The sequence below is a fragment of the Neofelis nebulosa genome, chromosome 2 (assembly GCF_028018385.1).
Source record: "Neofelis nebulosa isolate mNeoNeb1 chromosome 2, mNeoNeb1.pri, whole genome shotgun sequence".
Classification (NCBI taxonomy): Eukaryota; Metazoa; Chordata; class Mammalia; order Carnivora; family Felidae; genus Neofelis; species Neofelis nebulosa.
In genome coordinates, this window is record NC_080783.1 from 178,580,745 (window position 1) to 178,816,238 (window position 235,494).

At 42.4% G+C, this 235,494-nt stretch overlaps 6 protein-coding genes and 1 long non-coding RNA gene across 23 annotated transcripts; 4 read left to right on the forward strand and 3 right to left on the reverse strand.

Annotated features, from left to right (window-relative positions):
• The first annotated feature begins 464 nt into the window (after nucleotides 1–464).
• On the forward strand, nucleotides 465–9,966 carry LDLRAD1 (low density lipoprotein receptor class A domain containing 1). Of its 2 annotated transcripts, XM_058695996.1 has the most exons (6): nucleotides 479–660; nucleotides 1,351–1,405; nucleotides 4,224–4,349; nucleotides 6,397–6,534; nucleotides 8,274–8,402; nucleotides 9,618–9,966. In XM_058695996.1, exons 1-6 carry the CDS (start codon nucleotides 589–591, stop codon nucleotides 9,764–9,766), a joined length of 669 nt encoding a protein of 222 aa, XP_058551979.1. In that variant the 5' UTR covers nucleotides 479–588; the 3' UTR covers nucleotides 9,767–9,966. The 2 variants fall into 2 exon arrangements, with proteins under 2 accessions (XP_058551984.1, XP_058551979.1); XM_058696001.1 differs by lacking the exons at nucleotides 4,224–4,349; nucleotides 9,618–9,966 and having other exon boundaries at nucleotides 465–660; nucleotides 6,428–6,534; nucleotides 8,274–8,396.
• Nucleotides 9,967–25,747: 15,781 nt separating this feature from the next.
• LRRC42 (leucine rich repeat containing 42) lies at nucleotides 25,748–47,337 on the reverse strand. 2 transcript variants are annotated; one of them, XM_058695860.1, is made up of 8 exons: nucleotides 47,133–47,337; nucleotides 41,112–41,598; nucleotides 35,429–35,560; nucleotides 34,140–34,258; nucleotides 32,060–32,148; nucleotides 31,777–31,890; nucleotides 27,937–28,021; nucleotides 25,748–26,247 (listed from the first exon to the last, which is right to left on the reverse strand). In XM_058695860.1, the coding sequence occupies exons 2-8, from the start codon at nucleotides 41,582–41,584 to the stop codon at nucleotides 25,973–25,975; spliced, it is 1,287 nt and encodes a 428-aa protein (XP_058551843.1). In that variant the 5' UTR covers nucleotides 41,585–41,598; nucleotides 47,133–47,337; the 3' UTR covers nucleotides 25,748–25,972. The 2 variants fall into 2 exon arrangements, with proteins under 2 accessions (XP_058551843.1, XP_058551837.1); XM_058695854.1 differs by lacking the exon at nucleotides 47,133–47,337 and adding an exon at nucleotides 41,732–41,909.
• Nucleotides 47,338–47,370: 33 nt separating this feature from the next.
• On the forward strand, nucleotides 47,371–91,541 carry IFT25 (intraflagellar transport 25). Of its 9 annotated transcripts, none has more exons than XM_058696008.1 (9): nucleotides 47,454–47,473; nucleotides 49,598–49,732; nucleotides 55,763–55,892; nucleotides 57,289–57,358; nucleotides 58,915–59,027; nucleotides 71,071–71,177; nucleotides 73,048–73,116; nucleotides 77,046–77,089; nucleotides 79,238–79,448. In XM_058696008.1, the coding sequence occupies exons 5-9, from the start codon at nucleotides 58,930–58,932 to the stop codon at nucleotides 79,349–79,351; spliced, it is 432 nt and encodes a 143-aa protein (XP_058551991.1). In that variant the 5' UTR covers nucleotides 47,454–47,473; nucleotides 49,598–49,732; nucleotides 55,763–55,892; nucleotides 57,289–57,358; nucleotides 58,915–58,929; the 3' UTR covers nucleotides 79,352–79,448. The 9 variants fall into 9 exon arrangements, 7 of the variants coding, with proteins under 7 accessions (XP_058551990.1, XP_058551992.1, XP_058551991.1 ...); XR_009251980.1 differs by lacking the exons at nucleotides 47,454–47,473; nucleotides 49,598–49,732; nucleotides 55,763–55,892; nucleotides 79,238–79,448 and adding exons at nucleotides 48,412–48,893; nucleotides 81,312–81,827; nucleotides 85,371–85,634; nucleotides 91,332–91,541; XM_058696004.1 differs by lacking the exon at nucleotides 55,763–55,892.
• Nucleotides 91,474–134,022, reverse strand: DIO1 (iodothyronine deiodinase 1). Of its 5 annotated transcripts, none has more exons than XM_058695966.1 (7): nucleotides 133,790–134,022; nucleotides 132,444–132,624; nucleotides 129,192–129,314; nucleotides 108,912–109,179; nucleotides 100,112–100,255; nucleotides 94,199–94,398; nucleotides 91,474–92,216 (listed from the first exon to the last, which is right to left on the reverse strand). In XM_058695966.1, the coding sequence occupies exons 4-7, from the start codon at nucleotides 109,102–109,104 to the stop codon at nucleotides 92,148–92,150; spliced, it is 606 nt and encodes a 201-aa protein (XP_058551949.1). In that variant the 5' UTR covers nucleotides 109,105–109,179; nucleotides 129,192–129,314; nucleotides 132,444–132,624; nucleotides 133,790–134,022; the 3' UTR covers nucleotides 91,474–92,147. The 5 variants fall into 5 exon arrangements, with proteins under 5 accessions (XP_058551949.1, XP_058551939.1, XP_058551958.1 ...); XM_058695956.1 differs by lacking the exon at nucleotides 133,790–134,022 and adding an exon at nucleotides 133,610–133,768; XM_058695975.1 differs by lacking the exon at nucleotides 133,790–134,022 and adding an exon at nucleotides 133,550–133,567.
• Nucleotides 134,023–134,202: 180 nt separating this feature from the next.
• On the forward strand, nucleotides 134,203–172,479 carry YIPF1 (Yip1 domain family member 1). Of its 2 annotated transcripts, XM_058695942.1 has the most exons (11): nucleotides 134,203–134,332; nucleotides 134,618–134,689; nucleotides 135,047–135,126; nucleotides 140,964–141,127; nucleotides 144,502–144,582; nucleotides 144,802–144,889; nucleotides 151,352–151,468; nucleotides 154,702–154,868; nucleotides 155,227–155,409; nucleotides 159,900–159,997; nucleotides 171,929–172,479. In XM_058695942.1, the coding sequence occupies exons 3-10, from the start codon at nucleotides 135,096–135,098 to the stop codon at nucleotides 159,987–159,989; spliced, it is 921 nt and encodes a 306-aa protein (XP_058551925.1). In that variant the 5' UTR covers nucleotides 134,203–134,332; nucleotides 134,618–134,689; nucleotides 135,047–135,095; the 3' UTR covers nucleotides 159,990–159,997; nucleotides 171,929–172,479. The 2 variants fall into 2 exon arrangements, with proteins under 2 accessions (XP_058551925.1, XP_058551914.1); XM_058695931.1 differs by lacking the exon at nucleotides 134,618–134,689 and having other exon boundaries at nucleotides 134,204–134,332.
• LOC131492380 (uncharacterized) lies at nucleotides 162,126–180,214 on the reverse strand. The gene is made up of 2 exons (XR_009252042.1): nucleotides 179,872–180,214; nucleotides 162,126–162,428 (listed from the first exon to the last, which is right to left on the reverse strand). It is a non-coding gene; the product is annotated as an uncharacterized LOC131492380 (long non-coding RNA).
• A 192-nt stretch (nucleotides 180,215–180,406) lies between these two features.
• Nucleotides 180,407–227,744, forward strand: NDC1 (NDC1 transmembrane nucleoporin). 2 transcript variants are annotated; one of them, XM_058695841.1, is made up of 18 exons: nucleotides 180,407–180,515; nucleotides 181,783–181,903; nucleotides 184,156–184,257; nucleotides 186,884–187,058; nucleotides 188,214–188,352; nucleotides 193,145–193,253; nucleotides 195,641–195,692; nucleotides 198,353–198,488; nucleotides 199,279–199,371; nucleotides 201,821–201,902; nucleotides 203,992–204,147; nucleotides 206,742–206,981; nucleotides 207,093–207,208; nucleotides 209,812–209,862; nucleotides 211,614–211,677; nucleotides 212,492–212,592; nucleotides 222,420–222,580; nucleotides 225,176–227,744. In XM_058695841.1, the coding sequence occupies exons 1-18, from the start codon at nucleotides 180,459–180,461 to the stop codon at nucleotides 225,237–225,239; spliced, it is 2,019 nt and encodes a 672-aa protein (XP_058551824.1). In that variant the 5' UTR covers nucleotides 180,407–180,458; the 3' UTR covers nucleotides 225,240–227,744. The 2 variants fall into 2 exon arrangements, 1 of the variants encoding a protein (XP_058551824.1); XR_009251892.1 differs by lacking the exons at nucleotides 222,420–222,580; nucleotides 225,176–227,744 and adding an exon at nucleotides 210,646–210,828 and having other exon boundaries at nucleotides 212,492–212,553.
• Nucleotides 227,745–235,494: the final 7,750 nt, after the last annotated feature.

The following is a 235,494-nucleotide window of genomic DNA, read 5'->3' on the forward strand; positions in this document are numbered from 1 at the left end:
TAACTGACTGAGCTGCCCAGGTGCCCCTAAAAGAAAATTTTAAAGGAAGGAAAAGAAGAGAAGAGAAGAGAAGAGAAGAGAAGAGAAGAGAAGAGAAAAGGTACATGGCTACTTTTTAAGATAAAATAATTTAAAATTATATCTGCTTTATAATTTTAGTGGAAAATTCATATTCTTTCCACATAGATAACCTATGAAATTGAATAGAAGAACAATAAGAAGACGACTCCTGTTTTTTAGCCACTAGAACATTAATTCTGGGTATTTCTGCCTGGATCTTTATGTGGCCAAGGGGCCGGAGATCCCCCAGTCTCATCACTGATGTAGAGGAAAAAGCAGGTCCGAACCCCGCTTGCCCCCTACTGTGACACTTGGGGCAATTTCTCCCTCTCTGAACCACAGGCTCTTGGTTGGTAACATGGGCAGGAAGATTCTAACCTGAGAGTGTGCCATCAGACTGCAGGGTGGGGAGAGGCCAGTCAGGAGCCTGGGAAGGGACTGCCCGCAAGGAGGGTGTGGCCAGGCCTCACACCCTCCCTCCTCCAGACTGCCCCTGGTGACAGGGCAGGAACCCGCTGAGTTCTCTGCATGGGGTCCCCAGTGCCAGGAGGCTGGAGCTGGGAGCTAGAGGCCAGAGACATGAACAAAATCTTCCCCCAGGTAAGAGCTGATTGATGGATTGATTTTTTTTTTTTTCAAATTTTATTTCAGAAAGAAAGAGAGTGTGTGAGCAGGGGAGAGAGGCAGAGGGAGAGGGAGAGAGAAATCTCAAGCAGGCTGCATGCTCAGTGCAGAGCCCAACGTGGGGCTTGATCCCACAACCCTGGAATCATGACATGAGCAGAAATCAAGAGTCGGTTGTTCAACCAACTGAGTCACCCAGGTGCCCCAAGAACAGCTTTAAAATGGCTCCTGACCTGGGGGAGTCAACCCCGGGGCAAGGAGTGGGCAGTAAAGTGGTGAGGTGCTGAGGTGGCCCAGGTCCCCCTTGCTCTGGAGGCTCCCTCCCAGATTGTAGGGGGCCCAGCAGGTGAACCAGCTGCACAGTTTGGGTGGTGGGTGCTGGAAGGGGGACAGAGGAGCCAGGTGGACAGGAGGCCAGGGGAGGGAGCCATCACCATTACGGGAGGGGGCAAGGAAAGCCCCTCCAAGGAGGAGCCCAAGCCAGTTTGAAGGAGGAATGTTTGCCAAGTGGAGAGAAAGGCGTTGCAGGCAGAGGGCACAGTCTAGGCGCAGGTGTGGAATCGAGAAGCAGGTCTGAGACACTTAGCACGCTGGTGTAGGGGGGCCTGTGGTTCCATGGAAGACTCTCTGTGACCCTTCTGAAAACCCGTTCTGTCTCTTGGGCAGGGAGATGGCAATGGCAATGCTGCTGCTGGAACCAAAGCCCTCCCTGGAGGGGAAGGTAAAGGACAGAGGGCTCCCAGGTGGGGCTCCCTTGAGGCTGGGCCATGGCTACACACGCATGAAGAGGGCTCCCCGCCGCTCCCACTGTCCCTCGGACCTCTGCCCCCATGCTAATGTCACCAGCTCCCAGCTTCCTGGCCAGCCCTGCTGACGGTCACCTGCTTAAGAGGCTTGTTCTTTCTCTCCATGCGTTCGTTGAGCGCCTACTGTGCGCTGCCTATCACAGACCCCGCACCACATACAGCGCCCCCTGTAACCTATAGAGGGAAGAGCTCTGGAGCCAAAGTCCTGACTGAGTGCATGACCTGGGCTCTGCTCTTTACCTCTGAGGGATAAAGTGGGCAGGATCACATACTTAGCACCTCCATTGTGACACTGACTCACGGTGTACCCAGCACAGTTTGCTTTCCCTTTACGCAGTTAAAGGAAGGAAGGAACACACATCTGTTGAGCCCTGTCTTGGCCCACTTCTGTCACCGAGGAAACAGAACCAGAGAGGTAGATGATAATAATAATAATAATGGCTATAAACAATCAACCCCCCTAGTATGTGCCTGGCACTGTATGGCCTCTTTTTAATCCCCAGGCCGCTCCGGGAAGGGGTCCTGTTTGGGGCAGTAACAAGACGGGGCAGCTGAGGAGAAGGGAGTTTGGGGAACTTGGCCAAACTGGGATCCCACACAGCTGGGAGGTGGGAGAGGTGGAGTTCAAATTCGAACTGGGGTTCCTCTGGCGGCAAAGCCCCTGCGTCCCTGTGGCTCCACACCGGGGCTTGTGTATTTCCCAGTGCGGCTCCCGGTGGGCGTGGCTGTGGAACAGACAGTCTGGGTTCCCGTCTGTCCCGAACGGATTGGCGCCCGAGGGCTTTTTAGCTTTGCCCAGCGGCATCTTCACCTGGGCTCAGGCCCTGGTGCCGCCAATGGTTCTCAAGCGTCTCCCACGACACCCCGCCCGCAGCCCGTGCTGCACAAATATTTGAGGAGCAGCTGCTTGGCTGACCAGGCTCCCTGCTGTCTCCCTGGTTACCGGAGTTTACTCTGTGTCTGCCACCGACCAGGACTGCGGGGGTTGGGGATTTTCAGTTCATGCTACATCGCCTGTTCTAGCTCCTCCCCCAGGGCACACCTTCAGGGGCTCCAGCCACTTGCCCTTCCCCGCGCGCCCTCCATCAAGCCTTCACTCTTACACTCTCTACCTGGGATGCCTTGTCCTTGCACCCTCCCCTCACCTGCCTGTGGAAATCCCACTTGTGCTTCCCACACCCCTCCGTCCAGCAGCCATGCCACCTTGCTCATGCCTGCTCGACACTTAGTGCCTGGCACCGGAGCTGCCCGTGTCCAGGTACCCATCTGACAGGCGGGCAAGCACAGAGTAGGCAGCTCCGGAAATGTGAGTGGACTGGAGGGAAGTGACATGAACTCACCTGAACTGGCGGCCCTCCCGTATCTCTGGGATCTCTAGGTCAGAGTGGTCACAAAGCACCTACTGTGTGTCTTGCCTCTCAACGGGACCCTGGAGACCTAGAGATGCCTAAGACCCGTCTCGCTCCCTTTTCTGCAATAACTGTGGCCCAGAGGACAGGACAGCAGTGGGCACCCACACTCTTCCTTTTCCCCATCCATGCCTTGTCCTCTAAGTACAACAACAAGCTTTCAGGGCATAAGGACCAGAGCCATGACTACTGTTTTTCTGTCCTTTACAGAGCAGGGCACCTCATAGGTCCTTAATAAAGCTTTCATTCATTATTTTCATGAGGAAGCAAAATTTAAAGGAGCCAGGGAAGTTAAAGGAGCAGGATGTCTCCTCTCACAGTTATTTCCACAGTGCTTAAGATACAGCTTGGCACAGGGGCGCCTGGGTGGCGCAGTCGGTTGAGCGTCCGACTTCAGCCAGGTCACGATCTCGCGGTCCGTGAGTTCGAGCCCCGCGTCAGGCTCTGGGCTGATGGCTCAGAGCCTGGAGCCTGTTTCCGATTCTGTGTCTCCCTCTCTCTCTGCCCCTCCCCCGTTCATGCTCTGTCTCTCTCTGTCCCAAAAATAAATAAAAAAAAAAGAACGTTGAAAAAAAAAAAAAAAAAAAAAAGATACAGCTTGGCACATAGTCGGTGCTCAGCAAACAATAATAGCTAAAACCTTTAGAGCACTTACTATGTGCCAAGCTCTGCTCTTATCCGTTAACTAGCTTAGCTTAGCTCTGTCAACAACCCTAAGGTAGGTATTATGACCCCCATTTTCCACATGAGGAAAGAGGCCTAGAAAAATAAAGTGGTTTCTCAGTATGGTCCAGTTGGGATCCTAACCTGCATCCTGGCTGGCTCCAGAATGGACAATCAGCTGGCATCGTGCAAAGGGAACGACTCATGTCCCAGCTCTGCACAAGGTGACCTGGACATTTTCTTCTCTGAGCCTCAGTTTCCTCATCCATAAAATAAAGGTTCTTTTTGAAAATTAGTGACTATGAAGGCCCGCTTTAGTTTTTCCCCAGGCAGGGGCTCACCAAGCAGGTGGGCATCTCTCTTGGCCCCCTGAGGAGAAGTCCTCGAGGGAGGACATCTGGGTGAGGGCAGTGGAGGAGTGACTGGGATGTTTATTCTGACATGTTTATCACTGGCCAGCTACTGGCCGGGGCGAGGGATGGGTGCTTGGTGGAGGTGGGCCCACAGGCAGGACCGGGAGCATCGTGGAAGGCTCAGGCACCCCCTCCTCCAGGGAGCCCTTCCTGCCCCTGCACCCCTAGGAGGGGAGGCACACCTATAGGGGCCAGGGATTAGGATCCCTAGCTGCTTGGTCACTGGTTTCCCACCCCGTACATCATAGGCTTTGGCTCCCTCTGTTGCTCACGCCGAGGCGCCTGCCTCTCAGCCTTCTTGCTCCTGCTTCTGGTGACTCTCGCAGCCCTGATCGCCCTGGTCACCATCCTTGGACTCCCCCCGCGCACACCAGGTCAGTGTGGTCAAGAGAGGGTGGGCTGGACTTACCAGGAGGGGATCTGGGGACAGGGAGATAAGGAATCCTAACGCCGCTGGCTGCTCCACGAACAGGCTTTGGGACAATTCCCAGGGTGTGTGCGCAGACACGGCCCACATGCACGTCTGAGCTGCCATTTGCACATCTGTGATAGGAGTTATTGAGAGGACCACCTCTGACATCACCTTCCTCAGGAATCCTCCCTGGCCCATAGGCTAGGCCATGTGTCTCGATCCCCACAGCCCCACATACTTCCTCTTCCCCTGGCCTGGCTATCCTGGGAGGTGCCGTCTACCTGTGTATCTGCCTCCACCATAAAGGACAGGGACGTGTCTGGTACATCCCTGCAGCCCTGACTTCAGTGCTGAACCCCAACACAGTCTCTGCCTCGTGGAGCTCGCAGTTTGGAGATTAAAGGACATTCATCAAATAAGCACCTGAAGGCAGGATTAATGGGGGCTCTGCCAGTCTGGAACAGGGGCACTGACCCAGTCTAGGAGTCACGTGGGTGCCCTGAGAGGTGAAAGGGAGCCGAGCCATGAAGAAAAAATGGGAACTGGTTACTGGAGGGGGTGGCAGGAAAAATGTCCTGGGCACAGGCAACCCCATGTGTAGAGTCCCTGGGATGAGAGGAAACATGAGGAGAAGGAGAGACTGCAGGAGGCCAGGGGACACCCAGGACAAGAGCAGGGGGCAAGGCAGGTGCCCAGGGCCTCAGGGCTGTCCTGGGGAGGGGTCACCATCCAGAGAGCCATGGGAAGGGGCTTAAGCTGGGGGTGGGGTGTCATTTCTGAGAGAGGTCTCTGGAGCCAGGTGGGGGGGTATAAGGGGACAATGTGGGGGTAGGGGGTAAAATCCACAGTACTCTATGTGCCTGTGCAAGAACACGGGCACTGACGGTAGACGTGAACACATGTGGAGCTGCACTCATGTGCCTGTGAATGACACGTGTGTCTGTATGTGTGTGTCAGTGTGTGTGTGGGTGTCTGTGTGTGTGTTCGTGTGCATGTGTGTGCACATGTCTGAGTATGTGCATGTGTGTCACTGTGTGTATGTATGTGTGACAATGTGAGTATCTCTGAGAGTCAGTCCCCCTCCTAGAAGCCAAGCTAGCTCTGGGAGGTGAGACGTGGTTCATGGGTGCCCAAACACACGTGCACAGCCCCGATCCCATCTCCAACCTGCACGCACGTATATATACACAGGCACAGCCCATGGGGCCAGGGCGACCCCCCACTTGTCTGCCAGTCTCTCTCCTTTAGTTCTTTGGAGCAGCCACGGGGTGGGTGTTCCCCCCAGTGGGATGGAAGAGAAGACTCTCAGCTGGACACTGGGGGACCAGCCTCAGCCTCAGGGAAGAGCCAGCCCCAGCAGGCCTGGGCTATCAGCGGCGGGACTGGGCCTTGCATCTGTCTGAGCCTCACTTTTCTCATCTGTAAAGTGGGGCTAATGATGACACCTCACAGGGCTCTTTGGGGAATCGGTAGAGTACAAATGTGAAAGGGCTCTGCAGCCCATGAAGTTGTGCCCACAGGTAAGGGGCTGTGGCCTAATGGTCCCCAGCAGGCCCCACTAGATTGCTCCTGCCAACCTGACCTTGGCACCAGGACCTCCACCATTAAAACCACTTCATGGACTGGAACGCTGCCCTCAGGGGCCTCCATGGGACTGGCCCTAAGCTCTCAGTAAAGGAGGGAACCATGACTCACTCTGCCTGCTCTCTGTGGTAGGGTCATTCATACACAAGCGTTCATGTAATCTCTCCAGCAGTCCTATGGGCTTTGTGCTCTGATCTCCATTGTACAGACAAGGAATCTGAGACTCAGAGAGGTCAAGTAGTCTGCCCAAGGTCACACAGCTGGCAAATGGTAGAGTGGGGGCTTGGACCTCATCTCCGTCACCATCCCGCCAGGGTCACACCTGGTCCTGTGGGCAGGCTCAGTGTAAGGCTCAGCTTCAGGTACTCGTGATGTCCTTGTAAGCACCGCTCTTGAGCCTCTGGTGTCTCTCCCTGCCAACTCAGGCGTCCAGACCTGTGTGACACTGATGAACAGGACAGGCTTCCTGTGCCACGACCGGAGGAGCTGCGTCCCAGCCAGCAGGGTCTGTGACGGCGTCCGCACCTGTGCCCAGGGCGAGGATGAGGACGAGGCCATGTGCTGTGAGTACCTGCTCAGTCCTGCCCTGCCCCGAGTGGGCCCCTCCAGGGCCCATTTGTGGTTGCCTCCCCACTCTGTTCTCCCTGCAGCCATACTGAAGCTCTACAGTCCCCAGTCTACCAGGCACCTTCATGTCCCCCAGCCTTTGCTTGTATGGGACCCTCAGCTAGGAGCACTGTCCTCACCCTGTCCCAGGCACATGCATACATGTGTGCCCATGCTAGGAAGGTCTTCGCTCTGGGCATCTCCACTCCTTGAGAACCTGTATCCATCTTTCAAGGGAGAGTTCAAATGTTAACTCCACCAGGAAACCTTCCCTGACTCTCAAAGTAGGTTAATTCCCTCCCCTGGGCTCCCATAGCCCCCGTGCTTCCCCCTGTCCCAGCCCTATTCACATTGGCACATTGGCCACCCCCACCAGACTGTGAACCCCTCTAGGGCAGGCCTGGTCTACTTGGTCTGGGGGCTCCAGTTCCTGGCAGAGGACTAGATCTGGGATGATTTCCTGAATCAATGATGGAATGAGTGAATGAGTGGGAAAACCTGGTCCCAGAACTTAGAGACCTGACAGTACTCAGGAGAGAAAAACCATGGCTGTGTAGACGAGGCACTTTCCATGTAGGAGGGAGAGTCTACTGTGTTGGAGTGGGGGCGGGGGGAGCGGATGGGGAAAGGGTCACTTTATTGTGGACACGCTAGACTAGAGGAGATGTTAAAGGTCATCTGGTCCATGTCCCAGCTCATGCTCAAATGCCCTCATAACAAACCCAATAAAGGCCACCGAGCCTCTGCTTGCATACGTGTAGGATGGGGGGCTCACTACAGCGTGAGGCACTGCTCCCCTCCTTCATCACATAGTTTCCATGGGAATGTCTCCCTTGTGCCAAGTTTAGAGCTGTCTCCCTGCAGCATCCTTGATTGGTTCCAACTCTGTTCTCTCATCTGAACCACATTTTAATCTATCTTCCATGATGGTGGCACTGCATGGATTTGCAGATTGCTCTCTCGCCTACCGTGAGAGTCTCCTTCCTTGGGCCACACTCTGAACTCCTACAGTCATCCCCTCAAGCTTGGTTTTCTCCATTCCACCAGCACACCATAGGACACACACCAGCTACCCTTGCCCCTCTCCCTGGTCAGGCTCCAGAAGCATCCATGACGTTTCTGGCTGGCCCTGGCTTGTCCAAGGAACAAAGGCTTTTCCACTTCCAAAGGTCTCTCGTGATGTGGCCTGAGTTTATGTGAATTTTTGGTAGCCCTTTCACCCCTCTAACACAGAACCCACTTGCAAGAACGGTGCTCTGATGCCCTCTCACAAAGTATGTGAACCCACATCCTCTGAGTTCTGGCGCCCAAATGCAAGATTTCATGTTTACTCTTGTTATGTTCCTGTTGGAGGCTTCCTGGAGGTGAAGGAACTTGAACCTGGACTTAAAAGTGGGATGGTTTTGGAGAGGTGTCAAGAAGGACATTTCCGGAGGAAGGAATAGTGCAAGCCCTGGTGTGGGGTGGGCATGCACCAGAGCCAAGCCGGAAATGAGGAAGGGAGATGCCACTCTCTGGGCATCTTGTTGGGCAGACAGGGAAAGAGCACTCCTCTGCCCTTGACGTGACCTCCGCCCCAGGAAACCTCCTTGTGAGCCCGTTTGGCAACTGCCAGGGTGGCCAGGACAATCCACCTCCTGATAGATGTCTGGAGGCCGGATGTGGACTTCCCCCTGCTTCACCTGTCTCCCTGTAGGGGATGTGCCCCAGAGCCTCCCCAGCTTCCTCGTGGCCCGCTGTGGAGACCCGTCTTCCTGGATCTACTCGGACCAAAAGTGTGATGGCATTAACAACTGCGGGGACTGCTCAGATGAACTGAGCCCAGGTAAGGGTCTGGGCACAGGCCGGGCTGGGGCAGGTGACCAGGCAGTGGCCAAAGGGCAGAAGTTGACCAGAGAATCTCAGAGGTTCCCCCTACCTCCCCTTCTCACATACCATGAAGTTCTCCACCCCTGCTTGAATGCCTCCAGTGGCGGAGTGCTCACTACCACTCCAGGTGGCTCCTGCTGGAGGGTTATTCTTCTGTGGTGGGGAGCTCACCTTTAAGGGCACAGATGAGGAAACTGGGGCCCAGAGGGTGGTCACGCAAAGAGTACATACATGGCTGAACTGGGATGTGAACCCGAGTTTCCTTCATCCCCTCTGTACCTCCCAAAAGCCCTGTGAGGAAGCAGCATAGGAATCACTGGCCCCAAATTCATATGTAGGTAAACTGAGGCCAGAGAAGGGACTTAATAGAATAAGTGATAGGAAAGAAGCATGGGTATAAACCCAGGTCTCCTGACTCCAAGTCTGAAGCTCTTTCACTGCCCAGACTTTCCTTTCAATCTCTCCCCCATTGTTCAATCAACAAACGTGTTCCGAGCACTGTTAGGGGCTGGCCCTGGTGCCAGGTTCTGCTGGGGGATAGTCAGGAGTCAAACATGTGTCCTACCCTCAGGACTAACATCACGTTGATGCCAAAAGGAAGTGCTGGGTTCCAAAAACCCTAGAGAGGGTTTGCGGGGTGGTCAGTGGGGGGTGGGGGTGGGGGGTAAGAATCAAGGGAGACTTCTCAGAAGAGGCACTGTTCAAGCAGGTTTTAACAGGCAGATGCTGAGTGTGCAAGAAGCACACTGGAGGCCCAGGGTACAGGGTGAAGGCAGGAAGTCTGTGAGCCATCCTCCGAGAGTCGCCATAAGTTGGCTGGCGTGGCTGAGTCAGAGCGGGGGAGGGAAGCCGGGCTGCGGGAGACAATATGCTCCCCTTAATATCCCACGCTGACCATGGGCCTGGCACTTTGCTTATCTTCCTTAATAACATCCTTGAGCAGATGAGGAAAGTGAGGCTCAGACAGGGTAAGGCTGTGTGTGGTCACATAGCCTATGATTTGGGGAGTCTAAATTCTGTCTCCCACTGGGAGATAAGGCATACAGGCGACCCATGTCTGATGGGGTGGCTCTATGGGGAGCTATGGCAGATTTCAGAGCCAGGGGTGGGTGGGTGCCTAGGGCACTCCAGGACACAGCAGCGGCCCTTCTGCTGGCTCTTGTGCCCACAGTGACTGCATGCCCACCCTGTGGCCCCGGCTGGTGGCGCTGCCCCTCCACTGTCTTCAAGTACTGTGACTGCATCCCAAGGGTCCTGTGCCGTGACCACAAGCAGCACTGCTCCGACTGGTCTGATGAATACTCCTGTCCTGGACCCTGAGGGGGCCACCCGGGCCAGGCTGGGAGGCTGGCTGGAACGGCACTCATAACCCTTCACACGAGCATCACATCCAAGAACGCGAGGGCAGGAAGGAGGCTACAAGATCATCTAGTGGGACCATGCACCACTGCCTGTGAACAAGAATCCCCTCTCCTGGGGGGCGCCTGGGTGGCTCAGTCGATTAAATCTCAAACTCCTGATTTTGGCTCAGGTCATGATCTCAGGGTCGTGAGTTCGAGCCCTGCACCAGGCTCTGAGCTGAGCATGGAGCCTACTTAAGAATCTCTCTCTCCCTCTCACTCTGCCCCTCCCCTGCTTGCTCCCTCTCTTAAAAAACTGCCTCTCCTGCCTTCAAGTTGGTCAGCCTCTCCTTGAATGCCTACAGTGATAAGGGCTCACTACTGTAATAGGCAGCTCCTAAGATGAATGGAATCTGCCTCCATGATTTTGGGCCTGTTTCTGGGCGACACAGAAGAAATATGTTCCTCTGCCCTAAGACAGGCTTGCAGATCCTGACCTTGTCACCCCTTAGAAAAAGGTTAAGTCTGGGCCTTAAAAAACCAAGCTAAGGAATTTAGCTCTTAGGGATGGAACATACATGTGAAGTGTATGCCACTTTCTGCCCCTCTGGTACCTAAGACACACGGCCGGGCTCACGTGCAGCCTTAGCATTTTTCTCAACACAGTAATCCCAGCGAGTGCTACTGATTGATCACAGAAGATTGCATATGAGGCAGGGTATGGGCCATTCAGCCATTGGGAAGCTGTCACCGGAGGCTCTGAGCCCGAGAATAGAGGGTCAGGAGAAAGCGAAGCTTGAGGAGCTGCTCACTGCCCGTTCTCCACCTACCACTCCCCACCCTCTACCCTGTGACCAGCTGCCCAGCCAAACAGCCCAGGTTTCCTGAAGTAGGTATTATATTTTGGTGCTGGTGTCTGAGTGAATGAACTGTTTCTTTGAATACTTTCTGGTTTCACAATAGCCAGACAGAGGACGGTATCCCCATTGAACAGATGAGAAAACTGAGGCCCAGAGGAAGAAATGGCTTGCTCAGGTCATACAGCAAAGACAGTGCTGGAACTGGAACTCAAGCATGGTCTCTGGTCTCTAGGCTCTGAAGCCTTTCCTGCTACCAATGTGATTATACCTTGGCCAGGAACAGAATCTCTGTGGGGTATTTAAACAAGGTAGCTTGAAGGGCAGAATGTGGCCTGCCCTTATTCCAAAAGAGAGACTTAGAATCTGGCCAACGAGAGGGTTCCTGTTGAAGGAGACAGACTATCTCCATTGGAAATTAATTGGTTTTATATAGCAGTCTTTTGTGAGTTTTGAGTTGAAAATGAGCATCTGAGAGATTGCTGAGCTCCAGTTCATCCGTTGACTCACTGCACAGCCTCTGTGCACCTGCTGTGGGCCAAGCCAGGGCCAGGCACCCAAGAGTGAAGACAGCTGGATCCCAGCACACAAGGAACAGAGTCTCATGGGGGAGGCACCTCACACGTAGAGGGATGGATGGGCAACAGGAAATGCTGGGATCAAGGCACCAAGGAGAGGCCTTTGGGGAGTGAGGATACAATCATGTCCCCGACAGTGACGACCTGAGGACCAGCTCCTGGAACAAGGTGCCTCAGGGATGCTGACTGAGGGATGGTCGGCCCAGGGCTCTGGCACCCTTGGCTGAGCTTCATTCCAACTAATGGCACAAGTGAGGCACTTCTGACACCTGGTCCAGAGCAAGGACACTTGGGCTGGCTCTGGAGGGTAGGAGAATTTCCAGGGGTAGAGGTGGAGGAGAAGGGCATTCCCCTCCAAGGGGCCAGTGTGAATGAAAGTATGGGTGTGTGACAGGGCACAGCTCAGCCAAGGAATGCCCAGCAGGCCAGAGAGGCCAAAGCATGGGTTGGGGGTAGGAGACAGTAGGAGACAAGGTGAGGAGGCGAAGAGGGATGTGATCCCTCAGGGCACAGCTTGTCACGCTTCATCCTAAGGGCAGTGGGCATCATCGGGGCCAAGGAGCAAGGAAGTTTTCTGGACCTCTGATGAACTTTAATTGCAATAATCCAAGAAAGAGATGCCAGCACTTGGACCAACTGGGCAGAGGGGGTAGTCAAGGGCTACTTATGGGTGGGGAAACCTGGGCCTTAGGGCCCTATGGGAGCATGGGTGGGGGCAGGGAGAGGAGGGCCCTATGGGAGCATTGGGGGGCAGTGGGGAGAGGAGGGTCCTATGTGAGTGGGGTGGGGGGAGGGGAGAGGAGGTCCCTATGGGTGCCTGGGTTGGGGGGGGGGCACGGGGAAAGGGAAAAGGAGATAGAGGAGTCCAGAGGCCTGAGAAGGAGTACCAGTCCTCCCTCCCTGGGCCATGCCTTCTCCAACAGGACACCCATCTCCAGGGGAAGAAAGGAACAAGGAACGTTCCAGAGGCACATTCCAGCACTCAGATATAATGTGTTTCCAATGCCCTGAGCCCTGGCTGTTGAAAACAAAGTTGCTGGGAGGAGGCCATGGGAATATGCCCTTAGTTTGCTCATACCAGTCAGCCTCAGTGGTTCAGGCAGCAGGAGAGTGCCCGGTTCCCGCCAGGGAAACATTTCTTATTGGTGCCATGGTTGGGCCCTGCAGAGTAGAGGCATGTGGACCCCAGTGGTCATCCAGTCCTGGGCTTCTTCAGTGGCCGCGGTTCTTTTCAGAAAGTGCCCGTTCGGGGTGCCTGGGTGGCTTAGTCGGTTGAGCGTCCGACTTCGGCTCAGGTCACGATCTCACGGTCCGTGAGTTCAAGCCCCGCGTTGGGCTCCGTGCTGACAGCTCGGAACCTGGAGCCTGCTTCAGATTCTGTGTCTCCCTCTCTCTCTGCCCCTCCCCCACTCAGGCTCTGTCTCTATCAAAAAATGAATGTTAAAAAAAAAGTTTTAAAAAAAGAAAGTGCCCGGAGGCCCCACTGTTTGCACATCATTTTACCCTCCTCTCTCCACCAAACCCCTCCACGGGCCCCTAGGAAGCACGTGAAAGATGCTTCCTTTCTCAGGACAGAGAAACAAGGCTGGGACAAACTGGCCCCAGTCCACGCAGGGTGCCAGTGGCAAGGCAAGGACTAAAAGCCAGCTTTCCAGGTGCACACAGTTGGCACTTGATGAGTGCTTACTATGAGCCACGCATGCACAGTTCTAAGTGAGAGCTTAACCCTCCGACCGGTCGGGGGCAGAGCCAGGGGCCTGGGCACTTAGCTGTGGCAGTCTGCTGTTGAACACCGGGAAGCTTCTGGTGGTGGTGATGCCTGAGTAGGGCCATGCAGGAGCCAAGTGGGAAGCAGGGACAGGGTAGCTCAGGCTGAAGCGTGCAGGCAGGGCACCCGGTGGCTGAGGGAATGTGAGACGGTATGTGGCTGCAGTGTGAGGAAGAGCCTCCGACTCTGGGCTGCAGGGAGTAAACTTGACTCTGGAGACTGCAGGGTGCTGGCAGAGGTCTTTAGCAGGAGGAACACATTTGATTCTTCCTTCCGAGGAGGGGCTGCAAAGAAGTCTCTCTTCCGTGCATCAGGAATCATGATGTCATCGTCAAACTATCTTGCAGGCTCATTGAGAAGAAAAAGTGAGATCCAGAATGTGAACCCCGCTGGGAAACCTTAAAGATTTAAGCAGAAGAAAGGGGAGGGCCAAGCACTGTGCCAGGGACCTTTCACTTTAGTGACTATTAAAAGGCAACATTGAGTCAGCATGTAGTATCTGCCAAGCAGTGTCACAAACTTATCTACGTCTTGTCCCTTGTATCTCATTTCCCCTCGTGTTCGCAAACGTTCCAGGAACCTGGTTTGCTTATTCGCACTTTACAGAGGCACAGAGAGATAAAGTTACTTGCCTGAGATCACGTGGCCAGGATCAAACCTTAAGAGGTCCAGATCCAGAGCCTGTCGTACCCCCCACCCTGCCCCTTGACGTCTCACTCTTCCTCAGCCAGGATTCCCTGGAAGAGAGAGCTGAAGGCCAGGCCAGGGGGAACCGGCCTGTCAACAGGAGGTGGCTGCCCCTGGCAGAATGGCGTTTGTTCTTTTCTTGTTTATCGGTACGTCCTTTCAGAAAGAGGCAGGTGCCACAGCAACCTCCCAGACAACACTCATACGCCAGGTCCAGAAAGCCACAGAGCCCAGGGCGGCCAGCCAGGTCCCTCCACTGGCTCACACGGACAGAATGGTGGATTTCATGCCACAGACTGAATCGAGAACCCAGGCAGCCAGTGTCAATATTTGCTATCTCCCTGGCCCCGGCTCCCCACCCCCCGCCTGCACCCAGGGACAGACGGATGAAATTTAAAGAGGCTCAGCCTTCACTGCAGGGCTTGCACTGGAAATCTGGTCTGCTTTAACCCTCTGTGGTCACTGTTCACCCAGGACTCTCCGTCCATCCTTGGACTCTCTGAACCACAGGTATTGGAAGTGGTGAGAAACTCAGAGCCCAGCCAGGCTTTTGACAAGAGGACACTGGGACCAGCTCAAAGTGGCACTGACTGTCTGCTAGGTGTCACTGGGATTCTGAGGGATATACAGCAACTCCAGGTCAAGGTAGAAGTGATTTCTCCGAATCCTCTTAAAAAAAAAATTATTGAGGTATAACTTACATGCAGTAAAGGCATAGATCTTAAGTATATGTTAATGAGTTTTTAAAAACAGCTTTATTGCGGGGCGCCTGGGTGGCCCCGTCGGTTAAGCGTCTGACTTCAGCTCAGGTCATGATCTCACGGTTCACGAATTCAAGGCCTGCGTCAGGCTTTCTGCTGTCAGCACAGGGCATGCTTTGGATCCTCTGTCTCTCTCTCTCTCTCTACCCCCTCCCCTCTTGCTCTCTCTCTCTCTCTCGAAAATAAACATTTAAAAACACTTATAAAAAATAGCTTTATTGAAGTATAATTGACATACAATAAGTTACACATATTTTTTTTAATTTTTTTTTTAACGTTTATTTATTTTTGAGACAAGAGAGAGACAGAGCATGAACGGGGGAGGGTCAGAGAGAGGGAGACACAGAATCCGAAACAGGCTCCAGGCTCCGAGCTGTCAGCCCAGAGCCTGACGCGGGGCTCGAAATCACGGACCGCGAGATCATGACCTGAGCCGAAGTCAGCCGCTCAACCGACTGAGCCACCCAGGCGCCCCAAGTTACACATATTTTAAGTGTACATTTTCATAAGTTTGACATAGGTACATACCCATGAATCTATTGCAATCAAGATTGTGAACATATTCATCACCCTTTACCCTCACTCTCCCCAGTCCTTACTCTCATATTCAGGCAGCCAGTGATTATCTTTCTTCAGTATAGTCTGTCCTTTTTTTTTTTTTTTTTTTTTTACAATGTTATAGAAATAGAATCACATAGTATATACCCTTTTGGCTGGGTTGGCTTCTTTGGCTCAGAATAACTATTATGAGGCTCACCCATGTTGTAGCATGCCTGATCGGCCTTCCTTCTTATTGGTGACTAGTATTCTTTTGTATGAATCTGCCACAATTGGTGCACTCCAGGCTGAAGAGAGGCACTCTTCAGTGACGCATTCATTTGTTAATAGATTTTGGATTACTCCCAATTTGGGCTATTACAAATGAAGCCCCTATGATCATTTATGTACAAATCTTTATCTGGACATGAGACTTTTCCTTTATCCTGGGGTAATACCTGCAAGTGAGATGGCTGGATGTTTACCTTTTTATGAAACTGCCTGTTTTCCGAAGTGGTTGTTGTATCATTTTACATTCCCACCGTTGCAACAGGAGAGTTCCCTTGCTCTGTATCCTTGCCGGCACTTGGTATGGCCAGCCTTTTTCATCATAGCTATTCTAGTAGGTGTGGGGCAGCATCTCAGGGTGATTTTACATTGCATTTCCTTAATGACTGATGATGTTGAGCATCTTTTCATGTGCTTACTTGCCATGTATATTTCTTCTTTGGTGAAGGGTTCCTTCAAATCCCTTACCCATTTTATTTTATTAGATTGCTTGTTTTTTCATTACTGGGCTTTGACGGTTTTTTATATACTCTGAACACATGTTCTTTATCAGATGTGTAATTTGCAAATATTTCTCCCAGTCTGTGGCTTGTGTTTTCATTCTTTTAACAGTGCCTTTCCAAGAGCAGAAATTTTTTATTTTGATGAAGTCCAATTTATCAGATTTTTCCATTAAAAAAATTTTTTTTAATGTTGATTTATTCTTTTGAGAGAGAGAGAGAGAGAGAGCAGAGGAGGGGCAGAGAGAGAGAGAGGGAGACACAGAACTCAAAGCAAGCTCCAGGCTCTGAGCTGTCAGCAGAGAGCCTGACGCGGGGCTTGAACTCACAGACCATGAGATCATGACCTGAGCCAAAGTTGGATGCTCAACCAACTGAGCCACCCAGGTGCCCCAGATTTTTTTCTTTTATGGATAATGCTCTGGTGTTGTATATATGAAATAATTGCCTAGCCCTAGGTCACAAAGATTTTACCCTCTGCATTCTAGAAGGCTTATAGTTTTGTTTTTACAATTAGGTCTATGACCCATTTTGAGTTAATTTTTGTATATGGTGCAAGGAATGAATCAATATTCTTTTTGTTTTGTTTTTGCACATGGTATTGTTCCAGTGCCATTTGTTGGAAAGACAATACTTTCTCTACTGAGTTGCCTTTGCGTCTCTGTCAAAAATCAGTAATTTATAGAGGCGCCTGGATGGCTTAGTCGGTTGAGCACCTGACTCTTGATTTCGGCTCAGGTCATGATCTCACAGTTCATGGGATCAAGCCCTGCATCAGGCTTGGTGCTGACAGCATGGAGCTTACTTGGGATTCTCATTCCCTCTCTCACTCCACCCTTCCCCTGCACTCTCTCAAAATAAATAAACTTAAAAAAAAATCAGTAATCTATATATTTGTGGTCTATTTGTTCCACTAATCTATTAGTCTGTCTTGGTACCAATACCATACTGTCTTGATTCCTGTTGCTTTATACTAAGCCTTGAAATCAGGCAGTATCAGTCCTTCCACTTTGTTCTTTTCCAAAGGTATTTTTTGGCTATTCTGTCTAGGTCCTTTGCACTTCCATATGAATTTTAAAATTAGTTTGCCAATTTCTACAGAAAAGTTCTGCTGGAATTTTGATTGAAATAGCATTGAAACTACAGACCAATTTTGGGGAGAACTGACATCTTAACATTGCTGAGCATTCTTACCAATGATTACATTTATCTCTATTGGTTCTCCTTAAATTTTTCTCAGCAATGTGGTATGGTTTTCAGTATACAGGTCTGTACATCCTTGGTCTGATTTATCCCTAAGCATTTTATGGTTTTCGATGTCAAGTGGCATTTACAAATTTTAATTTCTGATTTTTCACTGCTAATTGTATAAAGATACAATTTTTGTACATCAATCATATATACCTTGCTAAACTCTTTCATTAGTTCTAGATATTTTTTTGGTAGATTCCATCAGACTTTCCATATAGATAATTATATCATCTGTGAATAAAGGATAGTTTTATTTCTTTCTTTCCAATCTGGATGTCTGTCATTTTTTTCTCTCATTTCAGTGGTCATTTACAATGTTGAATAGAAGCAGTGAGACTAGACGTACTTGCCTTGTTCCTGATCTTGAGAAAGCATTCAGTCTCAACCATCATTACCCTTCATGGTCTGATGTCCCGTGTTTTAAAATTGTTGCTTCATGTATCCTCCCTGGTTTTTTATTTGTTCCAGGCAGGAAGGCAAAGCTGGTCCCATTATTACATCTTGGCTGTGTTCTGAATCCTTTGAGCAAGGCAGTGGGAGGCACTTTCCTAGAGTTTTCCAGCCCCAGTCACTTGCAGATTTGTTCTACCTCATTCATCAAGAAGCCAGGGTCCAACCATTGCAATTTCATTTTATAGGCTGGGAGACTGAGGCAATGATTCAAGCCTCCTGGTCTCCACAGATGGGACTGATGGTAATGAATGAGATTAAGTCCTGCAAAATTCCCCATTAGCCCACTCAGTGCTGTGGGAAATACTGGACCTGAGAGTCAGTCCAAGATTACACCCTGACTTTCCCTGCAAGCCCACCCCGCCCCCTCACAGTGGAGCCCAACTTCCCATCTGCACAGCACACAGAGATTTACAGAGCACTTTGATTAGAGGATCTTTGTTCTCGTGCCATTATCCGTTTCCCAAAGAAGAGTCCTGGGACCTGCACCTAAGATTCTGAGGGCAGGGGGAATGCTGCTTGATTAAAATGCAGGTTCCTGGGGCCAAACAGCAATTGAGAGTCAGAATGGAGTGGTGGAGGTTATCTGCACTTTTTTCTTTTTTTTTTTTTTAAACAGTGTCCTCAAGTGGAGGACTTGGAACTTCTAGGAATCACTGATCCAACCTTAAGCCAGTGATTTTCTTCCCAGGAGCTATACCACTTGCTAGATGTGCTGTCTTGTCAAGTTATATCACCCCTTTCTACTCCTAACCTCATAAGCATTATGTGGCATGATTTTTCTTTAATAAAATGAATCAAAATAGTATTTTTGCCCATTTCACAGAAACCTTTGAGATGACCAGGGAAATCTGACAAGCATTAGAGATTGCCCAGCCTAGAGGGGACTTTCAAGTTCATCTACACTAACTCCCACCTGATGTTTGGATTCTATGTACCAGCCTTGCCTTCTGTTTGCACACTTTTGAAGACGAGGAACTTGCTATCTCTCCTAGTAGCTGTAGGTTTAGAAATTTTCTTCCATTGCTGAATAAAATCTCTCTCTTTATATTAGTCCTGGGTGCAGAAAACCTATCTGTTCCCTCTGTCCCAGGAAAGTTCTTCATCTGAAAACAGCTAACCATTGCCCCCTGAGGCTTCTCAAGCTGCCCAACTCCCCGGTCCTCGGTTACTCCTCCTGGGATCAAGGTTTTCAGTCTCCTGAACAATCCTACTTGCCAAGCTGCACAGGGCTGCCTTCGCTCACCTGTCACTGGCTTCCTCTTGCTCTGGGGGAGCCACTGCTGTGCTGGCACGGCCACTGCTTTCCTGAAGTGCGGGGGTGGGGGGGTGGGTACTGATGCTGCTTGGGAGCCTGGTGGCCTGAGATGGCTCCCCTTGTCTCCTGGGTTGTTCCTTGTAGCATATGAACATGTGTCGCATCTCAGTCTTCCTGATATGAAAACAGCCTGCTTCTATGCCAAGTTCTCCTTGGGCTACCTTCTCAACTCCAAGTCCAACTGCTTGCATCTGTCTTCTCTGCCCTCTGCACCACGGAAATGCTCCTCTCTTGCGGTTTCCATGATGGGGCGCTATTCTGGCTTCCTCCTCCTTTTTCTCAGTGGCCTCTTCCTCTGCTTCCCTTTAAAGGCTGCTACTCCCTAGGTCTCTATCTTTAGCCATCTGCTCACCCCATTTTATCTCAGTGGCTCATAATTGGGGGGGCATCTTTTCTCCCCTTTGAGAATGTGAGGATGATGGCTCTGGAGCCACCATAGGGTGGGGGAAACCCACATTTATCCAAACACAGAACACTTTGCATACAATTCCAGGTTCTTAGCCTGAGGTCCGTTCTTCCTGCCTGATTTCATTCTGCCCCCTCCCCCCTCCTCTCCCAACCCCCGCCACCGCCAGCTTCTTCCCAGTCTCTCTCCCAGGTGCCTAACTCTCTGGCCCCTCAGACTAACAGATCAATGATCACCTGGACAGTTTCATCTGGTTGTCCCACCTCAAACTCGACAAACCCCAGACTGAACTTATCTGGCCCCAAATTTGCTCCTTCTCCAGGGCTCCCCATCTGGGTGGGTACTGACCTCCGTCGAAAGATCTCGAAGCAGTCTTTGACCCCACCTTCTCCGGTAGATCAACACCAAATCCTTCCAGTTCCCCCACCAAGCTCCACGGCTCCAGTGTCTGTGTTCATCGCGGAGCCCCGTCACCGGGCAGAGTGCCTGGCTCACACAGATGCTCAACAGATACCTGCTGTGTGAGTGAATGAAGACATCTCACCACCAGCCCCTCTGCTGCATTTCCTCTGTGCCTTACCTCAGGCCTCCCTTGGCTCCTTGCTGGACTCCCCCTCCTGGCCAGCTTCCACCGACAAGCCATCAGTATCTTTCTAAAACATGGGTTTCTGTCGTCCCTGCTTTCATCCCCAGTGTGCCTCCCTGTGATTTTCAGGAAAGAGGCCTTCTCCAAGACAGGTCCCTGTGGACCGCTCCACCTTCGTCTCTCAACTCCCTCTGGCTCCAGCTCCAGAACTCCTGAGAGCCTCAGGTGGGCAGATGCTAGCACCCTTTCCCACACTCCATAGAGCTAGAAATGCCCGGCCCCTCTCTTTGACTTGCTGACTCACATTCATCCTTCAAAATTCACTCAGGTCTCATCTTTTGGAAAGCATCTTGCGCCTCACAGCTCTTGGTTACCCATTTTAGCATTCCTTCACTGTGGTCCCAAAGCTCCCAAAGCAGACCCAAATCACAATGCTGATCACACAAAGCCGTAATTGGGAAGTCACTTGTCTGTTCCCTACTTGAGGACAGGGACCCTGTCTCATTTGTTCTAACAGAGCCCACAGTAGGTGCCCAATATTTGCCATATGAATGAAAGGAGGAATGTGTTAGTAAGTAGTCTGCAGAGAGGAAAAACAAATAGGCTGTGTGTGTGTGTGTGTGTGTGTGTGTGTGTGTGTGTGCTCATGCACACGTGTACACATACAGAGGGAGAAACAGGGAGGGGGGCAGGAAGAGGTTTATTCTAGGTATCTGTCTTTTCTCTTAGGCCTGCAACTGACTAGATGAAGCTTATAGACATTATGGAGAATCATCTCTTTTTTAAAGCCCACATTTATAAATAGTTTCACAGCAACACCTAGACTGGCTTTTCTTTTCCCCCTAGACTGGATTTTGACCAAACTCCTGGGCATCATAGCCAATTCAACTTGACACATAAAATTAACCACCCTAATGAATAAACTTCCTCCCTCTAAGCTTCAGCTTCCCCATCTGTAAAATGAAGAGCTGTAATAATATTCTAGGATTCTAGAAATAAATAATTATAATTAGACAACATCGGGATCAGACTTTATAGTTCAAAGCACTCTCACATTATATAATTTAATTCCTACAACAATCCTATCAGGCAAGTTAGTTCTTTTTACAGATAAGTTAATCCAGGCCCCGAGAGGAAGAGATTTGTGGGTGACAGAACGTGGACTGAAGCCTGGGTTTTGGGACTCCTCGTCTAGAGCTGTTTCTTCACTGCCCAAAGAACCATCTTTTCATAGTTGAAAGAGAGGAAGTTGCCAGGAACGAGAGGCTGAAGCAGGAGCAGAGGGGGAAATTTCATTACAGAAACTCAGAGTAAAACCATAATGTTTGGACATCAAAATCAGACTGGTCTGGACAGTCCAGGAATTCCAGAATGGAATTTCTCTTCTCCAACTGAGAGAGTACAGGTATAGCCAGAGCTCAACCCCTGGTGTATTAAAAACTACTAACTTGGGGTTTAAAGATAAATTTCAAAAAGTAGAGATGACAACAGATGCATGTTAAAGGTGGCCAGGAAGGCTGGTCACTCACTGCTCTTTATTGGCCAGAAGGTATGCAGCATTTAATTTTTCCAGAATATTCTCTTACAAAATCTATTCCAAAGCTAGGCCCCTGTGTTTTTTTCCAGACCAAAGGTACACAGAGACCTTTGGTGGCAGGACTAGAAAGAAAGCAAAGCCTTCTGGTAACACGTTCTATTTATTCTGACTTGGTATTACCTTTGTTTGCTTACGGGATTCCAGAAGATCACAGCTAAGTTGGACACTAAGAAGGCAGTGGGGAGAATCTCAAGACCAGGAAAAAACCTGCAAACTAACTCTGCAAGAGTTGTCAAAAAGCCAAATGTCCCAAGCACTTCCAGGGCTGGGAAAGCTAATTGCTTGCTCTTGCTTTAACACTTTCTCCTTTTCCTGTGTTTTCCCTCTGTGTGAGGCTTCAGGGAGACTCCATATCCCTGCCTGTGTCAGTGTCCAGAGGCCACCTGTATTCCTTCGCCATGAGGCCCCTTCCCTGTATCACTCCAGCCTCTTACTTCCACGAGCCTCCTGCCTCCCTCTTAGAAGGGCCCTTGTGATTACACTGGGCCCACTCGGATGTTCCAGGATAATCTCCCCATCTCAAGATCCTTAGCTGAATCACATTTGCAAAGTCCCTATTACATATTCGCAGGTTCTGGGGATTATGACCTGGACATCTTTGGGGGGGCATCATTCAGCCTACCGCAATGGATAATGGGTACATGGGGGTTTGTTCTATTCTACTTAAAAAAAATTTTTTTTAATGTTTTTATTATTTTTGAGACAGAGAGAGACAGAGCATGAGCAGGGGAGGGGCAGAGAGAGAGGGAGACACAGAATCTGAAGCAGGCTCCAGGCTCCGAGCTGTCAGCACAGAGCCCGACACGGGGCTTGAACTCACACACCGTGAGATCATGACCTGAGCCAAAGTCGGACGCTCAACCAACTGAGCCACCCAGGCACCCCTGCTCTATTCTACTTTTAAATATGCTTGAATAGGGGCGCCTGGGTGGCTCAGTCCGTTAAGCATCTGACTTCAGCTCAGGTCACGATCTCACGGTCCGTGAGTTCGAGCCCCATGTCAGGCTCTGGGCTGATGGCTCAGAGCCTGGAGCCTGCTTCCGATTCTGTGTCTCCCTCTCCCTCTGCCCCTCCCCCGTTCATGCTCTGTCTCTGTCTCAAAAATAAAATAAACGTTAAAAAAAAATTTAAAAAAATATGAATGTATGAGAAGAAATGTTGGCCTATCATCATTGTTATGTAATTCTAATAGACTAGAAGATTCTGATTCAGCAAATATGGTTGTGGCACAGGAAATTTCATTTTAACAAATACCCCCTGAGATTCTGGGGTAGGGGTCCACAGACCATACTTTTGAAACTACTGATTTATTCATTCTCACAAGTATTAGCAGGTAGGTGGCCTAGTTTTCAAGTGGTAAAGGGAATATTAGAATTGAGCCACTTGGCTAAAGTTCATAAAGAGTTAGCAAGTGAATCCTAAGAAGAAACAAGAAATTCAATTTAAGAATAGCTAATCCTCGGGGCGCCTGGGTGGCTTAGTCGGTTGAGCCGTCCAACTTCAGCTCAGGTCATGATCTCACAGTTTGTGAGTTCGAGCCCCGCGTTGGACTCTGTGCTGACAGCTCAGAGCCTGGAGCCTGCTTCAGATTCTGTGTCTCCCTCTCTCTGCCCCTTCCCCACTCATGCTCTGTCATTCTCTGTCTCTCAAAAATGAATAAATGTTAAAAAAGAAAAAAAAAAGAGCTAATCCTTGTAGGTAAGCTTAACAAATACACAAATTACCCCATCTATTTTATGCTAGTCATAAATTCATGGACTTGATCATTTGTTTCAATCATTTAAACAAAGCCTAGACTTTTGTAACTCCATCTGAATGACTATGATGAATTGTTCAAATCGAACGAGAAACATTTGTTTAAAGGAATCACCAGCAGAGGAAAATGAGATCCTTGAAAGAGAAAAAGGATTAAAAAAAAAAATGAAATCTTAACTCTGAAAGTACACTGTATTTATGAAAGATAAGTGGTCAGAAGTTGCTTCCAAGATTTGCCCTCCAAAACGACCAGAACAGGTGGAGGTTTGAAGAGTAATTTCAGATGCACCTCTCTGATGGTATTGTCCCACTGCAACAATGGGGTGGGTGACCCACAAATTAGACTCCAGTTTGACCAACAATATATGCTAAGTTTGACAAGTAAGGCTGTATATGTGCACTAGGAATCTGGCAAGGTGTGCTACTGTCCACCCGAATGACATTTCAAAACTCAACTTTACTTCTACAAAGAAAAGCAATCTGCACCTCCTCTGCCTTTTTCAATGTACAAATTTCACGATCAGAACTTAAAAAAATTTTTTTTCTTTTGAATGTTTACTTTTGAGAGAGACAGAGACACAGACAGAGACAGCACACTAACAGGGGAGGGGCAGACACAGAGGGAGACACAGAATCCAAAGCAGGCTCCAGGCTCTGAGCTGTCAGCACAGTTTGAGCACGTGGCACTCAAACTCACGAACCGTGAGATCACGACCTGAGCCCAAGTTGGACGCTCAACTGTGCCACCCAGGCGCCTGCCCACCACCCCCCCAACCCCGCCCCGGCCCCGGGCCAGGATCAGAAGTTTTGATATGATCTTGGGCAACAGGCCTTTACAGACCTAGAGCTTGCCTAGATCTGAAAAGCAAATAAAACATGTATCAGACCCAAGATCCACCTTTACTAAAATCCTGGTTAAACTCCAGAGCATTTCCAACTATCAAACCTGTCACACTAATGTATATCACACCAATGTATTAATTCCTTGAGCACTTCACTCTCTTACTTGCCAGTATGTCTTGCTTTTAAGCTCATCTTAAGGATGGAATATGGTCTACAACTGTTCCACAGAAATAAAACATAAATCATAAACATAAGACGTGTAAACTTTGTACTATCATAGTAGAAACATAAATAAGGTGAAATGAATATTTTAACCCCCAAATGACCATTTTAGCATGTAGTCAATACTAAAAAATGGGAGATATTTTCCATTTATACTTTTTTGTACTTTGGTATGATATCCAGTATGTTTTTTACAGCACATTTCAATTTGGACTAGCCCCACTTCAAGTGTTCAAAAGGCTACATGTCACTATGGGCTACTGTATTGAACAGGGAAGGTCCTGAACCTTGCTACTCTTAGTGTAGTCCACAAATTAGAAGCACAAGCATCTTCTGGAAACTTGTTAGAAATGTTGAATCTCGGGCCCCACGTCAGATCTACTGAATCAGAATCTACATTTTAACAAGATTCCCAGGTGATTTGCATGCACAATAAAGCTTAAGAAGCATTGGTCTAAGGCAAGTCATTGGTCTCAGGTTCCTCATGTCAAATCGAGGTGATAATCCTGACTTTGCAGGACTATTGTGACAATTCTTGGTTTACTTCATAGACTTAATAGTTGGGATTTTAATAAACATTAACTATTATTTAGGAAGGTAATGTAAGAGTAGGCTCTAGAGTTGGATGAAAATGAGTATAAATTTGGGTTTTGTCACTTACAAGTTCTGTGATCTTAACCAACTCATTTGAGGCTGAGTTTTTTCTTTATTGAGGTGTTTTTTTTCCCTCATAACAAGTGCCCTCCTTAATACCCATCACCCATCTAGCCTGTCTCTCACCCACCTCCCTCCATCAACTCTCAGTATATTCTCTATTGTTAAGAGTCTCTTGTGGTTTGTTTCCCACTCTTCTCTCCCCTAACCTTCCCATATGTTCATCTGTTTTGTTTCTTAAATTCCACATATGAGTGAAATCATAGGGTATTTGTCTTTCTCTGACTGATTTCCCTTAGCATAATACACTTTAGGTCCATCCATATTGTTGCAAGTGGCAAGATTTCATTCTTTTTGATGGCCAAATAATATTCCACTGTGTGTGTGTATACACATATATATATGCACACACATATATATGCATGTATATACACACATATATATACATACACATATATATACATATATACACATATATATATACCACATCTTTATCCATTTACACACACACACATATATATATATATATATATATATATATATATATATATATATATATATAATATATATACACACCACATCATATATACCACATCTTCTTTATCCATTCATCAGTCAACAGACATTTGGGCTCTCTCCATAGTTTCGCTATGATGCTGACTTTTCCAAACTCTAAAGTGGGGCTAGTACCTATCTTCCATTGTTGCTGTGAGGACAGGGTGTGGCACATAGGCATTCAGTAATGGAAGGAAGACACACACACACACACACACACACACCCTCTTGGCTGGGTCACCCTGTAGTAACAAATCATGCTAAGCCGCCTTGTTAATTCACTTGGCCTCCTATCTGAAATCAAAGTGGTGTTTCCTGTAGCTCCAGTCTACATTTCACAAGCAGAACTTAAGGACAGCAAAAACGTTTATTTGAAAAAATTACTATGTATTGAAAATATACATTAGAAATTATTACATACTTCCATAGCATTCCCCTCCCCCACCACAAAAGTAGAAATATCCACTTGCTATGCTAATGCCATAGGTAAAGTCAAACAAAAAGGAAAACACCATCAGCCCCCTTTCCTCATACATAAGAGTAGGGGGAAAGAGGTCAACTCCTATCTACCAATCAGTAGGAATTTAACAAGTCCCAGTCTTCCACAGCAAGACACACGTATTTCTGCTTTGAAGACTGTGAAGAGTTGCTCTGTTCCTTCTCTGGCTCTTCAAAAGCTCTCTTCTTGCTCTTCTTTGACTCCTGGCTTGAGACAGCTTCGCGCTTCAATAGTGGCCCATGGCAGTCTGGGGCTTTCTCTTTATAGAACTGGAGTTTCTCAGAAGAGTTCATGTGGGTATCTGCCAGGGCACACTTCACAGGGGCTTCTGTTCGAGCCCGCTTGCCATCTGTGAGGGTGACAGAGGGAGGGGCAACGAGTTGACTATGCTGGTGTGCTAATGCCTGCCCAAGTCCAGAGAGATGATCCAAGGAAAACGACAAAGGCCTTAACAGGCAGAGGTCTGGATTAATTTTATTCTCTTCTGAATGCCCTACAGAGGAACAGTGGCATGTGCACTGGCACAGGGTGGAGGCGTGTACTCATGTGGGAGTATGACAGATTTGGATTCAAATCCCAGCTCTGCCACTTCTGGATAAGTGGCCTTGGGCAAGCGGCTTCTCGGAGATTCAATTTTCTCAGCTTTGTAAGGATATAAATCCTATTTTATGAGGGTGATGTGGAGATAAATGAAGCAACATATAAAGTGTTCAGCTCAATGTTCGGCACAGAGTAAAAGCTCAAAAAATGTTACCTATTATTCTTCAAAATCTGGACTCTGTCTTCTAAAAAAGAGCCAAATTTGTGGCACACTCTAGCAAATGATACCACCTTATTCTATAGTTTTTGGTATGCCCTGAATTCTTATTTTGCTACCTTTATTTTTCCTTCATTTTGATTTCATCCCTTAACTCTTTTAAAAAATTATGATAAAATATACTTAACCTCAATTTACCACTTTTATAATTTTTGAGTGTATAGTTCTGTGGCATTACATACATTCATTTGTTGTGCAAACATCACCATCTTTCTTCAAAACTTTATCATCTTGCAAAATGAAATGATATACCTATTAAACAATAACTCCCTATTTCCCTCCCCGCCAGTCCCTGACAACCACTACTCTATTTTCTGTTTCTCTAAACTTGACTGTTTTGGGAACCTCTTATAAGAGGAATCATATAACCTGTTTCTTTCTGACTGGCTTATTTCAGTTGGCATGATCTCTTCAAATTCCATCCATGTTATGTCAAAACTTCTTTCTGTCTTAATGCTAATATTCTATTATATGGAAATACTACATGTTATTTATCCATTCATCCTTCTTTTCTTTTTTTTTTAAAGATTTTATTTTGGGGGCGCCTGGGTGGCTCAGTCCGTTGAGCATCCGACTTCAGCTCAGGTCACGCACGATCTTGCGGTTTGTGAGTTCAGGTCCCACACTGGGCTCCGTGCTAACAGCTCAGAACCTGGAGCCTGCTTCAAATTCTGTCTCCCCCCTCTCTGCCCCTCCCCACTCATGCTCTGTCTCTCTCTCTCTCTTAAAAATAAACATTAAAAAAAATAAAAAATAAATAAAGATTTCATTTTTAAGTAATCTCTACACCTAACATGGGGCTCAAACTCACAACCCAGGGATCAAGAGTCACATGCTCCACCGACTGAGCCAGCCAGGTACCCTTATCCATTCCACCTTTTGATGGATACCTGTGTTGCTTCTATCTTTTGGTTACACTTAATTCCTTTTTTAATGTTCTGTGCTCCATCCACTTTTGTGCTGCTGCAAATCTTTTTTGAAACAAAATGGGATATTCACACAAACACACACACGTACATTTAATAAACTACTTTCCTGGTGTAGGTGCTTGAGGCTAAGTGTGAACTTATGCTGTAGCGTGTTGAGACAATACAAGTTTTGATGATCTCCTTAAGTCAGTACCATCATAATTACTTTTCCCACTGGGTTAAGATGGGCTAACTGCTTTAAGGGTGCAAATAACCTAAGGGCAAAAACTCCAAAGAAAAGGAAATTTCTTACAGAAGTGTTGAGCTGCTGTTCGAGGCTCCCCGGTTTCTCGTGGCTTCACAGCTTCTGAAGTCACACGCTCCCATTGCAGAACAATCTAAAATGCATTTGGAAAGATTTGAATCCGAACAAAATCTCAAGTTTTCCTTGTTTCCTCTAGCTCCCTTTCCAGAAACACAAATCCCTGTGGTAATCTTACTTCAGATGACAGGTGGTAAGAATAACCAAGTCAAGCCTGGATTTTCTGTTTTAACACATAAGGTGATCAGAATACAAACATGTTGGATATCTGTGTTTCCATGACTCAGGAAAAATCTATGAAGCTGATTCCCTATTTTCATCTCTATTGCAAGCTAGAAAAAAGTGCCTATTCTCAAATTAAGTAATAAAATGTAAAACCTTAGTCATAATACTTTTCACACGTTCCTAGACTCACTTCCATGCCTTAAATATACCAAATACAATTCAAACTCTTGTACGTAAAATGCCCATGTTTCCATATTCTCATCTTTCATGATCAGTTTCCGTTTTTTAAATCTGTTACAAATATATTTTTATTATAAACTACTACAAATTCTTTTGGAAACTTGGCTGAATATAAAATATACATAAACAAAGTAAGCGATTGTTTCACATACACCACAAGTAACAAGAACTTTTAATTTAATAGTAGTCATTACAGTATGCAATGCAACGATCCTAAAGAAAGTCGAAGAAAACATTTCAGGACCCAGAGGCAGGAGAGCACGAGAGTGTAAGAATACAGACCCAGAGTTAGTGCCTCCACTTACTAGCCAGGGTACCCTCAGCAAGTGATTTGATTCTTTGGTGAGTATATACCACACCAGGCTCTTGGGAAGATTAAATGAGGGGTTTAGCAGTGTCTGGCACGCAGGAAGCACTCAGTGAATACCAGGTATCATCCCTTCCAGGATAACTTCCTGATTGTGGAAAACGGGTCAGATCCAAGAGAACGCCAGGATAAACCAAACCTGGTGACTCAGTGGGCAATCAGGAAAATAGTGCTTCCGCTAACACTAGTAAGAATATCAAGAGGAAGAGCTGCTGGGGGAAAGGGAAGAGGAAAATGAGCTTGGTTCCGGACACATTAAATCTGGGGTGCACGGTAGAGATTTATGGACAATATTTAGGAACGGGTCTGAAGTCTGATGTGTCAGAGAAGGTAAAATCTTCCCTGCAGGGACAGTTAAGGTGCTAAGATCAGTTAACATCACCAGGAGAGTGAGAGAAAACAGAGGAAGGGAGGAGGAAGTGAGGAATCAGCAAGAGCTAGAGGGAGAAGCGAGCAGGAGTCAGGAGAAAGGCCAGGAGAGGAAGGCATAAGGCACGTATGTTTATACCAGTACTGCAGAAAAGTGAGCAAGGTGGAGAATGAGATCACACGCCACCGTCAAGAAACACCCACCGCAGAGCAGCGGAGACCAGACACCTAGATTACAAGGGAGTAAGAGCTGAGTGGGCAATGAGGAGGGGGGCAAGATCGCAGAAACCAATTCATGGCTGCATTGGGGGGGATGAAGAACATGTTAGAAAAAAGGTAACTCATGTTTATACACAGAAAGAAAGCGGCCAACAAAGCATGAGACTGAAAACTGAAGGGTGGGGCAGCAGAGGAAAAGAACTGTTAGTGACCTATACCAGAGAAATGTGGAGATCTCAGGGACTGTAACTGAAAAACAAACACTGACATGCTTATCCCTAGAATAAAGTGGCACACTTGACCCCTTGGATAGGAGGGAAGTAGCATATGGTTGAAGAAATGGAAAAATTCTGAGACATTGATAGGGCAGTATGGGGACTCCTGTTAGCGGCCATCATTTTTCTGTGTCACCTGGGGAGAACGAGGCAGGAGACTGGAGTCAGCCTGAAACATTTCAGTGGGGATCAGCCAGAGATGGGTAAAATGCTGCGGCCACGCTTTAGGGGCCTGCTCAGGGGGATGTGGCCTGAAGCCGCGTGTATGAAGGAGCCCCATCAACTTAAAAGCACGCCTCTCTTTGCTGACCTTTGCTTTATTACGTTTAGCAGATACTGTTTTTTATGAACTAGAGATCTGTGGCAATCCTGTGTAAAGCGAGTCTATTTGCATCATTTTTCCAACAGCATCTGTTCACTACATGTCTCTGGTGTTACATTTTGGTAATGCTTGTAACACCTCAAGTTTTTTCATTGTTATTACATTTGTTATGGTCATTAGTGACAATGACTTGCTGAAAGCTCAAGTGACAATGGCTAGCATGTCTCAGCAATAAAATATTTTTTTTTTTTTTTTTTTTTTTTTTTTTATTTATTTTTGGGACAGAGAGAGACAAAGCATGAACGGGGCAGGGGCAGAGAGAGAGGGAGACACAGAATCGGAAACAGGCTCCAGGCTCCGAGCCATCAGCCCAGAGCCTGATGCGGGGCTCGAACTCACGGACCGCGAGATCGTGACCTGGCTGAAGTCGGACGCTTAACCGACTGCGCCACCCAGGCGCCCCTAAAATATTTTTAATTAATGTAACGTACTTTACTTTTTTAGATATAATGCTGTCACACACTTAACAGACTACAGTATAAACAGAAATCTTATATGCACTGGGAAACCAAAAAATTCATTTGACTTGCTTTATTGCAAGATTTGCTTTATTACAATATTCGCTTCATTGAGGTGATGTGAACCAAACCCACAATATCTCCATGGTACACCTGTACTTCAGGCCAGGATGCTAGGTATTTTACTTCATCCTCACTAAGCTATTTAAGAGAGGTCCTGGTTTCTGCATTTTACAGATGAAGAAACAGCAAATCCAAGTTGTCTAAGTCATGTAGCTATTGGGCTGTCCAGCCAGGATCCCAAACTCCTGTCTCTTTGACTCCATAGCCTATGCTCACTCCACCATATCATGTGCTACCAAACTTCATTAAACCTTTGTTTGACTATCCCACATCTGTCCCAAGTCCACTGGATACATATAGGATTCATTCAGTGCTACAAATCTTCTGGCAATGCACTGTTGTGATTATTTTAGCATAACGTTTTCTGGACAAATGTCAAAGTGCTCCTAAAATACTGACTCACCCCTTCTTGATTACTTACAGGGAGGTGATGTTACAATTAGGCAGTTGGATAGGTCCACCATCATGCGTTATAGTGGAGCCAAGGAGGAATTCAGAACCAAACATTTTGGTGGGTCCTCTAGGCCTCCACCAAGAAATATTAAAGTGTGTGAGGAAGAAAGGCACGAGCTACAGGCAAGCTGCCGTCTACTGGTGCTCTACTACTCGGTTACCTTCTGACTTCCTATTTAGGTCTATACTTTACCAAGTTGAGGAAGACCACCAAGAAGACATGAGAGAATCGAAGCCAAGAAGTTGAAAATGGGAGGGTTTGCTTAGTGAGAGGACAGAAAAAGGTATGTCCTCACTAAGACTCTAAGAGTTAAGAAATTGGTCCAAACTAAGGAGAAGAATCAGATTTGAATCCTAAACAGTGTAACTTATTCTCTTTTCAGCATTTATCTACATGCTAAGGGAATTTGTCCTAAAGTTAGGTCATATTGCTTTTTTGCATAGCAAGCCAGAATATGCTTTTTTCTGAGTTGTTTATAACATGGCATTTTCTCCCAGGGTGAATAAGGATGAGACACAAGCTAGTGACCAGAGCAAGAGATTTAAGGATCAGCATCTAACACCTTGCTTTAAGTAGCTGGGTCAGTTAAAGGCCATCAGTGTCTCCGATTTGACATGAAGACGGCCATTCATTCAGACTACCAAGAGGATTAATGTTTGTTCCAAGTGTTGACTGAAGCACTTGGACTTCTCACTGTGGGAGAGAAAAAGCTGCAGTACCTGGTCAGCCCAGCCCTCTGTCTTGCAGTTACTGTGATCAAATTCCTTCAAAGGCACTTTGGAGTGGACAAGGCCTATGTGAGTCTGGAGCTTGTGTTTGATGGCTTTGATGTCCTATGAGGGAAAGAATAAGAATGCACACACATCTGGTCAATTCGTGCTTACTTTCAGTAGGAAACAAGTACTATCATAAATACCAGTTCTTTTGAAACACCAATTAGCAGGAGCCAAAAATATCTAATTGTCAGTCTGGAGAAATAAGAGAAGGGAGCAAATGTCTTACCTTGAGCCCTGTCCCAGAAATATCTAAACAGTTTAGTTTTCTAAAAGAGAAGAGGTATCCAATGCCCGCATCTGTGATCTCAGGATTACCTAGATGCCAGAAACATAGGTTGTATTACAATATACAGTATAACTAATGCTAAAATCCAACAACAAACTCAGAAAAAATGCCAAACAATAAAATATAAAGTACTGAGTGGGCAAACTTTGCAGAGAAAACCAATGTAAGGATCTTATCTTTATCCTGTCTGTAATATGGAAAAGCCATACTAGATGACCCTTAAGATCCTTTATAGCTCTAACTTTCTAGGAGCTGGGGATTAGCAGAAAAATAAACGGGGGCACCTGGGTGGCTCAGTCAGTTAAGTGTCCGACTTAGGCTCAGGTCATGATCTCACCGGCTGTGGGCTCGAGCCCCGCATCAGGCTCTGTGTTGACAGCTGAGAGCCTGGAGCCTGCTTCGGATTCCGTGTCTCCCTCTCTCTCTGGCCCTCCCCATCTCGCACACGCACTCTCTCTTTTTCTCAAAAATAAACAAACATTAAAAAAAAATTAACCAGGAAGTTATCCCAAAGGGTTTAATTTGGAGCTTTATGAAAGCAGCATACACGAACATGTATTAAAATGGTTTATCAGACTTTGTGCATGGTTATTTCACCTCCAAAGTTAGATTTATTTTAAAAATATATGTATTTTTAAGCTTTGAACCTTTCTTTTTTCTTTTAATGTTTTTATTTTTTGTTTTAAAAAGCGAGAGCACACACGCACACATAAGCATGAGCAGGGGAGGGGCAGAGAGAAACAGGGACAGAGGACCCCAAACAGGCTCTATGCTGACAGCAGTAGGCCCGATGTGGGGCTTGAACTCATGAACCTTGAGATCATGATCTGAGCTGAAGTCCAACGCTTAACCAACTGAGCCACACAAGTGTCCCTTTAAAAAGATTTTCAAAGGTATTTAGACATAGGACAACCACTACTAACTTGCACTGTTTACAGAAGCCTTTCTCACATATTACCTTCTCAACTCAGACAGTACTACTTGAATCCTCAAGGCCATAAACACAATGCCTGGCACATTCTAGATGCTCAAAAAATATTTGCTGAATAAATATGCTTTCCTGGGAGGGAGACTGGACATTCACTATTGTTTTTGTTCTACAGAAGCTAAGGCTCAGGAGGTTAAATAACTTGCTCAAGGGTACACAGCCGCTAAAAATACAGCAGAGCAAGGACTGTCCTCTGATCTTAAACCCCTGTTCCTTTTATTCTTTTGACACCATACCAACCTGCTATATATTCAATGGATGCTCAACTAAATTGTAAATGATCTCTACCAACTTTCTACCACTGAAATCAATATCTGGTTAATCCTGAGAAAGTTATCACAACTGTGAATTCATCCAGATTGTCATCAGACAAATACTGATTAAAAAAAGACCTAGGTCACGATCTCGCGGTCCGTGAGTTCGAGCCCCGCGTCGGGCTCTGTGCTGACAGCTCGGAGCCTGGAGCCTGTTTCCGATTCTGTGTCTCCCTCTCTCTCTGCCCCTCCCCTGTTCATGCTCTGTCTCTCTCTGTCCCAAAAATAAATAAAAAACGTTGAAAAAAAAAATTAAAAAAAAAAAAAAAAAGACCTAGGTGACAGACACCATGGATCAGCAACTCAAAGAGAGAGGAGCCACATGTCCTTTATATGTGTCATGAATATGATGAAAGGCTGTTCTGTCTGTACACAGTAAGTGACCCAGATGAATGTGGAAAGGCTTTTCCTATTCTTTTTTTCAGGACTGCTTTGGCTATTCGGGGTCTTCTGTAGTTCTATATAAATTTTAGGATTGTTTGCTCTAGCTCTGCGAAAGGTGTTTCCTATCCTAAAGACGTGGCAGCGTACAGGAAAGGTATATAGTCAGGAGTCAAGAGCCTCTGGCTTTAGTTCTGCTCTGCCACTAACTTCCTATGGCAGCTAGGAAGGGTCACCTCCCCTTAATCTTACCATCTCTAAATTGATGGGGAAAAACTAGGTGATTTCTAAGGCCATTCTTCCAACGTTAAATACTATAATTGCTAATAAAACTTACAAGATAAGTCTAATAATGTTAGATTTTCAAGGCCTCTTTTCATCACTCGAACTGGTGCTGTCATTTTCCGCACCCCGGCATCAGATAAACAATTATCCTTCAGGTGGAGTTGAGTTACACTAGGGAAACAAAGTCCATACATAAATCACTTAAACAGAGTTTGAGAAAGTCCACATATATAAATTTCACCTAAATACCTAAAATACAAAATATCCTCCACATCCTGTTATTTCACACCCATTGCGTTTAACAGCTAAAAATCTTTTGTTGCTATTTACTGACGGTTAACTTAGGGATCAAAGTGTCAATGTAGTACTAACCTCAGATGGCAGAGGACACTAATAGTATATGGTCAAATGAGGTAAACAGGGACTTCATGAAGGAAATAAATATACCCTGTTTAACACAAAAGCTGCATTCATGACAAATCCTAAGTGAAAACCAAAAACACTCTATGTCAGGAAAGTCTATTAAAGAATTTCTATGAGAATTCATTTTGCAAAGCAAATAATCCTCTAATTTTAACTAGTTTTATGAATCCAGATTTTCAGATTGGATTTTAGGTATACCCATAACCCAATCCATCCAGCTAACCTGAAATTGTGTATTAATTTGCTCCACTGTCCCCCACACAAGAAATCTGAAACTTTACTAACCCCACACAAAAATACCTTTGTATGGGGCACTGTGTAGTGTTGCTGTCTGAGGCAGGCCCCAGGAAGCTGGTTAGACTTAACTTTGTAATGCTGTTATCCTTCTGGATGTTTATGAAACCACAAAAAACCCATCTGGCCTCCTTTCTGCTGGCCAGACTAACGGGATCAGTTGGTCTATTTGTGAATGTGTATAAACTGGGTGATTTTTTAAGATTATGGTTCTTGAAAAGGATTAGGCAGTGTTTAGTAGTTTACGTTTTAAGTAGTTTATAGTTCAATGATAGTTAAAGTAAAAGAAAATGATTGTAGATACCTGTATAACTATCTCATGCTAGAATAACCTATGACTGGACAAATTGAGAGCAAAATTATTTTCACCTCTGGCAGTTTCCTATACTACATGTTGAAATAAAGGTTATTTATAAAAGGAACCAGCTAACTTACTTTCCTAAGACCTGTCCAATCTATATTGCTTATGCTCAATTAAAGGAGATTGAAAATGTTTTAGAAAAGAGCAAAAATTAGCAAATAAACACAGGATTAGGAAATAACCGGCATTCTTCAAGATGATCCCATTGGAACATTCTTTAAAAAAATAAAACAATTCATCTACAAGTAGTGGCAGGTCAATACCTAGACAGGGCCTCATTGGTGAGATGTTCTAGAAGTTCATGCTCATCTCCAAGCTTGCAACAGGAAAGATCCAGGCAGGTCAGCTCCCGGAAAGACTTAATCTCCTCAAGTTTTTCTGAAATCACCAGGTATCTGTGGGGCATGGAGGGCAATCAACAACTTTTTCTTTTTAAAACGTTACCATTTATGGTTTTGTCAAACAGTCAACATTCTATCAGGACAAGGTACTATGTAATAAGCCGACTTCACCAACTACTATATAGGCACAGGTTGAGTTTTTAAATTAGTAAATGTCTTCAAAGTCTTTTTACATGATGGTGGGATAAAATCTTTAAATAAAAACGTACGAGCAAAGGCAAGACACAAGAGAAAATATCTGCTTTTTCAGAAGACAGACCTTGGTGTTGGTGTTGGGCCCTATGGGAGGATTTCCAAACTTTAGGATACTCAAAAACTTAATCATTCATTTTTTTGAAGTTGCCTTTTACCTTATGCTCAGGATCTACTGGTTTGAAAACTGGAATATGACCTGGAACTCTGGGTTCCAATCTCTGCACGTCCCCAAGAATATACCACGAGATATTTGGCAGATCACATTTTCTCTCTTCTATTCAAACACATGCTTCAGTAGCTGCTCACTCCACTGTGCCTATTAACTTTACTCCAAAAGTACGTGCAGCATGATAGACTCCAAAGACTCAGTCTAATTGAGATGGTTAAGACAAGTCTGTGAGCACAAACAATTTAATTACACTGGAGCACCTTGCCAAACGATTATCAGGAAGCATCAGGCAGGCCTCTGGAGAGGAAAAGAAGATCAAAAGGGCATTTCACAGCCCAGGCTAGGGCCTCCACCCTGCTTTCTAGTTGTTCATCTATTTCAGATGATGTCAGTGAGAAAAAATCAAAAAGGGATTAGGTGTGACAGGAAACAGAGGAGAGGATCCTAAAAGAACAGGGAAACTAACTTGTAGCAAGAGACTGCCTTTCTCATCCATTCTCCCCATGGGTGTCTAAAGTTTCGATTGCAAAATGGTATGCTAGGATCAGTGGAGTTACACTTAATAGTGCTCACTTCTCTTTTCTGTCAATAGGATCACAATTACCAAAAACAAGATGGAATAATCTGAGGCAAGAGGGGAGTTATATCTCTTTTCTTCTTATTTCCAATCAAAATAAGATGTGCTGAAGCTGATCACTGGCCTGACGGCTAAGTACAGATGGCCTGGGGCAGTGATACCCTCTCTAAGCTGCCTGGTGACAGAGCTCAGCTGGGTACACAATTGAGCCTTATTTACTCAGACATATTTTAATTGCACTGTAAATAAAGCTGCTGTTTTCCATCTTCCAATCACAGAGTTGAAGTGGGTTAATGGGGATTTGGGGGATTAATGGCAATCAGAGAAAGGAAAACACACATCCTTTGATCAATTAACCAAAATATTTTCAGTAATTCTGAAACAAGGGTTATCTGCAAAGGACCTAACAATGTATACTTTGATTAACAAACATTACAAAATCAAGGCTGAGAAACCAACATACAAAGCCACAGACACTACTAGATGCTTATCTAGGACATGACAAAGCTCTAGGGTCTTGCTCAACACTGGTCTTCCAATTTGCCCCATAGAGTTCAGAATGGTGTAATGGAGAAGCAACATAAAGAACACAGGCTTATTTTTGTGTCAGATACACCTGAATTTGGATTTTAACAACCCTAATTACTTGTGTGACTACAGAAAGTTACTTAACCTCTCTGATCCTCAATTTCTCCAGCTAGAAAATGGGGTAAAGGATTACTTCTTTTAAGAATTACTAAGAAAATTAGAAACAATATTCCAAAAACACATGACATCTTATAGAACTTCATTCAATGGTAGCTATTTTTTTATTTGAGGCAGAGGGAAAGCGCACATGCGAGTGTGAGCAGAGGAAGGAGCAAAGAGAGAGAGAGAGAGAGAGAGAGACAGATAGGGAGAATCCCAAGCAGGCTCTGTACTGTTAAGCACAGAGCCCAATGTGAGGCTTGATCTCGCAAACTGTGAGATCATGACCTGAGTCGAAATCAAGAGTCAGACACTTAACCCAATGAGCCACCTAGGAGCCCCAGGATGATATTTTAAGAAAACATACTTGCCTCCCTGTGACCACCAGTGGGTTTAAAAATCACTGGGCTTTCGGTGCACCTGGGTGTCTCAAGTCGGTTAAGCATCTGACCCTTGATTTTGGCTCAGGTCATGATCTCACAGTTTGTGGGATCGAGCCCTGTGGTGGGCTCTTGGCTGACGGCAAAGTCAGCTTGGGATTCTCTCTCTCTCTCTCTCTCTCTCTCTCTCTCTGCCCCTCCCCTGTTCATGCTTGCACGTGTGTGCGCACACTCTCTCCTTCTCAAAATAAATAAACTTTAAAAAACCCAAACCACTGGGTTTTCAACACAAGGAAGTAATAGTTTTATACGGTTGGGACCCAGCTGCAAAGACACTGGCTTCTCCTTCCGACAAGCAGCTTTGTGACCTACCCCAAGACAGCAAATGACTGAACATCCCCAATCATCTTATTTTCAATAATTTTCTCAGTCTCTTTCTCTTTGACTTGAACTCTTTTGTGCTGGTAAAACCTTTCCTGCAGCAGCATCAGCCCTGGATTGTAAATGCAAACCCAAATCTCTTGTCCATTTCCTATTTTTCCTTTGGGGATTCTAAAGTAGAAGGGAAGTTTGGAACCATAATTGAAAATCTTACTCTTGTATCTGAATAAGACAACAAAGTTGAGAATTGTTGCACTAAAACATGAATCAAAAATCATGTTAAAAATGTTTCTATTTTTCTGACTATAAAAGTAATACAAGTTCCTTGTAGAAAAAATTAAGAAAATCTGAAAAATTATAAAGAAAATTATAATGGTACATAGACATCACAAATGGATAAAAAGTATTTTTGTCATCATAAGAAATACCTTAGCTATAATGGTAGATTGGGGAAAAACAGAAAACAAGTTATAGAGTATATTTCCAAGTGTGTATTTGAAAATGATCACCACATATAGTGGCCTTATGAATTTCTTAAAATTATAGCTTTATGTATTTCCCAAATATGCACTACCTTTATAAAATAATTTTAAGATACGGTATGTATCATCCATTTATTTTTCATTGTTCTAATTTTTCTACAATGAACATAAATAACTTGGAACAAAACATGAAGGAGTAAAATGTATTTTAAATATATGAGCTACAATGAAATATTGCTTAGGCTTTTTCATTTAGGCAAGGTAATTCTTTTTTCTTCTGGCAGAGGCCCCAGGTTTGGTCGTGACTGACCACAGCACAGAGACAGAGCTTTTAGAATGTGCCTGCTCTGTTCCTAAGTCCACGGTTCTGCTCTCATCGGCATGTGTTTATGCCTTGTCTTTTTATAGTACAATGTTAGGACTGGGGTGAAACCATTAATTCTGTGAGCCAATTAAATAAAGATTGCTTCTTTTTTGTTTTTGTAAGCATATGAGTTTAGCTTATGCTTTCTGGTATGACTTTCTTCTCTTATATGCTCTTCTTAGCCTTGTTTTAACACTCATATTGACAGTGCATCTTAACAGTAAGCTACCTTTCACATTTTCCAATCACAAGAAAAGTTCACACAGTGGCACACTAATTTTGTAAATCTACAGGTGTTGATGGCTAATGATTTTCGAAATATGTAAAGAAAGCAAAGTGTGTAACAGTGTAAGCAGTATGCTGCCACTTGTATAACAAAGGGGAGAGTTATAGATGTGTGTACATGTGCGAGATATCTCTGGAATGATGTAAAACTGTGAATAGTAGTTGCTTCTGGAAAGATAGAAGATAAAATGGGAGATTGTTTCACTTTATATCTTTTTGTGTTTGTGTTTGAATTTTCCATGCACGTTTTTAAAGTTTTTTTCTTACTAAAAAATGCTCATTTTACATGATGGAATAAAAACTTTAAATAAATCAATAAAAGCATGGGGCGCCTGGGTGGCTCAGTTGGTTGAGTGTCTGACTTCGGCTCAGGTCATGATCTCACAGTCCGTGGGTTCGAGCCCTGCATCAGGCTCTGTGCTGACAGCTCAGAGCCTGAAGCGTGCTTTGGATTCTGTGTCTCCCTCTCTCTCTGCCCCTCCCCCATTTGCTCTCTCTCCCTCAAAAATAAAACTGTAAAAAAATTAAAAAAAAAATCAATCAATAAAAGCATATGAGCAAAGGCAAGTCACAAGGGTTGCTGTTGGGACCTGTGAAAATGAGTCATGGGAAGCCTCACTAAAATGAAGAGGGGAGTTTTCAGCAGGGGGAGCTCTTAAGCCCTATCACTAGGAATCAACAGTGGACCCAACAGAAAGAGCGAGCCTTGACCTTAAATGGACTTGACCTTTCACGCAAACCCTATTCTACTACTCCCAGCCAGTAAAGAAACTGTTTTCCTCATCACGCCCCCCCCCCCGCACCCCCCGCCCCGGCAATAGCTTTACCAATGAAAAGTCACCACACTTTGAACTCCTAGCTTGCTCCAATGACTTTTAGTTCCAAACAACCTTCCCACCTTCCTTTTCTCCTTAAAAGAGTATGCCTTGGGATACCTGGGTGGCTCAGTTCATTGAGCTTCTGATTCTTTTTTTTTTTTTAATTTTTTTTTTCAACGTTTTTTATTTATTTTTGGGACAGAGAGAGACAGAGCATGAACGGGGGAGGGGCAGAGAGAGAGGGAGACACAGAATCGGAAACAGGCTCCAGGCTCCGAGCCATCAGCCCAGAGCCTGACGCGGGGCTCGAACTCACGGACCGCGAGATCGTGACCTGGCTGAAGTCGGCCGCTTAACCGACTGCGCCACCCAGGCGCCCCAAGCTTCTGATTCTTGATTTCAGCTCAGGTCATGATCTCATGGTTTGTGAGTTCAAGCCCTGCATCAAGCTCTGCACTGACAGCGTGGAGCCTGCTTGGGATTTTCTCTCTCTGCCCCTCCCCTGCTCACTGTCTGTCTGTCTCTCTCTTTTTCAAAATAAATAAGTTAATTAAAAAAAAAAAAAAAGTATGCCTCTCCTTTGTTCCCTTGGACTTGCCTGTGGTTTTGCCATAGCTTGTTTGTCCCAGGTTGCAATTCTCTTTTATTCCTGAATAAACCCATCTTCTGCTGATAAAATAACTGGTAGTTTCTATTTTTAAGGTGAACAGATCTTATGTGCAAATTCCCAAACTTTAGGATACTCAAAATTTTAATCACTATTTTAAAGTTCCTTTTTATCTAATGTTCAATATCTAGAGGTCTGAGAACTGGAACAGAGCCCAGAACTCTGGTTCCTAATCTTCACATCCCCAAGAGCATACCAAGAGATATTTGGCAGATCACATTCTTTGTCTTTTCTGTTTTCTCACACTAGAAAAGTTGGGGGGGGGGGGGGAGTTGGTAGATGAGTTATTTTTTTACTGAATGGAAGAGTGGTAGCAGTCAAGTAGTGGCAAAGAGATTTCAAAATAAAGCTAAGGGTTTTCTGGTGGGGGTAGGGAGCGAGAAAGAGTGATTTTTCTCAAAATGGTCTGCCACTTTGTATTTGGAAGTTTTAAATTGAACTGCTATTTGATGGGGGAAGCCCCCAAGCCCACAAAGCCTGAGCACTAGACAGAATTAACACACCCAATAAAATACTCGATATCCCAATCGGAACACCCACCTGTTTCGCAAACACAGGGAGCAAAGCACCAGACTTCCATAGGCCTCAGTGAATTTCTGTAAAGCCCTCAGCCCTGCACCTGGCTCTGTGAATTTCTGTCTGGCTTCTGCAGCAGAGAACAGCTTTTCAGCAATCTGCTCAGGAAAGCCAATAAGGGAATCAATATGATCAACATTGTCGGAGATAAAGCCCAGGACGAGGCTGAAGAGAGATTTGGCAGAGTACCGAAGATTCCCCTCCCGGGTATATGTAAAGATGAAATGATCAGTCTTCTCTTTCTGTGCAGTATCATCTTCCCTGTTCATGCAAAGCTCCACAGAGAAGCCTTTGGGAAACAGTCTGAAAGGCCTTGGCTTCTGCAGGCTACTCTTGACACCATCCAAGGCCAGATTGACCATGTGTAGCTGACCGTTTTCTCGTACATAGATAGGTCCTGGGTCCAGGTGGTTTTCTGAGTTGAGGTAGTAAGACATTGCCTTGGTTGCAACTGTAAAAGCAAAGCACAAAGGAAGCAATCCAATTAAAATGCCATTTGTAACATGTAATTTCATCTTGCTGTGCCCAGAGCTTTATAAGCCTACCAGGAAGGCCCTTTGGTTGGTTGGGGAAACAAAGCTTACCAGTTCCCTGTGAACTCTGGCAATGAAGGCTGCCTCTATTGCCTCTACCTGGAATGCCGTTTCTTACTTTCCCCCTTTTCTTTGTACCTGGTGCACTCCCATTCATCTTTCAAAAGCCAGCTCAAATCTTATTTCTAAAATTCACCCTGAGGAAGTTACAGAAGCATGCAGAGTCACTTCCAAGGAAAGTCATAGCAGCTCAGTTGGTAATAGCAAAACAACTGGAAACAACCTAAATGTCCAACAGGGGTGTTATTAAATAAGTTATGACACATCTGCACCATGGAACATATGCAGTCATTAAAATCCTAAATTTTTTTACTGATTTGAAAGTTACAAACAGTACATAAGAAATTTACTATTTCTGTTTTTAAAAATATATTTATGCACAGAACAAAGACCAGCAACTAATAATTCCCTTGCTACCTTGGCAGCTTCCACATCTTTGTTGACTCAGTGTTCCACTACTGATTTATTTCTGGGCCTGTGTTCTACTGGTTTGAGCTTCTTGAGGAGAGGGACTGTGTTTAATTCATCCAGACTCCCTAACATAGTGCTCTGGCATATAACAGTCCCTGAGCAGATATTTGTGGAACTAAAGTTTACTCATTTGCTAAGCCTTACATAGACCACGAGCAATACGGTTTTTTGGATCTACAAAGAAAGACCTCCATCACAAGAGCTAAAAAGAAAGCTATTCTACTCCTTGGAAACATCATTATCTCTTAAGGTTCTATTAGACACTTTTGAGCTAAGGCAAAATACCAAAAACAGTGGGCATTTATGCAATCCTATGGGTGACATTTTGTGCTCAAGCATCAAGTGGAATATGTTTTCCTGAGACACTGTGAGACTTCAAAAATACATGAGAAATTGCTATGTTAAATGAAAGTGTTTGATTATCATTTCCACAGCAACTTAGAAAAAAATTTATATATGTCAAATAGCTGCCATTATCTTTAAATGACTCTCTCCGCACCTAGGTGGCTCAGTTGGTTAGGCTAAGTGACTTTTGATTTTGCCCCAGGTCATGATCCCAGGGTCATGGGATCAAGCCCCGCATCCCGCTCTGCAATGAGCATGGAGCCTGCTTAGGATTCTCGCTCTCCCTCTAAAATAAATAAAAGACTCTGGCTTTTAAAGTGAGCTAACCCAGCTTCTTCTGCATCCGTGCAGGGCTGGGATGTAGCTCTGATGCCACGTAAAAGCCAACAAGCCAGTGATCAAAAATGCTGAGTCTCTGGAGATCAAACAGTGATCCTGCTTGTGGGCATCAGTGCAACCCATGTTTCTCTGGAGGATAATTACGTGTATAAAAGCACATCAGAAAGAAGGGCCCTGCCTAGCCTGACAGCCTCACCTTTTCCTGCCCATCTTCTTATGCCCTACCTTCAGCCACGCCACACTATAAGTAAGTTGGCTGTGCTCTCTTATCCCAATGGTCTTTGCCCATTCTGCTCTCTTTGGTTGGAACATCCTTCTTTGCTTTTCTGACCTAGTTAAGCCTTACTCTCATTACCGAGCTCAACCACCATCCCTCTCCTGGGAAATCTTCACTAACCCCTGCACCAGCGCATGCCTGTCTGATTTTCCCAGAGGGCCAGTGTCTCCTTCTCTATATATAGCATGTAGCACTGTGTACTATGTCTGTTCACTTGCTAATGTTCTCAGAGCTATGAGCTCTTTGAAGGCAAGACACTTAATGGATTCGTCTCTTTTTCCCAGGCCCAACACAGGGCCTAGTACCGAGTAAGCCCTCAACAGATACTTGCTGGACTGAATGAAAGGAAGGGTGAGACCTCAAAGGGACAGACTTAGTGCTCTGAGCTGCAGGGCCTGATGATACTGTTGCTAGGAGCCAGCTCCTCTTCTAGGCAACAGCTGCAGGCTCCTCCCCGACTTGCCAGACCCTTCTGCAGGTGGAAGAAGCAAAGCAGATGATGGGAGTATATTGCTACTGGTACTACCAGGGGGAAAAAAAATCTAAAACCCAGAAAAAAAAATTCCTGTCATAGTGCCAGCTCTTCTAACCCATACTCTTGCCAGTATTCAGTGCCTGCTGCTAAGGAAGTGCCTCTCTTATTCTAAGCTCTTCATCCAGTAGAGATAAGTGTCTGGCCCCTTCAACCTCACAGACTTTAATCTTGAGCATGAGGAGACAAAGCAGAGCCCCTCAGTCTCTATCCCTGGATTTGGACATTTAGAGCCCTACTCTACCTGTGGATCAGAAATTTGCCACCAGGCATGGCCCTAAAAAAGAATGACTTGACTGTAATATGAGAAAGGCAAATTCAATGGAAGATAACATATTATAATGAATCAGCACACTATAAGCTCCCTGACAATGAAACAGGGTGTGCGCATCCATATTACCCCTAACTCTCACCCCAACAGCGTGTTCCACAAACTTTGGAGTCCAATGGACAAATGGATGAATGACTACTTTGGGTAAAAATCAGAAAAGTCTGATTCCATCCAGCAGAGGGCACAAGCAACTTGGGATCAGAGTAAGGATGCTAACCCAGGCTGCCCCAAATCCTGGCAGCTTCTCTTTGCATCAATCACTTTCAAAAAAGGCATAGTTCTGGTTATATTTTACCTCTAAAGTACTCATCAAATGCTAGTTATCTTTCTAAATGATGAAAGAAAAACCCAGTATTTCCCTAAAAGTAAACCTACATTATCTGTCCAGAAGCCCCAAGGCTCCTCTGCTCTTCAATTGAAGGTACTTGAGTAACTAACCTTGGTTCAGGAAATCCAGGTAACCTTTGCTTTCTACTACTAACTTTGTGCATCTCACATTCTCCCAATAAGAAGCTTCCGGAGAGTTTGTGAGGTACTATAGAATGAGCTAAGAATTAATGTTTAAACCTTTCAAGGTTAAGAACCATAAAGACAAGAGTATTCCACATAAAGCTTCTGTACTTGGTTTTACTTATGCCTGGCCATTATACACGGTGGTCTATTATAAATGGGCCCTCAGGCAACAGGGCCTGTGCTATACCATGGCAAAAATCCCACACAAACTGGAAAATTAAAATAACTAGTATCTGTAAGAATGTCTAGTTGAGATCTGTATTAACTATATTTTACATTAAATCAACAGAATGACAAGGTATTCTGATGGTCTCCCAGCTGGTCTCCAGAGAGGCAGTTTTGTAAACCATACAACCTCATAGAAAAATATCATGGGGAGCATGGGTGGCTTAGTTGATTAAGTGTCTGACTTTTATTTCAGCTCAGGTCATGATCTCACGGTTCATGAGTTCGAGGCCCATGTTGGGCTCTGTGCTGGCAGCACGGAGTCCACTTGAGATTCTGTCTCTCTCCCTCTCTCTCTCTGCCCCTTCGCTGCTCACTCATCCTCTTTCAAAATAAACTTTAGAAAAAGAAAATATTACAACAGTGTTCTATTCAGTCACCACAAATGAGCCAAAGTTATCACAAAACGTATCATTTCATCAAATGAAAAAAATGTAACCTTACTACATTAAGAACTCAGTTCTTTATAGCCTCTAAATAAGAGGCAAAAAAACCCAAAAATAACTCATAACTAAACATGGCAACGTTTTACAACCTGCAACCAGTTTACCAAGCAAAAAGCAGGACCATCCCACGCAAATGGACTGGAGGGAAGGAATCGGAGACAGAAGTCACAGGATTAAAAATGTGAGCTGAGTCTATGGCTCTCTAATTTGAAGTAAACACTTTCCTTAATTTTAGTAGGTAAAGTAACAATCCCCTAAGAATAAATCATACTGATGATGATGATACTGGGTGTGATAGCTACCATTTATTAAGCACCGACCGGATGTCAAGAACCGTGCTAGGTACTCTATTAAGTGATCTCATGTAGCCCTTGACAATCCTTTGAGATCAGGATTGCCACTTAACAGGTAAAGAGGCCCAGAGAAGTAAAGTAACTTACTTAAGGCACAGAGCTAGTAAATGGCAGAGCCAGAATTCAATCTCAAGGCTGTATTACTCCAAAGCTCAAGCTCTTTCAACTGCATGATGCTGTCTCTCAAGAATAAAAATATGACATCAGCCTTAAGGATTAAAAAAAGATGTTAAAAATTAATCTCACCCACCTGTTTGATCCTTCTGGTGTTCACTGGCTTAAGCTTGGGTGGGGGGTGGGCAGAGAGGAGATCAAAAAAAAAAAAAAAAAAAGTGGACATCTGAAGAAAGAGTTGGTAGGAACAGGGCCAGGACAGAGCTACACTGAGGCCTCCCTTCCTCCCTCTGCCAGGGCAGAAATTACCCACATCCACACACCAGGAAAACATCTGTCAACCCATGGCCTTCATCCCAAGGCTGCAGACACCCTTGGTTTATTTGAAAATGCAGTATTCTTGAGAAAATTTCCACACCAAAATTTGAACAGAAACTAGTTTCAAACCACCAATAACCAACTAACAGCCTTACCTGCATTGTTCTGTGTCACCACCATTATTCAATTTTTAACTCCTCGCATTCCCACCGCCCCCCCCCAGCACTTTCCTACCTGCCTTTTCACCCCTACCCTTTCCTTTCACACCACACCCAGCTCCCTACTTCCCTCCAGGAGCAGGCCAATCTCTTCCACATCCTGACACTCTTACAGTTCTTCTACCTGCCAACTCTAGAGCTATTCACACACAACCCAGTCTCTACACCCCAAATCCTCATCTCACTCCTTTCATCCACTCCCAGCATCCCTGCCCTGACTTCTCACATCTCAGGCCCTTCCAGTCCTTCCATGGCCCCTGTGAAATAAGGTTCTCGGTCCCAAACACCTTATTCCACTTCCACCTGCCTCTCCTTCCTTCCCCACACTGTTCCACCCCCATCGATTCCCCTGTCCTTTGCCAAGTATTCTTCCCTTCCTCCCACTGTCTGGGATTCCCTCTCCTAGGACGACAATCTCTCCATCCCTTTTCTTGTCTTCTGTCGATAACCTTCAAAATCCCCTTCCTTCACGCCTCACAACGCCCAACTTCATAATCCACAGCCCCAACTTTTCTCCCCTACCCCCAAGACCCCACCCCTTCTATTCCAATCCTGATCCTTTCCTTCTTACAACCCTCAAATCCCACTTCGTTTTCCCCTTCCCCAGTACCACAATTCTCCACCCCTCCCTCAATTCCCACGCATGCCCCTCCCCGAGCCCGCCCAAAGTGACCCAGGTCCTTTCTCCCACCTTGCCCCCAACTGCCCTACCACGGCACCCCGACCCCACCCGTAAACCCATCTCCGATACCCCTATCTCCTCATCCTCACACCTCTCACCCAAACCACACCCCAACCCCGTCCCTCCGGGTCTACCCCTCCCCCAGTCCGCCCCTCCCTCACACCCCGCCCCCGCCCCCACTCGCAGCCCCGGGCTGCGTGAGCGGCCCAGCCCGCGGCCGCCACCTACCTGTGCCCCTGCCCGGGGCTGCGAGCGGCAGCTTCTAGGTGGCGGCTCCCTCCTCCCGCAGCGCGGCTGATGGGGGAAGCGGCTCGGCGCCCCGGGCACAAAGCTAGGGAGGGTGGGACCGAGAGAGGTTGGGAGGAGGGAGGGGGCTAGGGGCGACCTGGCGCTGTGGGACCGCGGGACTGGCGGGGGCGGGGGAGAAGGCTGGGCTGGGAAGACGCGCGTGCGCGGAACCCGGCATGAGGGGCGGGGCCGGGCTGGAGGCGGGGCCGGGCCCCGGGCTGGAGACCTGAGGGCGGAGGGCTCGGATCCGGGAAAGGTGGAGATTGCGCATGCGTGTTCGCGTAAGGGCGGGGCCCCTGGGTCCTACAAAGCCCCTGGGATTAATATGAGGTGGGGGGAGGGTAGGCGGCGCGGGCTCGGCCGCTGCTTTGAGGAAAGGCCCTAGGGTGGGGCTGCGTAGTTTAGCCGCGAAGTTAAGGAGAACTCGGAGGCGGGGCCTGCGGGAGAGGTGGGGCAAAGAACCCGGAGTCGAGGTGGGAGCGCGGCTGAGAACCGGGACGGATTTCGCGGGGCGGGGCCTGTGGGTGGGGTGGAGCGAAGAGCTCGAGTAGAGAAGTGCGCGCTCCCGGGAACTCTTTGGAGGCCTGGAGTAGGGGGCGGGGCTAGGGGTCGGGGCGCGCTGCGGCGCGGCGGGGCGGGGCGGGACGGAAAGGAGGTTCCGGAGCCTGGACTGTCCGCCCGCCTGGAGCTAACGGGAGCGCAGGCGAGCGGGGCGGCGGGGCGGTGGGGATGGTTGGGCCGGCACCTGGGTGGGTGGGATCCTGGCTGGACGGAGGCGGACAGAGCGGGGAGCTGGTGGAGAGGCGAGCGAGAGTGGGGAGGATTGCGAGGAGACGCGCGGCGAGGCGGTGGAAGGAGGGAGGGCGCTGAGAGGCGGCCCGAGTGGGGACATGGATGGAGGAAGTCTGACGCAGACACCAGTGGCATTCCACGAACTTTTTTGAGCCCTGAAATGATGTTTTCACTCTCAAAAGTGAAAAACAATTGCAAATCGAAATTAATAAGTCTACCAAAATAACCTCTCAACTGGTACATAAGCCATATATTATGCATCACGATGTGGGTTCATTTAATACATTTTATACAATTTGGAGTGGGGCGATCAAGTCTGAGTGTTTAGGACCCTCGGAGGTCCTGAAATGGCCTTGAACTGAGAAGGGTTTGGGATGGAAGCGAGGAGGTAGTGTCAGAGCTGATTTGCCTTTCTTGGTGTCAATGCCTTTGACACCAAGCCGAAGGCATTGGCCCCTGGGAGTACCAAGTCAGGGATACTGCGAAATTGACTCCTCTAGGTTTTCAGAAAGGGACCAGAAATGTCATGTGAACTGGAGATTAAAGGGTGGCTAAGTCGCCCTGGGTTTAGAGTACAGGATAAGACATCAGGGAAGTCCAGGGTCAGGGACCTTAAAAGGTGCAGAGGATGGTACCTCAGAGTGCACCCCCTTTAGTAAACTGAGGCCCTAAGGGAATACCTGATTGAGAGTAAGGTATCCCAGGGTGGGGTTTAGGCTACATCGCAAACCTGCATCTTGTAATTGTGGAAGCAACATATGTACGGAGTTGTCTGGTGGGTTTCTTTGGGGCTAGTTTGCCTCTTTGTTATTAACCACAACAAAGGAACCTTAAAGAGAACTCAACTTCTGCCATTAAATAATTACATCCAACACAGGAAATGGGAAGGATATTGACGGACATAAGGAGGTATGAAGTGAGTTTTGTGTTAAAGTACATGTTGGCTTCCCTCAGACAACTTAGATGATAATGTGAGGCAAGAAAAAACGTTTAGCGTATATCCTTTCCTTATTCATATACTACACATCAATGCTAGATACTTTTCCCTAAAACATAACTTTTTTAAAGCATATTCTCTGCTTAAGACTCCAACCCCCACATTTCCACCCCCAAATATATTACCATAAGGTTTTTCCACTTCTTTACTATTCACATTTTGGGCTAGATAATTATTTGTTGTGGGGGACTGTCCTGTGCACGGTGGGATATTTAGAAGCATCACAAAATGCCCACTAGGTGCCCATAGTAGCGCACGCGCGCGCGCACACACACGCACACACCAAGTTATGACAGCAAAACTCTTTAAAAATTGTTGGGGCACCTGGGTGGCTCAGTCGGTTAAGGCAACTTGACTTTTGATTTCAGCTCAGGTCATGATCTCGCGTCATGACATCAAGCCCCACAGGGCTCTGCACTGGGTGTGAAGCCTACCTAAGATTCTCTGACCCTCCCCTGCTCTGGCATGAGTGTGTTCTCTCTCAAAAAAAAAAAAAAAGGAAAAAAATTGTCATATGTTCCTGGGGGACAAAATCTCCCCAGTCCTATTGAGAACCATAGGATAGAGCCCATTGACTTTAACCTGGCTTTTAAGATTCTTCATTATCTGTTCTCAGTCTGTCTTTCCCAGAACGTGATCCAGTCTAAAAGAACCACCAATGCAGGAATCCTTTCTTTAGTTTCCTCCATAAATTATCTACTTGTCTGGGACATTTCAAGGATGGAAAAGACTTAAAACCTTTACTTTGCCAGTAAGTTCTTTTATCTGTGATGTCTTTCTTCCTGTTTAAAATTTGTATTTGTTGAGTCCAGTTCTCCCTCTTGGAGTTGTAAAAGAAAAATTCTAATCCTTTTTTCGTTTTTGAACACTTGTGATATTAATCGCATTTTTCTCTTTTGAAACATTTCAGCTCCTAATTCTTTCAACTTTCTCCATGTGATAATTCATAGATCATCATGAACTTTTTGTTTTCCTCTGACAATATGAAGTCTGACAATGTCCTACTTAAAATATACTACCCAGAACTGAACACAATTCTGGATGTAGCTCACATTATTACACATAACATAGTATAATATTTGTTGCCTGTTTGTCCATCTTCCTTGACTCTGAGCTTGAAGGCAAGAACCAAGGCTTAGTCACCATCTTTGTCTTAGGTTGTAGTCATCTTTGCATTACTAGCAAGCACAATGCCTGGTCCTTTAGTTAGTATTCACAAATTTTGATGGATATAGTTCCTCCTTACCTCTACTGCTATAATCTAAGATAGTACTCCTCTACCTTTGGGGGGTGGATATGTACACTCTTGCCCTATACTGTGACTTTGTAGTGAACCAAACCTATACATTTTACATATCTAGATCAGTGGTCAGCAAACCACCCTTCTTCTGTAAAGGGCTGGATAATAATTATTTTCACCTTTATGAGCCTTTGGATCTCTATGACAGTCACTGTAACACAAAAGTAGCCACAGACAGTGTATACATGGATGACCATGACAAGATATTATTTTAATTTTAAAAAGTAATTTAAAATAAAAAACATTCTCAGCTGATAGGCCATACAAAAGCAGATGGCAGGCTAGATTTGGCTCAGAGGCAGTAGTTTGCCAATCCCAATCTAGACCCAATCCTTGTGTGACTGATTTTTTAAGTCTGAGTATGGGTGTTTATTGTTATCCTTATTAAATATATTATTCATCATACCCCATCTTTCTGCCTTGCTCAGATCTTTTTGTGTGCTAATTCTGTCATCCAGCATATTACCTGACATTCCAGCTTTGTGTCATCCGCAAAACTGATAAGCATATTTTTTCCATCTTTAATTAATAAAAATGTTGAATGGCATAAAGACAGAGGTCTTTCATAGTTCATTCTGTTCCATTAATCATCATTCTTTGAGCATAGCCACTCAAAGAGTTATAAATATCTACCTAAAGTACTGCCTGTCACCCAGCCGACATTTCTCCATCTGGTCCATGTGTATCTTGAGAGGCTTTGTCTGAAGTTTTGTTGAAATGTTCAGAACATGTCCCTAATTGGTAGTGACTCTATCAAAAAAACAAGAAATGTTTGTTACAATCTTTGTGAACTAATGTTATTGCTCCTTCCTATTGTACTACTCTCTTATTTATGTTTTCAAGGTTATCGTTTTAATACTGAAATTTATTAATTTTAGAATTTTGTTGAAAATTAACACCCAAATTCATTGATCTGTATTTCTAGGAATTTATCATCTTTCTTCAAACTAAGTGCTAACAGCATCTAACACTAGTTCTCTGGTATCGATAGTATTAAATGCAAGAAAAAAGCCAAAAAAAGAGGCACAAGTAGAAAATGTCAGAACATATTCCTTTTTTCTTGACCAATCTCACCATGGCTTTCAACTCTATAATACTAGATTTTTAAATTACAATAAAAATGAACTTTATGCCAATAAATATAAAGACAAGAAATAGATAATATTTTTCAAAATAGAAACTTCAGAATTGATTCAAGGCAGTGTGGAAAACCTGAAGCGAACAATTGAATTTGAAATAGTAAAAACAAAAAATTTGCCTAGAGAGATTTTAGCAGGCTTACAGGATCAAATAAGCTCTGTCTTATATAGATTGCTCCAATAACTAAACAAAAGGGAAGCTCTCCAACTTGTTTATGTTGGGAGTACAGTCTTGATTGTAAGACCAGATATGAACTGAATAACAAAGGAAAACTACAAGCCAGTCTCACTTAGAAATGTATCTCTAAAAATTATTATTAGCAAACTGAATCCAACTCTGGATAAAAATGGTAATATACCTTGGCCACATAGGTAGAGTTTATGCTAGGAACTGAGGATACTATAACATTAGAAAACCTTGATTTCATTTATCACCTTATCAATCTGTAGGAATTGATCATCTTAGTAAATATTAGAAGAGCATTTGTTAAAATTCAATGTTTATTCATGGAAAAAACTAACAAACTAAAAAGAGAAGGAAATTTCTATAACCCAAAGAACAGTATCCAAGAAAAAAAGCCTTCAGTGAGCATCACATTTAATGATGAAATGTTAGAAATATTCCTTGTATGGCAGAGAATAAGATTTTTTTTAAATAATGTTTTTTTTAATCCCATTTACAATAGCAATAGAAACCATAAGACATCTGAGAATAAACCTAACAGAAGAGGTGAAGATATGTTTAGGGAAAAGTAGAGAACAATTTCAGGACTTAAGGAGTCTTAAATGAAGAGAGATGCTGGATCCATGGATTTGAAGACTCATTATCATAAACATGATATTCTCTCCAAATTAATCTATAAATGGAATTGAATTACAGTCAACATCTCAAAAAATATTTTTCTGTAGCTTAAAAAAATCTTTCTTATAATTAAGGTACAAAGCATAGACCCAAACCAGTTTTGAAAATTAAGTAGAAGAATTTACTTTATCAGATATCAAGACTTGTTATTCTATCCTTTTACTTTCCCTCTATCCTTATATTTAGAGCATCTCCTGAAAAGCGTATCTGCTGGGTTTTTTTTAATGTTTATTTTTGAGAGGGGGGTGGAGACAGAGTATCCGAAGGGGGCTCTGCACTGACAGCAGCAATCCCAATACAGGGCTTGAACTCACAAACCGTGAGATCATGACCTGAGCTGAAGTCAGACCCTCAACCGACTGAGCCACCCAGGCACCCCGTCTATTGGGGTTTTTAAAATTCAGTCTGATAGGGGCGCCTGGGTGGCGCAGTCGGTTAAGCGTCCGACTTCAGCCAGGTCACGATCTCGCGGTCCGGTCCGTGAGTTCGAGCCCCGTGTCAGGCTCTGGGCTGATGGCTCAGAGCCTGGAGCCTGTTTCCGATTCTGTGTCTCCCTCTCTCTCTGCCCCTCCCCCGTTCATGCTCTGTCTCTCTCTGTCTCAAAAATAAAAATAAAAAACGTTGAAAAAAAAAATTTTTTTTTAAAAAAAATTCAGTCTGATAATGTAGTGTTTAGTTTATTAACATTTAATGGAATAATCAGTGTATTTATGTTTAAAACTATCTTCTTGCCATTTATTTTTTATTTATTGATTCTTCTCCTTGTTGGCTTTCTTTCAGATTAAACAGGTATTTTTATGAAATCCATTTTTTTTCTTTTCTATTGGCCTTCTTCCTATAATTTTTTGTTTTGTGACTTTTAGTGGTGAATTAATTCTAATCCTAGGATTACAACATTCATCTTTAACATCCTAATCTACTTTGAATCAATATTATATCACTTAATGTTCAAGAACCTGACAAGGACTCTATGAAGAATAGTCTCATTTATCCTTCTTTTGCCTTTTGTATTATTATTGTATTTGTTATTTCTATCTGTTAAATCCCTATCATTCATTGCTATTTTTTAAATTGTCAATAGTTTTGTAAAGAAAAATTTTATATTTTTTTATTTTTTTAATTTTTATTTATTTTTAATATGAAATTTATTGTCAAATGGGCTTCCATACAACACCCAGTGCTCATCCCAAAAGGTGCCCTCCTCAGTGCCCATCACCCACCCACCCCTCCCTCCAACCCCCCATCAACCCTCAGTTTATTCTCAGTTTTTAAGAGTCTCTTATGGTTTGGCTCTCTCCCTCTCTAACTTTTTTTTTCCTCCTCCTCCCCCCTGGTCTTCTGTTAAGTTTCTCAGGATCCACATAAGAGTGAAAACATATGGTATCTGTCTTTCTTTGTACGACTTATTTTACTTAGCATAACACTCTCCGGTTCCATCCACGTTGCTACAAAAGGCCATATTTCACTCTTGGTCATTGCCATGTAGTATTCCATTGTGTATATAAACCACAATTTCTTTATCCGTTCATCAGTTGATGGACATTTAGGCTCTTTCCATAATTTGGCTATTGTTGAAAGTGCTGCTATAAACATTGGGGTACAAGTGCCCCTATGCATCAGCCTTCCTGTATCCCTTGGGTAAATTCCTAGCAGTGCTATTGCTGGGTCATAGGGTAGGTCTATTTTTAATTTTTTGAGGAACCTCCACACTGTTTTCCAGTTTGCACCAGTTTGCATTCCCACCAACAGTGCAAGAGGGTTCCCGTTTTTCCACATCCTCGCCAGCATCTGTAGTCTGATCTGTTCATTTTAGCCACTCTGACTGGAGTGAGGTGATATCTCAGTGTGGTTTTGATTTGTTTTTCCCTGATGAGGAGTGATGTTGAGCATCTTTCCATGTGCCTGTTGGCCATCTGGATGTCTTCTTTAGAGAAGTGTCTATTCATGTTTTCTGCCCATTTCTTCACTGGGTTATTTGTTTTTCGGGTGTGGAGTTTGGGGAGTTCTTTATAGATTTTGGATACTAGCCCGGTAAAGAAAAATTTTAAATAGTCTTTTAAGTTAGTCATATATGTACTATTTCCAATGCTCTTCCTTCCCAGTCATCCAGGATTCAACCTGAAATCCTTTCCCTTTGGCCCACAGCACTTCCTTTAATATTTTTTGTAGTGTGGGTCTACTGATAACAAATTCTTTCAGCTTTTGTTTGCCTAAAAATGCCTTTATTTTGCCTTCACTTTTGAAGGATGTTTTTGGTGGATATAGAATTCTATATTTTTTCTGTTAGCACTTTAAAGATGTCATTTCATTGTCATTTGGTCTCTATTGTTTCTGATGAGAAGTCAGTTTTTATTCTTGTTCTCCCAAATGTAATGTGTTTTTTTTTTCTTTTTTGCTTTAGCTGCTACTAATTTTTTATCTTTTCTTTAATTTTCAGCAATAAAGATGCCTCTAGGTGGGGTTTTCTTTGTTGTGTTTATCCAACTTAGGATTCAAGAGCTTCTTGGATCTTCGGTTTATGCCTTTCATAGATTTTGGAAAATTTTCAGCCACATCTCAGATTTTTCTTCTATAGTATTGTTTTTCCTCTCCTTCTGGGACTCCAATTACATGTATTTCAGAATAGTTTGATAATGTCTCACAAGTATCTGATGCTCTATTGTATTTCATTTTTTCTCTGTATTTCATTTTGGATCATTTCTGTTGACCTGTCTTTAAGTTCACTGACCCATTATTATGTTGGATCCAATCTGTTGCTAAGCCTATCTAATGAATTCTTTATTTGAGATACTATGCTTTTCAGTTCTGGAATTTTCATTTTGTTTTTCTTTAGTTTCCATTTCTCTGCTAAAATTCCCTTGTCCATCTTTTCACTAAATTATCTAACAGATTTATAATAGCTATCTTAGGTAATTCCAGCACTTGGGTCATCTATAGATCCGCTGAAGTGATTTTGTATATTGGATGTTGTGTTTAAAAGAACAATAGACTCTGAAGTAGATAATGCTTTTTCCCAGAGAGACAATTTTCTTTGCGCAGCAGCCAGGATAAGGGGCAGATCACTTTAGTCCACCTCAGGATTGGACTGAGTTGTAGTTTTATTTAAATAGTTTCAGTTTACAGGTGTGCCTCGGTAGCTCAGTTGGTTAAACGTCTGACTCTCGGTTTCGGCTCAGGTCATGATCTCACAATTTCATGAGTTCAGGCCCCACATCGGGCTCTGTGCTGACAGTGTGGAGCCTGCTTGGGATTCTCTCTCTCTGTCTCTCTCTCTCCCTCCCTCTCTCTCTCTGCTCCCTTGCTTACACTGTCTCTGTCTCTCTCAAAATAAAGAAATAAACTTAAAAAAATAAAAATAAATAGTTCAGTTTACCTCTAATTTCAGATATTCAGTTTACCTCTGAATTCAGATCAGTCCCCTCCATCAGGGCTTTGGGATCTAAGTACCCAAGGTCACAGAAATCTTTCTTTGCTTTTCAGTTCATACCAAACTTCCTGTGAAGCTCCACTTGGGGGACGATTTCTTTGATTTTATTAGAGGTTGAGCTGGGTTGGGGCTGGATTGCATCTTTACTTAGTTGCACTTCAAGTCTATGACACAGTGATATGGGTAAGTGTCAAAAACAATGATGAAAGAAGCCGGATACAAATGAGTACAAACTGTATGAGTCTATGTATATGAATCTCAGTCAAAATTAATGTAAGAAATAAGGACCATACTTAACCTTGGAAAGGTGGGAAGGGTAGTGACTGGGAGGGGGCATGCAGAGGGCTTCTGAAGTGCTGATAATATTCTACTTCTTTACCTGGGTGTTGGTTACCTGGGTGTGTTAACTTTGTGAAAATTTATTGCTCTACATACTTCTGATTTGTGTTCTCTTCTGTTTATATGTTATAGTTAAGCAATAAAAAGTGGGGGTGGGAAAACTCTTACACCCACACACACACAAAGTTAAAAAGAAAAATCAAGCTGCAGAGTAGAAGATATTTGCAACAAATATAACAAAGGATTTGAATCCAGAATATTTTATTTTAAAAATCCCCATAAATCGAAGAGCAAAGGACGACAAAAGTTTTAAAAAGCAACACAATAGAAAAGTGAACAAAGGATAAGGAAGAGCAAATAATGGAAGGAGGTCTGAATGGCTCATGATCATATGAAACAGTATTCAACCTCACTAATAATTATACAAATATGAATTATAACCTTATTGAGATAACATTTCACACCGATGAGATTGGCTAAAGCCAAAATATCTAACAATACCAAATTAGTGAGAATATGAGGAAGCAGAAACTCGTACATTGTTGATGGTAGTGTAAATTGTTAAAATTTAGACATCTAGTTGATCAATTATTGACTTGAAGATATGCTGATTCTAAGTTTCTGCCATTTTACTTCTGTAAAGAGACTTTTATCATAAAGACTTTCTCCCACATGTGCTAAGGATACAAACACAAAGGTATTCATTTCAAATTTGTTTATAATAATAGCAAAAAATTGGAAACTTACCCAAATATTCATCATTAGCAAAATAGAGAAAGACCTGACAGCAGTTGGAGTGAATAAAGTAGATTTATATATATATCAACAGTGATTAAAAACTTGAATGAAAAAAGCGGATAGCCTAAGGATATATATATAGAGAGAGAGAGAGTGAGAGTGAGAGAGAGAGAGAGCATTTAAGTTTTAAAAGAACAGTGCATGTCATTTATGGATACATATATGGTAAAAGTATAAAAACATAGTAAGGAGGCATATTTATCAACTTGAGAATAGCTGTTACCTTTGGGCAAGGAAAGAAATGGGCAAAAATGTTAATATTTATTAAATCTGGGCAGTGGGTACATAGTTATTTAACATATGTGATATTCTCTGTAATTTGTTGATTGTTTATTTGAAACAGTTTCACTTTTTAAAAAAATCAGACTGAGGCCGGAGTATGAAGGGTATTGGAAGCTTTTCTCCTTTTTCCAAACACTCTTTGTCTTTTAATTCTTTATAGATTCAGCTTCATAGTCACTTTGCATCTACATATTGGTTTGTGCCCTGTCACGACCAGATCAAGGAGAAAGGTGAGTGAGATCTGATGGAATCTTTTCTCATCTTCTGTCTTATCTACCAGGATCCATAGTAGAGCTTAATGATATCTTTTCAGGATACTTTTATTAAACTTAAAATATTACCATACAATAGAAATGTCTTGAAACCCATGACCCAAGTGACTGGTGTAGAATTTTAAAATAAGCAAAAGCTTGTCTTCTCTCTTATTTTATATTCTGCATCAAAAAAATAATGATGGTAAGATACCTTTTAAGTTGTGAATAATGTAGTTTGCTATTTTCAGTTGATAAATGTATGGGTAAACAGTCACAAAAACATCTGCTTTTATGATCCAGATTTTTTTTAAAAAATGTTTTTAACATTTTTATTTATTATTGAGAGACAGAGTACAAACATGGGGGGTGGGCCCAAAAGAGGGGGAGACACAGAATCTGAAGCAGGCTCCAGGCTCTGAGCTGTCAGCACAGAGCCTGATGCGAGGCTGGAACTCACAAACCACACGCTCATGTCCTGAGCCGAAGTCGGATGCTTAACTGACTGAGACACCCAGGCGCCCCATGTTCCAGATTTTTTTTAATTTCAGAAATATGGGGCACCAGCTGGGTGGCTCAGCTGGTTAAGTGTCTTGGTTTCAGCTCAGGTCATGATATCATGGTTCATGGGTTTGAGCCTCATGTCAGGCTCCGCACTGTCAGTGTGGAGTCTGCTTGTGATTCTCTCTCTGTCTCTCTCTCTCTCTGCCCCTCCCCCACTCACTGTCTCTATCTCAAAATAAATAAATAAACTTAAAAAATTAAAAAAATAAATTTCAGAAATGTAACAATATAAATAATTTTTTAAATTTACTCAGTAATTCAGTGAAAAAGAATGAAATCTTGGCATTTGCAACAACATGGATAGAACTGGAGGGTATTATGCTGAGTAAAATAAGTCAGTTGAAGAAAGACAGGTATCACATGATTTAACTCATGTGGAATTTGAGAAACTTGACAGATGATCATAAGGGAAGGGTAGGAAAAATAAGATAAAAACAGAGAGGGGGGCAAACCAGAAGAAACCCTTAATACAGAGAAAAAACTGAGGGTTGATGGGGATGGGGAAAATGGGTGATGGCATTAAGGAGGGCACTTGTTGGGATGAGATTGGGTGTTACATATAAGTATGAATCACTGGATTCTACTCCTGAAGCCAAGACCACACTGTATGTTAACTAATTTGAGAATAAAATATTTAAAAATTTACCCATTAATTCATGCCACTTTAGCTTGGTAATTGGTTCTATATCATTATTGAGGACTTTTAATTTTAGAATCAGAGAAATGATGTCAGAGTAGTCAGAGTCTTGTTTTGTGGAGTTAGAGTAGTAGAAATAATCATTTTCTTACAGATTACTGCTGGGAGAGGTTAGGAGTTTACTTATGTAAATAAATGTTAGAGTCCCTTTCACTTGTTGAATAGCTTGGTTGTTAAGCTGTGTGCTAGGCAACAGGCTTTCTCTGTCTTCCTTTTCTCAGATCAAGTTCAGAGAATCAAGAATTTACTATTTTTATTATTGTTTTATTTGCAGATTAAACACTTTAAGATGAGAAAAAATGACCTGTGTTTGAGCTCTGAGGGGGCGGAAGTGATTTTAGCTACATCAAGTGATGAAAAACACCCTCCTGAAAATATGATTGATGGGTAAGAGTTACTATTTTTTCTTCCTTAAAGTCTTGATAGTAGGTCAGTGAACCCCTTGAGTATTGGGACTATGCTTTGCAACAACCAGAACTTTTAAACATAGTTTAATAAATGTTTGGTGAAGTATATTACTTGACAATGTTCACCTTTGGTACCATTCCTGAAACCAATTCAGTTGTGTATATTTAGGTTTCTGATCCTTTCTTTATAATTCTTAAACAGACCTTTTATACAAATAGTTTTTTCTGAAGCTGTTTAACAAGGCAAAACTTCAAACGAACAACTACCTCATTTTATGGAAGAGTACATTTTAATATCTGGTTATGATTTTATTCCAAGTTTTTTTTTTAGTATATAGGAATAAAAACATTGTAACTTCTCATCTACTGCCTATGTCCTTAGTGGTCTAAGCAACATCTTTGCTAAACTGAATGCTTAACTTCCTGCTATCCACATGCATTGTTTGGTTCTCAGCTTCTTGTTATCATTCCAATTTCCTCTCTTCACTGTGTTAGAGCTTATTCTAGGTAGAGATAAATATCATTCTCAGGCTTTTGAATTCCAAGAAAAAGTAGTTAGTGGGAAATGTCCTTTTTTAATAGTTGTGACCATTTTATTACTTTCTTGAATTCTCTTTCTTGATATCTGTACAATGGCCAGAGTTTGACTCATAGAATCATATAATTTTAGAGCTGGAAAGACTTAGGAATTTATCTTAGGTAAACATTTTATTTTAGACTTGTGGTAAGAGAAGTCTAAAGAGATCAAGTACTAGTTTTAATTATTGAAGGCAGAGCCAGTTATAACGCGGATCTTGTGGTTTTTTTGTGTGTTTTATTGTGAACCCCATGTATCTAGATAAAATTCTAGCAACTCAAGCTCTTCCTTTAAGCCTAGTTGTTATCTCCTGTCTGACATCTGTCCCTTTGCCCTCACGTAAGATTAATTTACCTTTGTGTTGGTCTGTAAAAGAATTTAGTATATACCTCTATTACCTTATTCCTTTATTATATGATTATTTATTTTTAATGTTTGTGTCCTCTCTTAACTATGAATTCCTACAAGTTAGAGACTATGACTTACTCAAATACTGTGACTTACTTAAAATAATTGTTGAGTAGCTTGAATTTGACCATCAAATATCAAACTCAAATTATATTGGAAAGTAGCTGAGGACACACACACACACACACACACACATGCATGTATTACTTTATATTTGCATAGGGCTTTATAGTTTCATAGATGTTATGTCATTTGACCCTCACCATAAGCTTGGGAAATAAGAGGCAAGATATTTTACAAATGTATTTTCAGTCCATTGTAAAGATGAGGAAAAGGATAATCAGAGGTAAAGATGACTTATTCAAAATTACACAGATAACCAAGTGGTGGAATCAAGATTAACACTCATGTCTTTTAACTCCTAGTTTGGGGTTCTTTGTACCATACTATCATAAGTCAAACTTTAGGTTTGAATCCGAAACTCAATATCTGTTTTTTGCCTGTGCCTCTTAATCCTTCGTCTTTTACTTCCTAAAGTTCAGGTAATAGTTATTTATCCCACTCTGCCTTGGAGTAGAGAAATTAATGTGGGGACTGCTGTGAGGATACACAGACATAAAAAGATTCACCTTAAGTTGTTTTCAGAAATAGAGATCTTTCCAAAGATCAGTCCATATTAATGAATGATTAAGGACATCATACTTAATTAGACAAAACCCTTAGTACAGAAAACTATATGGAATAAAAGTAGTTACTGGACCTGACAACTAAGCAGAACACATCAGAGACTTTTAATGCATATGCATTTCCAATAAATACAATTAGACTTTATACAGTAGATATTAAAAATTATTCTCTGCTCATGGGTTGGTTTGTCTAAATGGAAGTAACCATAGAATTATTTGGGGAAAACAATGCCATAAATTTGCCCCCATTAGGTAGTTCTCCCAACTCTCAATTTCCTCAGGAATCAGATTTAAAGAAAGTGATTATATTTCTACTTGCCTTTGACTCTATTTTTGTTCTCTGATATTTAATATATCAATGAAAAAGGAGAAAGGAAGTTCTGCACTAGAAAAAACGAGTGAAGAGAAAAGGGAGACGGAGAATGTGTCCTTTCAGCATAATATAGAAGAATACTAGATTTACAATTAAAACCCTGGTGGGGGTGCCTGGGTGGCTCAGTCAGTTAAGCATCTAACTCTTGATCTTAGCTCAGGTCATGATCTCACAGGTCATGAGATAGAGCCCCTCTGTGCTGACAGCACAGAGCTTGGGATTCTTTATCTCTGTCTCTCTGCCCCTCCCCAACTTGCGTGCATGCACACTCTCTCTCTCTCAAAAAAAAAAACAAAAAAAACAAACACAAAAAAAACCAACTTTAAAATTCCTGGTGGAGTGAATTATATGTGTTCACTTGGACTAAAAGCGTATCTTTGAGCCTCACTTCTCTGATCTGCAAAATGGAGATAACACTACCTACACTGACTACCTCAGAGTTGTGAAAAAAATCACTTGAGATAATAGATGTTAAACAGTTGTTAGCTATAAAGGCTTATTTAAAAGAAAACTACCATTTTTATGACTTCGTTATACCGAACTATGAGAATTCAGTCATATGCCATTTAAAAATCTATTTATTTATTTATTTATTTAAAAAATTTCAGTATGATTAACATATTAATCATATCCTATATTAATTTCAGGTGTAAAATAGAGTGATTTAACAATTCTGTACATTACTCACTGCCCTTAATCCCCTTCACCTATTTTAACCCATCCCCTAATCCACTTCCCCTCTGGCAACTAACTACCGGTTTGTTCTCTGTATATTAGTCTGGTTTTTTTGTTCGTTTCTTTTCTTATTTGTTTGTTTGTTTTTTAATTCACATATTAGTAAAATCATATGGTATTTGTCTTTCTCTGACTTATTTCACTTAGCATTATACTCTCTAGCTCCACCCATGTGTTGCAGATGACAAGATTTCATTCTTTTTTATGGCTAATATTGCATTGTATATATGTACCATATCTTCTTTATCTATTCATCTATGGATGGATACTTGAGTTGCTTCCATATCCTGGCTATTAATAAATAATGCTGCAATAAACAGAGTGGTGCTTTTGTCTTCTTGAATTAGTGTTTTCATTTTCTCTGGGTAAATACCCAGTAGTGGAATTACTGGATCTTATGGTGATTCTATCTTTAGTTTTTTGAGCAACCTCCATGCTGTTTTCCACCATGATGGCACTGGTTTTAATTCCCACCAACAGTGCACAAGGGTTCCTTTTTGTCCACATCCTTGCCAACACCTCTTGCTTCTTGTGTTGTTGATTTCAACCATTCTGACAGGTATGAGGTGGTATCTCATTGTGGTTTTGATTTGCATTTCCCTGGTGATGAGTGATGTTGAGCATCTTTTGAGGGTCTGTTGGCCATCTGGATATCTTCTTTGTAGAAATATCTGTTCATGTCTTCTGCCTATTTTTAATTGGATTATTTGGGTTTTTTTAGTGTTAAATTATATGAATTCTTTATATATTTTGGATATTAACCCCTTATTGGATATATCATTTTCAAATATATTCTCCCATTGAGTGTGTTCTCTTTTTGTTTTGTTGATGGTTTCCTTTGTTGTACAAAAGTTTTTTATTTGGTTTAGTCCTAATAGTTTAATTTTGCTTTTGTTTCTCTTGCCAAAGGGAATATATCTATAAAAATGTTTCTACAGCTGATGTCAAGAGATTACTACCTATGTTTTTGTTTTTTTTTTAATTTTGGGGGGGAGGTGCCTGCGTGGCTCAGTCGGTTGAGCATCCGACTTCGGCTCAAGTCATGATCTTACGGCTCGTGAGTTCTAGCCCTGTGTCAGGCTCTGTGTTGACAGCTCAGAGCCTGGAGCCTGCTTCGGATTCTGTGTCTCCCTTTCTGTCTGCCTCTCCCCTGCTTGCACTATCTCTCTCTCTGTCTCTCAAAATAAACAAACATTAAATTTTAAAAAATTATTAAAAAAATAATAAATTTTCTTTATGTTTTAATTTTATTTTTGAGAGTACAAGTGGGGGAGGGGCAGAGAGAGAGAGGGAGACACAGAATCTAAAGTAGGCTCTAGGCTCTGAGCTATTGGTATAGAGCCCAATGCGGGGCTCAAATTCATGGACTGTGCTGGGTATGGAGCCTGTTTAAGATTTCTTTCCCTTTCTCTCTGCCCCTTCCCCATATGCTCTTTCTCTCTTTTCCTCTCTCAAAAAAAAAAAATAATAAAAATAAAATAAAATAAAAGGTACAATTTATTGGCTTCCAGCATATTCACAGTTATACACCTATCTCCATAATCAATTTTAGAGCATTTCATTACTCTCCATTTCAACCCATTGCAGTCATCTTATATTCCCCCATCCCCATCAGCCCTAGGCTCTCAATAATCTACTTTATGTTATATCTCTATAGATTTGCCTTTCAGAGATTTAATGTAAATGGAATCATACATATGGTCTTTTGTGACTAGCTTCTTTCACTTACATGTTTTCTTTTTTTTCTTAAAAAATTTTTTTTAACGTTTATTTACTTTTTGAGAGAGACAGAGCACGAGCGGGGAGGGGCAGAGAGGGAGTCACAGATTCCAAAGCAGGCTCCAGGCTCTGCGCTGACAGTTCAGAACATGGGGCTCGAACTCATAAGAAATTATGACCTGAGCCGAAGTCAGATGCTTAACCGACTGAGCCACCCAGGTGCCCCTCACTTACGTGTTTTGAAGTTTCATCCATGTTATAGCACATATCAGTGCTTCATTTATTTTTATTGCCAAATAATATTCCATTATATGGATATAGCACATTTTATTTATCCACTCACCAGGCTGATGGATATTCAAGTTTTTTCTACTTTTAAGCTGGATTTTCTCCAATCTTATTAAAAAATGCCAAGTGACAAATCCAAGAAACTCAGCAAGCCCCAAGCAAGGTAATTACAAAAAGACCATACTGCAGTCTGCTGAAAAGTAAGAAAAATATTTAAAAAAAAATTTTTTTTAACGTTTATTTATTTTTGAGACAGAGAGAGACAGAGCATGAATGGGGGAGGGTCAGAGAGAGGGAGACACAGAATTCGAAACAGGCTCCAGGCTCTGAGCAGTCAGCACAGAGCCTGACGCGGGGCTTGAACTCACGGACCGCGAGATCACGACCTGAGCCGAAGTTGGACGCTTAACCGACTGAGCCACCCAGGCGCCCCAAGAAAAATATTTTTTAAATAGCTGCAGGAAAAAATATATTAACTACAAGGGAACAATAGTACCAGTGGCAGCTGACTTTGCATCACAAACAGTGGAACACAGGTGACAATGGAACAAAATCTTAAATGCTGAAAAAAGAAACAACAGAAAACCCCTGTCAACTCAGAATTCTGTATCTAGCTAATATATCCTTCAAAATTCAGGGTGAAATAGAAACATTTTATTCATCACAACTAGCCCTGCATCACAGGAAATGCTAAAGGAAGTTCTGCCTGTTGAAGTGTTGTAATACTAAATGGAAATTCAAATCTGAGGAAGAAATTAGGTACATTGGAAATTGTAAATATTTGGGTGGATGTAAAAAACTATCCTTTTTCTTTTGATTTTTTTTTACAAATTCAACTAACCACATAATGGGGAGAAAGATACATTGTACTGTGGGATTTATTATATACATATAGTAGTAAATGTTATGTATGTGAATGTAAAATACATGAAAATAATGGCACACAAGTGGAGTTCAATGTAAATTGACTGTCGTGAGGTTATTATGACCTTGAGAATAGCCACACACCAAAAAAAGAGATATAAAACCAATAGAAAATTAAATGGAATTTTAGGGTTTTTTATTCAGTCAAAAGTAGATAAGAAAGGAGAAATAGAACAAGAAAAAAATAGATGGGAGGGCAAATAGAAAATGAAGAGCAATAATCCAACCATAGCAATAATTACATTAAATGCCAATGGGCTAGCCATTTTAATTAAATGGCAGAAATTGTCAGACTGGATAAAAGTACAAGACCCATGTATGTGCTGTCTGCAAGAGATGTACCTTAAGTATAAAGTCACAAATAGGTTGAAAATAAGAGGATGAAATAGATGCATTCTATAAACAATAAACATAGGAAAGTAACTGGCTATATTCATACTAGACAAAGTAGAATGTAAAAGGGGAGAATTACCAGAGATGAAGGGGACATTTTACAAGGTGTGAGCATCTTTTCATCAGGAAGAGATAATACTCCTAAATGTATACTGACCTAATAATAGACCTTCAAAATTTATAAAGCAAAAACTGACAGATGAAAGAGAAATAGACAAATCCATAATCACACTTGAAGATTTTAACAACTTTCTTTCAGTAATGGTAAAGCAGCCAGATGAAAAATCTAAAGATACAGATAGTAAAGGCATAGTAAAGATAGAATGATCTGCACGATACTGCCAGTCACCTTGACTAAAATGACATTTATACAACACTATAATCAACAATGGCACAGGGAACAAGTATACATTAAACATTCACTAAAATGTACTGGGGCATCAAATCTCAATAAATGTCAAAAGATTCAGATCTTAGGGAATATATTTTCCAAAAAATGGTAAACATGTGAGATGATGGTTGTGTTCTTTATTGTGGTCATGATTTTACAACACATACACGTATCAAATCATCATGTTGTATACATTAAACTTATGTAATGTTGTTATGTTGAATATATTGCATTAAAGCTGGAGAAAAGAATTTGTTCTCTGACCACTATGTAAGTGAATTACAAATAAATTTTAAATAGACATCTGGAAGAATATCTCTGAAACTTAGATTTTAAGCATGGCACTTCTAAATAACCCATGGGTCAAAGAAGAAATCACAAGGTATATTAGAAAATATTTTTAACTGAATGATGATGAAAACACAATATATTCACATTTGTAGATGCAGCTAACGTGGGTGATTCCAGGGAAATTTATAGCATAAATATTTTCTATTATAAAGAATTTTTAAGAACCAACAAATAAATTTCCACCTTAGGAAGCTAGATAAAGAAGAGCAAAGTATACCCAAAGAGTGTAGAAGAAAATAAATAATAAAGAGCAGAAATCGATGAAATAGAAAATAGACAATTAGAAAAAATTAACAAAGCCAAAATTGATTATCTGAAAGGATTAATAAAAGTTATAGGCCACTAGTAAGATTGACCAAGAAAGAATAGAGAAAATATAAATTACCAGTACCAGCAATGAAAGAAGCAATATTGGGTTCCCTGGGTGGCTCAGTCAGTTAAGCATCCAACTTCGGCTTGGGTCATGATCTCACAGTTTATGGGTTCAAGCCCCATGTTGGGCTCTTTGCTGACAGCTCAGAGCCTGGAGCCTGCTTTAGATTCTGTGTCTCCCTCTCCCTTTGCCCCTCCCCTGCTTGTGCTCTGTCTCTCTCTCTCTCTCTCAAAAATAAATAAACATTAAAAACATTTTTTAAAAACAATATCAGTACAGCTTCTAAAAGATTAATAAGTCACTATCAAGGACAAATTGAAGATATTAAATCATTATGTTGTATGCCTGAAATTAATATGTTAGATGTCAGTTATACCTCAATTTAAAATTATTTTCCATTGGGGCGCCTAGGTGGCTCAGTTAGTTAAGCATCCAACTTCGGCTCAGGTCATGATCTCACGGTTCATGCGTTTGAGCACCACATCAGGCTCTGCACTGAATGGCTCAGAGCCTGGAGCCTGCTTTGGATTCTGTCCCTCCCACTCTTTCTGCCCCTCCCTCACTTGTGCGCGCGCTCTCTCTCTCTCTCTCTCTCTCTCTCTCTCAAAAATAAATAAGCATTAAAAAATGTTTTTAATTAAAAAAGAAAAAATTTAGGCTAATAAATTTGACGACTTAAATGGACAGATTCCTTGAAAAACTCAACCTATAAAAATGACAAAAGATGAAAAAGGGTATTTGAATAGCCATGTAGCTATTGTAAAGTCTATCAAATATTTTGAGGAAGAAATAGTATAAATCTTTCAAAAATAGAGGAAGAAACATTTCTCAAATTGTTTTTTATGAGAACAGTGTAACCCTGAAAATAAAATCTGATAAAAACATTACAAGGAAAGGAAAGGAAGGAAAGGAAACAAGAAAGGAAAATTAAAGAACAATATTCTTTATGAACATAGACACAAAAATCCTTATAAACTGAATTCAGCAAATGGAATTAATCCTGGGAATGCAAGGTTGGCATATTTACCACGTTATCATAGGAATACAAGGTTGGGTGTAATTCACCACATTGCCAGAACGAGGGGGAAAAATCAGATGATCATCCCAATAGATGATTTTGACAAAATCCAACATTCATTTATGATAACAATTCTTAGCAACCAATCAGATTAACCAGTCTGATAAAGTCATCTACTAAACACATTCAGCTTAGTGCTGAAATAATAAATGCTTTCACCCTGAGATTGGAAATAGAGCAAGAATGTTTGCTCTCACCATTTCTATTCAGCATTGTCCTGGAGGTTTTAAACCATGCAATAAGGGAAAAAAAAGATATAAAAGGCATAAATATTAGAAGGAATAAAATTGTCTCTGTTCACAGATTGCATTGTTTCATCTGAATCTACAAAAAACAAGGAATCTACCAAAGAAAGCCTACTAGAGCTAATAAGTAAATTTAGCAAGGTCAATATATAAAAATCAACTGTATTACTATATAATAGCAGGAAACATTTGGAAACTGAAGTTTAAAAAATTCCATTTACAATAGCAGTTAAAATATAAGAGAGTTAAGAATAAATTTAATAAGATATGCAAACATTTACACTGAAAACTATAAAATGTTGCTGAGAAAAATTAAATAACTAAATAGATGAAAAAAATGCACTACATTAATGATTGGAAAATTTCATATTGTCAAGATGCAATTTCTCCCTAACATAACCATCGATTCAGCACAATGTCGATTAAAATCTCAAATGACTTTTTGCATAAAACACAAGTTGATTCTGAAATGTATATGGAAATGCAAGGGTCTCGTCTAGTCAAAATAATCTTGAAAAAGAAGAAAGTTTGAGCACATGTGATTTGATTTCAAGATTTAAAAATAACTTACAGTAATCAAAACAGTGTGATATTTTTGTAAAGATAGGTATCTATATCAGTGGGACAGAATAGAAAGCCCAGAAATAGACCCACTTATGCAAGGTCAATTAATTTTATTTCTTTTTTAAATTTTTTTAACGTTTATTTATTTTTGAGAGAGAGAGAGAGAAAGCATGAGCAGGGGAGGGGCAGAGAGTGAGGGAGATACAATCTGAAGCAGGCTCCAGTCTCTGAACTGTCAGCACAGAGCCTTACACGGGGCTTGAGCCCACGAATTGTGAGATCATGACCTGAGTTGAAGTCAGATGCTTAACTGACTGAGCCACCCAGATGCCCCAAGGTCAATTAATTTTCAACAGAAGGCTAAGGATATAGAAACAGAACAATGGAATAAAATGGAGGAGGCAGAAATAGATCTACCCATATACAGTCCATTAATTTTAGGCAAAGACATCAAAGCAATTAAATAAGAAAAGGAAAGTCTTTTAGTAAATGGTGCTGGAACAACTGAATAAACATACAAATAAAAATGAACCTCTGCCCGTACCTTATACCAAACACAAAAGTTAATTCAAGATGGATCATAGATCTCCACTCAGAGCTAAAATTACTAAGCTTCGAGAAGAAAACATTAGAATGTACCTTCATGACAATGGGGTAAGCAAAGATTTCTTAGGACGTAAAAATCACTAAACATAAAAGAAAAAAGTTGTAAAACTGGACTTCACCAAAAATAAAACTTCTACCCATTGAAAGACACAAGGAGGAAAAGGAAAAGGCAAACTACAGACTGGAAAAAAATATACACAATACATATTATTTCACAAAGGACTCCTACAAAAATATATAGTAATGTACAGTTGACCCTTGAACAACATGGGTTTGAACTGCATGGGATTTTTTTCTGAATAAATATATGTACAGTGGTGTAAACATATTTTCTCTTCCTGCAGATTTTCTTAACATATTTTTTACTCTAGCTTACTTTATTGTATCATTATATAGTACATATAACATACAAAATATGTGTTAATTGATTGTGTTGTCAGTAAAGCTTCTGGTAAATACTAGGCTATTAGTAGTTAGGTTTTGGGGGTCAAAAGTTATACATAGAGGGGCGCCTGGGTGGCGCAGTCGGTTAAGCGTCCGACTTCAGCCGGGTCACGATCTCGCGGTCCGTGAGTTCGAGCCCCGCGTCGGGCTCTGGGCTGATGGCTCGGAGCCTGGAGCTTGTTTCCGATTCTGTGTCTCCCTCTCTCTCTGCCCCTGCCCCGTTCATGCTTTGTCTCTCTCTGTCCCAAAAATAAATAAAAAACGTTGAAAAAAAATTAAAAAAAAAAAAAAAGTTATACATAGATTTTGACTGCGTATCAGGTCGGCAGCCCTAACCCCCACATTGTTAAGAGTCAACTATATAACCAGTTTAATAATAAAAGAAAAAACACTTAACAGGCATTTCACAAAAGAAAATGTGTGAATGGCCAAAAAGCCCATGAAAAAATGCTTAGCAACATTTGTTATCAGGGAAATGCAAATTGATATCATTGTAAGACACCATTTTACATCCACTAGCATGGCTAACATTTAAAAGACTGACAACAGCAAGTGTTGACAAGGGTGTGGAGCAACTAGAACTCTCTTACATTGATGGTAGGAATGTAAAATAGTACAACCACTTTGGAAATCTGACAGCTTCTTGTAAAATTAAATATACCTCTGCCCTGTGACCCAGCATTTCTACTCCTAATAATTACCCAAGAGAAATTGAAAATATGTCCACAAAAACACTTGTACAAGAACGTTTGTAATCACCTATTCATAATACTAAGAAACTGGAAGCAATCCAAATATCTAACAAAATATCAAACAAAAGAATGAGTAACCAAATTTTGGCATAGTCTGTGGTCATAGAAATCAGAGCATTAATTGCCTAAGGGAGGTAAGAATTGTCTGGAAGGAAAGAGAAGGAAAGTTTCTGGAACAATGGAAATGTTATATACCTTGATTGAGGTATTGGTTGACCTATATACATTGTCTAAACTCATTGAATTATAGACTTAAGATAAATTTCACCATAGGTATAAATTTGCCTCCAAAAAAGAAAAAGAAAATAGAAATGGTTATTTCTGTAGGCAGTACTATATATTTAGTTATAGTTATATAGTTATATTTAGTACTATATATTTAATTATATATGTGACTTAAAATTGAGTGCATTTTTTTCTCAACACACATCTATTCTGCATCTACTATGGGTCAGCCATTGTGATAGTTGCTGGGGTATAAAGATAAGTAAGAGAAAGCGGTTTGACTCAGAAAAGTCAGCATCTAGCAGGAGCCATAAAAACACAAGAAATAAGTACCAATGCAAAAATCGATGCTAAGTGCAAAGGAGGCCTGAGGAAGTGATTCTGATTTGTTGGGGTTGAGAGATGGGACCAAAGAGTGAATAAACTTGTAAGGGAAAAAAAGGCTTTCGGGTCAAGAGAATCTCATGAATTAAGTGAGGCACAGAAACATGAGCCTATATGATGTCTTTGCAGAATCTTAATTGGCCCAATGTGACTACAGTAATGAGAGAGGATACTATGATGGGAGACAGTGTACTTTAATAATGGACCAAATTGTACAGGGTCGTAAAATGCCATACTACACAGTCATGTTTATGAGCAATAAGGGGCCACTGAAGGCTTTCAGACCAGAGCGATATCAGTTCTGTTTCTGTGTTTTTAAAAAATAGATCTGCTAGTAGTAAAGAAGAATTATTAAAGTTGGGGAGAGATTAGAGGCAGAAGGAAGAGATAGGAATTATAAGAATCCAGGGTCATTTATTTTTTTTTAAATACTTATTCACTAGAATTTTGTGATTAAACATTTTTATTTGGCTCTTCCTTTCTCTTTTTCTTTAAAATTAACAATAGGAATCCAGATACATTTTGGACCACAACAGGAATGTTTCCCCAAGAGTTCATTATTTGTTTTCACAAACATGTAAGGATTGAAAGACTTGTAATCCAAAGTTACTTTGGTAAGCATATCATATGTGATTATTCATCATCTTTTAATTTTCCCATAGGCAGAGGGCACATATGTAAACTTTTGGCAAAACAAGTTAACTTCTTGGCAGAACACTAACTTTTTTTGCAGTTTTATGGCTGGGGTGGGAGAGTGAGGAATATGGGTTAACTGCCTTGAGCACAGTTAGCTTCTCTAAAATTGCAAATTTGAAACCCTTCCAAAGTGCATAATAATTTCCATGCAATTTACTATTTGATAATCTTTGGCAAAAGACCTATTATAAACATAAGAAGCCAGCTTGCCAGAACACTAAGTTCTTCAACATCTTTATTCCACATTCATTTGGCTTGGGGTTCCTCTGTCAAATTCTTTCTGAAAATCTGATAACCCTGATTATTTGCATGGGATCATTTTGATTCTTCTATTAATAATGGCATTTTCTGAGGGGTTTAGGAGGAGACTCTCCCATTGGAACATCATTCTAATCCTGTCTTATGTTTATTTAAGGATAAAGTATTTCAGACAAAGTCATGGCAGGAAACAATATATCCCAGATGGTTCAAATGAATTTATTGATGAGATTACTTACAAAATTATGGTCTGAATAAAGAAACAAATCAGGGATGGTGGGAACATTCTGAAACTGGCTACAGCAATAAGTCATTACCACTCCTGGGATAAGGGATGGAAACAGTGTTATCGGAGCCCAGTGGGAGCTGGAGCCTGTGGCCCAGCAGCAGCTGTAATCATGAAGGGACCCAACCACTGTCAAAGACATGGCATGGAAGCAGGAAGGGAGTGGAGAAAAAACTTGATCTCACTTCGCCACTGCCCTCCAATTTCCTCCCAGTGCCTCCCATTAGCCAAATCTGACCAGTAGCCAGTGGTGCTGTCTACAGGGATCCTCCCCCTAGGGCACAGAACAAAGAAAAGAGTGGTTCTGGGGTAGAAGGATCTGGGTTAGGGGTAATGGAGAAAAATCAATGCAGAAGGAAAATGCCTACATTCTGGTTAAGTCTCTCTTCGGACATTAATTTTAGAGGCTCTGGAGTCAGACACACCTAAAGTTAGAATTCCACTTTTGGCCCCTACTAGTTGTGTATCATTGAACACTTTGCCTTACTTCTCTAGGGTGCCTGATTTCTCTAAGCCTGTTTCCTCATCAATAAAGTGGATTGGTAATATTTTTTCTCATAAGATTATGGTCAGGAGTGAATGAGTAAATAGGCCTGGCTCACAGTAGTTTCTCTAGTAAATATTTATGACCAAGACCGCTAATAATAATAATAATAATAATAATAATAATTAATAATATTATCAGAATATAAAAATAATTTATTATTATTATTATTATTACTACCAGTATTCTAAAAACTCTGGATGATACCAAATTCAAAGATTCTAGGGGCGCCTGGGTGGCTCAGTCGGTTGAGCGTCCAACTTCGGTTCAGGTCATGATCTCACAGTTCGTGAGTTCAAGCCCTGCGTCAGGCTCTGTGCTGACAGCTCAGAGCCTGGAGCCTGCTTTGGATTCTGTGTCTCCCTCTGTCTCTGCCCCTCCCCTGCTTGCACTCTCTCTCTCTCTGTCTCTCAAAAATAAATAAACTTTAAAAAAATTTAAAAAAAAAAGACTCTACTAACTTTGTGTTGTTAGTACATTTATAAGATTATAGTGACATAAGACTGCATTTTACCATTGGGCCCTACAGACAAACAGAGTATGTGGATGATTTTTCAATGGTGTTTCTGATCCCAGTATTTTGTGCAGTCCCACCCGTGGTTGACACTTTGAAACAGAGGAAAAAAGGAATATAGGGACAGCAACATAAAATCAGGTAGGTAATTAACACTTTATTCATTTTGTTTGCTTACAATGTCAGTGAGGACGTTGAGGATTGAAAAGAGCACCTCTAAAGAGCCAGTTGATTTTGAGCCATGGATTGAAAGAGGTATGTGCTTGTTTTTTACCAGCATTATTCTGATAATGAAGGAGTATTGTCCTTTGATTCTATATTTCCAATTCGACTGCATTTTGGTGGAAAAAGATGACTCTTGTGATTTATTTAGAGCCCAGAAAAACTCAGGTTTGAATACAAGACTGCTTTTTCACTTACTGGTTATGCAACTGTTACCATGTTAATACTTAATTTTTGGGGGTTTCAGAATCCTTATCTGAAAAACGGAGATGGTAACCTACCATTTAAGGTTTTTGTGAACTTAGTGTCTGGCATATGGTAGACAGTAAATGTTCGTTTCTTGTCTTTCCTTCCTTCCTAATTAGTGGTACTATTTAATATCATCAGCAGAATTTCCTCGAGTTAAACACAACATATTGCATTCATGTGTCTATTTCCTTTCCTTCCATGAAAATACCATGAAAATAATAATAAAGAAATAAAAGGAGTCAGGGCACCTGGGTGGCTTGCTCAGTTGAGTGTCTGACTTCAACTTAGGTCATGATCTCATGGTTTGTGAGTTTGAGGCCCACGTGGGGCTCTTGGCTGTCAGCATGGAGCCCACTTTGGATCCTCTGTACCCCTCTCTGCCCCTCCCCCACTTATGCGAGCACACTCTCTCAAAAATAAGTAAAAAATAAAATAAAGGAAGAAAGAAAGAAGGAAGGAAAAGGAAGCATAAACCTACAAGGGCAAAAAATAAAAGCAAACAAAAACGTTTTCATAGGAGATCAAAGCAGATGTGAGAGATGGATATTATGGGAGAGAGGATACAGGTGGAAGAGAATTAACTTGTACAGCTGAATGGAGTAAGTTATAACCTGAGTGTCAAGGAGAATATCAGTGTGAAGCACGCCAGTTTGCCCAAACAGAACCCTAGAAAGGTCTAGAATTTGAATGTAAGAGGTACCATGGAAAGTGCAAGTGAGACAAGGACCAGAAAACAAGGGTGATTAGTTGAATATCTATATATAGAATGTTTGGGCCCTAGGTAAGTTCTCCTATTCCACAAAGCTGGACCACAAACCACTTGCAAGGGGTGACTAGAAACACTGAATGTTGAGGCTCAGAACTCCGGGAGACCAGGCATAATAGAGAAAGCTAAGTGAGGCATGGAGTTGAAAATGGGATTTAAGTGGAAGCCTGCATATTGAATGGTGGGAACTCCTCTGTGCTCTACTATTTATGACAGCGACCAAGAATATAGTCCTGGCCAGGAGACCGAATGATTAATTTTTGGAGAAACTGAATGGCTATAGAAAAAAGACCTGTGGATACTGACAAAGGCTAGCTTTTTCCTGGCCACCTATTGAAATCCACTAGTCAGTGAGCCTGGTTTCATGCACACAGTTTTCAAGTGATTTATTATAAGTAACGAAAGACAGCCAAAGATCACAAAGACATTTGGTGAAAGCCTCAAACCCTGAATATGATCAAGCCTTTAGTTCTAATTCCAGTATATAGGAAACAGAGGACAGAGGAACAGATTTAATGAAACCATGAAGAGGCAAGATGACAAAATGTGTGTCATTCTGCATTCTGGTCCCTTCAGTAAGTCTGACGTGGGAAAAAAAGGGGGGGGGAATTAGTTCAAGATTAAAAGAGACTTAATTCTGATTTGAATAAAGCAACCATAAGAAGACATTTTGGGAACAATTGGAAAATTTGAATGTGGACTGGTTATTATATAATATTAAAGCATTTAAAAAATTATTTTAGTGTTTGTTTATTTTTGAGAGAGAGACAGAGCACGAAGAGGGGAGAGGCAGAGAGAGAGGGAGACACAGAATCTGAAGCAGGCTCCAGGCTCCGGCTGTCAGCACAGAGCCGAATGCAGGGCTCAAACCTACGAACCAGGAGATCGTGACCTGAGCCAAAGTCAGACACTTAACCGACTGAGCCACCCAGGCGCCCCTAAAGCATTTTTTAATGTTAGTATGATAATAGTATTATGGTTACGTAAGAAAATATCCTTATTATTTAGAGATAGATAATCAAATATTTGGAGGTGAAATGTCATGTTGTCTTAGAACATGCTTTAAAATACTTGAGCAAAAAAAATTCCATAAATTAAGTATACTGAAATGTTAATAAGTATAAAATCAAGATGATAGGTATATACAGGAATTATATCCTCTCTCCTTTTATGTATGTGAGATTTTCCAATTTTTCATAATTATAAAACTAAACAAATGAAAGAAGAGGTTATTATTAACTCCTGGTAGAGGAGGAATTGTGTAAGAAAGAAAATGGGATCATAGTCCATTACTCATTTCAGCAGTAAATAACATTTATATAGGCAATAATGTAACCATCAAGTATTGATTTCAAAATTGAGAGGATGGCGGGAGGGAAAAGTTACAGGAGGAAAAGGGAGAGAATATTGGTCTAAGAGACCTAAACTTTCTCCTACCATAATATAAAGTCAGTAAATCATTTACAAATTGAGAATGGAATATAAACATGTTACAATTCCAGGAAAAAAAGCTTAAGGAGTTGAAAACATTATCTCTCAGGAGCAGGACTAGAGAAGGAAGAAAGGGTCAGGCAGGGGATTACTATTCATTACCTCAGAAAGAGGTTAGGAAACAAAGTCATGCACCATCTTACTTCCTACAGACTACCCTGTTTGTAGGATGTGCCTTGAAAAAGTACGCATGCTAACTATTCTGATACAAAGAAAGTTAATTTCTAAATTATGACAGTATTTATTATTATATTAATCAAATCATATTTCCAGGGTACCTGGGTGGCTCAGTCGGTTAAGCGTCTGACTTCAGCTCAGGTCATGATCTCACGGTTCGTGAGTTCGAGCCCTGCATTGGGCTCTGTGCTGACAGCTCGGAGCCTGGAGCCTGCTTTGAATTCTGTGTCTCCCTCTCTCTTTGCCCCTTCCCAGCTCACACTCTGTCTTGGTCTCTCAAAGATAAATAAACGTTAAAAAAAAAAAAAAATTCAGGGGCACCTGGGTGGCTCCATTGGTAGGGCATCTGACTTCGGCTCAGGTCATGATCTCACAGTTCGTGAGTTCGAGCCCTGCATCAGGCTCTGTGCTGACAGCTTAGAGCCTGGAGCCTGCTTCAGATTCTGTGTCTCCCTCTCTCTCTGCTCCTCCCCCACTCATGCTCTGTCTCTCTCTCCTTCAAAAATAAGTTAAAAAAACATTAAAAAAAATTCAAATCATGTTTCCAAAAAATGTTTGATGTGATTAACTTGTGATCAACTAAGTTAATGTTTTAAAATTACATAAGTAAAGGTTTTTTAAGTTAGATACCTGAAAAGGTCAATTCATGGGCAGCATAATTCAACATCGCAGTAAAAATTTAGTGTGAGAAACTGAGCTGTAGTCATGATTCATGAGAGTGGTGATAAGATGGCTCCTTTCAAGGGGCACCTGGGTGGCTCAGTTGGTTAAGCATCCAACTCTTGATTTCGGCTCAGGTCATGACCTCGTGGTTCGTGAGTTCAAACCCTGCATCGGGCTCTGCACCAGCATCATGGAGCCTGCTTGAGGCTTGAGATTCTCTCTCTGCCCCTTCCCTACTCTCTCTCATGCTCCCTCTCTCTCTCAAAATAAATAAACTTAAAAAAAAAGATGGCTCCTTTCAGGGCTATAATAACTGTTAATAGCTTGATCCTTAAAAGGGATTTCCACATTTTATCCATTCCTTACTTTATATTCCTTTACTGTAATTTCCGTTTCCTTTTGTTTATACTTACTAGAGATGGTCTAGAACTCACAGTTTATCTTTCATGCTTTTTATATCACATATTGCTATTTTGAAATTGAATTTTAACCCCCAAACCCTGGTAAGTCTGATCTAACTATAGTTTACCAGACATCATGTTTTGCTGAACATAAATTTCAGTAGCTGTCCTCATGTATTTTGGTCCCTAATTCATTTTTGTTAAATTTGCTTTAGATCTAGTCCACACAGAGGGGCAGCTTCAAAATGAAGAAATTATGGTAAGTAAATATACTTGGTAGAGATAAACATTATCTTTAGCCAGCACAATGTATTTAAATTTTAAATCTATCTCTTTAGTCATAAAGTTAATAAATATCTTCCTGTTATATTATAGGTTCTTTATCCAGTCAACCAACAGAGAAGGTTATTCTCAATATTATATTCTAAATATAGTATTCATAAACTAGGCTCTTGTCTATCGTAGAATGACAGCAAGGATAAAACAGTTCACTTATTTATCTTTATTTTGTTCATTTATTTTGAAGTATTTACTTGCTTAGCTTTCTTTCATTTGGTTCTGTAGGCCTTTTAGAATAGGAATTGAAAAAGGTCGAGATGCCAAAATCGGATGTTAATTTAAGCATGAAAGGACAAGGGAGATTCACATAAGGGGAACTGGAGCATAGGATCAGCAACAAATAAGCCAAAGAGAGATGAGGTGGAAAGAGAACCAGCATTTTTCGACAACATTCCATTGGGCTTTGCTTGTCAAGTGGAATGAATGCCCGTTGATGAAGCTGCTGCCTCATCAGGAGTTTCTCTGTTCCTGCTAGTTTATCAGGCCCTGGTTTTAGACAAACACACAAAGAAGTAAAACAACTGAATGTGGGGTGTTTTTTTGTTTTTTGTTTTTTAGATGATAGTGTTTGTTTAATTAAGATTTCTCTAAATGAGGCTTAAAGTTAAGTTTCCTTCTTCACAACTTACTGGACGCAGCGTTTCAAAAGATTCTGTAGGAAGTTTTTGAAACCTCTTAATTATCTTCTCTACCACCCACATACGCCCAAGGACTGGAGAGGCCAGTGGGGGGCAGAAAAATGATTAATTAGACAGAATATTAACTGCCTGTTTTTGTCCATCTTTACTAATGGGTTATGATTAGTAAGCTTCTGGTAAGTATTTTGTTTCAGAACTCACTGTGAATCAAGGAACACTGCAAAATTATATAGAACATTTGGAAAATAGTAAGGGGGAATGGGAAGCTGGAAATCAGCCATGATTTTATTAGCCTGCCACAACAGCTTTTATTACACTTTTTTTCTTCTAGTTGTCAATATGCATCACATAGTTATCAAAATGAAGAATTTTGTATCTTTTTAAACAATATTATGTTACAAGTTTCATAATTAAAATTAAATGTATGAAAATAGGCAAATGTTAACTGATTTCATTTTTCCTCCCTCTGTCATTACAAGTAATACTACAGAGGCCATGTTATGCATGTTCTTGCTACCATGATCGTCACCTTGTGAATTATTCTCTAAGATTAAATTTCAAGGAATAGAATTACTGGGTCCATCAGTGTAGACATGTTTATAGCTGCTTATGTATATTGTCAATTTGCTTTCCAGAGAACTTATATCAATGTGAAAGTACAGTAACGTTTCAGGGTATATAGTCAGAGGAATCATAAAACAAGGGAAATCTAAACATGAAAAATACTTCAGAAAGACACTTTTTAAACATGTTTATTTTTGAGAGAGAGAGGGAATGCAGGCAGGGAAGGGGCAGAGAGAGAAGGGGACCAAGGATCTGAAGTGGCTGTGTCGACGGCATCGAGCCCGATGTGGGGCTCGAACTCATGAACCATGAGATCATGACCTGAGCCGAAGTTGGACGCTCAACTGAGCCACCCAGGTGCCCCATAGAAAGACACTTAAAAAATTAATCAGAGGGGCGCCTGGGTGGCTCAGTCGGTTAAGCGTCCGACTTCGGCTCAGGTCACGATCTCGCGGTATGTGAGTTCGAGCCCCGCGTCGGGCTCTGTGCTGACTGCTCAGAGCCTGGAGCCTGTTTCAGATTCTGTGTCTCCCTCTCTCTCTGACCCTCCCCCGTTCATGCTCTGTCTCGCTCTGTCTCAAAAATAAATAAACGTTAAAAAAAAAAATTAATCAGAAATGTAAAGTTGCAATTGTTAGCTCCACCTGCTTTTTTTTTTTTCATCAAACCAATGCTGATACTTGCCTGATAATACATCAGAGCAACTTCACTATTATGTGCAGCTGGCTTCTCTTCTGAGTGTTGTAGCTTATATATTATTATATATTTAGGATATTGTTCTTGCATCAAACCCTTTCTTCTGCTAACTGCCATTCAACAGTTAACTAAAATTGCTAAAAGCACTCATATTGCTTTTTCCTTTACAGGCCCGGGATGGCCACGCCACTTACTTGAGATTCATTATTATATCAGCCTTTGATCATTTTGCATCTGTGCATAGTGTTTCTGCAGAGGGAATAGCAGTCTCAAATCTTTCTTAGTCATTATAACAAAATACACTTGCATGATTTTTTAACAATACATTTATTTAAACATGAAGTTGTCATTGATATGCTTTATTAAAGGGACTTGCATCGATCTGTTTCAGTTTTTATTTTCTCTTCACCATTTTGTGCAAAGGAATTGGTTCATTAGTCAGAAGTGTTGGCCACCATGTAGGCTATGAGAAAGCTCTCTCTTCTATATACAGCTTAACAAAGGAAATGACTATATGTGAAAACTTAACTGATAATCCGTGGTGTCCTCACAACATCTAACAGGATGCCCCTCAGATATCAGTGCATTAATTTTTTTTTAGGTTCAGTGCATTAATTTTTTAACTGATGAAAAGGGCTAAGTGAGCAATATAGACACAGAATGTATGAATTCAGAAAAGAGAAAGTACTTATGGGAAGGTTTCATGGAGGCGACATGAGCTGGGTCTTGTAGAACAAATAATTTATTTCTTTTAATTTTATTTTGCCTTGATTTGAAAATCTCAGGGAAGAATTAGGAAAAACATTATCGGACTTCCCATAGACAACCATATTGATATTATTTGATTTTTTGGAAAAGTGGGGGAGGTAAGGAATAAAATAAGACACACTAGAGGGAAATAAAACTTCTCTGAATGTACTTTATTATATAGTTTGACTTTGAAAACATAAATAACCAATATAGCCAAAAGGTAAAAAAAGAAAAATCCAGAATATTGAAAAAAAAACCAGAAATGCGTAAACCTAATGTTATCTCAGGTTGATAAACACATAGAAACAATGGCATTAGAACATAGTGTTTTGCCTGTGGGGTTCGTATTAGTTTCTTGGGGCTGCCATAATAATGTACGACAAATTGGGTGGTTTAAAACAATAGGAATTTAGTCTCTCACGGCTCAGGAGGCTACGAGTCAGAAATGAAGGAATTGAGTGTTTGTTCTTACTGGAGGTTCTGAGGGAGAATCTGTTCTATGCCTTTCTCTTAGTTTCTGGTGTTTCTGGAAAGCCTTGGCTTGTAACACCGCAGCTCCACTTTGCCTCTGTCATCATATGGCACGCTCTCTGTATGTCTTCACATCATTCTCCCTCTGTGCATATCTGTTTCTGTGTGTCTTCTCTTCTTATAAGGACATCAGTCCTATATTGAATTAGGGTCCACCCTACTCTAGTGTGACCTCATCTTAACTGATTACATCTGCAACGTATTTTCAAGTAAAGTCACATTCAAGGATTAAGACTTCAACATGTCTTTTTAGAGACCGTTCAACCCACAACACAATCTTAGTGAAATATCTTTATGATGGCTAATTTTGTGTATTATCTTGACTGGGCCACAGTGCCCAGATATTTGTTCAAACATTCTGAATGTTTTATGTGTGGGGGTTTTTCTTGAATGAGATTCACATTTAAATTGGTGGAGTTTGAGTAAAGCAGGGTGCCCTCCATAATGTGGGTGGACTTCACCCAATCAGTTGAAGACCTTAATAGAACAAAGACTGACCTTTCCCAGGCAAGAAAGAATTCTGCCAGTGGACAGCTTTTGGACTTGTACTACAACATTAGCTCTTCCCTGGGTCTCCAGCCTGTCAGCCAACCCTACAGATTTTGGACCTGCCAGACTTCATAATCATATGAGCCAATTTCTTAAAATCAATCTCTGCCCCCCCATTATCTGTGTGTGTGTGTGTGTGTGTGTGTGTATGTATATGTGTGTGTATATATATGTATGTATATATATATATGTATATATATATATATACACACACACACGCACATACACACACACACATATATGATGGGAGGAGAGGGAGGTGGTGGCTATTACTGCTATAATCTACTACGATTAAACACTATAGGCCACCTGATGGGATGCAACATGAAGCACACAGGCCAGCCTCCGAAGTCCTCATGCCAAAATTACTGAGCCTGAATCGAGTCAAGTTCTAGAGTTCACTTCCATTTCCAGGAAACACGAGGGATGGATAAACAAGTAAAATGACACCAAAAGGAAGCAAATAGACTAGAGGCCATTTTGTAGCTCACTGAAATGTGCAGAGCTGCGCCTTCCCTGCACAAGGTAAGATATGCTTCCTGGCCTTCTTGGCTTGGGTAGGGCCATGTGACCAATTGTGGGTGATGAGATGAGGGGAAAGTGATTGCTAGGCCGAGCATTTAATTGCCTGCATGAGACACTTCAAAGCTCTTTTTTTTTTTCTCTGTCACAACGACCGGCCGTGACGTTCTACACAGTAACTACTTCATCAGTCTGGGTCTGGAAGTGAGCCTGGTGATGGCAGGTAGCAGACCTCTCAGCCAGTGTGAAATGGACATACAGAAGGAAAAATAAAGGTTCATCGTTTTAAGTCCATGAAATTTGGAGTATAACCTGGCCTGTCCCGACCGATTCACAGACAAGTCTAGAATGTGGCTTATCCTACAGAGCAAGTGACCTGGTTTCTTCAAGTCAGTGGCCTGAAAAATGGTAATTAAGGGAGGGGGTCCACTCTAGATTCAAAAAGGCATGAGAGTCCCAATAACTTCATGCCGTGTGTAGATCATGTTCGGATCTGATTTGAGCAAACCAACTGAAAGTAAGACATTTTAAAGACAATTGAGGACATACTCTTACAGATTGGGTATTACTGTTCATTTCACTAGGTGTGTTACTGGCATCATGCTTAGGCAAGAATGCTCGTACTTTTCAGAGATGCATATAGACGTATGTAGGGCTAAAATGACATATCTGGAATTTGCTTTAAAATACTTCAGCAGACTTTTTTAAGGGAAATGGCGTTAGTTGAAACAAATATGGCAATAAATTGTTACATCTGGGTGGTGGACGTATGGGGGGGGCGCTTCACTGTCCCCATCTCTTTATCTTTGTGTGTGCTTGACATTCTTCATAATAGAAAAATAAAAATCATTAATGCTACTGAGGGTATCTCTGTGCTGCCCCTCAGATGATTTCCTTAGAAGAGATTCCCAGCGGGAACTGGTCAAAATTAGGCTCTTACTACTTTCTGATAAACTACTTACCACGATTTGTTGCACAAATTTACTTTTAGAAAGGTAAGTTTCAAATAAATGGAGGAGAGTAAGAAAGGTATTTCAAGAGCAACGTTGGTGTGATCGGCAATGTGAAGATGAGCACTCTCTGATCAAACACATTTGGAGGATGTGATGAGGATGTAAGTCTGACTAGGGCAAAGAATGAGATGAAAACCGTACAGATCACAGACAGCCTTTAATGTTCTCAAATAGTTTCTCCTAACACTGGAGCCATGTAAGGTTTTTGAGAAGGAAGGTGACTCAGAGCAATTGTGTTCCTGTTCAATAAAATCAAATGCTAAGGATTCTCTTTTGGCCACCTTCCTAAACTGAAATGTCAGTGATTCTTTGCGTAAGAAGGGCTCACAGATTGCTGGAAAGGATCTCCAGAGGTTGTCTGATTGATCTCTTTGGCACAGACCTAGTAAATTATCTCTAAGTCTTTTTTCTCGGTTTCTGTCTTCCGCAGATGCAGACGGCAAGTTATCAGTGTTAGTGCTTGTCTTACCACTTTATGATACTTAAAAACAGCATATTCTTTAACCTGCGTTTTCCTGGGCTTTAAAAACTCATTTCATCCTTATGAAAACCTCTCCCAAGTTTCAAGAAATAGGTATAATAATATGTGGCTTTATCTTTTTTCCTCCTCACTGCTGAACCCCATCATCTTTTCAAAGTATTATTTGTCCCCAGTTGGCTTCCTCTGTCCCCCTCATCCCTCATTTGGATTTATCTCCACCTACCCACTGACTCCTGACTCCCATTGTGCTGTGTGTGCTATGCGATTTAGACCTTTGAGTCTGCCTTCTCTTTCCTTTCCTTAGGTATCTGTACAGCTAGCTTCCTCATGGACTTCAGATCCTTACACCAAATCTCCTCAGTGAGGCCTTCCCTGGCATCCTGTATCTCACCATCCTGGCCATTTCCCACCCACACACACCACTGCAACGTGAACACATTCAGTCTTCCTTCCCTGTGTTTTTCTCCTGTGTTCTGGGACTAGCCACCCTGTGTCCTATGCTTCAGGGGTTCGGTACCTTACTCCTCTTTTCTCACTAAAATTCAACTTAGATTTTCCCCCCTTCAATCATACCCCAAGCAAGCTTTGAAAGATGAGGGCAGCGCAGCCTCCTTTCAGGTGTAAATATCTTGGGTAGGGTCTCAATTGATTGAATTGCCCTTGGCTCCCACAAGCCTTCAGGGATGGCCCTACCTAATACTATACATATTTTTTTCTTTTCTTTTTTTTTAAGTTTATTTATTTTGAGAGAGTGAGAGAGAGAGCAGGGGAGGGGCAGAATGAGAGGGAGAGAGGGAATCCCAAGCTGGCTCTGTATGGTCAGCCCGATGCAGGGCTCAAACTCACAAACTGTGAAAGCATGACCTGAGCCAAACCTAAGAGTCGGACGCTTAACTGACTGAGCCACGCAGGTGCCCCACACATATTTTTTTCTTATTTCTCATGTATATCGTATTTGTTGTGTCTTTCCCTCACTAGCATGTAAGTTCCACAGGGCAGAGAACTTTTGTTTCTTTTGTTTATGACTGTATCCTCAGGCCCTAGTGCCTGGCACATAGTAGATTTTCAATGAATATTTTCAATAAATAAACAATGTTCATTTGTTTGCATATCTCTGTCTCTATACTATAACATCCTTGAGTTTTTTAATAAAGCTAGCTAATAAAGTACCCATTTTTGGATCATTTACCGTGGGCCAGTGCCTACCACAGTGCCAAGTTAAACAACCGATCAATTTATTTAAAGGGATGGATTTTTTAAAAAATAAAACTCTACGGGGGCCTGGGTGACTCTTTGGTTAAGTGTCTGACTCTTTTTTTAAAATTGTTTTTTAATGTTTATTTATTTACTTTTGAGAGAGAGAGAGAGCAAGCAGGGGAGAGGCAGAGAGAGATGGAGACAGAATCCCAAGCAGGCTCCACACTGTCAGCACAGAGCCCAACATGGGGCTAAAACCCATGAACTGTGAGATCATGACCTGAGCTGAAACCAAGAGTTGGACGCTTAACTGACAGCCACCCAGGCGCCCCGTGTGTCTAACTCTTGATTTCGGCTCAGGTCGTGATCTCACGGTTCGTGAGTTCAAGCCCTGTATCGGGGCTCTGCGCTGATAGTGTGGAGCATGCATGGGATTCTGTCTCTCTCCCTCTCTCTCTGCCCCTACCCCACTCGTGCTGTCTCTGTCTCTCAAAATAAATAAACAAAACAAAAGTAAAAATCTAATGACGTTTTATGATGTACTCAAACAGGGCAAAGAAATATTACACAAATGAAAATTCTTGCATCTCTCACTCATTTATGCAGACTTTTAACAAGCATTGCAGTTCTGAGTCCTGTCTCAGGAATTCCCCTCCGTGGGGGGCATCCTTTGGGAGCTCCACCTTCTGAGGTGATGCTCCAACAGCCCCTTGTAGCTGATAGCAAGCCCCCTAAAAATAGCATGTGGCAGTGTGAGAAGTTTTATGCGTATAGCTTTTGACACAAATTCCATTTATAGGAATACATGCTAATGAAAGAATCAGATCAGTGACAAATGAACCAAGATTTATACAAATGCTGTTTACAGGACAGAAAACTGAAACAACAGTGCATCCATACATTAGAAAGCAAATATATAGACATCAAATATCATACTTTATAATGGGATATAAATCATTTATAAATATAGGATGGATACTTCTGGTTAAAGATGGTGGCAGAAAGAGATTTTTACTCTGTCTCCTTTTTCAAAACACATATTCACAACAAAAGAATTATAAAAAGGAAAAAAAAGAATTTCATCTTCAAGGAAATAATTACAACCTCTAACTGGAAAGGATTTTCACTACATACGGTGAAATCGGGATTTTGGTGAAAAGGAAGCTGAGAACAGCCATGCTTTACCAGAACTAGAGACTTTTCTTGAACATGTCACAGACATGAAATGGTTATTCAACATTTTTTTTTTTTTTCTATTAGACTCAAGCCATCTCAGCCCTGAGGTAGCTTCAGAGGAGGGGGAATGTCCCCAGAGGGCTAAGGTTAATAAACTCCAAATGGCAGCGGAGATGAAACTGAAGGAGAGACAGGCAGGACACAGCAGAGGAGGTGCTGGAGGACGCATGGTGAAGGCGGGCTGCCGTGAGAAAATCCAGCAGGCTGGGGGCTTAAACAGACATTTATTTTCTCACACTTCTGGAGACTGAAAGGCCAAGCTCAGAGTGCCAGCATCGTTGGTTTCTGGTGAGACCTCTCCTCCTGGCTTGTACACGGCCACCATCTTCCTATGTGCTCACATGACCTCTTCTCTGTCCACAGCAGGAAAGCGAGCTCTCTGGTGTCTGTTCTTAAAAGGACACTGATCCTATTGTATCATTGCCCTTGCCTGACCTCATTTAACATTACTAATTTTTTTTAATGTTTATTTTTGAGAAACAGAGACAGAGCATGAGCAAGGGAGGGACAGAGAGAGAGGGAGACACAGAATCTGAAGCAGGCTCCAGGCTCTGAGCTGTCAGCACAGAGCCTGATGCGGAGCTCGAACTCGTGAGCCGTGATATCATGACCTAAGCCGAAGTCGGACACTCAACCAACTGAGCCACCCAGGCTCCCCTCATTTAACCTTAATTACCACCTCTAGGCCCTGTCTCCAAATAGAGTCACCCTGGGGGTTAGAGCTACAACATATGAATTCAGTGCGTACGAGGTGGTGAGAAGGCAGTTGAAGCAGAGAGTGTGACTGAGGGGATTTCTAGGAGCACTGTTGCAAAGGAGGTAGTAAACTTAATAAGAGGATATCTAAGACTGCTAATCTATTTTTTAATTTGAATTTGTTTAATTTACGTCCAAGTTAGCATATGGTGCAGCAATGATTTCAGGAATAGGTTCCATAATGCCTCTTACCCATTGAGACCATCCCCCCTCCAACCACCCTCCAGCAACCCTCTGTTTGTTCTCTATATTTAAGAGTGCCTTATGTTTTGTCCCCCTCCCTATTTTTATATTATTTTTGCTTCCCTTCCCTTATGTTCATCTGTTTTGTCTCTTAAATTCCTCATATGCGTGAAGTCATGTGATACTTGTCTTTCTCTGACTAATTTCGCTTAGCATAATACCCTCCAGTTCCATCCCCGTAGTTGCAAATGGCAAGATTTCCTTCTTTTTGATAGCCGAGTAATACTCCACTGTATATGTGTATACCACATCTTCTTTATCCATTCATCCATCGATGGACATTTGGGCTCTTTCCATACTTCGGCTGTTGTTGATAGTGCTGCTGTAAACATGGGGGTGCATGTGCCCCTTTGAAACAGCACACCTGTATCCCTTGGATAAATACCTAGTAGTGCAATTGCTGTTAAGACCGCTAACCTAAATGAAAGTTGCAGATAGCCCCAGCTTACTCCATCCTTCTACACTCTGTTCCAGCAAATAACATGCCCCATTAAAGAAGAGTAATCAGAAAAGACCCAGAAGGGTACTGCTTTAGGTCAGGTTCTCTAGAAACAGAGCCCAAAACAGAGATTCTTGCAGGAGCGATTTACTGAATGCGTGCTTTCAGGAAGCAGGATATGCCAGGTGGGGAAAGCTAATCCAAGATCTGGCTTCAGCTGAAGCCCCAGCCTGATCCCATAGGGAGCTCTGGACCATGAGTGGCACCAGAGAGGTATACTCCCCACCATGAGGCAAAGGACCAGGACTTTGTGCTTCAAATGCATCAATCGTGGGCCACCTCAGGAATTTTGGGTAACACAGCTCCTGTCACTTGAGGGCACTTGTCAGGAGAAAGGGCATCTGTGAGGAACCAATACGGCAGCTGGCAGATGGGTGCACTGGCTTGGTGAGAGGGACCAGGGTGGATCACCGATAACATCCAGTATCTCAATGCTCCTCAAACTGTGGTCCCTGAAACAGCAGCGTCAGCCTCCATCTGAGAACTTGTTAGAAACGCAGATTTCCTAGCCCCCCTCCCCCCCCCAGATCTGTTGAATCAGAAATACTGGGGGGTGAGACCCATGAATCTATTTTAACAAGCCCCCCAGGGAATTTTAATGCATGCCGAAGCTTGAGAACCACCATACTGTAGCGAATGATGACTAGAAACTAAAAGACATTGGAGGAAAAAAACAAAAATAAAGCGGCTATACAACACATGTTGCAAGAGAAATTAACACAAGAACTGAGGCCCATGGAAGACAAAAAGAGCTCAAAGAAGAGATACAAGGATTTAAGGAAAACATTGTAAGACACAGAAGATGAACAGTGAGCTGCCAGGGCTAATAAAAGAAATGGAAGAGAAAAATAAAACCATTTCAGAGGTAAAGCCACATAAGAAACAAAGGGATGATGGTAGTTGCAACAGTCAGCATTCAGTTAGGACCCTACAATCACCCCGGATACGTATTTAAAGCGGAGAGGGAAATAGTGCAGGGAATTTGTTACAAAATGTTGAAGAGGCTGGGAAAACAAACAGGAGGCAGGAATGTAACCCAACGTTGGCACCCATGAGCCACACTCACTATTGACCAGCAGAGGCACCATCACTGTCTCTGAACAGAAGCCACCCGCTGCCGTGGTGATAAGACAGCCACAGTGCACGGTCCCCTTCCGTCCCTATAGCCAGATATGGGAAAAATGGCTTCTCCCTTCTACCCACCTTCTAATCTCCCACCAGCGCTTCCCAGTGGCAGAACCTAAGCAGAACACAGTCAGTCTTCAGGCTTCCAGGTCCCTGAAATCCAGAGGAGGGGATGGGCAGATGGGAATGGGTGAGAACCAACAAACTTTATCTGGCTCAATAATAAACCCAGTTTAGGAAGAATCCGGGTCAGAGGAGAGAGATTGAGAAAAATCACGGAATGAAATAGAACACAGATTTAAAAAATAGTTACAGAGAATAGCTATGGAAGAACAGGGATACAGCATACTCAATTATAGTTCCTAAGAGAGTAGGACAAAATACAACAGAAAAGATGTTCCAGGCAACTGAAGAGAATGTCCTTGAAATTTAAAAAAAAAAAAAAGAATTAAAGCTTAAGACCAGAAGAGGATGTTATATGTGCCTTAGTTGTTTAGAGTAGCATAACAAGAATGCCATATGCTGGGTGGCTTATAGACAACAGAAATTTATTTCTTACAGTTCCAGAGTCCAGAGTCTGAGATCGGGGTGCCAGCAAGGTCAGGTGAGGGCCCTCTTCTGGGGTTGCAGACTTCTTGTGTCCTCACATGGTGGAAGGAGACAAGCTAGCTCTCTGGGGCCTCTTTTATAAACACGCTAATCTCATCCCAAAGGGGTCCCTCCCGAAGGATGATTCATTCAGCATTCCTCCCAGGACTGCCCTGATACTATCACGCTGGGCTTTCAGGTTTAGCTTATGGATCTGGCAGGGGTGGGGGGACACAAACATTCAGACTATAGCGGTATTACAGGACATTTCGATACTAGAACAATCACCACTGGACTATGTCTTGGTGAAGTTACTGAATCTCAAGTGTAAAGAAAGAACCTGACAGGTTTGGGGCAGAATAAAAGCAATTCAGGAAGTGCTAGGAGTAATCAGGCTGGCCTCAGACTTTTCTTCTCAGGACTTCTAGACAACAGTGGAGCTATATCTGCAAATCTCTGAGGTAAAGAGACTGAAACACAAGAGTCTAAAACCCAGCCAGGTATCCTGCAGGCTTACAGACAATAGACCGGAGGCTGCAAATATGTAAGACTTCATTCAGGGAATACAAGACCCATGTGCTTTTCTTGAAAAACCTACTTGAGACTTTTTTTTTTTTCTAGAGAAAGCAAGGGGGGAGGGGCAGAGAGAGAGAGAGGACCCCAAGCAGGCTCCACATTGAGTGTGGAGCCCCACGTGGGGTTTCAGCCCACTACCCTGGAATCCTGACCTGAGCTGAAATCAAGAGTTAGACACTCAACCGACTGAGCCACCCAAGCGCCCCCGACTTGAGACTTTCAATGATGTAATCTATATGGCAAAATAGGTATCCTGAATCCTTCCTCAGTTGAACCCCTAACTATGCTGGATGAAATGTATTAACATACATTCTTAAATTCATGGCTGAGCTTACCAGAAATGAAATAGTCTGTGGCCAGTTCAGCAGAATTAGAGTTGAGTCCAAACCTCTTGAGTCCCCTGCACTTGGTCTTTTTTCCATCTTTGCTGTGTAGGTTTCTCTGCTTTAACACCCTCTTCCCTTTCCGTGTTCTCCAGGTTTCCGTTCCGGAAGGCCTGGGCCTCCTTGAGGACCAAGCCCAAATGCCCCCACCTATGACAGGCTTTCCCAGACCCACCTAGCTCCGAGGGATTGCTCTCTCCTCTATACTCCCAGATCAGTCTTTTTTTTTTTTTTTTAAGTTTATTTATTTTTTCAAGAAAGGAACAGAGATAGAGTGCAAGCAGGGGAGGGGCAGAGAGAGAGGGAGACACAGAATCCGAAGCAGGCTCCAGGCTCTGAGCTGTCAGCACAGAGCCCAACACGGGGCTCAAACCCACGAACGGTGAGCTCATGACCTGAGCCAAAGTCGGACGCTCAACCGACTGAGCCACCCAGGCGCCCCTGATCAGTTAGTCTTATCTCAGCTGTCCCCATCGTATTTGCTTTGAGTTACGGTCATTGCCATGTATGCCTAGTCCCCCACGAGGTTAAGCTGCTGGAGAACAATATAGCTGGACCTTGTCCATCTATGCATTTCTTAGCACCCAGAAAAGACTCAGTGCTCAATGTCTGAAGCATTAAACTGAAGAGAATTCAATTGGCACGCTTGGGGTCTATTTTAACATTCTAAAACCTCCTCAGTTCCAGCCACTATTGTTCACTGAAAACTGGGAGCTTTCTGTGCATTTAGAGGCATGAATCGGGGGACCATCTGGGAAGTGGTTCAGAGGAGCATGGCCTTAGCCACTGTCTCCTTTTGTGGAACTTGGTACTTAGGAAGGACAGTGCTCGGCTGTGCGTTAGCCCCGCCATTTTCCCAGCTACTCATTCTCTGTCTAACCTCACAAACTCATGCCAGCATTGCTTTGGCAGGGTGAAGAATTTTTATCCAGTGTCCCTACTGTCCTGCCTTCCCTCCATCCCCCACTCCCTAAAAAGAGGGCCCAAGGAGGCAGTTGTGAAATAATAATGGCCAACACATCCATGGCATTTTCTCCAAGGCAGGTACAGTGCTTTACTCTTTCCAAGAGTAGCATTTTCTGAGTGCTTTACTCATGAATCGTGTATGCAGCAGGCGCTGTTGATATCCCATTTTATAGTTCAAGATACCAAGGCAGCTTAGCCAAAGTCCCACAGCTAGCAGGGAACAGAGCCAGGACTCTGGCTTGAACTTAGAGGTGGGGTTTGAATCTCTGTGGGTTACTTACTAGTTCTGAGACCTTTCACAAGTTACTTAACTCTGAGCCTTGAGTTCCTCATCTAGAAAATGGGGATAATAATTTCCTCTTTGAAATATATGAAGATTAGATGAGTTAACATATCTGAAAGTGGGTACCTGGTAGATGATTAGAGAGAACTTTTTTTAAAAAATAAAATAGCAACGTTAATAGTATTAACATTGTGGCAACTAAGGCAGAGCCAAAGAGAATGTTTTCATGTTAGAAAAATGTCTCCCGGGGCACCTGGGTGGCTCAGTCAGTTGGGTGTCTGACTTCAGGTCCGGTCATGATCTTGCTGCTTGTGGGTTCGAGCCCCGCTTCAGGCTCTGTGCTGACAGCTGGGAGCCTGGAGCCTGCTTCAGGTTCTGTGTCTCCCTCTCTCTCTGCCCCTCCCCTGCTCATACTCTGTCTCTCTCTCTCCCTCAAAAATAAATAAAACATTTAAAAAAATTAAAAAAGAAAAGGAGAAATGTCTTCCAAGTCCATTCTTTTATGTCATGTTGTGAAGGTAGCTTGATTCCAATGTGAATCAAAATGTTTTTTTTTTTCTTTAAAGGCAATGGCCCCTGGACCAAATGAGGCACCTCCAGCGTATGGTATTTTTGCTGATCAGATCACACTGGGCTATAATTAAAGCTGAAACAGGCTGACACAAATTGGAAAAGGAAATGTAAAGATCACACCGAAGCCATCCCAAATAGCCTGAGATGTTTTAATCATTCTGTATTAGCTTTACTGCATCTTAAAACATTTTCGTTCAAGTCAAGTCACAGCTGTGTTCACTTTGCACTGTGGCCGTCATAGACAAACGTGAAAAGAAGCAGAGTTAAAACAGATCAATACCAATGGTTATCCATGAGTCTGATGTAATGTAACACAAATGACCCTTAGGAGACTTGCAAAGAAACCAGAGAAACAGTTTCAAATACGAGCTTCCGCATCAATGAACGACAGCTTTCAATTCCTCATCTCTCTCTCCACAACAGGAGTTCTCCCCATGCTTGGTTCTAAAAACCAATTTAGCGTCTTAGACGATCAGTTCCAGAAACGGCAAATTTGGTGGAATGAATCTACCTGACGTGAGGACTGCCGTATGTCACCACTTGGTATCAGAGTGGCTGGAGATGGGGACCACGTGCAATGAATGTGGTCTCTGCGTGGGGGCAGCATTGACATTCTGTACAGTCTTTAACATTCAGCTCACTTGCTGCTTCGTTTTCTGACTACAGTTGTTTGGCTAGACCAGAGAGCTCTGAGCTGGTAGTTCAGCTGGGGATACAGGTCAAGAGGTAAAAGCCACATGGGCTGGGGGGAGAGCCAGGACTTGAGGAGCCCTCCTGCTGATCACCTAGGGCTGGGGGATCTGCCCAGACTAACTGTGGAGCTTTTCCAGAACAGCGCGAACTTCCTCTGGATGGTAGTTCCAAGGGCCAGGTTTACCCTGCAAGAGAGAAAAATCAGCATTCCCAGATTTCCGACTTGCAGGAATTAGCAGGTCTGGAGCTTAGCTGAGAGAACTGGGCTGGTGATAGCTACATGGGAGTTGTCAGGATGGTGTAGACAATGGCAGATGCAACCATAAAGTGGATGGGATCACCCAGGGGGAGAGTGTGGAATGGCACTCACATCTAATGGGCAGACTGGACAGAGAAGTCTGAGGAGAACCAGAGGGGGTAAAGTGAATAGTTTCAAAGGAGAAAGGGGTCTCTACAAATAAGCTGTTCTTCCATAATTAGACCTTTAGATAGGCTTTATCTTCTCTATCCATCAGAACCACCTCTGCCTCTCCAATCCCCATGCCCTAGTTCAGCCCTCTTCATTCCCTACTTGGGCAGCCATCCCACCTCCTGACTATCCCCAGTCCTCAGTCCCTGCCCCCTCCAGTCAATGCCTCACCCTATAGCCAGTGATCTTTCTAAAATACAGATCTAGTCATGTCTGTCTCCTGCTCGAAACTCCCACTGGCTCTCCTCCGCCCTAAGAGGTAGGCTGGACTCCTTGGCCCGGAAGGAGCCCCAGTCACCTAAATGCCCCAACTCTCCATTCACACCCTGCCCTAACATGCCTCAGTGCCTTTGCTCACCTTCTTCCCTATATTTGCCATGATTTTCACTCACCATGCTCATGTGGCTGGCTTCCTGGCCTTTAAGCCTCAAGCAACTGTCACCACCTCTAAAGAGCCTACCTCTCTTCCTCAGGGGTCAGGAAATTTACAGTCTGAGAGCCAAATGTGTCCTGATGCTCACATTCTTCCATTTACACATCGTCTACGCAGTTTTTGTGCTCGGACAGCAGGACTGAATGGTTGTCACCGGGATTATTTGGTCCACAAAGTCAAAAATAATTTATAGTCTGGCCCTTTGCAGAAAAGGTTTGCTGATCCCTGCTCTGGAGTGTCACAGCACTTGGGACACTGGGGCACTCTATGTGTGTCCTCCTCATCCTCCAGACTGTGAGCACCTCCAAGTAAGGGGTGGGCCATTTTCAAATCGTTTTTGTGTTGCCAGTCCTTGCACGGGGCCTAACCCTGCTTGGCCTCCATCGTGCCATCTTAGAGCCATGTCTCTGGGGAGGAGAAAGGAAGAAGAACCTGAATTCTTGTCCTGTGGCCCTTGGCACCCTGGGGATTCATCTGCAAATTGTTGCTCATTTTACCCGCGTAAGTAGGGCCAGCTTGACATGTGGGCAGGGGAGCATCCACATGGTTGGGCTTCATGTGCTCTCCAAGGCTTGAAACCCCTAAGGCAGCTATAAAACAGTTTCCGCCCTCTCAGGGGAGGCCAACAGTGCCCGAGTGGTCAGAGGCTGTGCTTACACCCCCCACCCTGGCCAGGCTGGAAGTCCTAATGGGGACACAATCACCAGAAAGGAAGCCAGGACTCAATTCCTGCCTTGAATCCCTGCTTTGGCATTTCCAGCTCTTAACTACAGGGTTTGCTCTCTTCCCCCTCCTACAACCCCCACCAGGTTCAGGCCGGCCTCGGAGATTAGCAGCTTCAGACCCTCCCACTCCTGGCCTGTCCCATTCAAAGGATTTAGAACTGAAATCAGAGCCTTGCGCAGTGTGACCTTGGGCAAGTCAATGTCCTCCGAGCATTGTTTAGGAAATGGAAACTACATCCTCTCATTCAGCTTCAAACTGAACTAGGGCTGGGCCAGTCTTCTGGGTGTAGAAGGCAGCCAGGAGGCTGCGGCTCCAGTCCAAATACTAGGGACAGGAAAGTCCCATTATTTCACCTCCCGTGAGGTGGGGGGCCAGAACCTCCATTTTGCAGAAGAGGAAAGGGAAACTCCAAGACAGGAAAGGACTTGCCCCCGGTCACATGCCGGTAAATGGCTGGGCAACAACTTGAATGCCGATCTGCCTGATACGAAGCCCTTTCCGCCCTCACCCGCCCTGGGCCCCTTGCCCCTGGGCACCACCTTGTAGAGGATCCTGCCGGCCTGGAGCACATAGAGTCTCTCGGGCAGCGCTGCGTAGAGCCGGCTGCTTTGGTTCTTCATTGTGTCTACCACCACAGGGCACTGGGGGCTCCTGTCCAGCAGCAAGCAGGCTGCCTGCAGGCGGTCCTGGAGATTCCGATGATTCCTGATGTTCACGTTGTTCTTGAAAGCCCAGCCATCTGCAAAAGAAAGGATGGGCAGCGGGCCTCACAGGCATGGCGCATATTTTCCGCAGATTAAATACCCCCATCCCCATCCCCACCCCTTTTTAACGGAGGGTCCCAGATGAGCCCTTGACCATGATTTGGCCCAGTGTCCTATTATGTGTGAATGCATGAGATCACATAGGGAGATACTGACTGACCCAAAAACAAAGCCTAGGGCTCCTGACTCCCAGACCTCAGCTCTTCAGCATGAGAGAGTCCAATAGGCCAGTGCTTCCCGAATTTGAATGTGCATTTGATCCTCATGAGGACCTTGTTAAAGGAAGATCCTGATTCGGTCTGTCTAGGGTGGCACTGAGAGTCTAGCTGGTGCTTAGGAGGCCAAGGCTGCTTGGTCCCTGGACCACACTCTGAGAGGCAAGGGTCTAGAGCAGTAGTTCTCTGCAGGCATTCCGTCCAGACGAGCAGTGCTGGCCTCACCTGGGGCTTTATTGCTAATTCTCAGGCCGCATCCTAGACTGACCGGGAATGGGGCCCACCAATGTGTTTTCACAGCCTTCCAAATGATTCTAACACACACACTGAAGTCTGAGAGCTACTATCCAGAATCTAGACAATCTCCCTCTTCTAATTATTCTCCACCAGAATGTTCTTTCCAAAATGCAAACCTGACCATGGCATTCTCCGGCCGTGGCTTTTCATGGCTCCCTGTCATCCTCGGGATAGATCTCCCCAGTGACCTGGCCCGTCTCACCTACATTCCTCCAGCCTCTGCTCCAGCCAGGTGGGTGAAACACCTGGGACCCCTTGACCCACAACCCCCAAGCTGCCTCTCACTTCCACCCTCTTCATCACGGTGCCGCCTTCACCCATGACGTGAGGGCAACAGAACCTTCTCTTTCCTATGACTTCTGGCACTGCTGCTGGTGGGCTGTCCAGACAGCCCCAGGGTGCCTGCCACTCAGGGTGAGCCGACAGCCAAGTACAACTGCTGGCCTGGCAATGACCTTACTTTCAACTTCTCCTAAGAAGTATCCCTGCCTCCCTCCTGATCTTGCTCCTCTCTAACCCATCATCCAAAGATCTCTGGCAATGCTACCAACACAAAATGTAATCAGATTTGTTTCTCTCCTTACAAACCAGTTACAGGACCGGCTCCTTGGCATAGCGTGTAATGATCCTGACCATCTCTCTCCATGCATACTTCCGGTCACAGCTCCCTGTCCTCCCACGTCTAGCTGACGTGAATCCTCCTCAAATGATGTCGCCCCCTCGCTTCCCTGTCTCCTTACCATCTCTTCCACATTTGAGATCCTACCTGTCCTTTTAAGGCTCACCTTGGGGCGTTTAGGCGGCCCAGTCGGTTAAGCGTCTGACTTCGGCTCAGGTCATCATCTCACAGCTTGTGAGTTCAAGCCCCACATCCGGCTCTGTGCTGACACAGCTTGGAGCCTGGAGCCTGCTTCGGATTCTGTGTCTCCCTCTCTCTCTGCCCCTCCCCTGAGACCACTCAGTCTCTGTCTCTCTCTCTCTTTCAAAAATAAATAAACATAAAAAAAATTAAGAGGCTCACCTCTACCATGGTGCTTCTCAACGTTGAGACTATTGACATTTGTTGGGGGGGGGGGTGCCATCCTGAGTGTTCCCCGATGTTGAGCAGCATCTTTGGCCTCTACTCACTAGGTGTCAGCACCGCTCTGACAATTTGTGACAACCAAAAACATCTCCAGACATTGCCAAATACCCCTTGGGGGACAAAACCACCCTCAGTTGAGAACCACTCAACTGTCCTCCAGGAAGCCTTCCCTGACACACTCAGCTGTATGATATCGGGCAGGATCTTGAAATCTCTTTAAAAAAATTTTTTAATGCTTATTTATTTTGCAGAGAGAGAGACAGAGCACGAGCAAGTGAGGGGGCAGGGAAAGAGGGAGAAGCAGAATCCGAAGCAGGCTCCAGGCTCTGTGCTGTCAGCACACAGCCCAATGCAGGGCTCGAACCCATAAGCCGTGAGATCACGACCTGAGCCGAAGTTGGATGCTCAACCAACTGAGCCTCCCAGGCACCCCTGAAATCTCTTTAAATTCTCAGCTTCCCCATCTGTTATGGGATTAATAGAACCTATGTTGCAGATGGTGTGCAATGGCTTGTATGAGATAACTTATACAGAAATCCCTTCATAGAAGCTGCTTGAAAAATACTGGTTTATTTTGCCCGAGTGCCCTAAATAACAGACAGGTGGGAAAGAACCCAGTTTTTATTCTGTCCTGCAGAATACTGCTACTTTGCTCTGGAGATGCCCCAAACCACTTTGACTGCTTAACTTTATTTTTTTTTTAATTTTTTTTAACATTTATTTATTTTTGAGACAGAAAGAGACAGAGCATGAACAGGGGAGGGTCAGAGAGAGAGGGAGACACAGAATCCGAAACAGGCTCCGGGCTCTGAGCTGTCAGCACAGAGCCCAATGCGGGGCTCGAACTCATGGACCGCAAGATCATGACCTGAGCCGAAGTCGGACGCCTAACCGACTGGGCCACCCAGGCACCCCTGACTGCTTAACTTTAAACAGGAGGGGATTTTCAATTGGCCTCATTTGCCAAGGTGCCCCTCTGCCTGCTCACAGGAAGTGGTACTCATTAGTTAATGGGCCCACAGTTTGAAAAAAACAACCATAAAGTGCTACCGGCCTTGCCCTTCTACTTGCCTCATTTCTGGGGAGCCTGGGACCCGGGTAATGTGGTCATGGGTTCTTTCGGAAGCCACGTGGCCTGTGTTTACAGTAATAGCTGCCTCCCAGGGTAATATAAGTTGATTAAGTCTATCAGTGGAGTCCTCTGCTCAGGAACCTTACTCCAAGAAAAACCAGCTCTCAGGAGAAACTCACACCAAGATACAAGTGCCTAGCCATAGTGTAAAGTAATTATTACCTGCCCCAAGACACCAAAACTTTGTAGATGACGGTAACACCGGCCTACATTGGCCTCACGTGTAGGTAGTCAGTCTCGTGCAACAATTGGCTCGCTGGGGCTTCACAACAGCCACCCACGGGAGGTCAGGCGGGATTCTCGTTCTCATCCTGAAGCTGAGACCATGGAGGCCCAGAGAGGAGCAGTGACTTGCTTCCCCAGCTTTAACTGTGCGTTCCTGAGAGGCAGGAACTGTGTGTGTCGTTTGTCTCAATATCCCTGAGCCCAGCCCAGGGCTGGCACACAGCAGGTTCTCATTAAACATCGTCAAGTGAGTGTGAGGTTGGTGTGGCCATCCTATTTCAGTGTGGCAGAAGTGAGCACGGCAGGGAAGCTGTCCAAGGTCACGTGGCCAGCACGTGATGGAGCCAGGAGCCGTACTCAGGTCTGGAGCTCCAAAGTCCGTGTTCTTCCCACCATGCCTCATGCCTCCCTGTAATTTACCTGGACAAACATGTGGCGTGGGGAGGAAAAGGAAGCCAGCTGACTTGGGCCACAGGTCCCAGACCTGGTGGGATTGGTGGATACTGGCTCTGTGCATTTTAATTTTGGGGTTCAGGCCGTACTCACTCCTGTCTGGTTGACAGAAACAAGTACCCCCGGGGAAAGAGATGGGGAGAAGGAAGAAATGCCTGAACTAGGAGTGGCAAAGCACAGGGGCAAGAAAACTGTCAGAACAGGGTGAGGAAGTCCTTCCTCAAAGGCTTTGAGGTTCTGGAAAAGTTAAACCTATTGGGGCTGACCCCAGGAGGAACAGGACAGATACCAGGACCAGAAACCATTTCTGTGACGATCCACCCCTCTTGTCACGGTTTACAACTTGTTCCTTTAGAGATTAAAGCTGGATCCTCCAGGACCTTGTCACTACAAGTGTGGTCCCTGCACCAGCAGCCTCAACCTCCCCTGGGGAGCTGCACTGCGTCACTGCTGAGCCAGAACCGGCTGAGGTCCCCAGGTCACTGACGCGCACGTTCAAGTTTAAGTGCTGCCCCAGGACAGTTAAATCAGCTTTGGCTGAGCTTTGGCTGCCGTCTATGATGACATCAAGTCAATGTCTCCTCTCGGCCATGGAGACCACAGACACCTGAAGGTGCCCAAATTCTCTCTCTGGAGCTCCTGGCTGCTGCTCTCCCAAAGGAGTGTTTGGCCCGGAGGCACACTGAGCTAGCATTTGCTCTCCTGTTACCTACACGCTTTTCAATTGCGTTATGGAAAAGTTTTAAAGTACATAAACGTAGAGCGAACAGTATAATGAATCTCTTGTGTACCTATTCCCCTATGCTAGCTAATATTTTAGGTTCCCCCAAACCCTTAATGGGGACAGAAGCCGCCAGTGAAATGAACACAGTATTAAGTTGAAAGAAGTTCTCAAACCTTTGGGTGCAATAAATCAGGATGCAATGGGCCTGGGTGGGGGCCCTGGAATATCCTTTTTTTTTTTTTTTAATTTTTCTAATGCTTATTTATTTTTGAGAGAGAGGGGGAGAGAGACAGAGCACGAGCTGGGGAGGGGCAGAGAGAGAGGGAGACACAGAATCCGAAGCACGCTCCAGGCTCTGAGCTGTCGGCACAGAGCCCGACGCAGGGCTCAAGCCCACTAGCTGCGAGATCATGACCTGAGCCGAAGTGAGACTTTTAACCGACTGAGCCACCCAGGCATCCCTGGAATATCCATTTTTAACAAGCAACCCACGTAGCTCTGACTTCAGGGATGCAGGGAGCATATTGGAGAAAGCGCTGCTGGGCCATCTTTGCTGATAATTAATAGCAGCCTACACTTGATAGCAATGGATAAACCAGCAAGGCTGATACTGGCCTAAGCACGCTCATTCATCCAACTTTTGCTGAGCTCTGATTCTGCGACATGGGCTCTGCCAGAGGCTGGGGACCGACAAATCGTGTGGGAGGTGGGCGAGTAAATGACACCCATCCCACTTGCCTTCTTCAGTCTTTGGGTTTGAGAGTTGGGCCACACTCATGGGTCCAACCCCCTCGAAAATCGGGAGATAGGAGTGTGTCTGACCATTCTGTCAAGTTCAAAGGGCTTAGACCATGAGCTCTAGGAGTTTCAGGGAGAGCTCTCCCGAAGAGAGCTGCCCAGGAAAGGAACAAGATTAAATGTGAAGTAATGAAGATGTGTGGCCACCTGTTAGGGGCTGAAGAAAGAATGCCTGCCCCAGATGAAAGTTAGCCTGGAGCAGTGGTTCTCAAAGTGTGGTCCCCAGACCAGCAGCTTCAGCATCACCGGGAGCTTGGCAGAAATTCAAATTCTCAGATCTAACTGATAAACTCTGGGGTGGGCTCCAGCAGTCTGTTTTAACAAGCCTTCCGGGTGCTTTTGAGGCTCACTAAAGCTTGGGAACCATTGACCGGGATGAACCAGTGTCCCTTTGAGCTTGGAAGAGTCTTAGGCTGGATTTCACAAGTAGCTCTAGAGCAGTCATCCCGGTCTAAATTCCTCCTACTAGCTTCTCTCCCTTGATTTCCCTACTTATCCATTCAAAATCGTGGGTCCTCTGCCAGGGAGACTTGTCCCTCCAGGTCTTCTGCTCTGTGTGCCCGGTTGAAGGCACAGGCGGTGGAGTTAGCAGTGGTGGTAAACCCAGCAGGGACTGAAAGATGCCAGGTACGCAGTGAATAGTGGGGCTCTTTCCCTCACTCCTCTTCCTCCCCAATCCCCAACCTTGAGACAGGGCCTGGGGGAAGCAGGAGAGAAAAGAGAAGGTAGGAAGAGGTAAGGGCAGGGCGTCTCTCTCTACCTGATGCGTGTGCTTCTTCGATGTAGATGATGAGAAAGTCTGCTATGGAGCAAAAGTCTTCGGTAAGTCTCTTGAACTGGTCAAATTTGAAAAGAAATGAAGGTCAGGTACAACTTCCAAAGTTCAGCACCAATGGCCGGTTGCCTGAAACAGGAACGGAACCAGCAACAACCAGTCATCTACACACAGCATTGATTTGCCAGTAACTTCTTTACTCCTGCCCTCACTTCTATCACCACCATTAAAAAAAAAATGTTTTTTAATGTTTATTTTGTGTGTGTGAGAGAGAGAGAGAGAGAGAGAGAGAGAGGAAGAACAGGGGGGAGGGACAGAGAGAGAGGGAGGGAGAGAGAATCCCAAGCAGGCTCCACACGGTTACTGCAGAGCCCGATGTGGGGCTTGAAACCACAAACTGTGAGATCATAACTTGAGCCAAAGCATCAAGAGTCAGATGCTTAACCAACTGAGCCACCCAGGCGCCCAAATTCTGTTACCACCTTTATTTTCCCTCAGAGATGAAGCCAGGCCACAGTGGGGGGCTGAAGCCTACAGGGCAAGACTGAACACAGGCTGGAGCCAGTTTGCTCCTCTCCACGATAAGGCCATGTTATCAAGGGGTCTCAGCAGCCCACCTGCAGCCGCTAGGTGGTAATTAAAATAATGATAAAGAGAGTCCCTCTCATGCAGTTTATAAGGCAGGCACGCACCTGTTTTCTCATGGGATGAGGTTAGTATACCGCAAGGTAGGCAATTTTCCCCCTTGTTTATAGGCTTGTTCCAGGCCACGCAGCAGGTCAATGGTGGAGTTAAAATTAATACTCTGGCTTCTAGACTCTCAATTTAGTACTCTTCCCATTCAAAGCCTCCGTTTCCTCATTCACAAACAGTCATAATACAGGATCGTTTTGAGGATTGAAGAAGGTAGTACAGATAAGGGCTTAAAATGGTGCCTGGCTTATAGTAGGTGCTCAATAAATGTAAGCTGTTGTTATCGGCTGTCTTATTCCTGAGCTACGAAGTGGGGGAGGGGCAGTGAAGGGGATGCCACCAAGGGGAAGGAAGGACGAGGACACGACTGGCTACATAATTTGCTGGCCCAGTGCAAAATGAAAATGCTGAGCCCCTTGCTTACAAAGTGGGGAGGGGAGTGCCCCTAAATATATTAAAATAAACAGATTTTCTTCTGTGGTCTCTCTCCTGTACTGGCATGGTATTTTTTAGCTACTACTTAATGTCACGTTCCCACGGACAGAGGGATATTCATGGGGTGAATGCAGGCCCTCACAGTCACCCAGGAGCCCCAAAACTCAGTGCTCGTGTGCATGTGTCTGTGTGTGTGTGTGTGTGTGTGTGTGTGTGTGGCCAGTGGCTGCCAGTTTGACTCTCCCTGCAGCACCAGATCAACACACTATGCCCCCACTAGGAGCACAGAAATTGAGCTAGACATTCACCCTTCCCGCATGCCCACCCCCCACCTCACAGCATAGAACGACCTCCATTCAGGGACATGGGCCCGGCTCCTTGACGGGGGAGGGGAGATGGGCAAGAGGCTTCTCCCACCACGTTACCCCACACACTCAGCACAGTGCACATGGCGCTGTCAGCCCGGGATGGGGACGGCCGCCTCCACGCCCTGCCAGGAGACGTGGCAGGATGGGCTCACGGGACCCCAACCTTCCCCGTGTCTGCGTCCAGGCCCTCTCTGGGGTCAGAAGGAGGCAGCAGTCACTGATAGCAATGGGAAGGAGGCTGGCCAAGCCCTGCATCTGAGCGGGGTAAGAGTGGGTTGTGGAGAACATGTCCCAGGGAGCGAGGAAGCTGTGGGAGGCAGGATCCTACATGAGCCAAGGCTCCAAGTCCCCTGGCCCGTCCCATTGTCCCAGCAGGCCTCACTTGCAAAATGCAGATTCAAAGCTCCAAGTCCCCTGGCCCGTCCCATTGTCCCAGCAGGCCTCACTTGCAAAATGCAGATTAAGGATTTCAAACAGCTACTGCAGAATACTGAACCCCAGGCACGGGGCCCTTCGGAATGTGGAACCCTGTGTGACCCACTGGTCCCACACCCACGAAGCCGGCCCTGGGTGGGAGCCTTCTGCAACTCTCCCACCTTAGACTGGGGGTAACTCCAGGGAGCTGCCAGCACCTGGTGGTTACCTGTGGCCGGGGCCGACATCATCGAGCCCGTCCCTCACATCTGTCAGAGCACAGCAGGCTGCGCACCGTGACGGGTCTGTGCCCGCCAGGCTACTTGTTGCCCCTTGTGGGCAGGGCCTGTTCCTCATTCAACCTCATGTCCCCAAGCATGCTCTCATTCCACCTATAGGTAAGTTATTCAGACTTATCCTGTGCGAGGCTCTCAGCCACACACCAGGGATTCGGTAGAGAACAAAGCCAGCAGGCCCCTGCCTGCATGCAATTTGAGGTCTATTTAATGGCAAAAAAACAAGTAAACACATAAATGTGGTAATTTCAACTTGCGATAAGTGTTACGAAAGAGACAATCAAGAAGTGACCTACTTTAGACAGGTGGGTCGGGAGAGGCCTCTGAGGAGATGCCATTTAACCTGACAAATGAAGGATAGGAAAGAGCCAGCCATGGGCAAAGGGAGGAGAAGGGCATTCCAGACAAAAGGACTCTATCATGTACAAAGACCCTGAGGCAGGAGAGAGCTTGGCGTGTTCAAGGACCTGTAAGGCCACTGTGACCAGAGCCAGGCCTGGGGAGGGGGTGGGAGAGTGGGTAACGAGAGGCATGACTGGAGAGGTAGGTATGGGTCAGGGAAGGCAGGCTCTCCTATGCCTTGGGGAAAAATCTGGATTTTATTCCACGTATGATGTGACATCACGGAGATGTAAAACAAGGACGGTGGATATTTGTTGCAATTTTGGCTGCCCAGTTCCTAAGCCTCCTTCCTAGTTGGAATTTCTTATTTTGTATGCTATTAATGGGAGAGTATGCCTCTGTGGAGGAGAGAGGGGCCAGGTCTGTTCTCTGTCCTGAGTAGCCAAGGCAAAAGCAGAGACCCAGGCTGGGCCGATTGGACTCTCCCACATAGATCTTTGATTCTGGAGTCATTGGGATGGCAGAATTCATCCATGGCCCAGTGATAGTGCCCCTGTCAGGGATGGTGGGGTCCTGGGGGTGGGGGGTTGGTTCTCAAGGCAACCACAGTGACAGCAGCATCCTGGCCTGACTGTTGATGCTAAAAGACAGTCCAGGCCCAGGGCTCCAACTGTGGTTGATTCTGGAGATCTTGCAACACCTTATTACTATGTTCTTTTGCATCCGTATGTTTGTGACTAAGAAAACCAGAGTGAGTTTCTGTGGCTCGCAAGCCAGAGCCCTGACTGTTACGGTAGGGGCATATAATCATGAAACACGATTAGATTTACACTTTGACATCACTTTGTGGAGAAAGGCCTGAGGATGAGAATGGAAATGGGTAGGACTCAGTTAGGGGGTGTCAGAGAAATGCACGTGAGAGATCATGGGAGCCCGGGCAAGTATGTGGGCAGCAGAGAAGGGGAAAGATAGAACTTGCTGATGGAGGGGAACAGAGGGCATTTTACCTTGCCGATGCTTCATTCCATGAGTTACACCCTCACCTTGTTGTGCAATAGGTTTGAAGCAGCTTACACATATAGTAAAATATTTAAAAAAATCATGCCCTTCTGGGAGGCACAGAACAGAAGGGAACTATGGGAGACAAATCAACCAGTTCTAAGGTCCCGTGCATTCACTGTAACTGAACTAATATTTGACTGAGTTTCCTGGTGCCCAAGTACAGATAGAAACAATTGGTTATATAGTCCTCATTTTTCAGTACATAAGGAGAAAGCTGGCCAGGAGATACAAATCTCTCCTTGTCCTTGGCTCACAGATTTTCTCTTAGGAGGCCCTAGGGAGTACCAAGTGGGCCTCAGTCCCCTGTTGGTTGATTACACAAGTCCTCACCCATGTGACAGGGTTGCCCAGGCCTCATCAGGGGAGGCTCAGAGGTAAGTCAAGGCCAAGTGGTCAGCCATTGGCCTCCAATGACCCCAGAGTCACGCTTTAGATAAGAACCCAAAAGACTTAAGGTCAGGACCAGTGCTAAATATTAGCTGTCTGGAATTTTGTTTTTAATTGGAACAAAATTCAACACTGATTAGGACATTGGAAGAGACAGAGACATTCGTTTAATTATTTATAGTGTGGTTGGGTGCAGTGATCAGTATTGAGGGCAAAGTTTAAACTGGGTTCCCCACTTATGTGGTAGCAGAGGGGAAGGATGGGTGCAAGGGGGTAGCGGTACAGAGGGCTGGCACTCTGCCTGTGTGCACAAGCCACGGTGCAGAGAACACCATTTCAAATGTCAGGCAAGTGCCGCCAAGTCCAGCCTGTCTGTATAAATGGGAAAACAGCTCTGCAGCAGCTGGACTTGAACCCACCATCCTGACCTCCATGCCAGTAAATTAACCCTCATGGCAGGCTCTCTCAGCAGACAAAGCCCATTTATAGTTGCTAGATGGCACCTCCTAAGTACACTGGGAGAGAGTTTAGAGGATAGGAAACAGGGGCTGAAATAAGTCCAGTTTCATATTAACTCTCAAATGCCTAGAAAATAAATTACCCACCATCGCCTTCTACCACAACACACTAGTTAATCAATATTTTGCTGTGTGTGTGTGTGTGTGTGTGTGTGTGTGTATGTCATGTGTGTACATGTGCACGTACATGCAGAGGATAGGAGGTGGCTGGGAATTTCTCTGAGCCTCTGTTGTCTGATCCAACAACAAAAAGCACAGTAGCTGAGAGTCAGAAGGCACAAGTTCTAATTCAGGCTCTATAAGAACTTGCCATATGACTCTGAGTCAGTAATTTCCCTCGCTGGGCCTTTGCATCTGAAAAAATGAAAGAACTGCTTTAGATTACCCAGAGTCTTCTAGATCTTCCGGTCTGTGGCTGTAAAATGAGCTCAGATTTATACCTAAAGCATACGTCAGAGATTTTTAGTGGTCTGGTGGGTTTCCAAAGCAGTTATAGGATATCTTTCTATTAAGCAGAACTGATCACGTTAATGCTCTGCTTGAAAATCCTTCTGGAATTCACCAATACCTTCAGGATGAAGTCTACCCTCCTCAGTAAGACACATCAGGTCCCTTAAGTGCTGGTCCCTGATGATGGCTCCAGTCTCATCCTTCACCACTTCATGCCTCCCACAGTTCCACTTCTGCCAAACTGATGTCACCTCCACATCTTAGATCGCAGCTCCCCCGCTCTGTCCTGCTCTGCTCCCCACTCTCCTGTTCCCCACACACTCCAAAACTTCACTATCTCTAGACAATTGGCTCGCCATCCTCTTCCCCAGGAAGCCTTCCTCTGACCACCTTCCTACCCACCCACATCTTCCAGAACCCTCTGCTTCCCTCCCTCACTACACCATCGCCCCCTCTGGGTTATGAGATTTTTCTAGGGCCGACATCAGTTGTGTTGATTTCTGTATCACCAGTATCTATTATTTCAGGACGATTCAGTACCATTATTTCTTTTTTCTTTTTCTTTTTTTTTTAACGTTTACTTATTTTTGACAGAGAGAGAGAGAGAGAGAGAGAGAGAGAGAGAGAGTGCAAGCAGGGGAGGAGCAGAGAGAAGGGGAGACACAGAATCTGAAGCAGGCTGCAGGCCCTGAGCCATCAGCACAGAGCCCAACGTGGGCTCGAACTCACGAACAGTGAAATCATGACCTGAGCCGAAGTCGGACGCTCAACTGACTGAGCCAGCCAGGTGCCCCATCAGTACCATTATTTCTGAATCCATGTGCTAAAAGCCAACTCATTTTATAAGTAGAGTTTTCTTTTGTCTCTTGGTCTCCTTCTCTCTCCATTCTTCAGTCTCAGGTGCAATAGCAGGGAGCAGAGGCAAATATTTAAAGTATTTAAAATGTGAAGTGGTCCATGGGTGCCTGGGTGGCTCAGACGGTTAGGTGTCCGACTTCGGCTCAGGTCATGTTCTTGCAGTTTGTGGTTCAAGCCCCACGTCGGGCTCTGTGCTGACAGCTCAGAGTCTGGAGCCTGCTTTAGATTCTGTGTCTCCCTCTCCCTGGCCCTCCCCCACTCACACTCTATCTCACTCTCTATCTCTCAAAAATAAATAAACATTAAAAAAATTTTTTTAAATGTAAACTGGTCCACTGAAAGCAAACAGTTACAGGAAGCGAGTACATTCTGTGAACTGGCCATGAGGCAAGTTGGCTTTCATGGAACTGGTCAGTAGATGATTTATATTCATCAAATTGGCCTGCTTCTAGCTCAGTGCTTGGCACATAGTGGACACTCAATAAAAGTTAACTGTTATTCTCAGTGTTCTTATTATCAGTGGTCACTTGGCAAATGTTGGATAAATACAGGTCATTTATGTACCGCAGTTTAAAGTCATGAGCAACTGGGGCGCCTGGGTGGCTCAGTCGGTTGAACGTCCGACTTCGGGTCAGGTCATGATCCCACGGTTCGTGGGTTCAAGCCCCGCATCGGGCTCTGTGCTGACAGCTTAGAGCCTGGAGCTTACTTCAGATTCTGTGTCTCCCTCTCTCTCTGCCCCTACTCTGCTCACACTCTGTCTCTCAAAAATAAATAAATGTTAAAAAAAAAAATTAAAGTCATGTGCAAGAAACTCTTGCCTGTTGCTCTACTTGAAACGCCTTTCCCTTCCCAAGCTATAAAAATCTTACTCATTTTTCAAGGCCTAGTTCCAAAGCCACCTCCTCCAGGAAACATTCCAAGCCCTGCAGGCAAACTTTATACCTTTACAGCCTCCCCCATCTCACAGAACTGTGAGGATTCCTTTACTACGTCCATCTGTGCTGGGAAACCGTAACCTTCTTGAGTGAAGGAGCAAGCTCTTACCTAACTCTGAGTCCTTGGCGTCTAGCTGAGGGCCGGGCACAGAGGAGGTGCTCGTGAATGTTTGCTGACTGAAGAAAATGAGATGAAGAAGCCCAGATTCTGGGTCTGACTTGGTCGCTCACTGTCTCTGTTACCTTTGCCTCTCAGCGTTCTCCATTCCCTTCTAAAGTGAGAGGACTGGATCAGGTCAACTTTTCCCAAAGGGTGTTCTTTGGATCATGTATGATGATGACAGGCATTTCCTCAGGGGGAGACCTGGGGGTTGTGTGTGTTAGGAACATCAGTCAGTGCTTTGTCAGTTTGGTTTTTTTTCCCCCAAGTTTTGTTTGTTTTGAAGCTTCAGGGCTTCTCAGAGCTTTAAAAATATTCGCGTGCTGTATGAATTTCCAGGAGGAGGGTATAGCGTGCAGCGTTTCTCAAACTACTTGAATCAGGGAACTCGATGTAGTAAAGCTTATCTGCGGTATTTGGCCTCCAAAGACGTGCTTTGAAAAACACTAGAGTAGCCACCTGCCTCAGGGGCCTTCTCTACTCCATCCGCTGGGTCTAGGTCCCAGGAAATCGGAGATGAATCGGACACAGTACTGTCACAAGGCTCCCCGTTGGGCAGCCAGAGGCTGGGTGGCAAGAATCAGTGTCCGAGGAGAGGGGCAGATACAGCGCCATGCGTCCAGGAGAGAGAACACCTGCCTAGCTGTAGGGCTCTGAGACGGCCTCAGGGAAGGGCGTGTGTGTGAGAGCAGGCCCCTGTTGATGAGGTGTTTGGACGGTTGGCTATAGAGGGGAAGAGCCAACAACATCAGCAAGGCCAAGGAGAGAAACCACAAGGGATGTGCAAGCCCCAAGAATTGGTCTGCAGGCCACAGCATGAGGCGCAGCCCACAGGTGAGATGGGGAAGGAAAGCGGGAGTTGGCTCAGGAAGGACCTTGAGCACAGGGCTGGGCCCCGGCTTCGTTCTGAGTGCAGAGGGCAGCTGCTGAGGCTGGGGATGCGCTTGCTAAGGGGCAATCTCGCAGCCAGTCGCAAGTGGGGTAGGAAGAGAGGGCAACAGGGGGAGGAGGAGGAAGGCCTGGCAGAAGGAACAGCTGTGAGGACAAAAAAAAAAAAAAAGGGGGTCTGTAAGACCCCACATCAATAGAACTTGTATACATAGGAGAGGGAGAGAGAGTGCTTCAACATATATTTACTGAGCGCCTGCCATGGGCCAGCAGCAGCCAAAAGGATGCAAAGTGGGTTCCACTGCATGGGCTCCACCTGCATGGAGCGTGCAGGCTAGTGGGGGCGGCGCAGAACTACCTACCAGGTCAGGTGCAGTAAAGAGAAGCTTAGGACGTCAAGCATGGAAAAGGAGGTAACCTAGCCTGGTGGGGGATCCAGGGCTAGCTTGTTGCAAGAAGTGGCACCGAGCGGAAGTCTGAAGGATGAGCAGGAGCTGACCAGGCAGGGCGACTCTAAGAGCCTAAGAGCCTGTGGAAGGGGGCGCCTGGGTGGCTCAGTTGGTTGAGCATCTGACTTCGGCTCAGGTCGTGATCTCACGGTTCATGGGTTCGTGGGTTTGAGCCCCACGTTGGGCTCTGTGCTGACAACATGGAGCCTACTTCACATTCTCCTTTCTATCTGCCCTCCCCCACCTCTCAAAAATGAATAAACATTTTTTAAAAATTAAAAAAAATAAATAAAGAGCATATGGAAGGAGCTGAAGGCCAGTGTAGCTGGTTTGTGGGTTAAGGGCCTGGGAAGGTGGCGATGCCGCTCAGAAGAACAGAATCTAGAAGTCCTAGATGCAGGAAGTGAGAAGACAAGAAGCCAAAAGGGAGCAGCCAGAATAGAATTCAGGACTTTCCAACCCACTTCCCCACCCACTGCTGAAACCCCCACTCCAAGCGCATCTCAAGCTTGGAACAGTCTCCTGACCTTTCATGAAGTCCCAGATGCTGCACCTCTGTCCTGAGAGCCGGACCACGGGGCAGTTGGGGGCCAGACCTCCTGGCTCAGTCCTGTCCTCGAGTCGCTGCCATCGGACCTTCAGGACAAACCAGAAATACTGCACGCTGTACAGAGTTGGGGCCCAGTTGTCATAGGAAAAGTGGGGGTTCTTCCGGTTCATGGCCACGATGTGTTGCTTGACTCTCGAGGGAAACAATATCAGGAACACTTTGCCCACAGCCACCTGCAGGGCCACCTGAAAGAGGACCCAGAGCCTCCTCAGCCACAGTCCTGCCTGGGGCAGCCCCATTTTGACACAGCCAGAGCTGGCTCTGGGGCTGGTGGGCAGAGAGGCCACAGCCAGGCGGTAATGGGAGGAGCTGAACAAAGGTGCAGGGTGGATGTAGCCAACCCGGGACAGCAGGAAGGTCCTGGGACAGAAGGTGTCTGCCTTCCTGTCAATGGAATGGAAAATTCCAAACCGAGGGCTCAAAGGTCTCTTCTAATTATTATCATTTCTGATCCTTTGCCTTAACCTTTGAGAGATCCTTGGACTGAGAGACTTCAGATTTTAAATCCTCCCTCTCATAAATTTTCAAAAACCAATACTTATAAAGATCACACTTAAAAGGACTCTTTGGTCCTTTAGAAAGGCTTTGTTGTAAGTAACTCCTAACATTAATCGTTCTTTTAATAATGTAAATTGTTCCTTTACTAATGAAAGATGGTTTTCCCACTCACAGCTTCTTACTTGGTGGTTGAATGTTTCTGGAGGCATAGCCTCCCCTAGAGGATTTTGGGCCTGGAAACTCCCAGGCAGAGACAGAGCTGGGTTATCCCCAAGAAAACCTGGACCTTTGTGTGTGTGTGTGTGTGTGTGTGTGTGTGTGTGTGTGTGTGTGTTGTGTGATATAACTACAACACTCTGCACTCAGCATGGTGGCAGTCCAGAGTGGGGAAAAGACAAGTAAGCAAAAAGTTATCATTTTAGCATATGAAGCACAGAAACAGAAGATGGGTGGGGGGCTTGGAAACATGGTGGAGGGCAGTTAATGCAGTTAATTCTATTTAGAGAGGTCAAGAGGACTTCCCCCAAAGTGATATCTACGCTGAAACCAGAAAGGCAGAATGGCAAGCAGTAAGCCAGGAAAATGGGGACATAGGTCCTAGTGGACGGAACCACATGTCCAAGGACCTAGAAGCCAGAGAGAGCATGGCCCACTGGAAAAATTAAAAGAAGAATCATAGAAGCTCAGAGCTGGAAAGTGTTTTAGAAAACATCTAAAACTACTTCCCTTTTAAGCAGGGAAACTGAGGCCTAGAGAGGGGAAGAGACTGAAGGCCAATTCTGCAATTAACTAATGTCCTAAAGAGTTAGTTCACAAAGCTTGAAGTTTACCCCTCCCCGACGCATTTGCATACCTGTGCGTTAGGGCAGAGGGAAGAAAGTCTTGAAAGCTGACTGTCACAGCCATAAAGGTGTTAACCTTGGCCTCTAGCACACTAACTCTATTTAGAGAAGAAAAAACACCTCCAAAAGCTGTTCTGTTTCTAAGCATCTCACTGTAAATGCCAAGCTGTGCCCCCAAAGTACAGCACCTGCCTGTTTGAGCAGTAATAACCCTAATGTGTACATAGCATTTTCCCATACAGAGCATTTCTGTTATTTGTTTTAAGTAGACTATTTTTTCAAGCAGTTTTAGATTTACAGCAACATTAAGCCAAAAGTACGGGAGTGCCCAACTACCCCTGGTCTCCATACTTGCACAGCCTCCCCTACTATCCGTATCCCACCAGAGTGGTACATGTGTTATAGTTGATGAGCCTATATTAACAAATCATTATCCCAAAGTCCATAGATTACATTAGACTTCACTCTTGGTATCGTACAATCTATGGGTTTTGACAAATCTATAATGATATGTACCCACCATTAAGGTATCATAAAGAATAGTTTTGATGCCCTTAAATCCTCTGTGCTCCTCCAGTTCATCCCTCCTTCTCCCCTAATCCCTGGCAACCATTAATCCTTTTAGTGTGTCCATAGTTTTACCTTTTCTAGAATGTTATATAGTTGGAATCTTACAGCATGTAGCCTTTTCAGTTTGACATCTTTCACTTAGTAATATGCATTTAAGAAACCCTCGTGTCTTTTCAGGACTTGATAACTCATTGTTTTTTTTAAACATTGGACAATATCCCATTGTCTGGATGTACCACAGTTTATCTGTTCACCTATTAAAGGACATCTTGGTTGCTTTCAGGTCTTGGCAATTACAAATAAAGCTGCTGCTATAGACTGTTTGTATCCTGCCCTACCCCTCCTCCCCCCCATTCATATGTTGAAACCTAATCCCCAAAGTGATGGTATTTGTCTTTTTGTGAGGCCTTGTAAGGTGATTAGGTAATTAGAGTGGAGCCGTAATGAATGGGTTAGAGCTCCTTCACCCCTTCATCCATGTGAGGACACAAGATGACTGACTGTCTGGGAACCAGGAAGTGGGCCCTCACTAGATACCAAATCTGCTGGTGCCTTGATCTTGCACTTCCAGCCTCCAAAACTGTGAGAAATAAATTTCCGTTGTGATCCACCCAGTCTATGGTATTCTGTTATAGCAGAATTAATGGATTAAGACAGGTGCCATAAACAACTATACGCAAGTTTCTGTGTGGACGTGTTTTCAACCCATTTGGGTAAATACCAAGAAGCACAAAGGCTGGATCTTATGGTGAAAGTATGATTAATTTTAAGAGAAATTGATAAATTGTCTTCTAAAGTGGATGTGTCATTTTATATTCCCATCATCAATGAATGAGAGTTACTATTGTTCCATGTCCTCACCAGCATTTGGTGTTGTCTGTGTTCTGAATTTTGGCCATTCTAATAGGTATGTAATAGTATCTCACTCTTGCTTTAATTTGCAATTCTCTAATGGCATATGATAACGAGCAGCTTTGTATACACTTATTTGCCATCCATATATCTTCTTTGGTGAGGTGTCTGTTCCAATCTTTCATGCATTTTAAAATCCGTTTGTTCATTTTTTATTGCTGAGTTTTAAGAGTTGTTTCTTTTACATAATAGTCCTTCATCAGCTATGTCTTTTGTGAATATTTTCTCCCAGCCTGTGTGGTTTGTCTTCTCAGTCTCTTGACCAATGTCTTTTGCAGAAGTTTTTAATTTTAATGAAGTCTAGCCTACCAATTCTTTTTTTCACAGATTGTGCTTTTGGGGTTGTATCTAAAAAGTCATCACCAAACCCAAAGTCATCTAGGTTTTCTTCTGTGTTATATTCTAGGAGTTTTATAGTTTTCTGATTTACATGTAGGTCTAAGTTCCATTTTGAGTTAATTTCTATGAAATGTCTGTACCTAGATTCTTTTTTTTTTTTTTTTTTACATGTGGATGTCCAATTGTTCCAGCACCATTTTCTGAAGACTGTCTTTTGTCCTTTGTATTGTCTTTGTTCCTTTGTCAAAGATCTTTTGATTATATTTGTGTGGGTCTATTTCTGGGCACTCTTTTCTGTTCCATTGATCTTTTTGTCTATTTTCCTGTCCATATCATACTGTCTTGACTACTGTATCTTTATATTAAGTCTTGAAGTTGAGTAGTGTCAGTCCTCCAACTTTGTTCTTCTCTTTCAATAGTGCATTAGCTATTCTGGGTCTTTTGTCTCTCTATATAAACTTTGGAATGAGTTTGTCAATATCCACAAAATAACTTGCTGGGATTTGCTTTGGGATTGTGTTGAATCTATAGATTAAGTTGGGAAAAACTGACATCTTGAAAACATTGAGTCTTCCTGTTCATGAACATGGAATGTCTTTCCATTGTTTAAGTTCTTGTTTGACTTATTTCACCAGAGTTTTCCTTGTATAGATTTTTTATATATTTGGTTAATTTATATCTAATATTTCATTTTGGGGGGTGCTAATGTAAGTGGTATTATGACTTTAATTTCAGATTCCAATTGTTCATTGCTGTTATATGAAAAAGCAATTAACTTTTGTATATTAACTTTGTATCCTACAACTTTGCTATAAACACTTATTAGTTCTGGGAGGTTTTCTTGCCAATTAATTCAGATTTTCAATATTGTAATCTATGAACAAAAAAACTATTTCTCCCTTCCCAATCTGTATACCTTTTATTTCCTTTTCTTGTGTCTTATTGCATTCTCTAGGACTTCCAGTATGATGTTGAAAAAGAGTGGTGTTAGAAGGGATATTGGCAGAGGTTATTGGGAGGACATGACTGCCAGTTGACCCACAAGCTGGGCCTGGGAAATCAGAGGCTCCTTATCACCTCCCCTATCCTTGGAATGTGTGTGTCATTTGCCTTCCCTGTGTTAGAAGCTGCCCAAGGACACGGCCTTGAGATAGTAATGTGCTGTTGAGACCATCTGGATGGTATACGTGACAAACCCAGTTAATGCCTCTATACAACTTTTAAGATTCTGGTAGGCAGGTGCAGAGATCTACTTCTCTTGTGGTTGCCCAAGACAAGCCTCATAAGTAAGTTCTCTTGCTTACTGAAACTGCCACCTACCAATCTGGAATAGTCTGCCTCTTTCTTCAGTCTCTCCTTGCCCTCTGTGTAAAGGGGCCAAGTTGTGGACCAACAGGGTACACTCTTGCCTTGTTCCTGATCTTGGTGGGAAAGTATCTAGTTTCTCACCATTATGTATGATGTTAGCTGTAGGTTTTTTGTAGATGTTCTTTATCAAATTGAGAAGTTTCCTCTATTCCCTTTTCTGAGAGTTTTTATCGTTAATGGGTGTTAGATTTTGTCAAATGCTTTTTCTGCATGTATTTTGCTATAATCGTGTGATTTTTCCTTAATCTGCTGATGTAATGGATCACATTAATTCATTTTTGAATGTTGACCAAGTCTTACATATCTGGAATAAATCTCACTTGGTCATGGTGTGTAATTCTTTTTATACATCGTTGGATTCAACTTGCTAATTTTATTGAGGATTTTTGCATCTCTGTTCATAAAAAATGTTGGTCTCTAATTTTCTTTTTTTGTAATGTCTTTGCCTGGTTTGGGTATTAGGGTAGTGTTGGTTTCATAGAATGGATTAGGAATTATTCCCTCTGCTTCTAATTTCTGGACAAGACTGTGGAGAATTGTTATAATTTCTTCCTTCAACATTTGGTAGAATTCACCAGTGAACTAGTGGGTTAATTTGGGTCTGGTGCATTTTCTGTTTTCAAAAGTTATTATTTATTCAATTTCTTTCTTTATTAAAAAAACTTTTTTTAACGTTTATTTATTTTTGAGAGAGAGAGACACAGAGCACAAGCAGGGGAGGGGCAGAGAGAGAGGGAGACACAGAATCCAAAGCAGGCTCCGGGCTCTGAGCTGTCAGCACAGAACCCCAAGCAGGGCTCGAACCCACAGACCGTGAGATCATGACCTGAGCTGAAGTCGGAAGCTTAGCCAAGTGAGCCACCCAGGTGCCTCTTGATTCAATTTCTTTAATAGGTATAGATCTATTCAGATTGTTTATTTCTTCTGGTATGAGTTTTCACACGTTGTGTCTTTCAAAGAATTAATCCATTTTATTTTGGTTATTACATGTGGGCATAGAGCTATTTAGAGTATCCCTTTAATATTCCTGGGATCTCTAGTAATGTGCCCTCTTTCATTTCCAATATTAGAATTTTTTCTTAGTTAGCCTGGCTAGAAGTTTATCAATAAACCTCTGGTTTTTGGCTTCCTTGATTTTCTCTATTGAATTCCTGTTTTCAATTTCATTGATTTCTGTTCTAATTTTCATTATTTATTTTCCTCTGCTTACTTTAGAGTTAATTTTCTCTCTCTCTTTTTCTAGTTTCCTCAAGTAGAAGCTTAGATTGCGGACTTTAAATCTTTCTTCTTTTCTAATTTTCTAGGTATTTTTCTCTTATTTTTTTTTTTTTTTAATTTTTTTTTTCAACGTTTTTTATTTATTTTTGGGACAGAGAGAAACAGAGCATGAACGGGGGAGGGGCAGAGAGAGAGGGAGACACAGAATCGGAAACAGGCTCCAGGCTCCGAGCCATCAGCTCAGAGCCCGACGCGGGGCTCGAACTCACGGACCACGAGATCGTGACCTGGCTGAAGTCAGACGCTTAACCGACTGCGCCACCCAGGCGCCCCAGGTATTTTTCTCTTATTGATTTCTACTCTGATTTCAATGTGGCCTGAGAGCATATATAACATAGTTTCTACTCTTTTAAATTTGTTAAGGTATATTTTATAGTCCAAAATGTGGTCTATCTTGGTGAATGTTCCATGTAAGTTTGAGAAAAATGTATATTCCACTGTTGTTGGATGAAGTAGTCTATATATGTCAGTTGTATCCACTTGACCAATGCTGCTGTTAAGTTCCACTATGTCCTTACTGATTTTCTGTCTGCTAGATCTGTCCATTTCTGATAGAGGGACATTAAAGTCTCCAACTATAATAGTGGATTCCTCTATTTCTTCTTTCAGTTCTATCAGTTTTTGCCTCATGCATTTTAATGCTTTGTTGTTAGGCACATACACATTAAAGATTGTTATGTTTTCTTAGAGAATTGATCCCTCATCATTATGTAATGCTCCTTCTTGGTAATTTTTCTTGCTCTGAAGTTTGCTCTGAAATTAGTGTAGCCATTCCAGCTTTCTTTTGATTAGTGTTAGCATAGTGTATCTTTCCTCATCCCTTTACTTTTTTAAAAATAGAGTTATGGGGCACCTGGGTGGCTCAGTCAGTTGGGCGGCTGACTTCGGCTCAGGTCATGATCTCTCGGTCAGTGAGTTCGAGCCCCGCGTCGGGCTCTGGGCTGACAGCTCAGAGCCCGGAGCCTGTTTCTGATTCTGTGTCTCCCTCTCTCTCTGACCCTCCCCCGTTCATGCTCTGTCTCTCTCTGTCTCAAAAATAAACGTTAAAAAAATAAAAAAAATAGAGTTATTATGTAAACAGTTATTGGAACGATATGATCTATATAACCACTGTTCCTATTACTTTTTTACTTTTGATTTTTTTTTGTGGTAAAGTACACAAAACATAAAATTTACTGCCATAAACAGTTTTAGCATACAATTCAGTGACATTAAGAACATTCACACTATTGGGGCGCCTGGGTGGCTCAGTCGGTTAAGCGGCCGACTTCGGCTCAGGTCATGATCTCGCGGCCCGTGAGTTCGAGCCCCGCGTCAGGCTCTGTGCTGACCGCTCAGAGCCTGGAGCCTGTTTCAGATTCTGTGTCTCCCTCTCTCTCTGACCCTCCCCCGTTCATGCTCTGTCTCTCTCTGTCTCAAAAATAAATAAACGTTAAAAAAAAAAAATTTAAAAAAAGAACATTCACACTATTGTACAACCATCATCATCATCCACCCATATAACTCTTTCCTTCTTGCAATTCTGAAACTATATTCATTAAACAATAACTCCCCATTCCCCACATCCCTCAGCCTCAAGCAACCACCATTGGTTTTTTGCCTATGAATCGGACCACTCTCAATACCTCATATAAATAGAATCATAGAATATTTGCCTTTTTTGTGACCGGCTTATTTCACTTAGCATAATGTTCTCAAGGTTCATCCATGCTGTAGCATATTGAGGAATTTCATTCTTAATTTAAGGCTGATTAATATTCCAATATATGTATTCCACTGTATGGATAATATGTATAATATTCCAATGTATGTATGTAACACATTTTGCTTATCCCATCTACTGATGGTCACTTGGGTTCCTTCCATATTTTAGTTATTATTGTGAATAATTGGCTAGGAACATAGGTTTTTAGGACCCTGATTTCAATTCTTTTGGGTACATACCCAGAAGTGGAAGTGCTGAATCATATGGTAATTCCATTTTTAATTTCTTTAGGAACTGTTTTCCATAAAGGCTTCATCATTTTACATTCCCACCAACAGTGCACAAGGATTTCAATTTCTCCATATCCTTGCCAACACTAGCTATTTTGTGTTGTGTTTTGTTTTGTTTGCTTTCTTTTTGTTTTTATACTATCCATCCCAATGGGTATGAGATGATGTAAACATTAATATTTAAAATTTTAATGGTTATGTATTTCTTTCAATTTGTATTACCTATAAAAAGCACACCAAAACTGGGGCACCTGGGTGGCTCAGTTGGTTGGGCATCTGGCTCTTGGTGTCGGCTCAGATCATGATCTCATGGTTTGTGGGTTTGAGCCCTGCACTGGGCTCTGCGCTGATGGCATGGAACCTGCTTGGGATTCTCTCTCTCTCTCTCTCTCTCTCTCTCTCTGCACCCCCTACAAAATAGGTAGATAAACTTAAAAAAAACCCTATCATTTCATAGTTATTATCACTTAGGGTAAGACCAAAGTAGATAGTATAGCAGTGAGCTACGTCTTCAGAAAAGAGTTAATGTTAAAAAGTCCTTCTTGGGGCGCCTGGGTGGCGCAGTCAGTTGAGCGTCCGACTTCAGCCAGGTCACGATCTCGCGGTCCGTGAGTTCGAGCCCCGCGTCGGGCTCTGGGCTGATGGCTCGGAGCCTGGAGCCTGTTTCCGATTCTGTGTCTCCCTCTCTCTCTGCCCCTCCCCCGTTCATGCTCTGTCTCTCTCTGTCCCAAAAATAAATAAAAAACGTTGAAAAAAAAAAAAAAAGTCCTTCTTGTGAGATTGGCACTTTACTAGTGCTCGCAAACTTGGATTTTAGAAGGGTTCCCACCACTGAAAATAGTGGTTCACTGTGAACACCTGATGAACACCTTATGCCGAACACCTGCTTTCCTTCTGGGACTCTGGAATTTAGGTGTGTGCTAGACAGAGGGTGCCTATGTGACCAGCTCCCAGTAAAATAAAACCTTAGGTACTGAGTCTCTGATGAGCTTCCTTGGGAGACAATATTTCATACATGTTGTCACAACTTTTTCTCTGGACTGGTTTTCTCTGGACTTCTCCCCTTGTGCCTGTTCCCTTTGCTGATTTTGTTTTATATTTTTTTTCTGTGAAAGCATAGCTGTGAGTATGACTATACGCTAAGTTCTCTGCAACCTCCTACAGATCACTGAGACTTGGGGTGGACCTATGATACACCATGTTACACAGGCTGCCCATAAACATTTCAAACCTCCAGCACTTGTTATTTTCAGTGATACATTAACCATCACTTCAGAAAGCTGACAACTGTTTGTAATGCAAAGTAGGTATAAACATGTTTCACTGAAATCTAGAAAGGGATTAAATATGGTTTGCCTTTCCTTTCCAATTGCAGATATGTGTTGGGAGTTGGGATTCTTGGTGCTGTAGCACTGAAACCAAACAACAGACTCATTTTATTATGCTAGAAACAAATCCTTATCTTAAATAAAGAGACAATGAGGGGTGCTTGGGTGGCTTAGTCAGTTATGCATCTGACTTCAGCTCAGATCATGATTTCATGGTTCATGAATTCGAGCCCCGTCTTGGACTCTGGGCTGACAGTTCAGAGCCTGGAGCCTGCTTCGGATTCTGTGTCTCCCTCTCTCTCTGCCCCTCCCCCCTGTTCAGGCTCTGTCTCTTTCTTGCTCTCTCTCTCAAAAATAAATAATAAACATTAAAAAAAAAGACAACGAGCTTAATATATCTGTGTTACTGATTGATCATGTATTGTTCCATTATTTTCACTAAAAAGTTTTTTAGATATGTATTTGTATACATAGATTATTACTTTTATATTTTATCATTTATTTTCTTAATTTTTAATGACTTTGATTTTCATTGTATTTATTAGTATAGCTACATTCTATTAATGGCAAGAGATCGTGGTTTTCCATTTCATGAAGTTGATATACAGTTTCTCTCTAAAATAAACATATTTAGGGGCACCTGGGTGGCTCAGTCAGTTGAACATCCAACTTCAGCTCAGGTCATGATCTCATGGTTTGTGGGTTCGAGCCCCATGTCAGGCTCCGTGCCATCACTGGAGCCTGCTTGGGATTCTCTCTCTCTCCCTCTGCCCCTCCCCTGCTCGCACTATCTCTCTCCATCTCAAAAAGAAACATAACAAACAAACAAAAAAATTAAAAAATATATATATTTAAGTTTAAAGAGTGAGCTCACAAAACCATTTAAAAAAGAAGGAAAACGAGGATGTGGTAAGTGAACATAGGTGATGGTACACGGGATTTCAGTGAATTGTCCTTTACTTTCTGTGCATGCTTGGAATTTTGAATAATAGAAACACTAGTTAAGAATTGCTAGCAGTATGTCAGCCTTTTGCTCACGAAACAACTAGCTTTTCCATGAAAAAACTATTTTATTTTTTTTAATGTTTATTTATTTATTTTGAAAGAAAGAGAGACAGCATGCAAAAGGGAGAGGACCAGAGAGAGAGAGGGAGACAGAGGATCCAAAACAGGCTCTGTGCTGACAGTGGAGAGCCTGATGCAGGGCTCAAACCCAGGAACCGTGAGATCATGACCTGAGCCAAAGTTGGACGCTTAACCCACCTAGCCACGCAGACAACCCCCAAAAAACTATTTTAATGCATTACGTTCACAGGAGATAAAGGAAAACCTCCAAACATTGACGTGTAAGTGTACACACGCATAAATAACATCATTGGATAAAACCAAAATAGGGAACTGGGCAAAATGGTTTGGGCAAATGTAAAAGTTAAAGCACCCCTGAGGGAAAATGGCAATATCAGTTCTGTGATTATGCAAGGAAGTCTGGAACATGCTATAGGACAGAGCGGCCGATTCTGAGTTTCCTACATTAGGACAGAGACTCCTGGAAGGATATGAAAGTGGTCCCGTGTCGGCAGTGACTACTGGCTTCTGGAAGAATCAATATTAACTCTTTTCTGAAAAGATATCCCCTGTATCTTGGTGTCAACAATGACTGTGTGCATTTGAAAAAAGAGCCAAATAGAACCATTAGAAAAGAAAAAATATTTAGACCTGAGGATTTCCATAGATTAGGATAAAACTGATATGAGTATGCAAAGATTACCACCACGAGTAGTACAAAGAAACAAACCACCATGAGTGAGAGTCAGCAGAAAAACAACATTGAAATCCTTAAGAATTTCAGGTAGTGGAATTATCAAATACAGCCTATTTAAATAATTATAACTATGTGTTAAAAGTTTAATTCATTCATAGGAGTCAGGGAACCCTGACAACAAAGGCCAGCTTCTACCAGCAAACTATTAAGTATTTGCCTTCCTGGATTATTAAAAAAAAAAAAAAAAAGCATTCATGGGTTATCCAAAATGATTTTTAAAGAACCAAACAGAACTTTTAGAAAATGAATACATAATGGCTGGATTAAAAACTCAGTGGGTGGTTTAAATAGCAGATTAAGAACCCCTGAAGAAAGAATTAGCTAGAATGATGTATAAAGAAATCACTTGGGATGCCATGCAAATCAAAGGATTTGAAAAACATGAAAAAATGTTATTTGAAAACATGAAAGAGAAGTTAAAGCAATTCAGAGTGACATTTACAAAAAGTAATCAGTACGCTGTTTTAGTGAAGCTATAGAACACACACACACACACACACATACACACACATACACACACAAAAACAAGAACAAGGAGAAGATCTTGAAGTAGGCATGGGGGGGACAAGAAATAAGTAAAAGCAAGCAAGCAAAGAAAAAAAAAGTCAGAGGGAAGAAACAGTCCCCTACAAAGAATTGAGAATCATATTGACAGCAATTTTGAGTCAGCTTTCCTAGAAGCAGAGCCTGAGACAAGATCCTTCGGCACATGATTTACTGACAGGGCTCTCAGGAGAACCTTTAAGGTATAGGAAAACAGGACAGGGCAAGGGAAGAAGCTAAGTAAAATGTGGTTTCAGATGAGGTCTAGTCTTTCCCTGATCCCATGAGGATGCTCTGGATCATGTATGGCACCACTGAGTTATATCAATTTGAGGCAAAGAGGGGTCATCCATTAGTATACTCCTATCACTCAGTTACTGGCTACACGTATCACCTCCCAGACATTTCCAGACAAAGCAGCATCCTTCTGCTGAAGGGTAATTCTCCAGAGAAAAAGGAAGCTCTGAGCCATGAGTAATCACCACAGAAGTTGGGGAATGGATGCAGCAGGTAGTCATGAAGATTTAGGTGGGGCACCAAGTGCAACAGCAGAGTCCTCAGCAGCAACAATGGAAATCAGAAGGTAGTGGAATAATATCTTCAAAGTATTGAGGGAAAAAATAACTGGCAATCAGGAATTGTGTGCTCAACCCAACTGTCTTTAAAAAAATTTTTTTTTCCATTTATTTATTTTTTGAGAGACATAGAGAGACAGAGCACAAGTTGGGGAGGGGCAGAGAGAGAAGGAGACACAGAATCCGAAGCAGGCTCCAGGCTCTGAGCTGTCAGCACAGAACCCGATGCGGGGCTCAAACTCACAAACTGTGAGATCATGACCTGAGCCGAAGTCAGACGCTTAACTGACTGGACCACCCAGGCGCCCCCCAACTGTCTTTTAAGAATGGGGATGAGAGGCGCCTGGGTGGGTCAGTCAATGGAGTGTCTGACTCTTGATTTCAGCTCAGGTCATGATCTCATCGTTTGGGTGGTGAGTTTGAGCCCTGCTTTGGGCTCTATGCCTGCTTGGAATTCTCTCTCTCTGCCCCTCTCTCTCCCTCAAAATAAATAAATAAAAACTTAAAAAAAAAATCTATCAAATATTCCAAAAAAAAAAAAAAAAGAAAAGAAAAGAAAAGAATGGGGATGAAGGAAAGTATTCCTGAATAAACAAAAACTGAGTTTATGATCCCAGACTTCATTAAAATTACTTCTAAAATTTTCAGGAAGAAGGAAAATGCTCTCAGGAGGAATGTCTAAAATGTAAGCAGGCGTAGTGGCAATGAAACTGGTAAACATATAGGTAAATCTAAATAAATACGTTCTGAATAGAAAAATAAGAATAGAAATAAAGGGTTGGGCATCATCCCCCCAAAAGTGATTGATATAGAGGGAAATATTACAGTTCCTAACAGGATGGAGACACCTGGAAACAGCCCAGGAACCAAAGTGGTTGGTCAATCTGTCAAATTAATGTGAACACTGTGGGAGCTTCCCGGGCAACAGAGGGTGAGTAGGTCTCGGTGAAGGCACGGGACAGAGCTGACAACACCTAAGACAATGGTTGTGCACTGGGGACTGGAGAGAGGGTGGACTATCATGTTTCCATGTGTCCATTTGCTGTCCCATACATTCCACTAAGAGACCCTTTCACTCCCTCTTATTAAAAAAACAACTAAACAAAAAAACCAGTAGCCAGCCCATCACTACTGCTGAAACCAGACCAGAGTGGGGCATGGTTAACTGAGATTCAGGCAGACTGGCAAGTCCTAAGTGGTCTCCCTTTTACAATCTCTGTCCATATCTCCAAGGACTGGGTGGTTCTAGATAAAGGTGACAATGAGCAGTGCCAGGACACTGATACAGAGTATGTAACACAGCTGCCCTCTCCACTCTTTGGTAGCTCTCCACACCTTTCTCTCCCAATTCATCACATAGAACACAGGGCACAGGTGTTGTTTTGTTTTGTTTTGTTTTTGTTTTTTTAGGCTCTTCTCTCAGGTATTCATCACCAGGACAAGGGGCTAAAACCCCTAGGAGAGTAAGAGTTCATTCAGAAAGATAAAACACCGTCTTAAAGGAAAAGATTCAATTGAACAACCTACATCAAAGGAGGCAGTGGGGGGAGGGTCACATCAGTTATTGCAGCGTGACCTGGCCTATCCTGATTCACAGAGGGAAACAAATACAGGGAAAAAGACTTTTGTGAAATCCCAACTAAAAACCACTATAATTAGAGAAATATGTAAGACTTCAGATTGAAAGTAAGATTGAAAAAACCACACGTAGGGGTGCCAGGGTGGCTCAGTCAATTGAGCACCCAACTTTGGCTCAGGTCATGATCTCATGGCTTGTGAGTTTGAGCCCCGTATTGAGTTCTGTGTGGACAGCTCAGAGCCTGGAGCCTGCTTCGGATTCTGTGTCTCCCCTCTTCCCCAGCTCGTGCTCTGTCTCTGCCTCTCTCTCAAAAATAAGCAAACATTAAACAAACCCCAAAACACACCTAGTCATATTATAGTGAAATTTAAGAACATTGGTCACAAAGAGAAATTTCTGTAAGTTTCCAGAGAGAAAAAGTAGATATCACATAATATTGAATGAGAAGAACAAAGTCAGGTGACTGATACTACCCCAATTCAAGGATTACTATAAAGCTATAATAGTCAAGACAGTGTGCTATTGGCAAAGAATAGACAAGTATCAATGGAACAGAATAGGGAGCCCAGAAACAGAACCACATAAATATAGTCAAGTAATCTGACATATGAACAAAGACAAGACAAAGGAGAAAAGACAGTCTCTTCAACAACGGTGCTGGAAGAACCAGACATCCACGTGCAAAAAAATAAAATAAAATAAAATAAAATAAAATAAAATAAAATAAAATAAAATAAAATCTAGGCACAGACTTTACACCTTTCACAGAAATGAACTCAGAGTAGATCACAGACCTAACGTAAAACACAAAACTATAAATCTTCTAGAATATAACATAGCAGAAAACCTAGATGACTTTGGGTTTGTTGATGATGTTTTAGATACAACACCAAAGATACAATCAATGAAAGAAAGAATAGGCTGGACTTATTAAAATCAAAACCTTCTGCTCTGTGAAAGACACTGTCAGGAGAATCAGAAGACGAGCTACAGACTGGGAGAAACATTTGCAAAAGACACATTTGATAACAAACTGTTACCAAAATATACAAAGAACTCTTAAAACTCAACAATAAGAAAACAAACGATCTAGTTAAAAAAAGGGGCAAAAACCTTAACAGACACCTCATCAAAGAAGACATACAGATGACAAATAAGCATATAAAAAGATGATCCACATTGTATGCCATTAGGGAACTGCAAGTTAAAACGATAATGAGATAACACCATCTGCCTATCAGAAAGGCCAACATCTGGAACACCCATACCACCAAATACTGGTGAGGGTGCACAGCAAGAGACTCTCATTCTTTGCTGGTTGGAATGTAGAATGGTACAGCTACTTTTGAAGTCAGTGTAGCAGTTTCTTAAAAAACTAAACATACCCTTCCCATACAATCCAGTAATCCCGCTCCTTGATATCTACCCAAAGGAGTTGAAAACCTAAGTCCACACAAAACCCTGCACACAGATATTTATGGCAGTTTTATTCACAACTGCCAAAACTTGGAAGCAACCAAGATTTCCCTCAGTAGGTGAATGGATAAATAAACTGGGATACATCCAGACACTGGAAAATATTATTCAGTGCTAAAAAGGAAGGAGCATGAAAGGACATGGAGGAACCTTAAATGTATAGTATTAAGTGAAAGATGCCAATCTCAGAAGGCTACATATTGTATGATTTGAACCATATGACATTCTGGAAAAGGCAAAACTATGGAGACAGTGAAAATATCAGAGGATTCCAGGGGCTTGGGGTGGGGTGAACAGGAGAAACACAGAGGATTTGGGGGGGGACATTGAAAGTACTCTGTATGTGGGGCGCCTGGGTGGCGCAGTCGGTTAAGCGTCCGACTTCAGCCAGGTCACGATCTCGCAGTCCGTGAGTTCGAGCCCCGCGTCAGGCTCTGGGCTGATGGCTCGGAGCCTGGAGCCTGTTTCCAATTCTGTGTCTCCCTCTCTCTCTGCCCCTCCCCCGTTCATGCTCTGTCTCTGTCTGTCCCAAAAATAAATAAAAAACATTAAAAAAAATAAAAATAAAAAAAAAAAAGAAAGTACTCTGTATGATTCTATAATGGTGGATGCATGTCATTACACATTTGTCCAAACCCAAAGAATGTACAACATTAAGAGTGAACCCTAGGGGCGCCTGGGTGGCTCAGTCGGTTAGGCGTCCGACTTCCGCTCAGGTCATGATCTCGCGGTCCGTGAGTTCGAGCCCCGCGTCGGGCTCTGTGCTGACCGCTCAGAGCCTGGAGCCTGTTTCAGATTCTGTGTCTCCCTCTCTCTGACCCTCCCCCATTCATGCTCTGTCTCTCTCTGTCTCAAAAATAAATAAACGTTAAAAAAAAATTTTTTTTTTTTAAAAAAAAGAGTGAACCCTAATGTAAACCATGGACTTCAGATGATTATGATGTGTCAGTGTAGGTTTATCAACTATAACAAATGAACCATCTGATGGGAGATATTGATAATGGAGAAAGCTGTGCATATGTGGGACAGGGGTACAGGAGAAATACCTTTCTCTCTTCCTTACAATTTTTCTGGGAACCTAAAACTTCTCTAAAAAAATACAATACAATACAATACAATGCAATACAGTACAATATAATACAATAAGATACAATATAATCCCACAACACAACACAATACAATACATGGTCCCACCTAGAAAAATGAGCAGATTATCTACAGAAGGATAAAATGATAAGAACCATTGGAGACAAGTAGAAAAGGGAATAATATTTGTCAAGTGTTGAGGGAAAGTGACTGAATTTCATGTTCTGTTAAATTAATATTTAAACATGAGGGTAAAATAAATTTGAGATATTATGAGGCACGTATAGCCATTGGAAAGTTTGCCACAGAGACACATCTTGAAAACATTATTACGGGAAACTCTTCAGCAAGAAGAGAAATGAATCCAGGAAAATGCCATGGGCTAAGGAAAAGAAGAATGAGTGAGTTTGTTTGTAAAGTTTATCATTTTCTAAACGAGCAAGTGTCAGAATAAACAACAGAGCAAGTACCAGAATGTATATAATAACAATACAGAAACAAAACTCTAGAGAATGTGCTGGGGTATTTTCTTGTTCATTGGATAGTATGCATGACTTTAATAAGCTTCTAGAAAAAAAATGAGTTAGAAGCAACAAAATAAAATGGATGTATCACTTTGAATTAGCAAGGAAAAAAATTAACCTAGCTAATGAAAGATAGTAAGGAATATGAAGAGGGCTTGGAAGTATTAAATGTGCAAAAAGATGACTGAAGTGTCTAAATATAGAAAATAATCGCATTTAATGTAAATGACTTAGAAGCACTTCTGGAATGGAAGGAAGGGTAAGGATCTTGGAAAATCCACTCCTTTATAAAGGTGATGAGAACAATGGCAAAAATGGTCAAAATCAACTTTTTTTTTCAGAATTCTTTAAATTAACCAGCGAAAAGCTTGCAATAATCTGAAAAGTGTCTATTCAAGAAAAACAGATGAATCTTGGTAAGAGCTTTGTGGTGTTTTAACTCACTCTATTCCCATGCCCTTCACAGCTCCAGTTGAAAAACAACAGCTTTGCAACCATGGTTGCTGTGAAAAACAGCCATCAAGTAGACACTGGAAGTGGAAGAATGCGTTGGGAGCTCTTCAAAAAAAGTCCTATCCTCAGAGAACTTCCATTATTTGACTTGTCTAATGTCTTCCTTGGAAAGCTCCATTCTTGGGTCTTGGTTTTATTTGACCTGAGTCAGAGCTCACTCTATAAAAGCAGGGTATTTGTCAAAATATCAGTGGCAATTCTTTAACACTACAATTGTCTGAGGTGGTGTAATAAGTTTGGGGTAATGAGAGGCTGACCAAAAAAATTAAAAAGAAAAAAATTGAGGAATGAGACGTCCATAGGGGGGTTTCGCAATGCTCCAAAATATTCCTGGAAATCCAGAAGGCCATGTGCATGTGTGGGGCTATAGGCATGCACAAGAAAGACCCAAGAAGGCCCTAATCTCTGTCTCTGGCTGACCTTGAGGCTCTGAACAAGTAGGAAGTGAAGGCTAAGAGCGGTCACCTGTCTGACTCAGCGTTGGAGGCATGAGCCAACATTCACACAGAGCCCCTCAGCAAAGTCTGAGAGACTTATTCCTTCCAGGCAGTTAAGGAAATCTGTGCAATCATTAGCTAACCACTAAAGCAACCAAGCAGAGACTTCAGTAGTCACACACAACAAAGAATACAGATTTTACAGCATTAGTTCAGGAAAGGAACCATGTAACCCAGCAATTCTACTTCTAGGTATACACCCAAGGGAAATTAAAACATGTTCACACAAAACTTGTACATGAATGTTTACAGTAGCATAATCCATGATAGCCAAGAAGTAGAAATGACCTAAATTCTGTTAACTGGAATATGATAAACAAATTGTAGTCTATCCACACAATGGGATATTATTAAGCAATAAAAGGAAAGACATATTGATTGATACATGCTACAATATGGCCAAACCTTGAAAACATTATGCTAGGTGAAAGAAGCCAGTCTTTAAAAACTATATATTGGGATGAGCACTGGGTGTTGTATGGAAACCAATTTGACAATAAACTTCATATATTGAAAAATAATAAATAAATAAAAACAAAACAAAACCAAAAAAACCTATATATTGAAAAAGTTTTAAAAACCTATATATTGTACTTTTCCACTTAAATGAAATGCCCAGAATAGACCACTGTATAAAGACAGAGTAGATTAGTGGTTCCCAGGGACTATGAGAGTGGTGATGGAGATTGGGAATGACTGCTTTGGGTACAAGGTTTCTTCTGGGGTGATGAAAGTATTCTAAAATTATATAATTAGGCTGGATACACAGCTCTGTGAGTGTACTAATAACCACTGACTTGTACATCATTAAATTAGAAATTTGGTAACAAAATGTTAGCTAAAAAATCCCTTATACCCTGAAACTATAAGGCATGCTGTCAGATAAGCCTTGGATTGAAGAAGAAGTCATTTGGGAAATTATAAAATATTTAGAAGTGAATAACAATGAAAGCATAATGTGTGTCACAGCTAAAACAATACCAAAAATACTTTCTTTTAATAAAACAAGAAAGAATGAAAAAATGAACTGAAGATTTGAATGCATGATGGGAAAAAGGACAATAGAGTAAGCCCCCCTCACAAGGAAATCATAAAGATAAGGAAAGAAAAGAATAAATTGGTGGGGTTGGGTGGATGGGTGGCAATGGAGAGCTAGAAGGAAAAAACAAATGACTCAAAAAATTTTCCTTGAAATGATTACTGAGATAAATAAATCTCTAACAAAATCTGATAAAGAATGAAAATCTCAAATAAACACTAGTAAGAATGGACACAACAGAGGGGCGCCTGGGTGGCTCAGTCAGTTGGGTGTCCAACTCTTGATTTTGCCTTAGGTCATGATCTCATAGTTGTGAGATCGAGCCCCGGTGTGGGACTCCACGCTGGCAGTGCAGAGCCTGCTTGGGATATTCTTTCTCTTTCTCCCACAATCCCTCTCTCCCTCAAAATAAATGAATAAATAAACATTTTTTTTAAAAAGAACAGACAAAAAAAAAAATAAAAAAAGAACAGACACAACAGAGATTTTAAAAATAAAATGAGATTTGAACAACGTGTCAGTATATTAAAAACCTTAGATGACATGTACCTTTCTGACAAATATCAAGATACTGAAATTGGTAAAAAGGAACAGAAATTTGAAAAGGTCAATGTCCATTTAAAATTGAAACTCTAACCCCTAACATCTTTCCCACCAAAATAATCCTAGGCTCACATCACTTTACAAAAGAGTTTAGCCAAACTTTCAAGGGATTGATAATACTTGCCTTGCACAAGATTTCCAGGAAATAGCAAAAGAGAGAATGCCTCTCAGTTCATTTTATGAAGCTATATGACCTTAATTTGAAAGCTGGATAAAGACTGTACAAGAAAAGTATAGGTCCATTTCACTTATGGACATAGATCTAAAAATTCCTGGAGGGGCGCCTGGGTGGCTCAGTCGGTTAAGCGCCCGACTTAGGCTCAGGTCGTGATCTTGCAGTCTGTGAGTTCAAGCCCCGTGTTGGGCTCTGTGCTGACAGCTCAGAGCCTGGAGCCTGTTTCAGATTCTGTGTCTCCCTCTCTCTGACCCTCCCCTGTTCATGCTCTGTCTCTCTCTGTCTCAAAAATAAATAAACATTAAAATAAATAAATAAATAAATAAATAAATAAAATAAAAATTCCTGGAATTCTCAGCAACATTAGCTAATGAAATGCAACAGAATCCAAGCAGTTTGCCATTTGTGTTCAACGGTTCCCAAGACCACCCTCTGGTTCAATTACAGTTAAAAGGATACAGTTGAAAAGATACTACAGTGAAAGGATACAGATTAAAATCAGCACAGAAAAGGGACACAGGGCAGGATGTAGGAGAGACCAAGAGAAAGCCCCCAACTGTCCTCACTCAGTGAGGTTTACAGACATTGCTTAATTCTCCCAGTAGAAATGGGTGGCAAAATGGAGAAACACTCACCCAGCATTGATGTCCAAGGCTTTTGATGGTTGATCATACTGGCATGACTGACACTTGCTTGTGGCTGACCTTCAGTCTCCAACATCTCCAGAGGTCAAACTGATACTATACGGCCCAAGGTATCTACCAGAATCACATTGTTAGTAAAAATTATCTGGTGTGGCCCAAAGCCTCATGTAAATAAGGACTCTCTTAATGGCAGGATATTCCAAGGGCTTAGAAGGGATCTTCCAGTAGCCAGGCAAGAGACAAACTTTCATTTGAAATGTGCAGGATTTAGACAACTCAGACCTGCTGAGTTAATCTTTTACTGCATAGCATCTTAAGGGACTAAAGTAGAAAGATCATGTGATTCCTCATTAAACGTAGAAAAGACATCTGATACAGTTCAGCATCTACTTAAAAAAAATTTTTTTAGGGGCACCTGGGTGGCTCGGTCGGTTAAGCGTCCGACTTCGGCTCAGGTCATGATCTCACGGTCCGTGAGTTCAAGCCCCGCGTCGGGCTCTGTGCTGACAGCTCAGAGCCTGGAGCCTGTTTCAGATTCTGTGTCTCCCTCTCTCTCTGCCCCTCCCCTGTTCATGCTCTGTCTCTCTCTGTCTCAAAAATAAATAAACATTAAAAAAAAATTTTTTTTTTAAATAAAAAAAAATTTTTTTTAAAAGATTAATTTGATATCTGCAAAGCCAAGATACTAACCTTCTGTCAATTTTTGTTCAAAGGCGAGTGGGGGGTATATAAATAAGACAGCATAGCTGCAGGTAGTTGCCAGCTATGGTGGGAATCATGGTGGTGGCCCTACACAGCTGAGGTTTGGAAAACTCGCGGCTCCCTGTGGGCTTTGCAGAGAGATCTGGGTCTGAGCCTAAAGTTCAACCACTGGTTGTCTCAGGAAAAAAGAAAAAAAAAAGTATGCATACATCTGTAAGTTTGTCATCAATTTTACAGATATAAAGGATGTGCAGTAAAAAATTTACAAATGACAATAAAATATAAAATATTCCTTATTGCAAATTCCATCTAGCCAATTAGTTTTCATAGGATGCTTTCATTGCTTTTTGGCAAATACTTTTCTTCAGTCCACCTATGTTTGCAATTGAGAAATAGGATAGTTTGGACATGAGTGTTAATAATACTTTTCTTTAGGTTAAGGAGGAAGGTAAAAGTGAAACAATAAACACATATGTCAAAATCTGACTTGTTTGCTCATGATGTTGTTTTTGAATACTCAGAGAATACTGCCTCAATTTTTTGTGTTATTCACAATATTACTACTACAGATACAACATGTATTTTTATATTTAAGCTGCACTTTAACGTTTTCTCCATCACTTTCTTAAATCTAGACCAGGGGCTGGTAAATTGTGGTAAATTATGGCCAAATCTGGCCCTCTGCCTATTTTTATAAATAACGCTTTTTGGAACACAGCCTGCCATTCATTTATACTTTTGCCTATGTCTACTTTTGTGCTACAACAGCAGATTTGACTAGTTGCAACAGACTCTGCTGAAATACATTTACTATTCTGGACTTTCTAGAAAAAGATTGCCAGCCCTGGTCTAGACAATTAACATCACAGTAAATCAATCCCAGACATGTAGCTTTTGCCTATTTCTGTGATGTAATTAATTTCACCACTGCTCATTTTAAGCTACCAATGTGACATCACTAAAGAGATTGGGAAGAGATTATCAGAAGCACACTGTATGTATAAGATAGATACAGCTTCAGGAGAATAGATAATAGTAAAATGTAGAGAAATACTTAGAAAGCAGTGTTTTGAACATTATTACCTCTGTTGTTAAAATAATTTATTGTTCATATAATTTCTTTAATTGTAAGCTTATATAATTTAACTTTAATAATGGCTGGATTTAATAACTGGCTCCTGAGAATAACAGGATTCCTGAGAATTTAGCAACCAGCTCTCATGAACTGGTCCGAGAATGCTCCAGCACACCACTGGCCCGATCTGCACCCAGCTGTATGACCAAAGCCGAATCACTTAACCTCTCTATCAGACAGGGCATGCAATAGAATGCAGGCCAAGCCATGCTTCTCCACTTTGTCTCCCACGTACTGCTAACTACCGAGTTTCTGGGACTAGCCCACTCAGTTTACAAAGTCTTTGAAATCTGTTATTTCGTCTTTTAAAATGTTTGCAGTTGGTTTACAAATTTTTATGATCAAATTTTGGTAGGGGGAGGGGGACATTTATATGAGTCTTGTGTCCTGTTTGTTGCAGGATGGCTCTGGCCTACGCTGAGCAAGGGCCAGCGGCCTATTTCAGGTCTCCCTTGCCCACACGGTGGCTTCAAACAATCTTAGCCCTTAACACCGGGCGAATTAAAAAAGGACAAGAGGGCAGTGTGTTAGGAAATCCAAAAGAAAAAGATTAAAGCAGTCCTCGGGTCAGGGTGAGATGCTCCCACAGTGCCAGCAGCCCTCTCCTTGTGATGGGTGTTGCTCACGGGGGTGGTGGAGATGCTTTCTGGAACATGGCTCACCTATGTGGTCACCAGCAAAAAGCCAGGGGACTAAGTCAGGATCACATGCAGCATCTAACCAGAGTGTCCCCTTTACCCCCCTTATCCCTGTCCATCAGAGCAAGATGCTCCTCAGCTTTCCTTCCCCCTTCATGCTTCCCTCATTCTATCTGGGGTGGGAGGGTGGGATGGGTTCCATCTCTCACTGGTTCATTCCCCTTCAGAGCAGTAGAGGTGGAATTAGCATCAGCGGCTGAGCTCATCTACTTTATCATACTTGGGCAGACAACTTAAGGACATCTGAACATTTGAGCTTGGTTTTTTACCCTTGACACCAATAGTCCACATTTTGGACTAGATAATTCTTTGTTATGAAGGGCTATCCTGTGCCCTGTAGGATGTTTAGAAGTATGAGGGCCAGGAGCACTCCAGTAGCACCCCACAAGTTATGACAGTCAAAAATGAGATTTTTGGCAACTTTAGACGTTGCCAAATACCCCCTCGGAGCAAAATATCCTACAGCTGAGAATCACTGTTTTAGTTAAACCAGTAATCTTTGATTCTTATCTCAGTTTGAGCCAAAACTTTTATATCATTATAACTAATAAACCGATATAACCTTTATTTCTGTTTCTGAGAGAAGAAATATATAGCCTAGCTGTTATCACCTCCCCCCAACACACACATTGACCACCAGCGATGGGACTGTTGCCATCTGACTGCTGAGCAGTCCAGTTCTAAAATTCCAACCTGAGGAGTGCTTACCGGCGTCTCTCGTGGTACCAGTGTGCCTTAGTGTAGGTTCCTCATATGAGTACTTCATTGGCAAGTGTGAGTTCAAGAACCGGGAGTGACAGACAGGGGTTATAAAGCAGAAAAGGAAGGAGCGCCGTTGCAAGGATGCATTATCAAATTGGCCACTTCCTGAGGCACTTGCTGCTCAATCCTACAAGAGAGTTAGAAAGCTATATGAAATATCTGAAGAGTCTTTCTGAGGAGAAAAAGAGAGAAGCATCAGTTGCTGACCCCACTGGTCAAAAACGTGTCCATGAGGCATCAACCACTCCCCATCCCGGCCCTTCTGGGCTGTTCCTGTCCTGGTGCTGACCAGTTCCAACAGCCCCAGGACCCCATGGGATCAGGACACAAGCCATGAGGCAGGTGAGAACGCTGAGGCATGGGCCTGAGGTGAAGCCCACTTAGGTTCCACCTGCTGGAGTGGAGTAAGATGCATGGTGGTGAAATAAGCAGCAGATGAGGCCAGGAGGATGTGAAATGGGGCATGAGGTGTTTAATATACTTGCCCACCTGAATTTGTGCATTGCGATTCATTCCTGATACCCTTCTCATATTCTAAGCCTCAGCTTTTTCTTTATAAAATGAGGATAATCACCTCAAGCTTGCAGGATTGTTTTGAGAATTAGAGATCCTGCTTGTATAAAGCCTGATCAGGATGTCAGCTCAACAAATACACTAAGTGTAAGTGTGAGTGAGTGAGTGTGAGTGTGTGTGTGTGTGTGTGTGAGTCAGATGTAAAGTCTTTCCAATTGACCACAGGGGTCCAGTGTGGTGAGGCCGAAGTCACCCTTTGTGTGAGCCGCGAATTATGCTTATGCCGCTCAGACAGCCAGAACTTGCTCACTCTACAGTTAACCTTTAGTGAGCAACTACTGCGTGCCTGGCCCTGGCGACCCAGGCACCAGAAAATTCCTGATCATTGCGCTTTAATTGCTCACAGGCTGGTAAAGATGGGCAGAAAACAGCAATCGCAGTGGTAGAAGCGAGCCCTGGAGACCAGGGGAGGTCAAGAAGTCCTTGCGCGGTGGTGGAGCAAGGCAGGCTTTTTCTGCAAGGAGAAAATGTACCAAAACCTGGAAGGCTATATAGGCGTTAACCAGGCCAAGACGGAAGGCAGGCGAAACGATTCTCACCAGGTTCGCTGGTGCACCCCCGCCATCGTTTACTGGGACCCCGTCGAGTGCCGGGTGGCGGTCAGTGCAGTGGAGGACAGAAGGGTGCGTGAGAAAGGCCTACTGCTCCCCCAGCCCCCCGCCCCTACCCGGGGCAGAGGGAGGCGGGTGCGGGAGTGAAGGAACAAATACCACACTCACGGGGGACGGCGGCCACTAGAACAGACGTCATCCTGCGCTCGCTCACTCGTTCACAACTCAGAAAGGATTGGATTCATCCACTCCCTTACCGCTTCATTAAATTTTTAGCCAAAAAAGAATGCGAGAGGTTGATGACTTTTGGTCTCTCGACAACCGTTCTTCCTTATGTTATTTTATATTTCAATAAGAATAGAGGTATAAACAAACAATAAAAAGTCCCCACAAGCTAGAGAATTCTTTGTGCCTCCCCTTCTCCTCCCCCCACTCCACGCCCACCACCGCTCCGGGCTGCGCCTGTCTCTTTAAGAACCCGAGCCTCCGCCTCGCAGGGGCGGGGCTAGGAGCCGGCTCTAGAGGCCGCGGCTGCCCAATCTCAGAAGCAACGCTTCGGTCTCTTTAAGGAGGCGGGGCTCTGCCCGGAGGAGGTGGAGAAGTTCCGCCCCCCGGATCTCCGGCTTCCGGCAACTCGGCTGGACCTGAACCTGCCTGGTACTACTGAGGTTGGAGTCTCCCCCCGACCAGCTGGACGCCGAGCCCCTCGAGGTGAGGCGGCCGGGACTGCGGGGAGAGCCCGGGACGCGAGAGGCCCGCTATCTCCTGCCCGCCGGGCCGCTTCGGCCCAGATCCTCCCCCTACAACCCTGTCTTTGCTTTTTGGGCAACCCTTGCCCAGGCCTGCCGGTGCTTAGGGTATCCCAGGCTGCAGGGTCGCCGTCACTCCAACGCCTACTAATTGCTCGGCTGTGCACTAAGCGCCTTACACTCACTGTCTCATTTAATGGCCCCCCAGCACCGTGCGAGTAGGTACCATTATGAACCCATTTTACAGATGAGAAAACTGAGGCCCCGAGGAGCCTGCAGTCATACAGCGAGGACAAGCAGAATCGGGAATCAAACCCAGGTCTGTTTGACCCCAGAGCCTGTGCCCTTAACCACTGGCTAGGCTGAACTGTCTTTGCTCTTGACTGCCCTCATAGCCACCTCTCAAACTCCAGCCTCCCCTTCCTCACCCTTACATTTCCAGGCTGCACCTGGTCCTTAAACTCCCACAGAGTAAGTGAGATTGGATGGAACCTTTGGACTCCCTATGGTTAGTTTCTTTCTATCTGTTGCTAAGTGGTTATCTTTATACAGACCTGTCTCACCCTACCAAAGAAGGAGGCAAGGAAAATAGTACCATTTCTAATGCTGAAACAAGATTTGTTTGCGTATATTTTATTCTGGTATCTTATGAAGTTTATTTATTTTTCCTTTTTAGACCTCTGCAAAATTTCTTCTTAATAATTGGGAGAAGACCCGCTGGCTGGATGGCAGCTGTAGGTGATTTGCAGTTTGAAGGTACATCCGTTGGGGGCCCACTTTTTATGATCAGTGTTTCCACAGTCACAGCAATGGGTTCTCATTGATATACTGGCATATATATTTATGAAGATTATTTCAAGCATCTTGGTACAAGTATGTTGGGCACATCCAGGTTTTTCTGTTTGTCTACATCAGTTGTTCTTTTTTGCCGAATAGCCCTTCAGATTGGTAACGTCATTTTTTTAAAGATGTTTTTTAAGTTTATTTATTTATTTTTGAGAGAGAGAGAGAGAGAGAGAGAGAGAACACAAGCAGGGGAGGGGTAGAGAGAGAGAGGGAGACACAGAATCTGAAGCAGGCTCCAGGCTCTGAGTTGTCAGCACAGCCCAGTGTGGGGCTTGAACCCGCTAACCATGAGATCATGACCTAAGCTGAAGTCCAACACTTAACTGACTGAGCCACCCCAGGTGTCCCCAGATTGGTAACGTCATTAATTTAATACTGTGATTACAAAATAGCTATAGAGTTACTGCCTTAGTTCAACAAATATTTACTGAACATCTACTTTGTGCTTAGAACTTAGTAGATGCAGGAGATAAAAAGATAAAGGAGGAGTTTTTTCCTCTGCTGGAGTAGATAAAAGTGTAAAAAGCTAATTATGATGAAATGTGATCAGGTCATTCCTTCACTGAATCAATAAGTATCTCATGAATGTGACTATGAGCCAGGCAGTTGTTCCAGTTATCAGGGACAGAGGAGTGACAGTTCACTCCCTAATGTAGCTTTCAGTCTGATGAGGGAGACATTAATTTGATAAATGATCACTTACATATATATCCACAGACTATGAAAATGTTGGAGGAACAGTTCATCACTCACAGCCTAGAACCTAACCTAGACTAGGGACTGACGAATGCTTATTTGTCTTATAAACACTTGCACAGCACTTACTATACGTCAGGCCCTAGTTTACATGCTTTCCAAATATTAGCTCGTCTAATCTTCATGTTAACTTTATGAAATATTTATTCTCCCTGTTTTACCAGTGAGGAAACCGAGGCAGAGAAAAATGAAGTAATTTGCCTAAGGCCACATAACAAGTGGTAAAGCAGGGTTTGAACCCAGGCAGCCTGGCTTCACAGCCAGTGCTATCTCACTGCTATCTGAGGAAGAGAGGAGATGTTTAAAGAGAAACCACCTCCTCAGCAAATACTGTCAACTCCATCTTCAACGTACATTCAGCATCTGACCACCTCTCCTCACTACTACCTCTCCCTCACCATGCTCAAGGTCACCATCACCTCTCATATGAATTATAGCCCTTACCTTCCTTCCAGTCTTCCTGCTTCCTCCGTTGCTCCCTTTACAGTCTGTATTTTGCAATGAGTGGTCCTTTAAAACTAAGTCAGATCATGTCATTCTTTCAGAACCTTCCAATGGCTCCCTTCTCACTAGGTATGAAAGCCAGAGCCTTTTCTGTGTTTGGAGGCCGTACATGATCCTGCCTTCCACTCCCTCTGATCTCTCCTGCTACTCTTGTCCTTTCTCTCTCTGCCCTACCCACATGGGCCTGTCGCTGTCCCTCCTAGACACCAAGTACACTCACAGCTTAGGGCTTTTGTGCTATCTATTTGGGAATTTTTTCTCCAGATAGCCACATAGCTTGCTCCCTCACTCTGTTCAAGTCTCACTTCGTTTTAGAGGCCCTCTTTGGCCATCCTTTCTGAGTACAGTGTGGGAAAGTGCAATGTCGAGAACAGCATATGCAAAGTACCCAAGGGGGGAGGAAGTTTGTTTGACTTTTTTCCCAGGTAATTGAAGGAAGGCTAATGTGCAGAGCACAGATGGTTCGGGGTTGGGGAGGGAGATGAACACAAGGTGAGGTTAGAGAGGAGGCAGGTGCCAAATCACAGAGGACTTTGTAGACCTTGTTAAGGACTTTGCTCTTTAGAACAGAATGTAGGATGCCGTGGGGGTCATGGAAGGCTTTCCTGCGGAAGATGGGAGTTCAGGTGAGAAAATTGAGATTGGGACTCGTCAGGTGGAAGACCTTGTGTCAGGAAAGGATCAGAGGCCACACATAGCATAGGATATGCCAGCATGTAAAAGTGGAAAAGATGATGGTGGAAATGAAGAACATGCCAGTCTTGTCCTCAGGGAGCTGTGATGGACACCGGTAACTCATATGGAGCAGAATGTGTGGTCAAGTGATCCTGTGAGAGGTACACACATGCTGCGTTCCAATCAAACCATGCTACCTGCCGTTTCTCAGACAGGGGACACATCTTCCATCTTCTGGTTTTTGCCCATCCCATGCCCTTTGTGCGCGATGCCATCCCCACCACACCTGACCATCCTTCTCATGTGGCATCTTCAAGAAGCCTTTCCTAAGCCTGCCAAATAGACAAGTTATCATCCTCCTTTGAACATCTTTGGCCTTTGTACTTCTTTTTTTTTTTTTTTTTTTAATGCTTATTTATTTTTTGGAGAGAGTAAGACAGAGCGTGAGCAGGGGAAGGGTAGAGAGAGAGGGAGACACAGAATCTGAAGCAGGCTCCAGGCTCCCAGCTGTCAGCACAGAGCCTGAAGCGGGGCTTGAACTCACGAACCACGAGATGATGACCTGAGCCGAAGTCAGACATTCAACTGACTGAGCCATCCAGGTGCCCCTGGCCATTGTGCTTCTAAAGTGATCCCCTGTTCCTCCTTCTGGTATGCCCTTCTGCCTGCTGAACTACTGCTTTTTAAATATGAGACTTGGGGCACCTGGGTGGCTCATTCGGTTAAGTGTCTGACTTCAGCTCATGATCTCACGGTCTGTGAGTTCGAGCCCCCCGTCAAGCTCTGTGCTGACAGCTCGGATTCTGGAGCCTGCTTCGGATTCTGTGTCCCCCTCTCTGTCCCTCCCCCACTCACACTCTGTCTCTCTCTCAAAAAATGAATAAACATTAAAAAAAAATTTTAAATATGAGAAAAGTGTATCTTCCTCTGTCTGATTCCCTCAGTTGTGATCATCTTTTTAAATATATATATTAAATATATATATATTAACGTTTGTTCATTTTTGAGAGACAGAGTGCAAGAAGGGGTGGGGCAGAGAGAGAAGGAGGCACAGAATCCAAAGCAGACTCCAGGCTCTGAGCTGTCAGCACAGAGCCCAACACAGGGCTCAAACTCATGAACCGTGAGATCATGACCTGAGCTGAAGTTAGACACTTAACTGACTGAGCCCCCCGGGCGCCCCATGATCATCTTTTTAAATGTTAGTGTCCTGTTCCATCAATAAGTGATAGCTATGACAATATTTATTATTATATCATATCATCCTCAAAATCTCTCCGTAAGATAGGTGTTACCTATGTTTTATTTATTTTTATTTTTAAAATTTATTTATTTTTGAAAGAGAGAGAGAGCGCAAGTGAGGGAGGGACAGCAAGAGAGGGAGAGAGAGAGAATTGCAAGCAGGCTCCACACTGCCTGCCCAGAGCCTGATATGGGGCTTGAACTCACGAACGGTGAGATCATGACGTGAGCCAAAATCAAGAGTCAGATACTTAACCGACTGAGCCACCCAGGTGCCCCAATTACCTACATTTTAGAAACAGAGACTCAGACATCAAACTCCACACCCGAAAAACAAATAACCCAGTGAAGAAATGGGCAGAAAACATGAATAGACACTTCTCTAAAGAAGACATCCGGATGGCCAACAGGCACATGAAAAGATGTTCAACGTCGCTCCTCATCAGGGAAATACAAATCAAAACCACACTCAGATACCACCTCACGCCAGTCAGAGTGGCCAAAATGAAGAAATCAGGAGACTATAGATGCTGGAGAGGATGTGGAGAGACGGGAACCCTCTTGCACTGTTGGTGGGAATGCAAATTGGTGCAGCCGCTCTGGAAAGCAGTGTGGAGGTTCCTCAAAAAATTAAAAATAGACCTACCCTATGACCCAGCAATAGCACTGCTAGGAATTTATCCAAGGGATACAGGAGTACTGATGCATAGGGGCACTTGTACCCCAATGTTTATAGCAGCACTCTCAACAATCGCCAAATTATGGAAAGAGCCTAAATGTCCATCAACTGATGAATGGATAAAGAAATTGTGGTTTATATACACAATGGAATACTACGTGGCAATGAGAAAGAATGAAATATGGCCTTTTGTAGCAACGTGGATGGAACTGGAGAGTGTGATGCTAAGTGAAATAAGCCATACAGAGAAAGACAGATACCATATGGTTTCACTCTTATGTGGATCCTGAGAAACGTAACAGAAACCCATGGGGGAGGGGAAGGGGAAAAAAAAAAAAAAAAAGAGGTTAGAGTGGGAGAGAGCCAAAGCATAAGAGACTGTTAAAAACTGAGAACAAACTGAGGGTTGATGGGGGGTGGGAGGGAGGGCAGGGTGGGTGATGGGTATTGAGGAGGGCACCTTTTGGGATGAGCACTGGGTGTTGTATGGAAACCAATTTGACAGTAAATTTCATATATTAAAAAATAAATAAATAAAATAAAAAAAAAAATAAAAAAAAATAAAAAATAAATAAAAAAAAATAAAAAAAAAAAATAAATATTGAGAATTTAACCAAAAAAAAAAAAAAAAAAAAAAAAAAAGAAACAGAGACTCAGAGATATAGTGTTATTTGCCTAAGGTCATAGAGCATTAGTCTTAACTAACCCTTTGACCTGGTAATTGCACTGATAGGTGTTCAGAGATAATAACTCAAAAGCTTTTTCTTTGCAGACACTCCTTACAAGTGTTATTTTTATAATGAAAAGTTGGAAACACCATAAACATCCAACTTACAGTCTCTCCTACTCCCTCCACCTCCCAGCTGATGGAATATTACGTAGTTATGAAAATGGTTATTATAAAGACTGATATAAAATGAAAAAATCATTTTTCTATAATCTCCAGGTGACAGAGCAGGATACAAAATTGTATAGTATCACGTCAGTACTTGGCGCATTGTAGGCATGCAGTAAATATATGTTCAGTGAATGAATGATCATCACTGGCATGAATCTTAGAGAGTTACTATATGGAGAAAAGGAAACATATCAAAAATTAGTAGTGTTTGCCTTGATGTGGTAGGACTCAGAGTGATTTTTAAAAAAATTTTTTTTTTTTAACGTTTATTTATTTTTGAGACAGAGACAGAGCATGAACGGGGGAGGGTCAGAGAGAGAGGGAGGCACAGAATCTGAAACAGGCTCCAGGCTCCGAGCCGTCAGCATAGAGCCCGACGCGGGGCTTGAACTCACGAACCGCGAGATCACGACCTGAGCCGAAGTCAGACGCTTAACCGACTGAGCCACCCAGGCGCCCCAGAGTGATTTTTATTCTATGCTTTCTACTTTCATTTTTGACCCTATATTCCCTATAGTGATTATGTTGGACTTCTTGGAAAAAATAACTTCCATTAAAATTTTTTGAACTTGAATCAAAGAAGACAGGTATAGATTAGGTACTTGCTGTGGGCCAGCCACTCTGCTAAGGACTTTACGTAGGTAACATTCCTGACTTTCCCCCAATTCTCTAAAGTAGATGTTATTCTCCCCATTGTGTAGATGAGAATACTGAGGCATATAGAGGTTGAGTTACTTACTCAGGCTCTTATAGTTAGTAAGTAGGTGAGCCAGGACTAAAATCCAGGTCTGACTCCAAATTCTATTGTCTTTGTAACCCCTTTTCTAAGTCAGCCTGGTGTCTAGATGAGGTTTTTTTCAGAGCCTTTTGCCATTTATATCAAATAGGGTCTATAGCAAAGCTGGGGTTGAAACAGCTTGTCTTTAGATTAAAAGTATGGCATTTACAATGTGGGTAAGGTCTTTGATGCCCTCGTGCTCTAATTGCTTTCAGAATTTGGTAACGCGACCGCTACTGCAGCAGAAAACCCAGGTGCCACTACGATAAGTATCGAGGGTCCTGGTGAAAGCCCGACGCATCAAGCAGGACTCTCAAGAGGCTCCGGGGGAGAAGAGGATGATGAGTTGCTGGGAAACGATGACTCTGACAAAACTGAGGTTCGAACTTGTCTTTGATTTGTCCTTTTAATTTTTTTAAAAGCTTCTTCATGCATTTATTCACTGTCTCCCGTGTGCCACGTAGAGTGCCAGGCAGTGGCAGCCCAAAGGTGGATCACACATGGCCTCTGCCTCGGGGGGAGACAGACAGGCACGCAGGCCATTGTTACCCACAGGGAGTGTGCTGGTGGAGGGGACACCGGGATTGTGGGGGCAGAGCAGGGGCTTTGTGCAGGTAGTGACACTTGAACTGAGTCCTGGCACAAGGGTAGGAGGTGGCCAAGGGAAGAAGGCAGGGAAGGGTGACCTAGGCAAAGGGAACCGTTTCAGCAAAGCCAAAGCGGCACGAAAGAACGTGGCACACACAGCATGTTTCCCATCTTCACGTACATTAGAGCAAAATACAGGTGAAGACAGGAGGTGAGGCTACACAGCTCGGCGAGGACTCAACCAAATGAGTAGGAATTGTGCTCTGAAAGCTATCAGGAGCTACTGAAAGATTTTGGATGATATTTAGCCAGAGAGTTTTTTGTTTTGTTTTTTTTTTTTTTTTAAATTTTTTTTTTAACGTTTATTTATTTTTGAGACAGAGAGAGACAGAGCATGAATGGGGGAGGGTCAGAGAGAGAGGGAGACACAGAATCTGAAACGGGCTCCAGGCTCTGAGCTGTCAGCACAGAGCCCGACGCGGGGCTCGAACTCACAGACCGTGAGATCATGACCTGAGCCGAAGTCGGACGCTTAACCGACTGAGCCACCCAGGCGCCCCTAGCCAGAGAGTTTAAAGATAAAGGTATGGTGGCCTTGTGGGGTAGAAACTGGAAGGAGCGGAGGCCAGTGGGAGACCGTGGCAGCGGTCTAGGCTAGAAGCCCGAACCACAGCCGGACACAGGTGGTTAGGGGGCGGGCTCAGTTGGGCTTTGTGGAGAAGGGGTGAGGGATAGAGAGCAAAGATTTTATCAAGACTTCTACGTTTCTGCATCTGGTTGGATGGTGAGTAGCAGGTGGCTCTTTTTGGTCACAAAGATTTATCTCTATGTGCACTGGAAGTGTGTTCCAGCAAAATAGTATTTCTATCCATATTTTATAAATGCAGTCATGACTGTGATGCCCTAGGGGAGCACCCAGTTTACAGCATTGAGTTCACAGGCTCATTAAGCAGCAGAGCTCTAGGGTGCCAGGTGATCTTTCTGGAACTCCATGAGCTATCACAATAAGTACCGAAGCTTGTGCTAAATTAAATACCCATATATGCTAGACACTGTGGTGAGAGCTTAGACTAGGAGCCTAACTTTGAATCCTGGCCCAGCCAGTAGTAACAGCTATGTGGTCTTGAGTAAAGTACTTGAACTTCCCTAAGACCGGGTTTCCTCATCTGAAATATAAGAAAATAATGCGTTGACTATCGCCATCATTATCAGTACAATAGCTAATGTTTATTCCATGTTTCATAGCTGCCAGAAACCATTTAAAGTTCCTTACTTGGATCATCTCATTTAACCCTCAAAACAACTCTGTATACCAGGAACTATTCTTATCCTCATTTTACAAAGGAGAAATGTGAGGCGCAAAGTTTAAATAAGCTGCCCTGGAACACACAATTAGTTAGCGTGCTCCAGAGCGCTAGAACCAATAGGATGTGTATATATAGAGAAAGAGGTTTATTTTTAAAAGTTGGTTCACGTGATTGTGGATGCTTGGCAAGTCCAAAATCTGCTGGAAGTGGCTGGCAGACTGAGACCCAGGAAGGAATTGGAGTTTGAGGCCAAAGGCATTCTGCTGTAGATCCAGGAAGAGCTGGTGTTGCAGATGAAGGCCAAAGGCAGCCTGCTGGAGCAGTCCCTCTTGCTCAGGGAGGTCGGCCTTTTGTTCTATTTGGGCCCTCACCTGATTGGCTGTGGCCCAGCCACATTATGGAGGGCAATCTGCTTTACTCAGAAAGCCACAAATTAAAAAAAAAATTTTCTTAACATGTATTTATTTTTGAGAGTCAGAGAGAGATTGAACACCAGCAGGGGAGGGGCAGAGAGAGAGAGAGGGAGACACAGAATCCGAGGCAGGCTCCAGGCTCTGGGCTGTCAGCACAGAGCCCAACATGGGGCTCGAACCCACAAACCATGAGATAATAATCTGAGCCGAAGTTGGACCCTTAACCGACGGTGCCACCCAGGTGCCCCGAAAGCCCACCAATTTAAATGTTAAAGCTTATCCAAAAACACCCTCACAGAAACATCCAGAATAATGTTTGACCTAGATAAGTTGACACACGAAATTAACCATCACACTGAGCAACAGCGGGTGTCAAAAGTTTGAGAAATGTATGAGGGGGGAGAAAAATCTTAAAATTGAAAACATTCTATCCATCATCTTAATTTGTCTGGGAATTGGGAAGAAGTTACCAATATTCTATGATAGGCACTGAATCTCTTGTCCTAGCTTATAGAACATGGGTCTCTGGAGTTCAATATCTTCTAATGCTAGAATTCGAAAGAACGTTCAGTCTCCTGTATGTCACCTTCCCTCCCAAGATACTAATGCTGTCTGTGGTAGGTGGGAAAGACAGCACTTGGATACCCCTTTCTGGAGGCTATTTGTTACCATGTAAAGCAGCATTGCCACTATTAGATAACTTTAATTGTGGAGAAATTCTTCTTTCAATGAACAAAAAAAATCTGTCCCTTGTCCTGCAAAGCTCCAGCTAGTCCATCCGTACCTTTCGCTGTACGAATCCTCATGAAATATCTGAAGTGGCAGTCGTAGTTCCCGGCAAGGGGTCTTCGTTCTGTTGTCAAATAGCTGCGCTGTTGGGATAGATGAGCCCCATGTGTGCTGCTCATAAATTGGAGTTTTGTGGGGGTTTTTTGTCAGAGGAGTATATTTTAAGTTTTCAGCATGTTAGAGTGAATCAGTGTATCAGATTTTTGAGAGTTGAGGTGGGGATAGTGGTAAGAATCTTGAGGAGGTAGGGGAGTAGATCTGACACTGACTGCCTTCTGTGTGTATATGTTTGTGTGTGTAAAAATGCGTATATATGTTATTGTACCTGATACATATTATATATAATCGATCTAATCCTTCCTATAATCCTATGAAGTGGATCTTGTTGGCTGTAATTTTTGGAGAACAAAGTCTGGTGATTTGACAAAGTCTCCCCCTGGTGGAGGGACCAGGAATTGAAACCTTTTGGTCTGACTTCAAAACACACGCTTGTTTTCTATCAGGCTGAGTTGGGCATGGCTGTTGTAAAGTTCATGAATGCAGAAGAGCTTGGTCTCTGATGCATCTTGATTTTCCATTAGATTAGCCCCCTGTCTGCATCGCTGATATAAGGACATTACTTCTGTGTTCATTATGTTTTATTTCACCTCTGACAGTTACTTGCTGGCCAGAAGAAAAGCTCTCCCTTCTGGACATTTGAATACTATCAAACATTCTTTGACGTAGACACCTACCAGGTTTGTAAACCCGTTTCACCTTTCCTTTTACACGTAGTGGAGACTGTGTCTTTTGTGGTTAAACAATCACATGATGTGAACGCTTTTATGACTGGATATGGTCTTACAAAAATAAAGGGTCATTCGCATTTGAAAATACTATCATCATGAAAGCTATAAGAAATCTTCACGAAAGCTGTAAGAAATCTCCAGGAGACTTACTGCTATGTTGTTTTCCAGGTCTTTGACAGAATAAAGGGGTCCCTTTTGCCAATACCAGGAAAAAACTTTGTGAGGTTATATATCCGCAGCAATCCAGATCTTTACGGTATGTGTAGAGCTGTTTGGATTCTTTACCACGTACCAGTTGAATTCAGGTGCGTGTGAGCGTTGCCTGAAAGGTTGGAGAAGTGCACTGCTGGTGGGGCATGCAACATTTCACTCAACTCTTCTGGACGTCAGTGACAGCCTTTACAAACAATTTTGGGGAAAATGCAATTCTGTGTTATATGAATGCTGTGATTGCATGTAATGGGCATGTCCTTTGAACGTCTTCAAATGACACTGCAAACCTGAGACGAATTAAGTTCACTTCGTCCAAAAGGAGATTGTTGATTTTAACTTGAGAGGATCTGAGGGTGGGGATCAGTGTGGAGAAGGTGCTCTCATACTTACTCATTGCTGTGCGGAGTCCCAGCTCTGCCCTCAGATGAGCTGGCTCCCCTGGGAATTCAGTCAGCAGCACTGGAAGTCTGTAAGAGGGATGGGCCAGGGGGTGACTGCCATTCCTGACCTCCATGCTGTCTGAGAAGAGGTCAGAGGCCCACCTGGTACTCCTGAAGGGAAAGGGCTCCTATAGCCGTGGCCTTCCGTGTTTGAAAGGAGAAGTGAGCCAGCGGTTCTGGGTGCTTCCTTTGTGCAGATGCACTACAAAAGACTGGACGCGGGCACGTGTAATTCTTGCAGCCCCCTTGGGGGTAGGTATTCTTCTCCCCCTTTCTCAAACGAGGAAGCTGACTCTCAGTGAGGCTCAGAGATGTGTATGCTCGATCCTGAATAAGCATTAGAGTAATATGTTACATATTTTGTACATATGTTGATCATAAGAGGAGAAGGAATTCATGAGGATCTATTGTGTGCTGATGACTGCATACACTTTAATTCCTTCAACAAGACTCTATATTAAGTGTGGTTAGCCCTCTTTTCCTTGTGAGGAAACCAGGGCCGAGAGTTGTCAAACTGAAAAAGCAAGAGCCAGAACTAGTTTGACGTTACGTGAAGCCCATACTCTGTTCGCCTGGTGGTTTTAAGCTACAGAACCTTTTCATCAGCTAGCATGGAGGTCCAATAGTTGGAACCAGTGAAAGTGGAACCACTGTGGGGGAGGCTGGGGAGAGGGTCCCTTCTCTATAGCTCCTCTATCTGGCAGCACTGAAAGTTCCATCCAGATGTCAGCGGAATGCCCGGAGCACCAGGGAGCACCATGTGCAAAGCACTGCCTTGGCCCATGCCTCTCGTCTAAATGTTGCCAAGGCAGTTTCTCCTCCTCGCTCTCTTGTTTATTCTTCTAGCCTGAGATCTTGAGAGATAGGCTATGTGTCTGAGTGATTTATGTCATCAGTGCCTGGTGGAGGCCTGGCACAGAGTAAGCACGCAAACAATTTTTGAGCACCTTATTTCGTGCTACAGGCTGAGGATGCAAAGATAAAGTCAGTCTCCACTGCCAGGAAGAAAGAAATGGTAGAACTAACATGTGCCGAATGCCTCACAAGTGCCAAGAGCTCAGCACTGTGTCACTGTTTTATAGTTTTATATCCCACACCCCGAGGTAGGCTTACCTCACAAAAGAGAAAATGGAAGTTTGGGGAGGATAGCTTGCCCATAGTCACAGAGTTAGCATAGACAATGACACTAGCAAACGTACGTAGTGCTTATTATGTGGCCCCGTTATCGGGAAGAACCTATATTAACTCACTTAATCCTCATAACAACCCGAACTTTATGAGGTAGTTACTATTATTATCCCCGTTGTATGAATAAGGACACCGAGTTACTCAGATGTAATGCATTGTGCCTAAGATCGTATAGCTGAGCACAGTTTTCAAATCAGCACCATAGCTCATAATCCATATTCTTTATTACTCTGTTACGCTGCCTCTCCTGATAAAACCAGGATTTGAACCCAAAGTTTGCTTCTTTCCACAACACTGTTAGCCTCATGAGCTCACAGACATGTTTAAAGAAAAAAAAGAGGTACTGTATAGGTAAAGTGATAGTAGAGAGGACTGGGCCTTGTGGGGGAGATTGGAGGAAGGTGGTCGGGGAAAAGATGACAGAAGTGCCAGTCTGCAGAATCCGAGGGTGAGACTGATGAATCTGATTGCATTTAAACTAAGATACAAAATTACTGGGGGAGCCTGAGTGATTCAGTTGGTTAAGTGTCTGACTCTTGATTTCAGCTCAGGTCACGGTCTTATGATTTGTGGAATCGAGCCCTGCTTCAGGCTCTGCACTGACAGTGTGGAGAGAGAATCTTCCTTGGGATTCTCTGTCTCCCTCTCTCTTTGCGCCTCTCCCGCTGGTGGGCACGTTCTCTCTTTCTGTCTCTCTCAAAATAAATAAATAAACTTTTTTTTAACTACAAATTTTTTTAATGTTTATTTATTTATGAGGGAGAGAGAGACATAGAGTGAGAGGGGAAGGGCAGAGAGAGAAGGAGACACAGAATTCGAAGCAGGCTTCAGGCTCTGAGCTGTCAGCACAGAGCCCGACGTGGAGCTCGAACTCACGGACCGTGAGATCATGACCTGAGCCGAAGTCAGACGCTTAACTGACTGAGCCACTCACGCACCCCCTAAATAAATAAACTTTAAAAAAAGGAAAAAAAAATTTTCTATACCACAAAATAAACATAAGCAAAGTAAATAAATAAGTAAATAAACTACAGACCAGAGATAATATTTGCAATTCTCATTAGCAACAAAGGATGAAAAGCAAGAATATCTTTAGAACTCCTATCATTTATAAGAATAAAACCAGTTATAAGTTTTAGAGGAAAATGAGCAATTCACAGAAAAGGAAACCCAAATGGCTAACAAATATATGAAAAGATACTTAGCCCCACCTGCAGTCAAGGAAATAAAAACAAGAGATTATATTATGCTCATTTTAGCGAACATACAAATTGACTTGTCTTCATTCGTTCATTCAATTAATTCAACAAGTATTGAGCACTAAACTATTGCAGGCACTGGAGATATAGTAGTGAGAAAAACAAAAATCCTTGCTCTGAGGCAGTTTAGAATCTACTGAGCTTTATGATAAGTAAAATAAGTCAGATATATAGTATGCTAATGATAAATGCCAAGGTGAAAATTTTAGAGGACAGGAAATACTTGTGTAGGTGGGTGAATTTGAAATTTAAAAAAATTTTAAGAGGTGAATTTTGAGTAAAGGCCTGGAGGAATTGGGAGCAATTCATGTAGATATCTAAGGGGAAGGCATCTGAAGCAGTGAGCACAGCAAACACAAAGGCCCTGAGGCAGGAATTTGCTTGGTATGCTCAGAGAACGGCAGAGACTAGTGTGACTGGGCCAGAGGGAAGAAGGGAGCCTAGGAGATGAGGTCGGAGAGACAACATGGAGGGGTAAGTTGTGTAGCATCTTGGTCACAGTGAGGACTTCAGCTTTTACTTGAGTGAGAAGCCATTGGAGGGTTTGAGCAGAGGAATGACATACTCTTAAGTCAGATTTTCAGAAACATTGATACCAAGAGTTGTCAAGATTGTGCAGCAATGGGAGCTAATATGTGTCTAGTGGGTATGTAAGTGGTGCCCGAATGGGAGCCATTTGAAGATTCTCGTGCCCTACAAATTGGCGTTGCTATGTATGATCTAAGAGAAACACACAAATATAAAAGAAGACATAGAATATTATTCATTGTAGCAACAGTGCTTGTAATAGCAAATATTTGGAAACAAACAAAATATTCATCAGCAGGTGAAGAAATAAGTAAATTGTGGTGTATTCATACACAGAATGCTGTAGTTTTTAAGAATGAATGAGATCTATGAGCATCAATGTGGCTAACTGTCAGAACAAGGATAAATGAAGAAAGGCACGTTTTTGAAGGATGTGAGTAGTATGGCCCCATTAGAAGGATTTGAAAAAGTAGCATGACAGGTACACCAGTGTGTGTTGTATCATTCTTTGTACTTTTCTGTATGTTAGAAATATTTTATAATATAACAATGCATAATACAAACTAAATTAAGACTCCTTCCCACCCCACCCCATAAGAGTAGAAATTGGCAGGAAAGAGGGAAAGAGAAGGTGTATAAAGCAACCTGGCAGGCCCTGGGATGAGTAGGTGGTTGTGTGTCTCTGGAATCTGAGCTTCCTGTTTGCCTTCGGGCACAGGACTCAGCGACTACATCTGTTGTGTGTCACTGTATCCCTCGCACCTGGCCCAGGGTCTAGAGAACAGTGGGTTCTTACAAATAACCTGTGCTGTCAGCGCAGAGCCTGACGTGGAGCTCAGTTCCAGACCGTGAGATCATGACCTGAGCTGAAATCAAGAGTCGGTTGCTTCACCGATGGAGCCACCCAAGCACCCCCTCTGCTTTCTAGTTATAGGTTCTATAATGTTTTGGCCACTTGTGGTCATATGCTTGGGTGGTCTCAGCCCGTTGACAACACATGGTCACTTTTGTTCATTTTTTCAACAAAGCTTTTGGCAATTTTGTAATCATTAAACTGTAGGAAAATTTTTTTTTTTTTTGGCCTTGTCTGTTGCATCTTTTATATGGTTGGTATTCAGAATAATACAGTGAACTTGTCCTTGGTGGTAGCAGAGGGCTTGCAGGCTGATGAGTCAAGAGCAGTATGTGGAAAGCCAATAGTGGTGATTCTTTGGAGTATCCCAGTTGATTGCTTGGGCTCTCTTTCCCACCTTCAGGAGCCAGCTTGGCTTTGAGAAGTGCTAACCCATTTCTGCTAGTCCTCTCCTACAACACAGTAATTTTCTGAGTTTTGTGATATGTCACGGTGCCTGCAGTTATGCTAAAAGGTGTTGCAAAGTATTGGTGACATCGAAACATTAAATTCATACAATTTATTAGGAATATCTCAATTAAAAAATTTTCTTTGTTCTACTTTTGTAGTACTTTTTCTAGATAAGGAGACGCAAGGGTGGTGTTCATGAAATCAAGTGAAATGGAGAAAGGGATTTGCAAAGCATAGTGTACTCATTCACTCAGTGGAATAGTTGATAATCACTGAAAGTAGAATAAGCTGATTTTTTAAAATGTTTATTTTTTTTTGAGAAAGAGAGAGAGAGAGAGCATGAGCGGGGGAGGGGCCGAGAGCAAGGAAGACACAGAGTCTGAAGCAGGCTCCAGGCTCTGAGCTGTCAGCACAGAGCCCAACGCGAGGCTTGAACCCGTGAACCTCAAGATCATGACCTGAGCCCAAGTCGGACACTTAACCGACTGAGCCACCCAGGTGCCCCATAGAATAAGCTGATTTTTATGAACAGCTATGGTAGAATCCCTAGGATATATTAAAGCGAAAATCGTAAAGTATGGAATAAGATATACACACACACACACACACACACACACACATACATAACTTAAAATTTACCATTTTACCTTTTAAAGTGTACAATTCATTGGCATTGAGTACATTCACAATTATTGTGAATCCACGTATCTTCTGGAAAGCTGTAAAGCAAGGCTAAATGGATATAGATATATATCTATCTATATATCTACACGTTATCATTTATATAAACATGCACACACACAAAATGTGCATTTGTTTATATGTATATAGAAATCTCTGGCAGGATTCACGAGAAACTGGTTATGGCTGCGAGCTCTGGGGAGAAAAAATGTATAGAGCCAGGGAACAGAGAGAGAAGGAATTTACTTTTGTCTATTTTAAAGGAATTTACTTTTCTCCTGCCTGCCTTTCGTTCTCTTTTGAACACTGAACTGTGTGCATGTATTGCTTTCTCATTAAAAAGAAAAGTCTTTTTTTTTTTTTATTTTTTTTATTTTTTTTTTTTTTGGGACAGAGAGAGACAGAGCATGAACGGGGGAGGGGCAGAGAGAGAGGGAGACACAGAATCGGAAACAGGCTCCAGGCTCCGAGCCATCAGCCCAGAGCCCGACGCGGGGCTCGAACCCACGGACCGTGAGATCGTGACCTGGCTGAAGTCGGACGCTTAACCGACTGCGCCACCCAGGCGCCCCAAAAAGAAAAGTCTTAAACACATTGCATGCACACATACAACCACGACAAACTGGTAGATTAAATGAATTCTTCCCTAAAGTGTTCTGTTTGCACTACTCTTCCGTTTAGACTGCAAAAGGACCTGTCTGATTTAAGTTATTTTTCTCTGGCATTAATTAACATTTGGCACTTAGATAAGGGAAGTAACCTTTGCTTCCTATATCCTGATGGTGCAGATTTAACAAAATGTCCATGAGTTTTTTGACATCCTCTAATAAAAGAAGCTATAAACAAATTAGTGTCTTTATTCAGCTAATTGTAGAAGGTATTTTGGCCTTTTCATTCCAATCTCCCCTGTCTTTAATGCACCTAATTGCTGAGTTGTGTGTTTACCTTTTATAAAAGAAAATTCCCATTAGATGAATATTGATTGCATCTAAAATTCATTTTCCCTTGCTTATATGAATAGGGCGAGGGAGATAACAAATTATTCTGTAAGAGTCTATAAGCTGGTGCTTCATTTTTTTGTCTGAATTTTCTGGTTTTCTTTGCAGGCCCCTTTTGGATATGTGCCACATTGGTCTTTGCCATAGCAATTAGTGGGAATCTTTCCAACTTCTTAATCCATCTGGGAGAGAAGACATACCATTATGTGCCCGAATTCCGAAAAGGTTGGTGAATAGCTTGACTCATTTGGAATGCTTTCAATTTGTTACCATGCGTTCCTTTTAGTGAGCTCTTGGGCCCCTGTCTCTAGGTGCTGCAGCCCCTGCTTTTTGTATTAAAGGATTCAAACACCCTTATCACCTCAGCATTTACCACCCATTTATGTAAATTGACATAGTCTTTTTTTATGATGGTAACATATACATAACTTAAAATTTACCATTTTACCTTTTAAAGTGTACAATTCATTGGCATTGAGTACATTCACAATTATTGTGAATCCACGTATCTTCTGGAAAGCTGTAAAGCAAAGCCAAATAGCAATTGGAACTTATTCAAAGCAAAATGTGCAAAGTAAGTAAAAAGCAGTGTGCATGAAAGTCTCCATTGTAGCATTATTTGTATTACCCAGATGTTGGAAACAATAGGGGCATTGTTATTTAAGTCATGGTGACTCAACTAGCTGGGTCTGTAGCCACTAATTATGAAACACTTAGAACTATGTGGAAAACTGATAATCCAAAATTATGCCTTTGCTGTTAGCTACTCTGTTAGAGGGAAGTCTGCAAATGGTCAGGGTCTAGAAGGGAGAATGTAGAAATGAGTTTGTCCTAGCGATGGGCTTGTGGATGACATTGTTTTTAAAACTTTCTTTCTTGTGGCAGTCTTGGATAATTATACAAACCAACCAACCAACCAACCAACCAACAGCTTTTTAGGGACTTGTAGGTGACAGCCACCCCAAAATGAGGAATGTTGGCTTTATAGGAGATTGATGTGTGCCACTTGCTCAGTTCTGTCCTCCTCGCCCCCCACCCCCCTGCCTGCCTGCTGTCCTCTGAGAGGCTATATACAGACTGTGTAAGGGCACAGTCTCTGGAACCAGGCCACTGGCTTCAAGTTCCATTTACATCACTCATTAGCTTCTACTTGTTGGGCAAGTTATTTCATCTCTCTTGACCTCGGATTCCTTATCAGTGAAATGGGAATAATAATACCTATGTTATAGGGCCATTGTAAGGATAAAGAGTTGGTGTTTGTAAAGAGGTTGGAATAGTGCCTTGTACAAAAAAGAGTTCATACACATACACATATATGTGTGTATAGAGAGATATGTAGTTCCTTCTGTGTGTGTATGTGTCTCCGTGTATCCTTCCTTCTACCCTCCATGACCATTTTCATAGAGTCAGACCTGATTCATTTCCAGCCCCATTTGTCAAATGATCCTGGTTTGAGTTTAACTCAGTAAATGTTAATCATGAGATATAGACCCTGCCTTCAAGTTGTTCAATGGTTAAGTAAAGAAAGTCAGGTAAATGAATATTGCTGTAAATGGTATGTGTTAATTTCTATATCAGAAATTATTAACACAATTATTAACAGAAATGAAGGAGTGAATTACCCTGCCTGAGGGTCTGGAAACTCAGCAGAGTTTTTATCTTTTCTTATCCTCCTTGGTTGGACAGTATAAGGGAGCCATGGGATGAATCGTTGACTCTGTCAATAAACACTTTTCCATTTTATGTGAAGAGTATACATCCACACATTCAAGGTCAGATCCTGCTTCCACCACTTGTTAATTATTTGACCTTGACCAAACCACTTAACTTCTCTGATCCTATTTCCTCATCTCTAAAATGAAGATGTAGATTATGTGAAATAATATATTTACATATCAGTTAATGATATGAAAAGCTAATTCTTGAATGAGCATTTATTTATCAATCAGTGTTATAAGTATATTTGTTTTTACTCATTTAATTCTTCTAGTGATTTTTTTTAAGTTTATTTATTTTGAGAGAGAGCGAGAGCAAGAGAGAGAGAGAGAGAGCTTGAAAGAGCATGCACACATGCAAGCTGGGAAGGGTCAAAGAGAGAGGGAGAGAGAGAGAATCCCAGATGGGCTCCGTGCTGTCAGTGTGGAGCCTGGAGTGGGGGCTCAGTCTCACGAACCATGAGATCATATGGCCTGAGCCGAAATCAAGAGTTGGACACTTAACTGATTGAGCCACCCAAGAGCCCCTAATTAATTCTCCTAGTAATCTTAGAAGGTAGTATATGCTATGATAATTCCCATGAGGAAACTAAGGCAGGAAAGTTAAGTAATTCACCCTCCAGAGTTACTTAGCTATAAGTGGCCGAGCTAGGATGAGAACTCTTGGAGTCCACATGCAGAGTCTGTGGCCTTGACTGTTACACAGTGTTGCCTCAATAAAATACTCAGTGAAATGCCTGACACCCAGTGGATGGCTGTAGGTATATAGGTACTTCCCTTCCCCTTCATTTAGCTATTTAAAAAAAAAAAAAAAAAAAGGCAGTATAGCAGGAGAATTACATTTCGCTATTAGTTCCCAATATGAAAAATCTCCTCTGGGAGCTGAAAACGTTTTGGCCAATCACATGTCTTAACCAGAGTCTGACTACAATTGCTTGGGGTGCCTTTGTGCTTGCCAAGAGCGTTAAGTGCATTACTTACTGACTTTCCCGTAGGAAGGGCTGGTGCCATGGGCTTAGCCACACTTTATGGTCCTCCACTCCAGAGGAGGGAAAATGAATCTTCTGGAGGAGGAGGAGGCAGCGGCGGCGGCCTGGACCGTAATAGACTGAACACTGCTGTTCTGAGGAGCCACTCGGTAGCATTGCTACCACAGACACAGAATTATTTAATGAAGAAAGTAAAAGTGAAGAATCTGTCGAGCGATTCATCAATGAACTCAAACTCCCTATTTCAGGGACAGCAGGCACTCTAAATAGCACGCAGAGCAAGTTAATCTGCACCCAGGGCATTTGAATACATTCGCTCAAGACATCAGTGTCAGCTCTTGTTATGCTGGGAAAGAGGATGTGTTCTTTCAAGGGGATAGTTGGCTTTCCTTTGACTGAAATGCTTGGTATGTTTAAACACTTGTATTGAGGCCCTCTGAAGTCTTTCAGTTGCATAATTCAGTTGTTCAGTACTGTTTGTTGTCATTAAACCAGTTATAAAAACCATATGAGAGACCACTGGTCATCACACGAAGACAGTGCTAAATCTTCATCAATTCAGCACCGCCTTAGAGTGCTTGCTCTGTGGCAGTACTGTGCCAGGCGCAGGGACTATGAGACCAATAAGACTCGATCCCATGAGCCAGTGAAGCAGGTGGACATGCTAGGGAGTAAGTCCAGTAAGGTATTAGAAGTGCTCTGATAGTAATTAAAGGCACGATGGGGATTAAAACTTGTGTCCTGTCATCCTCAGTGTCCATAGCGGCCACGATCATCTATGCCTATGCTTGGCTGGTTCCTCTCGCACTCTGGGGTTTCCTCATGTGGAGAAACAGCAAAGTTATGAACATCGTTTCCTACTCGTTTTTGGAGATTGTGTGCGTCTATGGATATTCGCTCTTCATTTATATCCCCACAGCAGTAAGTACTATACTTATTCTGAGCGATGCCCCGGGCTTGTTGAAAATTCAGCCAGCATCATCATTTCTAGCCTGACACTGATGCACGCCTGAAGAATACCATTTGAATTTAGAGGTGCAGCGGGAATGGGGATAGGGAGCCAAGTGCCTTTGCTGGATCTTGAGCCCTTTGTTCTGAAAGCATTCGCCTCAGTCTGCATGCTGGGGTGTTTCTCCAGCTGTACTGAGAAACCACAGTGGCACAGGGGGCCCAGCTGCTGATTGGCTCAGGGGCCTTTACAAACACACGTGCCTGGAATGAACAAATGCCTCTCCGAAATGCCTCCAAAAAAGCCCTCCCCTTCCTCCTCTTCTTTCAGGTACTGTGGATTATCCCCCAGAAAGCTGTTCGTTGGATTCTAGTCATGATTGCCCTGGGTGTCTCAGGCTCTGTCTTGGCAATGACATTTTGGCCAGCTGTTCGTGAGGATAACCGGCGCATCGCACTGGCCACAATTGTGACAATTGTGTTGCTTCACACGCTGCTTTCTGTGGGCTGCTTGGTATGGTCTCATTCCTGTGATCTTCCTGTGTGCCTCAAATACAAAGGCCGAAAGACCTCAACCTGTTACTCACAACGGACGGGTCTTTTAAGACGGGCTCCATAAAATTAATATTGTTTTGAATAGACTGTCCTAAATGAGAAGCAGTAAATTGATGAGAATTTGATGGTAATCTCTGGCTTTACCTAATTTCTGAAACTTGGTAAGATTTGGAGTCTGGCCAGAGGAAGTCGGGATGGATGAGTGTAAGAGGTTGGGGGGTGGGGGTGGTGGGGGGGAATGTTCAACCTTTGGATGTCTTTGCAGGTTTTCTGCACATACCTAGAAAGAGTTTTGAAATTTCCAGTTTCATAGGTGGAAAGTCTGAGCATGAAATCAAATTAGGAGAGGGGAGATATTTTTAAGGTGAATAACATTTAAAAGAGGTTTTGGGTTCGTGTATTTGGGTGTCTTTTTAGGGAGAGCATGTGGTTTTCAGGCAGGTCCAGATTGAAGACCAGCTCTGTCACTCACTGGCTGTGTGAGCTGGGCCATGGTACCTACCTTCTCTGAATCTGAACGGCTTAGTCGGTAACATGGGCATAAAATTTCCTGCCACCTAGGGTTGTATTGAGGATAAAATAAAATAATACATATAAAACAGTTAATATAGAACTTGTCCCACAAATGCCCATAAGTTAGGTCCCTTTCCCTTGGTCCTAAGGAAACACGGTTTTATATCTTTTGTGCACATTGTACACAAAAATTGCTGCCCATGGCCTTAACAAGGCCTGAAGCAGGTTTTTAAAGAACACCGAGTCCAAGAATGTTAAGGTCACTAATGAAGGAAAGAATGTGCCCACAGGAAGATACCCATATTGCATGTGTCCAGACCCTTGGCCGGGTTTTATAGTTGTGGGAGTAAATATTTCTTGGGCACCATTTGATCTGTGATAGTTTTGTGTAGACAACCTGGCTCATTAATAAGATCCCAATACTTGATCATTGAACAAAGTCTCATACAAAGTGCCAAGTTCTGAAACACGGACCTGGTTTACGTGCAGTTTACATGTCTAAGCTTTAAATTTTTGAGACGGAGGACTATTGGTCTGACTCACGGCAGAGTGACACCATTGATTTCGGGGACTTGGAGTCCCTGGGCTGACCCATTGTTACAATGGGTAACGCTGCTGAGGCCTTTCCTGACCTTTCTGTCTGCGGAGGAAGAATGTCATTTCTCGCCGTAGCCCTCTCACTGGTGTCTCCCCACGTCTCTCTTGAAAATTTCCCCGCATATACCTAGTTGAGTTGGTGGAGAGAAGAAGGCAAGAGAAGAAGCACTGCCTTGATCAGTTCTGTAAAGAATAGAGAGGAGCGTGGCAGATTAGACGAGGGGGCAGGGAGGTGGTGGTGATGGTAATATTACTGAGAACCTATTTCCTTTTGTGTGGGTGGCAGGGTCTTTTACCTCCCATGCCTGTTACTCCCTTTTGGGGGTAAATGACACTGAAGTTAGGATTTACCTGCCCGTCCTGCTGCTCCGGAACTTGCTGGAAGAGAGCATTATAATGAAATAAAAAGAGCCCTGGACTGGGCTTAGCTTTGTGAGCCTAGGTGAGTGACTTCGTTCTCAGAGCCCTGGCTTCCTCCTCTATCATGGAGATTCATATTTTGTGGGCTCTTGTGAGACTCAGTGAGCTGGCCGTGAGAGCCCTTCATGTGTCGTGAAGGGTTCTTCAGGTGTAAAGAAGGTACTAAGAGAGCCCTGTGTGATCTGAAGCTGCCAAGGCCACTCTGCTACCTCTTCCTCCTGAGTGCCCCAGTGAGAGTGGTCCAAGGTCACACAGCTCGAAAGACAGGGCCCTTTCATTGGTGCCTCTCACTGGCATCTTCCCACCTCTCTCCAGAATGCCTTTTCCATCATACACCTGGCTGGGAAGTTGGAGGAGAGAAGGAGACAGGAGAGAAGGCTTCTTGTTCACTTCTTAGGGAGTCCGAGGAGCCGGGCACGTTGGATGATGGAGCAGGGAGGGAACCGCAGGTGTAGACCCCCTCTTGGAGGGAGGTGCAGTTTTCTCCTCCTCATGGAAGGGAACCATCCCATGATCAGGGGTTTAGCCAGGGGCCCTCTGTGCCTGGGGTTTTGCTCTCCATGCCGGAGATGGCCTCCTCTTATCTCTTCTGGAGATGTGCAGTACAAGAGGTTGGAGCAGAAGTTAGGAGATGGGATCTGGTCCCAGCTCCTTCGCTCCCTGCTTTGGTTATTTCCCCTCTCTGGCCCCTACCTCCTCACTTAGAAAACGGAGCTGCAGGAACATCTTTACTTTTGTAAGGACTGAATGATACATGCAACATGAACAATACAAGCCATGCAAACGGCAGATATTATTATTAGTGGAAGGGCAGAAGGGAGAAGAATTGGCAGGGGAGGGGCACTGGCTGACCCACACAGCTTGGCTTCTCACTGCCCCAGGGAGCGCGGATTGCGGGTTTTAAAGCTTCAATGTACTAAAGTGTTTGACAGTCCTCTATCTGCCGAGGGCCCCTCAGGGCTCACAGTTGTATGCTAAATTGGTAGTGGACGCTCACTCCAGGTGGGGAGGACTAAGGAAGCACCAGAGGGTGTGTCCTTGACTGGTGTATTGGAGATGTACAAGCCTGCGTTTGCCGTGGTTACTGCTGATGGTGGACAGTCCTGTGCCCTAACTCTCTGCCAGGGGACACTCCCAGCCCTACTCCTAGAAAGCCTGACGTTTCATCCTGAGGCCTCCACAGTGCCTCGTCCTAGACTGGACATAGTCTACAGCCATACCACCCTGAACACACCCATCTCGTCTGATCTAGACTGGGCATAAAGTTAGGTGCCAAACTGCAGGCAGCACTGGAGAAGAGAAGAACGTAGTTTTTGGAGCTGGACACAACCGGATTGAAGCCCTCAGACACAGGGTTGTGTAGCTTTGGGAAAATCTCTTTGCCACTTGCTCATCTTTAAAATGGGGATAAAATTGCCTATTACAGGATTATCGAGTAGGTTAATGATCTATGCACCTGATGCACAGTAGGCACTCCTTGAATGACAACTGTGGCTATTGCTAAGTATTTGTGGAATTAATGAACTAATGAGCCGTAGAATTACAGTTTGACCTTAGAGGTCATTTTTTCCAATCCTTCCATTTCACAGATTAGAAAACTGAGACTCACGGGTGGAGTGATTTGTCCAGAGTTACTGTGCGAGTTACTAGCAAAACCAGGTTTAGAACCTGGCCTCTTGGCTCATTCCCTCTGATGAGGGTTTCATCCGGTAGCCTGGAAGAAAGGTACTGTTCCTGCCTCATGAGGGCTTTGTGGCTCCACCTTCACGATATCTGGAGGGGCCCAACACAATAGCAGCATGTCCCCTGTCCCCTCGTTAATTTAGGGACCATTCTTTCCCTGCCTCAGAAAACAAGTGCCAGAAGGGACCCTGGGAGGAAGGCTTTTAGAGCTAATAGGATTGCTCAGGGAATGTGACAAACTAGGGGCGCCCTGTAGCTGGAAACTTTGAAATGGATTGCTGAAGAGCTAACACAGAATAGGAGTATGTTGGGGAAAGTTCTAGTGTGTCATGTTGGTGCCCCCTTCTGGCTGATAGAGAGCAGCGCTGGCAATATGGTTCTTGACTTGGCTTTTTATCCACTTAATCCCAATGCCCTGACTTCCAAGGCGGAATCACAAGTGTGCAGTGATCCTTGATCTGTTAAGAGATTCACCTTTCCTTTGAACAACCCAGGTATTTTACTGGGCTAAAGTCAAGATTCTCAGACCTTGAGACAGGTCGGAAGATCCTCCTTGGTTTTTTCCCTCTTCTATCTCCTCCTGATTTTTGACAGTTAAATTGCAGATGTTGACTGAAAGCATTTATCAAACCTTTCATTTTCACGCTGAAGAATTATGAGGTAAGTCCTGCCTGGCGCTTTCTTTCGAAGGTCTTTACCAAGAGCCAGCGGGTTTAGCAGCAAGCTGTCGTAGTTCAGTTCATTAAGTACTGGCTGTTTACATAGTGTGCCAGGCCCTGAGTCAGAGGCTGGTGGCACAGGGACAAGAAGGACACAGTCTTTGCCCGGGAGGAGAGACTTAAGGTAGTGATTAAGAGCCTGAGGAGCTTGGAGTCAGAAAAGACGCGACTCTCCCACTTATTGGCCATGTGCGCATGATTGAATGGCAGCCTCCCTGAGCCTCAGTTTCTCATTTGTCAAATGAGGATAACAATAGCACTCCCCTGGGGTGGTTATGCAGATGAAGTCAGATGTAGTAAGTGCCCAATAAATAGTGGCTAAATTTTAAAAAGTTAGTCACAGTAGAGTAAGTGAGATGGACAGAAACAGAGTCGGTTGTAGTTCAGTGGGATGACAAATGTGTCAGAGGGAAACATAGGGGCCATGAGAGCCCAGACATACTATTGGCATGAAGACTAGAACACTCGAGCAGATCACTGTGTTTTAACCGCCCTCATGGGTTTCCTTCTCCTGCAGGCATACTTTTTTGATGCACCGGAGATGGACCACCTCCCCACAGCCACAGCTGCTCCAAACCAAACAGTTGCAGCAGCCAAGGCCAGCTAAAAAGGAAAGTAAGAGATTATTTTTTGTTATATTTTTTGCTGTTTGGTACAGTCAGAAGTGGGCAAGCGCAGCACTTCCATTACTGTTAGCATCAAGAACCAAGAGGGCCAGGCCCTTTTGTCTCTCTGTACAATTCACAGTGGTGTTTGTGCACGAGCATGTCTGCATATATGTGTCCTCTAGCTGAAGGCCTCAACTGTGAAATCCACGTGGCCCTGGTTTGATAGGTTTGGGAGATGTGAGCTCTAAGCTTCTTCATGAGAGGAGCTCCTGCCTTCTGGTCCTAGCATCCCCTCCCCTCTGCTCTCTGCCCCTTTCCCAGGAGCACAGTGTGGGTGTGTTCTATTTGGTTACAGTCCTGGTGGTTTTTGTAGTTTCCCTGTGACTTCTCACCATGGCCTCAGACCCGGAGCGTGACTTCTCTTGAATTACTCACGGGGTTCTCCAAAGCTTACACATTCTCATGCCTGGTTTGCTCTCTGGCCTCTTGGATGATTTCACTTCGGTGGTTAGCTCCGTGGGTTAGAGTAAAGGAAGTAAAGGGAGAGCCAATTCCTCCATGGCCTATTCCTTGCCTCCCAGTTCCAGCTCCTCCATGTTCCAAGGCTGCAGCCATGCTGGACTCTTGCCCTTGCCAGAACACATGCCTTTGCACTTGCTCTTCCAGATGGCTGAAATGTTCCCTCTCTTCCAACCGTCATCACTTACCTTATGATCCTATTATAGCTTGTATTATACATTACTGTTAATGGTGCTTGAACTACTAATTGTTCACTGTGCGCCCATCTGCCTATTCATTTGTTCATTCATTGATTCATTTGTCCTCTGTGGACTGGTATGTCCTCTTGAGGTATGAACTGTTCAGCTCAGTTCCATGAGAACAAGAAATAGGTATTACCCTTTATCTTCATTGCTCACCATAACACAGTGGATACTCAGTAAATGTTTGTGGAGTGAATGAATGAAGCCATACTCTGCCCCTGATCTCCCTGTGGGCCAAGAACCTTTCGTCTGTTTTGTAACCACAGGGTGACCTTCTCCTCTCCCAGAGTTATTGAGTGTGGTGCAAAGACCAGGGCCTTTAGAGTCAAGCAGAACTAAAATGAGATCTTGGTCCTACCTTATACTGGCCGTGTACCTGGGGCAAGGAGCTTACTCTTTCAGAGCCTCGGCCAACTTAACTGTGAAATAAGAATGATACAACCCATACTCTAAGACTGCAGTGAAGATTAGAGATCACGTTTATAAAAGCTTCTGGCACATAGTTAAGGTACTCAGTGATAGATTCAAAGCTACTTCCTCTCTGAGAGTGGCTTGGTATTTGTGTTGAGATTTGGTGGTTCCCACTGACTTTACCTTGACCCTTTATTTCTTTTTTGTCAAATAAGTAGATTTTTTTCTCTTAGGTGGGGAATTTGGGTTGCAGGCCTTGCAAATTGACAAGATTTGCTTGGTCAAACAAAGACACCTCTGGCGGGGTTGTTGGTAAGACAACTGCCCTGACCAATGGAATGACTAGGGAACTATTGTAAATGTCACAGCCCACCTTCCCCTCTTCCTCTCTTCACATGGGGATGTAATGTCAGAATCAAAGGTCAGAGCCCTTGCAGATAGGATGGGCTTCCCTCCCCCTTTTAATAATAAGGAAGCTGAGGCCAAGAGAGGACAGTGCCTTGCCCAAGGCCATCCCAGACTTTTGTAGCAAACCAACATGTGTAATATCACACTTCATTCTGCAAAATACTTTCCAGATCACTCTCTCTCTGTCCACTCTCACCAGCCTTGTTGACCCCATTGTATAGATGAGGAAGATGGACTTAAGAAGTCTGAGTTGACTAAGTTCACCTACCTCTTAGAGGCAGAGCTTGGACCCAAACTCATGTATTCTGAAGCCAATTTTGGAGGTTTTTCTGATTTCCTACCTTGAAGGCTGATGTTGTTTTTATTAATAAAACTTTCAGGCTCCCACTGCTGGCTTTTGACCTCTTTTTTGGAGCCCTCCTTTGCTGGTCTAGAGATGCTTCAGTTCATAGAATCCATACTTCTTTGGTTGCACAACCTATCAGTTAAGAATTTAAGAATGTGAGGGCTGTATTAATTATCTATGGCTGCCTAACAATATTACCTCAAACCTAGCACCTTAAATGACACTCATTTATTAGTTCGCGGTTTCTGTGCGTCAGGAATCTAGGCATAGCTTAGCTTGGTTCTCTCCTTCAGGTTCTCTTACAGGGCTGCGCTCAAAGTGTTGGCCTGGGCTGGGGTCTCATCTGAGAGCTGGACTGGGGAAGGATCTTCCTCCAAGCTCACATGGTTGTTGGCTGGATTCACTTCCTTGTAGCCTGTTGACTGAAGGCTTCCTTGCTAATTGTCAGCTGGAGGCTGTCCCCAGTTTCTTGCCACATAGGCCTCTCCATAGGCTCACCAGCGTCATCAAAGCTGTAAATGGAGATAATCGACAGTCAGGAAGACAGAAGATCTGTAACATAAAATAACCATAGAAATGATATCTATCACCTTTGCTGTATTCTTTTGATTAGAAGCAGGTTACAAATCTTGCTCATACTCAATGGGAGGGGATTATACAAAGGCATGAATACCTGGAGGCAGGGATCATTGGAGGGCATTTTAATTTTATTTTATTTTTCACCTTTATGAGGGAATCATTAACAAATAAGATGATACAGGTATTTAAAGCGTACATCATGATGATTTAATATACGTGTACATTGTATGGAGGCCATTGTGCTGTCTGTCTGCCACAAGCACATACTCTAGTAATATGTGTGTAGTGTTACGTATTTTGTTGTCAATCCATACAGTAACTATTAAAGTGTAGTTTCTTCTTTTTTTGATGAAAAATAGATATTAATAGAAGTTCTAACATTTTTCCTCCATTACCCCAGTGGGTTGTTTTTGCAGCCCACCGCCTTAGAATGAGCATGTGGTAGCTTGTTTGCCTCATGGTTTGATTGTCTACACATTTGTTCAGCTCCTCTTGCAGATGGATTTCATTGACTGTTGCAGAGAAGGCCCTAGGACAAGGCGGGTCTCTTCCTGAGATTGAGTTTCATGGGGAAGAGACTGAGTCTAATTGGACTTGGACTCCCCAGTGCTTGGCCCAATGCCTGCCTGGCACAGACAGAGCGAGTGCTCAGTCAAAGTTGGGTGGTTGGAGGTGACCCTTTGTAAGATTAAGGCAAGAGTGGGATGTGGGCTTTTACCAGAGGTGTCTTGGCTCACGGAGTTCCAGACATCATTTACTCTCTCGCTCAGTGTTTACTTGAGGTGACTCTGTGGTCCCCCATGGGCCAGGCATTGGGGACCTAGAGAATCAGATGCAATCTGCCATGGGGAGCCTCGGTCCATGGGTAAAATAGCTAAACAGATAATAAGCAGATTATGTGAGAAGTGCCCTACCCAAATTGTGAATTGATGAGCTTGGTGGGAGCACAGAAGCACTGACTCATTTGGCCTGAGGGAAGGCTTCGCAGAAGGGATCTTGTTTGAGTCTGGCCCTGAAGGTTGAGCAGAAGCAATCAATTACCTGTTTTTCTGAAGAGTGGTCAGCTTCCCATGGCATTTGGGAAGGTGAGGTCATAGGTTGTTCATTGGGACACAATGATGCGATGTGGGCTCACCTCACTGGGAATAAGAAAATCTGAGCTCAGCTGGAGGATAGAGGTAGAGACCACAAGGGCAACAGTTGCTTGGATCTCTCTGCCTTGGTCGAGAATACCTGATACCAGCCTGGGTGAGGGGCTCTTTCAGCCTGATCTTGCATTAGGACTTGAGTTCCTTCCTTATATTTTATTATGAAGGCTCCGACTAATGTCCCAGGTGCTGTAAACCTTCAGAGAGTCAGAAACTGGCATCTGAGAAAAGCCTGGACCCCAGGACCTTTGCAGACCTCCCATCCTGATTTATACAAATTTGACACCTTTGGGCTTTGCTCAGATCTATAAACTTGGGTGTCAGTGTCTCCATTTGGCCTCACGTCTACAAATGAGATAGTGATGAACAGTTTCTTTGGAGCTTCCCTGGCAGAAGCATCAATTGCTTTGCCAATGAGGGGTCTGTCTAGAGCCCCAGGCACTGTAGATTTATGAGCTGGCTGCCTTCTACTGTAATCTTAAGCCTCCCAGCTTTCACTGAAAAAGAATGGCTTCTAATCTCGCAGATAACCTTCCTTATATAAATCTGTGCATTGGAGGGCTTAGCATAGTATGGATTATGGGAAGAGCTCTGTCTGGAAACTCAGGATCACAGAGGAGCTTCTGATTACTTGTGATCAGAGAAATTACCCCTGTATAAGTCATTGAGATATTATAGAGAATATTTGGCTTTCTTCTTCCCTCCTTTCCTTCCTTCTTTCCTTTGCTCTTTCCTTCCTTTTTAAAAATTAACTTATCACCTGAGGGCCAGTGCCATTTCTTCTCTGAGCCAAGACCCTGGGGAAGCCTAGAAACTACCTTGGGAGTCTTACTTTGGCTTGTAGGAGGGAGTTTCTGAAGGACCGCATTCAGACGGGGGCTGCCTTCCCAGGAGCAGTGATAAGTGGGTCTGTGTGGAGGAAGGTGGCCAGCAGATAATTATACTGCAGTGTGATGGGGCTTTAATAAGAGATGAGCAGAGGACTGGAGAAGATTCCTTTGTCATTAAAACCCTCCTGATTTGATACCTAGGGTTTATGTGCAATTATCCTTTCACTCACTTGGGTCAGGAGTGTTCCTTTGGTCAACTAAAGCTACAAACCCTTTTGCTATGTTTATACACATCAGTTCCATTCTGAAATCAGCTTTAACCCAGTGCTATCATCCTCTTTAACACAGCATCCAAACAGCAGGACTTTATACCATGGCTAACACTGTTTTCTACCAGCCCCTTATTTTCTACACCATGTCTGAAAAGTCCCTGCACAGAGAATCCATTTTCAGTTTCTGCACTATTTCTTCATTGCTCTTCTTCCTGGTTCTCTTTCTTTGGAGTCATTTGGGGGAACTTGGGTTGGAGAGTGGGTCAACACAATAACTTCTTATTCCTTTTTAAACTTATTTTGTGGGAAGTCTTTAAACACAGGCAAAAGTAGAGTGAACAGTATAACGAATCTCCACATACCCATGGCTCGCTTTCCACAGTTTGTCAGCTTGTGGTCAGCCTTATTTCATCCACACACCCATCTAGTCCCTCCTATTCATTTGAAGCCAATCTCAGGTATCCTATTATTTGATGCACAAATATTTAAATTCTGAATCTATAAAAGATACTTTTAAAAACACGACCATAACACCATAGTCACATCTAAAAAAAATGATAACTCCTTAATGCAGGCATACCTCCTTTTTACTCAGCTTTGCTTATCGTGCTTCACAGATACTGTGTTTTGTACAAATTGAAGGTCTGGGGTAGCCAGGTCTATCGGCCCCATTTTTCCAAAAGCATTTGCTCACTTTGTGTTTCTGTGTCACGTTTTGGTAATTCTTGAAATATTTTAAACTTCTTCATTATCCTTATGTCTGTTATGGTGATCTGTGATCACTGATCTTCGATGTTACTTACTATTGTAATTGTTTTGCGGTGCTATGATCTACGCCCATGTAAGATGGTAAACTTAATCAGTAAAGGTTATGTGTGTTCTGACTGCTCCAGTGACTGGCCATTCCCCCATCTCTCTCCCTCTCCTTGGGCTTCTCTGTTAAAGACACAATAATATTGAACTTAGGCCAATTAATAACCCTACAATGACCTCTGAGTGCTCAAGTAAGAAGAGACACACGTCTGTCACTTTAACTCAAAACCTAGAAATGACGGGTGCCGGGGTGGCGCAGTTGGTTAAACATATGACTTTGTCTCGGGTCTCGTTCTCACTGTTCGTGAGCTTGAGCCCCGCATCAGGCTCTGTGCTGACAGTGTGGGCCTGCTTCTGATTCTCTGTCTCCCTCTCTCTCTTCTCTCTCTCCTCTCTCTCTCAAAATAAATAAATAAACGTTAACACAAAACAAAAGCGAGAAATGACTAAGCTTAGTGAGGAAGGCATGTCAAAATCTGAGATAGGCCGAAAATTAGGCCTGTTGTGCTGGTTAGCCAAGTTGTGAGTGCAAAGAAAACGTTCTTGAAGGGAGTAAAAAGTGCTACTCCAGTGAGCACATGAAAGATAAAAAAGTAAAACAGACTTATTGCTGATATGGAGAAAGTTTGAGTGGTCTGGATAGAAGATCAGCCACAACACTCCCGTAAGCCAAAACCTGATCAAGCGCATGGCCCTAACTTTCTTCATTTCTGTGAAGGCTGAGAGGAAGCTGCAGAAGAAAAGTTGGGAACTACCAGAAATTGGTTTACAGCTTTAAGGAAAGAAGCTACCTCCATAACATGAAATTACAAGGTGAAGCAGCAAATGCTGATGTAGAAGCTGCAGCAAGTTATCCAGGAGATCTGGCTAAGATGATAAATGAAGGTGGCTACACTAAACAACAGATTTCCAATGCAGCTCTTCTTATGTTGGAAGAAGATGCCATCTAGGACTTTTATGGCTATAAAGGAAAGAAGTCAATGCCTGGCCTCAAAGCTTGCAAGGACAGGCTGGCTCTCCTGTTAGGGGCTAAGGTAGCTGGTGACTTTAAGTTGAAGCCATTGTTCATTTACCATTAATAAAACCCCAGGACCCTCAAGAATTATGCTAAATCTCCACTTTCTGTGCTCTATAAATGGAACAGCAAACCCTAGATGATAGCACATCTGTTTACAACCTGCTCAGAAAAAAAGATTCCTTTCAAAATGTTACTGCTCATTGACAGTACATCTGGTCACCCAAGAGCTCTGATGGAGATGTACAAGATGGATGTTGTTTTCATGCCTGCTAACACAACATGCATTCGTAGCCCATGGATCAAGGAGTAATTTTGACTTTCAAGACATATTATTTAAGAAATAAATTTCATAAGGCTACCACTGCTGTAGTGATTCCTCGGTGGATCTGGGCAAAGTAAATTAAAAACCCTCTGGAAAGGATTCACCATTCTAGATGCCATTAAGAACATTTGTGATTCATGACGAGGTCAAAATATCAACATGAGCAGCAGTTTGAAAGATTCCAACCCTCATGGATGACTTTGAGGGGTTCAAGACTTCAGTGGAGGAAGTAACTGCAGATGGGGTGGAAAGGGCAAGAGAACTAGAATTACAAGTGGACCCTGAAGGTGGGACTGAATGGCTGCAATCCCATGATAAAACCTGAGCGCCTGAGCAGTTACTTCTTACGGGTGAGCAAACAAAGTGGTTTCTTGAGATAGAATCTACTCCTGGTGGAGATGCTGTGAAGACTGTTGAAATGACCACAAAGGATGATCACATAAACTAGTTGATAAAACAGCGGCACGGTTTGAGAGGACTGACTTCCAATTTTGAGAGATGTTCTACTGTCACTAAAATGCTATCCAGCAACATCACACTCTACAGGGAAATAGTTTGTGAAAAGAATCAATCCATGTGTCAGACTTCATTGATGTCTTCTGAGAAATGGCCACAGCCACTCCAGTCTTCAGCAACCAGCACCCTGATCATTTGACAGCCATTGCCATTGAGGCAAGACCTTCCACCAGCAAAAAGATTGTGAGTCGCTGAAAGCTCAGATGATGCTTAGCATTGTTTAGCAATAAAGTATTTTTTAAATTAAAGTATGTACATTTTTTAGACCTAATGCTATTGTGCATTTAACAGGCTATAATATAGTGTAAACATAACTTTTATGTGCTCTGGAAAACCAAAAAGCTCATTTGCTTTCACCTTATTGTGGTGTTCACTTTATTGCCATGGTATGGAATATCTCCACCATATCTCTGAGGTATGCCTGTATCAAATATACTTTAGTGTTTGAATTTCATCTTGCAATTTATTGATGTATCTCTTAAATGTTTTTCAAATTATAGATTCCTACTCCATTTCCCTCTCTCTCCCTTTACCATGTATTTGTTGAAGAATCATTTATCCTGTAGCTTCTCACTGTCTGGATTCTGCTGACTGTATCCGTATGGTGTCGTTTAACATGTTGCTCTATCTTCTGTTTTCTGTAAATTGGTGGTTGTATCTAATGGTTTGTTCAGATTCAGCATTGGTTGGTTGGTTGGTTTTGGCAAGACTACTTGATATGTGGTGGTAAATTCTTCCACCCGTAAACTCATAATGTGTAATTATCTCTTTTACTCTTTGATATTAGTGACCATTAATAAGCAATGCCTACATCTGTTCATTCATTAGGGCTTCCAAAATGGTGATATTTCAATTCCATCTTCGCTTCTTTGTTTACTAACTAGAATATTTATTTTAAAAAAATTTTTTTAATGTTTTTTGAGAGAGAGAGAGACAGACAGACAGAGCATCAGTAGGGGAGGGGCAGAGAGAGACAGAAACACAGAACCTGAAGCAGGCTCCAGGCTCTGAGCTGTCAGCACAGAGCCCAACGCGGGGCTCAAACTCACGAACTGCGAGATCATGACCTGAGCCGAAGTTTGCCGCTTAACCTACTGAGCCACCCAGGCACCCCTAGAATATTGCTTTTATAAAAACTTCCCTTTATCTACTCTTTGGCTATCCAGTGATATAGTTTTTATAGAAGAGCAGAATAAATTATTTATTTTTCACCTATTTTCAAAATAGTAGTTGGTTTAGCAGCACGCGGCAACAGTGACCAACTAATTTCAGTCCATCACAAGTATTATGCTTATCAGTACTCAAATTGTCCCATCTTTGGCTGATGGGAACCTCTTCAAATTGGCCTGGGTCCTGTTGGCACGGCCCTAAGAGTTTCTGATGACTGCCTTGTTATCTGTCATAACAAAATTTTCCGGGCTTATTCTGAACATTTCCTGTCCGAGACCCAGGTTGAGTCATGTCTCGAAGGAGCCTCGGTCCTGTTCAGTGGAGAAGTGGTAAACTGCCAGATCGTTGTAGGGGTCTTGGCTGTTTACGGGCCTTTTCACTGTTCAGAGTCGGGAAACAGATTTGTGGTTTGCTTGGTTATTTATTTTTTTAAAGAAGATACATTGTGAGTTCATACCCAGCCTTTCAGTTCTTACGTAGCACTACAGAGTTTTCACTAAATTGCTTTTATCTTATATCTGCATCTCCTTTCTCACCTGAGGATCTCGCTTTTCAACAATACCAGCAGTGGTAAAATTGGCCTGTCACATAAGTACTTAATTGTTGTATCCAGGCACTCACAATGGTCTAATAATAACAGCAACAGCATTACCATTAATTACTGGGAATATTGCTCTAAAACCTTTTAATTTTTGTTTTGTTTTGTTTTGTTGCGTTTTAAGTTCTGGAATTCCCTTCCCTGGCTCACCTGCTTGGAAGCTCACTATTTATTCTTCAGGACCCACTTCAGATACCCTCTCCTTGGGGAAGTTTATATTACTTACTCCTCTGTGCTGTCCTACAGCTCATTGTATGTTCCTCTGTTATGGCAATTTTTTTCTATTTATTGTAATCTAGACTGAGAATTCCTTGAGAGTGGAGATGTATTTACCAGTATACCCACAGCATCCAGCAGGCATTTGAGGAAAGCTTCGTTTTGAACGAGTGACAGTTGATACACCAATCACATGCACATATCCTCGGTTTGTTTGCCAGGTTACTTAGGAACTTTCATTCATTCAAAGAGAGCTACCCTTCGCTACTTTTTGCTGGGTGACTAGGGTGAACAATAGTGATAAGTCCTTACCCTCACAGATTTTACACCTTGATTTTCTATCCCATGTGCTCAGACAGACTAGAAGGCCCTGCTAAATTTAAGAGAGAACTTCTGATTGGAGCACCTCCGATCAGGCTTGGGTGCAGGGCTGTATCGACGAACAGGACACGGGGCATGCCTGTGCCACAGTGGGGCCAAAAGTGGGGAGCCAAAAGTGGCCAGGAATCGGGTGTTCGGCAGGGAAGAGGTGAGGGGGTTCTGGCTGTTGGTGGCATTATGGGCCAAGTCTGGCACAAAATATCATCTGACTTGCCACCTTCTGGCCCAAGCCCCAGGAATTCCCAGCCTCTGTCCCACAGGCTACCTATAAAGGTTGGCAGCAGGGCAAGGGAATTTTCTGTCTGCACTTCCTCCTCTAGTCTTGACATTAATTTGGAACAGGCAGCTAGAGAGATGAGAGAAAAAGAGTATATTTATGAAAATAAGATCTTTAGTGCCTGCCCTGTGGGCTCGTTTGTCCCTACCTTTATTTAGCATTTCAGAAACCTGAGTTGATGTTTACCAGAAGACCAGTCAGCACTTTAGGTTCTAACAATCCAGCAAATCCCAGCATTCACCCTTCTCGAACCACTTTTCACAGATATATTGTTGACAGCATTTCCCTTTTCTGGAGCCGGGCCATTAAGGTCCATTCCCCTGTCTTAGCCCCACCCTGCTAGTGTGGTCAGATGCCGACGTGTAGGTGTGATACTGCCCCTGATGGTTTCCAAGGAGGCCTGGCACATTCTCTTAGGTTCAAGGCCATTTATTAGGAAACCCTCTCTGCCACGTTTCTTAACCACCCCCCTGAGATATAAATATATTTCTGGCGCCTCTTTCCAAATTCCCATCCATTGCAAATCCCCAACTGGGTGTACCAACAGATGACTCAAATTCATTATGTTCGAAACTAAACTCACCCCCACCCCCATCAGATCCTCCTTGTATTTTCCTGACTCAGTGGATGGCACTACCATCCACACCGCCCCTGACTTCAGACTAGGTTAGATTCTTCATCATACTCTCTCACAGTTACCATACAGTTGTAATTAACATAAGTAATGTTTTATGTATTTGTTTCCTCTGTAGTTTCTGCCGCTAGACTGTAATTTCTTGAGAGTTAGGACCACATCTACCTTATTCATCACTGTACCCAGTGCCTGACGCATCTGACACATGAGTCCTCACTCAGTATTTGTTGGATTAATTAAGAAATCCAGGGGCGCCTGGGTGGCTCAGTCAGTTAAGCGTCCGACTTCGGCTCAGGTCATGATCTCGCGGTTCGTGATTTCGAGCCCCGCGTCAGGCTCTGTGCTGACCGCTCAGAGCCTGGAGCCTGTTTCAGATTCTGTGTCTCCCTCTCTCTCTGACCCTCCCCCGTTCATGCTCTGTCTCTCTCTGTCTCAAAAATAAATAAACGTTAAAAAAAAAAAAAAAGAAAAGAAATCCAACCCAGTCACCCAAGGTAGAAACCTCATCATCAATGTAGATTCCTCTCTCTTATCATCTACATCTTATCTATCAGCACAATTTGTCTATTCTACCCCTGAAATGTTTCTCAGATCTGTCCTATCAGTACTATACCTGGTGTTCAGGATCTAATCATCTCATATTTGGACTGTGGTAATAACTTTATGGGTTTCTCTATCTCTTTTCTTTTTTTCCTTCTAATCTATCCGATGTGTAGCCAAAGCGGTTTACAAAAAATTATAAACTGTGTCACTCCTCTATTTAAAAACTTTTTGGGGGCCTCCTATTGTCTAAAAGACAAAATCTAAACTCCCGGGAGAGTGGGATCTATCCCGAATTTAATTGTCCTGCCTCATATCCTGCCATTGTCCCCTACATAACCACATGTTTCAACAACCACAAACAGTTCCCCAGTTCCCAAATCTTTTTATGTGTCTCCATATTTACTTTCTTCCTCCTCTAGCACCTAACACAGCTGTCACAAAGACGAGAGAAAGAAGGATGGGTGAAGGTAACTGTGGGGTCTGGTAGAGAAAAATCACTGGATTTCCAAAGAAACAGAGGAAAACTTTTAAAAATGTCATCTTCCCTCCAATGGTAAGCCTTGAAGCTCGTGAATCAGGGCTCAAGGCTGTCTGGTATTGAAGCTATACCTCTAAACATAAATACCGTCCTGCAGTTTAGCTCCTTTCCGTGTGGGGGACTCTTCATCTTAAAAGTTCCTCTTTCTGTTTTTCAGTTCTCTTTTATGTGTTTTGGCGTGTGTCTCCTTTGGACGTGGCATCTACTGCAGGAAAGCAGAACGACCAAGTGCAGGAAAACTAATGCAATGGCACCACCACCTTTGGCATCTATCTGTAAGGTGTCACCCTGAAACCCAGTCACCTAATTTAACACACAGCAATTAAGTGTTGTTCAGCACCTGTGTCTTTCAGCTCTTCTTTCTCAACTGTCAATTACCATCGGGACTATGCCCTGATTTGGAATGGAACATAAGGGAACGTGGTATGTGTGCCTGCCATTTGCCCCTCGCTGTCATGTGACATGCTTCACATTAGGTCTGCCCTTAATACGTGGAATGGATCCATCCTGAGCTTCTCATGTCTTTGTTCTGGATGTTCCTCTAAGGTGATCCTCTCCTCTCCAAATGCTTGCCATCCTAAAGTGGCCAAACTGTATGAACTTTGGTTCGGATCCACTGGGAGCCTGAACATTTGTCTTTGGTGACCTGACGCTGAGCAAGCAAACCTAATCGTTGCAAATAAATACCTCATAGAATGTCTGTCTGCATTTCATGACTTTGGTCTCAAGTTCTTCCTTGATGTTTTATCTTTAGTATGCTGGAGGCTGCTGGGAATCTTGATTTATTTAATGCGCTAGCTGTTGGGGTGAGGGACATTGGAATTGTTCTTCCTAGAAGTAGGGAACAGAAGGATTAAAGACCATGCTCACTTACAACCTATTCTGACACACACATTTTAGTAAAAACTTGGAGGGCACTTTGAGTGCCTCTTTGAGGTGGCATGACTCCTGGCTAGGGTGCCTTAAGGGGGGAAACCAGTGACGCCTCACGGATACTTTTAAAATACATTGTATTCAAAATGCGTAGCACCGAGGAAGCTGAGCTTCTGCCAAGTCAGGATTGCTGATTCCCTACTGTTCTGTTACCCTCTTCAGGATGGGAATTTCCAATGTATTTCTGAGACAGCCACAAAGACGCACTCAGTCTTAAAAAGCTGATCACACAGAAAAAGGAAGATGCGTACCAATTCCGGCTCCAGTGAGCTTAAGATGACCTTGGCAAACCTCCCATCAAGTGCAGAGTATTCCTCCCACTGATTTACTTAACACGTATAGGTTGTGCACCTACTATGTGCTGATCACCATTCTAGGAAGTGGGACTAGAGCAGTGAACAAAACAGACAAGGTCCCTGAGCCCCTGGATCTCACCGTCACATGATTACTGCTGGGCAGTCGCCAGCCTCGGCCTCTCCAACGCCGCCATCTCCTCCTCGAACAACTCCTGTGTGTACCTCTGCAGCTTTCACTGCTTGGTCTGAGCTCTACCCCTGGACCTCTCAGATCAGGTCTGAGCTGTCTTCCCTTTGTTGACTTCAGATGTTTGAAAACAGCTCTTCTGCACCCCCTGCGTCTTCTCCAGCTAAGTGTTTCTTCTTCTTTTTTTCTTTTTAATGTTTATTTACTTTTGAGACAGAGAGAGACAGAGCATGAGCGGAGGAGGGGGAGAGAGAGAGGGAGACACAGAATCCAAGGCAGGCTCCAGGCTCTGTTATTTTTTGACACAGAGAGAGACAGAGCATGAGCGGAGGAGGGGTAGAGAGAGAGGGAGACACAGAATCCGAAGCAGGCTCCAGGCTCTGAGCTGTCAGCACAGAGCCCGACGCGGGGCCCGAACTCACGAGCCGTGAGATCATGACCTGAGCCGAAGTCAGACACCCAACCTACTGAGCCACCCAGGCGCCCCACTAAGTGTTTCTTTTATCTTCAAGGACTCTTCAAAGAACTTGGTGTCTGTACCTTCTGGTCACCCTCTGAAATGGTACCCTGGTGCTCTTTCTTTAAAATTTAACTCGGGGCGCCTGGGTGGCTCAGTCGGTTAAGCGGCCAACTTTGGCCCGGGTCATGATCTCGCAGTCCGTGAGTTTGAGCCCCGCGTCGGGCTCTGTGCTGACAGCTCAGAGCCTGGAGCCTGTTTCGGATTCTGTGTCTCCCTCTCTCTGACCCTCCCCCGTTCATGCTCTGTCTCTCTCTGTCTCAAAAATAAATAAACGTTAAAAAAAAATAAAATAAAATAAAATTTAACTCCTGCTGCCCAAGGCAGTGATTCTTATACATGTGGGTCCTGTGAATTCCCTGTACAGGCCATTTGCAACCTCCCCTTCCTGTCCCCTAGCAAGAGTGGCAGGACTTTCCTCCAATTGAAGAATAGAAGCATATTGTGAAATGATAAATCTATATATTGGTCTCTGCCACTGTTTCTGACCAAGCTGCTAAGACCCTTGCCATTTCCTGGATGATAAAGAGTGTCTGACAGAGCTGCCAAATCTCTTGGAATTTCCTAGGTAGTGGAACATTTAAAAAAAATTTGTTTTAATGTTTTATTTATTTTTGAGACAGAGACAGACCATGGGCAGGGGAGGGGCAGAGAGAAAGGGAGACACAGAATCCGAAGCAGGCTCCAGGCTCTGAGCTGTCAGCACAGAGCCTGATGCGGGGCTCAAACTCACAAACCGCGAGATCATGACCTGAGCCGAAGTCGGATGCTCAGCCAACTGAGCCACCCAGGTGCCCCTGGAGCATTTATTTTTTATTTATTTTTTAAGTTTATTTATTTATTTTGAGAGAGACAGAGATAGCGCAAGTGGGGGAGGGGCAGAGAGCGGGAGACAGAGCATCCCAAGCAGGCTCCACACTGTCAGCTTGGAGTCTGATGTGGGGCTTGAACTCACGAAACCATGAGATCATGACCTGAGCTGAAACCAAGAGCCGGACGCTTAACCGACTGAGCCACCCAGGCACCCTTTTTTTTTTTCCTAATGAGGTAACTCTTGGGAGGCTCTGGAGGAGGCTGGTCACCAGGAAGACCAGGCCATGATTAGAAGCTTGGAACTTTCAGCCCCACTCCCCATTCTCTGGAGAGAGGTGAGGGGCTGGAAATGGAGGTAATAATCAATCATGCTTATGTGATGATGCCTCCATAAAAGTCCCAAAAGGACGGGGTTTGGAGAGCTTCTAGGTTGGTGAATACAACCACATGCCCGGAGGGTGGTGCACCCCAACTCCAAGAGGGACAGAAGCTCCTGTACCTGGGACCCTTCTAGAGCTCGCCCTGTGTATCTCTCCATCTGGCTGTTTATTTGTATCCTTTAAAATGTTCTTGGGGGCGCCTGGGTGGCGCAGTCGGTTAAGCGTCCGACTTCAGCCAGGTCACCATCTCACGGTCCGTGAGTTCGAGCCCCGCGTCAGGCTCTGGGCTGATGGCTCAGAGCCTGGAGCCTGTTTCCGATTCTGTGTCTCCCTCTCTCTCTGTCCCTCCCCCGTTCATGCTCTGTCTCTCTCTGTCCCCAAAAATAAAATAAACGTTGAAAAAAAAAAAAAACTTAAAAAAAAAAATGTTCTTGGTAATGAATCAGCAATAGTGAGTAAACTGTTTTCCTGGGTTCTGTGAGCAAATTGTCAAACTCAGGGAGGAGGTCATGGGAACCAACAATTTATAGCCAGGTCAGACAGAAATCATGGGTAACCTGGGAACCCACTATTAGCAATTGATGTCTGAAGTCAGCAGGGTGTTTCTTGTGGGAGGGTGCCCTTAACCTTTGGGTCTGTATTACCTCCAGGCAGTTAGTGGCAGAATTGCTTGGTGTGGAAAACCCACACATCTGGTCACAGAAGTGTTGTTAAGTTTTAAAGTGAAGGAGAGTAGTGAGTTTTTCCCAGGCACATATACATATCCATGTTTGAGGGAGAATTTAGTTACTACTGAGTACTTTTAAGTGTGCTATGACTGGTAAAGTTTAAAAAAAATGGTTAGAGATTATTTAAGACATTGGTCAGGATTTAATTTCTAAGTAAGGATGTCAGACACAACCACCCTCATAAATTAGCACCATCATCTTATAAAAGAACATTATAATATCAAATAATCTGGAGGGGCATAATTTCAGTACTAAAGAAGCTGACTACTTTGTTCATTTTTTCTCACCTATGAAGGACCAGTGAACATTTCATGAACCAGACGGCCCTGCCATTTGGGGGCCCCTGCTCTTGGGACCTCCGTGAAGCACTTACAAACCGTATTCAACCTTAAAAGAATTCTAAAAAGCAATAGCTTAAATAAATTAGTAGTTTTACTTTTCTCACACAAATAGAAGTTTAGAGATAGCCCTACCCAGGTTAATATAGCTGCTCCATGATGCCCCTACAGAGTCTGACTTATTTTCATTTCTCTTTGGTTCAACAGTCTTTAGCATGAATTTGCCATCATCTGATCCCAAGATGTCTGCTGTCTTCCAGCAAAGTGTAGGCCGTAAGGAGTCCAGCTTCAAGCCAGAACCCTATATCTTTCAGGCTTGACCATAGACAGTTAGGGGCTATGTACCTAAAGACCTTTACCTGACAGGCTCTGGGAAAGCTGCCCACTGCACACCAGACTAGGTGCATGGCCTTAGCACTGTGCTCTCTGAGGGGAGTTGCAGTCAGGGGCTCTGGGCTCACCCTACTATCACCCCAGCCTTGTTCTTTTGCAAATCTGCATTTCTAGCGCAGCTTCCTTCCTTTGGAGGCTTCCTGATGGAGCTAAGGGATGAGGGCCCTAGCCATGGCCTCTCTCAGGTGCCTCTGCTAGACCAACATACTCGGGGGTTGGGGTGAGGTTGGGGTCTTGAAGATGTTTTCTCCACTCTGACCCAGGATTCAGTACCCTTCTACCCATAGCCCTCTCCCTCCTCCTACCCTTCAGGGCTGTAAAATGGCAGGCGACTTTTGTTTAGGGATCCTTTGGCAGTAAGACCGCGCCACATCTGTACCAATCCACCGGACCCTTGCCTGTCACTGTTCCATGGAGAAAAATGGAACATTAGGGGAGTCAGTGCTTTCTCCTATTTAGTGTCTTGCTTATACCATCACAGTAAATGATTAAGACTTGACTGTAACTATTCGTGTTTACTACTCAGACACCTGGCAGCTCAGCTCTCCAGCTCAGCTCAGCTTTTGACAGGAAGAAGGGAAAGGGCAAAAGGGGTTGACCAGTTGGACCCACCTTTGAAAAAGCTTTCTCCAAAACTGCATTTAATGTCTTATGCTTATATCTCATTGGTCAGAACTGTATCACATGGTCATCCCTAGCTGCAAGGGAGGCTGGGAAATGCTCTTTAGCTGGACACACTGCCACCCTGAATGAAACCAGAATGAGTTTTAGACAGATAGCTGTTACATCTTGGAACTTTTAGAAAAGTTAATGGATGGTGGTTTTTCCATTGTCAGTTTGATTTCACCGGTTGGCGTCATATGAAGATTTAAGAGAAAAGAATTCTGAGAAGATGGCAGTGGCATTTTTGAATCTCCCCAAATTCCTCCATTAAAAACAGAACATCTGGGATAGCAAAACCAAAACCTATGGACAACATCTACAACAAACCTGAGTGACAAGATATCAAACCTCAAAAATCAAGCTGGTGGAAACCACTAGCAACTCAAAGACTCACATGGTATTAGCACTTTTGTGGAAAGAAGCAAAGGGAAGCAGCTCAGCTTCTGAGAAATCTAAAAATGAGAGAACCTCAAAATAGCCAAGAGGTACTCCCTAGAGAGGACAGTAGGCCAGTGGGAGGACAGCAGCTGGATTCGAGGGCAGTTTTGTGCAACCCAGTTTGCAGCTGATGAGCGCAGGGGGTCTGAAGTAAGGTCTGAAGAAGTTGGAGCAGTCCAGGTCCTGTGGACTCTCAAAACCAGCCGAAGGCTCTTTCCAGGACATCAGAGCAGAAACTGCAAGGAATGGGATACAGATAGAGTAGGCCAGAGATATTTGGGGCACAGAAAAGGGAAGTCAGAGGAGAGTGGGGGAAGGGCACACAGCCAGGAGGTCTCAGAAAGTGTGAAGCCATGTGTTTGAACGCTTTGTGAAAACAGAAAAAGAATCTGTAGAATCTTGAATTTAGCGAAGCCAACCTAAGTCACCCATCCTTCCTAAGTGTGCAGGAGAACTAATTTCATAGAAAAATGAGCAACAGAAAGGACCGCAGTCATATCTCATCGTGAAGTTATTATTAGAAAAATGAAAATACAGAGCAGAATGATATCCCTAATGATATGAAAACATTCCAGAAGACACACCCACAAAATCACATGAAAAGGCTAACTTAGTATTTCAAAATAAGCTAAAGTAAGTTAAGGAAATAGTGCAAGTTCCTGCTCAACAGCCATGGGGTAGTTCTAACAGCAACACTGGCCTCCCTTCGTGTGTGTGTGCGTGTGTGTGTGTGTGCGTGCGTGCGTGCTTATGGCTCTAATACAGGAGTAGCACCTTCATAATGTTTGGATAAGGACTCCCTCCTCCCTTTTGCTACTGCAACCCTATTCTTTCTCTCCTATGTTGTTCAGCCCTTCTAATACTTTTGTTATCAATTCTCTGCATTCAGTCCCTCTTTGATTTAGATAACAAAGTTTGTTGTCCTGAACAGACACTTTCTGATGTAGTTACTTCCATTCATTCTTCTGTTCATTTAACAAACATTTATTGACTACTTTCGAATGTTATGGCATTTCAAAACAGTGATAAACAGGATAGACAAAGCCCCTGCCCACGTGAAGCTTATCTGCTAGTGAGGAACTCAGACAATAAATAAGTAGTTACACATGATGATTTCACATTGTGGTAAGTGCTCTAAAAATAAATGTGGTGTAAACAATAAATAATTGTCTCTTGTATAAATGAAGTCAGGAGGTAAGGGCAGATAGCCTAAGGATTGGTTTAGTTGCTCCAAATAATCAAGTCTCCTTTTATCCATATTCCATGCAGCTGGATGGAGGAAGGGTTTAAGAAGGGGCAAAGACCTTGGATACCTCTCCTTCAAGGGGAGTTTCTGGGAAGCTACCACGTAAGTTTGAATACATTTTTATTGACCTGAACTCATCAGTCACCTGGCTCCACCTAGCGGCAAGGGAGACTAGGAAATGTAGCCACATGCCTAGCTAAAAATTGGGGATTCTACTTCTAAGAAGTAAGGGAAGAATAGATAGGGTAGACAACCAGTAGTCTGAACAAGATACTAAAGGAACTAAACAAGGTAATCTGATCGCAAGTAACCTGGAGTGTTTAATTTTTTTTTAATGTTTGTTTATTTTTGAGAGTGAGAGAGAGAGTGTGAGTAGGGAGGGGCAGAGAGAGAGGGAGACAGAATCCTAAGCAGGCTCCAGGCAGCCTGACGTGGGGCTCGAACTCATGAACCGAACTGTGAGATCATGACCTGAGCCGAAGTAGAACACTTAACCGACAGAGCTACCCAGGCGTACCTCCTGGGGTGTGTTTAAGGACACTCATTTAGAATGATTCTTTATAATCTTTCTCTACCACCAGATAGAAGGTTGTCAGATACCTGATCTACCTTTGTATTCCCAGTTTGTTCTTCAGTGCTTCAGACATGATTGATATTAACATGTTTTTGGAAGTGAATATAATCTTAAAGCAACTCAGGAAACCATTATTAGCAAACATTACAAAGCACTATGTGTGATCTCAATTTCTCTCACTAGATTGGGACTTTCTCCAGTCAGTAAATCACTGGATCTCTGTTACTAGAGTACTGAACATTGACCGTGGTATGTAATTGGGTATGTAAAAGGTGTTAGCAGTATGCCTCCAGGGATCCCACTGAGGGCTGCTGCAATCAGAGAAGATTTCATGAAGTGGAACTTGGGTTGGTAAAAACCTTTTTCCTTACTGGCAGGAAATTAATATTTGTATAGCATTTTATCATATCTTGGCAACATCACTGGATGCTTTTATTTTTATCTTTATTTTATAGGTGAAGAAATGGAGGCTAAGAGAGGGTCAAGACATTCCACTTAGCAAGTGGCAGAGCTGGAACTAGGAACTAGATCTTAGGAAACCAAATTCACCTTTATGGAAAGAAAATTTTTTCCATCAGTAAAATTAGTAAGTACCTCTGTGGAGAAGGCCACACCATCCTTTGATTTCATTTTCAGGCAGTCGATAAAGAAAACTGGGAGAAATAAGGGCCGATCATTTTGCCAGATCTAACTGTAAAATTCCGACCAATTGTCACTGTTCATATTATCGGCTTTATAAAAGACTACGATTCCCAGCATGCCACAAGGTACTTCTGGGAAGACTTCCACTCCCGGCATGCCGCACTTTGGAACTGAGTCCCAGAATGCAACGCTCCCCTTGCTCCTAGACCGCGGTCGAGACTACAGTTCCCAGCATGCAGCGCCGCCCCCAGTCTCTGGCGCCCCGCTGGTCCCTGCTTCGGGGAGACCTTTTGGACGCCAGGGGGCGGGTCCTGAAGTCCCAGCTCCCTTTGGGGGACGTGTCCGTGGGGCAGTTCTGGCGCGTTGCGCCTGTCCAGAAGAAGCCTCGAAGGGATTGGTTGGGGCCCGGGCCGGGCTTCGCTCAGGCAGAGTTTGAGGCAGCCCCAACAGGGTCCTCGTGGGGCCTTTCTCCCTTTGAACCGCTGTGGCGGGCGGGCACACTGTCTCCTGCACCCCTCAGAGTCGGGGCCGCCATCACCATGGCCACGGCTGCGAGTCGCCTCTCCGCTGGCGGGTCGCGGGACATTTTGTGGCGCGTGAGTGCTGCGCGCGCTGTGGCGCGCGCTCGGCCCGCCGCTGCAGTCGGGCCTGGCGGGCGGGTGCTAAACGCGCGTGCGCGGTGAGCGGGTGGGTGGAGGGCGGCTCCAGCGTAGCGTGGGGAGCGCGTGGGGAGGGGGCGACCCGAGGAACCGATTACGGGAATGTGCTGGGGGCATCCCGAGTGGAATCTGGTTATAGGGTGGGCGGAGCGGGCTGAGGAAAGCTGATTAGTGTGTGCGAGCGGGACGTCCTGAGTGACTTGTTATGGGGTGGGAGAGGAGTCCCAAGAGGAAGCTGGTTGGAATGAGAGGGATGACCTGCGTGGGAATTGGGGCAGGGAATGGGCAAGAGTTTCATGCAGGGGTGGTCTACCTAGTAGGTGCAAAGTAAATAGCTTATTGATTACTAGGGTTAAGAAGTGGGAAGGAATGTCCAGAATTGGAAAGACTGTGGTGTGGTCTTAGCAGAGGCTGTATTCCAAGCTAAACGCTTTGAGTCCTTAAGTTTTACTTGTTCTTTATCACCTATGTTATCCATGACTGGTGTTCAGTGGACAGAAAACATGGCTGCAGTTCTTTTCAAAACGTTCCCATTGCCACTGCCTTCCTTCAGGCGCAGGCTGTAAACTTTGGCTGTGGGCAGTTGTGGTAGACTGCCTCGTAATTGTCTCTTGTGGGTCTTGTCCTTTCTGATCCATCTTCAGTATAGCCACTTTACAAACACGAGAGTGTTTTTACCTTCCAAAATGTAAATCCGATTGTCATTTTATTTCTTCAGACCCCTCAGTATCTCTTCTTCTATTGACTTATTCGGCATTCTATCTTGTGTCTCTTAAGTGGCAGGCTCTGGTGATCACACATGAATACAATGCAGTAACTGCCTGATAATTGCTGTAGCTAATAATGGAAACGATATGCAGAAGATTCCCATACATCTTTTAGATATTAACATATCTATCAGTTAAACCTAGAGAGACAAGTACAAGTTGCTGTAAAATACAGTTGTAACACTAGATAAGACAATTCCTGCCCTTCCCCAAAGTGTGATATTTAATGTGGCATTGGACTCTGGACTAATACAAGAATCAGTTCAGTGATAATTACAAGATTCTGTAGTCGTATGCAGTGTTATTCATAGGAGTAACCGTTATGATCTGGGTGTAAATATTAGTGTTTAACGTCCTGTATGAAAAGATAGGATTTGCATAACTGGAATAACTGAAATAGTTTGACTTCATGATTGAGGGATTTTGTTTAATTATAGGTTTTGGGCTGGAGGATAGTTGCGAGTATTGTCTGGTCAGTGCTGCTTCTACCCATCTGTACCACAGTATTTATAATCTTCAGCAGCATTGATTTATTTCATCCTATTCAGTGGCTGTCTGGTAAGTGGTACTCAGTTTGGGGAAATCAAATTTACAGGACCTACTTCTCAGCATAAAAATTGTGTTATCAAATAATTTGTTTTTCATCACTGCCTATATTGATATGGCAAAACATTCACCTTGAGGTAATCTTAAGGCACTCCCTTTATGAATCACCTTTTCACTATATAATAATATTAGTAAACCTGTCAGACTGTATTATCACATAAGCAAAAAGATAATTAGAAGATCACATAAATGAAAACGTACCTTAATTTTTGTTTATTTGTCTTTTTTACTGCTTTTTTTTTTGGACATTGTCTTTTGAAGGACCAGAACTGTTCCTTTTCTCTATTTAAAAATTTGGAATAGAAAATATGACATCTGTCTCTTTAAAAAACCTGTCTAAAATTGAGACTACTTCATTTCTATATTGTGATTAATAAGAAAAAGAGAAGAGAGAAAAGGGGGAAAGAGTTAAAGACTAAGAAACATAGAGTTAAGTGCAAAGAGTGATGAGGAGGAAAAGATTGGAGCAGACTAAATGTTTCTCCGTGGAGACAAAAAAGTCACTACATTTATTACAATATGATTATGTTAATAATACGACCAATTATTGGCATCTACTGTGTGCCACACACTGTACTAAGCACCTTAAGTATATTAGCTGTTATCCTTCCTACAACCCTATATAATAAAGAGGTATTATCCCTACTTTATAAATGAAGAAGCTGAGACTTGGTTGTATAAGTCTGTGCAGAGTCACACAGTTAGCGAGTAACTGAACCAGAATTTGAACATTGGTCTCTGACTTCAAAGCCTGTGTTTTCCACTATGCTACACTAGAATTAAAAAGAGAAATGTTGCCAGGATAGGTTTTGAACTCTTTAAAGTTTAAAGCTTCTTGCCTAAGGCTAAGAAGCACGAATACTCTTAATTCTTTTTATTTCCCTCTCCCCAACAAGAACGACAAATTTCTTTTGCTTTGGGAAGTGGAAAGTGTGTTGTTGATTTAACTTTCAGAAGAAAATGCCGATTTTCAGGGAGTCAGAAGCTTTACCTTGTGGTCTTTGGAGACATTGCTGCTAAAGAATTACAGTCGTGTTAAGTTTTTTGTTGAGACACCTCAGTCACTTCTTGCAGGGGTTCTACAAGGCAGATAAAATTAAGCCTTAAGCCAGCACAGGGATGGCAGGTATTTCTGTAACCACCTTGCCTGAGTCTGCATCGCTCATTGATCTTGGCCGTCTGGTCCCAACCTCCGAGTATTGAGCACTGAAATCGAGAACCATTACCAGTTGTTCTGAATTGGCACTTAAGAAAAGCTTTTTGCCATTTCACGGGCAAGGGTTTTTTAATCCTAGTAACACCTTCCCTCCAAATGGGATTTGATTTGTGCCATTTTTCTCATCAAATGTTTCTCATCTCTTTCAACTTTTGCTCACAAAGTCTTTTCAGAGAAACTGTGCTCTTCCCTTTCTTATTTCTAGTCACATGAATCAGTTCTTTCATTCTTTTAGTTCAGTATAATGTTTGGCTTTAATTGTGAATACTTAACAAATATTCTTTACTAATCTTGGTCAGTAAATTATACTCCTAAAAATTATAGGTTTTATTATTAAGTCTCAGCCTATACACCAAATAGATTTCCTTGTTATTTCTCTTATTTATGTTTTTAGGTGTTTTATATACACATACATATTTTAAACTTGGCCATATTTTTGAAATGGAATATTTGCTTGTTCGGACTACTCTAAAATGTGAATGTTAGTATTTTACAGGAATACCGTGATTTTTAAATTTTTTTAATTCAGCTCACTTAGATGATTTATGCATTATGCTGTTTCCAGAAATGTTACATTTTTTGCTGTAGGAGCTAATTGCATTTATTAAGAAGAGATATAAAAAATACTATTTATACATTTTAAAAAGAAACCTTGTTGGTATATTACTAAATGTGGTACTTCTCTCTTTCACACGATGAAATACATTTGCATATGGTAGTATTTTGTCTGATGTTAACATCTGGATCATCTAAAGGAAATTCTAGTATAATTTTAAAGGACCCAGAGCTTGGTGTAAGTAACTCACACTGTAGTTCTTGAGTTGATGTTCTGTAGGACCTGTCAGCAGGGTATGAGTAAATTCTTAAAGAAAAGATAACTTTTACAATGAAACTTGCAGCTGTGGTTCAGACCCCTTTTCTATTGCAGTGTATTGATCGTGACTACATGACTGAATGAATTTACTAATTCATCTCTCTTGTGTTTTAGATTCTTTCAATGATCTATATAGTTCCTATGTAATTTTTTACCTCCTGCTGCTGTCAGTGGTAGTAGTAATAATAAGTATTTTTAACGTGGAGTTCTATGCAGGTGAGTTTTCAAATGTTAATTGTCTTAAAAATATGTGACTTTATATTATTAAGGGCATACTCAGTGCATTTTGTATGTAGGTGTATATAACAGGCTTGTTTTGAGTCACTTTGAGTCAGTTTAAGATATCTATACAGAATCATCTGCTTTGAATGTTTTAACTAAAAATTTATTTGAATGCCAGTTTCTCTGTGTTTAAAAATATTTAGAGGTTTGGGACACGTGGGTGGCTCAGTCAGTTAAGCATCTGACTCCCGATCTCAGCTCAGGTCTAGATCTCAGGGTCATGAGTTCAAGCCCCATGTTGGGTGTGAAGCCTATTTAAAATATTTAGAGCTCTTAGGACAAATATTATATGATTTCACTTATATAGTAGATTCCTAGAGTCATCAAATTCATAAAAACAGAAAGAATAATGGTTGCAGGGGCTGGGGGAGGAGGGAATGAGAAGCTGTTCTTTGACGGACACAGAGTTTCAGTTGGGCAGGATGGGAAAGTCTTGAGGTGGATGGTGGTGATGGGTATACAACAGTGTGAGTGAACTTATACTGCAGAGCTACATGCTTAAAAATGGTTAAAATGGGAAAAAATGGTTAAAATGGTCAACTTCTGTATATTTTACCACAATAACAAAATTTAGACCTTTTAATAGTTTACAGCTGCTGTTAAAGCTGTGACTCAGCAGATGTATTATAAAAATAACTCCTTTATAGGGTAGGAGATCAGGACCAGATGATTTCTAAGGTCCTTTTCAAATATAAAAGTCTATAATTCTATAGTTAAAAAAACAACAACAACTGTATGTTTTGCCTTGGGAAAATCACCTGCTAGATTCCAGAGCTTTGTATTTTTTTCAGTTTTTCTTTTTACTCTTTATGCCTTTTCTGATTCCTGCATCTGTCCTTATGGTACTGTAAGAAGCTTTTTCTGACACTTCTTTTTTTGACTATACCATCATCCCTCTCTTAGCTCTTCAGTAGTTGCTTCTTAGAGATGGGATAAAATTTCAAGTCCTACTCTGGATGTTATAATATATACCCTTTTCCCTTGCTTTCTTAATCCTTTACGCCTATCTGATGGATCTCTTTTTCTGTTCAAGCCATACACAACTCTCCCTAGCATTGTGCTCTTTTACACAGTCCCACATTCTCAGGTCATCTTGATGTAGATGCCACACTAGGGCTGTCCAGCTTGTCATTCTTAAAGCTTGATTAGTCACTTTGAATCATTCCTTCAAAAGCATTCTATGTGCCATACATTGTATGGGGATAAGAGATGAGTATTATGGTCCCACTTGTCCCCAGAGGATCTCAGTTAATCAAACATATTCAATTACAATACACTGGATAGTATGGGAATATATAGGAACACATTTACCCAGCATGGGAAGCTTCGTGGAGGACATGATGCTTAAACCAAGCCTTGAAGGATGAGTTGTATTAATTGGGAGAAGGAAAATGATGTTCCAGGGAAAAGATAAAGCACATAGAAAGGCTTAGGGGCACCTGGGTGGCTTGGTTGAGCTCCTGACTCTTGGTTTCAACTCAGGTCATGATCCCAGCATCGTGGGATCGAGCCCTGTGATGGGCTCCATGCTGAGTGTGGAGCCTGCTTAAGATTCTTGCTCGCTCACTCTATCTCCATCTCCCTAGGCCCTTCTCCCTCACTCGTGTGCTCTCTTTAAAAAAAGGCTTAGAGACATGAGAAGCTTTGTTCAGAGCGTTATAAGTCAATTGCATGCTCAGTGGGTCTCATGGGCATTTCTGGGGGGCAGGGAGAGGGGATAGCAATCTCTTTCTCCAAATGTAAAACACCTAAGCCCTCTCCTTTCACAGGAATTTTTCATCTCTCTACTCTCTCTTTACTTGGAATCTGTTAAAAGAAGAATGTATAGGGGCGCCTGGGTGGCTCAGTCAGTTGAGCATCTGACTTTGGCTCAGGTCATGATCTCACAGTTCGTGAGTTTGAGCCCTTGTCAGGCTCTCTGCTGTCAACATGGAGCCTGCTTTGGATCCTTTGTCCCTCCCTCTCTCTGCCTCTCTCCAGCTCACTCTATCAAAAATAATAAATAAACATTAAAAAAAGAAAAGAATGTGTGTATGGGTAGGTCAGGAAACCCTCTGCTAGCTGTTTTCAAAAGTCAAAGTCAATATCCCTCCTACCCACACTCACCTGCCCTAGCACACTTCCTGAAAACTGTTTTTGATTATCAGAAGTATTAGAAATTCCTGTACAAGCATTTATTTTAGTATTCAGTGTTGTCATCATTTACCTAGTTTGTGGTTTAGTTTTTACAATTGGGCTATATATTGACAAGTTCAAATGCTGAAGTAAAGGTAACTTGTCAGAGGGCAAGCACTATCTTTCAAAAATGATCATTATTTGTTCTTTTATGGCACCTACAAGGTTGGCAGGGTAGACAGTATTTGAACTATTTTGATTAAACTATTTTAATTATTTTAACTTAGAATTCTTAATTTAGAGTTTTTCTTTACTTCACATTGATTCTGGGTTTCCTTGTGCCTTTGGAATATCTGTGCAAGGACGAGAGGGAACGATATGGTTCGTGTCCCCTGATCTCATATGCTACAGATTATAAAGCCACAGTAACGTGCTTTATTTGCAGTTGTGCCTTCCATTCCCTGCTCCAGACTGGCACTGATCGGGAAGATCATTCACCCTCAGCAGCTCATGCACTCATTTGTTCATGCTGCAATGGGAATGATGGTGGCTTGGTGTGCTGCAGTGATAACCAAGGGTCGATACGGTTTTCTTGTGGTTTCCTGCACTGGTACTGAGAGGTAATATGAAATCTGTTTTCTCTATGGAACTTGTTTAGTTACTAATCCAAAGGTGACCTGTATAGGTTAATAGTTTGTGGGCATTCTTTGTTTATTCTAGACTTACACGGAAGGTGCTTTTATACATAACATCAGATGTTTTTGATATTTATGCTTGTTGAATTTCAGTAGTTTTTTTAAAACTGTTTTCTGTGCAAGGTGCTATGCCAGGTGCTGTTGGATTTGTGAGAGTGATTCACACATACACTATAAGGTCTTTGAGAGTTAGGAACAGTAAGGGAATTAAGACATGGACACAAATGGATGTGATAGAAGAGAAATAGGAATTTATGTGAAGTGGGAGGGAATAAGAAAGTAATGTGTACACATTAAACCTGTGGCAGTTCAGAAAGCAGGGAAGATCATTGGCTTCTTGGAGGAGGTGGCATTTAGGTTGGAGTTTAAGGAAGGATTGTGTGGGGAGAATGAAGAAAAAACTTTAAAATAATTACAACCACCTTCTTCAGTAGTCCTTTTATCATTTTGAAACTGATACATTTCTTGAACACATGGCCCTGATAAAAATTTCAGGTTGCTATTCTGAGCTTAAAAATAAAAAAAGATTACGGTAGTCTTAAGTTCCCTATTTTTTACCACCTTTAAAATCTAGGGTTCATGAGTACTACTTAATACTTGATTTCCCTCCCCCCCCCCCGCCCCCTCCAGTTACTATTACATAGGGCTTTTTTTTTTTTCCTAATGTGATAAATTTTCTTTAGTGAAAAGGGTCCTCTTGAGGGATTGCCCCTTTAGAAGAAGAGATAGCACAGAGAGAAGGCCAAAGGCATGACCTCTCTAGCAGGCACGCATCGTTCAGTTCTAGCTCTCAGTCCAAATGCAGCGTACCTGCTTGTAAGCGGTGTTGCGTGCTATCACAGGGCATGTTCTTCCCATTGGCAGACTTCCACAGGAAGAGCTAAGGAGTTAACCTTTAGAGAGGTCAAATTCTCATGCATCCGGGAAAGGGTTTTATTAATCTTTTGCCCACACTTAACCCAAAATGAGCCATTTAGTTAGCATTTGGGGCATGTCTTAAGTGATTATGTCAAAGTTTGAGCTTTCTAAAACAGTGGTTTGTGTCCTTGACTGTTGAATTAATAACCTTTTTCTCTCCAGTTTAAATAGCCCTGCTGCACAAACCTGCTTAAATGAGTATCACCTGTTTTTTCTCCTGGCTGGTGCATTTATGGGCTATAGCTACAGTCTCCTGTATTTTATTAACAACATGAACTATCTTCCATTTCCTATCATACAGGTAAGATATCATTTGAGCATTACGTTATGTCAGAATTTAGCAGAATTAAAATTGCCTTCGTATATGTGTATATAACTGGCCTCATCTGATTGATTCAAGATTTGATCAACAAAACTTAGGACTGAGATCATCAAAATGCCATTTGGAGAAGAGTGATTTGTTTTCATGAGACTTTAGCATATGTTTGAGGAGCTGTAGCTGCCCTTCACACTGCCACTCTGAGGATACTGCTTTGCCCCACTCTTTCCCCCGCTGCTAGGTAGTGGCAGTTGCTGTGACCTAGCAGGGCTGGGGGAGGAGGAGGATGACATTCATGCAGTGTACTTCTGTGCAGCTGCCAGCTTCCTTTTGCACCTAAGAACTCATGGGCTTGAGGATGTTCACGTAAGTACAGAATGCCAGTTACTGTCTCAGATCTTTTCCAGAATGAGGCATGGTATATTTAAATAAATCAAACAGTTTGACTGGTTTGACTGAATAGTTTAAACTATCTTTCAGTTAGGTTTTTAAAAATCTAATCTGGTAGGAGTCTTTGGTGGAACTCAGAACCACCTCCTTTGGCAGGAGAGAGAAAGATTGGTTGAGATTTCTCCTGTGGCGTGAAGGCTGTCTCCAGACTGTTCCCACTCTTCCTGACTGTGCTCTGACTCGCTTCATTCCTGTGCTGTGGCAGGCTAAGGACTGGGCTTTGGAGCAAAACTATTAGAACCAGCCCTTTCCCACTGAGACCCAGTCTGGTGGGGAGGGAGGGATGTGCAAACAAATGATGTATCGTGAGAGTGTGAGAATGTAGATTAGGGTTCTCCTGACTGCACTGAAGGTCCCATATTCCTGTTGCTTCCATGAGAACGATCTGTTAAAAGTAGACCTATTGCAAGGAGATAGTGCTCACAGAAAAAGCTGGCGAGGGCACCTGGGTGGCTTAGTCGGTTAAGCATCTGACTCGGTTTCGGCTCCGGTCATGATCTCATAGTTTGTGGGTTCAAGCCCCACGTTGGGCTTTGCACTGACAGTGCAGAGCCTGCTTGGGATTCTCTCTCCCTCTCTGTCTGCCCCTCCCCTGCTCATGCTCTGCTTCTCTCTCTGAAAAATACATAAACATGAAAAAAAAAAGAACAGGAGCTGGCCCTTACCTCCCTGCAGTCTGTGAGTGTATGAAGGAAGAGTCCTGGTTAGAAATTCTTCACATCTTGAGAAGATGAATTAAAAGCAGAGTGTCAGCTTTGCCACCTTAAAATTTTAGGAGGAAAAAACCCCAAATTCTGTACAGAAATATCCATGCTAAATCATATTTGATCCAAATGTAATTAAGAATATAAAGAATAAACGTGTTAGAGAAAAACGAGATACCCCGAAATCACTTTCTCCTCCATGAACCTCAGTTGATGGCAAAAGAATACAAGTAGGAACGGTCCGGTAACTGATGGTGCCTGCCAGTAGAGGGTTCCGGCTGTGTAAAGTCACGTTTGTTTTTTTGTTTTTTTTTTTTCTAAATGTTTATTTTTGAGAGAGAGACAGAGAGTGTAAGTAGGGGAGGGGCAGAGAAAGAAAGAGAGAGAGAGAGAGAGAGAGAGAGACAGAGAGAGGGAGAGAGAATCCTAAGCAGGCTCTGAGCTGTCAGCACAGAGTTGGACGTGGGGCTCAAACTCATGAGCCGTGAGGTCATGACCTGAGCCGAAGTTGGACGCTTACCTGACTGAGCCACCCAGGTGCCCCAGTAATGTCACATTTGTAAAATTTTACTACTAAAGTTTTTGTAATTTCTTTTGATAAAATTTTATTTTATTAGAAATAGAGATAGAGTGTGAGCAGGGGAGGGGCAGAGAGAGGGAGACACAGAATCTGAAGCAGGCTCCAGGCTCCGAGCTGTCAGCACAGAGCCCGATGCAGGGCTCGAACTCCAGAACTGTGAGATCGTGACCTAAGCCAAAGTCAGACGCTTAACTGACTGAGCCACCCAGGCGCCCGGTCCTTTGATAAAAATTTAGATTTATTTTTATGCCCATGAAGTTTCTTTTCTTTCTTTCTTTCTTTTTTTTTTTTTTTTTTTTTTTTTTTTAGTGTTTTTATTTATTTTTGAGAGAGAGACAGGGAGACACAGAATCCGAAGCAGGCTGCAGGGAGCCCAATGCGGGGCTCAAACTTGTGAACCACAAGTTTATGACCTGAGCTGAGGTCAGATGCTCAACCGACTGAGCTACCCAGGCGCCCTGAAGTTTCTTTTCTAACGGTAATATTCAGCTTTGGCTTCAGATTCAACTTTGGCAGAACGTTGACTTTTAACATTGGGCCATTCTGTATTTGGCCAAAATCTTTTTTGGGGGCATCTCTCATAACCATGAGTGTACAGGAACAGTGTTGTTTGGTTTGCCCAGGTGGGTGTTATTCTCCAGCCCCGGGGATGGTTGGAACAGGGGTTTTATGGGTGGATGCAGTGGAGTAAGGGAGGTACAGGTTTTTGGCAAGAGTAGTTGAAATGATGGGTCTTTGTAACCAGGATCATAGTTTCTCATCCACCAAGTTTGTAACTGTCTTTGCCTGGCTGGATAGATTTGCCTCTTCAGAAGATTGATGGGGAAGGAACATACAATAGCTTAGCCTTCTTTGATTAGCCCTAAGAGCATGGTGCACATCGTATGACCTTTCCTTATGCACTTCAGTTGATAAGGAAAGCAATATTGATAGGAACTTGCAAGCTTAAAGTGAGATCAGGCCCATTTGTTCTTCTGAACCTCCATAAAATGAGATGATGGTAATAGCTGTTTACTTTTTTTCTTTAACTGGCCAAGCTGACCAGAGAATGTTAGACCTTAATTTTTTTTTTTTTATAAGCATAACGGCATTATTATTAGCATCGCCATCATCATTATTTTTGGTGCTGCCTGTCAGCTTACGTCCTAAGAGGAGAGTGGTAACACTATTTTTATTATAAAATATTCCAATACCGTAGATAAAACCAAAGTTTCCTTTAGTCATTCTGCTGCCAATCTCAATCTTTGCCTCAGAGATCACTGTGACCAGTTTAGTGTATGTTCTGCTAAACCCTTTACTGTATAGTTACATATATATTATATATATGTAGGATGGAGCTTCCATAAAATTTTATATGGTACATATTATTCAGTAACTGCTGTTTTCATGTAACAGTATGAAAAATTAGCTCTTTTTAAAAATCTAATTCTAAGCAATTTATCATTAGCCTATTAGTTTTTCTTTAAACTAGCCTATAGAACTACAACCAGTTCCATTGTCCTTATTGAGTTCTTAATGATAGACTGATGGGGAAAAACAGAACATCAGCATAGAGTAGGAGACAAAGAAGTGGATGAACATCAGGACAGGGCTTGGCAAGCTCTAGGCCAACAAGACTGAAAGTATTAAGTAAGATAAGATTTATAGAGCCTGGCACATAGTTAATACTCAGTGAAGGGTAGTTTATAGCCACATCACAGAAGAAACCCACTAGGGAATTGGGGAGCACGAAGAGGTTCTATTAGTTATTCTCTGCATATTTACTGATATGCCTACCTCTTTGCCTAACCTCTTTGGATAGTTGTGAGTAGTGGTTGAGGTGAGAGCTTCAGTAGGAACAGTATAGGAACTATAGCCTTTCTATTGGGAGATCGAGGTAAGAAGGTAGCACCCAGGGGCTGTGCATAATTGTGCCGCTCTGTATCTTGGACTTTGAATATATCCAAATAAACCAGGACACTTGAAACTGTGTGGTTAGTGACCAGGTATTCATATGGGATGCTTTTTGAAAGATACTGTAGGAGTTCACAGACATTGTATGAAGCTGTAATTTCCACCTGAGTAATATAATTATTTGCTCTTCTTTAGCTCCTGAAATTCCTTAAAGAAGGATCAGCCATAATAGAAGCAGAAAAGAAGACCAGAATTTGGGAAATTCATCATTGCTTCATTAAATTTCCTTTAGATTCTGCCCAATAATTTAAAAATATTTTTCCATTGGCATTTTTGGGGCAGGGAGGGGAGAGGAAAGAAGCAAACAAGCCTTATTTTACAAGAAGTGTAGTTTGTTTTTTTTCCAGGAAAAAAGCATTTCATATTTTTTAATTGATTTTTCTCTCTTAGATAATTAGAATAGAAGATACCCATTAATGCACTGTTTGGCTGGGTCAGCCTTCTTATCTCACAGATAATTAGGAGACATGACTTGCTCAGTGCTACACAGAGAGGAGTACTGAAACTCAGGTCTCCCGACTCAGTCTCGTGTCTTCTGCCTATTTTTCTTGTAGACAGCATTTGAAAACATTGAGTGTAGAGGCAGTATGCAGAAGATTGTAGTCTCTGAAACCAGCCTGCCTGGTTTAAAATCTCAGATTTTCCTTTTGCTAGCTGTTAAATTGGTTAAGTCGCACCTCGGCTTCCTCATTGGTAAGATGAGGATAATAATGGAACCTCCTTCATAGCGTTGTACTTAGAGTAGTACCTGGTACATGCTAAGCGGCCAAAGAATGTCAGCTGCTGCTGCTGTGATTATCATGTTTTTTGTATGTACACACTCTATTTCCATAGTCTTTAGTATAACTGTAGATATTGTTAATTTTGTCATTTCTGATCTCCTATCAATGAGATGTTGTATATGTAAATATTAAATATTTTAACAACAGAAATTGTTGATTTTTTACCTCTGGAATAAACTTCATCTTTTTATGCAATGATTATTATTTTTTTTTATTATGTGGACTGTTTTAGTGTTTGCTTTAGAATGAACTAGAACCTCTACTTGGAAGTGTCCTTTGATTCTGTTTTTCTTTTTTTTTCTCAGCAATACAAGTTCTTGCGCTTCAGGAGATCTCTGCTCTTGTTAGTTAAGCATAGTTGTGTGGAATCACTGTTCCTGATTAGAAATTTCTGCATTGTGTATTATTTTCTTGGTAAGAATTTCTGCTTTTTGATACAGTGTATGTGTTAGCTCACAGCTCAGAAAATGTCAATTAACCAAGTCATTTTTGGTTTTGTTTGTTTCTCAATTGTAGGTATGTGACTAGCCTGATTCAATGTTTAGATTGTTAAAGAGTATTTATTAAGTTAAGGGAAAATATTGTTAAAGAAAATGTATGTACAAACAATGGAATATTATTCAACCTTAAAAGAGAAGGAAATCCTGTTATGTGTTACAACATGGATAAAACTTGAGGACAACATACTAAGTGAAATAAGCCAGTTGCCAAAAGACAAATACTGCATGATTCCATTTACATGAGGTGTTACTTGAAGCAGTCACACTCTTAGAAATAGAAAGTATAATTGTGGTTGCCAGGGGCTGTGTGGGGGAAGGAAAAAGGAGAGTTGTTGCTAAGTGGGTAGAGAGTTTCAGTCTGCAAGATGAAAAAGTTCGGGAGATCTGTTGCACAAGGTGCATATAGTGTCTGTACACTTCATGGTTAAGCTGGTTAATTTTGTTGTGTGGTTTTTACCATGATAAAAAAAGAAGAAAATATATGTCATTTTGTCATTCTATAAATAACATACTCTTTTTTTATAACCTTTTGTAACTTGGTACTAATATACTAGAATATCCTGCTGCTAAGGGAAACATAGAATTTATTAACATGAATTTTAAGCACAGAAATATAGCTTACTTAATATAATGAGGCAGATCAAGATGAATGGAAAACATTAATCTCAATAGCAACATATAATAGTATAATCAAAATTCAGCATCCTAAAATACTGTTTTCAGACTACAGGTTTCCCCCATTATCTGAAAGTGGAGTGTTCCTGGGAAACTTTTTGTAAGCTGAAATGGCACAAAGTGAAGAAGCAATTACTGTTGATTTATATAGAAAGATTAAAAAAATTGTTTTAAATGTTTATTTTTGAGAAGACAGAGTCAGAGTGTGAGCCGGGGAGGGGGCAGAGGGGGGAAACCCAGAATCCAAAGGAGGCTCTAGGCTCTGAGCTGTCAGCGCAGAGCCCGATTCAGGGCTCAAACTCAGGAACCCTGAGATCATGACTTGAGCTGAAGTCAGATGCTCACCTGATTGAGCCATTCAGGCACCCTGATATGGAAAGATTTTTGAGTATCCCAAAATAACCTCTCTTAGGCTTTTCTGATACTTTAGGACGCATCTTGCTAATGGATGCACAAAACAAATTGAGATAAAGCACGGATGCTCACAGACACAGTTCAAAGCTTTGGAGGCTTGATGCTGAGCTGCAGGAAGGAGCCTGGTGGGGCTGCTCTTTCTGCTCAGGGTGTGCTGCCTCTATACAGCAGCTGTTCGGCTTGGTGCAGAACAAATGCTGAATGTTGTTTGCACTTTTCTGCCTTTTTCATAAATTTGGATTTCTTTCAGTTAGAACAAGTGCTAGCTTAGGCCTTTCATAAAAGCGAAGTGGCATAACATGAACTTTCAAAAAGCAGGGGATATCTGCATAACTTTCTGATCCTACTTTTTTCTATGGAATCATTTTATAGAATTGTTTTTACTGGGTATGGGCTGTTCTGTTGTCCACTTCTTTCATCCTTAGTTTATATAACCCATTGTTTTACATAGCTCTTACAACTGTCATTCTGATGTTAACACCTTGTTGTTTTTTTATTAACCTACTATCTTCATTCATCCTGGATGTTTCCCCACCATTGTACATTTGGGCTGACATAGCAGCCGTGTGACTATTTCCGTGGTCAACTATTTCTTCTAGAACTCTGTACATGTTCCATTCAGATTTCATTTCAGATGTTAGCACTTTTCATTTCTTTGTTGCACTTGGGTCTTTTTGGCCAGTTTCTTTCAGTTATTCATTTTTATAAAATGTCATGTGGGCTTTTCATAGGAAACAAGGAGGCGACACAATGTTATGCTTTGCTGTCTGCGCCTGAACTGAATAACAGATGTCAGTGACCAATCACAAACAGACTTAGAAAGAAGGGATGTGATTAGTCACAGATTGTGATGTGTTTCCATTATCTACATACTGATTTGTGTACTGAGAAGCTGGAAATATATTCAGTTGCTCACTGTAAATATACCATTGGCAACTGAAATTTGAATTATGCTGTTGGGGGGACTAGTGTGATTTAACTAAACCACCACTGAAATATGACTGAAATATATGCATAATCAGACCTGTGCAAAGCAAGGACTTCCTGTATTTAGAAATTATTCTCTTTTCCTGCCCATTCCTGATCAAACAACCTAGCGTTTTGACCCAGGTCTTAGTGTCTACTTGGTCATCTCATCAACCTCATGTTACAAAGTATGATTAAGATTTATTAACTTTTTATGTTTATAGCATTGTATTTTTTTCCTGTCAGGCCATATTCCCAAAGCTTGGATTAGCACTGCAATGGACCTTCAGATAGATGAGTAAGTGATATATGAAAAGTCTGATTTTTAAATCTGTTAGCTGTTTCCATCATTGTAGGTGTTTACCACTTTCCACGTATTTTGTTTAGATTTAGCCTTTAAATTTTTAAAGTTGAAAACCAATTGTATTCATTCTGGAATATACCTAGTTCATATAACTCAAAATTCTAGTGTCATATAAAAGAGTATACAGTTAAGAATAATCCTTTTGCTCCTGTCTCTAGTCACCAAGGTTCCTCTCCCTGGAAATTAGCAGTGATAATTTGTTTTTTGTTAGATATAGCTTTTATATTATAGAAAAGTGGACTTCTTGAGTTGTATGGGCATACCTCTCTTGTTTTTCTCCTCAGTAATCATTCTCTGCTATTGTGGTAGGTAAGCACAGTGCTATGGTATTGTTTTAACTTTACCACTAAAGAAACCAAAATTGAGCAGGGTCATATGACCAGTTGAAGGTCAATAAGTGATAATCGAGTGGCAGCACTAGGGTGTCTTACTCTGGTTCTTTCCCATGTACTTTGCACATAGATAAGGCTTTAATCTTTATTTGGAAAAAAATGTAAATTTCTCTATCAGTATTTGTTCTTTTAATTTTTATTATTCTACTGTGAGACTTTTTATATCATGTAGATTTAACTAATAGCATTTTGGGGGGGTTTGAGATATTATGGTTTCTACATTGTGTATTTCAATTTCTAACTTCTTTTTTTTTTTTTAATGTTTATGTATTTATTTAGAGAGAGAGAGATAGAGAGCGAGCAGGGGAGGGGCAGAGAGAGAGGGAGACAGAGAATCCCAAGCAGGCTCTGCACTGTCAGCGTGGAGCCTCATGCGGGGCTTGAACACACGAACCGTGAGATCATGACTTAAGCTGAAATCAAGAGTCTGAGCCACCCAGACACCTCTCAATTTCTAACTTTTAAAAGTTTCTAGGTAAATTTAGTTTTGTCCTCGGTTTAATTGCTAGATAATGAAACCACATGCATGGGTCATTTATTATGTTAGTTTGGATTTTACATTGGGTCTAATGGAAAGAGAAAAATCATAATGACATTTGATTGTAATTGAACATAGTATTTTTTTCCTTCTTTCACTTGAAATACATTTTATTTGTATGGCAGTGTCAAATATCCTGTTCTTAATATATGGCAGATACTTAAAATCTGAAAATAACTTTATTCTCCTAGAAACTGTAAAGCACTATGCTAGACACACCTAACATCAGGTGTTTTAAATGTCAGAATAGCCCTAAGAAAGAAGAGGGGTGTCTGGGTGGCTCAGTCAGTTGAGCGTCCAACTTTGGCTCAGGTCATGATCTCACAGTTCTTAGGTTCGAGCCCTGTGTCAGGCTTTGCTGAAAGCTCAGAGCCTGGAGCCTGCTTTGGATTTTGTGTCTCCCTCTCTCTCTGCCCCTGCCCTGCTCACGTTCTGTCTCACTCTCTCTCAAAAATAAACATTAAAAAAAAAACAAAAAAAACCCACCTTTTTTTAAATAAAAAAAAGAAGTAAAAAGAAGAGATTATGGCACCTTTGTATGGATGAAGAAATTGAGTGTGGGTTAGGTCAAGCAGTTAAAAGTAATCACAACACACCTAGATGGCAGAGCCAGAGGTTCTTATCCTGTTTTAAAATTACTAGTTGTGTGATTGTAGGATTATGATGACTTTGCTAATTGATCTACTCAAGGTTTTGGTAAAGTAGTGTTCCCTTTATTTAGCCTTCTAACAGAGTTTCTTAAATTATTATTTTTTTTAAAGTTTATTTATTTATTTTTGAGAGAGAGAGAGAGAAAGCGCCAGCTGGGGAGGGGCAGATAGAGCGGGAGAGAGAGAATCCAAGCAGATTCCTTGTGCTCAACTCAGAGCCCCAATGCGGGGCTCAATCTCACAAACCATGAGATCATGACCTAAGCCAAGATCAAGAGTCAGTCATTTAACCAACTTAGCCACCCAGGTGCCCCTTAAATTATTTTAAAAGTAAAGATTGTGATTTTCTGATAGTGCTATGTGCTCCCAACTATTGTGGAACCGTTTTTTTAGGGTGTACAGATAGAGCTGAAATTTGGCCCAGGAGAGGTGCTAGTCCTATTGAATGATTATGTGTCAAGCTACAAAGTAACAGTAAAATTTTACCCAGCTGCTAAGGGTTGGCTTACAGGCTTGGCTCATTCTTTCTCCATAGGAAATGACAGTGAAGATTTGGAGCACAAGAAACTGAACATAAGTTTAGGTCTCTTCTTCGTTTAAGGCTCCCTTATGTAGTTCGTAAGTAGGTATTAGGGAAAGAATTGTATAGGGTGCAAAAGGAGGGGCGTCTATAGCACCATTATTTATTTATTCATTACAAAAATTTTTTTTAATTTTATTTTTGAGAGAGAGACACAGAGCATGAGTGGGGGAGGGGCAGAAAGCGAGGGAGACACAGAATGTGAAGCAGGCTCCAGGTTCTGAGCTGTCAGCACAGAGCCTGATGTGGGGCTCAAACTCACAAACTGACATCATGACCTGAGCCGAAGTCAGACACTTAACCGACTGAGGCACCCAGGCACCCCCGTATCACCATTATTATTAATAAATAAGATTGATTTGTCATTGTGAAGCTGTTGAATGCTGAGATTGTATTTTCCCCATTGGATTAAATAGTAATTTCTGCTTTCATAGGCAGTTTCATAGGCCTCTTGACACTCTGAGTGGCCTCTTGAATCTCTCATTACTCTACCATGTCTGGCTATGTGGTGTCTTTCTTCTGATGACTTGGTATATCTCATGGATACTCTTCAAAATCTTTGCCACAGAGGTTAGTATTGAGTTTTTTGTCAGTACATTTGTGTTTTAGAGTGCACGGGTATTTTTAGCAGAGCACTAAGCAGTATGCTATTGTGCCTAAAGCCATTCTGATAAATTGGGTTTTGGTCTCTTTTCTGAGGCTTTACTAGGGATGTATCATTTGTAACCATAATTCGCTGTGTGTGTGTGTGTGTGTGTGTGTGTGTGTGTGTGTGTGTGTAAGGAACAGTGTTAGTGTTCTTGCTCTTTGGAAACTAAACTGCATGAACTGCTAGTGGAACTTACTGTGCTTTATCTGTAGTGTAATTCTCATTCCTCTAGTGAGCACATGCTAAATGCCTGAATTTTAAATTAGTTTTACATGCTATCGATATAGCTAGTCTGAAAATATTCAATATAAAGCAATAAAATATTTGTTCTTTGAAGGAAAGTCTTAAAATTTGTATAGAAATTATTTTAAATGAATGGGAATTACATTGTCTTTATCATCCAGGTGTTTATCTTAGGAAATGAGTGTTTGTTTTTCAGTTTACCATCTTTGTAGGTTTGTGCCCTTCAGTGGCTTCAGAGAATCTTTGTTACCGGAAGCCAGAGATTTAATAAAATGGGGAGAGTAACATTTCAGAAAGTAGTGTGTTTAGGTATATGTAATTTTGATGCAATCCATTACTAAAACACTGAAGATGTTAATTTGGTTGTATTGTTTCCTGTTGTAATGAATTTCAGTTAGTGCTAAGTTACTGAATAGAGTCAAGAAAATAATCATTTTCATAGTCTTTATATTTGATTATACTTGATAGGCTCATCTGTTCCCTGTTCAGCCACCATTTTCAGAAGAGTCGGACGAATGCCTCCCAAAGGTCTTAAACAGCAATCCTCCCCTCATCATAAAGGTGCCTGAGCTATGTGTTTTGTGTCTTCACGCAGTAATCTCGAACCTATTTATGAAATGGACTTAATATTTAGCGTATTTAGATCTATTTTTTGAGGGCCTACAATATTCTAGCACCAGTATTGTAAAACATCAACTACACACTGCATGGAATGCCATTCACTTTCTTAGTTTTCATTCCAAGTGACTAAAATGCAAGGATATATTGCAGTGTGTATGTACAAGCTAAGCTAATTTGTGCAAACTAAACTATACTTAGATTAGACATAAAAATATTTCCTGGCACAAAATACTATGATATACAACCGTATGTGTGCATTAGCTTTTCATAAACTTATAATTATAGCAAAACAAAATACTGTTTTGTTTTATTTATTATGGAGTCGACATGTTTTTACTCATGTACTATTTTTTAAAAATTTTTTTTAATGTTTGTTTATTGTTGAGAGAGAGAGAGACAGTGTTGAGTGGGGGAGAGGCAGAGAGAGAGGGAGACAGAAACAGAAGCAGGCTCCAGGCTCTGAGCTGTCAGCATAGAGCCGACATGGGGCTCGAACTCACAGACCGCGAGATCATGACCTGAGCCAAAGTCAGACGCTCAAACGACTGAGCCACCCAAGGGCCCCTACTCATGTAGTATTGTTGGTTGTTATGATCAAAGGTAGTACTTGGTAGGTATACACATACAATGAGCTGTCTTAAAAGATGAATAATGAGGGGCACCTGGGTGGCTCAGTCGGTCGAGCAACCAAGTTCGGCTCAGGTCATGATCTCGCGGTTTGTGAGTTCGAGCCCTGCATCGGGCTCTGTGCTGACAGCTCAGCCTGGAGCCTGCTTCGAATTCTGTGTCTCCCTCTCTCTCCGCCCCTCCCCTGCTCATGCTCTGTCTCTCTCTGTCTCAAAAATAAATAAAACATTAAAAAAAAAAAAGATGAATAATGATAATGATCCTAAATTAAATTTTAATCAAAAGAGTTTAAAGAAGTTCTAACAAATTTACAAATTAAACTAAGAATAAATTTTTTTTTTTCAACGTTTTTTATTTATTTTTTGGGACAGAGAGAGACAGAGCATGAACGGGGGAGGGACAGAAAGAGAGGGAGACACAGAATCGGAAACAGGCTCCAGGCTCCGAGCCATCAGCCCAGAGCCTGACACGGGGCTCGAACTCACGGACCGCGAGATCGCGACCTGGCTGAAGTCGGACGCTTAACCGACTGCGCCACCCAGGCGCCCCAGGAATAAATTGTTTTGATTCAAATTGCATTTTGAAATTTTAAAGTAGATCTATACATAATATGTGTGATCCTGTTAAGAAGTCCTAGTACTTAAAAAATAATTCAAAGAAAATGGAACCCAGAGTTTGGAATACATTCCGAAAAGTTGTAAACGAATAAGAAAATGAACCAGTGAGGTTCTGATTACCGTTAAACATCAATTATGACTAATTTATTAGATATACAAAAATATCAGCTACTCATTTGGTTATTTAACATATCTTTATTTACTGGGTAGGTGTCAGTCATTGCTAGTTGCTTAAGGCATAATAACGAGTAAGATATAGCAAGCCTAATGGAAAAGGCAGATACACAAAATAATGAAAATTTATTGTGATGAGTGCAGTGGGAGCCACTTATTCTGCTTGGAACCAAAATAGGAAAGCTTCATAGAAGTGACGGTGTCTTGAATGATGAGTGAACGATTTTGCCAGGAAACAAAATGAAGATTTTCAGTAAAAAAAGTTCAACATATGTTGTGTGTCTGCTGTGTGCCAGGCACTGCCTTTGGATGTGGTAGCAAGTAAGATGCTGTCCCTGCCTCAGAGTTTAGTGGGTGGAACCAGATGAGACAAGTAAACAGGCAGTTACAATAAATTATGTTAAGTGTCATGGTTGAGAGCTGTGTAAGTATATGTTGATGTGGGGGAGGCCTGGGAAGTTCTAGAAGGAAGTGATGTTTTAAGTGTCTCACCATAGAGATGGGAGAGAACACAGAGAGTTTCTTGTAGCTGGAGCCTACAGTGGGTAGGGTAGCTTACAGAGGGTAGAGGCAAGAAAATTCTGGGAGTCTGGAAAGGAAGGTTATGGCCAGCTTGATTGACAAACTGAATTTCCTTCATGAAAAATTTCAGCGACTTCCCCTTACATATAATACTGAGCCCAATTCATAACTAAGATTTCATATAGACGTTAAAACAATGAGGGGCACCTAGGTGGCTCACTTCATTAAACGTCTGACTTTGGCTCAGGTCATGATCTTGCGGTTTGTGAGTTCACGCCCCACATGGGCCTATTGTCAGCCCAGAGCCTGCTTCAGATTCTCTCTCCCCCCGTCTCTCTCTGTCCCTTTCCTGCTTGCGCATGTGTGTGCATGCGTGCGCTCTCTCAAAAATAAACATTAAAAAAAAAAAGTTAAAACAATTAAATAATGTTTGTTTTTTTCCCTTTTAGTATTTGGCCTTGCAGGACCTGATGTTGCTTTCTCAGTATTCTCCCTCACGAAGACAAGAAGTTTTTAGCCTTAGCCAACCAGGTATTGCTAAAAGTAACAGATATAGGCATGTGTGTGCAGAAGGTATTCCACTTAAAATTTTTGGTGACAGAGATGTATTTAATAAAATACACAACTGTTGAGTCCATTAAATGAAGTATTGATTTTAATGCACCTAAATGTTTGCATTGCTGTGGTTAGAGGTTATATTTCCAGGAAAGGTATTTTAAAACTTTCTTCAGCATCCTCATTCCCTTACCCTGAAGAAATGATGAGGTAGATTGACAGTTTTAGAGCAGAAGAGTACAGTTTAAGTATCCTCAGAGTTTTCATGTTACAAAGTGTCTTGAATATCAGGTGGTCTAATTCCCTAGATGGGGGATCTAAGTCTCAGAGAGATTAAGTGGTTTATTTACAGTTAATGTCAGAGTTGGAATAAGAAATTCTGTCATCTGATTCCCAAGTGCAGAGCTCCCTCCTTCTGTCATGTTACTTTGCCTCCCTTTAAAAAAAAGTAAAAAATAACTAGATTTGATGGTGACCGGTGGATGCCCTTGGCAACTCTGAAACACTTTTCCACTGTCAGTTGTTACAAACTCATCAAGACTGCAACTATGCCAGTGCTCTGCCTGTTCCTGGATGGAAAGCATTCCAGCCTAGCCACCAATGAACAACCTAACCTAGGTAGCTTTTCATCTCTGTAATCAGCTCTTCATTATTTTGCTAAACTTGCCAATTCCCACATTATAAAAGAAACTTTCTATGGTTAAATGTTACATGGAAATGAAATTCAGTTACATAAAAATATAAATGATTGGAGCCACACTCTCCTTTTAGTAGCATGAAAAATCCAGAGCTGATGCTGTGGAAAATTAACTAGCAATTCTTTTTTGTCAGACTTAGGTTCACTTAGGAATTCTGTATGCATTAAATATTTTCACCAGATATTACAGTGAACTGTAACAAGGTGACATGTTCTCTGCTAGAGAACTTACATTCTAGGGCATATTATTAAAATTTCCCTGGACAATCACATAGTTGCTTATTGGTTCTGAGTTACAGCAGTACAAAACATTCTGGGACCTACTGATGAAGTATTTTGTTTGCTTGGAGGTTAAGTGGTATTCCTCTTGAGCTGTAGATGGGGGAAGTGTTTAAGGGGGGCTCTAAATGAAGACAGAAAGGTTATTTGGCACCCAGAATGGGAAACAAGTTTTCAGTGGACTCCTTGGCTATTCTCAACATAGAAAGTAGCATGGTTGATTTTTATGTGGCAGCTGTGGGAGAAAAAGGTCTTAGGAAATGAAAAGATAATGAGAGTAAGGGAATTTTTACAAAATTGTGGATCATAGTAGTTTCAGTTAAATAATAACAGATATGTGTATAAAATATGATCGTTAGGAATAACATGTCATTCCTACAGATATAGTAAGAAATAGGGGCCATTGTAAATGAAAATGTAAGGAAGCTTAGTGGGCCAGACACAAGTTTATGGGTCACTGGGGGCCGTGGGGCACATCTCATGAGACATGCCTGTATTCATTGTCTTCGTCTTCAGTCTGTTCAGTGCTGGTAGGGAAGTAACTCTAGTCTTTTTCACTCACACCATCCTCTAGTATTTGGCTTTATTTTAACAACCAATTTGGCAGGTTTTTTGTTTTTTCTTTTTTAATGGTAAGATGGCAAGTTTTCGCTTGTAGACTTTTTGGAAAATTATTTCGTACAAATATTTATTGAACTCCTTCTGTGTAGATGGCAGTGGTGTAAATAGTAGCTTAGCCGCGGTAAGTGGACCTTCATGCAAAGTGCAATGTAGTGTTTCTTGCAGAGTTTTCTCCTCACTTTGAGAGGAGACTCTAAGATTATGTACATTTTTTTTTTTTTCAACGTTTTTTATTTATTTTTGGGACAGAGAGAGACAGAGCATGAACGGGGGAGGGGCAGAGAGAGAGGGAGACACAGAATTGGAAACAGGCTCCAGGCTCCGAGCTGTCAGCACAGAGCCCGACGCGGGGCTCGAACTCACGGACCGCGAGATCGTGACCTGGCTGAAGTCGGCCGCTTAACCGACTGCGCCACCCAGGCGCCCCAGATTATGTACATTTTAAAAGCTGGTTTTTTGACCCCTTAGGTGGACATCCCCACAATTGGACAGCCATTTCAAGGGAGTGTTTGAGTCTTTTAAATGATATGACTCAGAAACTGGTTCTGTATCAAGAAGCAGCTGCTACGAATGGGAGAATGGTGTCCTCGTATTCTGTGGAGCCTAAGAAATCGAATTTTCCAGGTAATGCCTGTACTAGTGAGAGACGGCAAAGTACATACATTTTGTTTCCTAAGAAAGATGACGGTAGTTAGTCTAAGGATATGTATACATGAGTGTGAAGGAGTTTTAGGGAAATCCTAAATTTTTAGGGAAAATTGATCTCATAAGTGGGATATTGTACTGAACCAAGAAGAAGGCCTGAGTATCATTGTAGATTGAAGAAATTAAGTCTGGTGTGCTGACGGTGTTAAGAAGGTTAACTGTGGCTCATCAAATAGAAGGAAGCGTCAGCTTCCTCAGGTACGAAGCCAGGTGAAGCTTTACAGGTAGTACTGGTGCAGTATCCCAGACACAAAAAGTCGCTGGCCAGTGCCCAGAGAAGAGTAACTGCGTGACTGAGTGATTTCATGGTGGGGGCATCGCATTCATGGTTTTCAGAGAGCTTGATAGAATGTTTGAAAGATGAAAGCCGAGGGGAAGAAGTACAGTGGAGGAACCTAGGCTATTTGACCAAATTCCTTATGTCAAAAATTGCCAAGGAACGTAAGACTAACGAACGGACTTAATGTTCACCTGCCTTCTGGAGCCAGGCCTTTAATGAAAATGGGCAAAACTGGCTGGGTGAGGACTGTGGTAAACCTGAGAGCACTGGCTTCATCTGTAGGGGAAGCTGTGGGTTAGCTTCGGTTCATTGTTCCCATGTGGGAATTTGGACCCAGTATCTGAACTTCTGTGTGCCCCCCCACCCATCCCTACTTTTAAGAGAAGCCTGAAATCTGAAAATATTTTGGGTGAAATTTTCCACTTTTTTAATTTTGAGTTTATTTATTTTGAGAGAGAGAGTGCATTGTTGTGAACGGGGGCTGGGGGGAGGGACAGAGTGAGAGGGAGACAGAGAATTCCAAGCAGACTCCATGCTGTGAGCACAGAGCCTGAATCAGGGCTCGATCTAACAAACCATGAGATGGTGACCTGAGCTGAAATCAAGAGTTGGATGCTTAACCAACTGAGCTACCACAGGTGCCCTGAAATTTTCCACTTTTTTAATGTTGGTAACTAATTTTGATATTTACAAAATCACTACATGGGTCACAGTAAACATCATGATTCTGAGGGGGTCATAGACCAAAATGAGAGATTACTAGGTAAGATCGTGAATGTCAGATTTTAAATTTTTTTTTTTTTTTAACGTTTATTTATTTTTGAGACAGGGAGAGACAGCATGAACGGGGGAGGGTCAGAGAGAGAGGGAGACACAGAATCAGAAACAGGCTCCAGGCTCCGAGCGGTCAGCACAGAGCCTGATGCGGGGCTCGAACTCACGGACCGCGAGATCATGACCTGAGCCGAAGTCGGACGCTTAACCGACTGAGCCACCCAGGTGCCCCATGAATGTCAGATTTTAAAAGATTCTAGTGTTTCACTTGTTCTCCACATTCAGATTAGCATTTATTTATTCAACAAATATTTATTGAATGCTTAGTATATGCCAGGCAATGTGCTAGAAACCAGAGAATCAAAGATGAAACACTCTTGGAACTGACCTTTTAGTGGGAGGCCCACAGATAATTACAAGACAATGGAATTGGTAAAAAAAAGAAGTCTGTCACAGATTCTGAATGGGTAGGATGATTGTTGATAACAAAAGGAGGCCTGGCATATATAGCTTATATTTTGTAGCAATATGGAGCCATTAGAGAATTTTGAATAGGCTAATTATATCAAATTAGCATGTTAGATCAATGCAGTCCCAGGTTAGGAGGGAATCATGGGGGTGACCAAATAGGAATTATTCATTATTTTAAGTTGTTGTCACATCCCATTGCTCAGTCAGTATTTCACATTTTGTAGAACTTAAAAACCCCAGTCTCAATTTTTAAATTGATTCTTCAAATATTTCCAATTAGCACTAACCTTAAAAAGTCGTTCAAAAAAGTTTGGCACTTTAAATGTTTGATGTTTTATGGTGGTTTTATTAAGAAGCTAGAACACCAATGTAATCTATTTGTCTTTGTGCCTTGCACTGGAGTGGCTGGAAAAATATTCCTTTGTTTTTGTACAACGGAATTTATAAATTGGTGATTATAAGATAAATTTTGAAGAAAGTGTTTATAGATCATATTTGTAGATAATCCTAGGCAAATTCATCTCTGGTGTGACTTCTGTTAACTTGGAAAAAATTCTGTGGAAAATGGGTAAGTGTGCATTTATCAGTACATTTCACAATACAAATTTGTTTTAGCCAAGTAATAGCTGTAGTAGGAGCTTGCAGTAACATTGGACACATTCTAGCGCAGTAACTGAGGTTGTTGCCATTTAAAAATAAAATAGAAATTGATAGGTTCGTTCAAAACAGCATAGGTTTAGAGAAACTGACCTTGAAGGTGAAGATCTTCTCTGGGGGTAGAAAACAAGGGAAGCTGCACCAGTCTGACCGAAGATGTAGAATACCCCCGTGAGTGGTCGCTGAGTTGCTGTCATAAAAGCTGGATGTTGAGAGTGTAACATACATGGAAACAAGCTACTAAACTTTGGGTAAATGCATTAACCCAAAAACTGAGATGTGTAAAATTTGTTCAGGCTGCCTGTTCAGCACTGGCTCTGTTCTTTTACAGAAGAAACTACTTTTCAGACCCCGAGATCTAGCCAGATGCCTCGGCCGTCAGTGCCACCATTAGTTAAGACGTCACTGTTTTCCTCAAAATTGTCTACTCCTGATGTGGCAAGTCCCCTCGGAACCCCATTTGGTTCTAGTGTAGTGAATCGGATGGCTGGAATTTTTGATGTAAATACCTGCTATGGGTCACCTCAGAGTTCTCAGCTGATAAGAAGAGGGCCAAGATTATGGACTTCTGGTGAGGATTGTTTTCTAAAGTTTGAAATGTCATAGTTGTAGAGAATCCGATATCCTAAGTTTTCACTTTCTTGATTTTGTTTTGTTTTTTGTTTTTTGTTTTTTTATTTAGATCAGCAAATGCCTGAATTTTCTAATCCTTCTCCATCTACCTGTGTTGGTGCGGAGGGTAAGACAGCAAGACAGCCTAGCATGATTTATTCATGGATTCAGAATAAACGTGAACAGGTAGGATGATATGGTTATAGGATTTATATTTGCACGTAACATTGAGAGCATCAGCAATCTCACAAGAGTAACCCATCAGGGATAATTAGGACTTTTTTTGATGCTTCATGTATTAAGTTGACCCAAATGAAATTGCCAGTATTTGACGGGCTTGGAACTATATAAATTGTAATTTCATATGACTGAGACTAATACAATGCCTTTGATCTGTGAATTCTTTTGTTTAATGAATATTTACAAAGTTCTTTATATATGCTGGGTGTGGTTTTAGGCACTGGGAAAACAGCAAACAAAAGTCCCTGACCATATGTTTATATTCTAGTGAGGGGAAATAGATGAGCAAGCAAATGTATTAAACCATGTCTCTCTGAATAAAAAAAAAAAAGTATTGTGAGACTTATTTCATATGCTATTAAGAAAAAAAGTTGCCATGACATGCTGTCAATTGTTAAGACGCGTCCCAATATGTTATACTCAAACTATGAAAAATATGTGTCTTAAAGGGGAAGAAATTTGATGTCTTAAGTGCTGTATAGGAAAATAGAGCCATTAAAGGAAGTCTCCTTGATAAGTTGATACTTGATTAGAGACCCTGAAGGAAAGGCAGTGAACAGACAAATGCAAAGGTCCTCAGGTGGGGGTGTGCTTGATTTGTGTGAGGAACAGCATGGACACTAGTAGGTGGTGATGAAGTCAGAGAGGCAGCAGGCACCCAGAGCTCATCAGGCACATTAGTTATTGTGAAAACTGACATTTTCTCTGAGTGAGATGGAAAGCCACAGGATGATTTTGTCCACAGGAATGACGTGATGTAACCTTACATTTTGAAAGTGCTGCTTTAGCTGTTGTGTTGAGACTACGTTCTCAGATGGCAGGAGTAGAAGCAGAGAGACATTTGTAAAGCTGTTGAAGTAACGTAGTGGGAGAGGATGGTGTCTGTGATCAGGGTGCTTGTGGTGGAGATGTTAGATGTGATCAAGGTCTGGATGTATTTTGAAAGTGGGTGTGATAATCCTGTCTTACTGATAGCAAGATAAACCTTGCTTACTGTTTGGTTGTGTGTGAAGAGAGAGACAGTGTTGACTTTCAAGTTTTTGGCTTGAGGATCTGAAATAATATAGTTGCAATTTATGGAGTAAATTTAACTGATTTGAAGAGATTTGGTAGAGATGAGGTAGGGAAATTATGAGTTTTATTTACGTCCATTTTGAGGTGTTTACCAGACAACCAATTGAAAATACTGAGTAAGAACTGAGCTGTATATCCAAAGTGTAGGGGTAAGTTCTGGGCTAGAAATACAAATTTGGAAGTCATCAGAATATAGACAGTTTTTCAAGCCAATGAGACTCCCATGAAAAAATGCTTTGGGAGTGGATACAGAAGAAAAGACATGTAAAAACTGGACTCTGCAATGACTAAAGAGGTCTGAGAGATGAGGAGGAATAGCAAAGGAGACCAAGTAACTATTGAGGTGAGAAGAGAACCAAGAAAAGGGGAAGTAAATGCCACATGCTGCCGATACGTAGCCTGAGATCCACACTAGGAATGAACTATTGTGCTAGAAATGTGGAGGTCATTGAGTCCTTGTCCAGCTATTGGGTGGAGCCTTGGGGATGAATGCCTGATTGGATGGGTCCAGGAGAGGTGGGAGGAATTGCCGGCCACAAGAAAAGCTGGATCTTTCAAGGAGTTTTCCTATAAGTGGTACAGAGAAATGGGGTAATTAATAGCAGGAAGGAGTTGAGGGGTCAAGGAAGGGTTTTATATTTTAAGATGGGAGGAATTACATCTATTTTGACGGAATGATTGATTAATAGAGAGGGACTGTAGGCATTATACAAACTTGAGGATCCCATTTGCCCTACCTGTCGTAAGTACCGCCGTATCGTGAATTCCCTTTCAAGTCAGTTGGGGTATATAGCTTTCAGCTTAATACTAAGAAAATTGTTTCCCATGTAAATATCAACTAATAGAAAACAATTTCATGTCTTAAGATTTTTTGTTGTTGTTGTCTAAGGAAACATTCTTTTTTGGCATTAAGAAGTTAAAGGGCGGGGCGCCTGGGTGGCTCAGTCGGTTAAGCGTCCGACTTCGGCTCAGGTCACGATCTCGCGGTCTGTGAGTTCGAGCCCCGCGTCGGGCTCTGGGCAGATGGCTCAGAGCCTGGAGCCTGTTTCCGATTCTGTGTCTCCCTCTCTCTCTGCCCCTCCCCTGTTCATGCTCTGTCTCTCTCTGTCTCAAAAATAAATAAACGTTAAAAAAAAAAAAAAAAAAATTAAAAAAAAAAAAAAAAAAAGAAGTTAAAGGGCAAGACAGTTGTCAAGAATTGAGTAAGAAAATATCACCAGAACCAATTCAGATTCCTTTTATTGTGGGGTTAGACATGTGTACTTGAGAATGCAGTTTAGGTGAGATGGCCCATCTTAGTTTTCCAGTTTATAATACGAAGGTATTTACTTATGTGGTTTACTATAACTATTCTCTGTAAGATATGAAGTGTTTCATTTAATGTAGTGTCAGGGAGAAACTGGGGATGTGTTAACATTATGTTTGAATAGATTTGAAAACTTACATGTGTTAATTCTTCCTTCTTTCCAACTCAGGTTAAGAATTTCTTATCAAAACGGGTGCTGATAATGTATTTTTTCAGTAAGGTAAGAATATGTAGTTACGGCATTGGGAATGGGGGGAGAGGAAATGAAACGAAATGAAGTACCAGACTAGATTTGACTTCTAAATATTTAGTTCGATCCTAGGAAGCTTGGCGTAGTGCTCTGCTAAACCTCCATGTTAATAGTTGCCCTAGACCCCCATCTCACCTCAGTGGCTTCCTGAGGCTTGACTGCAGTTGGCCTCCCGAGTCTCCTGGCTGAGGACAGCTTTGTGCTCATATTCAGCCTCTTCCTGCGGAGTGATCAAATCCATGGCGATCCTTCATGGCTCATTGTCCTGCCAAGATCTTTGTGGCCAATTTGGTATTCAGAAGAGAGATGACTGGATTAGATTATACATGTTACACTTGTGTGGGATAAAAAGTTGTGATTCAGGCCACAAATGAAATGACGTTCCACCTTGTCCGTCCGCCGCCCCAGCTGCCGCGGGAGAGTAACTCTGAATTGCAGAAGCGGAAGAGTCGATCCTGTTTCACTGACTACAGCTGTTGCATGTTAATCCTTTGATAAGCAAAACTTCTGCCCATATGTAGGGGAAAGAATTTTTGTTTTGTGTTAGCTATTTAAATCTAACTTCTTTCATTCTGAAGATACTGCAGTATTAGCTAATGTTGTACTTTGTTAAAGTGAAAAGTTTGCACTGGCATACGTTATTCATTTTCATTCTGTGGGGAGAGAGATCTGAGTAACTCTGATGGAACATAGGCACACACAAGAAAGGAATCATTTCAAGTGCTTGAAACTTTTTTCTCGCTTTGGTGGCAGGGAAGATCCACCCAACTAGCAATTACCTTTACCAAAAAGAATCTACCTCAGGCTCTCCATTAGAGCTTTGGGAAAACTATCAGCCCCCCCGAGGAAGGTGTCCTGTCTTCCACCAAGAGGAAGAGGGGTTGTCCGAAGTTTTACTTCAGAAGGATGGGAAGAGAACTCACCTTTGTGTCTTATGTATGCCATGTTCTTTTCTCTTAAGTTCCCTCATTTAATTCTAACAGCATTCCTGTCAGATGTCTTTCTGTCCTCATTTTACAGATAAGGAAACCTGAGGCTCAGGGGGGTGGGGAGGGGGTCAAGTAGCTAGTCTAAGGGCACATAGCCAGTAAGTGGCAGAGCAGATGCTGAACGAGATCTCCTTTTCCCTTGGAAGTGAACGTCTACTTTTGATTTTGATTTTGCAAGTGGATCTATTTTAAGATGAGGAGTTGTAGACACTGCCGTTGGATGTTGAAAAATGTAACGTGCTGGTGTATTTAATAGGCTTTGTTGGGCATTACCAAAGCCAGCATTTGTTAAAATGCTCCATACTATTTGACCTTGCTGTATTAAAGAAGATTGGATGGTGTTTCTTTGGAGTGGGGCTAAGGGTAGACAATTTAAGAGTGGGTAATACGTAGGCGTTCTGAGGTTTTGACGCCTGAGCATTAGGTGTTCTGAGCATTTGTAACCATTGTCTCAGGTGATCTGTATACCAATCTGAGGTGCGTTGAGTGTATGTAACTCTTATTTTAAGTGGAAAACTGAGACACATAGAGATTTAGAGATTGGGCAAGAGTCACACAATAAGTTGGTGATAGACTGCTTTATTGCAGTGAAATCATATTGTGTAAGAATTTCAGATTTTAATTCTTGAGAGGCAGCTGTGAATTTTGTACTGTTACAGCTACGTAGTTGATAGATGACATAAGAGTTATTGCCCAGGGGAACTTATTGAAATGTTTTTGTTGTATTTGTAGCACCCAGAGGCATCTATTCAGGCTGTTTTTTCAGATGCCCAAATGCATATTTGGGCATTAGAAGGTAAGCAACCTCAGTGAACTACGATTCTGATTTTCATTATCAGTTAAATACTGAAGTATAATCCATGAAAGGTCAGTTCTAGACTCTGATATCAGTCTTTGCATTTTTGGATACATTTTTATATCTTTGTTTTATATGGATCATTTTTCTTTCTTAGATACTTAGGTGTGCTTTCATTTGGGCAGAAAATTTCCTTATATAGAAGCAGAGAAACTGAGCCTGGGATTCTTACCTATCTTTTTCTGCTTCAAAAAACTGCAACAATTAATAGATTGTTTTCAACTGTCAACTTATGTTGACCTAACATTTAACATTTTAACGTATTTAACTTGAATTTCATATTTAGCTTTAGTTTAACGTATTTAACTTTAACTTCATATTTAGCTTGAATATGAAAATTTGGTTGTTAAAGAACTGTTTTTTGTTTTTTTGTTTTTATCTCCTAGATACTGCCTTCTCAATGCTTAAATAATACTTCCTCAGAGAGCCCTTTCCTGAGCACCCTAATGAAAGTGCCCTCAATAGCAGTCACTCTTTTCCTTTATCCTGCTTTGGTTTTCTTTCTACCAGTCATCACTACCAGACACAATATCATTTAAAAACTTCTCTTCCTACTAGAATGTAGAGACTCCTCTTTTTCAGGACTGGTGTAGTGAGGACCTTTTCAGTGCATGTTTCTTTTGCGCATTTTTCTAGCGTAATACCCTCCTCCTCTATTTCAAGTTCTTTAGATACTCAGGATATTAATCCTTTCTCGATAGATGTATTGTCAGTAGATTTGCCTAATTTTTTTTTTTTCTCTTTTCTTCTTGAGGTCTGTCTCACTTAGTAGCAGCATCATTCACCGAAGATAGATTTGGAGTTGTCCAGACTACACTACCAGCTATTCTTAACACTTTGTTGACGCTGCAAGAGGTAGGCAGTGTGTGGGTTGCGGGGAGGTAGACGGTCATGTTTTTCCTTTCCTCCCAGGTTTTTCAGTTTGTTTCTCACGTGTCACATTTATTGAGTAACAAAACATATGTTGGAAGTTAAAATGCGGTACTGTTCTCACCCATGGGAAATTCTAATCTAAGAGAGACCAGGAAGAGAAACTTCTAATTCGTTTGTAAATAATAATTTTATAGACACAGAAAAAGGAAGTCACTAAACTTCTGGTATTAATCAGATTACTTAGAGTATTAGAATTCTGTTCAGTGATATAAATTTGGATCCTTACACATCTTGTAGCTACTAAAAATAACCTGTAGTTAAATTATCCTTGCAGATAAATGTTACCTATTGGCCAGATCCCTTGCTGCCAGGCTGGGTGAACACTTTCAAAGTAGTAGGACTTTTTAGTCCTACACTTAAAGACAGAAAGATAAAACATACGTTTCTTGCTTCTGAATAGGCTGCCTTTCCTCATTTCATGTTGGGTGGTGTGTTTTACGCTGTCTTGGCATTGTCATTGTACGCCAGGTGACAGATGCAAACACTGAGTGCCAAAAGCATTTCCAGGTGGGAGCTGGGTTGTGCAGTAGGTGTTCCGGAGGAGTGGTGTTGAAATAGGCTCAAAGAACGATTGGTGCATCTGTGCAAGAACGTCTTGGGAGGGAATGTAAGATACGAGAAGAAAACATGCTTTGCTGTTCTTTTCTTCCACTCTCAATTTATTTTGCCTGTTACAAAGTCTTAGGCATCAGAGCCAATGATTCTTTTTTTTTTCCTTTGAGTTCTTTTTGTGCCCACTTTCTCATGAATGTGTTTTGAGACGTGTGTACATGTGTATAGTTTTATTATTTGTGCTCTTTTCCCAGATACCTTTCTCTAAAGAAATCATTTCCTAGTATTTCCCCACAACTTCTAGTATCTGGCTTGCCTGACAACACAGTAAGATACCCAGGATTTGGGCGTGTATTTTTTTTTTTTTTTTAAATGTTTGTTTATTTTTGACAGAGAGAGAGAAAGACAGAGCATGAGCAGGGGAGGGTCAGAGAGAGAGGGAGACACAGAATCCCAAGCAGGTTCCAGGCTCTGAGCTGTCAGCACAGAGCCCAACATGGGGCTCGAACTCACAAACCACGAGATCATGACCTGAGCTGAAGTCAGATGCTCAACCGACTGAGCCGCCCAGGCGCCCCCTTTTTTTAAAAATTAAAAAAAAATTTTTTTTTTAATGTTTTTTTTTTTTTTTTTTTTTTTTTTTTAATGTGGGCGTATCTTTGACACACATAGCATTGTTTGTTTTTTATCACTCGGGCGGTGTAGTTTACAATAAAATAACAATAACAGTACGGTGCTTTGTAGTCTACAGAGCGATTCCTTACCATGTTTTGTTTTGTTTCATTTAGGAAGACTTAGTTTTAAATTCTCTAACTACCAAACTTCTGGGGTTGTTAAAGTATATTTTTTATTTAAAATAGTTATTATTCAAGTATAATTACCATACAGTGTTATTAGTTTAAGGTGTACAACATAATGATTCAACAGTTCTGTCTATTGCTTAGTGCTCATGCGGTAAGTGTACTTTTAACCCCCCTCACCTATTTCACCCTTCCCCCCACTCATCTCCCCTTTGGTAACCACCAGTTTGTTCACTACAGTTAAGAGTCTGGGTGTTTTTGTTTGTTTGTCTCTTTTTTTCTTTGTTTGTTTCTTACACCTAACCTTACACCCGTCAGAATGGCTAAAATAAAAAAACACCAAGAAGTAAGTGTTGGTGAGGATGTGGAGAAGAGGAACCCTCCCTCATGCATTATTGGTGGGAATGCAAACTGCGGAAGACAGTATGGAGGTTCCTCAAAAAATTAAAAATAGAACTACCCTATGATCTAATGATTCCACTTCCAGGTGTTTACTCACAGAAAATGAAAACAGTAACTTGGAAAGATACATGCACCCCTGTGCTTATTGCAGCATTACTTACAACAGCCAAGATAACGGAAGCAACCCAAGTGTGTCCATCCATAGATGAATGGATAAAGAAGATGTGCGGGGGGGACACGCACACAATGAAATATTACTCAGCCATAAAGAAGAATGAGATCTTGCTATTTGCAACAACATGGATAGATCCAGAGGGTATTATGCTAAGTGAGATAAGTCGATTAGGGGCATCTGGATGGCTTAGTCAGTTGAGCGTCCGACTCTTGATTTCAGCTCAGGTTATGATTCCAGGGTGGTGGGACTGAGCCCCACATCCGGCTCCAGGCTGAGTGTGGTACCTGCTTGGGATTCTCTCTCCCTCTCTCTCTGCTCCTCTCCCCAGCTCACTCACACTCTCTCTCTCTTAAAAAGTAAGAAAAGAGAAATAAGTTTGAAAAAGACAAATACCATACAATTTCACTCATACCATTATTACTATTATTATCTCTATTTTTATTTTTTTTGGTCCTCGTAACTATCTTGTGAAGGAAGTAGGATGGAGGTATTTTAGGCCTATTTTAGAGGTGAGGGAGGCTAGCTTCAGGTCTCGCTCACAAGTCTCAGGTGGCAGAGCTGGAACTTGAACCTGAGCTGTTTGCAGGGCATTAGCAGTGTAGAACTGTGGGTTTGAAGGCTCAGAGACACTTGACCAATATTCTTTTATAAGTCGCAGTTCATTTTTCGTTCCTCTAGAATCCTCTGCTGCTCTACCTAACGTTTGTGTGGTATTCCAAAGAAATGATTTTTCTTTAAAATTTTAACAACTAAGGTTAGAATAAGGGCTGTTGTACATGATTGTATCTGTCTCAAAAAGGCTACTATCTTTTGGTACGACTTATTTAAGATTATGCTCAGTAAATGGTCAAGTCAGATTTGAAAACCAGGCTTTCGGACTCCTAGTCCTTTGCCTCTGTGAGGGCTTGGAGGGTTATGCATCTCCTAACCTTTCCTGAGATAGAATGGCAGTATGTTAGATGGACCAAAGTGCGAGATCTAGAATCAATCCCACCTGTGTCTGAGTCCTAGCTCCTACTACTTCCTAGCTGTGCAACCTTAGAAGTACATTTACCATATTTCATTGAGTCTAAGGTATCATTAATTAGAAGATACATCTCCATTTCAGGAATTTTAAAATGGCGGGGCGGGGGAGTGCATCGTATAACCGGTGAAAATAATAATCTCTAAACATCAGTTTCTGTATCTGGAAAATGGAGATAGTAATAGTAGTACTTACCTCATGGGGATGTGAACAATGGATGAGATCAGTACTCAGGATGCCTGTCCCATATTAAGTACCCAACAAATGTAAGCTTTTATTACTTCGTTATTATTTCCATGTTGTATGACAGAATTCTTACAGTGTACAGGAGAAAACATCTTTCAAGATTAAAAAAAAGTATTGCTATCACTACTGTAAGCAAGCAGTCTAAGAGACATAGTGTCAGACAGATGTCCGGTTCAAGTCCAGGCTCTTATACTTTCTGAATGATCAAGGGTAATTTATTAAACATCTGTCAGGTTAGAGTCTTCATCTTTAAAACAGAAATAGTACCTTGCACGGTTATTATGAGGGTTCGAGATAAAATCTGTATACAGAGTCTAGAGTGGTGTCCTAAGTTATCAATTGCCTGACAATAATCAAACAGTTACCATGTGCTAAGATACAGAATAGAGAAAGACAGACATGGTTCCAGCCCTCTAGTTTACAGAGTATAAAACAGATAATCTATGAATAATTAACTACAATTGTAACAAGTGCCACAATGTACAGAAATGTAAAATGATCAGAGAACATAAAACAGGTATGCAATAAATAACAATTAAATGAACATTAAATGAAATGCTTGTGATGTCAGCATGGTGTCTTTGTTAGCAAATTATTTTAATATTTAAATGAGGTAACATATATAAAGCAGCTAAACTCTGTGCCTGGCACACAATAACTGCCATCAGTAAATTTAGCTATCAGCATCATCTAAGAGTATCATTTTGTAGCTGTGGTTTTTGCCAGGGGCAGTTTTGTTCCCCAGGAAACTTTGGGCAATGTCTGGAGACATTTTGATTGTCACAGATAGAGGGGAATGCTACTGGCATCCTTTGTGGAGGCCAGGGATGCTGCTAAACAGCCCATAATGCACAAAGCAGCCCCCACAACTGAGTATTACCCAGTCCAAGATGTCAGTAGTGCTGAGGTTGAGAAACTCTGCTCTGTAGTCATGATTACATTTAACAGAGTCTGGTGTTCTCCTTGCCATTTGTTTGGGACTCTGGCGTTCGTGGAATAAACCTCTATTTTAACTAGGTTGTAAGTAAGATCCTTGAGACGAGGCGCTTTCAAAGCTCTGCACGGTGGACAATTTGTTAATGACACTGACAGATAAATAGTCACAGGAGAGCAACGAGAGTTTTCCCTTTATTCGGCTTGTGTGCATATACAGTGCATATAAATATAAATGGGCCAAAAGTGCCTATTTTCATAGTATAGCCCTTTTTGAGGCTTCTATAAGGGCTAACGTAAGGCCTTTTGGGGATTTTTAATTTTTACTGAAGAGTATATTGTTTAGTGGTGTACTCTACTCACTGTTTACCCTTTTTGTTGTTTGAGATAATTCTTAACTGTATATTTGAGATCCCAGTTGTGTAATCTGAATCTTCAGGCCAGAAACCATGTGTAGTGCATAAAATGAGTGCTCAATAAATACTTGTTTAACCTCACAGCTGATTAAGTACTTCGGTTCTAACTATGGCATACATCACTAAATACTGCAAACTGGTGTTTCCTAGAGTGAAGTTATTCATTTACTACTTCCATAGTTTTTGCTGTCATTGTTTATTACCACGTTATTGCCATAATTTTAGTCCTATTTGCCACCTGAACTATTATTTACTTATTTAGTATTTCAAGTCGTTCATTATAAGCTTAATTAATTCATTAATTTGGATTTTATTTTTAAGTGATTTCTATACCTAACATGGGGCTTGAACTCACAACCCTGAGATCAAGAGTCTCATGCTCTCCCAACTGAGTCAGCCAGGTACCCCTAACTTAAATTTATTTCAAAGGAAATTTTATCTCACTTTTGTAAAAGGAAAACTAGCTTGAATTGCTATAAATAGAACATAGGTGCACAGTTCCTTATCTCAAACCGTAGGATATATTTCAAAATTCAGATTTTTTTGGATCTTAAAAATATAACATTGTATATATATCCTAGATTACAAAATACTCCTATTGGTATCTGAGGTAGAATCCCCTTAATCAGATACATTAATACTTTTCTGCAGTGAAATATCTGGGTCTTCATATTAAGTAAATAAAGACTGTAAATAGCCTGTGTCAGCTCAGGTCAGGTTTTACTGCCAGATGAAGTCAGGTCAGCTTTTGCCACCAATAGTTAGAAAAGTTTTTGTTTTCAGGGCTTTTTGGATTTCAGTATTAAGGGTAAGACAGTCAAAGTGAGAAAAGACAATAATTGAAAGCTCTAGCTGTAGATACTGTTGTTTGCTGAAGTCCCTGAACCTGAAACCTATTTATCCTTTGTCATAGAAGGAGATTAATGAGGATTCAAGATGTGTTAGGGACACATTAGCTCCAAACCCAGACTTTCCTCCCTCGTTTAACCCTTATCTCATTAGGGTCTGTCGTTCCTTATTTTTTAAGAGCTGATATTTTATGACTTTTATTCTTAGAGGTCTTTCAGAGAACAGATAAAAAACAATTTAACAAAATTCATTCTTTTGTATTTACCCTTCAGACCCTTTTAAAATCTAAGATGTGGGTGCTTGGGTGGCTCAGTCGGTTAAGTGTTCGACTTCAGCTCAGGTCATGATCTTGCAGTTTGTGGGTTCAAGCCCTACATAGGGCTGTGTGCTGACAGCTCAGAGCCTGGAACCTGCTTCTGATTCTGTGTCTCCCTGTCTCTCTGCTTCTCCCCCACTTGTGTGCGCGCATTCTCTCTCTCTCTCTCTCTCTCTCTCTCTCTCTCTCTGCCTTTCAGAAAAAGTAAATAAACATTAAAAAAAAATCAGTCTAAAGAAAAGTAAGCTAACCATTTAAAATAAATAAGTAAATAAATAAAATCCAAGATGTATCTTGGAATCTTAGTGATTTGATGTTTCTGGTATCTTGAAATGTAAAGATTTCAAGATTTGCTGTTTGAGCATCCTAGGAATTATTTCATCATTGCTCATTATTTATTCCCAATTGTGGTAAAAAATCCCAATAAGAAACAGGAGAATGATGGAATCACATAGTATTCCATCATCTTTCTTTTTTTTTTTTTTTTTTTTTTTCAACGTTTTTTATTTATTTTTGGGACAGAGAGAGATAGAGCATGAACGGGGGAGGGGCAGAGAGAGAGGGAGACACAGAATCGGAAACAGGCTCCAGGCTCTGAGCCATCAGCCCAGAGCCTGACGCGGGGCTCGAACTCACGGACCGCGAGATCGTGACCTGGCTGAAGTCGGACGCTTAACCGACTGCGCCACCCAGGCGCCCCATTTCAAGAAAAGTATATAAGCGGGGCGCCTGGGTGGCTCAGTCGGTTGAGCGGCCGACTTCGGCTCAGGTCATGATCTCGCGGTCCGTGAGTTCAAGCCCCGCGTCGGGCTCTGTGCTGACCACTCGGAGCCTGGAGCCTGTTTCAGATTCTGTGTCTCCCTCTCTCTCTGACCCTCCCCCGTTCATGCTCTGTCTCTGTCTCAAAAATAAATAAATGTTAAAAAAAAAATTAAAAAAAAAAAGTATATAAGAATATGGACATACGTTTTTATAGTCTTTTTTTTTTTAAACTTTCATTGAATATAGTTGCTAATTCAGAATTAAAAAATTTTTTTACTCACATTGGCAATTGGAAGAAAATTGCCAGTATGTGCAATATTATTTAGATAAATCAGAAGATGAATGGAAATAGCACTCTAGACTAGCTTTGTCAGATAGAAATATAATGCAATATAATTTTACATTTTCTAATAGTTACATTAAAAAAATACAGGTGAGGTTAATTTTAAGGATATATTTTATTTAACTCAGTTTATCTAAAATGTAATTTTATTATGTAATCAATACAAAATTATTGAGGTATTTTATACGTATTTATTTTTTATTTTAGAGCATTTGCGGGTCAGGGAAAGGGGCGGAGTTCAGCAGGCTCCACACTCAGTACAGAGCCTGACGTTTGGCTTGAGCCTACGACCCTGGGATCATGACCTGAGCCGAAATCAAGAGTTTGGTCGCTCAACTGACTGAGCCACCCAGGAACCCTTAGATATTTTATATATTTTTTAACACTAAGTCCTCAAAATCTGATGTGTACTTTTCACTTAGGCAAATCTCAGTTCAAACCTGCCACATTCCATGTATCTTAGTGGTTACTGTATTGGATCGCACAGCTCTAGATTTTAATGAGGATCATAGAAGAGAAATTTTAAACCGTGAATCTTCAGATGATAATATTCTAGATATATTTTTTCAAACTCAAGAATCGATGACAGAATGGTGTATTTTTAAGGAAAAAGGAAATATATGTGATATTCTCATTCAGTAAGTCATTCAAGAGGAAGGACTTTGTCCCAAAATATTTTATAATAAGAACCTGTGGATCATCCCATTTTGTTGAGAGTATATGTGACAGTATTCTTTCATTTTCTGTGATATTTTACACCAAAGTTTACTTTATATGGCTTATAAGTGGATAAATGCTGAAGGGATACAAAGGTGTATGCAGAGGTGATTGGAAAGAAATAGATGATGTTGAAATGAAAAAACTCACTAGATTTGTCATTTGAATTTATATTTTGAATATAAACCTAAGAATGAAAATATTTTACCATTATGGTGCAAGGAAAATGGATTGACTGTCTTCAACAAAATTATGAGCTGTCAAAAATTTTTAAAAATAATTGCATTTTGATGGTATCATTCTTCTGTAGATTTTTTGTAAGGTGACTTTAAATTATAAAAAGGGACCATTGGACCCAGGCGGTAAATGATGATAGCTATTTTTCCTGGTCTAATGAGGGTTAATCAAAGTTTGCAAGAAAATTGAAAAGGAAGTAACTTTTCCATTATGATTCAGTGTTACCTAATGTTGCTTGGGTATGTCACTGAATACCACCTCCCATTCTGCCTAAAATTATTTCAGGTATGTCCTGGTCTCAGGAAACACTCTTATAAGTTACTGTTGAAAGAATAAATGATTGGACTTGAACTTGTCATGGCAGACCGAACACACACACTAAATCTTGTTCCTTCCCCCACACTCTGCTAAACCACAGTAAAAGGACTTTTAAAAAGACATAAATCCACAAACAGGAGAGGAGACAACAGCAACAGAGTCTTCAAAGCTGGAGAGGAGATGGTTGAGATAACTAACTTGGCAGACCCCAGAAGCAAATCTGAAGTTGGTAATGAGACCGGCCCCCAGTACCTCTGGAACTAAGGATGAACGGATAGGTACCAAAATAAGAACGATGGCTGAGAGCTGTTCGAAAATTAGATCTCTAGATTCTCTGCTGCTGGTGCCCCCGCCTCCAGCAGCTGAGGTTTGTCCTTTAGAGAGGGTAGAGCACTGGGCTCTCTGGGCTGGCAGAGTTGTGAGTGGACACGACAGACACGCTTGTGGCTTCTGTATTAAATAGATAGGGGTATACTCCCCTGAATACAGGCCCACCAGACAGAGTACTGGAAAACTCTTCTCTGGGAACTCTGACTAATCCAAGAAGAAAAACAAAGTTACTGAGTTGGGCAACCCTAAAAAATCCATGCAGGTCACCTCTTGTGAAGCCTGTTGTGAGTAATCTCTATGTATTCAGTGCTTTTGGTCAGCTTTTTAGGAGGTCCCTCTCGCATTCATGAGCCAGGGATCACTAGATTTCTGAGCACAGTCTCTAATGCAGAAAATAGAGACCAAAGAAACAAAGATGGGGAAAGTAGCTTGGAAGAAACTATAAAACCAAAAACCAAAACCACAACAATCATCAAAATCCCCAGAAATAGGAGAGGATATTGCATCCTTGAAACAAAAATAGGATGGTAAAATAAAAGGGATCACTCAGATGATATAAAAGAGCTCTTGAAATTAAAAACATGATGGCAGAAATCATTTTAACTGTATTTAGTTCTTTTGGTGGTTCTATCCATAACTATGAACAATAATCTTAAAGTATTATTTCTTGTCACTATAGTATTATCTTTCTGTAATAGTTTAATACACTTACACTTCTGTATCTTTAGTTCTTTCTTTTCTTAATGTAGTTATATCTTTTAAAAATTATATTATTTACCTTTGGCCTTCAAAAAATACACTTAAATCTATATTTCTTTTTCTATCAAGTATAAATAAAGTCACTTTCATTTATGGATTCTCTCTCTCTCTCTCTACCTATTGCTCATAGATGTTTTATCATCTAGAAAGGAAGATAAGCTAGTTTATAGTAAGTAACTTTATTTCTGTAAAGCATAAAGTTTTGGTCTTTTTTTTTTTTTTTCTGAGATTTATAATAAAAGTATTCTTAGCTGTCACACACCATAAGCAAAGTAGGATATCTGTATTTCACTTCCCACCTTTGCATTTTCAGGACCGTTGCAGAATGGCTCCTCTTTAGACGACAGGTCTGAACTTTTCTGTGCTAACTGCTGTAGTGGCTAAACATCCACTGCATTGTCTTTCAAACTTTTGACTGTGATCCAAAATAAATGTTTTCTAGAATGCCTGTATGGTGTGTGTATCTCTCTCTCTCTTAATTTACTTGAAATAAAATCTCCTTGATTCTTTGGACTAATATGGCTTTATTGATATTCTGAACTAATGTGCCTTCTTTCTTTCTTGATCTAGGCAGTTGACAAGTACTTCAAGCTTCCTCATGCTTCCAGTAAACCACCTCGGATTTCAGGAAGCCTTGTGGACACTTCTTATAAAACATTAAGATTTGCATTTAGAGCATCATTAAAAACTGCCATCTATCGAATAACTACTACATTTGGTGAACATCTGAAGTAAGTTTACCTGTTTTAACCCATGATGATAATCTACTTTCAGGAGTTCCCATGAGAAACAGGTATGAGAATTATAAAGGCTTACATGTGCAACATGTGACTTTCATAATTCCTACTGGGAATTAACAGCTTTGATATCGACGTTATATTTTAAAATTGGGCCTATCATATAAGCTTTGGGGCCTTCTTTCAAACAGACAAAAAAGGATAGAAAGTTATAAAAGATTTTTTTTTTTAATTACCAAAACATCCTTATGAGATAAAAAGCAAAAAATTGAGTACCTTTCCAGAAAAGCATATTAAAAATAATTCTGATATTACATTTTAGTCAGCTAACTAAGACTTTGGGTGAGCAGAGTGTTCCATAAATGAGTCCTTGGTGCTTTGTGAATCATGCTAGAAAAACAATGACAGATCATGACACCTTTGGAAACAGAACCAGAAAGAAAACCACAAATGCCAAGCCTGTTTATATTTAGTTTCATTGATGTTTACTGCTTTCTTCTCATGAAATAATCCAGCTCAGCAGGGTAAGGGATGCTAGTTTATTAACTAAACTGTGTTTATCACAATTATAAATGAACTTTAGAAGGCACAAGAGATTGCTTTTTCTGTATGCGGTCAATGAGTAGTTTAGAACTTCTGCATGCTGCCTACCTTTAGAAAGAGTAGTATATTTCCTTTTACTTCCACAGTGCACAGCAGTAATAGCAGGTTTTTATGGGACACTTGGCTCTGTGGCAATGTAAAGAGCACTAGATAATCCTCTCTCTTTTCAGAGGCTTATTCACTTGTTTAAAAACAAAAAAAAAAATTTATGGAGTGCCTTCTACCTCTGTGCTCTCCAATATGATAACTCCGTATTACTGTTCAAATTTAAATTAACTAAAAATTCAGTTTGTCAGTCCAACTGGCCACATTTTAAGTCCCCAGTAACTACATGTGGCTAGTGGCTACTGTATTGGACATCTTAGGTCTAAAACATTTGTGTCATTGCAGAAAGTTTATCAATACAGCACTGTTCTAGACAATACACTTAGCACTGTCAATACATTTTTTTCATTTCCTTCTCTCAAAGCATCTATGAGGTATAGAGGTTATCATAATTGTACAGATATGGAAACTGAGGCTCAAGGAGATTAAGGACTTGCCTAACAGCACAGTCTAGTTGGGTTTTGAACATGAATCTGAAATCTGGTCTTACTTACTCTTAAAATCCCACCATTTCTCCCTATATTATAGACTGCCTCTGAGATATAAACCACCATGGAGGATGCTTGATGAATGTGGAGCATGAAATATGTATATGATGATAGAGCAAAAGCAGGGAGAAAGGGGGAAATAGAGAGTTTTAGATAAGAATGGGGGATGCATGACTGATAAATTATGACACTGAAATTCTGCCTTAGTTTCTTTTCTCTGAGAAGAGCCATCTTTTATATATGATGAGGTCAGCAGACTGTTGTATGTCCAGGACAGAATGGTATGGTGGGGAAAAAAGATTTGGAGTTAAAACATTTGGATTTATGTCCGGTTACATCATCGACTATCTGTGGTTGCAGTCAAGTTACCTAATGATTTAACTTGCCCACGATTATGTAGAACCAGAATTCAGACTCCAGTCTCTCTGACCTAGTGTTCTATTTAATGGTGTCTATAGTCTTAACCAGTAGGCTGAGTTGTCTCCCCTAATCTCTGATCTTTGTGATACTGTTTACCCTCCTGTGAAATGGGTATGTTATCTGGCCTCACTAGCACCCGGAGAGAGTCCACACAGTAAAGTACTTGAAATGGTTCAGTTAGAGGCAGCTGGTTTAAGCAAGCAGAGATGTGTATTTATAAGGCGATTTGGGATGATTTGAAGCAGAATTATTGTAAGAAGACTTTTTTGGCACTTTTAAAAGTTGTAACTTTTATAACCTGGATTTTTTTTATCATTTAATAATAAGACCAGAATCTTTATTCATTTTTTACCCAAAAATTTGAAAAGAAGTTTTATACTACTTACAGAATATATTTACTCCGCTTTTATCAAGGTAATGTATTTTTGTGGGAGGCAAGGGTAGGGAGAGAACTCTATTTCCCCATCTAAGACATAACTTATGTTCAAAGGGAAAACTAAATCTAAACCACCAAGCTGTTACCTTTGAAAACGATTAGTGGAGTCTATTGTGTTTTAAGCAAACATTTTAGTTTAAAGGATTTTATATTAAAGGCAATTCAAATACTCCACAACTCAAAGATAATGTTGGAATCTGGTTTAAATAAAATAATAAAATCCAGAAAATCTACTGCAAGGCCTGGAACTCTGCACAGCAGGTTCCACAGCAGAGCAGGTTAAAATCGATGCTTTCACTTGTCAGTCTTAATTTGCTTTGGTCTCTTAGAAGGTAGAAGCATGCTGTTACTGAATGCAAGCCCTCCTCCTCATTAGATTAAGGAGGGTTTTCATCCAGCCCTCTCAGAAGTACTAAATAAGTGAAGATTTCTATTCATTTTTAATTGTTTTGAAAAATATTGACTCTGTGCTCTGTGGTTCACTTAATATGCTTAATGTAAAATAAAGCTTATGCTTTGAATTTATGTTTCATTTAGTGCTGTGCAAGCATCTGCAGAACATCAGAAAAGACTTCAACAGTTCTTGGAGTTCAAAGAATAGCTCAGTAATATAAACTGTGTTCATTACACTGCTGATACAGCTACAGATGGGACAGTAAATGTTCAGCATTCTTGGATCAGAAGAAAATGGACTAATTAGATGCTTCCTTTGTCGTGGTGGTTGCTTTGAAAACTATACTTTAATGGGAGAAATCATGGAAAGAAATTCTCAACAGAATAACCAAAAACTGCCTTTTCTGTACCGATTGCTTTTTGTGTGTGTGGTATAATAAAAATCTTTATTCAATTTTACAGAAGCCTCTCTGGCAGTAGAAATGTCTCTAGCTTCTATAGCTTAATAATAATAACTGGAAAATGTTTAGAATTTATTTTTGAGCTGAGTAGAACCAGTTCAGAAGGTAAAATAGATCGACTTGATTCAGTCTTCCTGATTGCTGTGAGTTTAACTCTCTGTGCACTCGAAATACGTAAACTTTTTAAGAGTGGTTTCTGCTTACTGAAGGATGAAATGGTAATAGTGGAGAAAAATTCACAGAAAAACTATTGTTTAAAGGACATATTTTGTTAATCTGGTAGGTTGTGTTTTTCTTTCCAGGGACAAATTAAATTTGCATGATTGTCCAAAAAAAAGGTCTCAATTTACAGATGCTAACTCTCTATAAAGGAATGTGGAAAAATTCAGTTCTTAAGTTACAAGATCAAACATTCATATTTGATTTTTGAAAGACGATTGACTGACAACTATGAGTTTGTTTTGTATCATGCTAGTAAACAATAAGTGTATGGGTATTTTCCCCAACTAGTTTTGCTTTCTTTTTCTGGAACAAAACATTAAGTGATTGCAGAGCTTTTTAAGTGAGAGAAGAAGTTTTGCAACAAAAACCAGGAAACTTTCCCTTTCCCCCCGCCCCCCCTCCCCCCCCCCCCCCCCCCGCCCTTCATCTTCATTAGATCAAATTATTTGGTGAAGCTCGTTTGGCCTCACAGAGGGAGCAGCCTTTGCTGTGTTAACTGGCTAATAAAAATATATTAGGAAAATCTTTACAACCAGAAACAACTTAGTCATCAAATAGCAAGTGAAACCAAAATGTCAGAGGGCTTACTGTACTTGGGAGTATGTTGTATGCCCCCAAAATGAGCAAAGTAATTTTACAATTTATTAGATCAGCTTCTTTGGAGATGGAAGATTGGAAATCCCACTGGTAGTATTCACTGGACTAGCGTTAGACTGAAATGCTCCCTTGTAATTCTTTCCCTATTATCTTTTCCTTCCACCCTCTCCCAGTTTTTTCTTTAAAGTCGGCACAGTATTGTATATGAATCTTTAATGTGGTATGTATGTCTACCATTTGTCTGATTACTTGATGTATTATATCTTTATTCCTTTTATTTGTTGCCCCATCAACCAGCGCATGCCAAATTATAAATGAATCCTGCTGGCCTTTTGAGCGTCTTTAGGGGACAGTTCCCCAGTTGTCAAGTGTTTGGAGTATTTAGGCTAATTGCCATTGCTTTATTTTTTCTCATCTGAAGTGGAGTGATCTCTTTTTTGAATATGAACATTGAATTTCGAATGTGGTAATTCCTTGGAGATGGCCAGAAGAGTGTGGCGAGGTTGACTGAAGACTGTTGAATTCCATGTTTTGGAGCTGTTGAGCTTTTTCTGTTGCACTGTCTGTGCTGTCCCTGGCTGAGGCATTTTGGGAGAAAAGGACTCTTAACCTTCTGCTTCCCTTAAAGAATTGTGGCACTTCACCCACTGGATCCCGGAGATTGACAAAGAGATGGTTCCTGTAAGTTTTCAGTGGCTTGGGTAAAGTATCTGGCCAGGCTTAGGTTTTTGCCATTTCTCATATGCTTTGGGAAAAGGTACATGTGATGAGCAATGTGAAAATTTGAGAGGTGTTCATCCCTATTTTCTCTCAAGGAAATGTGCTGTGTACAAAATACAGGTCACATAATGTCCACCTGGTGGAGATTTGGAAACTCCGCCCAAATGTGGATTGTATTTAGCAGATAAGAGAGGTAGTTCCTTTTCCCCATTATGTGTTGATAACCTACACACCATCCGCTGAGGTAGGGTATTGCTCGGCCACCTGTTATTAAAGGGAGCTCCCTCTCCTGTGTACAAGGAGGAGGGTCTTAGAAAGGCTAAGAGGAGGGAAGCATTTCCTTTGATGAAATCCTATCCTGCCTGTGAGCCCACACGTGCTCTATAACATTGGCCTGAAAATTAGAGAGTGTTCTTTAAAAGCGTTTCTCTGTCAGTACAAAACATGGTTCTTTTCAGCACTTGTAATGTTTGCTTCACCTTATGGGGGGTATAAATTCAGGTAGCTTCTTTCCTGGGGAACTGGGAAACTGTCCTAGAATGAACCGTGTATACCTTTGAGTAGATGTGGGTAAGCAACAATTTGTTACTTTGCTGGATTGTTCCTTGATAGTTGGTTTGTGTATCTTCCTGTAAATGTGGTAATCTATTTTATCCTTTTGTATATCACTGATACTGAATTGGGTAGAAAAATAAATCGACAGTTTTTCTAAATGGGACTATTAAAATATGTGTATCCTTAAGGTCATTTATTTAATATCCTGTGTGTGTGTGTTCTTTTAGCCCTTTCAATCAAGCCTCAGTTGCTTGCAAAACTTGAAAAGGTTTAATTTCTTGATAAATTAGCTATTGCCCCTAACTGAACTAATTTGGTGGATATCTGTGTTCAGCGATAACCAAGGAACCTGAATTCCAAAGGTCTCTTTCTTCCTTGTCTTGGCTGCCTTTCTTCCAGAACTAAGCAAAGGATGTAGGTGCTGAAAGCCATCTCTTAATAGAATTTTCTTTTCTTGCCAGTATACTGTTTCTGAATGGCTCATATTCCCCAGGCTCACGGTTATGTCTGTCAACTTTACTTAAATTAGTCTCAGTCTGAACATCACCTCGAGGTTGTTGAGGCACTACACTAAGGCCCTCAACTCCCTCTTTTGCTCTCCCAACCCATAGTTCTCTTTCTTTAAAACCAAATAGCTTAAAACAAAGATGGCTTTAATTCCTCAGTTAATAAGCCAGCTGTTATTAGCAAGCTGCTGACCACCGTTTTAAAATAGACAAAATTGTTCTTGTTTTAAGGGGTATAAGACAAGGTAGGACAAGCACATAGGCCTGTAGTTCTCAGTCATGGTCCTAAGCAACCTTGGCAGTTGCTGTACTGATGTGCAGGTTGATCCAGAGCTAGCTAATCATTCAAAAACATTCACGGAATGTCTGTTACAACCCAGCTATTGGAAACAAATTGAACTGTGAACAAGACAGTTCTTGCTTGCCCTTGAGAAGTTTATAATCGAATGCAGTGGCATTTGAAACTTGGAATCAGAAACATGAGCCTCTCAGAGAGTGCTTATTAGAGGTGTAGAGTCCAGGCTCCACTTTGGTACAGATTATGCCTGTGCACTGGTTCCCAAGAGATGTAGTTTGTAACAAATTCTAAGCAGTGGTCTGAGAATCACACTGTGAGAAGGGTTTATTTTAGATCAGGAGTTCTCAAACTTAGCATACATCGGAATCCCTTGGAAAGCTTGTTAAAACAGATGGCTAGGCCCCACCTCCAGAGTTTGATTCAGTAAGTTTGGGGTGGGGCCCAAGAGTTTGTATTTCTGGCAAGGGTCAGGTGGTGCCGATGCTGCTAGTTAGGAGACCTCACTTTGAGAACCATGGCTCTAGTGGATTGTCTTCTATGTGGTGCTCTCAGATGAGTGTCTGAAGCACGTGAACCATCATTTGCCATAAGGCATACTTCTGATGCACTTATTGGAAAGCATGAAGAATATGGTTAGACCCCAAAGGCTGAGAAATAGGTGTTCATATACTTACCTTGAAATTGCAGCAAGTGATAAAACATGAACTGCCCTTCCATGTCATTATATACTCATGTTCATGTTCCCTTTGCCTGGGTTTGTGTCTTGGCATACTTCCTGGTCTTCAGAATGAGCTTAGCCTTTCTACATACTCCCAGATATAATTCGATGTATTTTTTCAACGTGTTGTCATTCCCTCTTTGTACTTATCACATTGATTTGTAATTTAACTGATTATCATATGTATCTCCTTTTAGACTATGAGCTCTCTCTCTTTCCAGGATTCCAGTTACACTTTCTTAATATACCATATGTGTCTTAACTCGTCTTCTCTATTTTAATATTTTTGACTTTCTATGCTTTATTTTGGATAGTTTCTTCTGACCTATCATTTTCTTCCAGTAAGTCTAATCAGCGGTTAAACTTATCTGTGAACCCATGGAGACTCTGTGCTCCACTGACCATGGTTTCCCAACAAATAAGTGAAAGTTAATACTCCTTTCTATGGTTACTTTAGTTTTCATCTTTAGCAGAGCTTTGTCTACAGAGTCTGAAATCTAGAGCGTTTTTTTGTTGGTAAGTTTTGTGACAAAATTTATTTGGCAGCAAAACCTGACCTGATGTGAGGCTCTTTGTAGACTTAATTTATTCCACGTAGTGAGACTATGCTTACGTTTGCTGTAGTATGTTTGCTTATGAGGTGCTGTCCCAGACCCCATGAGAGTGTTATGTAATAAACATCGTGATTACCTAACACCTGAAAAACTGTATTCTGAAACATCTGGCCTTGGGCATTTAAGACAAGGTGTTGTAGCATTTTTGTAAAATGCTGTTAATTCTTCCATTCACTCATCCAGCATTCACTCACTGCCTACTGTATACCAGACCCTGTGATAGGCTCTGATCGTACAAGGTCATAGACCTTGTCCTCAGAGGGTTCTCCACCCTGCGTGAGAGAAGTAAATGGAGGCAACGCATGTTCCCACAGAACCTTTCCCTATTTATTTACAAAATTGACGTGTCCTGGGGCGCCCGGGCGGCTCAGTCAGTTAAGCCTCCAACTTCAGCTCATGTCATGATCTCATGGTTCATGAGTTTGAGCCCCTCATCGGGCCCTGTGCTGTCAGTGCAGAGCCTGCTTCAGATCTTCTGTCTCCCTCTCTCTCTGCCCTTCCCCTGCTCATGCTCTTTCAGAAATAAACATTAAAAACAAAAGACAAAAAAAGCCAAAATTGATCTGTCTTGCTGTTGCTGTTTGTTGATTGAGCATCTGTCCTGGCCCTAGCCTACTCCAAGCAATAGCTGTTGCTTGCATTTGTGCCCACTTCCTTTACGGACCCTTTCAGCACTAAATGCAGCATCTCCTTAGGTGTCCTGGTGCTAGCTTGCTTTGTCACTTGTATTATTTTGCAGGAGCTGTGTGACTCTGCCTTGCTCTCAACTTCTCATGTTCTCTCTGCACACACGTCTTATCAGATTCTGTGGAGTGTGCCTTGCAAGTGATCCTGGTGGTAAAGCAGTCCTGGAAGATCTATGGGATGTTCCCTGGCAGGCAAACATTAAAAGGTGACCTCTAAATCACAGACCTTTACCTTGACAGTCTTTTAAAGATACGTGGACTCTTTTTTTTTTTTTTTCAATATTTATTTTTGAGAAAGAGAGAGACACAGCATGAGCGGGGGAGGGGCAGAGAGCGAGGGAGACACAGAATCCAAAGCAGGCTCCAGGCTCTGAGCTGTCAGCACAAAGCCTGACGCGGGGCTCAAACCCACAAACTGCGTTTATGACATGCAAAGTCAGATGCTTAGCTGAGCCACCTAGATGCCCCCAAATTTAAACTATTTTAAAAACTTACTTGTTTTGGAAGATAGAGAGCAAGCAGGGGAGGGGCAGAGAGAGAGGGAGAGAGCGAGCCCCAAGTGGCTCCATGCTGACAGCACAGAGCCCAACGCAGGGCTTGATCCCACAACTGCGAGATCATGACCTGAGCTGAGATCAAGAGCTGGTCGCTTAACAGACTGAGCCACCCAGGTATCCCCGGAAATAAAAATTTCAACTATACTGACATCCCACTACTCACCCATCAGAAGGGCTTAAAAAAAAAAGACAATGACAGGTGTTGATGAGGATGTGGAGCAACTAAAACTCCCATAGACTTGCTGGAAGGAGTGAACAAATGGGCAGTAACTACTAAAGCTAAGCATATGCCTACCCCAGAATCTACCAGTTCCACTAATTGGTATTAGTGCATATCCCAAGATATGTAAGAGAGATTAGTGCATCTCCCCCTCCAAAATTCATTTACTAAGGATGCTTGTAGGAGCCTTAGTATTTTTCACAGTAGCCCCAGATTGGAGACAATTCAAATGTCCATCACTATAGTAGAATGGATAAATGTGCTGTACTTTTACAATACAATTTTACAGAGCAATCAAAAGAATGAACTACTGCTGTGTTAAACAATGTGAGTGAAGTTCATAGACATAATATTAAGCAAAAGAAGCCAGACAGAAAGGAATATATACTGTGATTATATTTATATACATTTCAAGCACAGCGCTGTATGTTTTCACCCTATGAATAATGGGGAGAGGGGCGGTATATTGACTTGGGAGAGTCGTGAGCAATCCTGAAGTGCTGGAAATGTTCTCTATCTTGATTTGGGTTATGTGGGTGTATACATATGGAAATTCAATGAACTATATAAGATTTCTGTCCTTTATGTATGTTACACTTGAATTAAAAAAATATTATGAATTAAAAATATTATGAATTTAAAAAATACCCATTATAATGGACAGAACCACTTACAAGGAGGGATAGACCAGTCCACAGTTTAACAAGAGGTATTTTACATACCTCTCTTAGTGACTGATAGGACAAGTGGGTTTTAGAAATCAGTAAGGATGTAGAATATTTAAATGACATGATCAGCAAATCTGACCCAATGGACACATAGGGAACATGGCACCTAACAACTGAAGAACACACGTTCTCTTCAAGCTTACACTGAACATTTACAAAGCTGGCCATATGTGGGTCCATAAAGCAAGTCTCAACAAATTTCAAAGGATTAAAATCATTTAGAGTATGTTGGCCATAGGACAATTAAGGTAGAGATCAGTTAAAAGTGATAATTAGAACACTCCATATGTTTGGAAAGTAAGAACTACACTTTTAAATAGCCCACAGGTCAAAGAAGAAACCACATGGGTGGGAAAAATTATTTTAAATGGGCAATAATAAAAATACATATTGAACTTATGAGATACAGCTAATGCTATGCTTGGAGGGAAACGTATACCCTTAAATGCATATAGCAGAAAAGAAGAAAGACTGATATGAGTGAGTTAAGTACCATCTCAAGAAGCTAGAGAGTGAACTTAATCACGTTAGTCTTTACCATTCCTATACCTTTTCAGTGCATATGTGGAAATGTATTATAATTTCCAATTTACTAGCTCTCACTGGAAACTGAAATCTGTGAGTTCCTTGGGTTCAGGGATCATATCATTTTTTATAACCCCAGTGCCTATATTAAGTGCCTGGAATGTGGTTGATACTTGTTTGAACTGAACTGGGTTCATCATCAGTGCCTTTGGGCTTTTAGAAATCCAGAGTCTCAGACTCAAGCACTTGCAAAAGCCAGACAGGTGATGTGATGAGCGAGGCAGACCAGAGAGCACGCGCCCCATCTGGAGGGAGGACCGCGGCTGCTTGGCCCTAGTTGGTTGTCGCTGTGGGAGAATGTTGGCCTGAGAGGACTAGATCTCTCCATTTGTTGTTTATAAGAAGGCAGAAATTCAGATTTTGATGTGAAATCTCCATTTTTAAAGTGTTGGAAACTAATTTAAAAAATTGGGCAAGTGCCAAACCAAACGACATGGCCCTTTGGCTGCCAGTTTTCAACCTCTGTTTTATTTCACACCTTAAGCAGTAGGAATGTGTTTCATGTCTAAATGTCCCAGCCCACAGGCTCTTAAGTAGCCTCTTCCATCAAGTGTATTTCTGACTGAACAGAAGGGACATGGCGGCTTCCTAATTGGATTTCTGGGTCATATCTGTAAGAAGTTTGCAGGGTTCTTTAAAGCCTTCTTTGTAGTTGGCTGTTTACCCCAGCTGAATCAGACGTGTATTCATTCCCAAAGATTTTTTTTCCCTCCTTTTGTTGTAATATTCTTAATGATGCATTCTGACTTTTTCACTCTGTTTTCTACACATTTGTCACCACTTCTGCTTTTGGATCTTCATGCTGGAAAATCTGAGGCTTACATGGAAGATTGATTTTTAATGCCCCTTGCGTTGTTTTTCAGCTGTAACATTTGCATGCAATTATGACATTTTAAAAATAGGAGACCACGGGGTTTGAAAAAAAGATTCTTCTGGGCAGATGAGCAAATGGAAAGGCCGGCCTTTAATTTTGTTAACATCCCAATTACATCGTGGTAACCCTTGTGACGATTTCTGTCCCTTGTAATGCAACACCTGGTTTTTGTTCCAGGGACAGGGACCAAGCCTGGCTGACTCAACCCTTACTCAATCATGAAAGAGTTGGCTGGAGAGCTCTGGTTTTCCACTGACCAGCAGAGGTCACTATTTCAAAGTTGTTAAAGGAGAGATGTCTGCAGTCCACACCACTTCTCATTTGTTTAGGGGGGAGATTTATTTTTTTCTGTATTTTCTAAATGTTCTTTTAAAATCGATTGTTTTAGTATCTTACATTTGAAAGTGCTGATGGCTTGAGTGGGATTCTGTAGATAGATGCTCATAGAGCAATAACTGCTACCATTTATTGAGCACCTGCTGGGTGCTGGACAACAGGGTCCATACTCCATACACATTATCTTTAATAGCCATTTATCTGTCAGGGTTATGTCGTTTACCTCAGTTTTCTAGGAGAGGAGGCTGAGGCGAGAAATGACACGATTTGCCCAAGGACACACAAGTAATAGAGATGGGATTCAGATGCATGGAGATCTGTCTTCAAAGCCAGGCTCTTAATTTTCTTGGGAGTTGTACTTCCCCCCCCCCCACTCCCCCCCCCCAGGAAGGAATATTTTATCATCTTGAAGAAACAATCCCCAAGAATGTGTGAGAGGAGTATGTATTTTTGAAGCAAAACCTTAGAAATAGCTTGCTATTTTTCCTTTGCAAATTTCAGCCTGTGATTTTCTTGCAGAATCTAGACTTTACTCCTTGTCTTCTTTGAAACGGAACTGTGATGCTCTGTCAGGCTTTGCTCCTTCTCCTCATGAAGATGGAACATTGTCTTCAAATATGTCTCAAGCTTAAGACTTATTTAGTTGAATCAAGTTTAGTAATGAGAATTCTTATTTCAATGTACAAGTCCAACGGAAAACTTCCTAACTTTGGACAGAAGTACTGTTTGTGAATGAAAAGATAAATCTGTTTTAGTGGACTTTTATTTATTCGTGTTTTAAAACATGAATAAGTCACCAGGATTTTCCCCAAAGCTAGACAGTTATGAGAGGACAGCTGTGTCCATCACCAGATAACGAGTGGTCAGTTTGCCCCGCCTTGTTCTCACTGAAGAGGTCATGTGAGAACAGTAAGAAAAGCTTTGTATCTTTTGGGCTGCTATAAAAGGACACTGGGCTCTGGAGTCAGCCTTACAAATTGGCCTGGTATACTGAAGTCCATCATTCTTATTTCAAAAATTTTAATGTTTTTGTGGTTGCTATTAACTATGATAATAATAACAACTATTGTTATTATTAGGACAGAAGACCATATTACCCTTTTAGATCTTAAATAATAAGATGGAACTGGCTTATTTTCTTTGTCAGCAAATATTTGACACGTTTTCATACGGATAGCAAGTAGCTCAGAGTAGGCAAACTAAAGCTGTAGTTGGAGGAGATAGGCAATGAATATAAACCAACGTCACGTGATGGTGAGTATTCTGAAAAGCAAGTAGATAAAGCAAGTAGGTAGTAACTAGCAGAGTGTATCCATTTTAGGTGGGGAGGTCAGGGAAGGCCTTCCTGGTAAAGTGATGTTTGGCCAGATAAGTGGGAGAAAAGTCCCAGAAAGCAGGACCCCAATACCAGAGTGCGCTTGATAAGTTCAAGGGATAGCAAAGAGGGCAGAGTGGCTGGGCACAGTGGGGGGTGGCAGAGGTGAGGTCAGCGACGTAGGAGAGGACCAGTCCATGTCCGGACTGGTAGGCTACAATAAGGACTTTGCTTTTACTCTGAGTCAGAGGCAACCATTGGAAAGTTCTGAGCAAAGGAGTAACTTGGGCCCACTTATGTTTTTTCAAAATTCAATCTGTCTGTTCTGTGGAAAGTAGACTGGGGAGAGGGGGTGGCTGGTAAGAATGAAAGCAGGGAGACTAAAGAGGCTACTATATTGTCTGGTTCTGTTTCCTGACAAATACAGTGATGTGCTGAAAGCCAACTAAAGTTTTTATGGGAGAGCACTTG

What these genes read in the sequence shown, in the direction of transcription:
- IFT25 (XM_058696007.1), top strand. Translation starts at nt 58,930, where the DNA reads ATGAGAAAAAATGACCTGTGTTTGAGCTCTGAGGGGGCGGAAGTGATT. An exon ending in CCTGAAAATATGATTGATGG is followed by an intron (nt 59,028 to 71,070) that starts GTAAGAGTTACT and finishes AATTAACAATAG; the next exon opens with GAATCCAGATACATTTTGGA. An exon ending in TGTAATCCAAAGTTACTTTG is followed by an intron (nt 71,178 to 73,047) that starts GTAAGCATATCA and finishes TTACAATGTCAG; the next exon opens with TGAGGACGTTGAGGATTGAA.
- DIO1 (XM_058695984.1), bottom strand. Translation starts at nt 109,233, where the DNA reads ATGGGGCTGCCCCAGGCAGGACTGTGGCTGAGGAGGCTCTGGGTCCTC. An exon ending in CATCTGGGACTTCATGAAAG is followed by an intron (nt 94,399 to 108,911) that starts GTCAGGAGACTG and finishes TTTCTTTTGCAG; the next exon opens with ATGGCTGGGCTTTCAAGAAC. An exon ending in CCGGCAGGATCCTCTACAAG is followed by an intron (nt 92,217 to 94,198) that starts GTGGTGCCCAGG and finishes TCTCTCTTGCAG; the next exon opens with GGTAAACCTGGCCCTTGGAA.
- LDLRAD1 (XM_058695996.1), top strand. Translation starts at nt 589, where the DNA reads ATGGGGTCCCCAGTGCCAGGAGGCTGGAGCTGGGAGCTAGAGGCCAGA. An exon ending in TGAACAAAATCTTCCCCCAG is followed by an intron (nt 661 to 1,350) that starts GTAAGAGCTGAT and finishes TCTCTTGGGCAG; the next exon opens with GGAGATGGCAATGGCAATGC. An exon ending in ACTCCCCCCGCGCACACCAG is followed by an intron (nt 4,350 to 6,396) that starts GTCAGTGTGGTC and finishes CTGCCAACTCAG; the next exon opens with GCGTCCAGACCTGTGTGACA.
- YIPF1 (XM_058695942.1), top strand. Translation starts at nt 135,096, where the DNA reads ATGGCAGCTGTAGGTGATTTGCAGTTTGAAG. An exon ending in CAGCAATCCAGATCTTTACG is followed by an intron (nt 144,890 to 151,351) that starts GTATGTGTAGAG and finishes TTTTCTTTGCAG; the next exon opens with GCCCCTTTTGGATATGTGCC. An exon ending in TGTGCCCGAATTCCGAAAAG is followed by an intron (nt 151,469 to 154,701) that starts GTTGGTGAATAG and finishes TGTCATCCTCAG; the next exon opens with TGTCCATAGCGGCCACGATC.
- LRRC42 (XM_058695854.1), bottom strand. Translation starts at nt 41,837, where the DNA reads ATGAATGGGAGTGCACCAGGTACAAAGAAAAGGGGGAAAGTAAGAAAC. An exon ending in ACCAATGAGGCCCTGTCTAG is followed by an intron (nt 34,259 to 35,428) that starts GTATTGACCTGC and finishes TTGTTTCCCTAG; the next exon opens with TGTAACTCAACTCCACCTGA. An exon ending in CAGAGGGCTGGGCTGACCAG is followed by an intron (nt 28,022 to 31,776) that starts GTACTGCAGCTT and finishes AATGCATTTTAG; the next exon opens with ATTGTTCTGCAATGGGAGCG.
- NDC1 (XM_058695841.1), top strand. Translation starts at nt 180,459, where the DNA reads ATGGCCACGGCTGCGAGTCGCCTCTCCGCTGGCGGGTCGCGGGACATT. An exon ending in GCCAAGATTATGGACTTCTG is followed by an intron (nt 206,982 to 207,092) that starts GTGAGGATTGTT and finishes TTTTTTATTTAG; the next exon opens with ATCAGCAAATGCCTGAATTT. An exon ending in GCATATTTGGGCATTAGAAG is followed by an intron (nt 211,678 to 212,491) that starts GTAAGCAACCTC and finishes TTTCTTCTTGAG; the next exon opens with GTCTGTCTCACTTAGTAGCA.